Source organism: Vitis vinifera, chromosome 10 (assembly GCF_030704535.1).
Source record: "Vitis vinifera cultivar Pinot Noir 40024 chromosome 10, ASM3070453v1".
NCBI classification, from domain to species: domain Eukaryota; kingdom Viridiplantae; phylum Streptophyta; class Magnoliopsida; order Vitales; family Vitaceae; genus Vitis; species Vitis vinifera.
Genome location: NC_081814.1, coordinates 19,077,809 through 19,366,166, shown reverse-complemented (window position 1 = coordinate 19,366,166; position 288,358 = coordinate 19,077,809). Strand labels below are relative to the sequence as shown.

The 288,358-nt window shown below is 35.2% G+C and overlaps 6 protein-coding genes and 2 pseudogenes across 11 annotated transcripts; 7 read left to right on the top strand and 1 right to left on the bottom strand.

The window, feature by feature from the left end:
* Window positions 1-10,932: 10,932 nt before the first annotated feature.
* Window positions 10,933-11,376, top strand: LOC104877860 (ADP,ATP carrier protein 3, mitochondrial-like). The gene has a single exon (XM_010647069.1). It carries the CDS (start codon window positions 10,933-10,935, stop codon window positions 11,374-11,376), a length of 444 nt encoding a protein of 147 aa, XP_010645371.1.
* Window positions 11,377-18,876: 7,500 nt separating this feature from the next.
* LOC100266797 (mitochondrial dicarboxylate/tricarboxylate transporter DTC-like) lies at window positions 18,877-19,800 on the top strand (annotated as a pseudogene).
* Window positions 19,801-33,897: 14,097 nt separating this feature from the next.
* Window positions 33,898-41,257, top strand: LOC100256506 (cycloartenol synthase 2-like; annotated as a pseudogene).
* A 44,013-nt stretch (window positions 41,258-85,270) lies between these two features.
* On the top strand, window positions 85,271-109,189 carry LOC100253116 (CBBY-like protein). Of its 4 annotated transcripts, none has more exons than XM_002271537.4 (11): window positions 85,271-85,646; window positions 86,463-86,512; window positions 86,633-86,696; window positions 87,232-87,280; window positions 87,375-87,443; window positions 88,188-88,249; window positions 100,547-100,627; window positions 102,397-102,557; window positions 102,659-102,743; window positions 103,889-104,032; window positions 106,069-106,515. In XM_002271537.4, exons 1-11 carry the CDS (start codon window positions 85,381-85,383, stop codon window positions 106,166-106,168), a joined length of 1,131 nt encoding a protein of 376 aa, XP_002271573.1. In that variant the 5' UTR covers window positions 85,271-85,380; the 3' UTR covers window positions 106,169-106,515. The 4 variants fall into 4 exon arrangements, with proteins under 4 accessions (XP_002271573.1, XP_010645366.1, XP_059596368.1 ...); XM_010647063.3 differs by lacking the exon at window positions 106,069-106,515 and adding an exon at window positions 108,938-109,189 and having other exon boundaries at window positions 85,284-85,646; XM_010647064.3 differs by lacking the exons at window positions 102,397-102,557; window positions 102,659-102,743; window positions 106,069-106,515 and adding an exon at window positions 108,938-109,189 and having other exon boundaries at window positions 85,281-85,646.
* On the bottom strand, window positions 109,029-208,605 carry LOC100241105 (protein ROOT HAIR DEFECTIVE 3 homolog 2). Of its 3 annotated transcripts, none has more exons than XM_059740382.1 (23): window positions 208,526-208,605; window positions 207,789-208,115; window positions 190,914-190,980; window positions 190,675-190,777; window positions 172,809-172,879; window positions 172,109-172,172; window positions 171,962-172,027; window positions 171,797-171,844; window positions 171,636-171,698; window positions 171,436-171,492; window positions 171,026-171,184; window positions 170,877-170,945; window positions 170,624-170,715; window positions 169,535-169,613; window positions 158,738-158,903; window positions 129,719-129,846; window positions 129,336-129,598; window positions 129,093-129,189; window positions 128,827-128,997; window positions 128,641-128,745; window positions 120,664-120,758; window positions 120,432-120,528; window positions 109,029-109,453 (listed from the first exon to the last, which is right to left on the bottom strand). In XM_059740382.1, the coding sequence occupies exons 2-23, from the start codon at window positions 207,934-207,936 to the stop codon at window positions 109,178-109,180; spliced, it is 2,484 nt and encodes an 827-aa protein (XP_059596365.1). In that variant the 5' UTR covers window positions 207,937-208,115; window positions 208,526-208,605; the 3' UTR covers window positions 109,029-109,177. The 3 variants fall into 3 exon arrangements, with proteins under 3 accessions (XP_059596365.1, XP_059596366.1, XP_059596367.1); XM_059740383.1 differs by lacking the exon at window positions 208,526-208,605 and adding an exon at window positions 199,712-200,298 and having other exon boundaries at window positions 207,789-207,901; XM_059740384.1 differs by lacking the exons at window positions 120,432-120,528; window positions 120,664-120,758; window positions 208,526-208,605 and having other exon boundaries at window positions 207,789-208,455.
* Window positions 208,606-240,404: 31,799 nt separating this feature from the next.
* Window positions 240,405-268,073, top strand: LOC100242682 (uncharacterized). Its single transcript, XM_002270365.5, has 6 exons — window positions 240,405-240,736; window positions 241,736-241,848; window positions 257,243-257,353; window positions 257,437-257,587; window positions 258,029-258,300; window positions 267,461-268,073. The coding sequence occupies exons 1-6, from the start codon at window positions 240,473-240,475 to the stop codon at window positions 267,696-267,698; spliced, it is 1,149 nt and encodes a 382-aa protein (XP_002270401.3). The 5' UTR covers window positions 240,405-240,472; the 3' UTR covers window positions 267,699-268,073.
* Window positions 268,074-269,574: 1,501 nt separating this feature from the next.
* On the top strand, window positions 269,575-277,287 carry LOC100264967 (probable phospholipid-transporting ATPase 7). Its single transcript, XM_019217934.2, has 11 exons — window positions 269,575-270,396; window positions 270,769-272,222; window positions 272,307-272,417; window positions 272,515-272,791; window positions 273,314-273,402; window positions 273,547-273,631; window positions 273,810-274,019; window positions 274,416-274,481; window positions 275,941-276,039; window positions 276,120-276,311; window positions 276,406-277,287. Exons 1-11 carry the CDS (start codon window positions 269,986-269,988, stop codon window positions 277,042-277,044), a joined length of 3,633 nt encoding a protein of 1,210 aa, XP_019073479.1. The 5' UTR covers window positions 269,575-269,985; the 3' UTR covers window positions 277,045-277,287.
* A 5,770-nt stretch (window positions 277,288-283,057) lies between these two features.
* On the top strand, window positions 283,058-285,065 carry LOC104878009 (uncharacterized). Its single transcript, XM_059740454.1, has 3 exons — window positions 283,058-283,389; window positions 283,487-284,510; window positions 285,036-285,065. The coding sequence occupies exons 1-3, from the start codon at window positions 283,058-283,060 to the stop codon at window positions 285,063-285,065; spliced, it is 1,386 nt and encodes a 461-aa protein (XP_059596437.1).
* Window positions 285,066-288,358: the final 3,293 nt, after the last annotated feature.

Sequence of the window (288,358 nt, the reverse complement as noted above, 5' to 3'; positions counted from 1 at the left end):
CTCCCACCACCTTGCTAAGATTCACTATTACTTGTTCAAGACTTGAAGCTTGTTGAGATGGTTGAGCCGGTTGTTGGTACTAAGGTGCTCTTGGCTTCCATGAAAAATTTGGATGGTTTCTCCAACTTGAGTTGTAAGTGTTTCCATACGAAGAATTGTTGTTGGGCTTGAATTGTCCAATGACATTTGCTTGATCTCCAAACATTTCCCTAGCAGTTGGAATTGTTGGACACTCTTCCACCAAGTGTTCATAAGATTGACAAATAGGACATAGCTTTACTTGCACTGGTGTTTTAGCAACAGCTTGCACTTCATCCATCTTTTTCAATTCTAGCTCCTCCGATCTTCTTGTCATAGCTGCAAATTTTGCCTTCATATCAACATCTTCATTCAAGGTGTACATCCCAGCCTTAGCATTGAAAACATTCGGTTGAGATTTCATTTTCCCCACTTCTCCTTTGTTTGGTTCATCCCATCCTCTTGAAACTTCAGCCACATAACTCAAGAAATCCATAGCTTCCTTCGGATTCTTACTCATGAAATCTCCTCCACACATTGTCTCGAGGAGTTGCTTCATTGAGGAAGACATCCCATCATAGAAATAACTCACCAATAGCCATGTATCAAAACCATGGTGAGGACAAGCATTGATGGCTTCCATGTATCTTTCCCAACACTCATAGAATTTCTCATTCTCTTTAGCTGAGAAGTTAGAAATTTGCCTTTTCAAGCCATTTGTTCTGTGAGTAGGAAAAAACTTTTTGAGGAATTCAGCTTGTAAATCAGTCTAAGTACGGATACTCCTTGGCCTTAAAGAATTAAGCCAAATCTTGGCCTTATCCTTTAAAGTAAAAGGAAATAGCTTAAGCCTCATCAAGTCGATTGAAGCTCCTCCCTCTTGGAATGTATTACAAACATCTTCAAATTCCTTGATATGTGCATAGGGATTCTCACTTTCCATCCCATGGAAAGTTGGTAGAAGTGGAACAATATGTGGTCTGATCACTAGCTGCTCTATAGGGGGCACTATACATGATGGTGCACTCATACGAGGTGGATGCATGCGGTCTCTCATTGATCTGAATTCATTAGGATTGTCCTGGTGACCATGGTGACTATGCTGATCTTCAGGTGTAACTTCCATGATATTCAAGCTCAATTCTAATTCCTTGTTATGAGGTGTTTCACGTTTCACAAGCCTTCCTCCACTATCTCGTATCCAATTTGGCATACACAACTAGTATCAACTGTAACAAAAACAAAAATAGAAGAAAACAAAAGAAAACAAGACTACAAAAAGACTTAGATTAACTAAAACTAAATTAAAAGATATGTTAAAATATGAACAAGTAAAAGAAACAATTAAAAAAGTTAGTAAAATGAAAGAAAAATCACCAAACTTGTGATAAAAATCACAAGTACTATGGAATAATATCACTGTGAAGTTGGCACCTTCCCCAGCAACGACGCCATTTGATTCATTCCTAATAGGTGTATCATGAGTTTGGTCCTCAGACAGGAGTAATCAACAAAATTTATAACCTATATCACCATGCACTAGGATAGCCTTAGCTAATATAGCATAGTGGCTCTAGGATCGTTCACTGGGAAGGGTTTTCAACTTACAACTGATACCAATTCAAAGATGAATTGGTGCTTTTTCATTTCAAGGTTAGCTTAAGAAGAAAACATAAACTTTGGTTGAAAAAGGATTTGTTTTAAGCTAACTAAAAAGAAAGTAATGGGAATTACTTATGAAGAAAAGCGTTCCTTGGAGTTTTAGGTTCACTAGGGTCAAGCTCCTTATGCAAAAACAGAGCTCTGGTCACTTGAATCTTTTCCTCGCATTAGAGAATTAACTATATGTTAATTCTCTAACCGGTGTTGTACAGATGTTTCCTTTTAATGGATTTCAGCACTAATTCCCTCTCACTGATGCAACTTGCAATGGCTCGTGCCTCTCACCTAGCATTCGCCATTCAAGGTGATCATTATCCTTGGACTTCCCTTCTTAAGCTCGCAAGAGATAACTAATGGATGTCTCCGTAAAGTCCAAAAGCTTACCAAGTGTTGGCAATTCTAGAAAATCCTACCTTCAAGTCAATTCCCAAAGGCTCGTAAGAGGTAAACTAATGCATCTCAATGGACGGAGTTCACTTGCCTTACCAAGTGTTGGCCCAGGTGAATTGAAGGCATTTTAAGTTAACTAAAAACATATAAATCATTAACGGGTCACACTTTCTCTTCATTAACAGCTGAAACAACAAAACTACTAATTCTTGCATTCGGGGCCTTACCCGGCTACCTTAGCTCCAAGGAACTAAAAGTCTAGCCACTCATTCTCTGAGGAAACATCCTCAGAGCTTGTTTGTCTAGTAAGAAAATAAATACAATATAATCAAATTGAGTAGGTAAGACAGAGCAAAGCTCTGTATTTTACTTCCTTCCAAAATATACAAAAAGTTGTCTCTGAGAACAAGCTCTCGAGATATCTCTGTAATGGAAATTAAAAAACAATATATATGAGGTTCTTCACCCTTTGTTCTTACTTAATTACTAAGGAATCCTATAATTGGTGGATTACAATGAGAGAATGGGGATTTAAACATCAAATATTTGAAGCAAAAAATCTAAAAATGTCGGTCGCAAATATCTGGAAGCACTCAGGAGGATTTCGCAGGCGTGCAAGATGACTGCAAAATTTCACAACCTGAAGGACACCATTTCGCAGCCATCCTCTTGTGATTTCGCAGCCTACGAAATTGGCCCTCAACTTCGTGTTATCGGCTTCCAATGGCTCTAACTTCTTCATTTAAACTCCGAATCGCGCACCATTTAAAGCATTGGATTTCTGACTTCCTAAGCTTCGAAACGACATATAGTATGCATAATTGAGCTCCAGAAAGTGCTCCAAAAGTGTCCAATAGTTTCTGTCCTCTTGAATGCTTCATGTTAGATTTCTCTCTTTTTCCTCCTTGCAGTCTTGATTTGCTTATGGCAAAGGACTATGAAGCTTCAAAGCTTTGGTTCTTCATGTTAATGAGCTTCCAATTTCTTTGCCGTGGATTCCATAGAACTTTCCTCAATCTTGGATTGCTTTGGTGATCAAATTACTATCAAAAACACCAAAACTTACATAATTTGATTAAAAATGATTGCAAAGGTCCTTAATATGCTAATTGAGTTAAAAGGTATTAACTATTACTCAAAAGTGTTTGAAAGAGTTAATTACAAAGTACAAAATAGCACTTTTTGAGTAGCAATCAGTAAGCCTATTAATGTTCTATAGATAGTTTTCACGTTAATCACACATTGCATTCTTTTTTGGGTTCTCCATTTATTATTCATATTTTTCCTTATTCAACATATTCTTGTGAATGAACTAATATAAATATTTAAACAAAAGAAAATGTTGAATTTAACTTGTAATCTTTAAACTTCCTATTAATCTTTACTCTAATTAGTTTTAGTCATTAAGAACATATTCACACATGTATATGGTGGATTGCCTACGCATGTCAGTTTGGCCTAGGCAAGATTGAACCCATCTTGTATATATGTTGGATTAGCTAATTAAGGATACAAATTTGACATATTCATTGAAGCTAAGTTGAGGTTTGCCAAAAAAAATTTAGCCAAAGTCCACTCAACATGAATTTGAGCTTTTCTCAAAACAATTAATTATAATTCCCAACCCAAAGTTGGGTTGATTTAAAAGTCCAACTCAAAGAGTAAGCTAAATTAGGCTAAGGATTAAACTCAAGCTAAAAATTAAATTTCTAACTAGATATATAACTTGTTAGGCCTTGTTATGGCCAACCTGAGCCCAAGCCAGACAACCTTAGCTTGGTCTGGTGCAACCCATTTACCTACGTATTATCAGCTCATTCCACATCACACCACATCACAACCCATAATCAAGTACAAGGTTGGTTAAAAAAATTGGGGTTTGAGATGGGGTGTTGCATTCCCATTGTTTGTTGCAACATTTTGGACATAGGCAGATTCTCCACCAAGAAATCATTGCTCACCATACTTGGGTTATATAAGTTTATGGTTTTGGAAATTCTACCTTTATTCCTCCATTCTTTACAATATAAATTATCATAACCACCATATATGTATCTAAGCCTCTAAACAAATTAAATAACAATTATATTTGAGTTCGAATAAGAATTTACTAATGTTAGTAAATATGCATGTCAGTTTGATAGGTTGGTGGGTCATTGAATCAAGTTAGGTCAAATTGGATTGAGCTAGCCAATAAGTTATGATTAACTTTTACATCAATTTAATAAGGAATTTCCTATTATATTAAAATCACATTAAATGAACTTATTACCTTTTGCAGTTGATATACATGTAACAAGGAATTAATTGTCAAATTTATAAAAAAAATAAAATAAAAATAAAGCAATATATGACTGAAATTCATTGAAAAGTTATATCAAAATAAAATTTCAAATAAAAAACTCATTATTAAAAAAAATTAATTAAATTCATAATAAATCTAACATTCATTTCAATATCAATTTATATTTAATATATAACAAACTATCAATATGTAAATTCATAACGTCCACTAGCTCAATAAATCTAGTAGTTACAATATTATACAATAATCCATAAAATGAGTAAAGAAGTTTATGGAGGAGGAACTAGAGCTAGTAACTAACATAAAATATACATGGAAGCAAAATGAAGGATAATGACATAATTTGTTATGGAAATGCATTAAAAGATTAAATAATATAATATAAAAATAAAAATAATATTTAAAAATTAGTCATCATCTTGTTTTAGTAAATAGAGTTTTCCAAGCCCGATTTGGGGTAACTCTTTTACTTTTAGCATTAATTAGAAGTGGAAGATAAGTTATATTTTAGTGGCTTAGTATTTGGAATTATAATAATTTCCTTCGATACATGACAATATTAGAGAAAACAGGGAAGTTTCATTATTCTTACTTACCTCCGGATACTTTTTCTTTGTTAGAATTTTTATTAATAACACTACTCTCTTACTAAGATTAAAAAGGAATTTTTAGTTTCAAAAAAGAAATAAAATCCAAAATAACATTCAACTCTCCTTAGTCTTATAGAAAATTTTATTTGCTTGGAGAACAAGAACTTACTATATTTTATCTACATAAGTGGGACAAAATTAAAATTTGGAAGAAAAAAAAATGAGAAAAAGAAAGTTGAGGTATAATTTATAAGTTAGTAGAGTATTTTAAAATTTTAACTTTCCTAGTAGATTGGCTAAGTAGTTCTCAATACTTTTATTTTCAAATTATTTCTTATCACTCAAACATAAAGTCCACAAAATTTATTTCCTACAAATGAAACGAACATGAAAATTAGGGGAAAAAAAAGGCTACCATATTGGTTTTTTAAAATAATGTGCGGATACAATCTTAATGTATTTTTGATAAAATCATAACTTCATTTGATTTTATTGTCTTGATGTAGATCCAAGAAGTGAAGCATATGCCCTTGAAATGGAGGAATCAAAGGTTAAAGGTAATCATTATGATATCTCACATCTGATGAAAAGAAAGTTCTTAATGCTATATAAGTATGAACTCATTTTAACCATATAGATACATTTTAAAGTCATGAGAGTTCCTTTGAATCCAAAGTGCAGAATATCTACACGGTTAGGAGTGGATCATCAGAGGTGAAAAAGTAGCACTTATAATTATGTTTAACTTTGTGATGTTGCTCAATACAAGTTTAACTTATGTCATATCCTTCCAAAAACTCATTGAAGAACATTTTAAGTTATCCTAGATTTTGGAGTTTTTTAGGTCCCTTTTTTATTTTCCTAAAGAGAACAATATTTATAGGTGGAGTTTGGATATTTTATTTGGCATCCTTATATTTGATTTTATTGATTTGAAAATTTTAATTTTAATTTGGGTTTTTTTTTCAAATGAAATTTTACTAATGCCAACAAGAGAATTCATCTTTTTTTTTTCTTGTAATTTGATTTGATTTTCTTTTGCAAGGCATTTTTATGTATAGTCACTTATCATTTATAATTCTAAAATTTTATGGAATTGAATGTTATGTAACACCCCCTCTTTCTTGCACTTAATTATAACTATTAAGTTGAAGTATCTAAGTTGTTAAAAAAAAATATTAATTCAATGGTATGATTTAAGTCCACCAAGTTGATGCATAGCAACATCCCGAAGATATAGGTCCAACAAGTGGTGGAGCCAAAGAAGTAGATAAAAGGGGCAAGATATAAATGAAAGTTAGTTGGGGTGGGGGTACAATGATACAAAAGAGCTTTTGTAGCCTAGTGGTAGTTATTGATTTTATGGTTTAACCAAATTATGGATAAAATTATAAAATTGGTTAATTTAAGAACGACAATCTTGATATTATTCTCTAATTCTTCTTAAAAAAGATGAAATCACCTTCAAAATTTGTTATGTTTAACTTTGGATAAATAGGGGTCTAAACAAACACTTGATTTTATTTATTTATTTATTGAAGTTGTAAAAAAATCTTCAATTCTTCAAGAAATTTTCAAGTCTTGAAGAAATCTCTCCAAGAGTGTTTTTTTAGTCTTCACATGAGTGTGTAAAAACACGTTTTTCCCATGGGAAAATTTATTTTGATATTATTTTTTATTTTTTAGAGGCAAATATTTTTATTTTAATTATCATAAATAAATTAATTATGATAATTATATTATTTATTGTTTTAAATTATCAAAATTAATTAAGACATGTGTCATAATTTATTTGAAGTCATTAATATCACATAACTTCTTTTTATTTATCATAATTCTTATTTAAAAATTTAAGATGTGTTTTTATCAAATTTTGACATATGATATTTTATGTTTAAAGTTAATAATGTGGCATGACTTATTTTTATTTAGCTGATAAAAAGTGAGTCTCACCATTTCAAGTGAGGACACACATAAAAAATACAGGTCTACAATATAATAAGTCATCATTTGACTATTTTAAGATATGTGTTAATTAGTAATTGGATAAAAATTTTCACTACAATAACCTTAGTTCTAAAATTTTCTTTTCAAAATATATTTTCGTAGAAGGATACAAAATTGATTCTTAATAATTAATGTAATTGCATATTAATACAATTAGCGTAGTTTCATATTAATTATACTTATATCCAGGATTTTTTAGTTTTTATTTTCCAAATAATACATTGTTTTGGTTATTGAAAAATAAACTTTATACTATCAATCTCTTAATTATTGTATGAATAATTTTACTTTAGGATATTATTTCATAAATTTAAAGAGCTTTTGACTTAATATTGAAGAAAAATTGAACTTACATGGTACACAATCATATAACATCAATTAATAGGGCCTAGAAGTAACCGTTATTGAAGACAAGAGCTCAAGAAAAGGCAAAATACCTGTATATGTATTCTTTTATTTATTTTTGTGAACGTATATAATTTAGAAGAATAAAAAAAGAGGAAATTCTTATATATGGTTGTAATCGTAATCGATGCATGATAGACTAAATGATTGCAAACGTATGTAATTTAATCAGGAACGATAAAGAATTAATTGAGAAGATTGAGTGCAACATACCTGAAACTACAATAAATCTAGTTGGTGGCTTTTGAAAGCTAGGGTTTCTAATTGTCTCATCGCACTGAGAAATAGGGCCACAAGGTGGAAGACACGCTTGTTTTCCCAAGTGGTTGTTATGATTCAGCCAATAGCTATGGAAGTGGAGGGATGTGGCTATCTACGGCAACACCTTTGCCTTGTGAAACTAAGAGAGTTAGTTACTTCAATGGGTTTATTATACTTTGGGTAATATTTGAGTTGGATATAGTTTTGAATAATTGGGCTTTGACATTTTTTGGGTTTGGGTGTTAAATTAAGGATATTCATAAGATTATTTAAATCAATAAAGGGTATTTGTGGAAAAAAAAATTATAGACAAACAACTAGTACTTTTAATAGTAGTATGGATAAGTACACATCAAGTAACTTAAATTCAATTATTTTAGGGTGTAGCTATAGTATGCATAAAAAATTGCAGCTAATCACATCGCTCGATATGTATATTTAAGTCTCATTGCTTTGCACAAAGCTTGATCCAGTGTTTTGTATCTTAATTTCATTTTTTTGTATCTTGATCTCATTATTGGTATCTAGGCTAATTTTTTTTTTTTTTACCTTTGATCCTATTGTTTAATAATGTAGATTTTACCATGTACTTTCAATAACCAATATATAAAATTTGATAAATACCTCTTTGGAATCTTAAAATTTTTCCATTTCCTTATTTCAACTATCAACAGTATTCTTTCCTAAACCATATGTAGCATTGCTTAAATAAAAACACGGAGTTTCTAAAAACCAAAGCCAACAAAAAAAAAAAAAAACTATATATATATATATATATATATATAGAAAAATTCTACTTAAGATTGAATCTTCACCATTCAATTAAGAAAAAAAGATAACCGCAAAGGAACTATACATACATGATAAAAGAGTTTTATTGATATACATGTAAAAGGAAGAACCCATCAACTAAATAAAAATATTAAGATGAAGAGTTTAATAATAATAATAATGATGATGATGATGATGATGATAACAAAAAAAAAAACCTAAAAATACCTATGTAACTAGTTCATAATTTATAATTTATCAAAATATTCTCCATATTTTATGATTTTTTAGAATAATTTACCAAAAAAAAAAAAACCTAAAAATACCTTGAATTTGTTTTAAAAAATATAATGATTTTCGATCAAATTATTATCATTATTTTTAACTAAAAATTTGTCAAACATATTTTTTTTTAAGTTAGCAAACTACATTTTTTAGTTTCAAGAATAAAAAAATAATTTTTTTTTAAAAATAGCTCTAATGCATATAGATTTTTTTCTTCTTTATCTTTGCCAATTCTACTAACATGACACGTTTTACATGACTAGTTAATGAGAATACATGATCACAGTGGAAACACTTCCAAGTATGAGTACATTACTTAAACATGAATACTAGTTTAAATTTATTATATTTCAAATAGTGACCTCACTACAAGTGATGCGATGAAGGTAAGAAAAATATAGCTACTGTATTAAGGTGCCAATATGATCTAGTATGAATAATTTAACTAAGCTAAAAAAGGAAAAAAAAAAAACCCTAAAGTATAAAATATATGGTTATGGTAGTAAGGTATAGAAAATGTTATCAAGATATTCATGTATATATATATATATGAACCTATCTAGAAGAAATATATAAATATGGTATGGAGAATGTTACTTAGATATTAAGGTACTACAAAGTGATTAAAATAGTATGGAAAAAGGTGACCAACGAACGAGCAAAATGACCTAAATATTAAGGTATAAAAAAGTAGCTTAAGTACTAAAGTATAAAGAAAGTGACTAAGGTAAATAAATGTGACTACATAGTAATTAAGGTATAAAATAATTGATCAAGGTATAAAAAAAGTGACATAGTACGAAAAATGTGATCTAGTTATGGTTATCAAGGTATCAAAAATAGGAAAAAGTGACTTTTAATTCACTAATTTGAAATATATATATATATATATATAAAGAACTTCAACTTTTATAAATAAGTTTTATCTTCATTTATTTAAAAATATTTTAAGATATATGTATTTTTCGTAACTCAAATAATTATTTTATGAAATAACCTTTTACTTGATAATATTAAATAAAATTATCCAAAATGAATTTATCATATGAAAGTGTTTTACAAATAAATATATTAGGGAAAAATGAATTTTTATGCACTAATATGATAAAATATAGAAAAAAAAACTTCAACTTTTATAAATCAATTTTATATTCATTTATTTAAAAGTATTTTAAAATACAGGCAATTTCTAAATTTCCTGAAATATCATTTTACTTGATAATATTAAATAAAATTATAAAAGTTAATTTGTTATTTTAATTTAATAAAACATCTTACAAATAAATATATTATAATTTTTTATTATTTAATATTATATACAAATCATTTTGAAAAAATTATTCAGATCTTCAAGTGATAAATAAAATTTTTCTAATTTTCTAATTAATAATGATTTTAAATATTTGTAGTCCCCTATTAGACCAAGGTTTTTTTTTATTATTCTTTTTTTTTCCTTCTTCTTCTTCTTCTCAAACCTGGGAGGAGTTGGCAGCATTTTAGAGGAGTGGGGAACGACTTCCTAAGGTTAAGGGCTACATGGGACACATGGCCAAGGACACCACCATCTTGGTAAGGTGGTGGTTGAGATGGTGACATTTTTGCTGAATAAAAAGCAGGGGAACGGGTAGAAGCTTGGAGAAGAAGAAAAGAAGAGAGTTGAAAATAGAGAACTGGGAGACCGGGGAGAGGAAGACAGAGAGCTTGAGAAGAAGAAAGACAGAGCAAAAGGAAGAAGAGGAACATAAGGTAAGTATTAACCTTGATTTCATGTCTCTATTTTTTCTATTGATTTTTGCAATATTTTATGCATAGTTCGGATGTGCATATTGAGCCATACATTTGGTCTGTTGGTCGGTCCCAAAGATGACTTTGGATTTGTTATCATTGCTTTATTTGCCATTGTTATTCTCACGTTACCTGCTATCATTTTTCTTGCTGAAAAGTAACCTCACTTTGTTTTAACTTTGTTGTGAAAAGTTTGAGAATCATTTTTCGTTCATGTTTGATTTAATATCTCCCACCTGATCAGCAAGCTCATTGATAATCTATGCAGTGACGCTTCTACTGATGTCATGTGTCGTTTATTATGTTATGCTCTATTTCTGGAGACTCTCTTTGCTATAGTTTTCCTCTATTTTTGGTTCTTATCCAAATGCATTGAGCTATAAGGAAGAAGAAAGAACGACGGTCTCTCACAGCGACCTTCACGAGTTAAGGTCATCGTTCTTAGTTTCAAACATGGCGAACGGATCACAACATTTGTTAATATTTCAGAAAATAAATGGGCAGTCATATCTCTTTTCTACACTGTCGCCTAATTTGCAATCCAGAAATACTAGTGTACACAGTCTGAGCAATGCCTATGTGAATGGAGGTTTGCAAACTTCTTTGCTGCCAGCAAACAATGGCAATGGCCTGACCTGTCCCTTGTATCACCCTTGTCTCCCATCTTTGCTCAAGCTCCTGCGGAGAAAGGTACAAAAGGTTTTTATGATTGATTTCCTTATAGGAAGGGTTTCTATCGTAGTCTCCAAGTCAGTTGCTGCACCAATTGAGCGAGTTAAGCTCTTGATTCAGAATCGGGATGAGATTATTAAGGCTGCCATGTTGTCTGAACTATACAAGGGAATTACTGACTGCTTTGCTAGACCTATTAAGAATGAAGACGTTTTTTCCCTTTAGAAAGGCAACACTGCTAATGTTATTAGATATTTCCTTTTGTGAGGGATCCTTTTTCACTTTTGGAGAGGAACTATTGGTCACATTTTACAACATATTTTTTTTTATCTTTTTGTTAGAAGAGAAAGAGAGTGGAGTCTTAGGATGGAAGGAAAAGAAACCAAAAAAAGAATGAGGAGAAAAACTCGTTGGTTTTTTTTCCTAGTTTTTAGTAGAGGATGAAGATAGCTTGAAGCCAAACATATTTTCTATTTGAGAGGAGGATCATAAGGTAAAGATCTACACGAGTTTTAGGTCTTTGATATTTCCCCACTATCATTTTCCTCTTCTCCTTGTTGTTTCTGAGCATAATCAATGTCCCACGTGTTACCGTTTGTTATGGATCGACTGTGAGCTTGGAATTTCTATCTTCTTCCATCATGTTCTTTGGTTTCATCTAAAGATAAACTTGAATACTGTTCATTCTTGCAATGAGAATTTATCGATGATTTCGTTCCAATATTTGTTTCAAGTCTTTTAGTTGTACCACTGGTTTTGTAGCCCATTGATTTCAGCATGAAATGGGCTTCCATTTAATGGTTCTTTTGTTTGTTCTTTTTTGTCATACTCTGTTTTGGGTTGATTGTCTCTTTGTATCTGGTATTTCAATCCTCATCTCTGCTAATCGTCAATTATTGCACATGGGTTAGCATGCTTTGTAATTGTGCATGTTTCAAACTGCTCTATTTTACTTCGTGGGTGTTTTCTCGAATATTTTTGTATAAATAAGGTACAGAGTTGTGGGTTGTGAGCTGCAAAGATGATTACTGAAGGAAAATGTGGGTCTTCTAGAACACTTCTACTCCTAGAGAGGTGCTTGGAGTAGGAAATTTTACAGTTGGTGCAATTGTTTTGATTGCATTCAAGGATGCAGTGGCTGTGGTTGATGGAAATGTAGTTAGGGTGATTTCCAGACTAAAAACCATTTCTTCAAATCCAAAACAATCAGCAACAATCAAGAATATTTGGAGATTAATTGGGCAAATGGTTGATCCTTGTAGAGCTAGAGATTTCAACCAAGCTCTCATGGAACTTGGTGCAAACATACGCATTCCACTGAACCCAAGATGATGTGCATACCCAGTCTCCAACTAATGCTTTGTCCAATCAATCTTTGAAGACCAGTGTAGAAGCAAAAACTCTCAAGGCTACTGGAAAGAAGAAAGAGTCTGACAAGTATTCAGTTTTGTTGGATGTAAAAGCATGGGATGATGAGACTAACTTGAAAAGGGAGCATCCATTGACAAAAGTTCTGAAGATAGGACTGAGCCTGAAGAGAAGCCTAAAATATACACAAAACAAAATTCGGAGATAAGGGCACAAAATTCTGTAGATGGAGAATTGAAGTCAGAAACTAGAGAAACAAAAACAGAAGGTGGTGAAACAAATGAGGCAGAACATGCAAGATTTGAGTAAGAGCAGCATTTGATGAAAAAAAAAAAAAAAGACAGGCTCTCGTGTGAAAAAGTTGAACTCCAATTGAATGTTTTATAAGCCAAATTGCAGCAGTCAACAAAGCTTCAATTGGAAGACTTAACCCAGAGGGTTAGTCATTTGGAGCAGAGGCAGGAAAGCCAGTTTCATCCATTTGCCATGGACAACAGATTTTAGCTACTGCTAGAGTTCTTAAGGGAAGGAAATGCACTGCATATCCTGCTGTGAAGCTCAACGTAGTCTTGCTGGGGGTCTATTGGTACAAGCTCACAATTTTAAGACGAGGAGTCTATGAAAATTTTTCAATTATGTTTTGTACCCAGTGGATGCTTGAGGTTTATGCGGAGGACACAAGGAGGATGGAGTCTCTTATGAATGTTGATAAAGGAAACTTAGAAAAAGTTAGTATGCAATGTGTGCAAGGTGAAATATGGTGCTTGTGTTCGATGTAGTAATGGAACATGCTGAACTTCTTTCCACCCCATGTGGGCGAGGGAAGCAAGACATAGGATGGAGATTTGGGGAAAATTTGGTTGTGATAATCTTGAGCTACGAGCCTTTTGTTTAAAGCACTCAAAAGTCTAGGATGTCAGCAGCACCCAACAGTTAGGAGTTTTTTTTGCAGCTGTTGGTAGCAACATTTCATGTCACCCACCAATGACATCAATTAACAAACCACACAAGTTGAAGATTGCTCTCAGAAATGGAGATAAAATTGTTGGTCATGTGGAAACACCTGATAACAATTCCAATAGAGTGATGATGAATTTCAAGGAACAAGATTGCCAAATACCAAATCAAATGCTGAGTTTGTATCAGGTTGTACTAATGCACAGAAACTCATTAGTATGCGTATGCTAGAGCTAATTAATAGTGAAGGTGTTAACCCATTTGACTCCATAAATCTTGCACTGATCCCAAAGAAGTTAATTGACTAGGGAAAAGCTAGTGTGAAAGATGTAGCACTGCATATTAGAGTTTGACCTAATTCATTGCCCGCAACACTTGCTGATGATCACTAGGTCCCTAACTTGCAATGCAAAATAGTGAAATGAATTAAGGATCATGCTTACATGGGTACTTTCCAAAAAAAATTGAAAGTCAAAATAGAATCTGCAATTTCATCAAAGAATGAAATTTGAGAAATTGATGGCTCTGATGTTGTGCTTGTCTCTGAGATTGATATTCCAGAACCAATTTCTATGAAGTCAGTTCCCCCATGGAGAATAACCAAAAGCAACATTAGGATTTTGAAGGATAACAGAATAATATGCTCATCTGAAGTAACATTTAGTGATAATGGAACAGTAATGGATGAGGTAAACACATATCAACTTTTTGGTGAAGGACTTGAAAATTCAAGTAAATGATTTTTTCCTAATGCCATTGAAAAGCCTTTTTTACCAAGACTGTTGGGTTTCAAGATTCTTTGGAAAGGAATTCACTTAAATTTGAAAGTAGTGAACCTTCAAACTACAGTCCTTCTAAAAGTGGTTGAATTGAGGAGGATGGTGCTGAGGATAATAATTAGTGAAATTGAACAAGGAAAATCTTGTAAGTTCAGTTGTGGATCTAGTTGCTCCTAATATGATAAACAAAGAAACAACATTTGGTTCTTACATTCACCCAGTTATCTACCAGAAACTAAGGGAAACAGAGAGTGGATTGCTTTTAAATAACACAATTTGTAAGGTTGAAGGTTCAAGGGGGCCAAAAATTTCTCCTATGAAAACATCTTCTTATGTTAGAGTTCCTTGCAATCACCAAAGTCAACATTCAACATGCATTGAAATGATTTGTAAATCTAATGGAGAAAATTTAGAGTAGTTGGTTAAGGCTAGGAATACAGGATCTTTAGAACTTTCTCCAAAAGACGAAGTTGTAGGGAACTTATTTATTTTCAGAATAAGCTTCTTGGCAATGTCGTTGCAAGAAAGAACCTTAGTGATGATTTAATTCATAAAGTTGTGAAAAGTCTACCTCAGGAGATTGAAGTGGTGAAGAAGCATAAGCAGGACTTTGTGCTTGTTATGTAGTATCTTTGTGAGCTTAAAGAAGCAAAGGAGTAGGAAAAGAAAGAAATGAGGCACAAAGAAGCACCAACTGTATTTGCTACTGTTGTTTCTTCTAAGATTTCATCGTTTAGGAAAGATGTCATTGATGAACCTTCTCACCAGGAGAATCTGTTGAAGGTGAACACTTCTAGTGAAGGAGTTGGGCTTTCCTCTTAGCTAATGCCACGAGCAAAGGAGACACTTTCAAGGGTCGCTACCCTAAGGGTTTCATCAGAAAAATTTTTTAACTTTGTCCAATCTAACTTAGATTTTTCTACAAAGCATGGTAGATCATGTGACATTTGTAGACACTCTGAGATAGTTTTGAATACAATTTTAGTCTGTTCCGTTGCAAGGTTGGTGCTCACTTGGATTGCTATCATAATGTTACAAATTCTGCAGTGGGAGTAAGACTGTGCACATGGCTTGATCACTCATTGTTGTCACACCATCATGGGTTGTCTACAAAGTAGTGGAGGGAATGCTAGAAGTTAGAGTAGTGCACCATTAGGATGTGAACAAGAGAATCCTCATAGCACTTATTGTTGCTTCCACACTTTTTGGTGGAATTTTGCTATTTCTATCTTGTTTATGGACTTGGAGACAAAAAGATTTGAAGAATTTGGATCGGAAAAGCCAACAAAACTTGGATGCTACAAAAAGGCTTTCGTGAAGTCCAATCTTGGGTAAATTCAATTCCTTAAGGGCCCAATACAGATGCATTGGTTGATGCTTTGGCAATTACTCAACATCATGATGCAGTTAGTGGTACCCAAAGACGACATGTGGCTTGATTATGCTAAAAGACTGTCAACAGGCCATGTCGAGGCTGAGGAGTTGGTTTCATCTTCACTTGCTTTCTTGGCAGAATCGAGATTAAGTACTAGACTAGCAAACCCAATCATAAAGTTTCAGTAGTGTCCTCTTCTTAACATAAGTTACTTTCCTCCATCAAAATTTGTTTTCTCTAATAGGAAAAGCTTGATTATTGTCATTTACAATCCCCTTGCATGGAAGAGAAAGGAAGTAGTCTGAATACCTGTTTCCACTTAAAGGCTTATTGTTCATGATTCTAGTGGAAAAGAAATTGAATCTCAGGTTCCAACTCTAGTCAATGCCTCATTTAACACCAGAAGTTTATATGTCAAAGTTTATTTGGGTAAGTCCCCTAGTGGCACACCAGAAACTTCTATGTCAAAGCTTATTTGGGTAAATCCCTTAGTGGCACACTTAAGTATTGGCTTGCATTTTCAGCATCTATGTCACCTCTTGCTTTCAGCTTCTACATTATCTCAAAGACAAGTGCAAAACAGATAAGTGCTAGTTCAACCATCTAAAAGGTGTGGACATTAGAAGGAAATACAAATGGTACTATAGAATTTGGGCAAAGAAGTTTGAAGCTAATTTATTCCACGGATGAAGGAAACTTACTCATTATATTAATAGCAGAAGTTTGGTTATAGCACTTGCGGAACAATCATACAGTTATTGTTCTAGAAATGATGGAACTGATAAAGATTCTCAAGCATCTAGAGCATATGTTTTCTACCCAAATCGTACATTCCCAATAAAATGTGAAGGTCAGGTTCCCTTGACTGTGATGCAAGGCCCAATGCTTGATGAAGTGCATTAAGAGTTCAATCCATAGATATATTAGGTTATAAGGATATACAAGGACAAGGCAGTTGCCCACTTGAAGGTTGGTGCAGAGAAGGCGATCGTCTCTACCCCTAACAACTATCTTGTTCATCTGGCCAAGGTTATTAATGACAGATCCAGCATTGTTGAGGGTCTTCTGACCACTGTTCACTTAATCACTGCCACACATAAGACTGTTGATGGGCTAAAGGATGAGAATGCACGACATAATTAAAATTTTAGAGTTCTATATATTGTTATATTATTATTATTATTATTATTATTATTATTATGTAGATTCTCCGTTTCGTCCCTTAACATATATTGTTGCATTTCTATTTTCCTCTCACCCTATACTCATTTTTATTGCGCGTTTAAGATTTTTCTTGCTTGATCATTCATCGTCCCTTGTTGGTCCATGTTTGCTCGAATCATTACTGATTTTTAAGCCATATTTTCGAAACCATTTATGGAGTTATTTCGAATCCTAGCTTGATTATTGGAGGCTCATTAGGCTTAGTTTGTTTGTTTGTTTGTTTTTTTTTTTTTTTCTAGCTTTGGATCTTTAGGGTTTTTTTGACTCCTTGGCAGCTTGGAAGGTAGCCTTTCATTTCTCTTTAAGAGGCTATTTTGGCCTCTTGTAGTGGGGCTCATTTTTGGGGATGTTTTGGGTGAGGTTTTTTTTTTTTTTTTTTCCAGTTTTTTGGCCACATGGAGAGACCTTTTTATGAGGGAGATAAGAGGGCCGGAGAACATTTTTTTTTTTGGGTGGTAAAGAAAGAGAGTGGTTATCTAGAGCGAGAGAGTACTCTCCTGTTGAGGAGTTCTTTTTATAGGGGTAGAGACAAAAACAGTGGTAAAGAAAATCTTGAGGAGAAAGAAAACCAGAGGAAGGGAAGAAAACCAGAGGTGAGCTCATGGATTTTGAAGGTTTTCTAGAAAAAGAGAGGAGCTAGAAGCCCCAACAGATTTTTTTGGAGAGGAGCTTTCCCATGTATGGGTGTTATGAATTTCCTGTTCATCTTTACTATCACTGTTCTTCGTCTTCTCGTCTTGTTGCTTGGGCATTGTTTGTTTGGTTGGTTGTGGATAACAAAGGCCACATGTGAGTTTTGTTGATTTCTAGTTTGTTTATATGCTTATTGTTGTTGTTTTATTGACTATTCTTTTTAGCATTGTTTGAATTCGGTAACGCTCTGTTTGACATTCCACTATCTGGAGATATCGACTGTATTTTTGTTTTGAATCTACTTCTAGTTTATCCACTAGCCTCCAAGCCCATTGAAAAAATAATGAGATGTGGCTTTGTTTGGCTATTCAATTTGCATCTACCTCTTCTCTGTTTTTCTTGGTTTATTTTGTGCTCTTGCATTTGTTTCTTGTTCTCTTTTCTGGTGTATGTTTCCTACTATGCAACAACATGCGCATCTCTGCTTGGTGACCTCGGATGCGGCTGACATTGGCAACAGTGGAACAATAGACTATGGGGAATTTCTTGTTGTTATTGAGCACTTGAACAAGATAGTGAAGGGGATTATTCAGCGAGCTTGACTGTCGAGACTACTAGTGATGCTACCAAGAAATTCATTTATGAAGGAAATTCTAACATAATGCCCAACAATTGCCCAAATGGTGATTTTTTTTAGAAAATAATTTTGTTTCAAGAGAGGACTGGGAAACCAATTAACCGGAGAGGTTCTTTTGAACATTTTCATTTTGCAAGAAGATAGCATCTCTGGACTTGGGTGCAAATAGGCTTACGGGTTCAATTCCAAAATCTATGTCACAGTTGAAACTAATTGATAATCTGGTACTATCCAATAACTACTTCCCCTGGTCTAATTCTTGAAGAGATCTGCTCTGGGTTTCAAAAGGACAACAAGCTTACTGGTGGCATCATGAGATTTCAGATGCAGTGATCTTGTCCTTGGCAATAGAGCTCTGCTTCATTTGCTAGCACAATTGAACTAGCCTGCAAAGCTATATATGCTCATAATTGATACTTGTGCACTTTCAAAATTCTAAGAGGGCAAACTACAACTTCCTTTTGATAAGAAAAAACCTGCTTTTTTCGGAATAAATCAGTGAGTAATCATCAAACATGGTTTCATCTAACCATTCTTGCTTAGATGACAAGTCAAATATCAGTGGAAGTGGTGCATGATCCCTCCGGCAGATCAGTTCATACAACTTCTGGTGTGGAAAGATTTGTTGGTAGGAATCGCAGTCCTAGACGACTAGTTATTGCATCTCCAGGAACCCTACTGCTTGAAGATTCCCAAACTAAAAACTATTGATCTATCTTGAAACCAGCCTATGGGTGAGACACCAAGGCTAATCTACTAGAATGAAGCATTGCAATACCTTGGGCTGCCATGGAAATGCAATGGAAGTTGTCTTTCTTGACAAGCTTGATCCTGGGATGCAAATAATTGTATTACTAAAACAATGCTTCAAAATAAGGGCATTAAAGCCTTCCACAAGGGACTGTCTGCTGGGTTGCTTAGGAAAGCTACATATACAATTGTAAGACTTGGATCGTTCAAGGTCCTGACTAATAAAGTTGTTGCTGCTAATGATGGAAAACCATTACCTCTGTATGAGAAAGCTCTTTGTGGTGTGACTACTGGAGCTATTCGAGCAACTGTTGGTAGTCCTCCAGATTCATCACTCATTCGTATGCAAGCTGATGCCACTTTACCTGCTGCTAGATGCCAGAATTACAAAAATGCTTTCCATGCACTATATTGTTGCAGATGAATGGGTTCTAGCACTTTGGCAAGGCATAGGTCTTACTGCAGTGCGAGCAATGACATTGAACATGAAGATGCTTGCATCCTATGATTAAAGTGTTGAGTTTTTCAAGGATTTCCATGGTTTGGGTAAAGCTAGTACTACAATGGGACCCAATGCTATTTCGGGGTTCTTTGCTTCAACATTTAGTTTACCCTTTGATTATGCTAAAACTCAAATACAGAAGATGCAACCTGATGCCAGTGGGAAGTATCCGTACACCAATTTTTGGATTATGCCATGAAAACATTGAAATTTGGAGGACCTTTAAAATTCCACACTGGATTTCCTATCCATTGTGCTAGGATTGCTCCATATGTCATGTTAACTTAGATCATCTTGCTTGAACCAAATCCAGAAGTTGGAGGAATCCATGGGGTTGTAAACCTCATCAATGCCAGGAAATGCTAGCTTACTTAGATGGGCCATGAGTTCCTTAACTCTCAAGAGAAAACCTTCAGAACAAGCTCCAGTGGCTCCGAAAAGCTCTCTGCTTGCTAGTTTTTGTTACATTCATTTTCTGGAGCTCACCCAATTTTTGTTACTACCATCACCTTTGGTTCTTCAATCTTATTAGGTGTGGTCAACTCACAACAAGAGGTGTTCTTCCTACTCTGGCCACTTTCTGAATCCTTTTTCAAGACCGTGACTTGGTCTCGATGATGGCTCAGACAAAGGTTTCACTTGATTGAATTTATGGATTCTTGGAAGAGGAAAAGTTGCAAGAAGATGCAACCATTGTTCTGTCACGGGGCATCATTAACATGGCTATATCTCTTTGCATCAAACTTGGCTTCAATTTAAGCTTATTTGAAGCATGTGAATTGGATAGTTTAATAATTCCGAATGAGTTGTATATGTTACTTTTGAGCTATTATTAGTACTGTTGAATACTTAGGTTTTAGTATTAAAATTGTCCATTTTCTACTATTGTTGCCTATTGTAATTGCCCATATGCATATATTTTGAATCAAAATGACCATATAAGTATGTTTTTTCCTATCATAAACAACACTTTTCTTCTATAATAAAGAACATTTTTTTTTCCAGTAATTTGAGTCCATTTACCTATAAATTATTACTTGTGCTCTCCTATTTTGACTGCAGTCACCTTAATTTTTGTGCCAAACTTTTCATGTATTTATTTAATTTAACTTAAATTACTATAATTACTTAATCACTACTACTTATTGAATAATTGAAGTTAATCCTTTTCTTTCCCCTATTTTTTTTCCCCAAAACTTAACTCCACTTAATTAAAAAACCATTTTTAGTAAAATACAATTACCACATCTCATGTAGGGATAAAAAGGTCAAAATATGATCCCATTTTGCAAAAAATAACCTTCACCTTAAAAAAAAAAAAATGTTATATTTTTCTTTTTCGATAAAAATACATTTCATTAAAATTTCTAATAAGGAGTGGTTTAGTTCATTAGAGGTTATATTTAAATTCAAATTCATGAAAATTATTCTTTTTAAGTAGTGAATATTTCAAGCTTTTAGTAAAAATATTTCTTTCATACACTTAAAACTAATTTTCACCTCATATTAAATGATCCATTTCCACTTTATTACACATCATTCAAACTCAACTATAATATTATTGAATCTTTGATAAAAACCATCCCATTCCAAACCACACCATATCATGAAGAAAAAAACTTATATTGTCCCCAAATACCACTTATGCTACTTATGTTGTGTTCAAGGTTGCACCCCTCTTTCTTACAATCTTAAATTTGCTCCGATGAAGATCAAATGGGGAATGGGGAATGGTTAAGAGATGTTGTCAAAATTGTTTATTTGAAAGACTCATAATCATAATGTAGAGTAGACATGGACAAGCATAAAGGAGAGAGGAGGGGGTGGCTGGAGATGAGGATTTACTTCAATCTAATGACAGGAAGATGATGGAGAGGTGGAGTTGTCAAGCCTGATCGTGCAATACATTATTTAGCTTAGAAGCCAAAATAAGCTACACACACACACACACACACACACACACACACACACACACACACACACATATATATATATATAGCTAATTAAAATGATTCAAAATTTTGTTTTACTAAAACTATTAAAAAAAATCAATATATTTATATTCATTTATTTAAAAAATTAAAATATCTCAACAAAATTATTAATTTTATTGAATATTTTTTATTATATTTTGAAGACAAAAATTAAATCATTCAAAATTTTAAATAGGATGTTATATAATTTTATTTGAAAGTCCATTTTAAAAGTCTCCCGACAATTTTTTTTGTAACTTTATTTAAATTATTAAAATGATTGAAAATTGTATTTATAATTTATCTTATCAAATTATTTTTTATGTAAAACTTATATTTTATAAAAATATTAAAAACTGATCTTTTATAATTTTTTTTTTTTATATTTTAGTTATTTGTCAATAACTTTATCTTAAAAAATTAAAATAAAGGATAACGTTGGGGTTTTTTTTTTTTTTTCAAAAAATCACTAATAAATGACAAATATTTGGTGATATGTTATATTGGTAGTTAGATCTTTTGTGATCCCTAAATTTTCCTCTTTTTTTTAACATAAGACTTGATTTTTTTTTTCTTCCATATTTTCAGCCAAAAAACTAGGTGTACCGACTTCTCATCCATTTTTTTCATTTTCCCCATATGTGATATTTGAACCAATAATTCTACCAATATCATTGATTTTTTTGCTATACCATCTTAGGCTAGTTTCAAGTTCTAGCATTTTGATGCTTTAACATTGCATATTTTCTAATAAAACTCCCCCTATCTGATGCAAACAAACTAAAAATTGGTAAGAATATGAAACAATCTCTTCAATCCAAAGAATTAGTCATATAAGCCAAAATTGAGTTTAATTTTAAAATTCATCTACAAATTCCATTTTATATGGAGAACTCTTAATTGGGGTGATAATGGAGGTTAGCAAATGATAACTTAACATGTTAATGTATCACCTATATTCTTGATCGAGGAACTGCGAATAGGTATTTGTCATGTTTTCTATACCTAATTGGAATATCTTAAATTTAAAAATTTTGGTCTTATTATATTTGAGTCAATTATTATTTTGGTTGATTATTGAGATTTAGAGTTAGTTTAACCATGTTTTTAAAAAACACTTTCAACCTTAAAATAATAGTAATTAATTTTTTTTTACTTGAATTCTTCTTGCAATTTTTATAATGACCAACACCTATATGTATTTATCATATCCACGATGCAACACTTCCCTATACTCCTTAATAAATAACCTTAAAACCATATGGAGGTTTGATAACTCAGTTACTTCTTGATATTTGTTTTTTCTTTCTAAATAAACGTTCAAGATTTTTCAAACTTGATCATAATTTTTAAAGTTTTTGAACAAGAGGAAACAATGACATGTATAGATTTTCTTATAATTTTCTATTTAACACACCTAAATAAGATTTTCAAACCCTTTTTATACCTAAAACCCAAGTAATTTAGTCAATAATTTTGAAAAGATTTTCAAAACAAACATACCTAGGATGCTTATGTATTATCCTATCAAATTCCAAAAAGATAAAATAAAAAATAAAAAGCCAAATTATATATAGTTAGACAAGGCATGGTAGATCTAGTAATGTCCCCACTCAAATTTCCCACAAAAACATCTTATGTATTATATCATCAAATTTCAAAAAAATAAAAATAAAATCTTATATATAGTAATAGATTTTTTTTAAATTAAACTGAATTCCTATAAATGTAAATTTAATTTTTAAAACATAAAAAATAATTGCATTTCAAATACCACAAAAAAATTAGATAAAAATAATGTTATAAATTTTAAATAAAACTAAAAAGTAAATTTACTTTAGGTTTCTAAGCTCGGGAGCCAAAAATAGCAAAAGGTAACCTTGATCGGTCAAGATGGGGGTCGATCGGATTACTAGCCGTTGGAGCATTTAATGCTTTGACAGATTACCGTTGTCTCGACCGGACAAGGGCAACCGGTCGACCGGTTCCCTAACCGGTTGAGCCGATTGGCTATGGCCTCGATCGGTTGAGCCGATTGGCCATAGCCTCGACCGGTTGAGCCTTTTGATCCCGAAAACCTATCTTTTTCAATTTCTTTCTTTTCTAACACTTAGGCAAGGTCTTTAGGTGAATTATTATGCCAATTTTAAAACATTTTGCCTAAGGTATATTTGATAAAACTCGGTTTTTAATGAAATTGAAAGTTTAAAGGATAAACCAAGTTTTCAAATATGCATGAAATGGTATGAAAAACTTAAGTGCACCCATGCATTCATCTTACATTCGTTTCCTATGATCACAAGTCTTCCAAAAGTCTCGATCTTGTATCCATATGGTAATTTGATGAATTTTCAAGTTTATTCCTAATATTCTTAACCATTAAACCAATTAGTCACTTAACTATGGTTTGTTATCATCAAAACCCGATTAAGAGAACCCTTGGGCTAACACGTGTTTTACTCAAAACCATAATTTTTATTGAAAACTGAGAAAGATGCGAACCAATCAAGACATGGTTGCATGTTATTTAAGAAAAAATGAGATTTTGACTCTAAAGGCTCTAAATGAATTTTCAAAGGGATCTTTTGAGAAAAGTGTTTTGTTTTAAAATAAAGAAATTAATTTGAAAACAACAAAACATAAGAAACAAAATACCAGGCAAAACAAAAGAAAATGAAATCACAAAGTAAAATTTTTTACTACCGAGCAAACTGAAGTGGTGAGAATGGAGGTCAATCTTCATTATTTTCCAATGACCTCTGAAAAGTAAATTTGACAAGAGATTACCAAAACAATAAACTATTAAAACTTAGATCAAACAAGTTAATGAAAGTATTCATCAAGAATTAACAACTAGGATTCAAGAAATGCCTGAATTGAGAATAACAAATCGAGAACTAGCATATGATCAACTAAACACACAAACACAAACTCGAGATTCACTAAATTAATTAACTAAACATTCCTAAACAAAATTTTTATTTTTTATTCACTCAACAAAAAAATTAAATAAAAAAGTTCTAACTTTCAATCTAATAAAAAATTAAAACTAAAATCTAAACTCTAGAATATAAACTAAAATATCTCTAACTTCCATTCCAATTAAAAATCAAAACTAAAATATAAACTCACTAACTTTCGTTCCAATTAAAAAAAAATTAAAACTGAAACTAACAATTTGAAAACTTGAATAACATGGATCTATTAAATTAATAACTAAAAATTCTAAAAAAAAAAAAAAATCAATAAACTAAGATAAGATCAATCAAAACTAAAAAATTCTATAAAAAAAAAAAGAAGAAAGATTTTAACTTACCTAACCGGATATGCGTGCTATGAAATGACCCATAATGGTGTGTAGCTGTCTAGAGAAAACTGTCTTGGATAGTCTCCCGAAATCTGCAGCCGTGTGGATGAAAACTCGATGCATGGTGAAGAGAATTCCGTAGAAGACAGGTGATGCTCCTCATGGAATAACTCTAATACATAGAGCGTAGACAATGGCATATCTTGGGTTGTCATCTATCACAACCTTTGCTCCCAAGGACCTACAAATTTCTAACTTTGGTCTAGACTCTCCATATAAAGCAAAATGGTTGCCAACTGGAACAGTCCAGGATAATGTTTCTCAATCCACTCAATTGTGTGGTCTTTGATTGCAATTTGTCGAGACGTCACAATTGATAGGTTACAAAATCTTGATAATTTGCATAGAGCCTGTTGAGTACCTAGGATTGAATGGATCCTTGTCTTGAAATATGAGGTCTTAAAGAACTCATGAACACGAATATCAGCTTCATCTCTTGAACAGTTCCATATCTTGAAGAAATCGTATACATGGTATTCCGAAACTGAATGCTTCAAAGAGTAGCGATCAACAATAAATCTATTCAGAACTGATACAAAGTTGCCAAGAACTTCATCGACGTCAACAACAACCACAATCTGCTGTCCAAAGTCCTTGCTACTCTCCCTTACAGTAGAGCTGAGTAAATGTTGGCCAATTGGAGAACTTTTTCAACCCCTCGCGTACCTTATTCTCCAGCAGAATATTGAAGCTCCCAAATTTGACCTTTTCTTCCTTCAAAATTTCAACAACTTTTCGGCTAAATCCACACTTGGTCTCTTCTAGGCTTCATTTCATGATAAACATGACTGGTTGTGTCTCAATTAGCTTTTGGAGACGGGTTTTTAGTGTATCACTTAGACCTGATGGCAATTGACTTTCCACTCTTTGACTGTTTCAAGGACGGTGGGCCCAGCAGCCATCCCAAGGCTGGCGGGTGCTGCAGCTTCCCAAGGGTTAATTGACCAAACAATTTTAACAATTTTGTTGGCCAAACTAGATGGATCTGCACCCTACATTGTATCAACAGTCTTACCATCCTTAAAGAAGATAAAATATGGCACAACAGAAACTGAATAAACCTCAAAAATCACAGGTTGCTCTTCAGCTTCGACCCTGAAGAAAATGGCATGAGGGAAGTCGGTAGAGAGATGGGAGAAGACTTGATCCATATGCTTGGAAGCTTCACATCATGAGGCCCAAAAATGGAGGATAACAAGAGCACCTCGGCGAACCACATTATCGAGCTCTTCCTTTGACTCTACATATTTTACAAACCTACCCATGGTTTCTCTTTCTCTGTATGAATGCTTACTTTCAGAACCCGAAATACAGATGAGAAAGAAAACAGGGGTTCTGTGGGAATAAGAGAGAGAGAAATAGATAGAGAAGGATTTGTGAAGGAAAATGGGCAGTGGAGGCGGTCCCTTGAAGACAGTATCGATTTGTTCCAAAACGCGGCCTTCGAAATCGTCGACGGTAAGTGCTGGACCACGACCTTGGTTCAATCCAATGAACCCTTCATGTGCGAAATTCCCAACCCAAAACCCGTATCAGAATTGACCAAAACAAGGTGACGCTTCACAGATTCGATGCCGTAAACGGTAGAAAGATTCGAAAAACTCCTAGAAATCACATCTCTTTAGGCATCGATCAAGGTAGGTTCGGCGCCCCAGCTTCGAATTCGATCTACAATCGACATGCATGCAGAAACTAGAGAAAAAAAATCAAACTAACGTAGAGAGAACAAAAAAAAGGCCTTTGCGTTTCACTTATATGATATGTGGTGTTGAGACTTCGAGAGTTGAGAGAGCCTCTTTCTCTCTCCATTCTTATGCGGGTTGTCTTCTCTTAAGTCTTAAGCCAAACTCGCTTGGCTTCAAGTGCTCTGTTTATTCCTCAAAATCAGCCAAACCAATAGTTCATTTCTCATCTGCTTCCAACTAGGTTCTGTACCCTTTTTGCCTAGCCCTAAGAATCACTATCCTTCTAAAACCCCTAAAACCAGCCAGGAGAAGTCCCATTTCCCCTGTGGACATGAAGATGTTTTTCTTAAAAAAATGGTCTCTCCGTCTCAGGATTAGAACGCTCCCCCCTTCTAGTTCTGGTACTGCTAATTGCGCACCAATGTAGACTCCGTCGATCATTTCCCTTCTGCCTTGAATCATCCTCCCCCTAAGCCTCCTTTTCATGCACGCTCAAAATTTTTCCCCCCGTTCCCTGAACACCACCTCTCTTTTCCTACACATACCCGCTGCATTTTCTTCTTTTCACTTGCCAAAAACCAGCTTTGGTAATTTTCCTTTCAAAAAGACAAATGGCGTTCATGCTCACCCGACTGATTCCTCCCACTAAGTTTCCTTTTCATCCATATACATGTTGCATTTTTTCCTTTTTTTCTATGTCGAACCTCTTTGGTAAGTTTCACGCTACATTTTCTTCTTTTCACTTGCCAAAAACCAGCTTTGGTAATTTTCCTTTCAGAAAGAAAAATGACGTTCATGCTCATCGGACTGATTCCTTCTCTTAACAAAGCTCTCATTATATCCATATACATGTTGCCTTTCTTCTTTTTTTCTATGCCAAACCTCTTTGGTAAGTTTCCTATAAAAACATAAAATTATTATATTTAATAAATGAATAAAAGGTATTTTAGAAAATTATAAAATAAAAATCATTAAAAAATAAAAAATAAAAAATAAATATCATGTAAGAAAGAAATGCAATCCAATATCATGTAGGCCATGCAAGAATGCCATGCAACCATGCAAACCACACAAAAATGCAATCCATACTAGCCATGCAAACATGCAAAAATTACTTGAAAGGTGACTTAAGTAGGATAAAGTGTGTCTAGATGAGCCTAAATGGGCCTGAGGTGCCTAAGTGGGCTTAAGATGGTACTTAATGGACCAAGTATATCTAAATGGGCTTAGGGTGCCTAAGTGGGTCTAAAGTGGTGCCTAACGTGTCAAGTGTATCTAAATGGGCCTAGGGTGCCTAAGTGGGCATGAGGTGGTGCCTAATGGGCCAAGTGCATCTAAATGGGCCTAGGGTGCTTAGATGGGCCTAAGATGGTCCCTAATGGGTCAAGTGCATCTAAATGGGCCTAGGGTGCCTAGGTGGGCCCAAGGTGGTCCATAATAGGCCAAGTGCATCTAAATGGACCTAGGGTGCCTAGGTGGGTCTAAGATGGTGCCTGATGGGCCAAGTGTATCTAAATGGGCCTAGGATGGTGCCTAATGGACCAAATGCATCTAGAAGTTATCCTAACAAGGAAGGAAAAAACCTAAGTCTAAATTAAGGCTGCCCAGAATCACAATGGGATCAGATGAGTCCCTCAAGCAAAGTCTCCAAGGTAGTGTCTAATGGGCCACCAAGAAATTATTGTAAAGGACCGAATGAACACGTAATAGGACATGTGCTAGTAGGACAAAATGGAGGGTCTACAATTTCTTTTAACATGTCTTCTTCTGATAATATTTATGTTTAAAGGAAGTTTATCAGGATGAGAGAAAATAGTTGACTCATAATCTTATTTCAAAAAGAGGAATTTTTTAAACAAAGCTTGACATATTTGATAACTTTTTTATTTGCTTTTCAATTTGAATCATTTCTTCATCTAATTTTGAATTATTAAATTTTATGTTATTACTATATGATGATGCGGCTAATGAATTTGCAAATCTATTTAACTCATATGAAGAACTGGCTAGATTATATGTAGAATTATCTTATGAAGATGCAGAACTATCATGGGACCTAAGAGATCTAGAAGAACTAGATCCACTTAATCTCTTTATAATATTACTCATTATCATAGAAAATAATCGCAATCTTATCCTTAATCAATTCAAATAATTTCCTGAACATGGACCAGCACAAGCGAATCAGCATGGGACTTACGCTCATTTTACCTATAAACACCTCTATCTAAGCTCACCAAGTCATTCACAAAAAATTCAATTCAAACTAAGTCAGGACTAAATTAGTGATTAAAGACTGTTCCAACTTGTAATACCACTCAGTTCTTAAACATAACGTGGCTCTGATACTATTCACACCCAAGACATACAACTGTTCACGCAAACAAGAGATTAATTTTGTCTATGAACTCCAAGTATAAAAATAGAAATAATTAATGTCTAATTTTGTCTAATTTATTGCAAATTGAACATAAGAACAAATAAATTGATCTCAAAATAAAACTTTTATATTGAAAAATTATACCTTGATTATAGAGTTGAACTTGAGTATAAAGTTGCTGACAACAAAGAGATGAATACAAATGAATATATTTTTGAAAGGAGAGAGATTACAAAAGTTAAGAGAAAATTTTAGAGAGCACTCTTGAAGGCTCTGATCTTCGTTTTGCTCGTCTTGCTTTGTGATGATGGTTGCATCTCTATTTATAGATGAAGTGGGCAAAAATGAAATCGGTTGAAATCTGCGTGCTTGAAAGGTTTTGAAATCTGCAATCAAAACTTGGATAGTGGATATCTTCTTGAAGTCTGCCGAAATAGATAAATTTCTTTTCTTGTCAGAGTTCTTTGAAAGAAGCATAAAGAGAATAAATTCTCTTTCTCTACATTTCTCTTTGAAAAGCACATTGGTAGACAAAATTTATTGTTGAAATAGTTTTTCACTATTCAATGCTATTTAGATAGTTTTTTTTTTCTTTCACTTGAACAAGTTCTATAGTTGAGGGAACCTAAGATTATGTTTGGTTGAGGAAAAGAGAAAAAAAAACATTATAAAAAGTTTAAAATAATTAAAAATTATACATTTTAAAATTCTTTAATTTTTATATAAACAAATCAAAATAGATTTAAAGTAAGATATAAAGATAATTTATTAAATTAAAATTTATACAGTAAAAGATGAAGGGAGGTAAGACAAAGTTAAACCATCAATTTGGCTATTGACTTAAAAATCATCATTTTGTTAGTTTAGTTTTGTATAAAATAATAAAGGAACCATTTTATTTACTCAAAAATCAGAAATTCATTTAGAGCTTTTTTTAAAAAAAAAAAGTATGAAAATATGTTTAATTACTATTTTTTTAACTATCAATTTTAAAATATTTTCTCTTAATTATATATAGTAACAAAAGTATAAATTTGAATCATTTGGGTATTAATTTTCAAATATCTTTATCTTAACTATGAAAAAAAAATCATTTTTCTAAGCATCTACAATTAAAAACTGCTTTTAGCGTAAAAAAAAAAAAAAAAAAGATTCAACATTTAATAATAATAATTTAGATATCAATAAATACAAAATAGTATTTAAATATTATTAAAAAATCAATAGACCCCTTAACATTCAAACACACAAAAGAGATTGAACGTTACACAATCATTACATCTTGGAAAATCATATAAAAATAATGATAAGAAATTAAATTTTTGAGAACAATCGGGTGGTATAGTTTTCCATCAAGTAAAATAAGCACTCACAAACAAAAAAGGGGACAGTAATGGTACACGTCACCAATTTCTAACATGTGAGTTCTACAGTTCAACTTATGAAGTTCAATCTCAACTAATTAATTGAATAAGTCATGCAAATGGTAGAACTTTTTCCCCTTTCCTTTTTGTTCCCCTTATTTGCTTATTTTTACAGGTTTTTTTTTTTAATAATTATTTTATTTTATTTTATTTATTTACATAGTAAGGCTGTGTTTTGTTTTCAAAAATAAAAAGAAAAAGAAACGAGAGAAAATAAAAATATTTGAAGTTAATGAATTATTTTTATACATTTCCTTAAACTTATTTAATTTATTTTTCCTCATCTATATAAATATTAAATGATTTAAAATATTCAATTATATTTAATTTGTTATGTTACATAATAAATCATTTTTTTATAATTATGTTTGACTACAAGAAAATAATGAGAAAAGAAAAAAATACTAGAGGAAATAAATTTCTTATGTTTGATTTTACTATAAAAAAGAAAAAAAATTAAATATAATTAAAATTAGTTAAATTCCTAGAAAATACTAAGAAAGAAAGAAAAATATTTAAAAATAATTTTTTCATATTTGATTTTACTATGAAAAATATTAAAAAAAATCAAATATAAATAAAATTAATTAAAAATTTATATTATTTTTGTGGGCACCTTGGACAATGAGTCTATCTGATAGACACCCCGCTTTGAGTAGAGTTTGCATGTTTAAGCCTATTAGGCCAAGCTTATCCGAGCAAATCTATGGAGTTTGAAAACAGCTTAAAACTAATTACAAAATTCAACCCTATAAAACAGAAGAATGACAAATAATACAAATATGAAAAACTCTCTTAAAAAATTCTATCACATGCATAATCTAATTTGATTTTCGAAGAGGTCTACTTAGAATATATCCGAACACAACTTTTTGCAGAAATCTTGAGATCGGAAGGCATTGTAGTGGTTGCCCAAAGGGTTGAACTCAATTAAGGATCAAACAATTTCAAATTGTTTGATCTTTATATAGAAGAGTTAGGATAAATGAAATGAACTAACATATAAAAAATAATTTATTAACTTTAAATATTTTTAATTTTTTATTTATTTTTCCTCTCTAATTTTTACCCTTATATTTTTCTTCATAATTTTTGGAAACCAAACATAACTTGTGCATAAAAAGATTTTGATAGGAAATAAATATGAATTGGAATGAAGATATGCTCACATAACATTTATAATGGTTGACTCTCTCTCAAATAAAAAGGGTTCTATAATTAAAATGAACTCAATATATATGTATAAATAACTAATAAAATTTGAGCTCAAGGTGAACAACTAAATAACTTTGAATATTCTAAGAATATCACTTTTTTGTGGTTTTTATTTTGAGAAAAAAGAAATATTCATATATAAAAAAAAGTTGATTGTTGTACTTTTGTTAATTTTAAATTTCATTTTCTAAAACATTAAAAATATTTTTATTTTGAAAATAGAGAGTGGAAATACATGTCATTTGAATGAACTTTTATTTTCATAATTTTTAAAAACTGAAAATAAAAGGTTTTTTAATTATATTTTTTTATATTTAAAAGATTAAATAAATCTTGTTGATATTTTTAATATTGCTACTTATTTATAGAATATAAAAAAATAAACATATTTGAATACTCTGTAGACCAAACTTTAAGAAAATCAGAGTGAAAGCGATGAATGGTTTTGGAGTTGAATAAACAAGTTGGTAGACGCCACACACATGGATGTCCCAGCTACAGACAAAAACATAATAATCTTGTAAAGTTAATTGGGATTCCGTCAAATTGATTTTGACTTAACACTTAATTTTAGGACAAGCATGTATAATCACACCTCAGCATGGGACACTCTACAACAAGATTCTTCATCACTCTACAGCAACATTCATGATTGAGTACTTAATTCCATCACTCTCTCACATCCACCCATACACTGAACATCATTTACAATTTTTTTTTTTTTAATCTACAGGACTAGGAACTACCCTTTCTTTGTTTTGTTTTTAAAATTATTATTTTTTTAAAAATAATATAAATAGATTTTTTATTTATATTAAATTTATGAATATGTTTAGGATTGTTTTGGCCGACAAGACCAGGCAGCTAGTGCATATAAATGTCTTTAGCGGGAGGGCCTTGCAAGAATATTGCATTATTGGCTTTAAGTTGACGAAGATGCCATTTCACACAGATAGTAATGGGATAAGAGTCATGAGACAAGGAAATTACTAGTGGCCTTTATGATTGGATTGAGAGTAGCATGAAAATCTATATTGGCACAAAGCAAGCTTTATACCATTCAACATTGCCGGGTTTGGCTTGGTACAAAAGACCCATTTATGACATTCTGAGCTTTGGATAAAGGGATTAAGTCCTATTTTGGTTTATATTTTTAACTTGATTATTATGTGTATCGTGTTTTAATTAATTTAGTATTTGAGTTTTGACCCGATATGAACACAATCCATCAACATGAATTACCACCACTAATTGTATTATTGTGCATATTTGTATTAGTGACTTATGAATGAAAGTCAATTGTGTAGGCAAAAACAAAGGCTACAATTAAACTCTTCTTAAGTGGATTAACATCAAGGTGGGTGACAATTGGAGTTTGACTCCTTAGGAATTAGGATTCCTCCCTTATGGGTTAAGCATAAGACATGGTTAAGAGTGAAATATCAACAACTTAGTTTTAATAAAATAGCATAAATAAAACCTAAAAAAATGTAGTATTTGAGTTGTAATCCTAAAGATATATATACCACCTCTAATTGTATTATTGTGCTAGGTTATGATAGATTTTGGTGCTTATATACTACACTCTTGTTTGCTTCCAATCCTAATGTACTAATATGCCTAGTAATTCTTTTTATCAAATTAAAAATCAAAGAGATGATTTAATTAAAAGAGAATAATATTATCACTATTTGCCTCGTGTATATATAAATATTGTTAATCCCTTTAACACAAGTTTTTGAATTAAATGGATTAATTTTAGAGGGTATAAAACTTTTCATTACTAGATGACTCAAGTTTGATTCTTTATTCCTATTGTCCTACGTTTATCTAACCTTTAGATTTGATAAAGCAATTATTGATAGCTAGGTTTGGCTCTTAATCTTGAAAATTTATGTAGCCAACTTTGAAAATGCATAAGGGAATATAACTTGAAAAAATGTATGAAGTCATGTGGTCCCACAATCTCCTCAAAGTCCAATAGGGATATACTATTGCCAAAGACATCACACGATCATTTTCATAATTTAATTAATTTGTGATTGCCAATGACATCACATGATCATTCACATAATTTAATTAATTTGTGATTACAAATGACATCACATGATCACTTCCATAATTTAATTAATTTATGATTACAATGATCTATATATATATATAAACTCATAATACAATTGTGTGTGTATTTAAGAAGCAACGACCTCATTATTTTCCATAGACTTCTTTACTCTAAAAGGTTTCCACAATTCATAAATTTACTTTTTCTCTCTTTTTTTCTTAGAAGATATCATGCATATTCAATAAATTCTTTGTCAATGATCAAAATGAGATTGGATATACTAAGTTTGTTAAGCATTTATACTATTTTTGATGTCCTAATATTTGCGTTACTTACAGATAATTTATTGTTTGGTAAGAAAATGGTGGTCACTTTGGTTAAGTTAATCATAAGCTTTATTGCAGGTTAAAAGAGTATGTGGAAACCTAGGCTTTCCCAAGGTGATGATCCATGGCTCAAAAGCACCAATAATCACATTGGTAGGCAATATTGGGAGTTTGATCCAAATCATGGAACATTAGAAGAGCAAGCTAAAGTGGAAAAGGCACGTGATGAGTTCTATAAAAATCGGTTCCAAGCTAAGCATAGCTCTGCCTAATTAGACTTCAGGTGGGTTTAATTTATTTATCTTTTACTTTATTTTTATTTATGTTAAGAAGTATGATATACATATTGAACTCAAATCTTATAAGATTAAACTTTTATGAAAATTGGTAATTCAATATAATATCAAAACTAGATTTAACGAGAGGTCTCATAATTTATATTTAAAAATAAATTATGAATCAAGTTCATATTGAAATCTAAATCCTATAAATTTAAACTTTTAGGAAAATTGGTAGTTTAATAATTTTTATTTAAAATAAATTTATTCTCAATCTATCAAACCGTTTGTAAATACTATAATAACTATTCTATCATGCGATACAAAGAAAAATCAATCATTAAGAGGCCCTTGATGTTGTTAAATATCAAATGGTCAGCTAGTTATCCATTTCCATCAACTCGTCTCTCTTCAAATATTAATGAGTTTGAAAATTATCCAAGTTCATGTTATTGTGCAAAAGCTTTAATAGTTCACTACTGATTTCATTCTATAACGTACTTGCAGCTTGCAAAGGAAAAGCCATGTGGGAAGAAGCTAGTTGTAGCAATAAAAGTAGGAGATGAAGAAGAAATAAGTGAGGAAGCTGTTGCAACAACATTAAGAAAAGCCCTTAGTTTTTACTCAACCCTCCAGGTTGAGGATGGCCATTGGCCTAACGACTACGGTGGCCCTTTGTTTCTTCTACCTGGCTTGGTAAGATTGCACTGACATCGATCAATTTAAGAATTTAATTTTCTTTTAAGAAATGCTTCTCCACAAGTTCCATTCATTTAGTCTAAAATTGGTCTTATTATTGACAATGTTATAATAAAAATACTATAAATACTTGGTGTGACAACTTAAATTTTAAGTAATGCTCTAAGGGGTGACATGTTTGGTATCTGGGGATGAGAAGTGAGAATGAACATCTCATTCCTAGTAGGAGACATTTTAATTCCTTAGTGCAAGTTATTTAAAAAAAAAATTCAAAATTTAAAAAATCAAAAACTTTTTCGGATAAACTGTTTTTAAAAATAATTTTTTATTTTGATTTTGTAAAAAGAAATAAATTCAATTTAAATAATAAAAAATAAATTTAATTCAAGTTTTATTAAAAGTAAAAATATTTTTTAATTACAAATAAATTTAAAAAATAAATAATTTTAAATAAAATATGAATAATAATATTATAATAAAATCATAAATTATATTTGTTATAAAATATATGTATATTAACATCTTATAAAAGTCTAATTGACTTATTTTGTTAAAAATAAATAATAATAATAATAATAATAATTTAAAATTAATAATTGGTAATATTATTTTTAAAAATTATTAAATTTATTACTTTGTTCTTAAAAATTGTTTTTCAAGAACAAGAACCAAGCAATGGTATTCATTTTTAAAAACAATTTTGTTTTTAAATCATAAGCCCAAATAGTTTTTTTATTAGTTTTAAAAAAAACTCTCAAAGACATTTTTTTTAAATGAAAATAAAATATTATTTTAAACTATATTTATAGATATTATTATCACTTTTTTTTCTCATTCTTATTTTCGTAATTTCTTAACATTGAGATGGAAACAAGTAACTATTTCGATGTTACATTTCTATATACATATAAACACAAAAATTGGAATCACCAAATCTATTCCTATTGAAGGAGAACTAAGAATGGAAAGAAAATTTTCATTCCCCTTATTGTTCTCATGTACCAAATATGACCTTATATCATAAAACATCAATGGGTTACCACCTTATATATCAAACTTTTAATAATGTTTTATAAGCTTATTTTTGGAAGCTAAGAATATGATATACAAATAGCATGCTTCTTAATTAAATTAAAGCCTATATATTACCACATCCAATTATGTGATAGGTGATTGGATTATATGTAACGGGAGCTATAAATACAATTTTATCATCTGAGCATCAACAGGAGATGTGTCGTTACCTATATAATCACCAGGTATTTAATTGTCTTTTTTCATCACTTGATTGGTGATTTGCTTTAATAAATTCTTGTTGTAAGAAGTAATAATGAAAGATAATTTTTTTTATCAAAAGTTGTTTTGGGTTGGGTACTTACTCAGCCTAACCTTTAATGAATAGACTTATGGCAAGGGTACACATATACATGCAAAAGAATTGATTAAACTAGTTTTAATGGAATGTAGAATAGAGATGGAGGTTGGGGACTACATATAAAAGGCCACAACATCATGTTTTGTACAACTCTCTCTTACATCACACTGAGGTTTCTCGGAGAGGGAGCTGATGGTGGAGACGGAGCTATGGGCAAAGCAAGAAAATGGATTCTCGATCTTGATGGAATCACATGCATTCCTTCATGGGGAAAAATGTGGCTCTCGGTAAAACTAGTATTGCTCACTCTATTAGATTCAAGTATGCTTAGCATATATAAATAGAGGAAAAATCATTAATATCATCATTTTTCTTTTTTCTTTTTCTAGGTACTTGGTGTATTTGACTAGAAAGGAAACAACCCACTACCCCCTTGAGATATGGCTTCTTCCTTACTTCATTCCTATGCACCCAGGTTTTTCTTCTTCCTATTCTTTAGCATTAGACAATAAGAAATGATACTCTTTTAGTATTGATAATTAATAATTATCAATGTGAGTTCATTGGCAAGATAACATATACAAATCTTTTCTAACTTTTTTTTTTTAAAAAAAAATTACAAACATTTTATTAGAAACATCATGTGTAGAGAATTCAGTTGAAGAACTAGTTGAAGAGAAAGTTCATTCTTTGACAATAATACATACATAGATGTCATAAGTAAGGATCAAACTATTAAAAAATATGAAAATGTTATACAAAAATTCAGAAAAAAAAACATATTGGTCCGAAGAAAATTGATCAAAATTTGTAAAAATATTAGAAAAACTCAAAGAATGATAAAATAAATAATTTTACAAATATTGAAATTGTTTAACTGAAATAACAATATGTGTATAATAAAATTGGTAACATTCGGTAATAATAAACAAAACTTGAAAATATATTTAATACTAAAATAAGGATATAAAAAAAATATGTATGTATAATTATTTTTTTCCAATTTATGTTTATCTTGTATTTAATTGCAGTTTATATTTGATAATCAAATAAATAAAATTTGGAAATTACGTAGATATAATACAAATAATGACATAATTTGAAAATTATAATAAGGGCACACTTGCCTTGATGGTAAAAGGCCACTATTCCACACAATTAGGTTTAGGTTTGAGTCATTCCTTTTTAAAATATTTTGCATTACAATGCATTGTGCAACTCTTGATGCATGAAAAAAAAATCGTTGAGATGTCAATTTATCATCAATAGAGACAAATTTTTGAAAATTGACAGAAAACGGCGATGAATTGCTAAAAAATCAATAAAATTTTGTGGCTCAAAAACCATTTTTATTAATGTCAAAATTTGAAATTTCAACTATTAAAATTGAAATTATAATCCTTGGTCATAACTCCTAAGTAAATGAAAATTGAACTTTGAGGAATGATGTAGGACGTATGTGGTGTCATTCAAGGATGGTGTATCTAGCCATGTCATATTTGTATGGAAAGAGATTTGTTGGCCCCATTAATGCGATGGTTCTATCTCTAAGGAGAGAACTTTACTCACAACCCTACCATCAAATTGATCGGAGACAACCTAGAAGTCAATGTGCTCAAGTTTGAACTTCATTTCTCATCCTAACCATTAGTTTGATTGTCCATTTAATTACTAGCTTGCTAAAGGTCTATGGTTATAATGTTTGATTAAATATTGATATTGTAGGAAGATTTATACTACCCACACCCGTTAATACAAGACATCCTTTGGGGGTTTTTTCCACAAGCTGGATGAATCTTTTCTCATGCATTGGCCCTTCTCTAAGCCAAGACACAAAGCTCTAAGAACCGTAATGCAACACATTCATTATGAGGATGAAAATACTCAGTATATTTGCCTTGGACCTGCCAATAAGGTAACTTTATATAAACCTCTATTCATTATGTCTCTACAATTTCTTTAGTTTGATGATAGATATTAAGGTAGCTATTTATCTTTATATAATTTTTTAGCAACCAAGAATACTCAAAACATTTTATTTTTTATGTTCACATGAAGGTATTAAACATGCTTTGTTGTTGGGTGGAAGATCCAAATTCAATGGCATATAAGTGCCATCTCTCAAGAATTAAAGATTATCTTTGGATGGCTGAGGATGGAATGAAAATGCAGGTTCTTATTTAATAATCGTTTCTCTCAAAATTAATTTTAATTTTGAGGTAGCTAGACAAATTAATTTGATAGCATAATCTTAGTTAATATATTTAATCATGAGTGCAGGGCTATAACGGTTCTCAACTATGGGATGTTGCTCTCACTGTTTAGGCAGTTCTTGCTACGAACCTTGTTGATGAATATAGTTTGATGCTTAAGAAAGCACATGACTTCATTAAGAACACACAAGTATATATCTTAAACATAAACTTGATTCCTTATTTTCGTTATCACTAGATATTTTCCTAACAAGCACTTGTGAGGATGTTTTCCTAATTTATGGCACTAACATTTGGTTGCAGGTGAGGTCAAACAGCTTAGGAAATTTTAATTTATGGTATCACCACATTTCTAAGGGTGGATGGCCTTTCTCAACTCTAGATAATGGTTGGCCTGTATCAGATTGTACAGTAGAAGGTTTAAAGGTAAGAAGATTTAGGAGTAGATTAATTTAATTAATCCAAGGTAAGAAGCCATTTTTTGCTCCTAATTATCATCAAATATAATAATGAAGTGTAACTATTTGGTTCATTGGTAGGTAGCAGTTCTATTATCATAGATGTCTTCTAACATGGTGGGAGAAGCAATAGTAGTGGATCAGTTATTTGATGCTGTTAATTTTATACTATCCTTACAGGTATATACTACTTCTAATTATCTATCTAAACATTACTTAGCATGGTAATTCTTCAAAGACTGCTCAGACTATTACTAGGCATTGGTTTCCTATGACCTTCTTCATTCTCTTTTAATTTGGTTGCATTCAAGAATATTATCCATTAACACTTCACTTCTATTTTGTTACCAAAATTTAAAAAGTTTTATTCCTCATTTGATACCATTTGCAAGTTGTATATATCTAGAAATTTGCACTGGATATGGCTAATTGAGTAGAGTATCTCTTAGGCATGTAGTCTAATTCCTCTTTGACATTACAGAATAGCAATGGAGGATTTGCATCATATGAGCTAACAAGGTCTTATGCATGGTTAGAGGTGAAGTATCGCGTCTTACTTGCATGCATGGATGCACACAAAATTTGAAACATTGGATAAGTTCTTGAAGTATTCATGCACCTTGTTTTATTGACAGATGATTAATCCAACATAAATATTTGGAGATGTCATGATAGATTATCAGTAAGCTCAACATAGATTTCTATTGATTTAAAGTACGTTTGACAGTGATTCAAGAATGTATTTCTAGCCTTTCCAATATTTGAAAGAATAAAATTTTTAAGTGTTAAAAATGTTAGAAACACTTCCTAGAATCACTGCTAAAGGCACTCTTACTTGCAAACTATTAATGCCTTTCATGACAAGTATCAATAATGCAATGGTTTGAAAATAACTATCTTAAATTGTTAAGACATGATAATCTTGATAAGAACTATTACTTGTTCTCTTTGAATGTAATTGATTAAGAATAATGAAATGATACTTTAATATTCATCAACAATATAGGTATGTCGAATGCACCTCAACAGCAATTCAAGGCCTTCGATCATTCTTGAAACTGTATCCTAGACATAGAAGGGATTAGATAGAAGCATGTATTACTAAAGCAATAAACTTCATTGAGAACATACAACAAGTTGATGGTTCATGGTTTGTTTTTTAACTTCTAGTAAATAATAGATTCTACTTATAGCAAGGTTCCTTGGAAAAGTAGAATAAACTTATAACAAGATAAATTTTTTCAAAAGTATAATAAACTAGTATTTTTTTTAATTGTGCTAGTAAATTTGCATCTTTGCACTTATTAGTAACTAAAAATAATTATCTCTGCTTAGAAACCATATATCTTATAAGATTTGAAGTGTTGAATTAGGTACGGGTCATGGGGAGTTTGCTACACCTATGGAACATGGTTTGGAGTAAAGGGGTTGTTAGCTGGTGGTAGAACCTATCAAAATTGCTCTAGCATTAGAAGAGCTTGTGATTTCCTACTATCCAAACAACTTCATTCAGGTGGTTGGGGAGAGAGTTATCGTTCATGCAAAGACAAGGTATTCTTATTAGTGAAAATCGATTAAGCATCTTTGAAACAATTTGTTTCTTTGTTTTCTAATAGAAGATTGAGCCAAGGATATAAAATTAAATCATCATATTAAAGGAAAATCTAATCAATATTAAAGCTCTAATTCAATGGTCATACTTTAGGTTGGATTTCTATGATCATTTCGAAATTGCTAACATAAAAAAATTTGATCCATATATACTCATAAAAGTTTCTAATTCCTCAATGAAACTTGAGAATGCGTAAAAAATTTAAAATTCTATTATTAAAATTTGTTGGATTCATTTTGTCTTATGATAGTAAACATTTCTCTAATGTGTGAGGGCAGGTATACACAAACCTTGAAGGGAACAAATCACATTTAGTGCACACTAGATGGGCTATGTTGGCTCTCATAAGAGCTGGACAAGTAGGTCAAGTATGTGTCGAAAGTTTTATCTTTAAAATTATAAAGATAGATTAATTAATATTATAATTTAGATAATGAGGTTAAGACAATAACTAAATAGATATTTTTATCAAGTTATTTTTAACATCTAAACTAAATAGGAGGAAAGGGACCCAACCCCATTGCATCGTGCAACAAAGCTTCTAATTAATTCACAAATGGAAGATGGAGACTTCCCACAACAAGTAAATGTATATAAGATTTGAATTGGTAATATTTTATCTTGAAAATGTATATATTAGGGATGACATGCTTGGTGAAGTTGATGTCATTTTTTTTCTTTATAGGACATCATTGGAGTGTTAAAAAATAACTGTATGATCAGTTATTCTGCCTACAGAAATATCTTTCCCATATGGGCTCTTGCAGAATATCTTAATCATGTAATACTACTTTCTAGAAGCCACTCATTGTAAATTAGAAAACCATTGTGCATATGCTTGATGTACAAAAGACTAAAAGAATCAAGTTCAAGGTTTTTATATATTGAAGCTTCCTTGATAATTGAAAGTGGAAAAGGTGAATTCAATCTACCTACCTATAAATATATATGTAACCAAATTCCCAATATAAAAAATAATAAATATCATGGGAATAAGATTTGGCTTTTGATTGGAAATTCCCAAATCTTTTGAAGTTGTATCAAGTTTCTTTCTTTCTTCTTTTTTTTTTTAACACTTTATTGGATCATACAAAAGAAATCTCCTTTTTCACAAAGTAAATACCTTGTATAGTCTTCAACAACAAAGAAACAGTTAGAATAGAGCCTTTAAAAGCATGACATGACATAATGGAATATAGTTTCATTAATAAATTTGTTTATTTATGATTTTGATTCCCTCTTTCTATCCTTTTTATATTAAATGTTATATGAGTATTCACGCCCTTATATCTTGCTACGTGATTTGGGTGTATTAGGAGTTGCAAAGAACATTTGAGTCATAAGTTCCTTGCAAGGTGATAAATGGTTCACACTCAATTCATAAATGGTTCACACTACCTCCTAATTAAAAGAATGACTTATTTTGATTATCAAGATGGTTTCTCATGGCAAGTGCACTAATGTTTATGGTTACATATTAGATAGGATGCACATGAAAAACGCGGGTCCACACTACTATATTAGATGAATTCTCAACCTTGAGAAAATATTGAGTTAATGCAGATGTCACTAATGGCTTTGATCAAGATGATCTTCCCAGATTCATTTTGGTCAATACCTATGGAAGATTTTTGAACCTTTTGAGAGAGAACTGATCTTATAGAAAATTTTCCTTTTTTTTTTTGCCTTTTGAACTCTCACTCTTAGGAATTTTAGGACCAACCCCTAATGAATGTACCTTTCCAAAAGTAGCAGCATTTAAGTCAGGGTTCTCCGCAAGGTCTTCATTGTTCACTGGTAATTCATAGGTAGGATCCGTAAAAGCAAAGCCATGGAACCTCACAAATGAGAAATCAAGAACTTCACCAACTGGGAAGGTAAGAATTGAGTCATTTCCTGTGTATTACAGCAAAAAACTTCACTTTTACTCAACATTGACATGCAACATAAAGAATTGCTTGTTTCATCATGAAAAACAGTAGGTGACAAAATATCCCTCTCCCTTGCTTTGAGAAATACTAGCATTTCATTCCCTTTAGCAACTTCATAATACTGTGTTAGACAGAGGATGGTAGCCTTTCAAGTAATCAAGCTTCCATTGATATAGGATCTACAGGGCTCAAGTGAGCTCAGTTTAATTTAGTGTGGCACCCATTGACAGCAGACCCATCCCAATTTGCAACTTAGCTTTGATCACCAAGGGTTTCTCTTCTCCTACTTTCATTGTTGATCACAACTGATGCATGTTCACCAGAAAGAACACTTGGAGCAAATGACAAAGTATTGGATGTTGAGCTGTCCACAAAAACATCATAAAAGGTCACGGAAAATTGCTTGCTTGCCCCTAGAAATAATGTGGGTGTTGATCATTCAAGATCGGTTTTTTGGTTGTTGTAAAGAGGTTTCTGAATTGATCTCAGTATTCCCTGGTAGATGAAATGGGCTAGTTCCTTTTTTTCGTGAGGAGGGACACTAGGAGTTGAATGTTGAACTAAAGGAGACTGTTTTGTGTAATGAAACCATATACTGCTTGGGCATCACGTTTGTGTTTGTAGACAACCTGCCCTGCCTGTGTTTAAAATCCAAAAATCTAGCATCCCAATTCTATGTATAGCAGCAATGGTGAAGCTAGAAGCATCATGATTGCTGGCATCAAAATTATGAGGGATGAATTGCTGCAGCGATGCAATCTTGTTGACCTACTTCCCTTAATATCTTACCACCCTCTATAACAAACATCTTGGAAAAATTAAAATGCTGCTTTGGAAGCCGAGATCACAATTCTCAATTTCTCCTGATTGGTGCGTTGCATAGCAGAGAAAGGAGATATACTGGTTTGAATTTCAGCTGATCCAACCTCAGTCGAACGGATTATGAGGAACAGGAATCTAGTAGCTCTGGAACCTTATATGATCATCACCTTTTCACAATTAGATTTCTCTACAAAAGTTGTATCCAACCACAAATAAATAAACAGGGCGGGGATGGGAGCGTACAATAGCGAGCAATGATGCGCTATCATGGGAACAAGGTTAGCTCACAATAATAAGTATGAAATATCACATAAATCATGACAGTAAGGCAAGATCAATCATCATTCAATTAGTAGAGCAATCAGGATCAATTAATCAAAGGAGAATATCATTTATGTTGGCCCCACCAATGCCCAATTTATTTTCATGAATTAATTCTATAAAATTCCATTTTCCTAATGTTCATGGGGAAGGATCACAGGAATCTGGATGAATTTCATTATGTTTGGAATTATAGAATTTATTCATGCTTATTAAAATCAAGAAAATTGAAAAAAAAATCAACAAAAATAAAGAAAGATGCTTGCCAAAAGAAAAATGGCAGCATAAGATTTATTAAAATCTGAATTTTTTATATTCTAAAGATACCTAATGAAGTGATTTTGAAAGAGATTAAACTCCGAATGAAGAAAAGAAAATTAAGTTTTAAAACAAGCACCTAAAAGGAAGGGGAGCCTGAATTTCCATATAGTTGTAATAGCTTACCTGTCAATTTTTCTTTTGACCTGTAATAAGTGCCTGATGGATTGTCCTAGAGATGTGGTCTGCACCTGAATTTTTCCTGAAATGCTATAATGCCACTAATTTCCATGCAGTAGTCATGTGAACAGCTTACCATTCATGTAGACTCCAGAATAGCAAATGCAAATTCAGTGAAGGAGCTCAAATCATTGGGACCTTTAGATGGCAAGGATAAGCATGTTTTGTCAAGGTTTCCAGACAGGAATCACTGATTACTACTCAAAAAGTGATATTTGATTGCTTGTAATGAACTCTTTTAAACACTTTTGAGTAGTAGTTATCACTTTTTAACTCAATTGGCATGTTAAGGACCCTTGCAATCAATTCTAATCAAATTGTGTTAAGTTTTGGTGTTTTGATAGCTTTTTTATCACCAAAGCAATCCAAGATTGAGGAGAATTATTTGGAATCCATAAGCAATTCCAGAATGCAAGGAGTATATCCGGACAGGGCATCCGGATACACCATCGAAGTGCATCCGGAAAACATATCCGGATAAGATGCTATCGTTTCATCTGAACACATTCCACCCGGATGGTTCACATCCAGCTGCCGCCACTTTACATCCGACTGCCGACACTTCACACCCGGATGTGATATTCTGCTCTGCCGCCATTACATCCGGAATTCTGACGCCGGATGGGAGAGGAGGCGTTTCAAATTCCCCGGATGGACGTATCCAGATTCTCTGATAGCCCCCTACCCGGATGGGAGAGCAGCCAACTGCACAAGTGCTGCGGTGTTCTCCTGAAGCTTCCTGATATTTGCCACCGACATTTTGGGATATTTTGAGATATTTTGCTTTAGATATTTGTTGTCTAAATCCCCAAAATCTCCTTGTAACCCACCAATTATAGGATTCCTTAGTTATTAAGTTTGGAAAAAGGTTGAATAACCTTATATATTTTATTATTGTAATTTTCATATATATATATATATATATATCTCGGGAGCCTGTTCTCGTGAGGGACGATCGATCTTTTGTACAGTTTTACAAGGAAGTAAAATATAGAGCCTTTGCTCTGCTTTACCTTCTCTTTTTTGTTTTTCTTTTTGGAAGCCAAACAACCTTTGAAGATGTTTTCCCAGAGGATGAGAGGCTAAACCTTTGGTTTCTTGGAGTGAAGGAGGCTAGGTGAAAAGTCCAGATGCAAAAGTGGAAAACTCTCGTGCTTTAAATACAAGTAGTTGGAGTTCATAAATGACTTTTAAATCTAAAGTTTTGCTTTAAATCCCTTAGAATCACTTTGAATGGCCAATACATGATAAGCTTTTAGGTTTTTGTGGATACTTATTGCTAGGTCCACATAAGATCATTAGTTATCATGTACGAACTATTGGAAAGTGGCTCAAGGTGAAGACCCATAGTGTCTAAAGCCATTAATGGAACTTGACTACCATTTCTATTGACTTTTTATGGATTAAATCTTCATTGTTAAACCTATACTGGTTCGAGAAACAACCATCCTTTATGTTGTTGTCCTCAATGCGAGGAGAAGAATCCGGAATTTCCCACTTTGCATTCTGAACTTAATCCTAGCAACCTTTAGCTCCGGGAGACTTTCTTTCTTCCATTTTTACCTAGTTCTATGTTAGTTTAGTTTCAAACACCACTTTCAAAACAAATTTTATTTTCTTTTAAACTTTAAGTTTTTGACAAAGAAAATCATCAGATTCAATTTCTAATCTTGAGTCTATCATTGGTAGAGTGAAAACCTATCCCAGAGTTCGACCCTAGAGCTGCTATACTATAGTAGCTTTGCTACGCTAGTATGAGGTCATAGGATTTATAAATATTTTTTTATTAAAATACCCAACTGGGCACGAATCAATCACATACCTCATTTACTTCCTATCACCATCCTTTTTCTGCATTGAATTTGGTGAATCCCATGACAACATCTAGCAAATCCCACTTAGCTTGCTATGTCTGCCAATGTATTTAAGAACCTCATCGATAATAGCTTTTCTTTTTCTTGATCTTTGGCAGCCCATTTTAAGTATTCTTGTAGTTCAATCATCGGAGAGCTTCCCAAGAAACTTTTGGCCTTCATGGATCATACAAAGCTCCATAGGTAGATAGCATGGTTCACTCTTACCAATCAGCAAACATGGCAAGCTCCTAAGTAGTATATCATAGCCATAGTGGCCCTTAAAGTAATTCACCAGTCTCAGAATCTTCCCATCCCTGTCTTCAAACCAATGGTTTTCTGTAGTTTCCTCATCATGTAAGCAAAAGCCAGTACAATTCCATCAGGATCGATCTCTCAGAGTTTTTTGACCATCTTGGTGTAGGTAGTTTCATGGTGCTTCTCATCTAAGGCAATTGTGCCAGATATTTGAGCCAACCTTATATCCCCATGCTCCTTGGAAAACCGGGCAGTGTTGTATACCATTGCCCTACTAGTTGATCAGCTTGGATATTCTTAGCCAGAGATACTGTTGAATGGACTCCAGCATAGGGTAATTCCTTGGCAATGCATTCAGGTTCACTGCTGGTGCTTCTGGGAGACTCACTAATCCATTCTATTGGGCAGTGGTTTTGCTAATGCCTTACTCCATTTGCTCAATTTGAAGGATACCATGCTAGTCAATACCATTCCCAATCAATTTGTGTTTTGTAGAGGAGTATATCTTGCACATAGTGAGCATCTGGGAAACAATTTCCAGATTAGGATAGAGTTTTAGACCTTTATTGCAATCATTCGAGCTCCCATAAAATCCTTGTTTTTCATCTTCATTTCAGCGATCCTCATCATGTTTTTCAAATGTGAGTAGGGGGTGCTCTTGGAATACGATCTTGTACTTGGTTTTTTGCTATAAACCAAGGAAAGTGTATCTCCACTACTACTGCTTACACTGCTGCCATTGCTGAGAGAGACTTCTATATTCTATCCCCCATCAACTCCAAAAGATTCTTGCCCACGTAACTGAAGCTTCTGAAGGTTCATGCTTGCTCAAATGTATTTGTTGGAAGGGAACTGAGTATATGTCCAGATGGTTCATGAATAACCCCCCTGTATTCTTCTCATGTAATTTCTTAGTTGGGCTATCTATTCTGGAATCTTTACTGCCAACTGGGGTAACTAAACCATTATAGAATACAACATGATTAGCTTCTCCTGACTTGCTCTAGCATATGCTAATGCATGTTGTAGCAGAATATCGGATTCCCTCAGCTGTCTCTCAAGGGAATTCACCTTCTCAAGCCCTTCCTCTTCTTCAGTTTTCTAAGAATCTTCTTAGTACCTAAAGCTCTGTCTTCCTGGATACAATGGGGTGCAAGGAGCTCCTTTGATTCTAGACATGGAAAAAGAAGAGGTTTTATAAGTAGAACAAAAGGCATATCATCAATCAACCTTTCTTTGGAATGGGAAGTCCTGGAATATGGGGCCTGAGACTCAAGGCCTTTAGATGGATTGCATTTCAGAAACCCTTCAAATTGCATGGGCTTGAGTGTTTCCTTCAGCGTCCTCCGCTCCAAGTCCACCTTCTAGACAGCATACTAAGACTTCCTTACCTTTAATATATCAATACCGAATAGAGGTTTCTTCTGATTCATTGTTTTCCCACCTTCCAAATGCTTATGGGAAGTGGTCTGAAATGGTTTGGAGGGAAACTCTTCCAGACATATAAGCTTAGCAATCAAATTTGGTCTTTTTGTCTTCTTCAAGGAATTCATTGGTGAAAGCGAATCTTCAAACGCAGTATCATCAAGAGTGAACCAATGGAGATTGGCTCCCACAATAAATTCCATGTCTTAGAGTGGCCTTCTCAGCAGGAATTTGAAGCAGTCAAAATTTTCATGATCTTGCAGACCATCAGTAGGTTTTCTAATTCTTGCATCTGCTTCGCTAGTAGAAAAATCTGAGCACTCCATGCCATCAAGCTCAGACCTATGAGAATATCTCCACTTACAAAGTTTCCATCTTACTCAAAAGCCCAAAAGCCTTTTTCCAATGAGATCACTGTCTCATTCAAATTTCCTGCAGTGGATATGATAAGATCTAGTTTATTATGTGCTTCTTCTGGCAATGACATTATGTAAAGCAAAATTAACAGCTTAATTTGGGGTTCCCCATTAGATGAGATTTCGAAATATTCAGAATTCAAGCTGACACATCCATGGTAATCCAATCTCCTCCACAATGATAGCCTTCCTCTACCATGCCGACCAAAGAATAGAGCTGAACCCCAATGAAGTCCACACATAAGCTCTCCTTTAAATTGTAATATCATTCAATTTTTGTACAAAACCAGTAGCAGTAGATAGCTTGGGACCCCAAATATTTTAAGAGTGCATTTCTTAACTAATATCAGATGGCCAACCATTTCTAGCTAGGTCATAATCTAATGGTTCTGAAACATCAAAGAACTCATTGGCCGCACCATTCAAGTGTATAAGACTAGCACATTCTGAAGGCGTTTTAACCGCGTCTCTATCTACTTAATCCCCTCGGTCTTCCCCTTTGCTACTGTTTGAGCTTCAGTTTTGACTTCATGCTTACTTTGAGGCAACCTAACATTGTTTGTCATCTCTCCAGATGAGAATTCAGAAGAATGGTAATTTGGGGTTCCAATGATTTCATCAATGGTTTCCTCTGGAAGATTCTAGCACTCAGTCAATAGAGGGAAATCTTTTCTATCAGCCCCAACTACTAATGCAAGGTTAGTCTTGTTTATCACTAGGAAATCAAATTGTGTTATGAGGTCTGCCAATTAACTGGAGGACCAGATGAAATCCAATATCCATTTCAGAACTCTATTAACTTTCATTAGGTACGTCCCATCGTGTGCAGAAATTTTGCCCTTCACATCTGTACCTTTACCATTTTCTCTTCCAACAAATTTTTGATAAGCAGATTCTGCTTCAATTGGCAAGCCACTAAGTCTTTCTGATCTGGATCTAAGCAACAAACATCTTAGATCTCCATGCACCCCATTGATATTAGTCTGATCATTAATTAACTTTGGGAGGAATGGCAATAAGTCAGGCCAATCCTCTGGCCAGTCATAAGTAGTCAAGAATTCGGGCAAGATGATTCTTGAAAGCATCTGAATTTGAGTCTGGATTCTCTGCCCAAACGTCCATCATGTCTTCTCCACATGCCCAGGAGTCGAATATCTACCATCTTCCCAGTAAATGATTTCAATTGCTTTTTTTACAGCCATTTGATAATAATGTGGGCCACATGGTATATTTTTTTCATCAAGATGGACCCATGGAAGCAGTTGGCTAGTTTGCTGGTTGGAGGATCAATGCTTTGAAAAGTCGACCCACTCTACGATACATCATTGTTAGTAGTTTCCATTATAGCAAACTGCATAAGAGCACTCTAATTTCCATTCTACATGGAAGGAAATGCTCCTCCAATATCTGTACCATCCAGCAGGTTATGGCCTCCAACTGAGATTACAATTAACATCTCACTGAGCAGAGATGACACTGAAAAGGATCTGCAGCTTTTGGGTAGGTGTCTTGGCATCAAATACGGAAACAATCGTCTACTCAAGGAGGGCAAAATCGAAGTCCAATGAGACACTCACCTCTGAAGCACTAAAAGAGTTAGAACCAGTGATAGTTTCAATCCTAATAAGGTAACAGATGACTTACCCGTTGCTCTTAAGACGCAACCTCATTCATGTACTCTCCATCCTATCTCAAAATTTGTGTCTTATAATACTTTCTGCAAAGTGTCGTGCTTTTAAGACTAAGCTTGATAGAATCCAGATTCCTAAAAACATTCAAGAAGCCTTGGAGATTCTAGAATGGAAAGAGGCAGTGATGGAAGAAATAAGGGCATTGGAAAAAAATGGGACTTGAGAAGTGATGACTTTGCCACGAGGGAAGAAGCCAATGGGCTGTAAATGGGTATTCATAGTGAAATATAAGGCGGATGGCACAGTAGAACGATATAAACCTCGCTTGGTTGCAAGGGGGTTCACTCAGACCTACGACATCGACTACACTGAGACATTTGCACCACTGGCAAAGCTGAACACTATACGAGTTCTTTTATCCTCAGTAGCAAACCTAGATTGGCCACTCCATTAGTTTGATATCAAGAATGCCTTTCTGAATGGTGAGCTGGAAGAAGAAGTGTTTATGACGCTACCACCAGGGTTTTGTAAGGAAGAAGAAGAAACTAGGGTATGAAAATTGAATAAATCTCTGTATGGTCTCAAGCAATCACCGAGAGCATGGTTCGATAGATTTGCAAAGGTGATTAAGAACCAAGGATACCAGCAGGGACAGTCGGATCATATTATGTTCTTCAAACAGTCCAACAATGGAAGGATGATCATCCTAATCGTGTATGTCGATGACATCATTCTCACTGGAGATAACACAGGAAAAGTGGAGAGGTTGAAGAAGGTCTTAGCCACAGAGTTTGAGGTAAAAGATCTAGGTCAAATACAGTATTTCCTAGGAATGGAGTTCGCCAGATCAAGGAAGGGAATTAGTATTTCCCAGAGAAAGTATGTACTTGATTTTTTTACTAAGACTGGCATGTTTGGTTGCAAGCCAAACGATACCCCTATCAAGGCAAGAAAAATGACGGAAAACGATGGAAAACCCGTGGATAGAGAGAAATATCAGTGACTAATAGGAAGACTGATCTACCTTTCTCACACTAGACCAGACATTGCTTTCGCCGTAAGCTTGGTTAGCCAGTACATGCATTCACCAAAGGAAAGTCACCTGGAAGCAATGTATAAGATCCTCAAATATCTAAAGGGTTCTCCAAGGAGATGACTATTCTTTGAGAAGGGTGACAGTAAGAAGGTAGAAATCTATACAAATGCAGATTGGGTAGGATCAGCAGAAGATAGAAGGTCTACTACCAGCTACTCTACCTATGTCTGGGGGAATCTAGTAACATGGAGAAGTAAAAAGCAGAGTGTAATAGCCAGAAGCAGTGTTGAAGCTGAATTTCAGAGTAGTTGCACAAGGTATGTGTGAAGGACTATGGTTGCAAAAACTGTTGGAAGAACTACACATTACAGTAGAGCTCCCCGTCAAACTCTATTGCGACAACAAAGTCGTCATTAGTATTTCTCATGATCCTATTAAGCACGACAAGACCAAACATATAGAAGTGGATAGACACTTTATAAAGGAGAAAATTGAGAAGGGGACTATTTGCATGACTTATATCCTTATAAGGGAAAATTTTCCAGATATATTCACCAAGAGGTTACAAAAATCAAGCTTTAAAGATTTTATTTGCAAGTCGAACAAGATTAATATCTATGATCCAACTTGAGGGGGAGTGTGGAAATTCGGTATGATTTGAGGGGTGATGTAACACCTAGTACTAATGAATTTAATAGGCAATAATGATTATCTTAGTACTTAACTTTAAGCATGCTTAATTAGATGTTAAAACTAGTTTAGTGCTAATCTTGTTTAATTATAAATTAAACTTTGATTAAGGTTAAGTGGGATTAGTTAATGACTTAAGCATGCTTATTAGAGTCTTAGGGGCTGATTAGGGTTATGAAAACCTAAAGGACTAATGGGTAATTATGGGTTTTATTTTTGATAACTTGAAGGACTAAAGTGCAAAATATGGAAATTGGAGTTAGTGGAATGCCATCTCCTACTTGGGTGGATTGGTGGCAGCCATGTGGGCTGCCACCTCATGCTTGGCTGCATGGAGACTCCTTTATAAGGGGGCTGCAGCTCGTTTTCCACCATTTCACCTACAACAACTTGGGTTAGAGAGAGAATCTAGAGAGAGAAAGTGTAGATTAGAGGTAAGCAAGTTGTTAATTTTGTAATTTTTGTTTATTTTGGTTCCTAATGGTATGCTGAAAAGAATTAAGGGTAAAATTTGTGTAAAAGTTTAGTTTAATTAGCTATAAATATGTTTTAGTTAAAAATCACAATTAATTAAGGATTAAAGTATTATAACTTAAGGATTTTATTAAAGATAAGATAAGCATAAATCTTTGTTTAATTTGGTTTGATTGAAAAATAGATTAGTAAAGATGTGAGTAATTAGGTTATTTGGACACTTGGGATTTGTTAATGGGTTAGGCTATAAGAAAATCAAAACAATTAGTGTTTGGTAATTAATTAGGGAAATTAATACGCATTGTAAATATTGTTTAATTCAATTCAAATTTGAAACCTGAAGGTATATAAATTAGAGAATATGAGAATTAAAAATTAGCAACAGTAAATTGTATAAATTTTCATGGTTAGGAAACCTAAATTATGTTGTTTCATTTCAGTTCCTCGTAATAGGCAAAGATCGCCTACGTAGAAGAAACACAAAAAGGAAACTGGTGTAAGGTAGGGAATTTCATGCTATTCTATAGTGTATCTGATTTCTTTCCTTGAATCATTTGTTGGAATTTCACGTTATTTCTATGATTTCATAAAATGTTTTAATGTGTCATTGCATCTCGGTTTATTGCATTGAAATGTTACCATGATATTGGAACATATATTGGTATGAAGATTCATGGTTCTGTGTTGTTGAAATGGTTCGTGGTGTGGTTGCATTGCAAGAAGGATATGGAATTATCACAGATGATATTCAGAGAATTGATTGGTAGGAAGTTTTTATGTGATGCTACAGGCATTATCATTTGATATATTATTTATATGGGACTGTGGGTCCTTGGGTGAAAGTCCCTAAAGCCCTCGAGGAAGACACTCCGATGTGGGTGTATAGGGTTGGTCCTGCCTCTGGGTTTTAGTCCCTAAAGACACGGGGTTGGTCCTACCCTTGGGTATGACTCCCATAAGACACGGGGTATGACTTGCCCTTGGGTGATGTCCCAGAATAGTCATTATTATATTGATCAAGTATCTTGTGGAGCATTGATATCTGATGTATAGATTGTTGGGGGTCAGCAGTTTATCATTTGTGAAAGGATGGATGAGGATGAAACCAGCAAATACATGCATACATGTTTGACATGATTACACATTTGTTAATGGTTATAAAAGGTTTATCATGCATGCTATTAAACGTTTAATTCAAGGTTTTTAAGGGTATGCTTAGGATGGTTATAAACTTTCCTATTGAGTTGTGAACTCACCCTATTCCTTCCACCTTTAGATGCAGGTCAGAAGACCTATGCATGAAATAATGCTTGAGCAATGCTTTACTGTGATTGGATGTTGTTTGCTTGCATTAAAAGTCTTTTGAGGCCTTGCCTTTTGTATCAAAGACTAAATCTTTTTGTAGGAATGATGTAATATATATATATATATATATATATATATATATATTTGTCAGGTACACTTGTAGTATGGGCTACCCGTAGTGAACAATGGGGTTTTGGTATATGTAAATTAATGTAGTACAAGTTTCTTTTAAGAAACGAACCATATTTTGTTAACTATAAGTTACAAAGTTTAATACAAGATGTACTCCTTATAACAGGTTTTGCATATCCTCTTTTGCACAAAATCAAGCAGGAACTCAACATTTATTTTTTTTAGAGCACTTATACTGTATTTGAGTATCAATTGTTTAGTATGAAGAATAACAAAAAAAATAGGGGTGTGACAGGTGATTTGTAGGATATTGTGGTAAAAGATTGAGGCCCCAATTGTGGCAGATATTATAGTGATTTTTGTGATTTTATTTTATTTTTTCCATATTTTGTTCTCTGTGTATATGTTAAATAGGGACCCGATTATGTAAAAAACATACGATTGAATATACATTTGAATGATTCTCAATTTCTTCAATAGTATATGCAAGTAAATAGAAAAAAAAAACTAAGAAAAAAAATGTGAAGAAAAAAAACCATATCATTGATCTCAAGCCCAATGTAGAGATTCTCTTTAAACAAATCAAATCAAAATATTTATTTCAAGCTTAAAGTCATGTGATTAAGGGTTCTTCCCAATGCAGAAATGACAAGACCAAGTTGAAAACAGACGATCTAGCCATAGTTTTCATGCCTATTGATTCATGCCCAATTGGTGTCTCAGCTGATTCGTGTCCAGTTGGTGCTCCTTGATTGAGGGAGTAATCAACAAAATTTATAACCTATTACACCATATGCTAAGGTAGCAAAGAAAAAGCTACTATAGTATACGGCTCTAGGATCGTTCACTGGGAAGGGTTTCCAAATTATCAATGATATCAATTCAAAGTGAATTGGTAGAGTTTCATTTCAAGGTTAGCTCAAGAAATAAAATACAAACTTTGATTGGCAAAGATTTAGATTTAAACGAACTAACAAAACAAGTAATGGGAATAACTTAGGAAGAAAAACATTCCTTGGAGAGTTAGGTTCACTGGGGTGGTTCCGCATGCAAAAGACATAGCTCTGGTTAGATGGTTCATTTCCTCGCGTTAGAGATTCAACATATAGTCAATTCTCTAACCGGTTTTGTACAAATACATCCTTTAATTAGATTTCAACTTTAATTCTCTCACTGATGCAACTTGCAATGGTTTAAGCCTCTCACTAAGCCTTAACCATTCAAGGTGATCTTTAACCTTGGATTACCCGTCAAAAGCTCGCAAGAGATAACTAATGGGTGTCTCCTTGGAGTCTAAAAGCTTACCAAGTGTTGGCTATTCTAGAAAATCCTACCTTAAAGTCACCTCCCAGAGGCTCGCAAGGGGTAAACTAGTGCATTTCCATGGTTGGAAATCACTTGCCTTACCAAGTGTTGGCCCAGGTGGCTCTAAGGTGTTTTAAGTTAACTAAAAACATAGAAATCACTAAAGGATTTCACTTCCTCTTCATTACTTTCTAAAACCACAAAGCTTTGCATTCTTGCACTTGGAACCTTCCCCGGCTACCTTAGCTCCAAGGAATTAGAGGTTTAGTTACTCATTCTCTGGGGAAAATTCCTCAGAGAGTGCATAACTTAGTAAGAAAATAATAATGCAAAGTGAGAAGGTAAGGCAATACAAAGAACTCAACTTTACTTGCTTACCCAAAAATTTTACAAAAAGGATCTCTTCCGAGAACAGGCTCCCAAGAGGTATTTATATGAACATAATATAAAACTAATTATTACATAGATATTTTCTCTTTTTACTAACTTAAAAGCTAAGGAATCTTGTAATTGGTGGCTTACAAGGAGTATTTTGGGATTTAGACAACAAAAATCTGATGTAAAATATCTCCCAATGTCGGTAGAAAATATCGGGATGCTCTAGGAACCATTTCGCAAGAGAAAATGGTGTCTGCGAGATTTCGCAGACACTCAAGAAGGGCTGCGAAATCACTTCGCAACAAAAAGCTATTCTCGCAGGGCTGCGAAGTTGGCTTCCACCTTGAGGTTCTCAGCTCCCAGCTTGCGGCATATATCGGGCAATTTCAGAAGGAAATACACCCTACTGTACAAAAAGGCTGCGAAATCACTTCGCAACAAAAGGGTGATTTCGCAACACTTTGTAAAATGCTTCCTTCAGCTTGGAGTGATTGGCTTGCAATGGCTGCAACTTCTTCGTTTCAACTCCGAATTGCGCACCGTTTGAAGCATTGGATTTTTGACTTCCTGAGCTTTGAAACGGTATATAACATACATCAATTGGACTCCAGAAAGTGCTCCAAAAGTGGTTGCTACGACTGTCATCAAGAATATGCTTCATGGCAGATTCTCTTTCCTTTTTCTCCTTGCATTCCGGATTTACTCTTGGCAAATGACTTCCAAGCTTTGTCCTAGATTCCACATAACTCTCCTCAATCTTGAATTGCTTTGATGATCAAATTACTAACAAAAACACCAAAACTTACACAAAGTGATTAAAATTGCTTTCAAGGGTCCTTAACATGCCAATTGAGTTAAAAGGCCAAAACTACTACTCAAAAGTGTTTAAAAGGATTAATTATAAGCTATCAAATAACACTTTTTGAGTAGTAATCACCTATGACAAGATTGGTGGAACTTGAAGAGAAAAATCTAGTTAAAATGGTCAAATCACATATGCCTTGGCCTTCACATTTACAGTATAAAACAAGGAAGCTACTAGCAAAAATATGTCTTTAGTAAATTCAAGAAATTTAAAAGTTCAAGGCAATAAACCTATGATTTAAGATCCTTATTCATAAAAATAAATAAATAAATAAAAAAGATCCAAAAGAAATGTTATGCAAAAAAAACATATAACAACCCTAACAAATTCCAAGATAAAAGAATCAACAAACAAAATAACGATACATCATTAGATTATTTCAAGATAACAATTTATTTATTTATTATAATTATTTTTTTGTAATAACAACTTGATTCTCTCTTCAGAAATCAATTATTTGGCTAAGAAAAAAAACATTCACTCTTAGGCAGTTTTATCTTCTTGAATTCAAAGAAGGAAGATTAATTGTTTGATGTTTTTTAAAAGGAAAATTTCAAGAACTCTTCAAAAAGTTAATAAAAATATAGTACCTACTAACAAAATTCAAAGAAAATTCGAGTACAAAAAGAAATTTAATGATTTAATATAAGAAACATATAATACCTCCACATTCTTTCAATAAACAAAACACTTTTGTGCTAACAATTTAGTTACTCTAGAAATTGGATTGATCCATACCCAATCCTTCATAGACAAACCTCCAAAAAAGCTTTGGAGCCAAAAAATGTTCAACAACTAAAAATAAAGTTTAGTAGAAAAAATTATTTTGTACTGATTTAAAAAAAAATAGAATCCAAATTTATAGAAAAAGAACTTATAATACCTCAATTCAAGTAAAAAATAACCATAAGAAGAAGATTGGACAAACAAAACAAAGCTTATGTTAGGTTCTTTTTAGAAAATAATTTTTTTTGGATACTTGCAACCCAATCCTCGATAGTTTTGAGTGACCCATTTATTATACTCTATGGCTCATTGAAATTCACAATGAAAAATTATATAACAAAAGATATGTTAACAAAAATACAATACCTACGCTCTAAGAAAAAAAATATGGAGATCCAAAAGAAATTTAAAGCAAAAAAGCATATGATAATTTCAGTGAATTCAAAGATAAAAAAATCAACAAACAAAACAATAATATCTCATTTAGATTCCTTTAAGAAAATAAAAGCAAAAGCAATAAACAACTTGATTTTATCTCTAAAAACTACTTATTTGGTTGATAAAAAAAAAACCTTAGTATCAACTACTTCTATCTTCTTGAATCCAAATTAGAAGGATTAATTATTTGACGTTTTTAAAAATAAAAATTTCAAGAACTCATGACAAAGTCATAATAAAAATATAGTATTATGCACCCATTTTTTTTTCACATATGTTCTCATTCGATGGCGTGACTCGTTTTTTTATTTGCAAAAATTTGATGTTTGAAAATTTAGTTTTGGAGTTACCACTTATTTTTGTTTTTTTAAAGGAAAAACAAAATAAAAAAGAGAATCCTAAGTGTGACTCTTAGAAAGGAAAAACAAGTCTATGAAAATAGAGTATGGGTTCAAGAGTCAAGTTACATATTGGGAAGGTACGGTAATAAACCGTAACACTTCTCTAAGCCCTAAAATCAGGTTTCTACTAATCAAACTAAGGCAAGTATGACAATTGATCAGGGAACCAATGGATACAAAGAAATGAGTCATATAATGAAATCAGATTATGTATAACAAATAAATAAACAAGGCGGGGAGGAGAGCGTACCTCAGTAGCGAACAATGATGCACTATCATGGGAACAAGGTTAGCTCATGATAATAAGTATGAAATATCTCATAAATCATGACAGCGAGGCAAGATCAATCATCATTCAATTAGTAGAGCAATTAGGATCAACTAATCAAAGGAGAATATCATGTATGTTGGGCCCAACAATACCCAATTTATTTTCATGAATTAATTCTATAAAATTCTATTTTCCCAATGATCATAGGGAAGGATCATAGGAATCTAGATGAATTTCATTATTTTTGAAACTATAGAATTTATTCATGTTTATTAAAATCAAGAAAATTGAAAAAAAGATTAAAAATCAAGAAAAATAAAGAAAGATGTTTGCCGTAAGAAAAATGGCAACATAAGATTTATTAAAATCTGAATTTTTTTATTCTATAGATACCTAATGAAGTGATTTTGAAAGAGATTAAACTCCTGATGAAGAAAAGAAAATTAAGTTTTAAAACAAGCACGTAAAAGGAAGGGGAGTGATGGGGGAAAGCCTTTTAAAGTTTATTCAAGGAAGAAAGGGAAGACCTAAGTAAACTTTAAGTAGGATTAATATTAATTAGAATTGAATAGGGATTGGTATTTGTTAGAGTCTAATTAGGATTAGCTAGTTGAGTTATAATATAATTAGAATTTGAGTCATGATAGGTTATTAGAGTCCTAGTAGACTTTGGATGTTATAATTAGAATTAGAATCATAATAGGTTATTAGAGTCCTAGTAGACTTTGGATTTCTTAGAGAAGCCTATAAATAGGCTAATCAATATAAATCAAAGGAACGAATTTGATGAATAATATTATACTTTCTTTCATTACAAGGTTGCAACCCTCAATGGTGAGACTCCATTGATTTTCTTCTAGGTGAGACTCCTAGAAGGCCTTAGTGAGACTCTAAGGTTTTCCATATTTTCTTCATTGTTTCTTTTTTCTCTCTATTTCTTATCTTATAATTTTCTCTACCATAAAATTTATTCCTTGTTCCTCTCCTTACACCCTAAAAATAAAACCCTAACCCACCTACCCTTGAGTGCAGGCAACCATCCTAGGGTTGTCCTACATCAAGGAGCACATGCACCGAGGTGGGCATGCAGACAAGAGTCACATGCAGAAGAGGGGCTTGGGGTGCACAACTGGGACTGCAATGCTGGTGTGGGATGGGGTTTCTGGCAGTGCTGAAAGCTCCACACAACTGACCTTCATGAGATGCCAAACAGAGCTCACAACCTGACTAAAGCATATTCCCAAATTATTTCAGCTATCACAGGCCCCAGTGGTTACAGTCTTCATGGAGCTTACACCTTGTGATCAGAAATTATGCAACAGAGACTTTTAATCCATTGGGTTTTGCAAGCTCTTGCAGAATTTTCTCAGTACCCAGCTCAGAAATGGATGACTACAACTGGTTGGCTACATACTGTCAGTGTTCCATTTGATAGAAACTTGCTTTCTGCATCAATTTCTGCTAACATTCTTCAAATAGTTGTAACAGCTTATCCTGCCAATTTTTCTTTTGACTTGTAACAAGTGCATGGATTGTCCCAGAGATGCGGTCTGCAACTGAATTTTTCCTGAAATGCTATAATGCCACTAATTTCCATGCACTAGTCATGTGAACAGCTTACCATCCATGTAGACTCGAGAATAGCAAATGCAAATTCAGTGAAGGGGTTCAAATAATTGGGACCTTTAGATGGCAAGGATAACATGTTTTGCCAAGGTTTCCAGGCATGGATTACATACCTCATTTACTTCCCTGTCACCATCCTTTTTCTGCATTGAATCTGGTGACTCCCATGAAAACTTCTGGCAAATCCCACTTAGCTTGCTATGTTTGCCAATGTATTTAAGAACCTTATCAATAATAACTTTTCTTTTTCTTGATCTTTGGCAGCCCATTTTAAGCATTCTTGTAGTTTTATCGTCGGAGAGCTTCCCAAGAAAGTTTTGGCCTTTACAGATCATACAAAGGTCCATAGGTAGATAACATGGTTCACTCCTACCAATTAGCAAACATGGAAAGCTCCTGAGTTGTATATCATAGCCATAGTGGCCTGTAAAGTAATTCACCAATCTCATAATCTTCCCATTCCTGTCTTCAAACCAAAGGTTTTCTGTAGTTTCCTCATCATGTCAGAAAAAGCCAATAAAATTCCACCAGGATCGATCTCACAGAGTTTTTCAATCATCTTGGTGTAGGCAGTTTCGTGGCGCTTCTCATTTGAGGCAATTATGCCACATATTCGAGCAAACCTTATATTCCCATGATCCTAGGCAAGCCTGACAGCATTGTGTACCATTGCCCTACTAGTTCATTAGCTTGGATATTCTTGGCTAGAGATACTTTTGAATGGACTCGAGCACAGGGTAATTCCTTGGCAATGCATTCAGGTTCACTACTGGTGCTTCTGGGAGACTCACTAATCCATTTTGTTGGGTAGTGGTTTTGCTAATGCCTTCTGTCATTTGCTCAGTTTGAAGGATACCATGCCAATCAATATTATTCCCAATCAATTTGTGTTTTGTAGAGTAATGTATCTTGCACACAGTGAGCATCTTGGAAACAATTTCCAGATTAGGATAGAGTTGTTCGTCCTTAATTGCAATCTTCCAAGCTCCCACAAAATCCTTGTTTTGCATCTTCTTTTCAGCGATCCTCATCAGGTTTTTCAAATGTGAGTAGGGGTTGCTCTTGGAATATGATCTTTTACTTGTTTTCTGTCATAAACCAAGGAAAGTGTATCTCCATTGCTACTGCTTACACTGCTGCCATTGCTGAGAGAAAGACTTCTTCTATACTCCATCCCGCATCAATTCCACAAGATTCTCTAACTAAAGGTTCATGCCCACTCAAATGTATTTTTTGGAAGAGAACTTTGAGTATATGTCTAGATGGTTCATGAATAACCCCCCTGTATTCTTGTCATGTAATTTCCTAGTTGGGCTATCTATTCTAGAATCTTTACTGCCAACTGGGGTAACCAAACCATTGTAGAATACAACATGATTAGCTTCTCTTGACTTGCTCTAGCAGATGCTAATGCATGCTGTAGCTGAATATCAGATTCCCTCATCTGCCTCTCAAGGGAACTTACCTTCCTTCTTCCTGGATACAATAGGGTGCAAGCAGCTCCTTTGATTGACATGGAAAAGGAAGAGGTTTTATAAGTACAACAGGTGGCATATCATCAATCAACCTTTCTTTGGAATGGGAAGTCCTGGAATATGAGGCCTGAGACTCATGACCTTTAGCAGGATTGCATTTCAGAAACCCCTCAAATTGCATGGGCTTGAGTGTTGCCTTCAGCATCCTCCACTCCAAGTCCACCTTCTGGACAGCAGACTGAGACTTCCTTACCTTTAATATATCAATACCGAATAAAGGTTTCTTCTGATTCATTGTTTTCCCACCCTCCAAATGCTTTTTGGAAGTGGTCTGAAATGGTTTAGAGGGAAACTCTTCCACACCCATGAGCTTGGCAATCAAATTTGGTCCTTTTGTCTTCTTCAAGGAATTCATTGGTGAAAGCGAATCTGGAAATGCAACATCATGAAGAGTGAACCAATGGGGATTTGCTCCCACTATAAATTCCATGTCTTAGAGTGGCCTTCTCAGCAGGAATTTGAAGCAGTCAGAATTTTCATGATCTTGCAGACTATCAGAAGGTTTTCTAATTCCTGCATCTGCTTCACTAGTAGAAAAATCTGAGCACTATGCCATCAAGCTCGTCCCTATGAGAATATCTCCACTTACAGAGTTTCCATCTTACTCAAAAGCCCTAAAGCCTCTTTCCAATGAGATCACTCTCTCATTCAAATTTCCTGCAGTAAATATGCTAAGATCCAGTTTATTATATGCTTCTTCTGGCAATGACATTATGTAAAGCAAAATCAGCAGCTCAATTTGGGGTTCCCCATTAGATGAGATTTCAAAATATTCAGAATTCTAGCTGACACATCCATGGTAATCCAATCTCCTCCACAATGAAAGCCTTCCTCTACCACATCGACCAGAGAACAGAGCTGAACCCCAATGAAGTACCAGTTCAAGATCAAGTTTCACTAAATCATTTGGATTATCAGGTTCTGTAAGTCCACCTAAGCTCTCCTCTAAATTGTGAGATCATGCAATTTTTGTACAAAACCAAAAACGGTAGATAGCTTGGGACACCGAACTATTCTGAGAGTGCATTTCTTAACTAATAACAGAGGGCCAACCATTTTTAGCTAGGTCATAATCTGTTCTAAAACATCAAAGAACTCATCGGCGGCATCATTCAGGTTATAAGACCAGCATGTTATGAAGGTATTTTAACCGCTTCTCTATCTACACAATCCCCTCGGTCTTCCCCTTTGTTACTATTTGAGCTTCAGTTTTGACATCATGCTCACTTCGAGGCAACCTAACATTGTTTGTCATCTCTCCAGATGAGAATTCAGAAGAATGGTAGTTCCCTTAGGGTTCCAGTGATTTCATCAATGGTTTCCTCTGGGAGATTCTAGCACTTGGTCAATAGAGGGAAATTCTTTTCTGTCAGCTCCAACTGCTGGTGCAAGGTTAGTCTTATTTATCACTAGGAAATCAGCTTGGGTTATGAGGTCTGCCAATTAATTGGAGGACCAGATGAAATCCAGTATCCATTTCAGAACTCTATTAACTTCTATTAGATATGTCCCATCATGGTTCATGAATAACACCCTAGTGAATGATTTCAGTTGCTTTCTTTACAGCCAATTGATAACAATGTGCGCCCCATGGTATATTGTCTTCATCAAGATGGACCCATGGAAGCTGTTGGCTAGTTTCCTGGTTGGAGGATCAATGCTCTGAAAAATTGACCCACTCTATTGTTCCCGTAACCCTACATCATTATTAGTAGTTGCCACTATGGCAGACTACATAAGAGTACTCCAATTTCCACTTTGCATGGAAGGAAATGCTCCTCCAATATCTGTACCATCCAACAGCTTATGGCCTCCAACTGAGACTACGATTAACATCTAACTAAGCAGAGATGCCACTGAAAAGGATCTCTAGCTTTTGGGTAGGGGTCTTGGCATACGCATGAACTTATCACAATATGAAAGCCGAACCCATTGTAATAAAAGAATCCGCATGTGTCAACCAAATCAGCAGTGAGTGCAAAGCAGTGCAAATTTGAATCTAATGGGAGCAGCAGATGAAACTGGAGATGGGCTACTATTCTGTGCATTTGAAAGTATGGTACCCAGTGTTTCTAAACCAATTGCTAATTATGGTTCTCTTTTTCTGAAGCTAAAAAAAAATTTGGTGATGCAGATCTAACTGGAGGCTCGAGAACTAAGATTCTTTTTCTAATATTTCCCATGCTGCCTGCATTGCCAGTTGACATGCATAAAAAAAATTAAAAATTTGAAGATCATGCCTCCTTTAATTCAGGAAAGTTATTGTTGGAGAGAAGAACATAGACTCATCATCAAGATGGACAACAACCAACAAGACATTTCTCTATTGAAGAACTTCTTTACTGTCCAAGGTTGCCTAGGATGACCTCCTCTATAAAAGTAGAATTGCTGATCACTGTAACTGCAATTTTCCCTATCTTAACTTCTGTGTAGAATTTCCAATTGTAAGCAAGGAAGAAATATTCTCATCGTCTTGTGGTTGCTCAAAATAAGGATTTCTTCAATGGCTTTCTTCCCAGAATCAAGAGGGATGAGGTGAAAAGCAAAAGGCCAAGGAGATGCATCATCTTCACTAACTCCTAAGCATAGAGAACCTTTTTCCAACAATTTGGCAACACAAACATGGGTTGTTGATGAGCTAGTTTCCCTCAGGTTTTTGGCAAAACGACCCAATTGCTCAATTAATTTCAAGATTCTGACCAGCTATGACATCAAAGCCATGGATTTTACATGTCTGCTCTTAGATGGTACTTTCTTGCTCTTAACTACTATTCTCTCTTGCTCACCAATCATAGAAACAACTTTTGTCTCCAATAAATACCCACATTTATCATGTAGCTTCCCAATTATCTAACTTGCAGTAGATATACTTCCCCTTAGAAGCCAAAACTTCATAAATCACCTCCGCCTTTTCCAATCTAGTTTTTACAGTATCCCTACTCTATAATGACTTAGAGAAGTCCCCTTTATTGCTTGTCCTGCTCATATAACATGTTGGAATCCAATTCTTTCACGTCATCCAAGGACTCTACAGGAAGAGCTTTAAAACATTTGAGTTGAGACATTTTGATTTTGTGAAGTTTCATGAAGGGATTTGTCAAAGCCTACCAGCCTGTCCCATGAATAGGATCCTTTGCATCCAAGATTACTGGACTGCAGTGTTCTAGTGCAAGAAAAATAAGCATGCAAGCATAGGTCTCTCCATCTTTCAAACCTCATGTCCAAGTTCCAACGTAGCAACCATCAATTTGTAACTGCTTCTGAAAGGAGCAATAGGCATGGTCAACATTCTTAGCAACATCTCCACCAAGCATCAACGCATAACCTAACCCAGATTTCTAGCTAGCTCTCTAGCAGCCATTACAAGAGGGCTGTAAAAGAGCATGTTTTGAAATGGAGCCTGATGGGATCCCTTTTCTCTGTCTCAGAGCTTTATGTATGGGGAACGTCCAGTTAAATAGTTTCTACTAACACTATGTTCCATTCCGATTTTGATTAAAGTATCTGCCATATCAACATATCCTCTGCAGCCTGCTGACACAAGTGCATGTTGAGTCACAGAAGATGCTATAATCTCTGAGGGAGTTAATAGTTCTACAACTCTAGCCTTCGAGCAGCAGCAGCAATGGCAAAACCTCAAAACCCATTATGAAACCTACTCGGGCTAGCCATCACCAATGTTGAATGCTCCACAAGCATTTCTGCTACTCATTATTAATAGAAGATTTCTTGTCATGAATCATAGAAGTTGGTCCATGAGAAACCCATGAAGACAATAGTATGAACATAACCCTGCTACTAGTCTTACTGAACTGTTTCATAACAACCTGTTGCTGCTTTGCAACCTACTTCTTAGATTCACTAGCCGGTTTTCTCAAAGCATCCACAGCTACTCTGGTATTCTTTAGCTCGTGGAGAAGAGCACTCAGATGGTGTCTAAATCACAAACAAGAGCACAAAAAAATTAAAAATTTTAAAAAAAAATTAACAAAAGGTCCTTAAAGCTTTCTTAATAAGCTTAAAGGAAACTCGTGGAGAACCCAAAGAATGGGGTTATAACAGAGGCAAGGAAGAAACAGATGAACCCAGATGTATGCTTATTCACACACAAAACCATATAAACAATAGTCAAAACCATATATCCATACATAAATCAGAAGGCAACATCCAATAAAATGGCAATAAAACAAAAATGAAGAACAGTATCATAAATGAAGATGAACAAGGCCTCAAAATGTCCATACCTGGAAAGCTCCCCTCTGCTTCTCTTCTCTTGTTGCTATCCTTCTCCCATGATCTCCTTCTTCTCTGCCCAGAACCAAAAAGCACTAGAAGAAGGATATCCTTCGCCATCTTTGATGTCTCTTCTTTGCATCCTCTGTTTCCCTCTTTCTCTTTTTTTGCTGGTTTTTTTTTATCTCCTTCTTTTTCAACTAACCTCACCAGCCAAAAAAAAAAAAATGCTCCCTCTCTATTGGTTTTCCCTTTCCTAACAAAGAAACCCGCTAAACTTCCTCTGTGACTCCAAACAATCAACTAAAAAAAATAAGAATCTCCTCTGCTCACAACTCTCTCAAAACCTCCTGCAGGGAAACAACCCCATAGTTTTCCAAAAAAGTGTACTCTCATTTCTCTTCTCTCTCTAAAACCTATCAACTTTTCTACTACTCTCTCTCTAAAAAAACCCAGCAGCTCTCCTACCACTTTCTCTCCATAAAATCCACCAACTCTACTGCCCCTTTACAACTCACCTCTCACTCTAAAAAAACACCAGCTTTGTAGGAAACCTATGCCAAAAAAAAAACCACTCCCCTCTGCTAGTTAACAAATCTAGATAACAAGTTTTTTTTTTTTTTTTTTTTTTTTAAAGTGTGACCTAAAAATTTTCCAAATGAAAGGGTCTACAAATATGTCTTTCTTTGGTAGAGCTCATAAGTGTAAGGAATTTGAAATTTTGAATGAAATAAAAGCGCAAATAATGAGTGGAACGAAGTGAACTCTACCAAAGAATAGGAGAGACCCCTAAAAGTGTCCTAGTGGAATAGATCTCAGTCAAACCAAAACAACAACAAAGGGGGCTCTAGATCGGGCAAGAAAAAAAAGCTCCTGAGGTGCCTTTAAAGCTACACTATGGATCTAAACTACCTTTAAAATGTCTTAAAAAATGACTTGAAAATCAATGTCAAAGTTGAGTAGCAGTCGGATCATCAAAGAGCATAGGAACTAATACATACAAAGGCAAAAACCATACATGTACTATATGAGAACACAAGGTGTAGGGAACCCAACAATATGACCGAAACACATGCTATGAGCTCAAAGGACTATATCATGCGCAATGGAGGAGGAGAAACCCCACAATAATATGATGAAGTGAGAAGCACATGTAACTAAATGAGAAGTAAGGTGGAGTGTGACGCTTCCAGGACAAGGTATGCAATGCTAATGATCATGAATGTCGAGAGTTGTGGCTCTGAATGATAAGACTGGCTCTAAAAGCTAAACTAAGAAAAGAATGGCTTTGGAAGCTAAACCAAAAAGATAACTCTAAATGTTAAACTGGAAAGCCCATAGATGAAAATTTACGATAGTGAAACTCATCAAAGGCCCATAGATACACAATCTATGGTGGTGATACTCAGAGGACCATAGATAAAAAATCCATGATGGTGATATATTCAAAATCCCATAGATAAAAAATCTGTGGTGGTGATAATATATTCAATGGCCCAAAGATAAAAATCCATGGTGATGATATCTCAATCTTAAAAGCCCATAGATATCCAATTTATGGTAATGAAAATCTTAATCTCAAAAGCCCATAGACGAATATCTATGGTGGTGAAAATCTCAATCTCAAAAGTCAATAGACAAAAATCTATGGTGGTGAATAAACTCAAAGGCTCACAAATAAAAATCTGTGGTGGTGAAAATCTCAATCTCAAAAGCCTATAGACAGAAATCCATGGTGGTGAAAAACTCGATCTCAAAAGCCCATAGATGTTCAATCTATGGTGGTAAATAAATTTCATCTCAAAAGCCCATAGATGGAAATCTATGGTGGTGAAAATCTCAAAGCCCACAGATAAAAATTTGTGATGGTGAAAATCTCAATCTCAAAAGCCCATAGATGTTCAATTTATGGTGGTGAAAAACTCAATTTCAAAAGCCCATAGATGTCCAATCTATGATGGCGAATAAACTCAATCTCAAAAGCTCATAAATGTCTAATCTATGGTCGTGAAATAATTGAAGTGTCTATGGATGTCCAATCCATAGTGGTGAGAACAACTGAAAGAAGGGGAACACCCTAAACAAACTGACATAAGGGGAATGCCCAAAGCAAACTGAAGAAAGATGGGTGCCCTAAACAAACTAAAAAAAGAAGGATGCCCTAAACAAATTGATGGAAGGAGGATAATCTAAACAAATTGATGGAAGGAGGATACCCTAAACAATATTGACGGAAGGGGGATGGCCTAAACAAACTAACGGAAAGGGGATGCCATAAACAAACTGACAAAAGGAGGATGTCCTAAACAAACTAACAAAAGGTGGATGCCCTAAACAAACTGAAGGAAGAGGGATGCCCTAAACAAACTGAAGGAAAGGGGATGCCCTAAACAAACTAACGGAAAGGGTTTAAACAAACTAATAGAAAAGGGATGCCTTAAACAGACTGGGGGAAGGGGGATGGCTTAAGCAAACTGACGGAAAAGGAATGCCCTAAAAAACAAACGAAAGGAAGGAGGATGCCCTTAATAAAATGACAGAAAGGGAATGCCTTATCAAACTCAAAGAAATGGGAATGAAATGTGATCTGTAATTAAGAACACTTAAATCAAAACAAGAACCAAGAAATGTGGTTTGCAACCAGAGACACCCAGAAGAACCCTGAAAGAAGGAGTGACTAGGATAATGAACTCAATGAGAAAGGAGGTATGCCCCAGTATAATGACTCGCTAGTATTAGTAAACAGATTGAGCGATCATGAAATCAATAAGAGATATGATGAACTCAAAAATGGGGTATGCCTTAGTGTAAGATAGTGACCAACATCAGACACAAAATGTCACCACACAAGACACTTTAGGATATGCTCAACAATCACGCAATGAAAATAACTAGCCTCAATCATCAAATGGCCACATAGGACCATACATCACGAAAATTGTGCTAACAAAGCCAAACCAAAATGCTGGACAAAACAAATGTTGACCAAAACTCTAAGTCTAAAATGCAAGCAGGACAAAACACGACATATCAATTGTCAATATGAAAACATCATCACAAATACATCAGCAATATAACAAGCCCTGCCATCATAGAAGATATTGAACCTAACGTCCAAAGGCATGCAAAAACTTAACCAGAAAAGTCAAGACTGGTCTACACCCTCTTCTTATCAAAAGAATGAAAATAAGATTGGACTCACATTTTTCACGTGTGCCTCCACTCATCGATGAGACTCATTTTTTAATGGTGAAAAATTAGTTTTAGTAAAATCGGAGTCGCCACTTATTTTATTTTATTTTTAAAGGAAAATAAAACAATAAATAAAAACCCTAAAAAATGTGACTCCATAGTTTTGGAAAAGTATGTCTTCGAAAAGCCTGAGTCTAAGTTCAGAGATCAGGTTACCTATCAAGAAGGTACCTCAAAGAGGTAACACCCCTCTTAGCCCTAAAGAAGTCTCTATTGGTTAAGTCAAGGGAAATATGACAAGTAATCAATTAATTATGGATACCTAGATAAGCTAAGGCGATTTTAAAATTAACGTGCCGAACAAGAAAGCCAATCACAATCATAAAGAAAACTTAGGGTGTGTACTTGGATTGCTTCTTAGGTGCTATCACAAGACATCAAAGTTAGTTTGACAATATAATACAACATACCTCATGCATTCAATCCATTCAAATAATCAAGCAATAATTCAAAGCAATCAAGACAATATCAAACACGAGAGTATTCACAAACAAAATTTTCTTATTTACAAAATTAAAAAGATAAAGGATGTATGGGACGTACCTAGATAGCATGCATAACTTACAATGCACTTACATGTGGATAGAGAGGGTTAGCTCACAAGTAATAACCAATAACTATAACAATAAACCCTAATATACAACTCAAATGAAATGGCATGAGTTTAAAGAAACAACAACTATCACATAGGACATGCATACGGGCTCATGGTTAAATTTAAACTAATGCTCTAGATACCTATAAGTATCAAAGTTAGTAACTAAGACAAAAACATGTAGTAAAGGGATAGAATAGTTGCATTCACTTAAAAAATCCTAACAAATATCTAAAAACATTATTTTGTTATGAAAAAAATCAAACAACATCCTCATTATGTCTACATTAAAGAATAAAAGCCAAAATCAAGTCAAGATATGCCAAACAATACTAGGTTAAAATATAAGTTAAACACAGTACAAAATTTCCAGCATGTTGTCAAAATATAAGTTTTCACAAAAAAAAAAAATTGAAAAAAAATGTGAATTAAATTGAAAAAAAATTCCAGAGAACATTTGTTGCATGTCTAGTCTATCATCCACATGGCCAAGCAATAATTCAAATAACAAATTTAAACAAAAGCCCACAAAAGTTCCAAAAGGTCTAGAACTGGGCAGAAAACAATGACATACATGTACCGAATTTAAAAAAGCATGCATATGTCTCCTAAAATCATACATGTCATTTAAGTGTCTAAATTACACAAAAAAATAAAGCCAAGGTCAAGGAGCACTCAACACTATTTTTAAAACACTCAAAACTCATTAGCTATCCAGAATCAATCATGTACAGTGGATGCAACTTTAAAAAAACACATCTCCCTCTAGAAAACATATATTTCAATATTGTAGGTGTCAAAATTCATTTTCAGGAAGTCAAAAATTTAGGAAAAATATCAAAACAAATTTACAAAGTCATCTAATAATTTATTTTTGCAAAAACATTTAGAGTGTCCAAAACTAGGTGAAAATAGAACCATCTGAAAGACTCATTCATATCTTCCATTTCAATATTGCTTTTTAACCTCAAACAAAGTTCTAAATTCATGTTCAAGATGTCTACACTATCATACAATCATTAGGAAAATTTTAGAAACATCATAAATAGATCAAATCAAAATATCTTTTTAGAGACATAGTAAATTGAACAAGCTAACGATAAAAGGCTTTTGAAAAATGATTTTATGTAAGGGTTCCACCAAATCCCTAATTGATATACATAAATCTACCATATGGATTCCCATCTATTTGGGACTTCAAGCTTGGATTCACATTTGACTCAAAAGCAAATTTTTATCGAAAATAAAAGGGCATAAACTGAATGAGATATAGTTGCATATTTTTGAAAAAAAAAAATAAGATTTTGATCCTAAGGATTCTAGATGAATTTTTAAAATAGATTTTCAAAGGAATCTTTGGAGAAAAGTATTTTCTTTTCAAATGAAAGAAACTGATTTAAAAATAACAAAATATAAGAAACAAAATACCAAGTAAAACAAAAGAAAACAAAATCACAAAGTAAAATTTTCGACATCCAAGAAAACTCATATGGTGAGAGTAGTGGCCAATCTTCATTATTTTCCTATGACCTCTAAAAATTAAACTTAACAAAAGACTACCCAAACAACGAATTAATGATTTTTATATCAAACAAACTAACATGATATCAATCAAGAACTCATAATTAGAATTCTAAAGAACACATGAACTATGATAAAATCAAAAAGTTATTATCAAAGGTTTTTTAAAGCATATTAATTTGGGATCAATAACATTAAGAACTAAAGAATCAAAGAAATAAATATCAACTATCAAGATCAATCAGAATTATCATCTAAGGTTTTAAAGAATACTAACCAATCCAAATTATCATCTAAGGGTTTTTTTTTAAAAAAAAAATCCTAATTAGGGATCAATAGCATTAAGAACAAAAGTATCAAAGAAATAAATAACAATCATCAAGGTCAATCAAAACTATCACCTAAGATTTTTAAAGAATACTAACTTGGGATCTATAACATTAAGAACTAAAGAATCAAAGAGATACATAACAATTTTCAAGATCAATCAAAACTATCACTCAAGATTTTTAAAGAGTATCAACTTGGGATCTATAGCATTAAGAACTAAAGAATCAAAGAGATAAATGATAGCTTTCAAGATCAATCAATACTTTCATCTAAGATTTTTAAAGAGTACCAACTTGGGATCAATAGCATTAAGAACTAAACAATCAAAGAACTAAATATCAATTATCAAGATCAATTGAAATCATCATCTAAAATTTAAATGAATACTAACCCATCAAAAATATCATCTAAGGTGTTTTAAAGATTATTAACTTGGGATCAATAACATTAAGAACCTAAAAATCAAAGAAGTAAATATCATCAAAGATTTTTAAAGAAGTAAATATCATCAAAGAAGTAAATACATACAACTTTCAAGATCAATCAAAACTATCACTTAAGATTTTTAAAGAATATCAACTTGGGATCAATAACATTAAGAACCTAAGAATCAAAGAAGTAAATATCATCAAAGATCAATCATAACTAATATTTCACAATTTCAAAACAAACTAAATAACATAGTCTATCAAATTAAAAATTAATATTTCTAAGACGCATAAATTAAAAAAAAAAATCATTAAGACTAATATTTCATAATTTCAAAATGTAACTAAATAACATAAGATCTATCAAACTAAAAAAAATTAAAATTTCATCTAAAACTTAGCTATCCGTGAGTGCATGACTCCCTTGTCAAAATGGCCTCTTTCTCCACTTCAAATTTTGGTGTCTAATGTATCAAAGTGGCAACCTCTTCTAGATATTCTGGTGCATGCTGGCTACTTCTTAAAGCCATGAATCTCTCAAATAAATATTTTGGTGCATGTATCTTCTCCGAAAAAAATTCTAGTGCATCTCCTCTAATGCTAGAGGTAGAGAGAGGCAGGTAGTAGGAAGAGTTTTTGCCTTGACCCCAACAGAGCTAGAGGAGGACGCCCTATTGGTGGAAGGTATGATTTTGGTATATAGTACTTGGGTGCGTGTTTTGTTTGATATTGGTGCAACTCAGTCTTTCATTTCTGCATCTTGTGCTAATGCATTGGGGTTGAAAACAGAAAGGGTAGAAAATCTGTTACTTATCGAGTCCCCTATGGATACGAATTCTAGAGTTGACAGAATATGCAAGGGGTGCGTAATATTACCTTGGCAGGTAGAGCACTTAAGGTGGATTTGAGGATTTTGGAGATGACTAGGTATGATGTTATTTTGGGAATGGATTGGTTGACGGTGTATAGAATGCTTATTGATTGTCATCATCGCAGGATAATATTTTGTCTGCTGAGTGGATTTGAGGTTTGCTTTGTTGGAGGGAAATGTGTTAGTATGCCTTTTTCGTAGTCCTATCCGTGATATCATTAATTGTTGAGGAATGGATCAATAAATTTCCTAGTTTGCCTTCATAGTAAGGAGAAAGCCCAGAAGGACATTACAAAAATTCCAGTGGTGAGAAAGTTTCAGGATGTATTCCCAGATGAGTTACCAGGCTTACCACCACATAGAGAGTTCGATTTCTCTATTGAAGTATACCCAGGAACGTATCCTATTTCAATATCCCCATATAGGATGGCGCCTCTTGAGTTGAAGGAGTTGAAAATTCAGTTGGAGGAATTGCTAAGTAAGGGTTTTATTTGTCCAAGTACATCACCATGGGAAGCCCCAGTTTTGTTTATAAAGAAGAAGGATGAGACCTTGAGGTTGTGTATTGACTATAGGAAGTTGAATAGAGTTATGGTGAAGAATAAGTATCCTCTTCCAAGGATAGATGACTTGTTTGATCAGTTGAAGGGTGCGAAGTATTTTAGTAAGATTAACTTGAGAACTGTGTATCACCAATTGAGGGTCAGGGAAGAAGATGTTCCTAAAACCGCTTTTAGAACGAGATATGGGCATTATGAATTCTTAGTCATGCCTTTTAGGTTAACTAATGCCCCCGCTGCTTTCATGGATTTAATGAACAGAATATTTCGTGCTTACTTGGATAAATTTGTGATTGTCTTTGTGGATGACATCTTGAACTCCAGGAGTTTGGAGGAGCATAAGCAGCATTTGGTGACCACCCTTAGAACTTTAAGAAGGCATCAATTGTATGGGAAGTTGGACAAAAGTGAGTTTTGGCTTACTGAAGTGAATTTCTTAAGTCATGTGGTTTTTGAGGCAGGAATAGCAGTGGACCATTCCAAGGTGGAAGTTGTGCAGGAGTGGCAAAGGCCTACTAATGTATTTGAGGTTAGAAGTTTCTTGGGGTTGGTTGGATATTATAGGAGGTTTGTGGAAGACTTCTTTAGGATTGCAGCACCAATGACTCGGTTGACTTGAAAATGGGTGAAGTTTGAATGGAAGGAAGAGTGTGAGAATGCTTTCCAGGAGTTGAAGAGGAAATTGACCACTGCCCCAATGTTAACTGCTCCTATTAGTGGAGAGTTGTTTACGGTTTATTGTGATGCTTATACAGTAGGGCTAGGGTGTGTGCTAATGCAACAAGATAAGGTGGTAGCTTATGCCTCAAGACAATTAAAGCAACATGAGTGGAATTATCCAGCACATGATTTGGAGCTTGTAGCAGTGGTGTTTGCCCTTAAGACTTGGAGACACTATTTGTATGGAGAGAAGTTTGAGGTGTACTCAGATCACAAGAGTTTCAAATACATTTTCACTCAAAATGATATGAACTCTAGGCAAAGGAGATGGATAGAGACATTGGAAGATTATGATTTAGCTCTTCATTACCATCTTGGAAAGGTGAATGTGGTAGCAGATGCCTTAAGTAGGAAGAGCTATGGCCAGTTGTCTAGCTTGGGGTTGAGAGAGTTTGAGATGTATGCAATTATTAAGGATTTTGAGCTATGTCTTGGTTGGGAAAGACAGGGTCCATGCTTGTATAGTATATCATCTAAACCAATGGTTATCCAAAGAATAGTGGAGGCCTATCGTGATGAGTTTTTAGAAAATGTTAAAGCCCAATTGGTAGAAGGTGAAGTAGATGAAAATTGGTCTATGCATGTAGATGGGAGTGTGAGGTTTAAAGGGATATTGTGTGTGCCAAGACATGTGGAGTTGAGGAATGAACTTCTAGTATATGCTTATAGGGCAAAGTATACCATCCACCCTAAGAGTACTAAAATGTATCAAGATTTAAAGAAACAGTTCTAGTGGAGTGGGATGAAGAGAGACATTACTCAATATGTAGCCAACTGTCAAATTTGTCAACGAGTGAAAGCTGAACACTAAAGGCCTGAAGGGTTGTTGCAACCTTTACCTATACTTGAGTGGAAGTGGGATCATATCACTATGGACTTCGTGATAGGGTTGCCAAGAACTAGAAGTAAGAAAAATGGAGTTTGGGTGATTATGGATCGTCTTACTAAGTCAGCTCATTTTCTAGCCATGAAGACTATTGATTCCATGAACTCTTTAGCTAAGTTGTATATATAGGAGATTGTGAGATTGCATGGGATACCTTTATCTATAGTGTCTGACAGGGACCTTAGGTTTACTTCTCAGTTTTGGCAGAGTTTACAAAGGGCTTTGGGCACCCAATTGAATTTTAGTACCGTTTTTCACCCTCAGACAGTTAGTCAATCAGAAAGAGTGATCTAGATTTTAGAAGACATGTTAAGGGTTTGTGTTTTGGACATTGGAGGAAATTGGGCAGATTACTTACCTTTGTCAAAGTTTGCTTATAACAACAGTTTCCAATCTAGTATTGGCATGACACCTTATAAAGCACTCTATGGGAGACCTTGTAAATTGCCCTTGTGTTGGATAGAGTTGGGTGAGAGTCATTTGTTGGGACTTGAGATTGTCTAAGAGACTACAAAAAAGATACAACTCATCAAGGAAAAGCTTAAGACTGCCCAAGATAGACAAAAAAGCTATGCATACCAAAGGAGAAGACCCTTAGAGTTTAAGGAAGGAGATTGGGTGTTTGTAAAAGTGTCCCCTCGAAGAGGCATATTTCGATTTGGGAAAAATGGGAAGTTAGCCCCTAGATTTGTGGGACCTTTTTAGATTGATAAGAGAGTTGGCCCAGTGGCATACAAGTTAATTTTGCCTCAACAGTTGTCCCTTGTGCATGATGTCTTCCATGTGTCAATGCCAAGGAAGTGTACTCCAAATCCAACTTGGGTAGTGGACTTGCAATGTTCAAATTAGTGAAGATACTTCTTATGTGGAGGAACCTTTACAAATTCTGGAAGTTGGAGAGCATAGGTTCAGGAACAAGGTGATTCCCGCAGTCAAAGTGTGATGGCAACACCATGGGATAGAAGAAGCCACTTGGGAACCTGATGAAGAAATGAGATGACACTATCCACAACTCTTCTATAATTTTTAGGGTAAGCTTGTTTAAATTTCGGGACAAAATTTCTTTTGGGGGGGTAGGATGTAATAACTAGGTTTTTTTTGCCACGTTGGAAATTCTAGTTTGAAAAGTCTTCTTTTGAGTGGTGGTTGAAAAGTAAAAAAGAAAAGTGTTTGGGGAACACGTGTTAATTTTGGATTGGCGAAATTCGAATTATTTTGTTAGTCAACTAAGCAAGTTGAAAATTTTGTGCCATGTCAACCTTATGGTAGAAAATTTCTTAGGATTTTAGAAATTGAAAATTTTCAAAAACGAAAACAAAAATGAAAAGTGACTTAATTAAATTTAATTAGAATTAATTAAGTAAAAATTAAATTAAATTACTTAATAATAAAATCGAGAAAATTAAATTTTTGGGTTGGTGTCTAATAAATTAATTTGTGTGTTGTTAAAAAAAATGAAAAATGAAATGAATTGAAAATGAAACAAAGCAAGTGGAATAAAAAGAAAAAAAAAAGAATTAATTCATTGGGCTTTGGATATTAGGTCGTGGGCTTATGGTGGCTGGTGGATTAAAAAACAAAATGAAATGGGTTTTAAAAAGAAAAGAGAAAATGGTAAAAAAAAAAAAAACAAAAACAAAAAAAACAAAAAGTGGCAAAAACGAGGAGGAGTCGCGGCGATTGTGAGAAGAGTGTTTTCACCGAAAATTTGGTCGGCCGTTTGGACGGTCGAACGATGTCCATTTCGCCTCAAATTTTGAGGTGTTCTACTCGACGAAGGGAACAATTCTACGGTGGCCAACCTTGAATTTAACGGTTGGATTCATAGATCTATGATAGGGGAACCTAACACTAAAACTTTAATAAATGCATTTTTTTCTTGGAAAAAAAATTGTAAATCTTGTCATTATGAGTTAAGTAGGTAATATTGGTGTTGTAGGAATTTTTTTTGGATGATTTGGAATTTTTTTGGAATTTTTGTAATTTCAGGAATTTCTTTTTGGTTGATAAATGATTGTTTTGGGTCGTTAAAATTATGGGAATTGTTGAAAATTTCCGAAATTGTTGTATAATTTCAAATTTATTGATATGTGAATTTTTGAGAATTTGTTAGAATATTTTCAGTAATTTTATTATGGAAAATTAATTATATTTGAGTATTGGAAATTATTAGAATTGTTGGAAAATTACGAAATTGTGGTATATGTGATAACTTATTAATATGTGAATTTTTGAGAATTTTTTGGAATACTTTCGGTAATTTTATTGTGGAAAATTTATTTTATTGGATTATTGGGAATGTTGGAATTGTTGAAATTGTTGGAATTGTTGGGAGATTTTGGGATTTGTGGCATGATTGTAATTCCAATGATATTGGTGATACATATGAATGAGAGTAATTGACCTCGTGGCATTCAATTGCATCATGGTTGTGTGAAGAAAGGATAAAAATTGTGAAAAGTGTATAAAATGGAAAAAAAAATGAAATAGTGATGAAAAGTAAAGGCCCGTGTGAGACGAATTAAGAAAGGAGAGAGATCTCTAAGGTGAAAGACCCTAAAGTTTACCCCGGGAAGACTCGGAATAGGGAGTGTATTTAGGTGCGGACACGTATCTTTCAGTGAAAACCCGAGAACGACAGTGCATTATATGATTGTGTGTCACACGTTCATATGCATTTCATTTAATTATTGAATATTGTGGAATTGTGTATAATTATAGAGATTGAATTATGTGACTTGATCAATGTTGTTGAAATGCTTCCTTTATGTTCTTTTGAAACTTAGTAATCCCCATTAACCCCTTGGGTGTTAGGCACCCTACCGAGCAATGTGGAATGCTCACCCCTTCCTTTTTACATCTTTTTAGATTCAGATATCACTCCTAAGGATTCATAGGTGGGGCAGGGAGGACTTCAGGATGCCCCTAGAGCGGCCTAGTGGAGCGTGTTGTATTTATTGTGTTTATGGTTTTGGGACTTGTTTTAGTAAACAGTGAACTATGGACTTGTAATGAGACCCTATTTTGATTAAGTTGTTAACTAAGAACTTTTATTTTTGGACTGTAATGATAAATATTAAATATTGTTGCTTTTGAGTATTGTTTGGTATATTGTTAGTTGGGGAAAACTCTAGTGTGGCATATGTGTAGAAAAAAAAAATTCAGAGTGTTTTGGTTGACTATCAACGTGGTGTAGGAGGAACCCTTACGGTCAAACCTTTGACCTGGGGTCATGGGCCAAATTTTGGGTCGTGATAGCGTGGTATCAAGCCAAGGTTTCAATAATACCTTGGGGTCAGTGTTTGTGGGTGTTTGTGTGTATTGTAATGTTATGATTTTCTGTATGTGTTAGCTAACGAGCTGATTATTAATTGAATTATCTAATTCGACCGGGTATGATTGGTGACGAAAACCAAACAAGACAATGACATGACCAATCTATAGGTCTAGTCTACGCCGAAATCAAAACTGAATTGTCAATACCTATCTAGCTGGGTGTGGTTTGCGAGGAAAACCAAACAAGAAAATGATATGACCGAACAGACATGTGCTATTTACACGGAAAACGATATTGAATTGTCGTGATTGATCAGATCAAGTATCATGTGCGACAAAAACTAGACAAGACAACAACATAATTGATCGTATAACTATAGCTTACACTGAAAATGATAGTTAACTTTCGTGATCGTTCGAATTGGGTGCCAATTGTGATGAAAACCATATAAGACAACTATGTGACTAATTGTACACATGCATTTTACATCGAAAACAAAACTGAGTTGCCTTGACCAATCATACCGGGAACTGACTGAGACGAAAACTAGACAAAACAATGACGTGACTGACCATATAGGTCTGGTCTACGTCGAAACTGAAACCGAACTATTGAGACCTATTTGACTAGGTGTGGTGTGTGATGAAAAACAAACAGGACAATGACGTGACCGATCAAACAGGTGCAATCAACGCCAAAAACGAAACTAAATTGTCATGACCGACCAATTGGGTGTGATTTGTGATAAAAACCAGACTAGACAACGACATAATTGATCGTAGAGGTGTGGTCTATGCTGAAAACGAAACTATGTTTTCGTGATGGATTGGTGTCGACTGTAATGAAAACTAACTAGGACAACTACATGACTAATCATACAGATACAATCTACATTGTAAACAAAATTGAGTTGTCGTGACCGATAGAACCGGGTCCAGTCTGTGACGAAAATAAGATAGGACAACGACAAGATCGATCGTATAGGTTTGGTCTATGCCGAAATCGAAACTGAACTATAAGGACCTATTTGATCGGGTGCAGTCTGTGATGAAAACCAGACATGATAACAACATGATCGATCGTACAGATGCGGTCTACGCCAAAAATGAAACTGACATGTCTTGACTGGTCAGACTGGGTGCGGTTTATAATGAAAACCAGATAGGACAATGTCATGAGTGATCGTACAAGTGCGGTCCACATTGAAACGAAATTAAGATGTCATGAACAATCACACTGGGTATAGTTTATGATGAAAACCAAACAAGACAACAATGTGACCAATCGTACAGGTGCAGTCTACGCCAAAAATAATGTTAAACTCTTGTGACTGATCGGATCTGTTGGGAGTCACTGACCTTAATGCTTGTTACAAGGGTGAATAGGTGGAGTTTAACATATTGTAGGTGCTTGGGTATTAAATTTCATTCTCAAAAGTCTAGGGTGAAATCTGAAGAGTTAGTGGTCGAAAGATCCTTAAAACTTGATGCCCTAAACCTTGATTGGTTGGGAGTCATCGATGGATCCCCATTACATGAACACTTTAGAAAACAATACCTTTAGCATTGCACACCTACAATGAAAAAAATTGTGAAATAAAAGGTGCGTTCTTAGCCTATTGGAGGTTGGTCAGTTTGTTAAAGGTTAATAAAGAAATAGGTTTGGGGGAGAGATTAGTTCAGCATACTATATTCAGAAACTAATAAGCTTAACACATAGATTTTTGTGGAAGAGTAATGATTGAGCCTATGAGAGTGGAAATCCTTTTAATACTTAAATTTGCATAATGCTTACTCTTTATGAATTGTGATCAAGCAAGATATTTGATATACTCTTGTTGAAGGTTGGGTTTTACTTCTTTAATGTACCATGAGAGAGTATGTTCTACATCATGCCACTTGAAAATTTTTTGGAGTGATAAGCATGATTTTGTAAATTATTTTACTATCTATTTTCTTTTTTCTCTCCTTCATTGCTAAGGAACTAGCAATATGTCGGTTGGGGGGAGTGACTACTACTCAAAAAGTGCTCTTTCATAGCTTGTTATAAACTCTTTTAAACACTTTTGAGTAGTATTTATTACCTTTTGACTCAATTGGCACATTAAAGACCCTTACAAATATTTCTAATCGGTTTTTGGCAAGTTTTGGTGTTTTTGATAGCTTTTTTATCATTAAAACAAGCCAAGAATGAGGGAGAACTTTGTGTAGTCCATGAAAAAGCAAGTTGAAGCTCAATTACATGAAGAATCCAAGTTTTGGAGAGCTTCCTAACCTTTGCAAAATCAATCAAGTAAGCAAGGAAGAGAATCAAAGAAGAAATCTAACAGCCAAGAATTTTGCATGGCTATACGAAATTTTCGCAAGCCTTGCGAAATGCCAAAAGGAGTATAAGCTGCAGGACAGAGAGCAAGACTGTGAAAGATGAATTTCGCACCTTGTGCAAAATTTCGCAAGCCTTGCGAAACTGATGAAAATGAATTTCGCAACCCCTTGCGAAACCAAAGCTGAGGAAAATCAATTTCGCACCCTGTGCGAAATTTCGCAAGCATTGCGAAATCTTCCTGTGTAATCTTCAGATATTTTTGCACCGACTCCCTTAGATTTTTATCTTGATATATTTTGTGTAATTACCTATTCTCTCCTTGTAATTAGCTAAAGATATTTTTAGATATTTAGGATATCTAAATGAGGGGTTAAAAATATCTCTCTATATATGTCTTAAAATATCTCTTTTTGTAATATCTCGGAAGGACTTCTTGAGGACACTTGTAAAAATTTCTCAAGAGGAATTCTAGGATCACTTTTAAATTCTTTTAGTAAGAAATATACAGAGCGTTGCTCTGCCTTACCTACTCATTTTGTTTTTATTTTCTTAATATCCAAACAACCTCTGAGAATGTTTTCCCGAAGAATGAGTGGCTAGGCTTTTTGTTTCTTGGACTGAAGGAAGCTAGGTAAGGGGTCCGGATGCAAAAGTGGGAGTTTTCCTTGTTTTAAATGAGGAGAGTTGTGACTCGTTAATGGCTTTTATTTTTATGTTTAACTTAAAATCCCTTAAAATCACATGGGCCAACACTTGGTAAGCTTTTCGGACTCCCTGGAGATCCATTAGTTATCTCTTGTGAGCCTTTGAAGGGTAATCCGAGGTTAGGATCACCTTGAATGGCCAATACTAGGTGAAAGGTATGAGCCATTGAAAGATGATTCACAGTGAGAGGACTTTAGTGTTTGAAACCATTAATGGGAAGCAACTGCAACACACCTATTCGGGAGATAACCATTCTTTATGTTATTATCCCCAACGCGAGGAAAAGATCTGAAATCTCCCCCTTTTGTATAAGGAACCTGAACTTAGTGACCTAAAACTCCAAGAAACCTTTTCTTTGTAATTAATCTCAGTTACTATTTTTGGTTAGCTTAAAACCAATCATGCTCAACCAAAATTATGTTTTCTTTTAAAGCTAACTCATAAAAGAAAAAACACAAATCCAGTTCTTTAACTAATATCGCGTGTGATATGACCCATCCCTGTGGACGATCCTAGAACCACTATACTATGCTAGCTATGCTACCCTAGTGTATGGTGAATTAGGTTTATAAATTTTGTTGATAACTCCCGTCTGAGGACTAAATCCAGTAGAACACTAATTGGGGACGAATCATTGGTTTACACCAAAACTAAGACTAAACTGTCAGAACCTATTTGACTGAGTGTGGTTTGTGATAAAAACTAGACAAGACAACGACATGATCGATCATATTGTTGTGTTCTATGTCGAATACAATTTTCAACTATTATGATTGATCAGACTGAGTATCGTTTGTGATGAAAACCAGATAAGACAACTACGTGACCAATCGTACAAGTACGTTCTACGCCGAAAATGAAATTGAGTTATTCTGACCAATCGAACCAAGTATGGCCTATGATGAAAACCAGATAGGAAAACAACGCAACTGATTATACAGGTGTGATCTAAGCCAAACGAAATTGAGTTATAATTACCAATCAAATCTGGTACGATCTATGACGAATACTAGATAGGACAACGACATGATCGATCGTACACATGTGGTTTACGTCGAAAACAAAACTAAACTATCATGACCTATCGAGCAAGGTGCGGTCTATGACGAAAGAGCCATAGGGCAATGACGTGATAGATCGTACAAGTGTGGTTTACGTCGAAAACGATAATGAATTGTTAGGACCTAACGGATGGAGTGTAGTATATGATGAAAAAGAGATAGGACAACGACAAGACCAATCATACAAGTGCGATCTATGCCTAAAATGAAACCGAACTGTTGTGACCAATCGGGCAGGGTTCAGTCTATGACGAAAATGATACAGGATAATAACGTGATTAATCATATAAGTGCAATCTACACCGAAAACGAAATAGAACTGTCATGACCGATCAGACAATGTTAGGTCTATGATGAAAACCAGACAAGACAATGATGTTATGGATCTTACAATTGAGGTTTACGTCGAAAACTAAACTGAACTATCATGACAAATCGGACCGGGTGCGGTCTGTTATGAAAATCAGACATAACAACAATGTGACTGATCGTATAGGTACAGTCTATGCTGAAAATGAAAATGAACTGTCGTGACCAATCAGACAGGGTGTAGTTTATGACAAAAATGACACACAACAATGACGTGACCAATCGTATAGGTGCGCTCTACACCGAAAACGATATTGAACTATTGTGACCTATCGAACCAAGTGCGATATGTGATGAAAACTAAACAGGACAATGACATGACCGATTGTACTAGGGAGGTATATGCGAAAAAATAAACTAAACTATCGTGACCAATCGAGTAGGGTTCGATCTATGACGAAAATGACACAGGACAATGACATGACCAATCGTACAAGTTCGGTATAGGCCAAAAACAAAACTGAACTGTCATAACCGATCGGACAAGGTTAGGTTTGTGATAAAAACCAGACATGACAACAATGTGACTGATCGTAGTGGTGCAGTCTAGGTCAAGAATGAAACTAAACTATAAGGACCTATCAGATAAGGTGTCGTATATGATGAAAACCATACAAGAAAATGACATAACCGATTGTATAGGTGCAGTCTATGCTGAAAATAAGACTAAATTGTTGTCACCAATTAGACAGGGTGCAGTTTGTGATGAAAACAAGATAGGAGAACGATGTGACTAATTGTACAAGTAAAGTCTATGTTGAAAATGAAACTGGACTTTCGCAACCGATCGAACTAGGTGCAATCTATGACGAAAACAAAACAAGAAAACGACATGACTGATCGTATAGGTGCGCCCTACATGGAAAACAAAATTGAGCTATTGTGACTGATCGAACTGAGTGTGGTCTATAGCGAAAACTAGACAGGACAACAATGTAACCCATCATATAGGTATGGTCTATGCCAAAAAAAAATATTAAACTGTCGTCATTGATTAAACATGGAGCAATTTGTGTAAGAAAAAGATCGGAGAACAAAGTGACTAATCATAACACTGCGGTCTATGCCGAAAACCATACTGAATTGTAGGGACCTATCAAACAAGGTGCAATCCGTGACGAAAACAAGACAAGACAACGACTTGACTGATAGTATAGGTATGGTCTAAGCAGAAAACGAAACTGAACTACCGTGTCTGATCGAGCAAGGTGTGGTCTATGACAAAAATGTCATAAGACATTAAGGTGACTGATCATACTGGTGTTATCTACGCCGAAAAACGAAACTAAATTGTCGAGACATATCAGACCGAGTGTGGACTGTGACGAAAACAATACAAGATAAGAATGTGACTGATGGTATAGGTACGCCGAAAATGAAATTGAATTGTTGTGATCGATCGTATAGGTGCGGTCTACGTCGAAAATGATATTGAGCTATCAGGACCTATCAAACCGGGTGCGGTCCATGATGAAAAGTAGACAAGACAATGATGTGACTAATAGTACAGATGTTGTCTACATCAAAAATGAAATCGACATGTCTTGATCAATCTAATCAGGTGTGGTCTGTGACGAAAACCAAAAAAGACAATGACATGATTGATCATATAAGGGTAGTCTAGGCTGAAAAGGAAACTGAATTGTCGTCACCAATTGAATAAGATGCGATCCATGACGAAAACAAGACTAGAAAACAATATGACCAATCATGTAGCTTGCCCTAAGAAACTCATAAGAGATAGCCCTAGTTTTGAGTAAATAAGAATGTTGTTGTGCAACCATGGATCTAAAAAAAATAGAAACTTTTTTTTTTTTTTTTTATTCAATCAAAGGAATGATCATGCTTTCTTCCTCAGCTGTTAAAATTCTTGAATCTTCGTAGAGGATGCTCTAATAAAGATCCAATCTTTATTGACATCAATGAGGGATTCTTATCTTGTAGCTCTCTATAGATGATAAGAAAAACAAAACTTTACATTATGAAATTAAATCCTATGCTCCTATAATAGAGCTTAAACCCCAATTTGTGGAAAAGATTAAAACTTTACAAAAAAAAAAAAGGAAAACCTATGATCCTTTAATGAAGCTTACAACCAAATATAAGAAGAAGAAAACAAAGAAAGAAAACAAGTATCCCATTCAATGAACACATGCAATAATAAAAATGAACATTTATGCGTCCTTTGGCTATATGATAATATCAAGACTGCAAAAAAGGGGTTAGTATACTCTAAATAAAGGTCTAAGCATGCTTATAACCTCGCTTTAATACCAACTGTTGGCATCTTAGATCTAAGCAACAAAAGCAATACCGATTTTTTTTTTTTAAAAAAAATGATATTTTAGGGTTAAAGTACTAATCCTTAGGTTTGGATGTTTCGAAACCTTAAATTATAAGTTTTGAAGGCAACTTTGAAGTTGTTGGAATTCTCATAAACTCATGATCTTCTACTCGATGACTCAACCTTATTTTTGACATACTTTCAATGGGGAGGAAAGGAGGGTAAATACTATAACTCTTTTTCTCTCTGGATGGTGGAAAACAAAAGTAGTGAAAACCCTAATCCCTACAGGGTATTTATAAGGTTTCTAATTAGACTTAAGTGACTTAAGCCCACATGAGCTTAGATCACTTAATTTAGCTCAAATTAGGCCATAATTGATCAATTAACCCAATAAGGCCTAGTAATTAATCATTTAGCCCAATTCAAAGACTTTGTTCACTTATTTTTGTGTAACCTTGCGTAATTACCAAAACGACTTTATGTATAAAAGTGAACCTAAAGTCAATCTAACCATCATAACCCATGCTAACAAGATAAGTGAGAACCGCTAAGATTTATAGGAGTATTGACTCTCTCAAAATTTAATTCTAAAGTTTATTCAACATCCTAGTACAGAGAATCAATTAAACTCTAATGTCTTATGGAAATTACAACGAGACATTATGTGTTCAAGTCTATAACCTACTATCCATTTATTATTTATGTACATATTTATGTCTTCTTATAATTATTGTTAGTGTCAATAATATATAAATTATATATTTATGATATCATATTTGCATGATATTTTGATTCAGGTTAAACCATACGTTCCACTACTCCATTGTCTAATTTTTGTGTTCTTGAATTATAAAATATTGATAAGGATGAGGGTTATGGATATTAGTATGAGTTTTTACATGATATGTTTGAAGTGATTTAAAATTAAATTATGGGCTCTGATTACTCTAATCTTGGCTTTAAATGGATGGAAGGGCTAATAGTTTTTGGAATTTGATTTTTTATTTTATTCACCGTTTAAAATCTCGACTCTTTTATCTTTTCAGCATTAAAATCTTTGAAAACATAAATATCATATTTATTATCACACAATATCCAGGGAGTTAAAAGAGAGAAGGATTTGGAGTGGGCAATCGAGGAATAAAGGAAGCATTTGGAACCGCTGTGAACCCAGCAACTGATGCTTTGCAGAACTCTACAGAAACCCATGGAAACCGTTTCATGTTCAGTTCTTCATCCTCTTCCATTTTTCGATACTTGCTCTTACAACAAACACTTCCAATTCCTCAAAACCCAACTCTCTTTTCTCCCCACTTTCTCCACTAACTTGCATTTTCCCCGGAAAAATTTCCCGCACTTCAATGGCTTAACTGCTTTCAGATCACTCCCACCCCATAACAACCCAAACCCATCTCAAGAACTCGCTATTCTCCTCGAGGTTGAGGGGTGAGGCCCCTTTTCTTGGTTCAGAATTCTTGTATTTTATTTTTTCTTTGTGTCTGTCTTGGTTCAGAATTCTTGTATTTTCTTTTCTTTTCTCTTTTTTAATGGGTCTTTGTTGCTACCCTACTTTTAATTTTGTTTACACACCGGATTAAATGGGTTTCTTGAATGAACATCTGAATTCCTATAGTTCCATTTTATCTGAAAAAATTGATGTGATTTTTGTTGTTGGTTTTATTTGATGCGTTAAATTCAATTTCTTGTCTATTTTAGTCGTAACTCTGCAGGATCCCTTGCTTTTATATTACTATATTTCTTTCAATTGATTTCAATGTCCTTTCTTAGGCAAGTGTACTTCAATATCTATTTCATGCTGTTCCACTTTGTGTAGAATGATTTTCAGTGGTATTTTAGGTTGCTTGACAGCGGATCTCTCTTCTTGTTTGTAGTCTTATTCATACCCTGTATTAAATGGATAATTCTGCGATTTAACTAATGGCGGTTTATAAAAAAGTCCCATATTTGTAGACCTTAAATTTAATTTCATGCCATGGTGTTTCTCAGTTTTAAGTTTTGTCACAAGTGTTTTCTCTTTTCCTTTGTTGCTCTGTCAAGAATCTATAGTGACATAGAGAACGTTTGAGGCCTGGATTTTTCTTTCTGTCCCTGGTTTCTTACTGTAAAAGAACCAAGAGGCTAAATTCCAGGCAGTCTTTATGTTATACTATATTTCTTTATGTTATACTATATTTGATGCCTGTTATTATAAATATTGGTTTTGCTTGAAGTCTGTTCCTTTACATGTATTCTTTCCTTTAGGGTCATTGTGGATGTATATTGGATGGGCAACCGCAATGCCTTCAACACAGGTGTGTTGGATACGGTAGTTTCAAACTCTGCATCTAAATCTACTACTTATGATTTCAGTGGTGGTAATTGGCAGATGTATATAAAGGAGTCTAACTCTGATTTTCCTTTTGTGCTGCCAGCATTCCGGAAGCTTGGCCTGGACTGTGCAAATTGGCCAGAACCTGTCTATCTAGATCTTTTAAGGTGTGAAATTCAAATAGTTTTTGTAATAATAATTTGGGTTATTTTGATAAGTTGCTTCTGTATGCTGGAATTATTTGATGCATAAAAAGTTTTATTAGCTGAGTTTAGCACAAGGTTGTTGTCTTGCTTTATTACTTTGTATTTACAAAAGTAGTAAAGTCATGTTTTAAACTTTATTATTAGGAAATAAATGTTTTAAGAAAAATTATTTTCTCATGTTTGGTTTACCATGGAAAATATGAAAGGAAATAAAATTAGGAACTTGTAAATTTTCAAATGATTTAATTTTTATATAAAATGAGTTTGAATAAGCATGTAAAAATAATTAATTAACTTTAAATCTATTTTCTATTTTCCTTTACTTTTTCTTTCCTTCTATTTTTTCTATCAATTTTCTTTCCCTCACATTTTCCAAGGCCAATCATAGGGTTATTTTCCTTGAAAAGAAAAAACTGAACTTATAGAATGTCTTGATCGGTCCTTACTGATTCTGATACCAAAAATTGCTATAAAGTACTTTGCAATTGCTTTTCAGGAAGAGTGCTGGTGACGAGGAGAGGATGTTGATACTGTTCTTCAATAAGGTGTGTTGTCTTATTTTCAGGAAGAGTGTCTTTGCACATGCTTTTGTTGAATGATTTGATTAGCTTTTCTTTCCTATCTGAAATTTTTTTGCAGATTGGTTGGCCAACTTCAGTACCCACTAGTGAGCAGAAAACATTCATGCAAAATGTTTTGCGGGAAAAGGTATTTCATACTATTAGCAAGTGGACCTATGCTGGGTATAAGCCATATTGTTTTAGCTGTGAATTATTTGTCCCTTTGTATTTTTCAAAACAGTTATGGTGATGGTTGAATGCTTGCTAGTTCTGAGTAATTATTTGACCCTTCACATCAGCTCATAAAATGCAGATTTCAAATTTTATGATTTATGATTAAAATAAGATTTGGAAATCAAATATTTCCTCTCAACATCAAAACATTGGAGGATTTTCTATAAGTACATATCCAATTCGTCAGAATATTTTATAATGAAAATTTGAAAAAAACTCCAAAATCAAATCAAAACTTGAAATTGCATTCAACAAAAATTGTATTTCCAAAAGAAGTTACCAACTTTATTTTCACTCAATAGTTGACAATTTCAAATTTAAATTATCAAGTTCAAAAAAGAGAAGCCGTAGTCTTCCAAATGGCTTTGGTTGTGTAAATTCCATTGGACTGTTTGAATGTGCTAATAAATCATGTTCAAGTTTTACATTACTCTTGCTTTGTTTTATTATTTATTATTATAATGGTTGTATTCTTTATTTTATAGTCGTTTTGCTGTTGTATAAGCTTGTTGGTAAATTATCTCCAGTTTCTTTATCAGTTGGAGAATAACAGTGATTCAATGTCTTTCCATTTTGTAAATCATGTGCCCTTATTTTATATTCCCATTTGGCCAATTGTACTATAAACTTTGCTTAATTATTGATTAATTGTTGGCAGAAAAATGCATTGGATGATCTATTGGTGTCAAAAGGCTTACCTTTACGACCTGGAGTAGAAGAGTGAGTAGTTCAATTCTGATTATTATTCTATACTTTGAGGCTTTGATTGATATATGTTATGTGCCAGCTATATGTTCTAGACTTGAAGGCATCTATTGATTACTGTATTGGAAGCACATACACCTTGATTTTAAACAATAGGTAAATCTTGTAGTCTCATGGTTGTTTAATTAGCTTTATGAGACAAGGGAATAAATCTCAATCATTATCACCTGGATGTTTTGGTTCCCTGATACAACTTGCTTTTTCTGCTTTATACTTAATATCTTATGCGATACGTGATTTCAGTCTTTCTTAGTTATTGTTGAAGATTTAGGACGAGTTAGCTATTTTTTATTTTGTTTCTGTGTTTGAATAAAATTTGAATTTATTATTCAATTTTTTTTGATAGATTAGACAATTAGGATTTCTTATTTTTATGCTTCCTATTTTTATGTGTTTGGTTAGATTGATTGAGATTATTGTGGAACCAATATCTCTATATATCTTTGTAAATTATCAAGTATTGAATAAGCATAAATAATCTTTCTTCTCTCAAAAACTACATGGTATCAGAGCCCAAAACTCTATACTGAAAATCATGATGGAAAAAACTGCCATGACTAGAGCAAGGAACACGGCGTCCTCTAGTGTTGTCGATAGAGGTGCTCCACAAGTTTCTACTTGGAATTTTAAGGGATTAAATAATCTATATCCATCTGCTTGATTGACCATTCACAAATTGAATGGTAAGAATCATCTCAAGTGGGCACGGTCTATTAAATTAGCAATTGATGGCAAGGAAAAATTGGGCCATCTCATTAGAGAAATAACAAAACTAGCAGCCCATGATCCAACAATTAGAACGTGGAGATTTTAAAATTCTATGGTGATTGTTTGGCTTGTGAATTCCATGGAATTGACGATTGGGAAGATGTATCTCTTCTTACCAATGTTGAAAGAAGTGGGGGAAGCAGCTTGTAAGACTTAAATCAAAATTGTGATTGGTAATTGAGTTTTATAATGAGATGAAGGCGCTTTGGCACAAGTTAGACTTGTAGTACTAAGAAGAATGGGATTGTCCAAGTGACAGTGTGAGACATTTGAAGAGATTGGAGAATGATTGAGTCTTTGTGTTCTTGGTTGGATTGAACAAGGAATTAGATGAAGTAAGAGGATGGATTCTGGGAAGATGACCTCTGCCCTCTCTTTGCAAAGTTTTCTCTGAAGTTTGGAGGGAGGAAAATCGAAGGAAAGTCATGATGAGGGATAATACTCCATTGATACCTGAAGGTTCTGCCCTAGTATAAAAAAATAATCAGCCTGGACAGAAAAAGTGAGAAACCTTGATGTGATCACTGTCATAATAAACCTTGGTGCACTGAGGAAAAATGCTGGAAACTTCATGGTAAACAACAGAATTGGAAAAAAAAAAAAAAAAACCTGAAAGCGACCACCGAGCCTTCCAAGCAGCAAAGGAAGAGTCTCATGGGCAACCAGTCAACTCAGAGATGTCTCGAGTCACAAAGGAACAGTTAGAGCATCTGTATAAACACTTTCAATCTCCACAACTCTCAGTAAACCACACTTGTTCTTTAGCTCAAAAAGTTAACTATTTGATTACTGCTCTCGTTAGTGTTAACTATTCGACTACTGCTCGCGTTAGTGTTAGTCCAAATTCAGATAGTCCATGGATCATAGATTTCAGAGCAACCGACACAAGATTGGTTCAAAATTATTCTCATCTTATAGTCCATGTGCAAGAAACGGAAAGATCAAAATTGCATATGGTTCTCTTTCGACCATAGCCGGGACAGGATCAATCATCATCTCTCCTTCCTTTACACTCCATAATGTCCTTCATGTTCCTAACTTGGCTTGCAATTTATTGTCTGTCAGCAAACTAACTCATGATCACAATTGTCAAGCTATATCCATCTCATTATGAGTTTTAGGAAATGACCTTGGGGAGGACAATTGGCAATGCTAGAGAAAACAAAGGACTCTATTTCTATGAGGATGGAATTGAGTCGAGAAGATAGGCTTAGGGTATCTATTTTAAATCCATTTTTGTTGCTAGTGGTAGTGAAATAATTTTATGACATTTTTGGCTAGGCCACCCAAATTTTCATTATTTAAAATACTTGTTTCCAAGTTTCTTTGAAAATAAAAATCTATCTTCATTTCAGTATGAATTTTGAGAATTAGCTAAACATCATCAAACATCCTTTACATTCTAACCTTATAAAGCTTCTACACCCTTCTCCTTAATTCATAATGATGGATGGGGACCATTTAAGATTACTACACTTTTTGGAAAAAAACTGGTTTGTAACATTTATTGATGATAACATGAGTAAGTTAGGTATATTTACTAAAAGAAAAATGAGAAGTGAAAGGAAGTTTTCAAAAATTTTTACACCATGGTGCAAACACACTTCCACACAAATATTAGGTTTTTTAGAGTGATAATGGGAAAGAATATTACAAAAAGGTTTTGGGACATTCCTTTGTACAAAAAGGGATTGTAAATCAACATTCTTGCACCAATATTCCTCAACAAAATGAAGTGGATGAAAGGAAAAACAAACACCTTTTAGAAGTAGCCAAGGCCTTAATTTTCACAAATAAAGTTCCTAAGTATCTTTGGGGTGAAGCTATCCTTACGACCACTTATCTAATAAATTGAATGCCAAGCAAGGTTTGCACTTCCAAACACCTTTACATATTTTTCAAAATGTCATCCCACATTTTGGTTGTCATCCAATTTGCCTTTAAAATATGAACAAAACCGTGGGAAACTTTATCCTGGAGCAAAAAGGTCTATGTTTGTGGGATATTTTCTAACTCAGCAAGGATACAAATGCTATGATCCCATAAAAAAAAATGTTTATCACCATAGATGTCACATTTTTTTGAGTCTAAGCCATTTTTTGAATTTCGTCTTTAGGGAAAGGGGAAGAGAAGCCTCAAAGTATCTACATGTTTTCCAACTAGAAGAATCATCACATGTTCCACGCACAATCACTTTAGTCCAACTTATAGTGGAATCGGGTATGTTAACTACTGAAAAGATAGGTTTAGGCCCCTCCTTACTACCATCTCATGATCACACAAGCACAAATCATGGTAGAAAAGCAGGAACTAAGTGTACAAAAGTCCATGTCTACGTGATGAAGAATCAACTCCAATGCTCCACTATAGCGCCATGAGTCCTAACCAGGACATGATCAAAACTCAACTGATCTTCTAGGTAATAACCAATCCAAGCCTGTTCAATCTGTCTTGCCAAGTCCTAGTTCACAATCTGAGTTCATTAATAATTTTAGTACTCTTATTGCTATCTGAAGGGATGTCAGGTCTTGTACCAAACATCCCAGTCTAACCGTGTCTTATAAGAACCTCTCACCATTTTTTTTTTGCGTTCACTATACAACTTTCATGTGTGGGAATTCCAAAGAATGTATAGGATGCTCTACGAATTCTTGAGTGGAAGGAGGTCATTTTTAAGAAGGTAAGGGCTCTTGAGAAGAATAAGATGTGGGAGATGGTGGACCTACCAAGAGGAAAAAGGACAGTTGGGTGCAAATGGGTGTTCATAGTCAAATATAGGTTGAATGAATCACTCAAAAGCTTTAAAGCTCGATTGGTGGCCAAAGGATTTACTTAGACCTATGGTATTAACCATCTTGAACTCCTGTGGCAAAGCTAAACACCATAAGAGTACTCCTATCAATTGCAGAAAACCTTGATTAGGCTTTGCAATAGCTAGATGTAAAGAATGTTTTCCCTAATGGAGACTTAGAGGAAGAGGTTTACATGGACTCACCTTTAGGTTTTGACATGAAGTTTGGATCAAAAGTTTGTAAGCTAATAAAGTCTTTGTATGAGGTGATGCCCTAAGAGAATGGTGAGGACGTTGAAGGTCTCTGTGGAGAGGAAGACCTTCTTGGTTAGGTTTGAAGGCGAGTCCGGTGGAATATGGTGTTCGCTTACAGAGCACAGTAGAGGCTCTGTTGTCGCCTTAGGCTTTGAGAAGGAAGAGGTTGGCTGGTTGATCAAACATTTGATGAAGGTCATCGAGCTGAAGAGTTACATGGGTTTCAACAGAAAATACAGAGGAAAATCCAGAGTTCATTTAATGGAGGTTTGCTTCAACAACCATGGTAGGTTTATAAGGCTTTTGGAGTTCGCCTCTAACAGAAAGTCAACTTTCCTGATAATACCTGAGGGAGAGAAGGGTAGGGGATGGGAGCAACTAAAAAATGCATTGTCTTCAATGCTGGTAGTCCCCTCCTCCAATATAGATGAAAAGGGAAGGCAGTGCAGGGATGAAAGAATAAATCACAAACATGTGGGTCCTTTGTGCCAATCCTTTGCGAATGTAGTTAGAGAAGAAGGATTGAGGAGAGGAGGCCTTGTTCCAGTTGGGAGATGGGCGAGAGCTGTGGTGTGCGAATGCCCCACTGATTTTGATAACTGGGCTGAGGTTGGCCGTGCTCTGGTGAAAAGATTAGGGCAAAAAGGTGTGGTGACTATCGTCTCCTTCTCTGGCGGAAAAGGTTTATTTTTTGTAGAAACTATAGAGGAAGCTTTCTCTCTCCAAGAATTAAGGTTTCTCAAGATTAAGGGAGGATATACAACCCATTTGAGAAGGTGGTCGCTAAGGGAAAATTCAGAAGTTGTGGGGAAGTTTAGAGGAGGATGGATAGAATTACGGGGATTGCCCTTTCATTTATGGTCTGAGGAACATCTGAAGAAAATTGTGGAGTAGTAGGGGACGGTGATAGAGATCGATTGGCGAATGCTGAAATTGTATGATCTTTGCAAGGCAAGGATGAGAATTTTAATGAAGGAACGGTTAGTTCTTCCTACATTGATCGAGGTGTTAGATGGGGGATAGGAGTTTACAATTTCAGTTGCAGTGGTTGGAGTTGAAGACGATAGGTGAGGTAGAGAAATGGGTGAGTCAACTTGGGAGGATAATGAGCCTCACTTGTGGATAGATGGCGGAAGGATGGTTGGGAAAGCTAGATCAACGACTAAAGGAAGGTCTTATGATAGGGCAGCTGACAGAATGAAAGAAGGTGGAGATAGTAAAAAAACTGAAGCAGTACCCGTGGGGACACATGGCAAGAGAAGATCGGAAGTGGGGAATAGTTGATTCCAACCCTCCTCTTTGTTTAATTTGAATTCAAATAAATAGAGAACATGGCTTGCTGGGCCAAGGCAAGATGGTGAAGTTTGGGCCGGAGAGGACAAGGCCACTCAAATGATGAGGAAGGGTATCGGGCCTCTAATGCAAAACAAGAGAGAAAAGCCTAATCTCCTCTTAAACCCAGACCACTGGTAGAGGCAAACTTGGGCTGGGAGAGGGCTGATAATTTAAAAGGCCCGTTTTCGAAGTTAGGCCAAGAAATGGGAGGAAAGCAACCCATTTATGAGAAGGGCTCTTTATGCAGAGAAGACTCCTCTGCAATGGGAAAGGGGAAGTCAGTCTCAAAGGTCTCCGTTTCTTAGTTGAGGGGCTCTTCGATGAAGTTTGGTTCAAAGAAGCTGTGGACTACTCTTATCCCTTCAATTTCTGGATGCCGACAATGGGTTTGAAGTTGAAGTGAGCCTCTAATGCATGAGAAGCCATCTTTAGATTGTGATGCTCCTCCAAAGGAAGATGCTTTCGAAGTGGGAACACTGATGGATCAAAGGTTCAGTGCGAGTCCACTCACTTTTAGTTGATCGTCAGAGTTTCGAAAAAGGTGTTTGGGGGAAGGGGCTTTGTCGACAAGAGGAGACATGGATAATCAACAAAGGTCTTCTCTTAAGGCTTCTATACTTTCAAAGGGGAAAGAGAAATTGCGCAAATCCTCTAACGTTGAAGACAGAGTAGGCTCTAAGGGTTTCGAGGGTTTTGTTCATCGTGGCTCTTCAGTCACTGTTTTTCCTTCTAATCCAATAATTAAAGAAAAAGGGCTCAACTCTGTGGGGACTTGTGGAATGATGGTAGTGGAAAATATTGAGGTATCTTCTTCCCCACATTCTTAGTCATCTTTGTCAATTCCCCCCCCCCCCCCCCCCCCCCTCTTTGGTTTGGCACCTTCCACCTCCGAGTCCTTCTGTTCTCGTTCTTCCCAGTTCAGTAATTCAGTCTTAGTATCCTATGAAATCTTAAGTTATTTCTGAAATATTTTTCAAAAAAAATGACGATGGTGCTTTATGTCAAGAGACTGTTGGCAATCCTAACCTAGATGTTGTGGAGTCCCAGTTAGCTTTTCTGAACCAAATGTCCAAGGGTAATAACCCCCTTAAGACCATGCCCAACACACCTATTGAGGCCCCCAACTTGGTTATAGTTAGCCATGGGTGAAGCTGAGTTTTTCCCTTTGGGCGGGTTCCAAATAGAAAGTCTTTCCCCTAGCAAAATGGCTAAAGTTCGTGAGGTCTTAAGTTCTTTGGATATTAAGGTGTATTCTAGGCGGAAGAACAAATTCTCCACAGGTATTTGAGACCTGTTGGAACTGGTATGGAGATTTAGGGTTAGAGAGGTTTTTCCATGAAAATCATTAGTTGGAAATCTAGGGGTTTGGGATCTAGGAAAAAACGAAGCGTGGTTAAAGATTTTTTGCGGCTTGAGAACCTGGATGTTGTGATGTTTCAGGAAACAAAAAGGGAGGAGTGTGACAGAAGGTTTGTTGGTAGTGTTTGGTCGGTTAGGGATAAGGGGTGGGCTACTCTTCTGGTGTGCGGGGCTTTAGGTGGGATTTTGATTATTTGGGACTCAAAGAAGCTGTGTAGTGAGGAGGTGTTAATATGCTCCTTTTTAGTCTTAGTCAAGTTTTTGTTGGATGGATGTGAACCCTTGGGACTGTTCGCAGTTTATGGCCCAAACAGTCCTTTACTAAGGAAGGATTTTTAGGTGTAACTCTTAGACATTTTTGGTCTTTCTTTTCCTTTATGGTGTGTGGGCGGTGATTTTAATGTTATAAGAAGAAGTTTAGAAAAATTGGGTGGCTCTAGTTTAACTTCTAGTATGAGGGACTTTGATGGTTTTATAAGAGATTGTGAATTAGTTGACCCCCCTTTATGGAATGCCCCATTCACTTGGTCAAACATGCAAGAGTCACTTATGTGTAAGAGATTGGACCGGTTTCTTTACTCGAATGAGTGGGAGCATTTCTTCCCTTAAAGCCTTCAAGAAGTTCTTCCTTGATGGATATCGGATCATTGGGCGATAGTTTTGGATACCAATCCTTTCAAGTGGGGCCTAACACCTTTTAGGTTTGAGAATATGTGGTTGCAATATCCTAATTTCAAAGATTGCTTCAATAGTTGGTGGAGAGGTTTTCAAGGAAATGGTTGGGAAGGTCATAAGTTTATGAGGAAGTTACAATATGTTAAGGCCAAATTGAAAGATTGGAATAAGGATACTTTTGGAGTGCTAAAGGAGAGGAAACAAAGCATCCTGGAAGAAATAGTTAACATTGATGTCGTTGAGCAAGAAGGGTTCTTTCTTTTGAACTTTCAGCTCAAAGAGCTTTAAGAAAAGGGGAGTTGGAGGAATTAATTTTGAGGGAAGAAATTCATTGGAGACAAAAAGTTAGGGTGAAATGGGTTAAAGAAGGGGATTGCAATTCAAAGTTTTTTCACAAAGTGGCTAATGGTAGACGAATTAGGAAATTCATCAAGTTTTTTGAGAATAAAAAAGGTTTAGTGTTGAATAATTCTGAGAGCATCACAGAGGAGATCTTACTTTATTTTGAAAAGCTCTACTCGAGCCCTCCTGGAGAGTCTTGGAGAGTAGAAGGATTAGACTGGTCCCCTATCTCATAAGAAAGTGCTTCTAGGTTGGATTCCCCTTTTACTGAAGAAGAGATTTTTAAAGCCATTTTTCAGTTAGATAGGGATAAGGCGCCGGGGTCTGATGGATTTACCATTACTGTGTTTCAAGATTGTTAGGATGTGATCAAAGAGGACTTAGTGAGAGTGTTCGCAGAGTTTCACAAAAGCGAGATTATTAATCAAAGCACCAATGCCTCCTTCATTGTTCTTTTGCCCAAAAAAAAGCTAGACAAAGAAAGTCTCATACTTTAGACCTATTAGCTTGATCACTGGTCTCTATAACATAATAAGCAAAGTTCTATCAGGGCGATTAAGAGGTGTACTACATGAAACTATCCATTCTACTCAAGGTGCTTTTGTTCAAGGGAGGCAAATTTTGGACACAATTCTTTTAGCCATTGAGATAGTAGATGAGAAAAGACGATTAGGGAAGGAAGGAGTTGTCTTCAAAATTGGCTTTGAAAAGGCTTATGACCATGTGAATTGGGATTTTTTGGATCATGTGTTGGAGAAGAAGGGGTTTAGTTCTAGATGGAGGACCTGGATGAGAAGATGTTTGTCTACGGTCTCTTATGCAATTTTAGTGAATGGAAACGCTAAAGGGTGGGTCAAGGCAACTAGAGGGTTAAGACAAGGTGACCCTCTATCCCCTTTTCTGTTTACTATCGTCGCAGATGTGTTGAGTAGGATGTTGTTGAGAGTAGAGGAAAAAAGTTTGTTGGAGGGCTTTAGGGTAGGTAGGAATAGAACAAGGGCGTTCCATCTGCAATTCGCAAATGATACCATCTTCTTTTCTAACACTTGTGCAGAAGAACTGCAAACTCTCAAGAGTTTATTGTTAGTATTTGGGCAAATTTCTGGGCTTAAGGTCAATCTTGACAAGAGTAACCTTTTTGGCATCAACCTTGATCAGGATCATCTCTCTGGGCTAGCCTTGATGCTTGATGGCAAGGCTTCTGATTGGCCTATACTCTACCTGGGTCTTCATGTGGGAGGCAATCCAAAGGCTTGTGGCTTTTAGGATCCAGTGATTGAAAGAATTTCGCGGAGATTAGATGGGTGGCAAAAGGCTTACTTATCTTTTGGAGGTAAGATAACTCTTATCCATTCATGCCTTTCCCACATTCCTAGTTACTTTGTTTCCTTGTTTAAGATTCCCGCTTCAATGGCAGCAAAAATTGAGAGATTGTAAAGGGATTTCCTATGGTCAGGGGTTGGGGAAGGTAAAAGAGTTCATCTTATTAGTTGGGATGTAGTGTGTAAACCGAAGGTAAAAGGGGGATTGGGGTTTGAGAAGATTTCTCTAAGGAATCTCGCTCTTTTAAGGAAATGGTTCTGGAGGTATCTTAGGGAGAGTTCAGCTTTGTGGCATCAGGTCATTCTAAGCATTTATGGGACACATTCTAATGGTTGGGATGTCAACTTTTTAGTCAGATGGTCACATCGTTGTCCTTGGAAGGTTATTGCACAAGTCTTTCAAGATTTTTCCAAGTATACTCGGTTTGTGGTAGGAGATGGAGAAAGAATTCGCTTTTGGGAAGACTTGTGGTGGGGGGACCAACCTTTGGGATTCCAATATCCAAGACTATTTAGAGTAGTCACGGATAAAAATATTCCTATATCTTCAATTCTTGGTTCTACTCGCCCCTTCTCTTGGAACTTTAATTTTCATTGTAACCTTTCTGATTCTGAGATAGAAGATTTAAAAAGTCTCATGCGTTCATTTGATTGTTTGCATTTATCCTCATCGGTTTCATATGCGAGAGATCCTGGTCTTTATCTTCTTTAGGGTTATTTACAGTCAAGTCTTTTTTTCTAGCCTTATCCCACCTTTCCGATTTATCTCCAGTTTTCCCTACTAAGTTTGTATGGAATTCTTAAGTCTCTTTTAAAGTCAAGTCCTTTGTCTAGTTAGTGGCACACAAGAAGGTAAATATTAATGACTTGCTACAATTGAGAAGACTCTACAAAGCTCTTAGTCTTGACATTTGTAAGTTGTGTATGAAGCATGGAGAATCAGCAGCTCATCTTTTCCTACATTGTTCTTTGACGATGGGGTTGTGACAGATTATTTCAGTTAGCCAAGATGGATTGGGTTCCCCTGAGAAGCATTTCCGACATGATGTTCATCAATTATAAAGGTTTTGGGATATCCAAGAGAGGGATAGTTTTGTGGCAAACTGCGTGCATTGCTTTAATTTGGGTTATGTGGCGGGAAAGAAATGCTAAGATATTTGAGGATAAAGTTAGGAATTCAGAGAATCTATGAGATTCCATTCACTTTCTTGCTTCTCTTTGGGTTTTTTGTTCCATGGTTTTTAAGGGCATTCCCCTTAATGTGTTACAACTATATTGGCTAGCAGTGTGTAGCTCCAATGGGATGGTCTAGCCAAGAGAGATTGTTTCGTTGTTTTTACATTTTATCTTCTTGTTTTTGTTTTCTTGTTGTTTAGTTTTTCTTTGGTGGGAAAATTCCTCATCCTTCTTTTGTACTTCTTATTTCTATTAATATATTTCTTTGTTGTTTCCTATAAAAAAAAAAAAGTCTTTGTATGAGCTAAAACAATCACCGAAAGCTTGGTTTGAAAAGTTCACTCAATCCATGAAGAATTTGGAGTACACCCAACGGCAAACCGACCACACCATGTTCATGAAGTTCTCTAATGATGGGAAGATTGTTGTGTCGATAGTATATGTGGATAACATTATTATTTTTGGAGATGATGTACACGAAATGAACAAATTGAAGAAATGTCTTGCCTCAGAATTTGAGATTAAGGACTTGGATCCTTTAAGTTATTTTCTCGGAATGGAGGTTGCTTGATAAAAAAAAAGGGAATTGTTGTTTCACAAGGAAAATATATCCCCGATCTTCTCAAGGAGATGGGAATGAGTGGCTGTAGACCCATGGACACCCCAATGGACCCGAATCAAAAGCTAGGAAACAACAAGAAGCGAGATGCCTTGGATGCATCTTGGTACCAGAAACTTTTGGGAAAAGCTAATTTACTTATCACACACACGTCCTGATATTGATTTAGCTGTTAGTTTGATAAGTCAATTTATGCACTCTCCTAAGGTACTCGAAGAGTAGACTAGGGAAAGGTCTTTTCTTCCATAAGAATGTTCAGCAGAATATTAAGGCTTATACTGACACAGATTGGGTAGGTTCAATTATTGATTGGAGGTTCACATCAGGATATTGGACATATGTGTGGGCTAACTTAGTTTCTTAGAGGAGCAAGAAATAAAGTGTGATATCACAATGCAGTGCAGAGGCTGAATATAGGGCAATGGCTCAAGGGGTATGTGAGATGTTGTGGTTGAAATGAGTTTTGGAGGAGCTCAAGAGACCAATAAACATGCCTATGAAGCTGTACTAAGATAATCCAACAGCACAAAAGATAGCTGATATTCTTATAAAGGGGCTGTTTAGACCTAACTTCAAGTTTCTCATCAACAAGTTGGGCATGATAGACATCAATGCACCAACTTGAGTGGGAGTGTTGAAGATTTAGCATAATTATTTATTTTATTTCTCTATGTCTAAATAAAATTTGAATTTATAATTTGAATTTTTCGAGGAGATATGACAGTTAGGATTTCCTATTTTTATGCCTTTGGATAGATTGGTTGAGATTATTGTGGAACTAATCTCTCCTATATATCTCTGTAAATTCTCAAATATTGAATAAGTAGAAGTAATATTTCTTCTCTCAGAAACTACAGTTATATTTAATTAGCAATCAACAATAGTTTACACAGTGAAGTTGAATTTTGAATGGTCTTGGATGTTAATAACTGTTTTTTCCTTCTCTCGTTCTCTTTCTCTCTCTCTCTTTTTTATTTTTTTATTTTATAATATTGTACTTTCATCTGTACATGAATTTTATAAAATTCTTCAATTTTTGTTGGACAGTTCTTGTGCAGAGTTCATCATTTTTTTCCTTTGTTTTTTTCCACCCTTTCAAAGCTAAAGTCTGAATAAGTTCCAATTTGTTTGAAAACTGAATGGAAATCAATGTAAAAGTGTGCTTCAAACTTAGGATTTCAGATAAAAATATTGAAATTTTTATTTTTTATATTCAGACAAAATATCTTTAAGATAAGACTTTAAAAAAGAGTTTATTGAGACCCCAAACAAAAAGACAAATATGGCCTTACCGACTAAAATGGTTATTAGAAATTGCATGAGACTAAAATTGTATCATATTAGAGGTGTTATTTTTAATGATTAACTGAAATATATCTTGAAATCCTGGAAAATAGTGATAAATATCACTTGTGCGGGGGAAGTTACAATTAGCAGCCAGGCTCTTGTCATGCTTAACTTATGTGGACAAATCTCACCATTGGGTTATCAACCTTAAGAAACATGTTGGACACTATTCTCTACGACTATTATATGATTATTAGTTATTAGTATTTGTTTTGATCTTTTACTCATAGCATCATCATTTTTTACCTCTATCTCCATTGCAGTTTTATTGATGATGCATATAATGAAGGAATACCTTTGCTCGTTCTTACACCCTGCTGTGAAAGTGAGGATAAAGTAAGAAGGTACGTTCTAGGCTTTCCAATCTGCATGATAGTGTTCATAAGCGGTAAAATTTTAATTAGACTGAAATATGTGGCATGTTTTCTGTTGTAGACGTGTGCTTTTGTCAAACCTCATACAGCATGCAACTATTTACATTTATAAAAACTTGCTAGTTTGTACTCAGTCTTTCTGTATAGCACAGATATCAATGTTTTCATTGTTGGCTACATTTATCTTAATTGCCAAGACCTTACACCATAATAAGGAACATCCATAGCATTTCGTATCACCATCCAAAAACAGAATCATTCTTACCCCAAATTGCTTGCCAGTGTTGCCACATACGCCATAACATTCTCTACAAAGTAGTGGAACTTTTGTCTTGATTAGTCTTTTCTACCTTCTCTGAAGAGTTGCAGATTCTGGGAATGAGTCCTTTGTTGTCTAAAATGTGAAGATGGTCTACTGGTGAACATCATAGCGTCTTTTTATACATATGATTGCCAGTATTTTGTTAAGTCTGTGAAAATATCTTTACATTGACATTTAGAATTTGTCAAAGATAGAAGCTTCTGTTAAGTTGATTAAGGCAAAGCATTGGGAAACTTAATTCCACTATTCTTGAACAAAATTGGGGAATATAAGATTAGGCTGAATCCACTTGGAGCTGGGCCTTCTTTTTGTACTATTATGCGTGTGAAAATAATGAGAAAAATTGGATTCACTTGGTAACTGCTTCTCTTTGAAATAGGATTGACTATAGATTTGAATCCTAGCAAATGGTTTGGTAAAACCACGGGATTTTCCTGATCTAAGTTATGCATGTTTCATACACATGCACAAATATATTAGTCTTCAAGGATACAACCATTTCTATTCAATGATTATTATCATGATTCAACATGTGATAAGGCTAAACTACATCTATGCCTATATGGAAAATGGTAACATAACAGGGAAAACTTACAAAATCTAGAACTTGAAATGTATAGTTCTTATATCTGCATGTCTTATTAAATGTCTTACAGTCTCTGCATTTGATTGTGAAAGTTATACAGGAGTATTGTTTACTAAATAAAATAGTAACACAAATAATTTTAGAAGAAAGAAGAAGCAAAATTCTATTCCATTGTTATTACTGTTATTGTTGTTGTTCAAGTCCAGTACAAATTGTTCTTCACTTGATGTCAAAATTTGCTAACTTTTATAGATGTGTGAGAAAAATATAATGTTGCTAACTTACTTGGAGGTATTATCATAATATAATGTTATTGTAAAGAATCATGTATTATCTAAAAGCTGGAGGCTAATAATGCTGTTCCATTGCTTAGTATAAAAAAAAAAAAGCATGTCTTTGCAAATGATGTATTATGTAAAAATGGTTCAATGTTTCTTGGTTAGTTCAACAATGTTCCTACACTGCATGTGCTTATGTGCATTATTACTTTACCTGAGCCCAGCCCTTGTTAGCTTGCTCAGGTTCATTTGGCTGGATGAGGTTGAATCTAGGCTCAAGATCAGCTAAAGAGGCAACTCATGATGAAGCTTGGTAGCCTCATTGACAGCCTTAATGGAAATAACATTATCCTTTAGTGGATGTTGTGAATGTTTCAGCACCTTTATAAGAAATTGGCTGAGTTGTCCTTTTGATGAATGATGTCTGTGTTTGCTATCAATGCACATTTCAGGCTTGTTCCCTACTAGAGTAGCACAACATTGTCTGTGAGCATGATGGAAATATGCTAAGATTGCCTTTATTTATTTTTTTCATTTTGTTGCAATCTTTTAGATTTATTGCTGACAAGCTTGGCCCAGAAAGGATTTCAAAGGTAAAGATAGTTGGGAATGAGGAGGTAGAACAAAGTTCTTATGGTCAAATCATCCTAGGTATCGGTAAAGGACTGTTGTCAGGTGTGGATGAGCAACTAGCAAAGGAAGCAATTAAAGCAGGTCCTAATCTGGAGTTGGTTTATAGGCATTTGATCATGACTTACATTAGCTTTGGTGTGGAAGTTTCATGCTAAACGGCTCTATACTTGCTTCTTGGGCAGTTTCCGCTGAGAAACAGAGGATAGCAGAGGAGGTTGCATCCATTTTAAAGTTGAAGGTTGAGATTGGTAGTGGCTTACATGAAAAGTTAGTCCATTTTCTTTTCTCCAAACATATTCTCAATTTATTGGTGTCTACATATTGTCATTTATTGTTAAATTGTATGGCTATTGGCAAGGAAAAAATAACAAAAAATAAATATGTGGCTGTCCATAAACTTGGTGATGAGGATGGGTATTAGTATAAGTTGGAATTAAATTGAGATTAGTATTAGCTGGAATTAAATTATGATTAGTATTTATTGGAGTAAAATTAGGAGTAACTAATTAGGTTAGAGGAAAATTAAAATTATAATCGAAATAGGTTATTTGAATCCTAGTAAACTTTGGATTTCTTAGAGAAGCTTATAAATAAGACAAATTGATGCAAACCAAATTATTGATTGATGATTAATAATGTTACATGATCTTGCATACTTTGCAATTTTCAATGGTGAAACTCCATTGATTTTCTTCTAGGTGAAACTCTTAGAAGACCTTAGTGCGACTATAAGGTTCTATCCTTCATTCTTCTCATCTTCTTTCTCTATATTTTATTTTATTTTGTTTTATTGTTATAAACTTTATCTCTTGTTCTGCTCTTTAAACCCTAAGGCAATGTTTGGTTTTCTGAAAATACTAGGAAAGGAAAAAAATGGTAGAGAAAATGATTTTCTCATGTTTGGTTTTATTATAGAAAATGCAAAAGAAAGTCAAATATAATTAAAATTATTAAGAAATTTATATATTTTTAAATTATTTAATATCTATATAAAAGAGTTAAATAAGTCAAAAAAGTTTGTAGTATATACAAATAATTTATTGACTTCCAATTTATTTATTTTTTCTTTCACCTTTTCTTTTCTTTTACTTTTCCTCTTTATTTTCTTTTCCTCGCATTTTCCTTCAAACTTTCTGGGAACCAAACGTAGCCTAAGAGATAAAAACCCTAGCCCACCTATTTGATTGTAGACAACCATCCTAGGGTTGTCCTACATCACTTGGTGTGTTGTATTTTCTTACTTAAGATTAGGAGTTGTAATATCTATAATTGAAGTTCTTTGTAGAAACCTTGTTAAATTTTAAGTTCTATTAAGGAAGTTGTTTGGTTAGCATATTCTTTTTTTCAATGGCTTACTTAAGTTTCTATTATTATTTTTTGGGCACATATCCTTACTTTGATCTATTATCCAGTTTACCGAAGACTATTGCTGCATTGCATGCGGGATCGGAGTATGCAGGGGTACCTGTCAACAATTGTGTACTTATAACTGGAAGCCAATCTGGGGTGGCTGGAGCTGAGAGAGTAGGCATGCCATATGTTGTTCTTCATAGCAGGTAAAGGGCCTAAAGACTCTTCTTTTTTACTTTAGTTTTTTATTTTTTTATTTTCTATTGTAGGCAAACAAAAAATATATTAACATGTGTCAAAGGCACCAAAATGCAAAAAGAGAAATGAAAGGAGGGCAACAAAAAACAAAAGTCAGTCCTTATCTAGTCCTCAACCAATCAACAAAATCTACCATGGACATAAAATTCCCATCTGTATGCGTCCTAACACACAACAAAATATTAAAAAGGAAATAGGGATTTTAGTGTTTAATTCAAATGCTCTTCGCTTTCAAATGATTGCCAACTTCTCTTCTTCCATGATGTCCAAAACACGCACAACTGGATAGCCTTCAGACATTTTTCTATTTTCTCCCAACAATGGACCCATGCCATGCCAACCTAATAGAGTTTCTTTTACTAATGAAGACATCACCCATGTCATACCAAACAAAAAGAACACTAATTGCCATAAAACCCTTGCTCTAGCACAATGCAAGAGAATATGATCAACTATAACTCATTTTCTTTTGCAAATAAGTTTCTATTCATCAAAGATCATCTTCTTCTTTGCCTCTAATCCAAAGAACAAATCTTCCTTGTCTTTGCAAGGAAGGCATCTATTCACCAAATGCTAGTCTCTTCTTTGCACTTGATCCAAAGTCCAGATCTTTCCTTAAATTGCTTCCCAAGTAAAAAAACTCCACTTTTGTCAAGGTCCAAGAGTTTCAAATTACTTCCTTTGGAAACAACTTTGATCTTTCCAATTTCCTTGCAGCCTTAAGAAAAATGTCTCTACCCTTTCTATCTCCCAATTGTTCAGTTGTCTTAAAATGTATGGGGTTCCATTGGTCTCCTTTACCTAGCTGCTCCCAAACATCAACCACCCATGCATTCAATGAGGGAATACACTTGCTTAAAGAACAATCATTGCACTATAAATCCTTTTATAACTTCACTCTCCTATCATTTCCCAAAACAAAGGAAGTTCTAGTAATGATACCACCTCAATCCCTCTTAATGGTCTTCCACGACCCTACCCCAAAACCACCGCTTAATACCCAAGAAGACAACCCCCTCTCTTTTTCAAACTTCCTAATGATAACTTGCTCCAAAGGGACTTGTTCTTTGAAGTATATCTCCAACCCTACTTGCCAAGAAGCTTTATTGAGGATAGAAAGATCTCTATTATGAAGTTCCCCTTTTTGTTTTTTGTTGTATGCAATTAATCATTTCACCAAGTCTGTGTTTTTGTTTGTTTTTTTCTCTTTAAAGCTCTCGTCCCCATTAAAAAAATCTTTTGAATTTTCTAAATCCTCACTCACCTTTTCTTGAATGACAAAAAGAGACATAAAATGAATGGGCAAGCTTGAAATGCTAGGTTCTAGTGCTAATGGAAATTAAGAATGCATAAATTCCTAGAACTCGATCAGATTTTTGTCTTTTTAAGATATTGAAAGAGTATGCATTTTATGTTAATGGTTATTTATTTATTTGTTTATTATTATTGCAAAATGGAATTGTAGCATTTATAAGCACAAATTTTCTGTGGTCAATGTCTTCCTATTCTACCAGAAATCTTATACATCTCTCACCTCTTTGTACGAATGATTGATGTATTAAATTAGATGTATAATCTTATTTTTGGTGAAACTAGAATTGCATACATGTTTTTTTGTATCTCAGTTTTGCAATGTGAGGAGTTCTAGCATTTCTCTCTCTAGCACGCTGCAAAAAGAGTTTTTGAGCAGGTCCTGATTGCAGTTTTATTAGCAATTTGAGATTGTCTTTACAGCCTTGTGCCCTACCTAGGTTATGTCAATTTGGCGTAAATATTTGGTAATTGAATTATGCAATCAAATTGCACTTTTGGTATAGCTAGGAAGGAATGAAGTGGAATTGGAATAATAGTGTTGACCCATGTAAGGACTTAAAAGCGTAGGCATTTTGGTAACTGCTTGTCTGTGTTAGTTGCTTGTTCCATTGTCTAATAACCTATGTCAAGTATTAGTGGGTTGCTCATTACTTCACCATTTATCTTACAGAGCTTCTCAAGCTGAGTTCCCTTCAGCTAGTGCTGTACTGGATGGTTTTGGAGGTGCTGACTTGACGATATCTAAACTAAGAAAGAAGCTAAGATCTTGAGTTCTTTTCAAGTTGCTGGTTTCCAAGAGCATATTTTTGCACTTCTCACTTTTCTGGATTTGATATATTGGAACATCCATTCACAGAAAGATATCTTGGGCTCTAATCTAAGTCCACCATGCTTTTGAGCTAAAATGTTTTTTTTTTTTCCCTTTTTTTCTTTTTTTTCCCCCTTAAGTGTACATCTTTTTACACATTCTTGGGCATACATCATGCTCTCTAAGTAGGCCACAGTGTGCACTGGAATAGTTTTAACCTTTCATTTGCAGAGTACTGCTTTTTATCACAACTGCATGTACCAGAGATTGTTAGAATTTTGAATTGTTGTAGTGATTCTTCCTGGACAACTTGCAATTCTTGTCTCCATCATTTGTTTTGATTACAGGTATTTGAGCAAACAGGTCTTAAAATTAATTTGGAGAAAAGTGAATTGATTCCTATTGGGGAGGTTCCAAATTTGGAGGAGCTTGTTGAGGTTTTAGGGTGTAAGGTGGGTTCTCTTCCTTCCACTTAGGCCTCCCCTTGAGTGCTCCTTACAAGTCTAGTAGGGTATGGGAAGGTGTGGAGGAACGGTTCCAAAAAAGGCTTGCTTTGTGGAAGAGACAATATTTGTCAAAAGGTGGAAGACAAACGTTAAGTAAGAGCACTTTATCTAGTTTGCTTATATACTTTGTCCCTTTTTGTTATCCTTAAAAGAGCGGCAGCTAGATTGGAAAAGATTCAAAGAGATTTCTTATGGGGAGGAGGGGAGTTGGAGAAAAAGTTTCATTCGGTTAATTGGTCGATTGTGTGTTTGGAGAAGCATAATGGGGGATTAGGTTTTAAAAGTCTTCATCTCTTCAACAAGGCTCTCTTGGGTAAATGGTCTTGGAGATTTGTGAAGGAAAGGAACCCTCTTTGGAAATGGGTAATTGTTGGTAAGTATGGGATGCAGGAGGGGGGATGCACTAAGGAGGTTAGAGGGAGGTATGGTGTAGGAGTTTGGAAGTTAATTAGAAATGGGTGGGAGGCCTTCAAAGATAAAACAAGGTTTCAGGTTGGCTTAGGAAATCGGGTAAAATTTTGGAAAGATAGATGGTGTGGGGATATGTCTTTGAGGGATGAGTTCCCAGGTCTTTATGCTATAACTTCCTTTAAGGATGCTTGGGTGCTAGATATTTGGGATGCGGGTAGTTGGGGACCGAGGTTTATTAGACAATTCAATGATTGGGAGTTAGAGGAGGTTGATGCCTTTTTTGGGAGGTTGCATAGCTACTCCATCGGTTCGGGTACTTTTGATACCATGGTTTGGTTGGAGACTAAGGATGGTGATTTTTCAGTTTGGTCCTTTTACTCCTCTCTGGAAAGTAGAAGAGTGGAGCCTTTCCCGTACGACACAGTGTGGAATTCTTGGGTCCCTATTAGAGCTAGTTTTTTTTTTTTTGCTCGGGAGGCAACTTGGGCTAAGATTTTGACTTAGGATCAACTTAGATGAAGGGGTTGGAAGATGCCAAATAGGTGCTACATGTGCAAGGCTGAAGAGGAAACGGGAGATCATTTACTTTTGCATTGTTCGAAAGTAAGTACATTGTGGCAGTTGGCTTTTGCTCTTTTTCACATACAGTGGGTGATGCATTCTTCGATGAGGGGGGTATTTCTAAGTTGGAATGGTGTACCGGTTAGCAAAAAAAGGAAAAAGGTTTGGAAAGTTGCTCCTCTTTGCATTTTTTTGGTCCATTTGGAGGGAACGTAATAGGAGAGCTTTTGACAAGGAATACTTAGATCAATTTTTTAAAAGCTTTTTTTGGTACCTATTTTGAGATTGGGTTAAAGTGTATATGGGAGATAACATTACTTATTTGATAGAATGTGGATTGGTTAGGTTCCCAATAGGGTGCTGTTGTATTATCGCCCCTATTGATTTTTGAATATGTATACATTTTCTTTAATATAACATACGTTTCACTTATCAAAAACAAAAAAAGGGTATTTGAGCAAAAAGGGAAAAATAAATAAAATTCTACTTTTAAAATGGAGATTGAAGAATTGTTTTCTTGTTAAACGAAAGTCATGATTAGAATTAACGCAAGGTTTACCCTTATCTCCTTGCAATCACAACAGGGTATTCTTTGATTTAAAGCTTTAGACCAAGGCATGGTCTGTGGTCGTGATAATAGATTATAGGAACAATCTCTTAATGATAAAAGGTTCTGTATTTGTTTTTTCTCATCTCAGAAATGAAGATGAAAAGCTTGTTTTTATTTATTGCTAGATCAAAATTTTGTAAATATTATTTAAAAATCATGAGATTGATCTGTAAATTTAGATTAATTATTTAATAATTCCTAAAATTTCCCATTACCATAATAGAAACAAGATTTGAGAGATTTTAAAATTTTCAGCTTTAACCAAATGTTAAAAGATTTCACATCCATTACATTAGATGCCAGCAAAACAAATACATAGTGAATCAGAGGTGTCTAATTCTAAAAATGCCAAAGAAAGGTATCATCTAGTTTCAAATATGTGATAAAATTCTACATTTCTTTTCACTCTCAATACATATTTTGATTCATAAAATTTGCATCTCTTGAATATACATATTGTAATGTGTTGAAGAGTATTGGATTCATATTCATATTGCTAATCATTAAAAAGATCACTCACTGATTAATAGGCTTCATCACACACTTGTAGATGAGTTTTTAGTTTTCATATATAGCCATCACTATATATATATTTCTAACAATGTTTATTATTATAACGAAAATAGCATGTGGTGTCTTCCAGGGAACCCAAAATTGAATTCTCAGAAGAGTCAGAACCTACACATCATCCAGATATTCCTAATTTTACAGCATATACAACAGAGCAATTCAGAGAAGGAAATATTTGTAATGATTTATTTATTTGTATGAGATATAACATAAATTTAAACCATGGTAAGCATACAGATTTGATGTGAACATGAACTTTGAGAAAATAACTAAGCCAGAGAATGAAGTTTCTCATCCAGAAACTTCCACCTCTTCAACTTTTGTACTTCGCCTTTGTATCAGGTTGGGGCTCTGAGTGTTCAATACCACCATCAGAGGAGGAAATATTTGATGATACGGATGAATCAGGAAACAAGCTGAATGCTGGATTTGACTGCTGTGTGTGATGCCTAGAACTCTGATAAGCCAGATGTGGAGGTGGTCTTGGTGGTTGTGGAGTTGGATTCCCTTGAGCCTCTTCAGCTAGTCGCCTTAGAAGGTTCATGACAGTAGGAAGAAACCTTGATGAGATGGCTAGAAGTCCAGCCAGCTGCAGATACCACAAAATAAGAAATCATCTTTGATATCCGTTTGGAATAATGGTACTGAGGTTTCACTTGGGTATATGTGGAAAGATGATGCATGATGAATATAAAGAATTGAAACAATTATTTCATAATGTAACTAAAAAACAGAAAAAGGAAAGGAGAGACGTGTGCTCTCTGAAAACCCAACCCCCATCTAGTCCAAATTTCCTAAGTAGCCATCACCCACTGTGAATCATGTAACATTAAGATGTCCATGAGGCTTTCCTAGGACAACCAGGTGAGTAGCAAAGTACAAGTTAATATTCCATACATTATGACGCAAAGAAACTTGTATGCAAGGTTCAAAGTGGGGAGAATTGTGTTTTGGGCCTGGGCCTAAAAATTAACATTTGATCCATATATCATACATATTTAAACTCAAGACCCAAACAAAGTATGAAAATTAAGATGAAAGATATTATCCTTCATTAATCTCTATAATACCTTTAACCCTTATATAGGTACAAGTGAGTGTGAATTTTAATTTTTTTTAATGATTTTTTCCCCCTTTTCTATTCCTTATTAAGTATTACTCATTTCTAATTTTTTTTCTTTTTCTTCCAATTTATATTTCTATTTTATGTCAAATAAAAAACAATAATGTTTTTTGTTTTTCATTTTTAAAGATATTGAATCTTTTTGTTCTTATTATAAGCAATGATAAAAATTTTGGATTTTTCATCCAAATATTTTTTATTTTTTTGTATTTATCTTTTAGTTTAATTTTTCATTTTTTATTTTAAATTTATATCACCCTTTCATTTATATTTTTCTCTTATTTTTAATTATTTTTTATATTTTCTACATTAACCATATTTTAAAATTTTAAAAAATTGACTATCACTTCACTTTATTATATATATATCATTTTAGCTTTTAAATTTTTAATGTTTAATTTTAAAATTTTTAAAAGGATAAATTTATTGAAAAAAATAATTAAGATATGAAGTTCTAATATTATATTAATAATTTTTCTTATCTAGATAGACTAATACAAAGTATTTTAATTCACAACAAGAAAATTGTCAATACATTTTTTTTAGTGAAACTTTAGAAATTAAATTTCAAATAAAATATATTATATAAAATTTTATCTAAAAATTATTGAAAGTGGTATTTAATTTTTTTTTTATTGACTTTCAAACTTGTCTAATTTTTTACTTGAAAGGTAATAGAACATGTTTACAAAAAAATTAGTTTTTCATTTTTTAAATAAATGAGTATAAATATATTAAAAGAATTAAAGATAATCTTAGTAAAAAATTTGATAAATATTATTATAATTTTAAATATAGATTCATTTGGATAAAATTTCACAAAAAAAAAAAAAAAAATAGTGGAAAGAAAGAACATTGCTAAAACTACAAAAACAAAATATACAATTACCAAAATTTGATGATGAAATTTAAAAATAAAATTTGAAACAATTCTTGAGTTAGAGAATTTGAGTGGGGAAAAAAATCTTTGAGTGAAAAAAAATGGGTAAGTTTTTCAAAATCACTTGAAATCCTTAACAAAAGTAGTCTTATACACCCTTGTACAATTAGTAAATTTGTCTTGTACCGTTAGTGTAATACCCTTGAACAATAACTCAAATTTCATACATTTTCTCATGAATATGTGACAATAGGTCGGTTAACCATATTTGCATTGGTTTGGTTTTAAAAAAGAAGAAAAAATTGTTGTATAATTTTGTTTTACAATCATCATAAGTGAGGTACCTATTCAAATGACCATATACAAGTTAAATAAAGTGAATAAAATGAATGTATGCTTAACTAATGTGTGTAAGGAATGTCATTTATCCTCAATTAGGGAAAATAAACAAACAAGTTTTTCAGAATCACTTAAAATCCTTTACAAATAATAGTTTTGTACACCCTTGAACAGTTAGTATATTTGTCATGTACACTTAGTGTAAAATACCTTGTATAGTGACTCAAACAAAACATTATTTTATTTTATTTTCAATGCAAAATGTAATTAAAAATAAGACAAAGAAATTACTTAAAAACTATTATTTAAGCCAAGTTTATTTATTTATTTTCTTTTATTTTTGGAAATAAAGAAAAAAGAATAAAAAATTTATTTAACCATAAGAAATATGAATATAAGATCAGTTGGAAAATACCAAATTTATTTATTTATTTCATTTTATTTTTGGAATTAAAGAAATAAAAAATAAAAAATTTATTTAACCATAAAAAATAGTGATATAAGATATGTTAAAAAATAGAAATAACCCCAAATTTATTTACTTATTTCATTTTATTTATTTAAATTAGAAAGTAATTTATTTTAATAGATTAAAATGTGCACAATTGATTTATTACTTTGTTAATTATGGATATATTAAAATTTTCTATTAGACAAAAAATAAATAAAGAAAATAAAATTAAAAAGAGTAATAAATATATATAATTTAGTTATTTAATTATTTTTCATGTAAAAGATAGCCCCACAAAAAACACATAATTGATCAATTTCTTTGTTTAATTGTAAACATACTATATATATTTTTTATATTATTAAAATAACTAATGGAAAAAAATAAAAATGGATAATCAATGAATGAAATTTAATTCTTTTTATTATTTTCATATAAAAAAATAGTACTAAACAAGGTTTTCAATTTTTATTTTTAAAAATAGTTTTCATTTTTTAATTAAATGTTTTTTCAAAAAGAAAATATAAAAAATATAAATCATATTACCATTTTTTTAGAAAGTATTTTTTAAAATAGTTTTTGAACATAATTTTTCTTTATTTATAATTTAAAATAGAAAATAATGCTGATTTTCAATTATTTATAAAAAAAAATTAAAAACAATGAAAAATCTAAATTATTAAAATAGAATTATTATGGTTGCATGAATAGTGGTGCAATAAAGACAAAAAAAGATTATGTGAAAGAGCATTGGGTATTTTAATCCATCACTATTTTATATCCTTAAAAGGTAATATATAGAAATTTGAAGGATATGTTGGTCTTTTAACATTTTATATCATTTCCATCAATAATGGAAGTTATATGGACCAAATGTTAATTTTTGGGTCTAGCTGGGCCCAAAACACAATTCTCCCTTCAAAGTATCAATCGAACTTGGTACGACTTGGCCCTTTATGTGTTGAGTACAATATCTGATACCATCTTAAATAAAGACCTGATCTTGAATCGGTTAAATTCGATGGACTTGATCAAGATTTTGAGTTGTCTCGGGTGAATCGTCTGAGTTGTTGAAAAATTGTTGAGTTCAACTCAAATTCAGTTCTTTTCTTCCAAATCATAGCAAAAGAGTATGATATAATAATCAAAACTAAGAAATCTTTAAAAAAAATCAATGATTCTCATCAAAAGGAAAATTTTTTCACAACCCATGATTGAAGACCTATGATGAAGAAGATGACCTCGGTGAAGTCTTTGAAAAGTTTTTTAGTTCAACCTGTGATGGTCTTTGAGGTGTTATAAGAAGAGGAGATTGAGGGCATTGCATTGCTAACCTTGCGAGGAATGGATTGCAATGCAAGGTATAGAGGATTCTCCTCTCCTCTTCCTATTTCTTTCCTCTAATGCTTCTCCAATTGCTTAATAACTTAAGCATTAGAGAATTCACACTGTGCTTAAGTGTGGGCCTTTTTTATAGGTCTTGAGGTTATGGTGCTGCCTAGATTGGAAACCATCCTACTCCCTAAGTTAGAGAACCCCAAGCTACCTAGAATAGGGAACTAAATGAATTTTTGGTTAATTTGATGTAAGAGAGAGACCTAAAACGAGTTACTCCTTTATATGGTTAATATATTATTTTGACCTATATAAGCTTCAATAACTTTTCCAGAATATGGGAGAATGAAGTAAGTTCATAAAAGAGGGCAAGGAGAAATAGGAAAAAAAAAAAGAATAAGATATTAGCAAATTAACAATATGGATCTTACTGTTTTGTTCTTAAAAAAATTAACATCTCTATTGAGAATATAGGAAATGGGGGATAGTTCACAAACGTAATCACCAAGGAGAGAGAAAATGAGATATTAATTAGCTAAGGATAAAAATATTGGTTTTTACAGAAATAACGACAATTGGATTTTACAAAAATATTGAGAAATATCAATGAAAATTTTGACAAAAAATATTTGTAGAAAGAAAATTGATGAAAACTCAGAAATATTGGAAAAACTCCATAAAATAATAAAAGGAAACAATGTATTTACATATACTAAAATTATTTTGTTGAAGAAAACAATGTATTTATAATATAATTTATGACCTTTAGTAATAAGTAGAACTTGGAAATACATTAAATGCTAAAATTGGGTAGGAAACAATAAATAAAAGAAAAAACACTACAGAAAAAAGGGCAGGTCACAAACTGGAGATTGCTTTTGTTATTTATTTTATTTCTTCAATACAAGGAGATTTATAGGCTAGCTTTTGTGACCACAACTCTTTATTTTAGGAGATTCACACCAACTGTATTTTAGCATATTCAAACCAGATGTAATATTACAACTAGCAATAAGTATCACAATCTCTCATATTTAGAAAACAAACCAAATATTGGATTTTATCCTTATTCAAAGAATAAGAATTATCCGGGATTCTCTATACTCCTTCTCAAGCTAGACTAAACACATTGAATGGACCTAACTTGTCAACTAACTTCTCAAATATTGGCTTGAATGATCCCTTAGTGAACAAATCTACAACTTGTTGTGATGAAGGCATATTGACAACACAAATGCACCCATCTTTCGATCTTTTCCTTGATAAAGTGGCGGTACACCTCTACATGTTTTGTTCTATTGTGACGAACAGGGTTATAAGAAATGGCGATGATAGCCTTATTGTCATAATAAACCTTCATAAGTTCATTCTCATAAATTTCAATTATCATAAATTTCAATTCATCCAACAATATCTTCAACTAGAGTAACTTGCAAATCCCATGTGCTAAAGCTCTAAGTTCTACCTTAGCACTGCTTCTAGCCATCATTGTTTGTTTTTTGCTCCTCCACATCACTAAATTGCCCCACACAAAGGTAATATCTAGTTGTTGACCTCTTGTCTTTCAGTGATCCTACCCAATCTACATTTGTAAAAGCCTGGACACTCCTCTCTTCACTTTTCATGAAGAATAAGCCTCATCTTGGAGTCCCTTTAAGATATCTCAAAATCTGACAAACGATTTCCATGTGTTCTTCATTAGGAGAACACGTATACTAGCTCATGACACTAATTGGAAAGGCAATATTAGGTCTAGTATGGGAAAGATAGATAAGCTTTCCTACTAGACATTGGTATCAACTTTTATTAACTAGTGTACTTTCAGATTGTTCTCTTAGTTTCAAATTAGGATTTATGGGTGTATCTATAGGCTTACATTCTAGCATCCATGTCTCCTCCAAGAGGTCTAGGACGTATTTCCTTTGTGAAATTGAAATACCACTTTTATTTCTTGCTACTTCCATACTAAGAAAATATCTCAATGGGCCTAGATCTTTAATCTCAAATTCTGCTACAAAAATATTTCTAAGCCTTTCCGTCTCTACAATATCATCACTAGTCAAAATTATATCATTGACATAGACTATGATAATTGTAGTCTTATCCCCTTTATGCGAATAAAGTGAGATTGGATTGAGTTGGTACCCTTGTTGACGAATAAGCTTCATGAATCTACTAAACCAAGCCCATGGGGATTGTTTAAGACTATAAAGAGATTTTTTGAGCTTGTAGACCTTTTCATGAATTCTAGCCTCATCAAATCCTGGTGGTAGTTCCATATAGACTTCCTCCTCCAACTCACCATTCAGGAATGTGTTTTTGACATCAAGTTGTTGGAGTTTCCAAGCCAAATTTTCTACCAAGGATAGGAGTACTTGAACAGTGTTTAGCTTTGCTACTAGTGCAAACGTCTCCTAATAGTCAACTTCATAGGTCTGAAAAAATTCTTTTGCCACTAACCTCGCTTTAAATGCTTTCATCCTCCCATAGGCAAATACTATGTCTGCATGAATGTTCAATTATGCGAAAGGGAGTCTTATTCTTACACGAATGTGTCTCTGGTTCCTCTTTAAGGGGACCTTAGTAGTAGGAAAGAAAGAGGAAAAGTTATGGTTAGAAGAGAAGAGGGTATGGATTTCAGGTCAAGGGGAGGATTCAACTGACTTGGATAAGGGGGAGGCACCTGAGTTTGAATATGAGGAAAAAAGGGATGAAAGACTAGTTAGATTATTCCAACAAGTTCATACAAGGAAGAACAAATAAGCTATTGTCATACCCCCTCCAAGCTCCAATACTCCTCTTAATGATACTACCATGCAATTGGATGAGTCTTCCGAGACTAATCCTAAGGTACATGTTTCTTCACCTTTAACTTTAGACACTACTACCTTGAATCCACAAGTTGATGGTGATCAAGGTAAGAGATATCCTCTTCGTGATCGTAAAGAACTTGATAGGTTGGTTTTCTCAAAACCATCCTCTAATGTTGTTTATCCCATTTTGGATTTTGTCTCTCATCATCGTCTATCTAAGACTTACCTTGCTTTTGCTCTTTAGTTGTCCTATGTGTCTATTCTTGGTCATTTTTAGGAAGCCCTTAAAGATTCTAAGTGGAAATTTGCTATGGTAGAAGAAATAAAGGCCCTTTGGAAAAACTCTACTAAGGAGATAGTCAAGCTCCCTTGAGGAAAGAAGATAGTGGGATGTAAGTGGGTGTTTTCAATAAAGTACAAGTCAAATGAGACAATTGACAAGTACAAAGTAGACTGGTTGCCAAGGGATACACCCAGACTTATGAAATTGATTACCAAGAGACTTTTGCTCTTGTGGCCAAGATGAACACTGTTAGAGTCATTCTTTCTCTTGTGGTTAATCTAGACTGACAATTAAGATAGTTTGATGTAAAGAATGTCTTTCTCCATGGTGATTTGTTAGAGGAGGTGTACATGGACCCTCCTCTGGGGTTTACACCAAAAGGAGACAAAGTATGCAAACTAAAAAAGGCTTTGTATGGATTGAAACAATCGCTAAGGGAATCGTTTGGTAGGTTGAGTTACTCGATGAAGGAGTATGGTTTCAAAAAAGTGATGGCAGATCACACTATGTTCTATAAAAGAGATGGTGATGATATTACTTTGCTTTTGTTTATGTTGATGACATGATTGTTACAGGTAGTAACTTTACAAAAATAAAGAAGCTTCAAAGCTATCTGGCCAAGGAACTTGAAATGAAGGACCTGGGTCCTCTAAAATACTTATTGGGTACTAAGGTGTCTTGATCTAAGTAAGGACTTTTCCTCTCATAACGAAAGTATACATTAGATATTTTGATTAAAATTGGTAACTTTGCTTGTGAACCTATAGATACTCCCATTGAGATAAATCATGGCTTGTCCATCTACCCTAGTCAGATTCCAATAAACAAAGAAAGATATCAGAGATTAGTGAGGAAATTAATCTATTTGACCCACACTACACCTGACTTGTCATATGTAGTTGGTGTTGCACGTCAATTCATGCATAATATGAGTGACCGACATATGAATGCAATAAATCATATCTTGGCCTATTTGAAGTCCTTTCCAAGCAAATGTATTATGTTCTCCAAACATGGACATCTAGATATTGAGGGTTACATAGAATCTGACTTTATCAGATCTAGATTGGATAGAAAGTCTACTTTAGGGTATGTGTTATTTGTAGGAGGAAATTTGATGACTTGGAGTAAGAATCAAAATGTGGTTTCATTGTCTAGTATAGAAGCTAAATAACATGCGCTCCATCATGCAACTATGAAACTTACTTGGCTAAAAATTCTCTTAAGGGTTTAGTTCAAGATGGAGGCCCTGGATGAGGGGATGCATATCTTCATCGATGTTTGCAATCTTAGTAAATGAAAACGCTAAGGGGTGGGTTAAGGCATACAAAGGACTAAGGCAAGAAGATCCCCTTTTCCCTTTTCTCTTGACCTTGGTGGCTGATGTTTTAAGCAAATAGATCATGAGAGCAGAGGAAAGAGGTTTATTTAAGGGGTTTCTAGTGGGCAAAAATAGGACCAGAGTGTCTCATTTACAATTTGTGGACGACACCATCTTTTTTTCTAGAGCATCCTTTGAAGAGTCGTACTCTCTCAAGCTAATTTTGTTGGTGTTTGGGCGGTTATCAGGGCTAAGGATTAATCTAAATAAGAGCATTATCTTAGGAATAAACATTAGTCAAGGCCACACCGCAAGGTTGGCTTCTCTGCTTGAGTGTATAGTATTTGATTGACCTTTAATGTATTTGGGTCTCCCTTTAGGGAGGGCGGGGGGGACCCAAATTCGCTCTCATTTTAGGATCCAGTACTAGATAGAGTCTTTAGGAGGTTGGATGGATGGAAAAAAACCTTTTTGTCCTTAGAAGGTAGAATCACCCTAATATAGTCTTGTTTATCGCACATCCTAAGCTATTTTCTTTCTCTTTTCAAGGTTCTAGCTTCAATAGCTTTGAGGATTGAGAAATTCAAAAGAGATTTTTTATGGTCAGGTTCTGGGGAGGGTAAGAGAGATCATTTGGTCAGTTAGGACATGTTTTGTAAGCCTTAGGAGTCTAGGGGGTTAAAGTTTGGGAAAATCTCTTTGAGGAATCGGGCTTTACTAGGGAAGTGGCTTTGGAGGTACCCTAAGGAAGGTTCTGCCCTTTGGCATCAGGTTATCTTGAGTATCTATGGGACACATCCTAATGGATGTGATGCTAACAATATAGTCAGATGATCACATCGTTGCCCCTAGAAGGCCATTGCTCATATTCTTCAAGTCTTTTCCACACACACTCATTTTGTGGTAGGTGATGGGACTAAAACTCATTTTTGGGAAGATCTTTGGTGGAGGGACCAACCTTTTTGTTTACAATTTCCAAGACTTTACAGAATCACCACTACTTAAACTCATCCTATTTCAACTATTTTGGGTAGCAACACTTCTTTGTCTTGGGATCTAGTCTTCAGACATAATCTAACTGATGAGAAGATTGTGGATCTTGAAATACTAAAGTCCTTACTTTCCCTTGTTCACTTGATTCCTTCAGTTCTAGATGCGAAAGCTTAGATATCGTCCTCCTAAGGGATTTTCTCAATTAAATCGATTTTTTCAACCTTATCCATCGTCTCAAGTTCTGTTCCTTTCTACCCTGCTAATTTTTTGTGGAAATCAAAAGTCCCCTCTAAGGTCAAGGCTTTTGCTTGGTTAGTAGCATATAAGAAGGTAAATACTAATGACATGCTACAGTTGAGAAGACCTTTTAAAGCTCTTAGCCCTGATTGGTGCATCCTTTATAGGAGGAGCAGAAAGACGATTGATCATCTCTTATTGCATTGTCCAATTACTTTGGGATTGTGGCATAGGATTTTTTCATAGGCTAGGATGAAGTGGGTTTAGCCAAGCAGTATTTGTGATATGATGATGATTTTTTTTCAAGTGTTTTGGGAATTCTATTATAGGCAAGACTCTTTGGAGCATTGTGTTTCTCTCTATTGTGGATTGTGTGGAGAGAGAGGAATGCTAGGATTTTCAAAGACATTTGGATGATGCTGGAGATGATGTGGGATCAACTTCATTTTTTTGTTTCTTTTTTGGCTTGTTGTACAGACATTTTTAAGCCCTATCCTCTGAGTGTAATCTAGCTTAATTGGCTTCCGTTATATACACCCTAGGGTTGGGTCTATAGGGTCAGGATTGTTTCATTTTTATAGGCTTTTTGTTTCTTTTGTATAGCCTTTCTTGGTCAGTGGAAGTTTACTTAGTTCTTTTTTATCAAACAAACTTCTATACCTTTTGTATAGCCTTCCTTGGTTAGTGGAGGTTCACTTAGTTCTTTTGATCAGGCTTGTACTTCATGGTGAGGATTTCTCATCATTCTCATGTTTTTTTTTCTCATTTAATACATATATTTTGTTTTTGATAAAAAAAAAAAAAAAAACTCTTAAGCGAGCTTAGGTTTGATCCCAAGAAACCTATGATGCTCTTTTGTGATAACATGACAACTATTGAAATTACAAATGATCCGGTACAACACGATCGATCTAAACATATTGAACTTGACAAAAATTACATCAAAGATAACCTAGATATTGGCATGATAAAGGTTCCTTACATCAAGAGTGCAGATCAGTTGGTGAATATGATGACTCATGTTGTTACTAGTGGTCCATTTATGCATCATTATCCAAGTTGGGCATTTGCAAGATATCTATGCACCAACTTGAGGGGGAGAGTCAGTTTTCGGTACAACTGTGTACAAATGAAGGTATAGTTGTGTACAATCGTTTGTATAGTTGTCGATTAGTTGTGATTTATTCTGTATAGTTGTTGATTATTTTGTATAGTTGGCTATCCTAAAACACCCTTTTATACCCTGTATATATACCCTTGGGATATATGAGAAAATTCATTCAACAATTTACCAAGTAGAAATAATAGAATCTCCTATATAAAATATAAGATCTTTTTGAAACTTACATTAAAACGATAATAAATTTTAAAAATTGTTTAAAAAGATTGAAGTATTAAAAAAATTTTATCATCTCAAATTTTAAAAGTAATTTTTAAGAAAATAAAGTGAGCTTGAGTTTTTATATAACAATTAATATATTTTGTAAAGAAAGGTACTATTATTTTTTATTTTAAAAAACAAAAAACAAGAAGTCAAACTAAAGGAGCACTTATCCTATTGAAGTCAAATGTTAAAGGACTACCTCAAAGTATACATCTAGTTTGAGATAGAATGCCAATTGTACGATAGTATAAGATTAATCATGTGATATAATCATGTGATCAGCACCAGAGAACAAAGGTTTTCATTCTAGTTTCGAAAATGCATACTCAACATCATAACACACAAAGAGTTCTCAATTTTTTAAATAAGATAATTGTTAAAGGAATTCACTTGCTATTTTCTACTCACATTGCCATTATGAAATTCTCCTGTGAGGTCCATTTGTACCCATAAGGCTTTCGAGAGTAAAAATATAATAAAAAAGACCATGAGATAGAGGGGATTCCTGTTCAGAAGAGCAAAATAGTTAAATTGGAGGTAAGGAAAAAAATAAGAACAGTGAAATAAGAACTTCCAAGTTACTAATAACATGAGACTCATGAAAATAATGATATTTATACTCTTGATGTGCTTAACTTACTTTAGAAGGAGCATAAACTCATTGAAGCCAAGGACAACCATTGCAACAATTGCCCATGGAGGAGGTAACCAGTTGCTACTTTGCTTGTGAGCCTCCTGAAGAAACAAAATCATATATTGAAGTGCCAATCAAATGATCAGACACCAAGTGAAAAGGTTAATAAGTGAATATTTCCCAGGTTGGGAGATGAAAATGGGGAAGAGAGAACAAAAACAGAAGTTGAATAGTAACAAGGGTGCAATCTTAAGAACAGGAACAATACGTTGTAAAATTTTGGTTATAAATTTGGTTCCATATTGATAATCAAATCACTGGAGCCTAGTAGCAACAAGAATAGCAATTTGCTTTAGAAAATATGGAAGCTGGAGCTGACGGTACTGAAAGCTGATAAATTCTCTGAATGTAAACATGGTAAAAGAACAACTTATCAATAGCATGGTATGTCTTTAACATTACTGGTATTTCCCTTATTTAGTTGGGCACTTGGTTTTTTTAAGACTGCAGTCTGTTCTTTGAGGATATATTTTTCTCCGGAGAATAGAATAATAAGTAAATACAGATCCTCAACTAGAGAAATTTAAGATGGTTTTTGATAAAAATTAGAATTGATAAATTCGGATGTTTTAATGAATCTAAATGTTTTAATGGACTTAGATACTTCACATTTTGAAGTAAGGTAGTCTACTTCAATGCCCATAAGTGGAGTTGACACTAGAACAAAAAATGATTTAGGAACTAGAAAAAAATGAGGATATGAAGTTGTCTACTCAAGGAAAAACTAGACTCGAGGGAAAGATGATATTATAATTTTACAAGGCCAAGAGTCCAATTTGAATGCTATAGAAACTTCAAGTCCATGTACTTCTCTTGATTCATGGCACACTTCTTCCTAACCAAAAGTTGATTTTTCTATCAATATCCCCATTACTTTTAGAAAAAGCCATTAGAACATGCACCAAGCATCCAATTTCCAATCATGTGTCCTCAAAAAATTTGTCACCTTGTTTATCTAGTTTTACCTCAGAACCATCTAGTGTGGATGTACCTAAGAATATATAGGAAACTCTAAATGTTCCTAAATGAAGGGGGCTGTCTTCAAGGAGATGAAGACTCTAGAGAAAAATATCACATGGAAAAGGTAAATTTGCCCGAGGAAAAGGTAAATTTGCCTGGAGAAAAGGCATCGATGGGTTGTAAATGGGAGTTCACTGTGAAGTTCAAAATAGATGGGTCCTTTAGAATGTTATAAAGCTAAGTCGGTGGTAAAAGGCTTTACACAAACTTATGAGATTGATTATCAGAAGACCTTTGTTCTAGTTGCAAAATTAAATACAGTCCATGTCTTACTTTCTATGGTTGTAAACTTGGAATGACCTCTATATCAATTAGATGTTAAGAATGCATTTCTTAATGGTGAATTAGAAGAAAAGGTCTCTATGGATGCTCCACAAGGATTTGAGGACAACTTTGGAGCCAAAGTGTGTAGATTAAAGAGGTCTTTATATTAGTTGAAGTAGTCTCCTAGGGCATGGTCTGTTCAGAATCAAGGCTACAGTCAAGGAGAAGCAAATCATACCTTGTTCATAAAACATTTTAGAGTTGGTAAGATAGCTATTTTGATCATCGACATGGATGACATCATTCTTATCGAAAGTGATGAAGTTGGGATAGCTAGACTAAAGAGGAGCCTTGTAGTTGAGTTTGAGATTAAAGATTTTGAATTTTTACAGTATTTCTTAGGAATGGAAGTTGCTAGATCTAAAAATGGGATCTTTATTTCACAAAGAAAGTATGTTTTAGATGTACTTGAAGAAATAAGAATGAGTGGGTGTGAATTGAGTGATACTCCAATGGAGCAAAATCACAAACTTAGAGATCGAATCGAGGGAGTGCCAGTTGAAGTAGGAAGGTATCAATTTATGCATTTACCATATGAAGAACACCTTGAAGCTGTGTACCAAATTCTAAAATAGTTGAATAGTACATCAGGAAGAGGACTTCTGTTAAAAAAATGTAACTAGAGAAATATGAAGGTTTTCACAGATGCCGACCAAGTGGGTTTAGTTACAGACAAAAGATCCACATCATGTGATTGTACTTTCCTTTGGGCCAATCTTGTTACATGGAGGAGCAAGAAACAAAAGGTTGTAGCTCGAAGTACCACAGGAGGTGTGGTTTAGGGTTATGGCTAAAGGAGTAGGTGAGATTTCATGGTTGAAGAAAATTCTTAAAGGACTGAAGTTGAGTTTAAAACCTTTTATGAAGCTTTTTTGTAATAACAAGGCAGTAATCAACATTGTAAGCAATCCTATTCAGCATGGTTGTACAAACAAAGCATGTTGAAATTGATAGGCATTTTATCACAGAAAAGCTTCAAAATAAAGTTATTTGTATGTTTCCCATTACCACATAACAATTGATAGATGATGTCTTAACCAAAAGTCTATTTAAGCCTAGGTTCAAAACTCTTATTAGCAAGTTAGGCATGATATATATACATCAACTTGAGGGTGAGTGTTGAATTATTAGGAGTTTGTTTTAATATTTTTCTGTTATTTGTTTCCAATAAATTCGAGCTGATTACGGATTAGTTTTCGATATCTAGGTGTTCTGATAGTTAGGTCCTAGAGTTGTGCTTGTTAGTTCCTAGATTCTTGGAAGTTTAGTTACATGATTAAGCTGTAGACTTAGCCTATTTATTTATTTCCTTGTATTTTTTTCATAATTAATTAATTAAAAACTATTGTAGTACAATCATGTTATGGTACTACAACTTAGGTCATCTTAATTTCTTGTACCTAACAAAATCGTTTTCCTCATTATTTCATAATAAAAATCCTTCAATTTTCCAATGTGAGATTTATCAATTTTTAAAGCATGTTTGAAACACTTATTCATCTCAACTATACAAATCATCACATCCTTTCTTGGTAATTCACAATGATATTTAGGGGCCCACCATAGTAAATAATGTTTTAGAAGCTCGATGGTTTGTATCATTTGTTGATGATCACACTAGAATCACTTGGACATTCCCCATGAAAGAAAAATTAGAAATTAATACAATATTCAAAAAGCTCCATTCCATAACCCAAATCCAATTCCAAACTAAAATCCAAGTCCTTAGAACCATTAATGCTAAAGAATATTTCCAATCAATTTTGGAAGATTATCTATCAAATAATGGCATAATCCATCAAAGTTCCTATGTGAACACACCTAAACAAAACTAGATTGTAGAATGAAAAAATTGACATCTTCTTGAAGTGGCCAAATCTCTTATGTTCACTACATATGTTTCTAAACATTTTTGGGGAGAAGTAGTTTTCACTATTTCCTATCTCATCAATAGAATGCCATATAGAGTTCTTAACTTTCAAACTCCTTCACAAATCTTCATACAAACCTATCCTCAACCTCGAATCATCTCTTCCTTACCCTTAAATTTTTTTGGATATTTTGCCTTTGTTCATATTCACCAATAGTATTGTAACAAACTTGACCTAAAGACCATCATGTGCACCTTTCTTAGCTATTCTTCAAACCAAAAAGGTTATAAATGCTACTCTCCCACTACCTAAAAATTCTACAACTCCATGGATGTCATATTCTTCGAAAACACACCATTCTACCCCCAAAACTCATATTTAGGGGGAAAATTTAGCCACCACTCAAGAGTATTAGTATTGGTCACTCGAAGATGTCCCACCAAACAAACCACCTTTTCTTCAACAAAAAAATCTAACCCGTGCTCACTCAAAATGTAGAGTCTGATTCTCGTCCTATCATACCTACTTAAATACAAATTCTAATCCTCATCCTCCCACATAGCTTGCGAATCACAAAGAGTTACATGTGTATTCAAGGAGACAGGAAACTCAAAAGGAGAAAGAGCCTTTAACACTTTCGAAGCAGAGCTATGAGTCTCATCCAAGCTAAGACAACATGGTTCAAAGTTGCAATCATGGTCATTGACTCAGAGCATCTAGAGATTGGTCTTTACGTCTCGACTCAGTATTAGACGATACACAAAATAAGATAAATAACATATATATATATATATATATATATGTTAATTAAATAAGTTAAAAAATTAATAAAATAAAATATTATAAAAATTAAAATTATTCATAGAATTTTTAGTATTAAAATTGAAAATAATTACTAAACTTGAATAAAAAAAAATGAAAAGTTACGATTTATACCACACATTTACATTAGCAATTAAAACATAGTAGTACCATTCAATGTATATCACCTTATTAGCATTTTAAAATAACCCTTCTCTTCAAATCCCCAATTCTCAAACCACACCATGCACAGAGAGAGAGAGAACACCTTGGTTTGGCAAAAGAGAGGGCTTCCTCTACAACACACAACGAAATAGAGGGGAGATGAGAGAGTAGCACCTAAAATTGTTGTCTATGGAGGATGAGGGATTTGATATTTCTCACCAGTCAACACAGTGACACCATTGACACAAAGGCCTTGCAGTCCATATGCCGTGAGGTTAGTGATGAAATACCCTCAACCTCCTCTTCTTATACACCTCGAAGACAACCACGGGTTGGATTAAAAAACTTCTCAAAGCTTTTATCGAGGTCATCTTTTTCATTACAAGTCTTTAATCATAGGTTCTGAAAAAATTTTCCTTTTGAAGAGAATCATTGAATTTTCAAAGATTTCTCATTTTTTTGTTGTTGTTGTATTGTGTTCATTTGCCGTGATTTGGAAGCAAAAAAATTTAATTTTTGAGTTGAACTCAAGATTATTTTGGTAACTCAGACTACTTAGCCGATTTAACTCAGAATCTTTATCAGGTCCACCGAGTTTAACTGATTCTTGGTTGTGTTTTTTCATAATGAGTATCGAACTTGGAGCAAAAAGAATCGAGTTGAATACGACTCGGTCGAGTCATATCGGACTTGGCCGATACTTTGAGCCATGTAAGACAATCTTAATTTTGTTCCAAGTAACTTAATACATGATTAGAATCCTAGTGATAATCTTGATATTCCCATTGCATTGAGAAAAGGTGTTAGGACATGTACTTGACATCCAATTTCCAATTTCATATCTCATGAAAAATTATCTCTAATGTATCGTGCTTTTACCACTAATCTTTCTAGTACATAAATTCTAAAAAATATCCAATAAGCTTCTAGAAACACTTGAATGGAGAGTAACCATTGGAGATGAAATTCGTGCCCTTAAAAAGAATGAAACATGTGAACTCTCAAAGATACTTGAAGCAAAACAACCTGTGGGATGCAAGTGGATTTTCAATTTCAAATACAAGGTTGATGGAAGTGTAGATCACTACAAAGTAAGACTAGTTACTAAAGGATTTACTCGAACATATGAAATTGACTACTAGGAGACTTTTGCTCCAGTGGCAAAACTAAATATAATACGTGCTACTATTTTTGGTAGCTAATTGAGATTAGTCTTTTCACCAGTTAGATGTCAAAAATGCTTTGTTCAATGGGGATTTGGAGGATGAGGGTTATGTGGAGATTCCCTTAGGATTTGAAACAAGAAGCAATGTCAACACAAAAGTCTGTAGGTTGAGAAAGTCTCTATATGGTCTCAAACAGGCACCACGAGTCTAGTTTGAAAGATTCACAAGAGTAGTTAAAAAGCATGGATACTCTCAAGGATAGTTAGATCACACTATGTTCACGAAGGACTCACATGATGGGAAAGTTACTATTCTCGCTGTGTATGTAAATGACATTATCCTGACCAGGAATTATAAGGAGATGATTAAGTTAAAATAGAATCACGCCAAGGAATTTGAGATTAAGGACCTAGGATTACCTAGATATTTTCTTGGAATGGAAGTGGCCAGATCACAAAAAGGTATCTTTGTTTCTCAATGTAAGTACACTATGGACTTACTTAAAGAGATTGGAATGTTAGGAAGTAAACTAGCTAACACTCCCATGGACTCTTTGTGTAAAGTAGGTGTGAGATAAGGAAGCTCTCCAGTTGATAAGGGAAGATATTAAAGACTTGTTGAAAAACTTGTATATTTATTTCATACGAGACCAAATATTGGTTTCTTGGTAAGTATTGTGAGTCAGTTCATGAACAATCCAACTAAAGAACATCTTGAAGCAGTATATCAAATTCTCAGGTATCTAAAAATGACCCAAGGCAAAGGATTTAACTTTCGAAAAGGAACAAATAAAGTTATTGAATTTTATTAAGATGCTAATTAGGTAGGTTTCATAATTGATCAAATATCCACATCCGGTTATTGCACTTACATTTGGGGAAATTTAGTTACTTGGTGCAACAAGAAATAGTTAGTCATTGTTAGAAGCAGTGCTGAGGAAGCATTCAGGGCTATGGTTCATAGTATATGCAAAGGAATGTGGCTAAAAAGATTTCTTGATGAGATAAAATTTTAAATTGAAACTCAAATGAAAATGTTTTGTGATAATCAAGCAGTGATTAGTATTGCAAAGACTCCATTTCATCATGATAGAACCAAACATGTGGAAATTAATTGTCATTTCATCAAAGAAAAAATCGAAACAGGAGCCATTAAGACGATTTATACACCAACTTGTCTTTAGACGAGAAATACCTTAACAAATGCTCTTCTAAGAGTTAGTTTTGAAGCTTTGATCAACAAGATGAAAATGATTGACACTCATGCACCAGCTTGAGGGAGAGTGGAAATTCGGATAAGATTCAGATTGTAAGTCCTAATTTTAGGGAGGATCACATGATTCTAGAAGTCCTAAGCTAGGTTTTCGTGTTTGTTAGCTAGTTTAAATTAAGAGATAAGGATAATTTGTTATCTAATATCTCTAGTTGAGTTTTTGAATTTCCTATATTAGTTAGGATTTATTTTTCATATTTATCACTAAAATAAAGGGTTAGGTGGAAGATTTGTTACTATCATCTACTATAAATCTGATATAAGTTTTCAAGAATCAGAGTGCAAGAAATTTAGGGGGAATTTTCCTCATTTTTTGGCACCTTGTTCTCTCTAACTTCTGTTCCCTAAGTTAGGATTGTGGATTCCCCTTACTTGGATCATTTGAATTAAAAATCAATATTTGCTTCGTTAATTAGTTTTTTCAAGTTAATCTCATTTCAAAAAATAAATTCATACATTATTTTCATTTTAGCATTTAGTTGGAACAATCATTTGACCTAGTTTTGGTAATTTCCATAGACCAATCCATGAGGATGATACTTGAAATATTGCAAAAGTCATAATAACTCTTTCTTTGTTTTTTCTTGGTCCAAATTGCCATGTAATTAGGCTTAGGTATTTTGGTACAACAAAGAACTGCAATTAGTTAACCAAGAGAAGAGTCTCTTTTCTTGTCGTCCTTTTTAAGGATCTCATTCCTCTTTAATTTTGGTCATTTGTTTCCTTAAAAGTGGGAAGCCAAGGCTATCTAATATAGGGACCTCTTTATTTCTCTCTCCCTCTAGAGGATTAAAAAAAGAACACACAAATGTTCACTTTTCTCTAAAATTCACATATCTTGTTTCCTTTTATAAATTTTCCGTTATCTAATGTAACAAAAATATAGCTTCTTATTAGGGGGAAAAAAAAGAAGGAAAATTTACAACTATGTGATAGTGACACAATTAAGAGATCAACCTATACAACCACATGACTTGTGCTTTGGAGTTCGCATCTTAAGATTATGTCCATCAAAGACAAAATTTACATAAGAAAAATAAACAGGTCTTAAATAAACTTCAAGCTATGAAATGGTTAAAAACATGTGAAGAACTTATGGTTTGAACTCACGGTCACATATTCTTACAATCTATATGAAAAAAATTCAGTTATTAAAAAATCAAAAGTTTTCCATCAAGAAAAAGGAAAAAAATCAATTAATGTCAAAACCAGTGAGGATGTCGGTTATAAATGCAAACACATTAGGTTTATTAAAGAAAAATATAACATAATAGTTGGGAGAGACAAAATGTATAATAATGTACCTGTGCAGAAATAGCTTGAGTGACAATATACTCAGTCTCTGCTTTGAACTGTCTCCACAAAGACTTGCACTGCACTGGTGTAATCAGTGTTTTGTTTGGAGGAACCTAGTAGATAATGTTCCTTGAGTGATCATTCTGAAGAAAGTATAGAATACAAAGCAAACATCAGTCAACAAAATCCACTACCTCTTCCCATGTGCTTGAAGCAAGAGGATCTGGGGAAGCGCCCATTTTCTTATCTTGGGACAAAGGGACACTAACTGTCCCATCCATCAGAGAGGAAAAAAGTACATTTTCGATCTTATCTGGTTTCTCATTCAAGCGTATTGCAGCCATAACAGATAAAAGTTTCAGAGACTGCAAAAGAAGAATATAAAAAGCATTCAGATATTACTGGTATAAAAACAGGCAGGCAAGTTCAAATTCATTCACAAAAGATCTTTGAAAATTACTGCAGAGTAAGCATCCTTTGTGATTATTCTAATATTTTCCTTCCCTGTCCAAACCCTTGGCATTGAATCATGATCATGATTGAAGACTGTTGAGAACCTGAAAATTTTCCAAAAAAAAAAAAAAAAAAAAAATGAGGGCATGGAAAGATTCCAGATTCAATTCCATGTGACAGTCCAATAGAAAAAGGAATGATAAAAATTACAACAAGAAGAAATAATAAATTTCACAGAAAAAATTGCTACCTATCCTTCATAAGGATCAGAACTTTCCCAGCTTCTTCTCTTGCTTTCTTCTCCACCACAATTCTTGCATACTCTTTTAAATTTTGCATCATTTTGTTAAACGTTTCTTCATCCAACTCAAAACCAGCAACAGCAGTTGAAAACCCTGATATGGCAGTTTCAGTTTCACGTCTCAGAAGTTCTCTTATTGAAGGCCAGGTGTCTTTCCCACCAAATTCAAGTAGGGATTCCACAGGTTCAGTCAGAGCCTGTGTAAGTTTTTTCTGCAAGACACAAAGATCTCAATATGGTGTGACAGGCTAACTGGGTGTAGATGCTTCTTTTGAAAAATGCCTTGAGCAAAAAGAACACTGATGAATTATCCCATTAGTCAAGCAATGCACCTCATAATTGACTGCAATTTCTGACAACTTTTTTCCCCGAACAGATGATGAATGTGCCTCAATATCACGATGCAGTTTTTCCCGGACCTTTGAATCATCATCCCATTCAGCCTGCTTTACAGAAGCATCTGAAAGGGGGAAAAGGGTTTCAAACAAACATGAGATATGAAAAAACATGGAAGAAGCATACAATTTGAATACAAAAATTCAAAATGAGTTTTCTAAAGTTACAATAGAAAAAGTTCAAGAATCAAGGATGTTAATGTATTAGTTTACATTGGCAATTTTGCTGCAAGGATCACTGATTGGAAACTGCTTCCCTACCATTGAAATGTGACATATTCAAGTTGAATACTCAACAATTGAAGCTCTGGTAAGTAATTTTAAGTTTGAATTTAGGACAAGATAATGACCTATAAAATTCATATTTTAGTCGTAATTGAGTGTCAAAGGAAAATAATGGACGCTTGAAAGAAACCGGAAGCAATAGAGCATGTAGACCCACGCATAAAGATGAAAACTAGGTTGGACACTCCAACATTTGATAGCTCACACTTAAGCACCCCATACTTCTAAATCCAAAAAGTCTTTTAAAATTAAGAAAAATTTATCAATTTTTATAAATTTTAGTTGCAATTAATCGTAAAAGGCAAATAATGGACACTTGAAAGAAACCGAAAGCGATCAAGCAAAAAAAAAAAAATTGTTGTGTGATCCATAGTTTTTACATTTGTAAGGGTTAAAGGGATAATCTTTGTACATGATTTTCCACATATATTAAGTGTTGTTGTGTGATTAATTGATTATTATTAATTTATTTGGATTATCAATGAATATGTATAAGGCTTATCAAAGGGATAAACTAACTAAATCAAATTGAGTAAAATTGTGATATAAGAAAGGATTTTAAACTTGGGATGAACTTGTGGATTACCTATGCACTCCCCCTCTAGGTAGTTCTATGAATCAAGAATACCTTTTCAAAGGACAAGTTTGAAAATATCCTTAAGAAACAGAAATTTATGTTTATTCATAACATAAATCAATTGTGGGTTTAAGAAAACCAACATTGCTCTATATTAGGGGACATGATAAAGAACCATGTTGCAGACAAAGTGATTGCTTACGTTTTATATGGATTCAACATTATATAATAACAACATCAATAACCAAATGCATTAAAAGAAAAAAAAACTGCTAGTGTGAAATGAATACAAGAAGTGTTTGCAACACATCAAGAACTTCAAATGTGATCATGGCTGTAAGTTTTGTTTTTCACTTAAGTTTCAATAAGCAAAAGTGCGGAAAATTTTCAAGGAAACAAATAAAGAAATTACTAACTTAGAGAGGATATGAATTTTGAATTTAGGGAAGCTTAGGACATAATACAAGATCATTTCAAAGCCAGAATGAGCTTAAAAAGTGACAAATTAAGAATATCAAATGTAAATATGTTTTGCCCAAATGGTAAAACAAAAATATGAAACCAAATAGAACACTTGCACATGATGAAACTAAAGGGAAACATAACTCATTTATGTTGTACATTTAGGTTTCCAATTCCAATCTAAACTAGTGTTAGATGTTTCATAAAGTTCCAAGGACTTCCCCATCTAAGAGTTCAAGCAATGTTTTGATTTTTAAGACAGAGCCTTTAAAAGCAATGATATAATGTAACTGTGGTTTTCTAAGGAAAAGATTTCTAGATTTTTCATTGATTATAAAATTGGTATATAGGGCTGAATATATACATGATGTTGCTAAGAATAAAAAAGGAAATGAATACTACCACCAGCTAGGCTATGAAGATTAACGTATCTCTACAACTATTACAACTAATTTCTTATAATATCTTGACTAATAAATTATAGAAATTAGATTAGCCAGCTAATATACAATTATAGCCAAAACTCTAATTTAGGAAAAATGATTCTTGACTAATTCTCTACACTCCCCCTCAAGCAGGATGGTAGATATCTTCCAGTCCCAACTTGCTTGTAAACTCCTTGAATTGATGTCCAGTAAGCCCTTTTGTTAATATATCTGCCACCTAATTACTTGAAGAAACATGAGACAAGTTTATAAGCCCAACTTCTATCTTCTCTTTGATGAAGTGTCGATCAATCTCCATGTACTTGGTTCCATCATGTTGAACTTGGTTATATGCAATACTAATGGCAGCCTTATTGTCACAGTAGAGCTTCATTGGTATCATTAGGGGTATTCTCAATTCACTCATCAATAACTTTATCTAGATAAGCTCACAAATTCCAAGAGCCAATGCTCTAAATTTAGCTTCTATGCTAGACCTTGCAACAACTGTTTGCTTCTTACTTCTCTACGTTATTAGATTCCCTCCTAGGAATGTACAATAACCTAAGGTAGACCTTTTATCATCTACACAACTTACCCAATCAGCATCAGTAAAAGCTTCCACATCTAACCTCTTGTCTTGTTTAGAGAATAACAGTCCTCTTCTAGGAGAGCCTTTGAGATACCTTAGGATTCTAAATACTACTTGTAGATAATCTTATTTGGGATTGTGCATAAATTGGCTTACTAAACTGATAGCAAAGGCAATGTCTGGACAAGTGTCCAAGAGGTAAATTAACTTCCCCACGAGTCTTTAATAACCTTATTTATCAACCTTCTTACGACATGTATGAGTACTCATCTTGATGTTTACATCTATTAGGGTGTCAATAGGTTTACATCCTAACATGCTTGTCTCTTCAAGAAGATCTAGAACATACTTCCTTTGAGACAAGACAATTCCCTTTCTTGATCAAGCTACCTCAATATCCAAGAAATATCGCAAGTTTCCCAGGTCTTTGATTTCAAATGATTGTGCCAAAGCTTTCTTCAATCTCAACATCTCTCCCTCATCACTTCCTGTGAGGATAATGTCATCAACATAAACTATCAAAATAGTTATTTTACCATTACAAGAATGTTTGTAAAACATCATGTGGTCGGTCTGCCCCTGGTATATCCCACGCTCTTCACCAATTGAATGAATTTTTTGAACCAAGCCCTTGGTGACTGCTTTAAGCCATACAAAGATTTCTTCAACCTACACATTTTTCATCTACCCAATTGATCTTCAAAACCTGGTGGCAACTCCATGAACACCTCTTCTTCCAAATCACCATGTAAGAAGGCATTTTTTACATCAAGTTGTTGTAGAGTCGAGTTCAACTTCGCTACAATATATTGTAAGACTCTCACTATATTCATCTTTGCTACTGGGGCAAAGGTCTCCTGGTAATCAATACCAAATGTCCGGGTATAACCTTTAGCCATTAGTCTTTCTTTATGTCTTTCTATGCTTTCATCTGCTTTGAACTTGACTGTGAACACCCACTTGCACCCCACTGGTTTCTTTCCTGTTAAATGGTCAATAACTTCCCAAGTATGATTTTTAAAGACAACTTTCATCTCTTCATTAACTGTTTCTTGCCATTCTAGAACCTACAATGCTTCATGAACATCACGAGGAATACTAACACGAGATAAATTAGTGATAAATGATCTAAATGAGTCATTTAGAGCACCATAGGAAGCAAATTGAGCAAAGGATGTTGTGTATAGGATCGACTAGATTTTCTAAGAGCAATAGGTAAATCAAGATCATTAAACAAGGGTTTAGGAGTTGGATTTACCTGAGTGTTTGGCTCTTTTACAGAGTTGAAGATTGACTCTCTACAGGAGGTGATGGATTTATTCCCCTTCTCTTGGAATATGTAATCCATTTCTTCTCAATTTTTTGTTTTGGCTCTCTTCCTTGTTTTTTTTCAATTTTTGGCTCTCGTCCTTCCGTTTTTTCTTCAATTGAAATGTTTTCAAGAATTCCTCCAATTTCTCCTATCTCTCTCCCTGACTCCTTTCCTTAGGGTACTTCCCAAAAATTCTCTTCTCTTCTAATCTCCCCTTAAAGAGAATTTTGGGTGTTGTAAGGCTAGTTCTCAAAGAAAGATACATCCATAGACGTAAAATACTTTCATGATTGTGGGTGATATAGTCGTTTTGAGTTGGGTAATATCCAAGGAAAATGCATTTTTGTGTCCTAGGATCAAACTTGCTATTATTGTGGCCATGGATATAGACAAAAGTTGTTGAACCAAAAACCTTAAGAGTTAGGGATGAAAACAAATTATGAGAGGTAGGGAAACATTGTTTTAGGCTATTTATGAGAGTTTTATATTTTAGGACAGGGGTTAGCATTCTATTGAGCAAATAAGATGCTGTCAAAACACCTTTGGAAATTCATTTAGAACATCATGGCATGAGCAACTTCAAGAAGGTGATGATTTTTTTTTTCTCTGACACTCCATTTTATTGTGGAGTGTCAATACATGATGAATGATGAATGATTCTTTCTTTTTGTAGATACTCTCCTAGAATATTTGAGTATACTCTCTCCCATTATCTGTGCGAAGGATTTTAATGTTGGTTTCAAATTGATTTAAGATCATCTTGTGAAATTGTTTAAACACACTAGCAACTTTAGAATTTTCTTTCAACAAATACACCCATTACACCATAGTGTGATCATCAATGAATGTTATAAACCAACGAACTTCAATATTAGTTTTAACATGAGAGGATCCCTAAATATCACTCTGAATTAACATGAAAAGGCAAGATTTTTCATAAATTTTAATGGGAAAAGAAGCCCTATGGTGTTTGGCATACTGACAATTCTCACATGTAAATTGAGAAATATCTTTATTCTTGAATAGATTAGGAAACAACAGTTTTAGATAAAGGGAACTAGGGCGCCCTAGTCTACAATGCCACAACTAGATTTCTTTATTCTCTCCTATACTACTTTCAACTTGATACACCCTTTTTATTTCATCACCTTGCATTTTTTCATCTAAGAGAATGGTAAGGACGTTGAAGGTCTCTGTGGAGAGGAAGATCTTCTTGGTTAGGCTTGAAAGCGAGTCCGATGGAAAATGGTGCTCGCTTACAGAGCACAATAGAGGCTATGTTTTCACCTTAGGTTTTGAGAAGAAAGAGGTTGGGTGGTTGATCGAACATTTGACGAAGGCCATCGAACTGAAGAGTTGCATGGGTTTCTACAGGAAATACAGGGGAAAATCCAGTGTCCATTTAATGGAGGTCTGCTTCAACAACCATGGAAGGTTTATAAGGCTTTCAAAGTTCGCCTCCAACAGAAAGTCAACTTTCTTGGTAATTCCTGAGGGCGAGAAGGGCAGAGGTTGGGAGCAACTAAAAAGCGCGTTGTCTTCCATGCTAGTGGTCCCCTCCTCGAATATAGATGAAAAGGGAAGGCAGTGCAAGGAGGAAAGTTTTATCCACAAACATATGGGTCCTTTGTACCGGTCCTTCGCGAATGTAGTCAGAGAAGAAGGACTGAGGAGAGGAGGCCTTGTTCCAGTTAGGAGGTGGCGCGAGAGCTGTGGTGTGCGAATGTCCAATAGATTTTGTCAACTGGGTTGAGGTTGGCCATGCTCTGGCAAAAAGATTAAGGCAAAAAGGTGTGGTGACTATCGGCCCCTTCTCAGGTAGAAAATGTTTATTTTTTGTAGAAATGATAGAGGAAGCTCTCTCTCTCCAGGATTTAAGGTTTCTCAAGATTAAGGGGGGGAGTATACAGTCCAGTTGAGAAAGTGGTTGCCAAGGAAAAATTCAGAAGTCGTGGGGAAGTTCAGAGGAGGATGGATTGAATTACGGGGATTGCCCTTTCATTTATAGTCTAAGGAACATTTGAAGAAAATTGTGGAGTAGTGGGGGACGGTGACAAAAATCGATTGGTGAACGTTGAAATTGTTTGATCTTTGCAAGGCGAGGGTGAGAATTTTAATGAAGGAACGAACAGTTCTCCCAACTTTGATCGAGGTGTTAGATGGGGATGGGTGTTCACAATTTCAATTGCAGTGGTCGGAGTTGAAGATGTTAGGCGAGGTAGAGAAATGAGTGAGTTGACTCGGGAGGATTTTAAGCCTCACTCGTGGACAGGTGGTGGAAGACGGGTTAAGGGAGCTAGATCAACGGCTAAAGGAATTTCTTTTGTTAGGGCAACTAGCAGAATGATGAAGGGAGGAGAAAGGAAAAAGACTGAAGCAATTCCTATGGGGACACATGGCAAGAGAAGATCGGAAGTGGGGAACAGCTGGTTCCAACCCTCCTCGTCGTTCATTTTGAATTCAAACAATCAAAGTTTAGGGCCTACTGGGTCAAAGCAGGATGACGAAGTTAGGGCTGAAGGGAACAAGGCCTACTCAATTGATGAGGAAGGACATTGGGCCTCTAATTCAAAGCAAGAGAGAAGGGCCCAACCTCCTCTTAATCCCAGTCCACTGGTAGAAGAAAACTTGGGCTGGGAGAGGGGCGTTAAATTAAATGGCCCGCTTTCGAAGTTGGGCCAAGAAACGAGAGGAAAAAAGCCCATTTTTTAGAAGGGCTCTTTACGAAGAGAAGACTCCTCTGCAAAGGGAAATGGGATGTTAGTCTCAGAGGTCCCTGATGCTCAGCTGAGGGGCTCTGCGGTGAATTTTGGTTCAAAGGAGTTGTAGACTACTCTTTTTCCTCCAAGTTCTGGCTGCCAACAAGGGTTTCGAAGCCGAAGCGAGCCTCTAACGCATTAGAAGCCTTCGTTGGATTGTGAAAATCCTCCAAAGGTAGTTGCTTTTGGAGCGGGAACACATATGGAACGAGGGTTCAGTGTGTGTCCACTCACTTGTTGTCGATCATCAGGGTTCCGAAAGAGGTGTTTGGGGAAAAGGGCTTCGTCGTTAAGAGGAGACGCAGTTTTGAGCAAATCCCCCAACGTTGAAGACAGAGCAAGCTATAAGGGCCACGTGGGTTTTGATCATCGTGGCTCATCAGTCACAATTTTTCCTTCTATTCCAGTAATCAGAGAAAAAGGGCTCAACTTTGTGGGGACTTATGGAATGTTGGTAGCAGAAAACTTGGAGGTATCTTCGTCTTCACATTCTCAGTCATCTTTGTCTACTTTTCCCCCTCCCTTTGGCTTGCCTCTTCCATCTCTGAGTCCTTCTGTTCCCGTTCTTCCCAGTTCAGTCATTTATTCTCACTATCCTATGAAAACTCGAGTTATTTCCAAATTTTTTTTCCAAAAAACAACGATGGTGCTTTTTGTCAAGTGTCTATTCGCAATCCTAACCTAGATGTTGTGGAGTCCCAAATAGCTTATTTGAACCAAATGGCCGAGGGTATTAACCCCCTTAAGACTTTGCCCAGCACACCTAATGAGGCCTCCAACCTGGTTATAGTTAGCCAGGGTGAAGCTGAGTTCTCCCGATTGGGCGAGTTCCAAATAGAAGGCCTTTCCCCTAGGAAAATGGCTAAAGTCCGTTAGGTCTTAAGTTCTCTAGATATTAAGGTGTATTCTAGGCGAAAGAACAGATTCTCCACAAGTATTTGAGACTTGTTGGAATTGGTATGGAGGTTTAGGGTTAGCGAGGTTTATCCATGAAAATCATTAGCTGGAATACCAGGGGTTTAGGATCTAGGAAAAAACGAAGGGTGGTTTTAAGAATTTTTTAGGCTAGAGAATCCGGATGTTGTGATGATTCAAGAAACAAAAAGGGAGGTGTGTGACAGAAGGTTTGTTGGTAGTGTCTGGACGGTTAGAAATAAGGAGTGGGTTGCTCTTCCGGCGAGTGGGGCTTCAAGTGGGATTTTGATTATTTGGGACTCTAAAAAACCGTGCAATGAGGAGGTGGTAATAGGCTCATTTTCTGTCTTAGTCAAGTTTGTGTTGGATGGTTGCAGACTGCTATGGCTGTCCACAATTTATGGCCCAAACAGTCATTTACTTAGGAAGGATTTTTGGGTGGAGCTTTTAGACATTTTTGGCCCTTCCGTTCCTTTATGGTGTGTGGGCGGTGATTTTAATGATATAAGGAGAAGTTCAGAAAAATTGGGAGGCTCTAGTTTAACTTCTAGCATGAGGGACTTTGATGGTTTTATAAGAGACAGTGAATTACTTGACCCCCTTTTACGGAACTTCCCATTCACTTGGTCAAATATGCAAGAGTCACCTTTATGTAAGAGATTGGATCGGTTTCTTTACTCAAATGAGTGGGAGAATTTCTTCCCTCGAAGCCTTCAAGAAGTTCTTCCTAGATAGACATTGGATCATTGGTTGATAGTTTTGCATACCAATCCTTTCAAGTGGGGCCTAACACCTTTTAGGTTTGAGAATATGTGGCTGCAACATCTTAGTTTCAAAGAGTGCTTCAGTAGTTGGTGGAGAACGTCACAAGTTCATGAGGAAGTTACAATTTGTTAAGGCCAAATTGAAAGGTTGGAATAAGGATTCTTTTGGAGAGCTAAATGAAAGGAAAAAAAGCATCCTGAATGAAATAACTAACATTGATGCCGTTGAGCAAGAAGGAGTTCTCACTTTTGAACTTTCAGCTTAAAGAGCTTTAAGAAGAAGGGAGCTAGAGGAATTAATTTTGAGGGAAGAAATTTATTGGAGACAAAAAGCTAGGGTGAAATGGGTTAAAGAAGGGGATTGCAATTCAAAGTTTTTCACAAAGTGGCTAATGGCAGACGAAATAGGAATTTCGTCAAGTTTTTAGAGAATGAAAGAGGTTTAGTGTTGAATAATTCTGAAAGCATCACAGAGGAGATTTTACTTTATTTTGAAAAGCTCTACTTGAGTCCTCCTGGAGAGTCTTGGAGAGTACAAGGCTTAGATTGGTCTCCTATCTCAGAAAAGAATGCTTCAAGGTTGGATTACCCTTTTACTGAAGAAGAGATTTCTAAAGCCATTTTTCAGTTAGATAGGGATAAGGCACCGGGGCCTGATGGATTTACCAATGCAGTATTTCAAGATTGATGGGATGTGATCAAGGAAGATTTAGTGAGGGTGCTCGCAGAGTTTCACAGAAATGGGATTATCAATCAAAGCACTAATGCCTCATTTATTGTTCTTTTGCCTAAAAAAAGCCTAACAAAGAAAATCTCAGACTTTAGACCTATTAGCTTGATCACTTGTCTCTATAAGATAATAGTCAAAGTTCTATCTAGGCGTTTAAGAGGGGTACTACATGAAACTATCCATTCTACACAAGGTGCTTTTGTTCAAGGGAGACAAATTTTGGACGCAGTTCTTATAACCAATGAGATAGTGGATGAGAAAAGATGATCAGGGGGGAAGGAGTTGTCTTCAAAATAGACTTTGAAAAGGCTTACGACCATATGAGTTGGGATTTTTTTTATCACATGTTGGAGAAGAAGTGGTTTAAAACTAGATAGAGGACCTGGATGAGAGGTTGTTTGTCTATGGTCTCTTATGCAATTCTAGTGAATGGAAACGCTAAAGGGTGGGTCAAGGCAACTAGAGGATTAAGACAAGGTGATCCTCTATCCCATTTTTTGTTTACTATCATCGCAGATGTATTGAGTAAGATGTTGTTGAGAGTAGAGGAAAGAGGTTTGTTGGAGGGTTTCAAGGTAGGTAGGAATAGAACAAGGGTGTCCCATCTGCAATTCGCAGATGATACCATTTTCTTTTCTAACACTTATGAGGAAGATATGTAAACTCTCAAGAGTTTATTGTTAGTGTTTGGGCATATTTTTGGGCTTAAGGTCAATCTTGACAAGAGTAATCTTTTTGGCATCAACCTTGATCAGAATCACTTTTCTAGGTTGGCCGAGTTGCTTGATTGTAAAGCTTCTGATTGGCCTATACTCTACCTGGGTCTTCCTTTGGGAGGGAATCCAAGGGCTTGTGGATTTTCGGATCCAGTGATTGAGAGAATCTCGCGGAGATTAGATGGGTGACAAAAGGCTTACTTATCTTTTGGAGGTAGGATAACTCTTATCCATTCATGACTTTCCCACATTCCTAGTTACATTCTATCCTTGTTTAAGATTCCCACTTCAGTGGTTGCAAAAGTTGAGAAATTGCAAAGGGATTTCCTATGGTCAAGGATTGGGGAAGGTAAAAGAGATCATCTTGTTAGTTGGGATGTAGTGTGTAATCCGAAGGTAAAAGGGGGATTGGGATTTGGGAAGATTTCTCCAAGGAATCTCGTGCTCTTAGGGAAATGGTTGTGGAGGTATCCTAGGAAGAGTTCAGCGCTGTGGCATCAGGTCATTTTAAGCATTTATGGGACACATTGCAATGATTGGGATGCCAACACTATAGTCAAGGTGGTCACATCGTTGTCCTTGGAAGGCTATTGCACAAGTCTTTTAGGATTTTTCCAAGTATACTCAGTTTGTGGTAGGAGATGGGAAAAGAATTTAGTTTTGGGAAGACTTGTGGTGGGGGGACCAACCTTTGGGTTTCCAATATCCAAGACTATTTAGAGTAGTCACGGATAAAAATATTCTTTTATCTTCAATCCTCGGTTCTGCTCACCCCTTCTCTTGGAACTTTAATATTCATCGCAACCTTTTCGATTCTTAGATAGAAGGTTTAGAAAGCTTCATGCGGTCACTTGATCGTTTGCATTTATCCCCATCGGTTTCAGATGCGAGATTCTAGTCTTTATATTCTTCAGGGCTTTTTACAGTCAAGTCTTTTCTTCTAGCCTTGTCCCACCTTTCCGATTCTTCTCTAGTTTTCCCTACTAAGTTTGTATTGAATTCTCAAGTCCCTTTTAAAGTCAAGTCATTTGTCTGCTTAGTGGCACACAAGAAGGTAAATACTAATGACTTGCTACAATTGAGAAGACCCTACCAAGCTCTTAGTCCTGACATTTGTAAGTTGTGTATAAAGCATGGAGAATTAGCAGATCATCTTTTCCTACATTATTCTTTGACGATGGGGTTGTGGCACAAATTATTTCAGTTAGCCAAGATGGATCGGGTTCCCCCGAGAAGCATCTCCAACATTATGTCCATCAATTATAAAGGTTTTGGATTATCCAAGAGAGAGATAGTTTTGTGGGAAGCTGCATGCATTGCTTTAAATTGGGTTGTGTGGCGGGAAAGAAACGCGAGGATATTTGAGGATAAAGTAAGGAATTCAGAGAATCTTTGGGATTCCATTCACTTCCTTGCTTCTCTTTGGGCTTTTTGTTCCATGGTTTTTAAGGGCATTCCCCTTAACGTGTTACAACTAGATTGGCTAGCAGTGTGTAGTTCCAACAGGTTGGTCTAACCTAGAGAGTTTGTTTGTTTTTACTTTGTAACTTCTTGTTTTCATATTAATGTTGTTTAGTTTTTCTTTGGTGGGAGGATTCCTCATCCTTCTCTTGTACTTCTTATTTTTATCAATATATCTCTTTGTCGTTTCCAATAAAAAAAAAAAAAAAAATAGTCCATCAACCTCCCTAGCACTTCCAATCTTCTTCCCCATACACAAATCTTGAAAAATACAATGGTTTGGGAGAAAATTAGCAATGCAATTCAAGTCTTTGGTAAGTTTTCTAATGGAAACAAGTTATAAGAAAAGTTAGGCACATGTAATATAGATGTAAGACTCAGGTTCTTAGAAATTTGAATAGTGCCTATTCCTTTTACTTTAGTTAAGGAACATCAACAATTTTTACTGTTCGAGTCCCATTAAAAGGAGTGTAAGAACAAAACATACTTGGATTCCTTGTCATATGATTGATTGCTCCTAAATTTATGATGCGGGAGTGAGATTTCAAGTATGTAGTAGAAAGGGTTGTATTAAAATTACTTGACCGAGGAGGGAATATTTTAGGAATTTTGGAATATAAACCTATAGAATTGCTCATGTTGCTCCTTGGTAAGGTATTGAAATTTGGCATTCAAAGTTAGGGTTTTAATTTAGGAAAGTATTTTAGGAATAAAAAAGGAGAGATCATTTAGGATATTTCCTTAGGATTCAGTTTCCTAATTTTAGGAGAGAATCAAGCTAGATTGATTTTTTTTTTTATTCAGTCATTTGTGTATATATATGTGTATGGTGTGTACCGAAAAGATCAAGAAAGGAATTCAGAAATTCTTCATGGTATCAGAGCCAGTTTTCTGAAACCCTAATCCCTTCTGGCCGCCTCTTATTCAGGCCATCATTCATTCCGGCCAAGTCTATCAGACCATCTCTCAATCTGACCATCTCTCTCTCTGGCCATCTCTCATTCCGGCCATCAGTCCCTGTTCTCATAGCCAAGGGAGAAAACGCTTTCCAGTCAGTCGAATCGTCGTCAGAAAACATTCCGCCTGCGACTTTTCCGGCGAACTTTTCCGGCGACGTCTTTTTCTCACACCGCAAGGAGCGCCTGGAGGAGATCTCCAATTTTTCCCAAAGCACCGGAGCCAGAAAACCACCCACGCGCCAGCCACGCGCGTTTTTCCGGCCGGCGACTGCATCTCACGCGCCGGTGCGTGAGGGCGCGTGAGCCACTTTCCGGCAACACGCTTCCTCTTCCAGCCTCGCCTGACGTCGACTAGCCATCCTTCATACCTGTTTCTGCCATCCGAGCCCTGCACGTGCCTCTTTTGGAGTTCTTTTGCTTCCGCGGGCCCTCCGAACAGTTTTTCCGACGTCCTCCGGCTATTTTTTTCTCAACCCCAATCCCTGCACGTGCCTTGGGAAGTGTTCTTCTATCTTTCCGGTGGTGCCTCGGTTGTTTTTCTTTTCCATTAGGCCGGTATCTCTGATTTTCTCCTCTTCCCAATTTCCATCAACCATATTCAGCTATTGAAGAAAGTAGAAAGAAAGTGATGATGGGATCCAAAGAGCAACCTGCCCCAACATTGGATGCCTCTACCCTTGTTGCTCGGTCATTTAACAGTAGTGGTGGAGATCGTCAGAAACGGGATAGGCCTTGGTGTGATTATTGTAAGAAACTAGACCATTATAAGGAGGCTTGCTGGAAGCTTCATGGCAAACCGGATGATTGGAAACCAAATCCACGGTTTGACAGAGATGGCAGAGCACACGTGGCTGCCAACTCTGAGAGCACATCTGTTCCCGAGCCGAGTCCATTCAACAAAGAGCAGATGGAGATGCTACAGAAACTATTAAGCCAAGTTGGCAGTGGCAGTACTACCTGGTGATTACTACCAAAAAGTGCTATTTTGTAGATCTAATTATAATGGTTTTAAGCACCTTTAAGTAGTAATCATATTCATTTAACCCAATTAATTCATTAAGGTCCTTAGTAATTGGTTTTAACCATTTTGTGGCAAGTTTACATGTTTTTATTAGCTTATGAACCAATTCAAGCATGCCAATTGATGGAGGAGCTATTTGGGCCAGTTAAGCAAGGATTTTGGACAATTATAGGCTTGAATTTCAAGTGGAAACACGAGCACAAGCAATGGAGAAGAGGAAAACAGAGTGAAGAAAACAGCTGCAGTCTTCTTTCGCACTTTTGAAGCACTTCCCGAAGTCTATTTTTTGCATGCTATATACCATTTGAAATCTTATGAAGTCAAGAATCCAACTCTTCAAACCGTGTATGATTTGGAGCTGAAATGAGGAAGATATGGCCTTCGGAAGACAACTGCATCATGTCAAATTCACCTTGCGAAAATTTCGCAAGGGGATTTTCTTCATGGTGCGAAATTTTGCCATTTCGCACCATGAAGACCCACCTTGCGAAAATTTCGCAAGTGGATTTAGGCACATTGCGAAATTCCTTTGAATCCCCTGTTTTGAGACGTTGTTGATGTTATTCCACTGCCGGTTCTCCAAGATATTTTGCTTGATTTTTAGCTTTGTAAATACCTATTTTACCCTTGTAATCAACCAATGAAAAGGTTGCTTTTGTAATAGCTCTTGTAATTTAGCTTTTTATTGTCTTTAAATAGAGGTAAAGAGCCTCAGACATCATCGAATCTTGTAACCTGTAACTTTATAAGTTATAAGAGCACTTTTGTTCATACGCTTCTTTTCTCTTTTCTTTCTCATTTTCTTAGTAGCCAAACATCCTTGGGGGATGAAATCCCCAAGGATGAGAGGCTAAAACCTTTTAGTTTCTTGAAGTAATGGATTCCATGTGAAGCTCCCGTGTCAGGATGGAGATTTCCAAGCCATAAATGTAAGTAGCTGAGCGTCATAAATGTTTTCATTCAAAGTAAAGCTTTTAATCCCTCTGACTTGCTTTGAATGGCCAATACTTGATAATCTTTTGGTCTCAGTGGATTCTTATTGTTAGATCCACTGACGTTCATTAGTTATCTCCTACGAGCCATTGTATTGCAAGTCGAGGAGATGACCTATATCAATAAAAGAGCATTTATGAGGTTCAGCTACCCTTTTTGTAAGTTTTCAAGGACTAAAACTCAGTTGTTAAACTCATACCGGTTCGGGAAGTAAGCATCACCTTAGTTGCTTCCCCAACTCGAGGTGAAAAGTCCCAAAATCTCCATTTTTACACAGTGAGTTAAGCATGGCTATCCAAAGCTTTGAGAAACTTCTTTTTCCATCTTTTAACCTATTTTCATGTTAGTTTAGTTTACGACACCTTCATCTTTTTATGTTTTCATCTTAACCTAATTTTTATTAAGAAAAGTTCACTCCATCCTCCGAACTTCACCAGTTAAAGTAAAAACCCTTCCCAGTGTTCGATCCTAGAGCCACTATGCTACAGTAGCTTTGCTACTTTAGTGTAAGGACCTTAGGTATAAATTTTGTTGATACCCTTACATGCCAAGCTACCAAGAGTCGGGTTATCACCTGGATAGCCTTCACTGCTAATCGAGGAATGAAGCCGTGGATAGTGGGCACAGGTGCTTCTGATCACATGACAGGAGATGCTGCTATTCTTCAAAATTACAAGCCAAGTAATGGTCATTCATCCGTCCATATTGCTGATGGTTCAAAGTCAAAAATTGCCGGGACAGGTTCCATAAAACTTACTAAAGACTTGTATCTTGACTCTGTCCTCCATGTTCCAAACTTGGATTGTAATCTTTTGTCCATTAGAAAATTGGCCCGTGATCTCCAATGTGTTACTAAATTTTATCCAAACTTGTGTGCTTTTCAGGACTTGAAATCGGGGAAGATGATTGGCAGTGCTGAACTATGTTCCGGGCTCTACCTCCTCCCTTGTGGCCAATTCTCAAACCAAGTCTCTCAAGCAAGTTGCGTTTAGTCTCAGAGTATGTTAGAGTCTTTCAATTCTGTGTCAAATTCTAAGGTCAATAAAGATAGTGAGATTATAATGTTACACTATCGCCTTGGTCATCATACCTTTGTTTACCTTGCAAAATTGTTTCCCAAATTATTTATTAAAAAAAAAATCCAGCATCTTATCATTGTAAAATTTGTCAGTTTGCAAAGCATACTCGAACAGTATATCATCAAATCCCATACAAACCTTCGATTGTTTTCTCTTTAGTACATAGTGATGTGTGGGGTCCCTCACAGATAAAAAATATTTCTGGCACTCGATGGTTTGTGACATTCGTTAATGATCATACACGGGTAACATGGGTTTTTCTTATGAAAGAAAAGTCAGAGGTCGGGCACATTTTTCAAACCTTCAATCTTATGGTTCAAAATCAATTCAATTCCAAAATTCAAGTCCTCAAGTCAGATAATGCAAAGGAATACTTTACTAGTAGTCTCAGTAGTTATCTTCAAAATCACGGCATTATCCACATAAGTTCTTGCGTTGACACCCCACAACAAAATGGGGTGGTTGAACGCAAGAATAGACATCTCTTGGAGGTTGCCCGGTGCCTTATGTTTTCCTCTAATGTTCCAAACTATTTCTGGGGGGAAGCCATTCTCACAGCTACCTATTTGATTAACCGTATGCCATCCAGAGTGCTTACCTTTCAATCCCCACGTCAACTTCTCTTAAAAAATTCCCTCACACCCGTGCAGCCTCTTCTGATTTACCACTCAAAGTATTTGGTTGCACGACATTCGTTCATGTGTATCCTCAAAATCGTAGCAAATTTGCTCCTCGAGCCAATAAGTGCATTTTCCTAGGGTATTCTCCAACCAAAAAAGGGTACAAATGCTATTCTCCAACCAACAAAAGATTTTACACCACCATGGACGTCTCTTTCTTTGAACATGTCTTCTTCTATCCCAAATCTCATGTTCAGGAGGAGAGCATGAATGAACATCAAGTTTGGGAGTCTCTTCTTGAGGCTGTACCTTTTTTCTTACTCAGAGTCACCAAATCCTTCCCAATCCGCGCTCATTGAGTTGTCCACACCCATGCTGTCATCAGTCCAGCCAGCCCAGCCCACAAATGTTCCTTCTCTCGTGACCATCCAGTCTCCCATGCCTATTCAACCTATAGCCCCACAACTTGCTAATGAGAACTTACAAGTTTACATCAGGAGGAGGAAAAGACAGGAATTAGAGCACGGATCACAGCCAACATGTGGCCAATATATTGACTCCATTTCAAGTCTACCTGAAGAGAACATAGGTGAGGATAGGGCTGGAGAGGTGTTAATTCCCAGCATTGATGATTGTACTCTGCCGATTACATTAAGGAAGGGTGTTAGGAGATGTACAGATCATCCAATTGGGAATTATGTTACGTATGAAGGGCTATCACCATCTTACAGAGCATTTGCTACTTCTCTTGATGATACTCAGGTTCCCAACACAATACAAGAGGCATTCAAAATTTCAGAATGGAAGAAGGCAGTACAAGATGAGATTGATGCACTTGAGAAGAATGGGACATGGACTATCACAGATTTGCCGGTTGGGAAGAGGCCCATGGGGTGCAAGTGGATTTTCTCCATAAAATACAAAGCAGATGGATCAGTCGAGAGATTCAAGGCTCATTTGGTAGCTAGAGGGTTTACACAATCCTATGGGATAGACTATCAGGAGACTTTTGCTCCTGTTGCAAAACTGAACACTATCAGGATTCTTCTCTCATTGGCTGTCAATCACGATTGGTGCTTGCAACAACTGGACATAAAAAATGCGTTTCTAAATGGTGACCTAGAAGAGGAAGTCTACATGGAAATACCACATGGTTTCGAAGGAAGTATGGCAAAGAATCAGGTTTGCAAACTCCAAAAATCCTTGTATGACCTTAAACAATCACCCCGAGCCTGGTTTGATAGATTCACAAAGGCAGTCTTGAAGCTGGGCTACAAACAAGGTCAGGCTGATCATACTCTATTTGTCAAGAAGTCTCATGCCGGGAAAATGGCCATATTGATAGTCTATGTCGATGATATTATTCTATCTGGGAATGATATGGAGGAATTACAGAATTTGAAGAAGTATTTGTCAGAAGAGTTTGAAGTTAAAGACCTTGGAAATTTGAAATATTTCCTTGGTATGGAAGTGGCTAGATCAAGGAAGGGAATTGTAGTCTCTCAAAGAAAATACATACTCGATCTTCTTAAGGAGACCGGTATGCTTGGAAGCAAACCAATTGATACTACTATGGATAGTCAGAAGAAACTTGGTATCGAGAAAGAGAGTACGCCGGTAGACAGGGGGAGATATCAACGACTCGTCGGGCGCTTGATTTATCTCTCACACACTCGGCCAGATATTGGCTTTGCAGTGAGTGTTGTAAGTCAATTCATGCACAACCCCACTGAGGAACACATGGAAGCAGTCTACAGGATTCTTAGATATTTAAAAATGACACCAGCGAAAGGTCTATTCTTCAGAAAGACAGAGAATCGTGACACTGAAGTATACTCAGATGCGGATTGGGCAGGAAACATCATTGACAGGCGGTCCACTTCTGGATACTGTTCTTTTGTCTGGGGAAATCTTGTTACCTGGAGGAGTAAGAAGCAATCAGTTGTAGCCAGAAGTAGTGCAGAAGTTAAGTACAGAGCTCTAGCACAGGGAATCTGTGAAGGGATTTGGATAAAAAGGGTTCTTAGTGAACTGGGACAAACGAGTTTATCTCCGATTTTGATGATGTGTGATAATCAGGCAGCTATAAGCATAGCAAAGAACCCCGTGCATCATGACAGGACCAAGCACGTTAAGATTGACAGACACTTCATCACAGAGAAGGTGACTAGTGAGACGGTTACATTGAACTACGTTCCTACCAAGCACCAAACCGCTGACATCCTCACCAAAGCTTTACCTAGGCCTAACTTCGAAGACTTAACTTGCAAGCTGGGATTATATGATATATATTCTCCAGCTTGAGGGGGAGTGTTGAAATTTGGCATTCAAAGTTAGGGTTTTAATTTAAGAAAGTATTTTAGGAATAAAAAAGGAGAGATCATTTAGGATATTTCCTTAGGATTCAGTTTCCTAATTTTAAGAGAGAATCAAGCTAGATTGATTTTTTTTTTATTCAGTCATTTGTGTATATATATGTGTATGGTGTGTACCGAAAAGATCAAGGAAGGAATTCAGAAATTCTTCAGTAAGGTTTGGAACTTCAGTATCACCTTGCTTAGGCTGTTTTGAAAAATCTGCTACTGCTTGGAAGCCTCGGCCCCCACCTGATCTTGGGGTCTAGCCTCGTCCTCCACCACCATTATTCCAGCCACGCCCCTCTTCTAAAGTTCTAGGGTAAATTCCCTAGTCTCCCATGAATAGAAACTATCTCTAGTGTGTCGTGGTTTTTAGCAATGGTCGCATCATAAACTATCTTTGTCATCCTTCTTCCCTGCATTTTTCCCCACAACATAGACCAAATTTGCTCCAATATTTTTGTTTCCTGCAGTCAGCTGATTTGTTGTTGATAATGCAGATGTTTCAGCTGTGGTTGAATTTGGTCCACTCATCATAAAGCCCATGCAACTCTCTTCTCTCCTTATCAAGTTGAAGACCTCCCGAAGAGATGGAATGGGTGAGCTACTCAAAATCCTACCCCTTTCTTGATCAAATTTAGACCGCAAACCAGAAAGGAATTTAAAGACTTTCCTTTTCGATCAAGTTTCAGTAAGTGGCGTGATCCTCCGGGTCTTTCCACATAATATCTTGGTACAAATCAATTTCTTGATACAAAATATTTAAAGACCATTACCAACAAGTCTCCTTGTTGAATTGCCCTTGCCTTTGCACTCAACTCATAGAGTTTAAAGTTGTTTCCTAGATTTGAGTACATTAGATTAGTTGTATCCCAAATCTTCTTTGTTGTGGTGTAAAGTATATACCCTTGGCTGATTTCTGGCTCCATAGAATTGATCAACCAAGCCATCACCATTGAGTTTTCAACAAATCAGGTTTCATACCCAGCTTCTCCATGCAAAACAGGCTTGTGTGTCATCCAAATACCCTCATCTTGCCTCTGCCACTTATGAAGAATTGTACTGATTGTGCCCATCGGAGAAAATTTTCTCCGTTCAGCTTGTGGGTTGTTATTTGAATTGCTGGGTTTTCAGTTAGAGAGGGATTCGAACTAGTCGCTGGCTTCTCACCTGTCTTAGCTCCTTTCTCCGCCATCTCTTTCTCAAGAAGATGGCGATATCACTCACTCTTTGGCTGAATATTTGGCTCTAATACCATGTGGTTTTCTTAGGAAAAGATTTTTAGATTTTTCATTGATTATAAAATTGGTATACGGTGTTGAATATATACATGGTGTTGCTAAAAATAAAAAAGGAAATAAAGACTACCAGCTAGGCTCTGAAGACTAACGTATCTCTACAGTTAATACAACTAATTTCCTTTAATATCTTGACTAATAAATTACAGAAATCAGATTAGCCAACTAATATACAATTACAACCCAAACTATAGTTTAAGAAAAATGATTCTTGACCAATTCTCTATAGTAACATTTGAATTCATTATATATTTATATTATATCAATTTCACTTTTCTATCCTATTTGCATTGTAGCATATTTGAGCATTTAGGTCTTGTACATGACTTGAGTGCATTAGAAGTTGCACAATAGACTCAAGTCGTAGGTTCCTTACATTGTTCACGATTGGTTCATAGACTTAAGCAATCCATTAGAAGTCATAGTGCACTACCTTCTAATCAATGGTATAACTTGTTTTGATCATTAGGATGAGTTTCTTATGATTAGTGTGCTAGTGTATATGGTTACTATGGAAATCTAAAATGTATAGTTGTATGCACAATTGTGTTACAGCTATGTTAGAACAGTGCCACAGTTGTATGCACAGTTGTGATATAGTGTTTTTTATTCTAATTTTATTTCTTGATTTTATGAGAGATTTTCTCCTACAATCAATTAGATTTTTTTTTTCTTGAGCAAATGATCTCAAACATTCATGTATAAATATCGATGCAAGAATAATTTTGGAAGGTGTGAGAAAAATAAAAAGAAGTATTTTTTCTCTCTCTCTCAAATTCCTTCATGGTATTAGAGTTAATTCTGAACCATTCAATCCATCCATGACCAAATACAGAATGGCCACCAAGGACTCTTCAACCTTAGAAGTCACCTCCACTCAAGAAACAATGAAGGATCGGATGGTGTCACTCTTGTCATTACTAGACATAAAACAAATGGGCAAAACCATCTTCAATGGTCCCATGCAGTCATGATGTTCATATGTTGTAGAGAGAAGGATGACTACCTCATCGGTGTAATGCCTCGACTTACAAAAGAAAATCGGAAATTCAAAGCATGGAAGGTTGAGAATAATATGGTTATGTCTTGGTTAATTAACTCAATGAATAATGACATAAAGGAAAATTTTATACTCTATGAAACGACACAATAAATCTGGGAAGTAGCAAGAGAGACTTGTTCCGATACAAAAGACACAATAGAAGCATTTGAAGTAGAAGGGACCCTCCATGATTTACACTAAGGTGAGTTGTCTGTCACTCAATATTTCAATCTTTTACCTAGCTGTTAGCAATAGTTGAACATGTTTGAAACCATCAAATGGGACTGCCCAACCAATGCAATCAAATACAAGAAGATCATTAAGAAGAAATGGACCTACAAATTTTTTGTTAGGATTAAACAAAAATATGGATGAAGTTCGAGGCAGAATATTGGGAACTAAACCTTTACCCAACATCCGAGAAGTTGCCTTAGAAGTGCGCTAAGAAGAAAGTAGAAAGAAAGTCATGGTAGGGTCACAAACCAATCAACCTCTCACCGAGGGTTCAACCCTAGTGACTCGGGGTCCTCTCAATCTCTCTAACGATAATCGACCAAGAAAAGGGAGACTTTGGTGCGATCACTGCTGAAAACCAGGTCATACCAAGGACACGTGCTAAAAAATCAATAGGAAACCACCAGATTGGAAGCCTTCATGTCCTTAAAATGATAAAGAAAGTTTAGGACACCATGTCACTATTGAGTACAACCCAACACCACCTAATTCCAATTCGTTCAACAAAGAACAATTGAAACTGTTGCAAAAAATGTTCAATTAGTCCCAATAGGAATCAAATTCCTTCAATTCTATCGTTGGGTCAAGATCCTTGCTCAAAAAGGTAATTTTCTTGCTACCCTAAAAATAAAGAAGGAAAATTTGACTCCTTGGATTGTTGACTCAAAAGCTTCTGATCACATGGTTGAAGATGCCATAATTTTTCAAAATTATAAACCTTGCTCTGAGGATTATACGGTTCGTATAGCTAATGGTTCTCTTTCAAAAGTGGCCGGTACAGGTTCTATTGTCATCTCTAAGGACCTAACTTTGTTATTTTGGTTCCAAATTTAGATTGTAATCTATTTTCCATTAGTAAACTCATTCAAGAAAAGAATTGTGTTACTAAATTTCTTTCAAACCACTATACTTTTCAGGATTTGAATTCGAGGAAAACGATTGACAATACTAAGGTGTGTTTGGGATTCTATATCTTCATAGTGATTGATTATATTGAAAGACAACTTCAACCAACAATTGGTGAAAAACAATCTTTTTTTGTCTTTAGTTCTAATAAAGATACTGATGTTATGTAATGACACTATCGTCTAGGACATCCTACTTTCTTGTATCTCAAAAAACTCTTTCCATCATTATTCACTAAAAGTTCAAATGGGTTTCAGTGTGAAATTTGTCAATTATCTAAGCATGATCGCAAGTCCTATCCAATTCAACCATACAAACTATCTCATCATTTTTTCATAATACATAGTGATGTTTGGAGACCATATAAGATAAGGAACATAACAGAGACTAGATAGTTTGTATCCTTTATAGATGATCATATTAGAATTTCCTGGATATTCCTGATGAATGAAAAATTAGAAGTGGCTCAAATTTTCAAAAAATTTTATAACATGATCCAAACTCAGTTCCATGACAAAATACAAGTGTTGAAAAGTGACAATGAAAGAGATTATTTCAATTCTATCATAGGGGAATTCTTGTTAAAAGAAGGTATAGTTCATCAAAGTTCTTGTATTGATACTTCTCAACAAAATAATATAGCCGAAAGAAAGAATAGACACTTTTTAGAAGTTGCAAAGGCTCTTACACTCTCCTCCCATGTCCTAAAGAATTTTTTAAGAGAAGTTGTACTTACTGAAACCTATCTCATCAATAGAATGTCTTCTCATGTCTTGAGTTTCCAAACACTATACAAAGTCTTTCTGAAATCATACCCTAAGACTCAACTCATTTCCTCCATTCCACTAGAGGTATTTGGTTGCTCAGCCTTTGTTCACATTCCCCAATAGCATCAAAGTAAGCTTGATCCCAAGGCCACTAAGTGTATTTTTCTAGGATACTCGCCAAACTAGAAGGACTATAAGTATTGCTCTTCCATCACAAAAAAGTTCTACACCTCCATAGATGTGACATTCTTTGAAAATTAGTCATATTACTTTAAACCTGATATTTAGGCGGAGAATAGAATTCAAGAATACTAGTTTTGGGAAATAGAAACCATGACTAAACCGCAACACTTGAGTCTGTTATTGTTTACAACTCTAACCCTATCTCTCCTACTTCAAGTCTCTCGCTCCAAACTACCGAATTCATAGACACCAAGCCAAGTACTCCTCTTCACCTAAACCAATCTCAGACTGTCAATAGCAGTGAGTTCATTGTCTACTTAAGGAAAAAGAAGTCTCAAGAAAATATAGAACAATAAAAATATCCCAAGCTAGTACATGAAATTGAACCGAATTCAGTCCTAAAAGAGACACTCTTAGGTAACATTGATTCTAATCCTAATCAGTCAAAAGATGATGAGCTCAATTTGCCATCATCAAAAGGAAAGGAGTAAGATTTTGCACAAATCATTTGATTAATAACTTTATCTCCCACAAGAGTTTGTCACAAAGTTATCGTGCTTTTGTTGCCAATCTTACTGATATATGGATTCCCAACAATATCTAGGAAGCTTTACAAATACCTGAATGGAAGACAATCATTAAGGAAGAGATTCGAGCTCTTGAAAAGAATGGGGCATTGAAGCTTGCTGAACTTCCAAAAGGGAAGAATCCGGTGAGAGTAAGTGGATCTTCATAGTCAAGTACAAAGCAAATGGGAGTGTTAACAGGTATAAAGCTTGGATAATTGCTAAGAGATTTATGTAATCCTACGGAATTGGCTACCAAGAAACCTTTGCTGTAATTGCCAAATTGAACACAATTTGCGTTCTATTGTCGCTAGTTGTTAATTGAGATTGGACTCTTCATCAATTGGACATCAAGAATATCTTCCTCAATGGTAACTTAAACGAAGAAGTGTATATGGAAATTCTTTCAGGTCTTGAGACCAAGTCAACCATTAACAAGGTTTGCAAATTAAAAAAAATCTCTATATGATCTCAAACAATCTCCTCGAGCTTGGTTTGATCATTTCACCAATGCCATAAAGAGGTTTGGTTACTCCTAGTGTTAGTCTAACCACACTCTATTTGTAAAACACACTGCTGAGGAAAGAATTGACATTATCATTGTTTATGAGGAAAGAATTGGAGATCATGAAGAAGAAATAGGCAAGCTCAAGAGTTTTCTTGTCCATGAGTTCGAAATTAAAGACCTCGAGAATCTTAAATATTTTCTTGGGATGGAAATTGCTAGATAAAAAATAGGTATTGTAGTCTCCTAGCATAAGTATGTCCTAGACTTGCTAAAGGAGACTAGGATGCTTGGGTGTAAACCTACAAACACACCTATGGACTAAACTACTAAGCTAGGAACATTCAAAGGACATGTTCTAGTGGATAAAGGGAGATATCCAAGACTTGTGGGAAAACTCATTTATCTCTCTTACACAAGACCAAATATTGTTTTTTCAGTCAGCATGGTTAGCCAATTCATGAACAATCCAACTGAGAAACATATGAAAGTTGTGCATCGTATTCTAAGATATCTCAAAATGACTCAAGAAAATGGACTCTATTTCAAAAGAACACAAAAAAGAAGGATTGATTTTTTTTTTTCAGATACAGATTAGACTGGTTCCATAATTGACCTAAGAACAACCTCAGGATATTGCACCTATGTATGGGGGAATTTGATTACTTGGCGAAGCAAGAAACAATTTGTTATAGTTCTTAGCAGCGCAGAAACAAAATTTAGAGCTATGGCACATAGAATTTATGAAGAAATGTGGTTAAACAGACTCTTAAACGAGTTGAAAATTCCAATAGAAGATTTATAAAGATGTTATGTGACAATTAAGTTGTCATAAGTATCACTAAGAATCTAGTTCATCATGATTGAACAAAGCATGTAGAAATAAATCGTCATTTTATTAAGGACAGGATAAAAGAAAGGACGATTTCATTAATTTACTTCAACAACTCTCTAGACAATAGACATTCTTACCAAAGCGCTTTCTAGAATCAACTTTGAAGACTTAAGATCCAAGTTAGAAATGATCAACATTTACAACCAAGCTTGAGAGAGAGTGTGGAAATCCAGAAGTTACAACTATATGCAGAGCTATGTTATAGCTACAGTTATGCCACAACAATGTTACATATGTGATATAGTTGTTTTCTATTCTAATTTTATTTTATGATTTTATGAGAGATTTTCCCCTAAAGTCAAGGATTAGATTTCTTTTTCTTAGCCATTCATATACAAATATCAATGCAAGAATTAGTTTGAAAGGTGTGAGAAAATTTAAAAGAAGTATTTTTTTCTCTCTCTTAAATTTCTTCAGTTACACATTAAATAATACCTATGAAGAGTCATGACAAAATGGCTATCGAGTTGTCATGACTACTTCAAGCAACTTTGTTGTATAGGTTCTCAACCTTAAGAAAATATTATGCTAGTGTTGAGGTTATTAGTTACTTTTGACTTATGGTTAGGATTCTCAGGTGATAATACATTCCCTATGAATGGCATGACTAGTGGTTTAGATAGGTGGCAACAAATATTCTTAATATAGGTAATACAATATCTCATAGGTTTAAGATAGTTTGTCCCCTTAGGTGATATTAAAGATTTATGATCATGAAATATATGGTCATAGTAATTTCTTTAGTGGGGTTTGGCATATGTCCTTTGTGAACTAAAGTATATCAGTTGATCATAAGATAAGTGGATCTGAGACTTAAGTATTAAGAGGTAATCGTGAGAGATTGACGAAAGGGGAATCCTAGATTATTTATTCCATGGCCTTGGATCTTGTTAGGTGCATGCAAAAACTCCCTAGGGCTCTAGATCTATGCACATTGGAAACAATTGCATTCGAAAACAATTTTAAATCTAGAAAAAAATAGGTTTAGTGTGCTTATTGAAGATCTAGAAGTTTCTAGATCAAATCCTTGTGGTGAAGAACGTTGTCGAATGCGTAATAGTCATCGAAAGTCTCACAAACCCATTGATCTTCCACTCAATGAATCATTCGTGATCCTTAGCACTGAGATAATGGAAATTTCTGAATGTTGGAGGCTAGGGTTCTTTAGAGAAAGTCTCACAAACCCACTGATCTTCCACTTGATGACTCATCCTTGATCCTTAGCATTGAGATAATGGAAATTTCTTAATGTTGGAGGCTAGGGTTCTCTCTCTAGATGTGTAGGAGAATGGTGAATGGAAGAAGAGATGAAGCCTTATCCCTAAGGGGGTATTTATAGGCTTTCTCATTGGCTTGAGTGATTTGAACCCACCTAAAGCTTGAGTCACTTAATCTAGCCGAAAAATGATCTTAACTGATTAATTAACCCAATAAGACTTCAATTAATCAATTAGCCCAATCTAGATATACCATTCACTAACTCCTGTGCAATCTTGTGTAATTATCAAAAGGCCCTTATGCACATAAGTGAACCAAGAACCACTCCAACTCTCATAAACCATGTCATGAGGGAATATGAACTCAAGCAGAGACTATTGGGACCCATATGACAATATTAGCTTCCTCATAATCTAATTTTAAAGTTGATTCAATATCCCATTACAAAGTGTCAACTACAATCTAGTACCTTACGTATATTACAACGAGAAACTAAGTGCTCGAGTCCATAGTTTGCTATCTACTATATAATATGTCTATGAACTAGTGTTCATAATCTAATAAGGTGAAGCTATTAGCCCCTTAAAATTACCTCTACAATCCTTGAGTTACAGATCCTCCTTAGCTCATAACCCAATCCATCATGATTGAACCAAGTGTGTGGATGTTGATAAACATTTTATAAAGGAAAAGTTAGATAATGGTCAAAGCATGCATGCCATACACATGTATTACTAATCAGGTGATGGATGTTCTCACTAAAGGACTCCTGAGGTTAGCATTTTAACAAATGACTAACAAGTTGAGAATGAAAAATATCTTTTCACCAACTTAAGGGGGAGTATTGGAAGAAGTGGGATCAAGTCATTAACCATGTAATATATTTCCATAGTTAAGGGGGAGTGTTGTATAGTTGTACAATATTATATAGATCTTAAAATCTTGCGAGGATTAATTTGTTTACTTGTTAGATTCTTCGTTTCCTTGTTTAGGTTTTAAAGTCAGAACTTTTATTCAATATATAGCCTTGTATTAATACCTTAGAAAGAATTAAAAAAAAAATTATTTTCTCCACTGTCCCTCTAACCTCAACATATAAATGTTGATTAAGGTTATTATAGTTTTATTTCTAGTATGATCCATCTAGATTGATTTGTTTTTATGTTGTGTAGGATTGATTCCAATCGAGTCGATAACTCGGTGTTCTGGTTCTTTTCCATGTGTTTGGATGGCTCTATGAGTCAAGTGTTAAAACTATTGCTTTTTTCCCTCTGCTTCAAAGTTTTTCAGTATACAATGTTCTTCATTATCTAGTTGGTGATTATCGCAATAATGAACCAGTATGAAATTCAATAGACAATGATGGTATAAAATAATTATGTGATGTTGAACTACCAATTTTCCTAAAAGCTTAGGCTTGTAGGGTTTGAGTTCACAATTTATATCATGCTCTTTAATACATAAAAATTGAGTGGCCTTAGTTATCTTTTGTGGGCTAGTGTTCTACAACTATGTGTTCGAGCTTCCATAAAATGGAATGGACCTAATTATCTTTTGTTAACTAGTGTGATATGGGTGTATATTGGAGCAAAAGGAAAGTTCAATCACTTCATAGAAGATCCTCCACCAAAAGAATCTAAGGGATTTAATGAGTGGAAACAAGATGATTTTGCAATGATGACATAGTTATCGAATGGTGTGGAATCCTTGGTTAATGTGGACACTCAAGTTTATGAGAAGATGTGACAAGCAAGAAAGTGATCACTTCATATGTCAAAACTTAAGATCCTAATGAGTACATGTTTACTAAAGAAGTCTTTTTACTACTTTGTGTATCAAGTTGTGTCTTATAGATATGTATGACTCAACTTGAGAGTAGTGTAAAAATAGTTTAGTAGCTTAGAGCATGTTTGGGAATTGTTTTCCAAACTTAAAAACACATTTGGTATTTTTTTTTTTAATGGAAAATAGCTTTTTGAGAACTTGTTATGAAAATAGGGTGTTTTCTAAGAACATAATTTAAATGTTTTAGAAGTTTTCACTTATTGTTTGAGGATGTTTTAAAATATAATTGCACAAATATGAAGAATGATTGAAAATAAAGCATTATAGAGAAAAATTATTTTTAAAGAATATTTAGAAACACAAAAAACAAGTTGAGAATATTCCAAGTTCTCAAACAGACTTATATTCTAGAAGATAATATAGAACTAATTTTTAAAACCATTTTTTGAGAATTATTTTAAAAAAATGTTCCCAAACAGGTCTTTAAGTATTTTTTTACTTAGGGTTCATTGTAATTTTCCTAATATCTCCTAGTATCTCTCAAATATCAAAGATTTCTAGGATTTTATATTTTCTCTATACATGCTAATGCAATATATGTACTTCTAGGTTAATAAAGTGAAATTTCCTTTATTTCACGAAAAATCACCACTATGATTATAGAAATAACTAAATGGAGCGAAAACCCTTTAATGGATTTAATCATAGGTATTGTAATATGAAAAGCTACTTGGATCCTCAACAATACAATTTTGCTAGTTCTTTCTCAATACCCAAACCAACTATTTGGAATTCCTTTCCAATGAGATGAATTCAACAACAAATTCCTATGTTAATATGCAAAGAGAGGCGAATTCAAAATTAAGCAATAAATATGGAAATTACAACAAAAATGAAATTAAATTCCTCAATAGTTATAACCTAGATTCTAAATAAAAACCTCTATTAAATGCCCTAAAGTGAGATGATTATAAATTTATATGATAAATATGCAAATCACTAATCATAAATCAAAAGGAAATAAAATTCCTCAATAACTATATCCAAAGATCTAAAAAGAAATCACAAGCTTTGACCATGATATTTTGCAAAATGGTTCCAACCTCTGTTTCTCACTTGGTTATTTACAAGATTAATTTAAAAATTGTTGTGCAAATAGTATGAAACATTTAACCATAGATATATGAGCAAAATATGCACCAAAATAATGTTTCTTATGGAGCTAATTTGCTTAAGGGCCTTAGTGTTTTGTGTGCTTGTAAATGGGAAGGTTCACAATAGGAATGTTGCCAGTTCATTTCAAGCAACTAGTGAAATGGAACTCTTTAAAGTTGAAAAATTGGGTATACAATCCTAGTATATAAGAACATCAAATAAAGAAGCAGCTAGATGATGCACCCGAAAAACCAAAGCAGAAATACTACTTCAAAACAGGACAAAAGGAGAACCCTACTTTCCAAGTATAACAAACAGACATGAAACATGTGTTTATATATCAAAATAAAAATTAATACAAGGATATGACATTACCAGCACATTCTTGGTCAAACTCAAGCATACAAGATTGAGTACAACTACGAACAGATGTAGTAAACCCTTCTCCTCTGTTCAATGATTGCTCCAGACAAGTCCTAAAATTTTCAAGTGCTATAGTACGTAGATGTCGCAACATGGTCAAGTATTGAGGATGAACACACTAAATAACATATGAAAAGTAAGCATTAGATAAATGTAAAAACACAAAGCAACAAGTAAATAAAAGCACACATATATACTTGTGTATATGCGTGCATGCATAAATTTATTATAGGAGAGGAGAGAGTTATAAATAGAGAGTAAAAGATAACAAAGGATGTGAGATCCTCATAAACCCATACCCCTACAGGCAACACCGAACATATAACTTTAAACAAGTTTCACCTAACACCATGCTCAAATCGCCACAGAAGAAAAATGCCCCTCTTATATAAAAGAATGCCAACAACCCACCAAGTCACTAAAACCTAAAAAATGGGCAAGAAACACATTTTTCCCCTTTTTTTTTATGGGTCTCTGCCTATCATGAAACTTCTTAGCATTCCTATGAATCCAAACTATCTACAGGTTGGCAAAAAATGTGTGGTGGCAAAGGACTCTGCTCTTGTCCAAAGCTCTCAAAGGGTATAACCAAACATGAAACAAAGACTTCTTGAGGACCATCAACAGATCCTAACAAATTTTTCTTTCCTTGGCTTTGAAAGCTAACTTAAACAACCATTATAAACCTTTTTTACCTTTCAACAGAATAAAGAGATAAAATAAACTTATCAAAATTGTCATTGTAAGGGTCCAAAACAACAAAGGTAAAGCCCCACATCCAAAACAAGGGTGAACCACTATCTTAAATGCCCTCTTGCCTCTCACAATTTTCAACATTTCATATATTACCATAAATAGTGAAAGTACATTTTGTGTTCTTCACTATCCAATACCAGTCCCCATGTAAATTACCAAATAATGGCCATACTCCACCTTTTACAAGTTCAGATTGACTTTAAGAGACGTAAAATTGTAAAAATTGTAGGTCACTTATATAGTGCATGAATTTTCTTTTTTGAGTGATTTAAATTGGACAGCTACTTTCAGTGACCTATATGTACTATTCTTTCGAATGCATTTTAAGGATGCAGCAACATGTTTTTTCCCTCATAGGGAAAGAGAGGAAGGAAGCAATTAGACCCAATCCATCTTGGTTATTTGAAATAATGTGTGCCACAACCCTATCATCAAAGGACAATATAAGAAGAGATGATCTGCTAATTCTTCATACTCATACATAACTTACAAATGTTAGGACTGAGAGCTTTGTAGGGCCTTCTCAACTGTAGGAAGTCATTATTTACCTTCTTGTGTGCCACTAACCAAACAAAAGATTTGATCTCAAAAGGGACTTGAGATTTCCAAACAAAGTTAGTCGAGAAAGTTGGAGATAAATCAGAAAGGTGGGACAAGACTAGAAAGAAAGACTTGACTGTAAATAACCCTCAAGAAGATAAAGACCAGGTTCTCGCATTTAGAACAGATGAGGTTAAGTACAAACAAGCAAGAGATGACATGAAACTTTCTAATTCTTCTATCTTAGAATCAGAAAGGTTACGACGGAAATTAAAGTTCTAAGAAAAAGGATGATTAGACCCAAGAATTGAAGAGATGGGAAGATTTTTAACTATGGCTATTATGAATAATCCTGGAAATTAGGAGACCAAAGGTTAGTCCCCTCTACCATAAGTTATCCCAACTATGTCAAGGAGTTTGGCTCGTTGATCCTCGACATCAAAGACATGTCGGAAGTTGATAAGTTGTTCAACTTCATGTTCGGGCTACAAGGATAGACCCAAACAAAGCTGAGGTGTCAAGGAGTGTAGGACCTGCCTATAGCCATGGTGGAAACCGATTGCCTTGTCGATTATCAATTGGATGCTTCATCTTCTATGAGTCAGAAAGGCTGAGCAGCAACAACAAAGATGAGGCAAAGAAGGGGAATCCTAAAACTCCAAGAAGAATGGAGGCAAGAAGGGGATGGCGATAGAAAAGGGAAGTGACAACAAGAAGTTAAAAGTCGCACCAAGGATAAATCCTTTTCAATTGTTGAATGCAATTCAAATAGAGAAAACCCAGAAAGATGAATGTAAAGATCAAGATGGGTGGTCAAAAGTGGTGACCTTAGTGGATAGTGGGGTTTATCCAGAGAAGCAGCAAGGTTGGGCCTAAAGTTGTGCAAGGATGGTAGCAAGTTGAAGGCAGTGAATAGTGAGGCACAGGAACCACAAGACTTGGCTAAGGATGTGGCTATTCAAGTAGGCAGATGGAAAGGTATGGTTAGTCTACTTAGTCTCCCTTTAGATAACTCCGACTTAATCTTAAGGAATAAGTTCTTCATGAGGGAAAAAGTGATGGTCTTTCCACACTTGAACGGGTTACTTTTCATGGATGAAACTCAACCTTGCTTTGTGTGGGGATTGAGAAAGTTGCCAAAGAGGGGTAAAGTCATCTAGAGAGAGTAGGCTCTTTGCCATTCAAGTGGAAAAAAGATTGGAAACAAGTCAAAAAACCAATGCTGCTGCATTAATGGGAAGCAAGTCAGATTGTGTTGAGGGAATTCCTAATGCAATTTCGCAAGAGGTGCAAGAATCCACTAATGAAAGGGCCAATGAACAACAAGATGAAATAGTGCAAGTTGCATAAGAGTCCCAAAGGGGAACCTCCAAATAGATGGAAGGCTTTGCTTGGAATGGAAGTTTCAGATCAAAGAATCAAGAACTTGAGAAGGCAGTTCAGGACTACCTACAGTCTAAGTCAACAAGGGCGTCGACTACATTAGGTACGTGTGGTTTGTTAACCCCTTAACATGGACCATGTGGTACTAAGGGCTTCATGGGTGAGCACCTTGTACCAATAGGGGAAGCCTTGAGGAAAGAGGCAAGGTGGTGGAGGGTTTATGGCATTAGGTTGTAGCACTTAAGTGGGTGAGAGGAGTCATGCACAGGATGAGCACACGAAGTGTATGCACGAGCCATGCACAAGCAGCACGCATGGGGTGCATGCACAAGCTACACGTACTGGTCGAGTGCACAGGGCTCATGCACGGGTCGCCCACATAGCAACCTCGTGCACACACATGAGGCATGAACACAAGCAATAAGAGGGTTTTTGGGAATTTATGAATTTCCTAATTATTTAATAAATCCATTATTCTTCCTCAAACATAGGTGATTTCTCTTCTAGAAACTTCTAAAAAGGGTCGAAATGCTCTTTAAGAAGGGGTAGGTGACTCAAGGTGAGACATGGTAGCATAGGCGTGGCCACACCAAAGGACCTTGGTGCAAGGCATATAACACAAGCAAGGCACATGGGGCCAGCCTTGTTGGCAGTCACACATGGACTCCACGACATGTAGTGGTGTGCAACTCGTGGTTGCAATCGCACAAGACATAATGCGGACTTCCCTCTCAATAGTGGCATAAGGGCACAATGACTTGTGCGAGGTAGCTTGAAGAGCCATGGGTGCAACACCACAATTTGTTGCTTGGATGCAGCATGGAGATGCAACAACAATGAAGCCAACTCAAGACATGACGCAGGATGCTAAGCACAAGGGTGTAATGCCTTGTGCCGGGATGAAAAGTCACGAGCACAATGCCATGACTTATTACTGCACCAAGAGATGATGGGAGCAACACGGTGTCATAGAAGCAACCACCAAGAGATGATGGGACACAACATGGTGTCATAGTAGCAATAGGAAGAGGCGTGGACTTCAAACAAGGGGTGGTCATGGTCCTCGCCAAAGTATGCAACGATGGGCAAGGAGCCAAGGTGTGATGCAACTCATGTGTGCAACGACACAAGGTGTGGGCATAGAGACAGTCGGTCGCCTTGACATGGATGAGACTCAAAAGTGTAGACCAAGAAGAGGCCTTGGCATGCACAGGAGTTGCTTATATAGGTGCATGCAGTAGCAGTAATAGCAGCACATAGAGTTCAACTTGAAGTGGGATTACAAGTAGAGTAAGAGTAGGAGTCTTATTCCTATTGTAAATTGTAATTGTATTCTAAGTAGGACTCAAAGTCCAAGTAAGAGCGGTTATTGCCATAGCCTATTAAGAAGAGTCCTAGTAGAACTAGGAAGTGCACTCTCGGTCTAACAAGGAGTGGGTGGCACCACTCTATAAAAAGAGGACGGGAGAGCCTCCTATAGAAATCTAGAGAGCATGAAATCACCAATGTTATTGTGGGAGTCTTGCTGAAAAATGTGTCTTACATTCTTATTCAGAGAAGTAATAAAATACAAGTTGGGGTCGGTGCCTTGTAATATGGTGTGTGCCTTGTGTGGGTTTCTTTGATCCAATCTTGTGTGGCTTTAGGAAGGGTGGCTTAGAGGGTTGTCTAAGTGTCGCACAGACATGAAAAATTATACAAGAATTTTCATGCCTATGACACCTTGTATAGTGAGACTTGTTGCAACATTTGTAATGTAATTCATGCTTCTAATTCCTTCATTAGTATCATATGCATTGAGAATTCCTTTCTATGTAATGTATGATTCCTATTCATTCATTGGTATCATGCACATTAATAGTCTCTCTCTCTTTATTATTTTATTGATATTAGCCCAATTAGTTCACACTGAGTCTAAGGTAGGTGGATACACCGAGGACACAATTGTGGATTCCTTGTAGATTGATACTATTGTTCGTAGCAATCTTAGGCAATTCATTAGTGTTTTGGTGTGTTACCTCCCATGTAGGTGGGATGACTTGTCTTAGTCATCAAAATGGGGTCTCTGAGGTGGTATACCAATATGTTTGGTTACATATTAACAAGACTTATGGAGGACATATCTATTGCTATCTGAGTGACATATTCTCTCCTAGCTACTATGTTGTAGGAGTTCTTAACCTTAAGGGGTATATAGACTAAAGTCTGGGTTAGTGGTCGCTATGAGTCATGTATGATCGAAACCCATATAGAGGTTATATATTCTCGTGATCTTGGGTGGTTGTTTATTCAACAAGTAGTCTATGTATACCAAAGGTGGGCATTGTGATATCCTGTTAGGGACAATATATCCCCTTTGAGTAATTCTAATGCCCATGATCAAGGTAAATCCTTAGCCATGGTAATTCCATTTTGCTAGTGGAATTGATGTTTTATCCTTCTACGATATGGTAACATTAGTTGATTATGGAAAAGGTGAACTTTTAACTCCAAGGGTAAAGATGTAAATTATTGGGGGATACCACATACCAAATAAATTACGTATATTAATTCTATTAGGATAAAGCCCTTAAAATCATGATATGATGTAATAAATTCAAAGTTTATTATTTGTTTAATAGAGTTCCATGTGCACTTTTATCTATCTTTATTCCTTGCATTATACCTTATAAGCATTCTGATTTACATCTCTTGCATTGTACATGACTTGGGTGCATTAGGAGTTGTATGGAAGATCCAAATTATTGGTTCCTTATAAGTAGATGATTTGTTCACAACCAGTTCATAAACTTGAGCAATTCATTTGAGGCTATAGTGCACTACCTCCTTATTTGAGGGATGCCTGGTCTTGGCCATCAGTATGAGTTTCATATGATGAGTGCATTAGTGCATATAATTACACATTGAACAAGACTTATTGTGAGTCATGATATAAGATAATCAAGTAGTCATGACTTCACCAAAATATGATGTTGTAGTGTCTCTCAACCTTAAAAGAATACCAAGTTTGTGCCAAAGTTAACAGTGGCTTTAACCTACGGGTGAGATCTTATAATGATCATATATTCCTTATGGATTGAGTCATTACTGATGAAAGCTGGTAACAATGGGTATTCTCAATAGAGACACTATGGCATCTCATAGGATTGAGATAGAGTGTCTCCTTGGGTGATCCTAAGGAGCTGTTCAAGGAAACTATGGTCATAACAATTCCTTGAGTGGAACTTAACATAAGTTCTTTGTGAGTTAGGATATGTCCGTTGATCACTATAGAAGGATTTGGAATTGAAGGATGATAGAAGTAATCTTAAGAGTTTGATAGCTTTCACCTTGTTAGATTACAGACACTAATTCATAGGGAGATTGTGTACAACGAATATCATATCATGAACCCGAGCACTTAATATCTCATTTTTTATTTACATAAGGTACTAGAGTGTAATTGATTCTCTATAGTGGGATATTGAATCAACTTCAGAATTAGATTCTGAAAGAGCCAGTACTGTCCTATAGTTCCCAGTGGTCCCTATTCGAGCTCATATACTTGATAACACGATTTTTTAGGGATATGCATAAGGGCATTTTGATAATTTTGTACCATTGCATAGAAGTTAGTGAATAGTATCTCTAGATTGGGCTATTGATTAATTAGATAGCCTTGTTGGATTAATTAATTAATTATGACCAATTTTAGGCTAAATTAAGTAACTCAAGCCCAAGGTGGGCTTAAGTTACTTAAGCCCAATAGGAGCCCTATAAATACCCCTTTAAGGGTTAAGGTTTCAAGTCTTCTTCCACCACAATTCTCCACATTTCATAGAGAGAGAGCTCTAGCCTCCATCCTCCAAACTCATACCATTTTAGTGCCTAACATCAAGGGGGAATCATTGGGTGGAAAATCGCGAGTCTACGAGATCTCCACGACTTCAGATTTGTTCTTTGTTGCAAGGATTAGATCTAGGAACATCCAGATCTAGGTAAGTTCTCTATTCTCATGTTCTAGATCCTAAAATTGAATTTATATGCATGTTTTCTTAGGTTTGTATGATCTAGATAAGCTTAGGGATTATTGTATGCACCTAGCTTGATTCTAGAATAGGAAACAAAGTAATCCAAGATTCCCTAAAAGTTAATGGGAAACAAATACCAGGATTAGTAGGTTATGGTACAACTACCAACAGCATGTGGTTGGATTTAATTAGTAGTGCACAAAAAATTGACTTTAGTGGACTGATAAATTTACAATGAAATTATGTTTATTAAATTTCATGGGAACCACAATCAAATGTTCCATTGGTCCTTGATCGAGCTACCTTCATAGGTCCATTTTTTGTGCGCAAAATTTAGGACTCTATGGTACAAAAGGAAATAGTTCAAAATACCAAAAATCAAATGGAAAAGTTCAAAAGACATCAAACATGCCAATAATCAAAAGGAAAAGTTCAAAATACAAGTTTGTATACTCCAGTATCAATTCATGAAACTCCTTAGGAAGATGTAAGTATGGACTTTGTTGTGGGGCTAACTAAAACACAACGGAGAATAGATTCCATCCTTATGGTGGTTAAGAGATTTTAAAAAATGGCTCACTTCATTTGTTGCAAAAAGACTATGGATGCATCAAATATAGCAAATCTCTACTTTCAAGAGATTATGCGATTACATGGAATTCCAAAATCAATCACATCACATCGAGACTCCAAGTTTCTCTCTCATATCTCGAGAACTTTATGGAAGAAGATTGGAACTAGGCTACAATATAGTACTTCCTATCCTCCTCAAACAAATGGATAAACTAAGGTTGTCAATAGAAGTTTAGGAGGTTTATTGAGGTGCTTGGTTGCAGAAAATCTTAAGTAATTGTTGAGAATCTCAATCATATCAAAAATTTTCTGATATGGTTGTTACCTATTTTTTAAGGATAATCTGGTTGTTACCTATTTTTTAGGGATAATTTGTTGTTTTTTTTTAAGGATGGGTTGTATATTTTAAATTTATTTTTTCCCTAAAAATTTGTGTGTACAGTTGTAGATTTAGTTTGATTTGTTGTAGCTTTTCTATAAAAGGAAGCATCTTTCTCTTATTCAATTAATATACGACATTTGTTTACCCTTTCCTACAGTAATGGGAAGTTCTGGTTACACAAACAGAATTTGCCTAAAACTATTCCAAGAATCGAACTACAGGAATAAGTCCTTTTAAGGTCGTTCATGGGAGGTAGCCGATGCATCTTTATGATTTAGCTCCTTCACTAGAAATGAGAAGAAATAACTTATAGGGTGAAAACATGGTTGACTTAAAACTACATAAAGAAATCATATTGAAGATCGAGGAGTTGAATGCATAGTATAAAAAATATGTAGATCAAAAGAGACACAACCAAAGCTTCCAAGAACGCAACATGGTGATGATGTACCTACACAAGGGAAGATTTCCAGCTAGCTCTTATTCCAAGCTAAGTAAAAGAAAGATAAGACCCTACAGAATTATCAAGAAGATTGGGGAGAATGCTTATGCGGTTGATCTGCCAAAACATACGAGAATAGATTCAACATTCAACATTTTATATTTATATTTATACACTAGTGAGAAAGTAAAAGAGGTCTTTGGCAACACCAAACTCGAAGACAAGCTTCTTCTAAGGAGGAGAGAATGATGCAGTCATTAATAAAGAATTGATAGCAAGTTTGAATAGTCAAAGGTTTGCTTGAGAAAAGTTTTCTATTAAATTAGAAGTCAAAGGGTCTTTAATTTATTTATTAGAATTATAATAAATGAATATATAAAGGCTATAAATTGTATCTTGAACACCATTAGAAAGTCATTGAGGGCTAGCAATATAAAAGTGAAGAACCTACTTATTGTAAAGACTCTTATTTTATTTTCTAGAAGAAAAATACTAAGGGTCTGTTTGGTTGCTGTTTTCAAGAACTGTTTTATGTTCTTGAAAACAAAAAACACTGAAAACGTGTTTGGGAAAGGGGGTGATTTTTGTTTTTGGTGTTTTCCGTGTTCTCGAGAGGCCTCATTTCAGAGAACAAAAAAAAGTTGTTTTGATTGTTTTCTTCACTATTAAAGGAAGAGTTGTTCTTCGTGTTTTCTTCTCCTTTTTTTGTGTTTCCCTACATGTGTTTCTCCTTTAGTAGTAAGAAATGAAGGTCATGGAGGATGAAGATGGCAGCCATGTTGGTTGACTATGGTGGTCCGGTACGACTCGATTGAGTCCTACCCGCCTTGACACTGATCGCACCAAGTCTAATGCCAGGTACGACCAATCCGATTATGAGATTCTCAAATCCCAATTTCAAACCATCAATCTTGTCTGCCATGAAGATTAAAGAAAAAGAATCATAACTATTCCCATTTAACCCAACTGTTACCTCTCTATTAAGATGAGAGATCAGGGGATGAGGGCTTCCTTACCTCACTACAATTGACGAACCGCGAGAGCTTCAATGCCAGTGGATGGTGACTCATCGTCGCCGACACCAGGACTGAACTTAATATTCTTCTCCAGCTCCGACGACCCTTGATTGTGATTGGGATTTGGGGGAGAGCTTTGGGTTTGGGGATTTTCCGGTGGTTGTTGGGATAGGGAGAACCATATTTGGTAAAGTTGTAATTTTATAATTTATAATGCAACATCAAATTTAATATTTGGTAAAGTTATATTTGGTAACTTATATGTAGCATCAAATTTAATATTTGGTAAAGTAATATTTAGTAAATGATAATTTATATGTTATAAAAAAACTTTAAATTTTATAATTTATATGCAACATCAAATTTAATACTTGGTAATTTATATGCAATATCATATTTAATAAATAATAACATGGTTTGTATAAAATACATTTACATGTTGATCAACCTCTGATATGTATTTATATGATAAATAGATTATATTTACATATGAATCATTTTTAATTTATTATATCATGTAATTATTTTTATCTTATAATTTTTTAAATTGCATTAGGAAATCAACAATTATTTTTAAATGGTAAAAAAATTATATTTATATTTGAATTATTTTTTATTTTATTAATTTTTTTACCTTATTTATCTATATCATATTCCATGTTCATATATATCTACTTAAATTTAACAAAAATTATAATTGGTGTAAATAAATTTAAGAATAATTTTTTAAATTTTAATAAAATGTGAATTTAAAAATTATTTATATGCTTATGATATCAAGTTAATTGAAGAAAAAAAAACCTTTAAATATGTTTTTTATTTTAATTGTTCTAAATTTTTTTTTTTATTAACTCAACCAAACATGTTTTTTTTGTTTTCGAGAACAAAAACTGTTTTCCAGAATCCAATTTCCAAACACAATTTTTTTTTTGAAAATACCAAAAACTGTTCTCGAAAACTGTTTTCCAGAACAGTTTTCAAAAACAGCAACCAAATAGACCCTAAGTGATTATTCAGAACTTTGTGGTTTTAGTTTATGCAGAGTGTTTTTCCTAGATTTCTCCTTAAGAAATCTAAGCTCCAATGGTGCTTGGAGTAACTTGGGTGTGGTTTACTTGGATAATAACTATATTAGTTTTTTAGTTTTCATCAATTGACTTTAGATATATCTTCCAAATTGCATAGAATACAGAAGACATATTGTTTGCATGCCAATGCTAAAATGTTGAACATTGTACCAATACTAACTCAATTACTTTAAAAGCTAAAAACACCATGGAGAAATTTTATGGAGAAAAATCATATCAAATGGTTTAAAGAAGAGGATTAGAACATATCTTTGTGTTTTCAAATTAAATTAGTTATCAAAATTAAGAAACACTATGTTAGAAGAAAAAAGGTCAACAAAAACTAATAAAATTCATCATATTGTCCAAGAACAAAACTGTATAACTTTACATTAAGGTATTTAAATGTCACTCAAACAACAAGAAATCCATAATAAATTAAACACCTTCCTATTAATTTTTTCCTAAAATAGGGGTGCTACCAAGATAAAGAATTTGAGTTCAATGACAAAATATAGACTTCTGTGTTTGTATTATGAATATGATTATAATTATAATTATAAAGAGTAGAGCGCCTTACATTTAATGCTTTTATCTCCAAATGTAGTCGTTTTGCATCTCTTACTTTTTCATCAAAGTAGATAGTCTCCTTGTCATATCTACAGGAAAAAAAAAAAAAAAAAAAACCAAAGAAAGAAAGAAAAATGTTTGGAGTAAGGAGATCAAACACTCAAAACCAAACATTCAAGGAATAGAATCCAATGCTTCAAGTATAACATAATAATTACTCAAGGACATTATAGTGATAGAGTTCCTTCTCAAATTTGACTGAAAATATGGTAAAAATTATTATTCTAATAGAGGAACCAATCCATGTATACTTACGAAGTTTTAGTAAGTTTAATATGAGAAATCATACATAGGCTTGCTGGATTCAATCTTTGACACTCACTTAAAGTTCAGTCACCCCAGAAGTAAGTTAGAATTAAAACATGAAAGGTTAAAGAAGTAAAAGAACAATGTGAAAGATAAGAGTAGTGCAGGTCCTAATGGAACCCAATTGTTATGGTCTTGACCTAAGATAATTGCACAAGAAAATTGGCCAAGAGGAGATTTGAGGTTATATTTTGCATGCCTTTCTTGTGCATTAAAGCTTATCCTCACTGTGCATGTTCTTGCTGTTTTCAATTTCACAACTACCTGCTACTCAGGCTCCTGAAGGAGTTTGCACATGGTTGACATTTTACTTGCTAATAGTCATTTAAGTTTGGTAATAGAGCTGCTGAGTGCTGAGTAAATTGGTTTCACTTTTATGAAATGGAGGAAGTAGGGGAATTAAGGATGCAGTCAACAGCTTCAAAGAAATATTGATGCAAAACCTATATGTAACTACAGCTGCTCACTGAATTTAGGATGAATATCTTGAGGCAGATATAACATTAACTGCATCTTAAGATTCTTTTCATTTTTCTGGAGATGAAGATCATACAATGAGTTTAGTAGCACAGATGTACCATATATATAATGCAAAGATATGAGAACTTCCACTTCACTACAATTTAAAACAATTAACTCCCATAAATCACAAAGTGTAGGTCAGTAGATTGTTTGGAGAAATAAACATTGTTGGAATTAGACAATAATAAATCAGAATCAGATGTAAACTTACTCAGAAAGATAGGTTTCCAGGATTGAGCTGATCCGTTTTCCAAAACCTGATACTGGACCAGCTTGAACAGCATTCTCCAACGCCACCAAATCCTATATGATCAACAAACATTTATCTAGTGAACGATTTCTTTTTAGAAGAAAGGTAACTCCAGGAAGGAAGAGAGGAGGAGAGAGTGTATAAGAGAAAGATACATACATACATATATATATATATATATAGAAAGAGAGAGAGGGAGAGAGAGAGAGAGTACCTTATCACAGACCAGACCAGAGAGCTTCTCATTGGCAATCTCTTCACACCGAACAGTAGCAACCATTACCTAGTAATCAGAAGATAAATAAAGGAGATAAGACATGTGATTGAACAGTTCTGTTTACAAAGAGGAGCAAGATAGAAAACCTTGTGTGCGGGAAGGTCAAGGTCCTTGTTTTCTCTTATAACTTGCCATATTTTCTGTGCACTGAAGCAAAATCCTGAGCCAGGGACAACGCCCCGTCTATCACCAGCAAGACCTCCAGGAGCAATAGAATGGAAAAATCGCTTCCTCAGTTGAGCAACCTGTATAAGAAAGCATATATAGCCATAAGCATACAAGTACCTTCTTACAACTCTAGATTAACATAAAAGGAAATGTACCTATAAATTTATGACCACTGATTGAATTAAATGCCAAGGATCCTAAACCTTAGTTATTTGATAGATTCAATAGTTTAGATTGCAAACCCATGACTTGGATTGAAAAAGATGTTGCAATACACTCCAAAGTTTATAACCGCTTGATTCTCTGCTATTTATATTAGAGGGGATACCTGCTCTTTAAACTGCTTCTCCTTCTCTTCATAGCTGGATAAAGCAACGACCTCCACCTTCAAGTCAAAAACTGGTCAAATCAGAAGAAAAGCTAAGCCAAATATCAAATGAGTGTACATATCGAATTAGTTAGTCACACAGGCTACGAGGTGATGGGCTGTGGGACAGTGTGTGGGGTTGAGGGAGGTGGCGTTCTTACATAGAAAAATTCACTAAGAGGTGTGTCCTTGAGTGCTTGGGGCTTAGAAACTGTATCCCATATCTGCAGCAACAGTGACCACCCATCATAATGCTGAAGAGAAAGAGTAACAAAGAAAAACTGATGCAAACTGGAAGACCATAAAACTATGCATAAAATACCTTTTGAATGTCTTCCCTTAGAACAGGTTCCAAATATTCAAGTGGAGTCTACATGTACAGTCATGAACAGGCAACAATTTCAAATGGAATAAAAAGGGGAAAAAGCTAAAGCCCAATATATTTCAACAAACACCTTTCAAGAAAATTTGCAGTTTGACTCCAGACCTTTGTTTTATCACGTATAACAAACAGTAGTGTCGTTTTGCGTGGGCTAAATAAGCGCATCATGACCTATAGAAGAGAAACGGGACTCATCTTATTGAATTTGTTATGCAATATTGTACTAGATACAAAAATATGGATAGGGAGTACCTGGAAAACTGTTTTCAGAAGAGGTTTGTTCGCAGCATGCTCTCGACCAATATCATGGCACCACCTGTAATAGATATTCAAATTCAATGCTCATATAGTTCTATAACAATATACCCTGAGCATCACCCGCCATTTATGTCTGCGAAACTCTTGATCTCATGATTTCAATAAACTGAAAAACAAAATTCATTCCTGCTTTTTCTTGCTTACAGTATTGGTCTTCCAAGGTTATTGTAAGTCGATGTGGACACTAAATCCTGACAACCCACGCACAAGCTTATGACTAAAAATTTCAGCAAGATAATTATGATGTACAGGCTGACATTTGGAAACGCAGGCATAGCTCAGTCCAGCATTCAGTAGTTAAAATTTTACAGCTCCTACATATACTCAAAGTACATGCAAACCATGTCAAGTATATATATGAAATACAGTACAAGCAAAAAAAAAACTCAACATGGGCACATAGTAATTTCTTTACATGCAGAACTACCAGTTCTTTAAAAGTCTGGACTGGGCTATGCTCAACCTGTGGTTGGGCTAGGCTTAGGCATATATATAACTAATAATACCTGTGGTTTGCCAGCCTGAGCTCAGCTCAGATCAACCACAGCTAGCACGAGATGCAGATAACCATCAACTTATCATGTAAGGAAAGAAAAAGGCATTAAAAGCACTAGAATGCTAAACTAAAACTCACATGTTTATCAGCACAATGTCTGATATTGCCAAAGCAAACAAGGCACTTTGTTTCTCAAATGCAGTATCATCCTGGAATAGACAAGATTTTGCCACAGGAAGCATGAGACAAAACAGAAATTAAGAACTCAAATGAAAACTCACCATTTCAACCGGTAAATAAGTTACACATGCACACCATCATTGCACAAACACTAAATTGAAAATAGTCATTAAGTGCTTAACAATGTTCAAAGATGGAACATAATCCCATCAATTTTGATAAAACTTAAAAGGAAAAAGACAAAAATAGTAAGTGGTCTCAGCAAGGAAAAACTATGATTTAAGTTTCACAATTATCCCAGTGATTTCTGATCATATGGGAAAAAAACAGCATAAAAACAAAAGCAAAAATCTTTTTTCCAATAAGAAATTAAACTTGTATTATATTTACATATATGTAAGAATTCGTACTAAAGAGAGAAGAATGAGAAATCCTTTAAAGGAAAAAGAAAAACTACAAGAGTATGTGGAGGTATGGAGCAAAAATCCTCAGAGTAGAAAGCCATTAGCCTTCTACCCTTAGAAGATAAAATATGAAAGTACAAAACCAAAAAATTGGCTCCTCTATTAGTCAGCCAAATGGTTTCCTGGTTAGATAATTTTAGCTTCCATAAAAACAACCTAACTCTAACCCAATTCCACAACCCTTTGTATCAAATGGTCTTATCTCCAAGATCCTCTACAATTGTTAGTCATCCAAGACCAAATTGTAATAGAATCCCTCTCCACCAGTAAATTTCTGACGTTAAATTCTCATACGACTTTATGATCCTCAAGCAAAGCAAGTATTTTCCTCTTCACTAACCAAACCCAAACTTGTTTCTCGACAAAAAGTTTGAATAATCTCACTCTATGATCCCGAATGAGTTCTCCAATGCTCATCCATCCTTGACTACCCAAGGAATATAATGTAGGACAACCCTAAGGTGACTGTTAACAATAAAAAATGGGTGAGCTAGGGCGTCACTGTAGACCCTCAATTTTGTCCCTTTAGCACATGTCTTTAAAATTCGTTTTCAATGCTCCACAATAGTTCCTTGGTGGCCCATTACTACTCGTACAACTTACCTTTTTCTGAGTCACCTTGGAGATTTTGATTGAGGGATTATTTGATCCTTTATTGTGACCCTTGGCAGCCCTAACCTAGACTTAGGCTTTTCTTGTTTTTTTAAGATAGCTTTTAGATACACTTGACCCATTAGGCACCACCCTAGGCCCACTTAGTCTCATCATAGGCCGTTTAGGCACACTTGGCCCATTTGGACATTTTTAGTGTGACTTATATGACTTGCGTGTTTGCATGGCTCGTAGGGCCCATTTTTGTTAATTTGTTTATTTTATTTTATTTTCCTCTTTATATTATTTTTCCTTAACTTATTTATTTATTTATTTATTATTTTTACCATTTTCTAATTTATTTACTTATTTATCTATTCATGCAATTATTTAACTTCTAAAATTTCATGTTTTTGCAAGGAAACTTACCATTGGAGTTTAAGGAAGGTGGGACTCTTCTTAGAAGGTTTTGGAGGGGAATTTGAAGTTGGGAAGATTGCCTTTTGATTGGAAGATTTAAAAAAAAAGAGAAGAGAAGAAGAAAGGAAATAGGAGAATTCTCCTTTTTGGAAACAAATTTAGGTCTTGAGGGGTGATATATATAGGTGAGAAAAGGAAAAGAAAAGGGGGACTGGCAGACGCATTGGAGGATTGGGAGAAATTCTGAGGATTTTTGAGGAGAAAGCACAAAGGAGCAGGAAAGGAACAAGTGCAACCGAGATCATCCAGGTATTTTTCTCGTTACTTTTGGAATTCTTACCCATATCTGATTTTTCTTCTGTATGTTCGTTTTAATGTTTGATATACTGTTCTTTGGTGTGGACGAAGAGGGCCACAAAATTGTTTGTTGATATTGGCTATTTGCTAGTTTGCCTCGAATCTGTTCCTGATCATCCTCCCACCGATCCGAGCCTGTTGAATGAAATTTGAAATAAGGCTTTCATGAGTTCCTCAATTTTATATCTTTGTTTTGTTTTCGTTCTTTATACTCTGTTTTCTCGGTTGCATCCCTCTGTTCTTCATGAGGGATTTTGGCTGCATAATCGCATGTGCTCCACCGAATGATAATGCCTGCTGAAACTTTGATATCAAAGCCCGGAATGCCTTACATTGATTGAGACGCGGATTACTAGAAAAGTGGCGAATATGTGGTCTGAATTTCTTCAGCTTTGGGTCCCGCTGACATTCCATAACTGGAGCTTATTTTATGAATCTGGGCCAATCATGCGAGGAGTGTGTGGAAACGGAACAAGTAACCAGATGGCATGCTGAAGTTCTATGGAGAGAATATCCCATTGCTTGTGAACCCCGCTTGAAGTGGTCCTGTCAGAGTGATTTGAGATATGCAGCCTCATCAATCCTAAAAAAATTGGTAGAAGACCTTCAGTTATGAAGAAGACCACTAAGACATCTAGGTAGGAGTCAATATTGTCGAGAGGTTTATGGAGTTTTGTCCATCATTGCGTTTCCTGACACCTCAGTTGCTGAGAACTCTGTTGATTCGGCGGAAACGTGGATTTAGGGACAGGAATGCAATGATATTGACACTTGAATATTGCTTACTTGACTTGAAAATGCCAGTTCGACCTGATAGTTTGTATGGTTTACCTTTGGTACCCCTTGCCAATGGTTTATTTACAGCATTTGACAAGATGGGAGTGGGTGAAAGGATTTATATTGCACGTGGAGATGAGTATGGTCTTCTTAAGGATTCAATTCCACATCAACTTGTAGACTCTGGAATTCCGGAAGGAATTCATATGAAGCTATGTGATATTGCCCAAACAGAAGACTTAAATATTTCTTTTCTGACATGCTATTTGCTTGAAAAACTTTTCCTAAGATTACTCCCAGCAGAGTGGCAGCATGCCAAACAGGTAATTTGGAACCCTGGTCACCAAGGCCAACCAAGTTTAGAATGGTTAAGACTGCTATGGACTTATTTGAAGTCATGTTGTGATGATCTCTCAGAATTTTCGAAGTGGCCTATTTTACCGGTTGGGAATAATTATCTCTTGAAGCTGGTTGAAAATTCAAATGTGATAAAAGATGATGGGTGGAATGAGAACATATGTTCTTTGTTATTGAAAGTAGGATGCCTATTTTTGAGGAATGACCTACCTATAGAGCATCCACAGTTGAAAAATTATGTGCAGCTGCCAACAGCAACTGGCATTTTGAATGCCTTACTGGCACTTGCTCATAATCCGGAGAATGTTCAGAAACTTTTCTGTGATGCATCAGAAGGGGAGCTTCATGAACTCAGGAGTTTTATTCTTCAGTCAAAGTGGTTCTCCGAAGGTCAGATGGATGACACACATATTGATGTCATCAAACACCTTCCCACGTTTGAGTAAACCCACTAAATTGCTTAAACCAAATGGTGTGTCTGAAGATCTTTTGAATGATGACTTTGTACGCACGGATTCAGAAAAAGAAAGAATCATTCCGAGAAGGTATTTAGAGGTTAAGGAACCTTCAAGGGCAGAATTCTACAAAGATTATGTAGTCACTTGCACGCCAGAATTTCTTTCACAGCAGGGAGCACTTTCAGCCATTTTACATGATGTGAAACTTTTGATTGAAGAAGATACCTCAATTAAACTTACACTTTCCATCACACCCTTTGTTTTGGCTGCCAATGGGTCATGGCAACAACCATCCAGGCTATATGATCCTCGAGTTCCCGAATTGCAAGACATGCTTCACAGAGAAGTTTTCTTCCCCTCTGACAAGTTCTCAGATCCTGAAACTTTGGAGACTTTAGTTAGCCTTGGCCTTAGACAAAGCTTGGGTTTTATTGGTTTACTTGATTTTGCTAGGTCAGTTTCTATTTTTCATGATTCGAGGGACTCAAAAACACTGGCTCAGGGGAGGAGGTTGCTCACCTGTTTAGATGCTGTAGCATTGAAGCTCTCAACTGAGAACGGAGAAGGTGATTGCAATAGGTGTGAGAATGCCACATTAGGTCAGAACAGCAACGTCTTCTTTAAGGAATCTGGAGATCTTAACCTTGGGGAAAGGAACATTAGGAGATGCAACTTTGTTTTTTTTTTTGTTAAGCCTTGGCTGATTGTTATATACTAAAGAGACTTGAAGCAGTTGAATTCTCGAATACCCTGTACAAGAGCTCTTTGGACAAAGACCTGATTTGACCAGAGAAGCTTTACTCCAGGACATGTTTTCAAATGCAAAAAGACCACGGCAAGACGATTGCATCTGGCCAAAGAGTTACTGACTTTTCTTGTTGAAGCTCTAAAGTCTTTTGCTGGGACCAAAGAAGGGACTTCTGAAAAGGTGCTCCAGTTCTATGGAAAAAGTGCAGATCCTAATGTCCAAACCTCTCAGTTTGTTTCCATGAGATGAAGGAAGAGGTGCAAGTCAAGATTTAGTCTTGCTGCAATTTCTGATGTCGAAATTGCCAATAATTCTGCCAGCCTACAGAAAATTCCAATGTCTGTTTCGAATGTTGATGAAAAATACATTGCATCAAGGTTTTGCTGTAATCTGGAGAAGTCATTATCACCATTATTTAAGGATGCAGCATACAGAGATTTTGACCTCAATTTATCACTCCATTGGCAAGAGATTGTAAGTGCCTTTGATAACTGATCAGTGGCTGTTTCAGGCGCCAAGTATGTAACTAATGGTTATGTATCAGTGACAGAACTGACTTCATAGGCTGCCTACAGAATTTAACAAAGAAAAGAAAGCCTTGTCTTTTATAGAGCATGGAATTTACAACTTGTCAAAGCTCGCTTAATCTATCGTACTGGATGCCAAAAGGATATTTAAATTCTAGATCATTCTTCCTTTATACAAGTTGTATTCTCAACTTTGAAAGGTTTGTGGTTTGAAGGTTAATAAAGTGTCGTTGCGCATTATGTTGCCATGATCATTATGAGCTTTGCAGATTGTTTTTGTCTTGTCAGAGGACCTTGAAACATCTAACAATGGCATGTTCATTCAACCTTTATCACTTCTGTCTATGAAGGAGCTTTGGTTCCAGTTATTCTTTTGTGTCAAGTTCTCTTCCATAGGCTGCAGATGGGCATTAATTACTGAATTGCTTGGGTAACTAAAAAAAAGAAAACAGGCAGTGATGATGTTTTAGCACTTGATGTATCTGCTGTACAGAAAACCTATTGGGGAAATTTAGAGCTTCTACAAAGGCAATATCATCTATGTTTGTTTTGACAGCGGCTCAATCAAAGGTCTCCAATTCTTCTGATCACAAGAAGATACGAAAGTTTTCAGGTCATCCTGAAGTTGTTCGTCGTATGATCTCTACTGATGATGGGGAGTACATCGTATCATCCGTTATTGGTGAGAAATGTATTGTAGTTTGGAGAATTGATGGTATCGAAATAAAACAGTCAGCCAGCTGTGTTCTTAGCTATTTCTGAATGGAGCACCCTGTTGTCTTCTTAGATAGCAGGTGCATTGACAATGGGGATGCGGATAAGTCGGGCTTACATGTCTTGGCTACTTCTGAAATTGGCGTTTGTTATTTTTGGTATGCAAAGAATATGGAGGACTTATATGATATAAAAACTTAATAAAAGCCACTCTTCTCGTCTTTGGAAGCGAGAACACTGCAGGTATTCTATGCCCAAGGTTGTCAACTGATTGGGGAAAATTCCAGAAGAAGCCTCGAAGTTAACCTGTTTGACTTGCTTAAACACAACGCCTAGTAGTTTAGAGGATGGAATTAAAATTTTTATACTCCGGGTTGCAGTAGTAGTTTTGATAATACTCAAACTCGAAGCATCAGAGGAGGTGACAAAATCGCTAATAATGGAGATCTTGGAAGGCATTGGAGACATACTAAAAAGATCAATTTCTGCCACCTTGATTAAATGTCCAGAATAGTGAATGACTAAATATGTTTCAAGAGAAGATTAAGAAGAAATTCGAACCAGTAATAGGTTTATTCTCTCATTCAGACCAAGGGCTCACTCATTGGATACTTAACCAGACCGTACCTGGAAGCTCTTGCAAAGATGAAATTCAGATATAATTGCGAACGAGTAGTTGGCCTTGACAAACATGAAGGAATGCGAAGATGAACTCTCTGTTATTGATCAAGCTTTGGGAGCAAAGAAGGATGTTAACGGTGGAAGGATCTAGGACCATACAGCCTAGACAACAGACCTTATCTCCACTACCAGCACGACAAAGACATCAAGGGTTTCTTGGTGACAGGCATAAAAAATCTGCATCCTTGATTAATTATGGGAGACCAATTCTACCTCCCATTGGTCATGCTTCAAACGTTTCAACAAGTGATGCACTTGGCAGTCAATAGTTAGTTGTCTCGATCCTTACGAATGGCATCGTCACAGACTGCTACTGGTGTTTCTGCAGCTGTGCCTTCCCCAACTGGTTTACTTCGTCCTTCCCAAAGCATCGCCATCAACTAGCATGCTTAGACAACCTTCACATAATACAGGGTTTGTTTCTGTTTTCAATATTGAAACGCTTGTTGCGGCAGAGAAGAGAGAAGAAACCTTCAGGAGGAACAAGAGGATAGAGGAGCTTGGTGTATTCTTGGCAGCCACTTTCAAAAGTCCAGAAATGCAAGACCCATCAGAAAATCTCTAGCTTACTGCCCATTTGCCTTCACATACGCGAAGAAGTTGCTGAATCCTATTGACTGAGAGATAGTTTCTGATTCTGGGCAATTTGATATGCCTAAAGAATGGGGAGTTATTCGGGAAACTGAACATCTGAAGATCAATAAAGACGTAAGCATTCAGTTAATGTTTAGCAGGTTGACGACAGAAACAGAACCCTGATGTTAATATAAGGGAAATTGCTCATACACATTTCCAGATCAGATGATAAGTAGAAATTGCTTTTCTACCAGCGTTTCCTCTTTTCTGCCATCTTTAGGATGATGATAATGGTTCTACTTTCTCCAATGTGGTGAATCCAAATGACTTCTTGTCATTCTCTGAACCTGAATTAGAAGAAATATTGGAAGACATCAGCTGGAGTGCACCAATCTGGTTTGGGTTGTGATGCCAGTGGACAGGAACTTTAGGAAGAGATGGCAGTGAAATTTCTTTCTCCACAGTTGTTTTGAGTGAATTGAGTTTGCAGACAGCGACCACTGATGTAAGAGCGCAGAATTCCATTTCAGCAATCTACAGAAACATCCTCAGGCAACCCAAGTAATTCAGTCTCAAAAGTAGCTTAGACACTAATCCAGCTTGGCCACCTCACCACACATCATACTCCTTCTATTGTTTCTTTTTCTTCTTTTTGTGATTTTATACATCTTAAATCCAGATTTCAAAACCATTCTATGTCAAAATAACTCCAGTTTTCTTTAAACTTCTTTAGAAGCTTCTAGGTACAAAATCCGGATTTTAACACGCAATTTGCTACCATTTTACTTCGGGTATGCACTTTCACTATTTTCTTTGATTTTTAACTATTTCCATGATTTTCTTGATTTTCAATAAGCATGAATAAACTTCATGATTCCAAGTCATGGAATTTATGGAATCAACTCATGCAAAATCAATCAGGGCTTTGGTGGGGGCCCGACATCCATGATGTTTTCTTCAACACTTTTTGTTTGATATTGTGCTTCCTCTTTGTGGTATATATGAGATTATTTTGAATCTATTATTTAGCTAACCCTGTTTTCCATAAAGGCGTTTAGCTTGCTATCCAGGTACGCTCTCTTCTCATCTATTTTTTTAGAATTCTATGGACTTGTATGTCATTGATGACCATATCCATATTTGACGTGATTCTTGAATGTCTTGATATATGCCTGATTTGCTTGAACAAAACAAATGTTGTGTGATGTATCTCCAAACTAATCTCTTATGTTTTATGATAGCACTTGGGAAGCCGTTCAGGTACGCACTCTCACTCTCCTTTATTGCAATTTGATTGTGTTTGGCATGCCACTCTCTAAAATCACCTTAGTCTATCTAGGTACTCTCAATTAATCAATTAATTGCCCCACTTCCCTCAACTTAGTCGGTAGAGACCTCTTTAGGGCTTAGAGGGGTGCTACCTCCTAGAGGTACCTTCCCAATAAGTAACCTGATCCCCGGACTTAGACTCGGGTTTTTCAAAGACACGCTTTTCCAAAAATTATGGAGTCATTTTTTAGGGTTTTATTTCTTGTTTTATTTTCCCTTTAAAAATAAAAATAAAATAAGTGGCGACTCCAACTTTTTTTCAAAAAAATCAATTTTTCACAAATAAATAATAAAAAGCGAGTCTCGCCGATTGAGTGGAGGCGCACGTGAAAAATGCGGGTCCACAGTCACTACTTTAGGATTGAAGAAGGGGAATGAGGGATTAAGATTATTGAAACAAGAAAATCATAGACAAAAGCAAGGAAGAAAGAGAAAAAAAACATTGAGCAAGCAAGCGAGCAAGAGAGAGAGAGAGAGAGAGAGAGGAAAATCTTAGTCCCACTATAGCATTTTAAAAGTCTCGTCAAGAAAAGAAACAATAGAGTGTCATCATAGAACCTCGCAAAGTATGTCAAGAAAATTAATATCATTCATCATTATTTATTATCCTCTTGGTTAGATCAAATAACCTTACTTATAATCTTTAGAAAACCCAAAATACTTAACAAACTACAAAAAAAAGGAACCTAACTTATATGATAACTTATTATGACTCTTAATTCTTTTAAAGAACTGTAATACCCTCCAAATAATTGAATCAAATAGAAAATAGACACTTTAAGAAAATGGGTTTTTTTATAAAATAAAAACTTGTTAGAAAATATATACGTGGGAAGAGATGAAAATCGTGATGAGTCTGTTTGTTCCAAGTCATTACTACCGAGAGTTGTGTCAAAAATTGCAAAGTCTTACACAAGGTAATCAAAGTGTGGAGGATTATTATAAGGAGATGGAAATTGCTATGATTCGAGCGAATGCAGAGGAGGAACGAGAGGCTACTATGGCTAGATTCTTAGTTGGTTTGAACAGGGAAATTGCTAATTTGGTGGAATTGCAACATTATATGGAGTTAGAAGATATGGTGCACCTGGCTATCAAAATTGAGAACCAACTCAAGAGGAGGGGCAGTAGTACACGGAAAAACCCAAACTCGGGATCATCATGGAGACCGAATTTTGTGAAGAAAGAGGAGAAGCAAGCTACTGCCAAGCCCAAAATCAAGCAAAAACAAGAAGTGACCAGCCATGGAAATCAAGGTAAATCTAATTCTTCAACCATTCGGAATCGTGATATTAAGTGTTCCAAATGCCAAGGCAGGGGTTACATAGCAAGCTAATATCCAAATAAAAGAGTTATGATATTACGAGATAATGGTGAGATTGAATCCGATGACGAAGATGACACCGAATCTATGCCACCATTGGAGTACGTGGATGATGAGGAATACACTGTCCAAGGTGAATTGTTTGTTGCAAGGAGAGCTCTAAGTATGCAGGACAAAAAAGATGACAATACAATGAAAAACATCCTTTATACTAAATGCCACGTGCAAAACAAGGTATGTAGTGTAATTATTGATGGAGGTAGTTGTACTAGCATTGCTAGCACTACAATGGTGGAGAAATTAGAGCTATCAACAATTAAACATCCCCAACCTTACAAGTTGCAATGGCTTAATAATAGTGGTGAGGTGAGGGTTACTAAACAAGTGTTAGTATCCTTCCGCATTGGGAAACATGAAGACAAAGTTTTGTGTGATGTAGTTCCGATGCAAGCTAGACACTTGTTACTAGGCTGACCATGGCAATTTGATCGGCATGTTAGGCAGAATGGTTTCACCAACAAATACTCATTTGTGCTTAATCAAATGACAATCACTCTAGTCCCTTTGTCACCAAAGGAGGTCTATGAAGATCAAGTGAGGTTACAAAAAGAGAGTGATCTAAAAAAAGTGAGTGAGAAAAAGAAAACAAGTGAAAATCAGAAAGAAAATAAAAACGAGGCCGAGAAAAATGAGAAAGAAAACAAGAGGACAAATTCGGCCATTGAGAGAAAAGCAGAGAGAAAAACAAATTTCTATGCAAAAGCAAGTGAAATAAAAAGAGTGATGTTTTTAAATCAGTCAATGATTGTACTTTTGTACAAAGAGGCGTATTTAAACACTAACAAACTTAACGCGTCTTTGCCTAGTTTAGTTGTTTCTCTTTTGTAGGAGTTTGATGATGTCTTTCTCGAGGAGGTTCCACATGGTTTACCTCCTATTTGAGGAATTGAACATCAAATCAATTTTGTGCCCGATGCTTCCATTCGAAACCGACCAGCCTATCGAAGCAATCCCGAGGAGACAAAGGAGCTACAAAGGCAGGTTAGTGAATTGATGGAAAAGGGGTACGTAAGGGAAAGTATGAGTCTGTGCGTTGTGCTCGTGATTTTGGTTCCTAGGAAGGATGGGACATGGAGAATGTGTGTTAATTGTCGAGCAGTCAACAACATAACGGTAAAGTACCGTCATCCTATTCCTTGCTTAGATGATATGTTAGATGAATTACATGGTGCTTGTGTATTTTCTAAGATTGATCTAAAGAGTGGGTATCACCAAATAAGAATGAAAGAAGGTGATGAATGGAAAATTGCTTTTAAAACGAAATATGGTTTATATGAGTGGTTAGTTATGTCATTTGGATTAACTAATGCACCGAATACTTTAATGCGATTAATGAACCATGTCTTGTGTGCTTTCATAAGCAGATTTGTTGTTGTTTATTTTGATGATATTCTCATTTATAGCAAAAACTTGGATGATCATGTTGTGCACTTAAATTCAATTATGGATGTACTTAGAAAAAAGAAGTTCTTTGTTAACTTGAAGAAGTGCACCTTTTGCACCGATAAGCTTGTGTTTCTTGGTTTTTTTGTGAGTGCACAAGGAATACAAGTTGATGAAGAGAAGATCCGCGCAATTCAAGACTGGCCAAGTCCCACGAGTGTAGGTCATGTTTGTAGTTTTCATGGACTCGCTAGTTTTTATAGGAGATACGTGAAAGACTTTAGCAGCATCACCTCACCGCTTACCGAAGTCATCAAGAAGAATGTTGGATTCAAATGGGGAGATGAACAAGAGAAGGCGTTCCAATTGATCAAGGAAAAATTAACTCATGCTCATTTACTTGTTTTGCCTGATTTTACTAAAACGTTTGAAATTGAATGTGATGCTTCGGGTACAGGTATAGGTGTAGTTCTTATGCAAGAAGGAAGACCAATTGCATATTTCAGCGAGAAGTTAAGCAGGGCAGTCTTAAACCACCCTGTGTATGATAAAAAATTGTATGCGTTGGTTCAAGCATTGGAAACATGGCAACATTATCTTTGGCTTAAGGAGTTCGTGATTTACACTGATCATGAGTCCTTGAAGCATTTAAAAGGCCAATACAAATTGAATAGGAGACATGCACTATGGGTGGAATTCATTGGGATATTTCCATATGTCATCCGATACAAGCAAGGCAAGGAAAACATTGTTGCCGAGGTACTTTCTCGAATGTACATTTTAGTTTCTACTCTTGATGAAAAATTACTTGGTTTTGAGCATATTAAAGAATTGTATCCTTTAGACCACGATTTGTGTGAGGAGTTTCGAGCCTATGAGGAAAACGTAGTGAGTAAGTTCTTTAGGCACGAGGGTTTCTTGTTTCAGGAAAATAAATTGTGTGTGGAATTGCTCTTTGTGTGAATTGTTAGTAAGGGAATCCCATGGTGGAGAGTTAATGAGACACTTTGGAGTTGCTAAGACCTTAACCGTTCTGCAAAAATACTTCTATTGGCCACACATGAAAAGAGATGTTGAGAGAATTTGTGGTAGATGTGTCACATGTAGGCAAGCAAAATCCCGAGTGTAGCCCCATGGTTTATACACGTCACTGCCTATTCCTAGTGATCCTTGGATTGATATTTTGATGGACTTTGTGTTAGGTTTGCCTAGGTCTAAACGTGGTAGGGATTCAATTTTTGTGGTTGTGGATAGATTTTCTAAGATGGCACATTTCATTCCATGTCACAAAACCGATGATGCTTCACTTGTTGTTGATTTGTTCTTTAGAGAAATTGTAAGATTACATGGTATGTCTAGGACAATAGTTTCGGATAAAGATGTTAAATTCTTGAGTTACTTTGGAAGACTTTGTGGTGTAAGTTAAGATTTAAGTTGTTATTTTCTACTACTTGTCACCCACAAATTAATGGTCAAACCGAAGTAGTGAATAGGACTTTGTCTACTTTGTTGAGGGCTATTATTAAAAGGAACATAAAAACTTGGGAAGAGTGTTTACCAAACATTGAGTTTGCTTATAATCGTACTATTCATTATGCCACTAAGTTTTCACCATTTGAAATTGTTTATGGTTTTAATCCTTTAACTCCATTGGATTTAATGCCATTACCTTTGTCTGAACATGCTAACTTAGATGGAAAGAAAAATGCTGAATTTGTTAAGCAGATACATGAGGAAACAAGACTCAACATTGAGAGGAGAAGGGAGCACTACACAAAACAAGCTAATAAAGGGCGCCGATAGCTGATTTTTTAACCCAGAGATTGGGTTTGGTTGAACATGCGAAAAGAAAGATTTTTGGCACAAAGGCTGGTGCTAACATAACACTTCTCTTACTTTCTTGACTACGCACATAAGAAGAAACTTCACTAAAGCATGGAAAAGGTTCTTTTCCAAGTACTCCATTTCTTACCCTATCTGATTCAGGCTTAAGACTAGCAAGAAAGTCATACACAATCTCATTTCAACATCCTAACCAGCATTGTTGCATCTACTATAGTCAAGTGTTAATGAAGATCCAACTCTTGCCACAACTTTCAAGGTATTATAGTAAGTTGTTAATAGTGAGATCTGTTTGTTTTGTCTTTGTGAATCACAGTCTTTGACTCATAAATCTTAGCAAAATTTCACTTTTTTGAATAGGCTGGCAAGACGACATCCCAATTATGCGTCAAATGATCTCACATTGCCTTTCAAATCGGAGTATATATTCTTCTCTAGTTCTATCTCTTAGACCAATGTAGCACAACCCTAGGACGGTTGCTTACAATCAAACAAGTGAGCTAAGGCTTTTATCTTTTAAGGTTTAAAAAGAGGAACAAGGGATAAGTTTCTGACAACAAAACAAAACAAAATAAAATAAAATATAGAGAAAGAAAATAAGGAGAAGGGATAGAACCTTAGAATCATATTAGGGCCTTCTAAGAGTTTCACTTAAAAGAAAATCAATGGAGTCTCACCATCACAAATTGCAAAGTATGCAAGAAAACATAATATTATTAATCATCAATCAATACATTGGTTTACATTAATTAGCCTTATTTACAAGTTTCACTAAGAAATCTAAATTTCTACTAAGATTCTAATAACCTATTATGATTCTAATTTTAATTCTCCTATAACCTAATTAGCTACTATAAATTTTACTCCAATAAATATTAATCATAATTTAAATTCCAACTAATACTAATGTTCATCCTCATCAATTTCTCCTAACTTGAAAAAAAAACTTGACCTTGAGTTTTAGTGGTTTTCCACAATCAATTGAAATTCCAAGCAATGCCTTCCACTCTATCTTTCTTCATCCACTCTTGACCACGACAAGACAGGATCTCAATTTCTCTTAAACTTGTTCAATTTCATACAAAACAAGTTCTAAACTTCGAAAGATTTTTCATTATGCATCATCAACAAGCTTATGGCAAGTTGCTTCCCACACTCTTCTTGTAAATTGTTATGTAGAAGAATAAGGTCTTTTTTGGTAACTATTTTTTAAAATAGTTTTTTATTCTCCAGAACAAAAAAATAAAAAGACACGTTTGACAGCCGGAAAACAAAAAAAATAGTTTTTTGTTCTTAAAAACAAAAAATGAGATGCTTTAAGATAACATCATTTAGTTATTTTCATTTGTTATTCCGAGAGTTGTTTTAAAAAATAATTATACAAATATGGAGAACAATTATAAAAAAACACTACATATAAAAGTTATTTTTAAAAAATATTTAAACACATAAAAAATGTGTTAAAAAAATTTCAAGTTCCCAAAAACACTTTTGTTCTACAAAATATCATAGAATAATTTTCAAAAATTGTCTCACAAACTATTTTTTCAAAATTGTTTTTGAAAACACTTTGTAAACAAAGCCTAAGATTCTTGAATTGCCTACATTCAAAAGAAATCTCAGTAATTTTTATTATTCCTTCCTAGGATTCTTCATGTTTTCCATGAATCATGATATTGTTTTGCCTTGGAAAGTCAACAATTCGATACCATTGTGTTATTTCAAAACCTAGCAACAAAGCAAAAGTGAATTTTGATATGGATTTTAATATAGCAAGCTTGTTTTGAATTAATGAACTGGCGAGATTTTGATACCTCAATGGTATTTTTAGAATCTGAAGAAGAATTCGAAGCTAAGAGAATAAATTTCTTACTTGATTGCACTTTGTATATACCCACATATTTATACAAATATTCCTAGCACAAAAAATAGGAACTTTCCTAACCTAATTCTATCAACTCCCCTTGATTACAAGATTGTCCTAATCCTCTCATTAATTACAAAAATATACAGCTATAATTTTTCTCAATTACATTCTTCCATACTCCCCTTAAGTTGATGAGTAGATGTTTTCCATTCGCAACATGGATACACTTGCTTGAAACGTTGTATTACTTAAACCTTTGGTAAGTATATTTGCAATTTGGAGGTCAATAGATACACAAGAAATACAAATCAACCCATTATCTAGTTTCTCCTTAAGAAAATATTTGTTAATCTTTATGTGCTTCATTCAATCATATTGCATTAAATTATGCGTCATACTGATTGCAGATTTATTGTCACAATAAAGTCTCATTGAGTCATCCCATTTAATCTTCAAATCTTCCAAAAATAATCTTCAACCATAGTAGTTCACAAACTCCTTGGGCCACTGCACAAAATTCTACTTTTGCACTGGACCTCGCCACCAAACTCTATTCCTTACTTCTCCATGTTACCAAATTCCCACCAAGAAAGGTGCAATACCTAGTGGTTGATCTTCTGTCAACCATAAATCTAGCATAAACTGCATTTGTGTATGCTTCAAGTGCTAGTCTTGAGTTTCATTTAAATAGGATGTTCTTTCCTAAAGACACCTTAAGATATCGCAACACTTGGTTAGCAGCTTGCAGATGAACCTCTTTTGAATTGTGCATGAATTGGCTAATCACACTCACAACATATGCTATATCCGATCTTGTGTGAGAGAGATATATGAGTCTTCCTACCAGACATTGATACATCTCTTTATCTACCATAACATCTTCATTTGCCTCTTCAAGCTTATGATTAGGATCTATTGGTGTGTTTGTTGGTTTACACGCCAACTTTCCTGTTTCTTTGAAAAGGTTTGTTACATATTTCTACTGAGAAATAAAAATTCCCTACTTAGAAGGTGCAACTTCGACTCCTAGGAATTCTAACTCTTTAAATCTCAAACTCCTTGGTCAAGCATTGTCTCAAAGTCTGTCTCTCATTTTCATCATTTCCCATCGCAATGATGTTGTCTACTTAAAAGAGTCTCTCTAACTATAGAATGAATCACCCAATACACCCCAAATAAGGAGAACAAAAGCCCCCACAACACCCTCCCCTTTTCACAATGCAAAAGGATATGATCAATTGACTCCTCATGAAAATAACAAAGGAAACATCTATTAGGTAATGACCAACCCCTCCTTTATAGTTGGTTTAAAGTCAAAACTTTCCCCCAAGTTGCCCACAAAGCAAAAAAGCTTACCTTAGGAGGAACACACACATTCCACACAACACTCGTTGTGAACAACTCTACACTTCCTGCCTCAAGGATAGAGTAAAGGTATTAACAGAGAAGGATCCATTCTTTGCCTCTAACCAACACACCTTGTCCTCCCCTCCCACAACAATCACCTTATCTTGAAGCCTTGGCAAAAAGCACTCCACAATCCCAATCTCCCTGCCATTTAGAGGCCTAGAGATGTTAGGAATCCAAACACCCCTCTCATTAGAGTGCATCGACAAGTTCACTACCCATGCCTCTTTGGAGCTAGATAGGACAAATAAGAAGGGGAAAGAAACACATAAAGGCTCATCACCACATAATTTGTCTTTCTAAAACTTAACCCTTCTCCCATTGCCCACCGTGAAAGAAACATTGCATGAAGTGTTGCATCGATTAGCATCGACTAGTATCGAATTCAACTGTGAGGCTACTGGAAGATTTGATGATCACTTTTGATATGCGAAGTGAATTTGAACAAGGCAACATTAGAAATCTCATATTGAGTTGTATCAAGATGCATTGAAATGACTATTTCAATACTAGGAAGCTCAGCAAAGTTAATTTGTCATATCAAATTTGGTATCGAATTTATGTTCTGGTATCAAATTATACAAGAATTGAAATAATAAGTAACCAAACAAAAGTTTATATTCTTAAATTCTCTTAGCGTTTAGTTGTACACGTGGTAGGTAATCATTGGGCTTGGTACATGAATCTTTGTCTATAAATAGCCTACTATATAGTCATTTTGGAAAGAGGCATGAGATTAGATATTAGAGAGATGAGAGATTAGTCATTAGTTTGGAGACTAGACAGAGTTTTAGAGTTTCAATTGTAATTTTCTCTATTGAGTGACTCTCTTTCATTCTCTTAGTTGTCAAACAAGATCCAGACCATGGAGAATCTTGTCATGGATAGCCAATCAACTGTTAATATTCAAAGGAGCTTTCACCTTCGACAATGAAGAGTTGAATGATGCATTCTCTATAATATTCTTCACTCCATTCTTTTAGATCTCTATTTTCATTATCTTAAACTTGAATCCTTTTGATTTTCCATTGTTAACTCACATATCTAATGTTTGAGAATTGAGAATACAGTAGATGCTCTACACTGCATTAATCTATTGTCTTTCATTATATTTGGTATGTCCAATTTTAGGAATTGGAATAAGAATGTCTTCAAGTATAAATGCTTGAAAATCTTAGTTTCTAAAAGATAATTTTAGCTAACAAACAAGAAATCCTATCCTAAGTGGATTGGAAATGTCAAATTGCATGTGAATTAATCTTTTCAAATATCAATTTATTAGATCTATTAGATTTTTGAAAATTATGTTTGATTCAATGCTCAGTTGAAGAAACTGATTAATCTGTTTTCATGTATCAAATTCTTGCATATTATTATTTTGCAGAGTAATCTCAATCTAAAATAGTTTGATTGTCATTAGGAATTTGTTTTTCTATTGTAATTCCCTGTGGAGATGACCTAACCACTATGCTAGCTTTTAGTTATTTTGAATTTCAAAAGAAATTATTTTGGTTTGGGAACAAATGGTATCAATGATAAATCTGGTGTAAGTTTGTAAAACATTTTCAATTACTCATTCTAAAGGCATAAATAATCAACCAGAAAAACGCAAACAACATAAAAACACAAACAAATACACATTTTCATAGTGAATAAGAAATTAATTCATTAAAATTCAGGAAGAAAGTTGTGACATTTAACATGAGTTGATCTTCATAAACCCTAATCAAATGAATCCAATGATGGGAAACAATTCTTACATAGTATCATTTGCATAAAATCTCCAAGTACTACTTCAAAAGAAAATAAAGCTTATGTAGCATCAGTTAAAACAACTGCAAAGAGCAACACAATCTATAATATACCAAATTAACCACCTTTTTCTTGGTAAAATTAAGCTACAATTTCATTATTCCTTGAAATATCATGTAAAGCTCATTACCTCGCCTCTTTCCCTCCCATCAGTGCCCTCTAAATCCATGGCAATTGTTAAAGGCTCAATACCAACACAATTTGCCATCCAAATTCCCTTAGTTGTTTGACTCCTATAGTAAAAAGAAATTACATCTCATGTCTCTCATATTGTCGGGAATGTTAAAACAAAATAAAAAAGAAACAAGAAATAAACAAACAAACCCACACCCTTTAAAAATACAAAGCTTAAGAAACTAAAAAACTAACCTTCCCTTGTATGCATCCATTTCCCTGAAATTGGTATGGAAAAGATGATTCAACAAGGTACTCTTCCCTATTCACAAAAACACAAAAAAGAAAACGTCACTCTCTTAATTTGCAAGGCAAAATGATTCATGTACATACACATGCAAACAATAGATACATATATGTGTTTGTGTGTTTGTGTGTGAAGTTGAACTAGGAAAAAAAAAACCACTTGTTCTCACTTAGAAAATAAATGCAATGATATATATAGAGAAGACAGAGAATGGTAGAAGTATTAGGAATCCTGAATATTAGGAAAAGATATTAAGAATCCTCCTAGAATAAGAATAACAAAGTTACTAAACTATCTTTAACACTCCCCTTAAGCTGGGGCATATCATTTATGAGCCCCAGCAAGGCAAATGTTGAGAAGAAGAGAATTCATCTCATATTTTTCCTATATACTCTAAATGGGGTTATAAGGATATTTATAAGCTTATAACAATATACCTACCTCTTATCACTTGAAGTTCCTTGCAACTATTGACCATTTGTGGTAATTAGTTTTGCAAAAAAGTTTCAATTGATATAGTAATGGTGGTGGTTGTGTGAAAATAAACAATCAGATTGCTTGTACTCGATAATTTTGAGAGGCTTTGAAGTTAAGTTTTATCTAGAGGAGAGTTGGACCGAAAAAAAACTATGAAGCTTTTTTAGGTGGAAAAGAAGATTTTTGAAGTGAGGTTTGAAGGTATTCATAGGGAGAGGAGATTTTCTATCACTAAAAAAGTAGAGGCTTTATCGTTTTTGTGGATTTTGAAATAGAAGAGGTAGACTGGTTTTTGAAACAGTTAAAGGAATCGGAGTTAGAGAGACAGTTAGGTTTCAACTAAAAGTTTAGAGGAAAAACTAGGACTCATCTCTTAGAGATTTGTTTTAATAACAAAGGTGGGTTCATCAGGGTGTTAGAATTTGCTACAATTCAAAGAACTAAAACTTTGGTAATTCCTAAGGGAGATAGAGGTAGAGGGTGGGATTTATTAAGGAAGGCATTATGTTCAGTTTTGGAAACCTCCTTTAAGGAGCCTTTGACGAGAGGAACTAAGAGGAGGAAAGTTGATAAGGAAATTTTGGATGTTTCTGGTAGGTAAAGGGGTCTTTCACGAGTGTTGTTGTTGTTGGGGGGGAGGGGGAGGGGGGCTAGAAAAGGTGTTACAATTCCTATGGGGAAGTGGGTTAGAGTAATAATTTGCAAAAGCAAGTTTAGGTTGTAGGATTGGGTTTGAAAGTGGGTAGAGTGATTGCTAAAAAACTGGGTTTGAGGGGTATAGTGTTTGTGGAGAAAAATTGCATTTTTCATTCATATTTTAAAAGTATGCAACCTTAGAAATATATATATTACAGCAAAAAAATTGAAGAATAAGGAAAGAATGAGAAACTACCCTATTAAAGATCCTTACAAGTTAGGGATTATATACACAAATCTACACATATGGATATTCACACAACTACACACAACTGCACACACACAATTTTATATTACAAAATTATATACATAGTTGTATATCTTCCATAGCTATATATTACAGATGTAATAATCTTCCACAGTTGTAATAATCTTCAACACTCCCCCTCAAGCTAGCAAATAGATATTATCCATTCCCGACTAGATAATGATTTCTTAAAACCAGATACTTGTTAATCCTTTCATTAAGACATCGGCTAATTGACCTCCAATGGGCAAATATGACATGTAGATTAAGCCACTATCCAACTTCTCCTTAATAAAATGTATGTCTACTTCAATATGCTTGATTTCATCATGATGTACCAGGCTATGTGCAATGTTGATGGTTAACTTACAGTCACAATAAAGTCTCATCGGTGTCTCCCCTTAATGTTCCAAGTCCTCCAAGACAATCTTGAGCCAAAGTAAATCACAAATTCCTTAGGTCATTGCACGAAACTCTACTTCTACACTCTATCTTGCAACAACATTCTATTTCTTACTCTTTCAAGTTACCAAGTCCCCTCCAAGAAAAGTGCAATATCCTATGGTAGACCTTCGATCAACAACCGATCCTACATAATCTGCATCAATATAGGCCTCCAATGATAGCTCAGTGCTTTTCTTTAACAAAATTCCTTTCCTTAGAGTTGTTTTCAAGTAGTATAGGATTCTATATACAGCTTGTGGATGAACTGCCTTCGAGTTATGCATAAATTGACTCACTAAGTTGATTATGCAAGCAATGTTTGGTTGCATATGTGAGAGGTAGATTAGCCCGCCAACCAATCTAGGTACATACCCTTGTCTATGGCGACATTCTCACTTACTTCTCCAAGCTTGTGATTTGGATCAATAAGTGTGTCAATCGATTTACATCTTGTTTTTCCCATCTCCTGCAATAAATCAAGAACATACTTTTGTTGGGAGAAAGATTCCCTTTTTTTTAGTGAGCCACTTCAATTCCCAAGAATTACTTTAGTCTTCCAAGCTCATTTATTTCAAACTCTTTTGCTAAGCACTGCTTCAATGTTTTTCTTTCTTCAAGATCATTTTTGGTCACTATTATACCATCCACACAAACCAATAAGGTAGTTACTCCCCCTGAGACAAGTGTTTAACAAAGAAGATGTCACTGTGGCTTTGTTTGTAGCTAACAATTATCATGACTTCGGCAAATTTTCCAAACCAAGTTCGTGGAGACTGTTTTAGCTCATACAAAGTTTTTTTCAATTTATATACCTTTTTTCTTTTCAAGTGCATATTAAAACAAAGTGGAAGATCCATAGAAATTTCTTTTTCAAGCTCTTCATGTAGAAATACATTTTACACATCACACCATTGTAAGTCCAGTCAAAATGGGTAGCCAAAGAGAGAAATTCTCACAATGTTCGTCTTGGCTATTAGTGTGAAAGTCTCTTGGTAATCTACTCCATATGTCTGAGTATAGCCTTTGGCAACAAGCTTGGCTTTGTATCTCTCAAAAGAACCATCTACCTTCTACTTTACTATGAACACCCACTTGCACCCTATTGAACTCTTCCATCTTGGTAACTCAACCACATCCCAAGCCCCATTCTTTTCAAGTGTGTCCATCTCAACCCTCATGGATTGTTTCTACTCCTTACTATTTAGTGCCTCAGATAAGGTTTTAAGTATGGTTATGTTGTTTAGGCTAGTGAGAAAATTTCTATCAAATGATGGTAATCTGTCATAGGACACAAAATGGGAAAGCGGATATATTTTGTAAAGTTAATGGATGGAAAGATCATAAGTTCATGAGAAGCTACAATTTGTCAAATCAAAGCTAAAAAAGGGGAATAAGGTGTCCTTCGAAGATTTAAAGGAGGGAAAGAAGAATATTCTTACAAACATTGTCAACATTGAGGCTAGTGAGCAAGAAAGGAATCTAACAATGAGTAATTAGCTTTGAGGGCCTTAAGGAAGGTGCTTATGGAGCTATTATTAAAGGAAGAGGTGTATTAGAGATTGTGAAAATGGGTAATTAAATTTTCTCATATTTCATATTATCGAATTTCAACAAATTATAGAAACCTTGTAGAAAAATAAGAAGGAACAAAAATGGGTAAACAAATATCCCTACAAATTAGGAACCAGGAATATATCCCTACAAATTAGGAACCTAATTCTTGGGCTAATATCCTATCCAATTACACCTAGTATTCGAATATACTTCCCATAATTAGGAAATTTGTTTTCACATTCCCTCTCAAGCAAGTAGATATCATCCATTCCCAACTTGTTGATCATTCTTTGAAATGACATGCCATTTAGTCCATTAATTAGCATGTCTACCAGTTGATTTCCTATTGGCATGTATAGTGTACAAATCAACCCACTATCTGGCTTCTCTTTTATAAAGTGCCTCATCTACTTCAATGTGCTTAGTACGATAATGTTGAACCGCATAGTGAGCAATACTATTTACTAACTTCTTGTCATAATAGAGTCTCATAGGTTTCTCCCATTTAATCTTCAAGTCATCCAAAATTATTTTAATCCATGGAAGTTCACAAACCCCCAATGCCATTACTTTAAATTTAGCCTCTACACTTGATATGGCAACAACATTTAGTTTCTTGCTTCTCCAAGTTACGAGATTCTCTCCAAGAAATGTGCAATAACTCAAGGTAGACCTTCTATCTACTACTAAATCTACGTAGTCTGTGTCTACATAAGCCTATAAAGACATTTTTTCACTTTTTCCGAACAAGATTCCTTTACTTGGTGTCCCTTTGAGGTATTGTAGGATTCGAACCACTGCTTGAAGATGAACTTCCTTAGGATTGTGCATGAATTGGTTGACAACTCCAACTGCATAAGCTATATTTAGTCGAGTATGTGAAAGATAAATTAATTTTCCAACAAGGTTTTAATACATTCCTTTATCCACCATAATGTCTTCAAGTGCTTCTCCAAGCTTGTGATTTAACTCAATAGGTGATTCGACAGCTTTACAATCAAGTTTCCCAGTTTCCTTCAATAGGTCTAAGACATATTTCTACTGGGAGATAAAAATTCCTTGTAGGAATGAGCAACTTCAATAACAAGGAAATACTTCAGCATGCCCAACTCTTTTATTTCAAACCCTCATATTAAACATTTCCTTAGTTCTTCCCTTTCTTTTGATTCATCATCAATGACTACGATATCATCCACATACACTAGCAGTATGGTTACTTCCCTTGAATTTGAGTGCTTGATAAATAAAGAAATATCGATCACCTTGACTCTGTCTATATCCCATAAAAATCATTACTTTTTCAAACCTTCCAAACCATGCTCTCTGAGATTGCTTTAGCTTGTTGATTACTACCCAAAAAGTGCTATTTTGCACTTTTAATTCATTATGTTTTAAGCACTTTTGTGCAGTAGTTCTCCATCTTTATCCCAATTGGCATGTTAAGGACCTAGCAATGACTTCTAATCATATTTGTGGCTAGTTTTAGTGTTTTGACAGCTTTTTGGATCATTAAGACAAGCCAAGTAAAGGAGAGAAGCAAAGAGGAAAAACAAACAAAGTGAAGAAAATAGAGGACAACAGCTGCAGTCTTCCTTCACACTTTTGGAGCACTTCCCGAAGTCTATTTTCTTCATACTATATACTATTTCAAAGATGAGGAAGTCAAGAATCCAATGCTTCAAACCGTGTACGATTTGGAGCTGAAATGAGGAAGATATGGCCTTCGGAAGACAACTGCTCCAGGCTTGTGCGAAATTCGCACCAGCCCATGCGTGGTGCGAAATCTCCTCTGTTCTGCCGACTCCACATGAGATCTTTTCTTTTAGATATTTTTGTATAAATTTCCATTCTTCTCCTTGTAATCCACCAACCATAAGATTTCTTAGCTAGGAAGGTTGGAAAAACTTCTCTATATATATTCCCTTGCATCCATTGTAAAATATATAGATATATAAGTATGTAGAATCAATCAATATACAGAATATACAGAGCCTTGCTTTGTTTTTCCTTCTCTTTTATTTTTCTTTTTCTTGAAAGCCAAACAACCTCTGAGGATGTTTTCCCAGAGGATGAGAGGCTAAACCTTTGGTTTCTTGGAGTGAAGGAAGCTAGATGAAAAGTCCAGATGCAAAGGTGGAAAACTCTCGTGCATTAAATACAGGTAGTTGGAGTTCATAAATGGATTCTAAATCTAAATTTTTGCTTTAAATCCCTTAGAATCACTTTGAATGGCCAATACATGGTAAGCTTCAGGTCTCTGTGGATGCTTATTGCTAGAACCATATCAGTCCATTAGTTATCATGTACGAGCCATTGGAAAGTGACTCAAGGTGAAGACCCATAGTGTCTAAAGCCATTAATGGAACTTGACTACCATTTCTATTGACTTTTTATGGATTAAATCTTCATTGTCAAACCTATACCGGTTCGGGAAACAACCATCCTTTATGTTGTTGTCCCCAATGCGAGGAGAAAAATCCGGAATTTCCCACTTTGCATTTTGAACTTGATCCTAGCAACCTCTAGCTCCGGGAAACTTTCTTTCTTCCATTTTTACTTAGTTTTATGTTAGTTTAGTTTTAAACACCACTTTCAAAACAGATTTTATTTTCTTTTAAACTTTAAGTTTTTGACAAAGGAACTCATCAGACTCAATTTCTAATCTTGAGTATATCACTGGTAGAATGAAAACCCATCCCAAAGTTCGACCCTAGAGCCACTATGCTATAGTAGCTTTGCTACGCTAGTATGAGGTCATAGGTTTTATAAATGTTTTTGATTAAAAGACTCGACTGGATTTTCACGGAATCACTTGTATAATGCCTTTTTTAATTGGCACACTTTCTTCTCAAAGCACGTGCCAAAACCTAGGGAAATTTTCATATAAATCTCCTCTTCAAAATCGTTGTGTAGGAAGGTGTTTATAACATCAAATTGTTGCAAGTCTCATCCAAAATTAGTTGCCAAGGACAAAAGTATCTATTGGTAAATCAAATCAGATTTGATTTGATTGGGAAATTTGGATTAGTCAAACTTATTTATTCTAGATTTGGTTGTTTTTTCCAGCTATTATGATTTGGTTTTAAAATTGCTTTTAATTTCATTTGCAGTGATCCTAGGAGTGTTTTTAGAGATTTGACGTTAGTCCTTGGCTGTCCTTACTCTATTTAAATGTATTACCTTCAATTGAATAAATAATGCAACATTATTCAAATTGTGTTCATTACTGTATTCATCTTAGCCACTGGAGCAAATGTCTCAAGGTAATCAAAAGTTCCCTTTGCCACCAATCGTGCTTTATACCTCTCCAAAGTTTCATAGACTCTATACTTCACTTTAAACACCCATTTGCAACCAATTGGATCCTTACCTTTTGGTAATTCTATTAACTACCAAGTCTTGTCTTTTCTAGAGCCTCCATTTTAAATTTCATAGCATTCTTGTATTCCTAATGTTTTAATGCTTTGGACACTATAATAGTTTTCAATAAAGAGAGAAAAAATCTATACATTTGAGACAGTTTCTCATGGGACAAGAAATGAGATATTGGACATAAAGGACGACATTGGGTGCATTTTCTTATGGCTTTCCTAAGAGCAAAAAAGAGATCCTCATTATCAACAACATTGGTATTTTAATTAACTAACAAACTCCCTCAATGGGTTATATAAGGGATGTCTACTTATGTTTAAAGGACTAGTTCTGAGTCATAAACTTGCATAGGTTGAAGAATAGGTTTTTCCTTGTGTAGACTTTCTAAGAGTGAATACTACTCTAAGTTTGTGTAGCATGTATCATTGTATCCTATTCCAAGGAAATATGAGGAGAGACTGACTCATTCAACTTTGTTAATAGAGGAATAAAGATAGACTTTTTGGTACTGTTGGGGAAGGAAATGAAATGTTGGGAAAAAGAGGCAAAAATTGATCTTGATCCTTGTCTTCTTTATCTGAACTCTCCCTCGGAAGATAAGGTTTAGTAAAATAGCTTTCATTTCAACAAAGGTTACATCAACAAAGACAAAAGGACGTTTGGTTAGAGGATGATAACACTTATAACCTTTTTAAGTTTATGAGTAACACAGAAACACACACTTGAGAACCCTTGAATCTAATTTTCCTCTATTGTGTAAATGAATATGAATAAAAGTCACAACCAAAAATCCTATGAGTCAAGTTGTTTGATTTATTAGCATCAAGGAAAAAACTAGAGAGAATTTGAATAGAACTTTTGGAACCAAGAACTTGAGAAGGTAGCCTATTGATTATATGGGCAGCGATCAAAACCACTTCCCCCCAAGATTGTTTAGGAACATATTTTTGAAAAAGAAAGGCTTGAGTAGTTGCAAGCAAATGGCCAATTTTCCATTCTACAACACCATTTTGTTAGGGTGTGTTAACACAAGATGATTCATGAATGATGTCTTCTTTTTGAATAACAGTTGACAGATTTTTGTTAAAATAATCCTTGCATTATCAAACCTGAACCTTTTAATACTGACACCAAATTGGTTCTTCACCATTTTGAGGAAATTAGGAAAAATGTTGCCAACATCAAATTTGATTTTTAGGATAAATAACCATGTCACACGAGTACAAGCATCAAACATCAAGCTAGGAATTTGGGAGGATCCACAAACATCACTATGAATGAGTGAAAAAGAACAGACATTCTTTTATTGCTTATTGGAAAAACAACATGTTTATGCTTAGTATGTTCACACAACTCACATTGGAAACTTTCAACACAAATTCCTTGGAATAACATTAGGAACATGACCTTAAGGGTATTGAATGAAGAATGATTAAGACGAAAATGTTGATGCCATATTTTTTTTCTTTATTATAGGAGCTAGACTCAGAGCATAATGATACAAATAACTTATTCTTAGTAGTACTTTGTATTTGGATTCTTAAAGGTAGTAAAGTCCATCCTTCAACCTAGCGCGCCCAGTCATCTTTCCTGAGTCCTGTACTTGAACAACACGATGGGAGGAAGAAAAAATCACACTACAATTCAGATCTTATGCAAGTTTATTAATAGAGATAAGATTGGTAGACAATCTTGGAACAAGGAGAACATTTCTGAGTGTGAGTGATTTGTTGATAAGGATATCACCTAGGCCAGTTACAATAATCAAGGTCCCATTAGCAATGGCAATTTTCCCATTACTCGGACAAGGGTTATAACAAATAAACTGATGTGAAGAATGTGTCATGTGATCTGTGGCTCCTGAGTCAATAATCAATGAACTTGTGTGGGAAATGTTCAAAACATTAAACGCACGAGGAGTTTGATTTTTACCAAAAAATGCCAAAGAACATGTACCTTCTCTTGATGGTTTTTCAAGTGTCTCCGACAAGCTCCTTAGTTTCTCTATTGAACTCTCCTTGTAGTTAAGAATTTGCCTCATCATTGGATGGTATACTGGTCACGTTGGCTTGCCCTTGTCCTCTCTGTTGCATTCCTTCAGCATTCGAGTTCCAGTTTTGCATTGATGGGTTCACATGAAGTTTCCAACACCTATCCTTGGTATGACAAGGCTTCTTGCAGTAAGTGCACCATAAATTTCTATTCCCTGGCTCTGACGAATCTAAATTCTCATTTCCTCCAAATTATTGCTCTATTCCAAAGTTTCTTCCATTCTTTGAAAGCAAATTTTTCGCAGCAAGAGTCAAGCCTTCAACTGGTTGAGATATGATTATCACTCCTCATCTTCCTTCCACTTGGATGATAGCAATAGTTTCGTTCAAGGTAGGCAATTCTTCCTTGCCTAAGACTTGCACTCTAACCAGTTCAAACTCCACATTTAGACCAACCAAAAATTCATATGTCTTCTCCCATCCAAAGAACTTCTTTAGTACTGTTGCATCTCTACTGCACTTCATTTTGATGCATTGATGATGATCCATTTCCTACCATAAGTTCTACAGTATATTAGAATATCCAGTAACAAATTGACTTCCTTGCTTGGTGGCTAAGATTTTCATCTTTATTTCATAAATTTGAGCAACATCACAAGCTTTTGAATAGGTTTGATGTACCATGTCCCAAATATTCTTCGTTGTGGTTAAAAACATACAGGTATCACTTACTTTTGGAGTCATAGAATTCTACAACCAAAACATGACCATGGAGTCCTCTTCATCCCAAACTTCAAATTTTGGATCATCAGGTTGAGGATCAGTGCCAAGGAGATGGCTCAGTTTCCTTTTTTCCTTTAAGGAAACTGTGAACAACTTGTGACCACCTCAAATCTCAGGGCTACTAATTTCCCGCATTTAAACAAAGAGGTTGAGACGAAATTAAAAGGAAAGCATGGGAAAAGCTGGAAATAGAAGTCACAACAGTATTTGACAATGGAAAATATGTCTTAAAAAAAAAGAGGAACAAAAAACAGAGCCCAAAGACACAAGACAGAAAAAGGGGCCTTCAAAAAAATTACTTTGTTTTGGGCAACCAAAAAAAAAAAAAGCATAGCAAAGACAAAAGTCTAAGAAGGCAAATAGTAGCAAACAACAGGCTGCAAAACAATAATTCCCACGAACCCTAAGTCAACTTTGATCCATGTGAAAATGGGTAATTAATTTCTCTTATATTTCATAGTACAAGATTACAACAAAATATATATACTTCATAGAAAAATAAGGAATAAAAAAGGGAAAGCAAATATCCTTAACAAATCAGGAACCTATATCCCTACAAATCAGGAAATAGGAATATATTCTTACAAATCAGGAACTTAATTCCTAGGCTAAAATCCTATCCAATTACACCTATCATTCGAATATACTTCCCATAATTAGGAAATTTGTTTTCACAGAGACAAATATCTAAGATTTGATGGACAAAAAAAGGGGATTGCAATTATAAATTCTTCCATAGGGTGGCTAATGGTAGGAGAAACAGAAAATTTATCAAATCTTTGTTGTTTGAAAAGGGAAAAATTCTAGACAACATTGAAAACATTTTTGAGGAGATAGTATATTTTTTTGGAAATTTATACTCCAAGCCCCCTGATGTTTCTTGGATGATAGAAAGAATGGATTGGTCTCCCATTGCAACAAAGAGTGCTATTTGGTTGGATAGACATTTTTTAAAAGAGGAGGTTCACAATGTTGTTTTCCAATGAGACAAGGAAAAGGCCCCTAGGCCTGATGGTTTTTCCATTTCAATGTTCCAAAAGTGTTGGGATCTAATTAAGGAGGATCTACTAAGGGTGCTCTTTGAGTTCCATAATAATGGGTCATCAACCAAAGCAACATTGCAACTTTCATTGCCTTTGTGCCGAAAAGAGATAAACCAACAAAATTTCAAATGTCAAACCTATAAGCCCGGTTATGAGTTTGTACAAGATCATTTCTAAGGTCTTATCAAGGCAAATTAGAAGAGTCCTCCACAAAACTATACACATCTTCCTAGGAGCATTTGTTGAGGGCAAACCAATTTTGGATGCAATTTTGATTGTTAATGAAGTGGTAGAAGAGAAAAGATGTTTAAGAAGGGACGAGGTAGTCTTCAAAATAGATTTTGAGAAGGCTTCTGATCATGTCGATTGGGATTTCCTAGATCACGTACTAGAGTGAAAAGGGTTTAATACAAGATGAAGGTATTGAATGAGGGGTTGTTAATCCTCAACAAGTTTAGCAATCTTGATGAATGGAAATGCTAAAAGATGGGTCAAGGCAACTAGAGGTTTAAGACAAGGAGAGCCTCTTTCCCCTTTTCTTTTTACTTTAGCAATCAATGTATTAAGTAGAATGATGCTAAGAGTTGATGAGAGCAATTTTGTAAAGGGATTCCTAGTGAGTAAGGATAAAACTAGAGTATCTCATTTACAAGTTGCAAATGATACCATTTTTTCTTGAGAGCTTCTATAAAAGATCTACAAAACCTTAAACTAATCCTATTGGTTTTTGGGAAATTATCAAGGTTAAAGATCAATTTAGACAAGAGCACTCTATATAGAATTAACATAAGTTAGTATTTGATTATCAGGTTGGCATTAATGCTTAAATGAAAAGTCTCACATTAGCCTTTACCTTACTTAGGTCTTTCATTAGGGAAAATCCAAAGGTAGTTGCGTTTTGAGACCCAGTGTTTGATAGGATCTCGAGAAGACTGAATTGATGGAAAATGGTCCTTTTGTCTCTAAGAGGTAGAATTACTCTAATTCAAACATGTTTGTCCCACATCCCTAACTATTTTTTTTTTTTATCTTTTTTCAAGATTCTAGTGTCTAAGATTGAGAAATCCCGAGCTACTTTCTTTTTCTTTTCAAGATCCCAACTTCAATAGCTTTGAGGATTGAGAAATTACAAAGAGATTTTCTATGGTCGAGGTTTGGGGAGGGCACCTGCTCAGTTGGGACATAGTATGTAGACCTATGGAGTTTGGTGGGTTAGGGTTCGAGAAAATTACTCTAAGGAACCAAGCTTTATTAAGAAAGTGGCTTTGAAGGTATCCTCGGGAAAGTTTTTCCATTTGGTATCAAGTTATCTTGAGTATCTATGGGACACATCCCAATGGATGGGATGCCAACAATATAGTCAGATGGTCACATCGTTGCCCCTAGAAGGCCATTGCACATATTCTCCAGGTTTTCTCTACACACACCCGCTTTGGAGTGGGTGATGGGACCAAAATTCGTTTTTGGGAAGATTTGTTGTGGGAGGACCAACCATTATGCTTACAATTTCCAAAACTTTTCAAAATCACCACAACTAAAAACCTTTCCATTTCAGTCATATTGCGTAATGATACTTCTACACCTTAGGATCTTATCTTTTGTCGCAATCTAACGAATGTGGAGATTGAGGATCTTGAAGGACTAATGTCTTTACTTTCCCATGTTCATTTGACTCCTTCTATTCCAGATGCGAAAGTTTGGGTTCCGTCATCTTCAAGAGGTTTCTCAGTAAAATCTTTCCTTTTTAGTCTTATCCAATTTCTTAGATTCTACTCCTTTCTACCCAGCTCATTTTTTGTTGAAATCAAGAGTCCCCTCTAAGGCCATGGCTTTCGCCTGGTTAGTGGTTCATAAGAAGATAAATACCAATGACATGGTACAATTGAGAAGACCTTTCAAAACACTTAGTCCCGATTGGTGCATTCTTTGTAGGAGGAGTAGTGAGACGGTTGATCATCTTTTCTTACATTGTTCGATTGCTTTGGGATTGTGACATAGGATCTATAGGCGGGGATGGCGTGGGTTTAGCCAAACAGTATTCGTGATATGATGGTAATTTCTTTCAAGTGTTTTAAAAACTCTATTAGAGGCAAGACTCTTTGGAGGATCGTGTGTCTCTCTTTGTTGTGGATTGTGTGGAGAGAGAGGAATGCTAGGATCTATGAGAACACTTGGAAGACGCCAAAGATGATGTGGGATGCGCTTCATTTCTTTGTTTCTTTTTAAGCTTATTGTACAGACTTTTTTAAACCTTATCCTTTGAGTGTAATTTAGCTTAGTTGGTTGTTGATTTACACCTCTTAGGGTAGGGTCTATAGGACTAGGAGTTGTCACACCTGTATAGGCTTTTGTACGTTTTGTATAGCCCCTTGTATAGAGGAGGTTTTCTTAGCTCTTTTTTATTAGGTCTATATTTCATGAGGAGGATTTCTCATCCTTCTCATGTTTTATTTATTCTTATTTAATACATATGTTTGTTTCTAATAAAATAAAATAAAAAAACTAAAAAAAAAAAAATTGAGAAATTGAAAAGAGATTTTCTCTAGTCAGGAGTTGGGGAAGGTAGAAATGATTATCTCATTAGTTAGGACCTAGTGTGTAAGCCTAAGGAGTATGAAAGTCTAGGACTTGGATTGATCACTTTGAGGAATCTTGCTCTCTTATGGAAATGGCTTTTAAGGTTCCTTAAGGAAAGTTATTGTCTTTGGCATCAGGTTATTTTGAGCATTTATGGGACCCATCTTAATGGATGGGAAACATTATAGCCAAATGGTCATGTAGGTGTCCCTGGAAGGCCTTTATATGGGTGTTCCAAATTGTTTCAGGTACCACTCGTTTTTTGGTGGTTGACAAGGTGAGAATTCTCTTCTGGGAGGATTTGTGGTGGGGGAATCAACCTTTATGTTCACAATTTTCATGTCTTTATAGAATTGTCACAGTAAAAAATTTTACCATTTCAACTATCCTTACTCTTTTTTATTTTCTTGAAGTCTTAATTTTCATCGCAACCTTATGGATTCAGAGGTTAAGGATCATGAAAGACTTATGGCATCCCTCACTTGTGTGCAATTGTCTTCATCTACCCCAAATGCAAGAGCATGGTCATTAACCTCTTCAAGATTACTCATCGTCAAATCTTTTTTCATGGTTTTGTCTAATACATCGGATTTTGTTCTTTCTTCCCCAACCAAATTTATAAAGAAATCTAAAGTCTCATCTAAGGTTAAAGTTATTGTTTGGTAAGTAACACACAAGAAAGTAAATACCAACAACATGTTACAATTGAGAAGACCTTTTAAATCCCTTAAGCCTAATTGGTGTGTTTTATGTAAGCAAAGTGGAAAATCAATTAATCATCTCTTTTTGCATTGTTTAACAACTTTGAGGCTTTAGCACTGTTTATTCAGACAAATCAAGGTTAATTGGATTCCACCTAGGAGTATATGCGATATAATGATCAATTAATATAAGGGTTTGGGGAACTCAAGTAGAGGTAAGATCCTTTGACAAATAGCTTGTCACATATTACTTGAGATTGTGTCACAAGAAAGAAATGATGGACTTTTTTTAGGATAAGTGGAGGACAATAGAGGGGTTGTGGGATTTACTTCATTTTGATTCCTCTTTCTAAGCCTCGTGCACTAAGAGAAATGACATTTGTCATCTAAACCTTTTGTGTAGACTCCTTGTATAATAGATGAAGTTAATCATATTATGATCAAGTTCTTTTGTAATCATGATGAGGACTCCTCATCCTTCTCATATTTTCATTAATATAAATATGTACATATCTTATTTCTTATTTTAAAAAATAATATTAAGTATCTATGGGACTCATCTCAATGGTTGGGATGTCAACATGTTAGTTAGGTGGTCACATTTGCGCCATTGGAAGGCTAATGCACAGGTCTTCTAGCATTTTTCTAAACATACTTGTCTTATGGTGGTGATGGGCAAGAATTCGTTTGTAGGAAGACCTATTTTTTTGGGTTGGGGGGGGTCAAGCTTTATGCTCTCAATTTCCAAATCTTTTCATATTTGTGATAGCTAGAAATTCTTCTATTTTAACTAACCTTAATATCTCTTTTCCATTTTGTTGGAACCTTAACTTTTGTCGTAACCTCACTAATTTGGAAATAGAGGACCTTGAAAGACTCATGTCCTCTCTCTCTCTCGTATGCACCCATCATCATTTGTTCCTAACGTGAGAGCTTGGTCATTATCTTCTTCAAACCTCGTTAAAGTAAAATTTTTCTTTTTAGCTATGTTCAACCTACCACTCTTGTTCATTTCCCTCTAGCAAAATTATTATCGAAATCTAAGGCCACATCTAAGGTTAAGGCCATTGCATGGCTAGTGGCTAACAAGAAGGTCATACCAATCACTTTTTGCACTTCAGAAAACCATAGAAAGCCTCTGGTCCTAACTATCACACTATATGTATGAAGAGTGGGAAATCAATTGATCATTGTTTTTACACTATCCCATGACTTAGGGGCTATGGCATAGCCTATTTAGACTAACCAAGCTTGATTCGATTTCTCCTAGGACCATAAGTGGCATGATGACTATTTCCTTTAGGGGTTTGGGGAGTATAGCTAAAGGCAAAATCTTGTGGGAAATTGCTTGCCTAGCTTTAATCTAGATAGTATGGCAGCTGAGAGATGCAAGGACTTTTTTAGGAAAAATAGAGAACTAAAAAATCGATATGGGACTTAATTCATTTCTATTTCTCTTTTTGACCCTCAACAAACTACAACTTTCAAGGGCATTCCTCTCAATGTAATTCAGCTCAATTGGAATTCTATGTGTGAATCAAAAGAGTCAAAATAGCAAAGCATGGAGCAAAGAATCACAATAGCAAAGAGTGGAGCAAAGATTCTGTCTTTTTTATAGAGTTATTGATCCCTGTAGAGAGTAGAGTTGCTTTTCCTTTGCATAGTTTCATGTGACACTATATTGAGGTATAGGTGTCTTTTATATTCAGGAGAAAAATTATCCATTGATCAAGAGGTTTTATATTTGAGAAGGATTCCTCATCCTTCACATGAACTTTTAAATCCTTATCAATGAATACTTTGTTTCTAATAAAAAAAAAGGCTCTTTTAGGAAAACGGTTAGGACGGTTTTAGCAGAGACACCTTGTGAAGGGGGTTATTTTTGTTATATTTGAAGAAGAGCCTGTGTGCTATCAAAAGCTATCCAAAAAAGCTAGCAAGATTTTTAATCTAGGAGTAGTTCAAGTATGGATGATGCCCTTAGAACAAAAATTTGGTGGGATGTTTGTGGGGACTCAGTGTTTTCTTATTTGTTCAGCATTATCAAGAACAAAGATGTTTGATTTATGTGTGTGTGTGTGTGGGGGGGGGGGGGGGGGGGGGGGGGAGTGGTGCAATTTTAAAATTATCCTTCATATCACAGTGTACAGTCTAATAACAAGTCATATCAAATCTCCAAACCAATGCATAAAAGTATAGTGAGCTCATTATATGAGGATCATAAGATAGGTGGTTCTGAACTAACAAGGTAGTACCAGCAGTTAAGGCAGGAGAGAAGGAAAAATATGGACTTATCAGTTGTGTTATTCTCAAAATTCCATTTTCTTTTTATTGGCACAGAGGATATGCTGCAAATCATTCTCAAAACTCCATGACAGTTTTAGAATTGGAAATGTTGCCACAAACCTTTTAGGCTTGGGAAGTCGCTACTAATTAGTCCAAATTATTAATGCAATGAACACAGAACTTATGTGAACTAAAACAACTTATACATGCATAAAGAAGAGGATGCACTGAATCATACTGTCCAGATAAAGATAAAGACTATTGCCAGAATATTGTGTTTGCTCATGCATTGAAAACATTTCATCGAACACACAGAGGAAGCAATGAACCAGACAGAGAGGAAGGAATGGACAAGTATCTGGTAATAGCACCTCCCTTGATAAACTTTGCAAAACAATGATTTAGGCACTTTTAACAACATTTCTCCAACTGCATGAAAAACCAATTTTGAATGGCAACTCTTCAGCAATAATTTAGAAAATTCACCACCTTCTTTGCACTCTGATCCAAGATACTAAACCTAACACTGCCTCATAGCCAACGAGCCAAATTCCACTTTCTGATCTCAAATATGATCAGAAAAGCAATCGATTCATACAATTTCAAAATCCAAGGCCCAAAAAGCTCAATTGAAGCGAAAACTATCACATACCACTGCTCTGCGGACCCATGATCCCGACCACAGTATAGGAGAGACCGCACTGGGTGAGCTTCACCGCTTTCACGAACTCCTCCAGACCGGCGACGTTGAATTTACCATTGCCGTCAATCAGTTGCAATGAGTGACAAAGCTCTTCCATCTTCTTCGAAGAAGTAGACCGCCTTGGTTGCTAAGAAATGAAGTTCAGTATAGTTATATGTCGCTCAGTTGTTTTGAACTCGAGTTGTGATTTTTGCTTCTGTAGGAATCCAATAAAGCAAAACAGAACTTGCGTCTCAAGTTTTGCACATTTCTTTACTTCTTTTCAATGTTCGGTGGCTGAGAAAAACGACGGAAAAAGAAAAGAATCAACCACGTGTCGCTCAGTCTGCTTCAACTCTTGCCACGAGTCCCACTTCTTTAAGAAACCAATAAAACGAAACAAAGACACTTGAGATTCAATTTTTACATTTTGCTAGTTTTTCTTTTCCTCGAACCAAGCAGGAGAGAAAACCAGGTGGTTCGTTTTTGGTTTAATAATTTGAATTAAAAATGCAGGAAAAGGAAAGAATGAAGTTTCTAGTCGAAGTGAATCCGAGTCGAGAATTCACTTCAATAAGGAACCAATGAAAATGTATCGACTGAAAAGTTTTGCATGTCTTGAGTCTTTTCCCTTTATCGTTGTTTTCTCGGGAACCCAAAAAAAGTTGGCGTTTTCTTTAGGGATGGGTCTATAGATTTCTACTTACAGAGAAACAGAGGAGAGAGAAGGTTCGGAGGAAAGCTCGAGTGCCGTCTCTACGGGATCACAAAGAAGAGAGAGAATATTTTTCTCCTATTATTCAAATCATAATCAAATTATATATATATAACAATTATTTAAATCATTCTTCATATTTTAATTTAAGAATATGATAAAAATAAATTTTGAGTTTAATTAATAAGTTTGGTAAATCAAAATCTGTAAATAATTTAATATTATAATATATATTTTGAGGAGTATTAAAAATGAATTTTACACATCAAACACTCAAAATATTATCTAGCACCCATATCCAAAACCCCAACTCTATTTTTCTTTTTTTTTTTCTTTCTTTCTTTCTTTCCCTTCCCTTCATAATCTTCTTTGAAATCGATCATCTTAGAAGCAACAACTTGTCTCACATCTCAAATTTTTTAATGTAAAAAATTTTAAAAAAAAATTAAAAGAGAGAGAGAGAGAGAGAAATTGAGAAATAAAATGAAGATGATTGAAAGGAAAGAAAAGAAAAGAAAGGAAATGGAAAAAAATGAAGAAATAATAGAGTTAGCTACTATTTCATGTTTGATTGGTGATGGTGTCGAGTATGTGGAAGTCTTTATACTAGTTGTTGAGAAAAATCACAATATTCAAACACAACAAGAAAAATAAAGTAAAATAGAGAAGATGAAATATTTGTGTGATTTCACCTATATCCATAGGAAAAGGAGATTAAATTAATTATAAACAACACAATTACACACTTCAAACTCTCTCAACCTTTCTCTATTCAAAACTCAATATATCCTTTGTCAATCTTTTTTCTATCTTTTCTTACTTTTTCTTTTCTCTATCTCTCTCTTTCTCTATATATATAAATCTATCATAAAACCTCATATTAATCTCTTTCTATGGATTAACCTTAAACCAACAGTTTCCTAATCCTAGTAAAACTTTAAAAGTAACTTATTAAAACACAAATGCTATAAATATTGACTTTTCTAAAAATAAAAAAGAAATAATTTGCATAAAATCTCAACAATATTCGACTTGACTCAAATTCTCTCAATACTACACAATCAATAAGAATAAATAAGTGTTTTCGTTAAAGTTGACTCAAGAAATCATCTTGTCTTCTTCATAACTTCATTCCTTTTGTAATTGCTCTCATCCTTGTGTCAATGAGTACTCTTAATAGAAAAATGAGTCTTGATCATCTTGTTCTACTCTTCTACTTGGACAACTATTTTAACATTAACAAAAGACTCTTTATAGCTTAGCTCCACTATGCACCAACATTTTTCATGCACGTTCCCACTCAATGGTGACTTGTTTTTTATTGTGAAAAACTGATTTTGGAAAAGTTAGATGCGTAACTTATTTTTATTTATTTTTAAAGGAAAAAAAGAAAGAAATAAAACCCTAAGAATGACTCATTTTTTAAGAAAAAACATGTCTCTGAAAACTAAGTCTAGATCTGAGAGTCAAGTTACAATTAGAAACCCTACAGAAGCAAAAATCACAACTCGAGAGTGCATGTATCTATCTGTAGGGATCTCTAGATCTAACATAGTGAAAAAAAATGGCTTCAAAAACCATGTAATAATACAGATCTAGAGATTAAAACTCATACATGTCATTTGGATGTTCCTAGATTAAAATTCATCCAATGAAGAACATGTCTAAATGCTCTGGAGGTCTCATACACCCAAAGTCTTCCACCCAGTGACTCAAACCATGTCCATGACACTCTAAAGAATAGACTTTGGAAAGGTGGATACTTAAACTCTTTCTCTCTGGATTTGGAAGACAATAGTCAAAAGGCATTAGGAAATCTTAACCCCATAAAAGGGTATTTATAGGGTTCCCCTACTGGGTTTAAGTGATTTAAGCCCACATGGGCTTGGGCCATTTAATATAATCTAAATTGAGTCCTATTTGATAAATTAACCATATAGTCTCATTTAATTAATAAATTAATCCAATCTAGAGACCTTGTTCATCACTCCTTGTGCAACATTATGTAATTACCAAAACATCCTTATGCACAATAGTAAACTTAGAGCTAGTCCAACCTTCATAAATCATGTTATCATGGTATATGAGCTTAGAGTAGGGACCATTGGGATGTAAGAGTATTAGCTCCCTCAAAATCTAATTTTGAACTTGATTTAATATTCCATTAATGAAAATAATAACAAGATGAAGCTCGGGTTCATAGCCTACTATTCCTTGGATGCGAACTCCCCATGAACTAGTGTCCATAATATAGCAAGGTAGTACTACACCTATTAAGATTACCTCTTCAATCTGTAAGTTATATATCTCATTTATTATGTGATCAATTGACATACTCTAATTCCAATGAGCATATGTCAAATTTCCACTAAGGGAAATGTTATGACCATAGTTTTCTAGATCATATATCTTTTGGATCACCTAATGGGACACACTGTCTTAATTCCCAGAAGATATTATGGTGGCTCTATTGAGAATATTTGTTGCCACCAACCTCCATTAATAGTGAACTAATCTATAAAGAATATATGATCGGCTTACGATCTCACTCGTAGGTCAAAGCCTCTTGTTGACTTTGTTAAAAGATCAATATTCTCTCAAGGTTGAGAGTCCATACAATATAGTAACTTGGTGAATCATGACAATTAATAGCCTTACATCATGATTCATGTAGGTCTTGTCTAATGTGCATCACATACACTAATGCACTCACCATGGGAAACATATCCTAACAACCAAGACAAGTTATCTCTCTAATTAAGATGTAGTACATTACAACCTCTACTAGATTGCTCAAATCTATGAATTGACTGTGGACAATTTATCTACTAACAAAGAACCCATAACTTGTATCCTCTATGCAACTCTTAATGCACCCAAGTCATATGCAATGTAAGATATATGAGTTGAATGCTCTAATCAATGTCAATGCATGAAAATGGATAACCTAGGGATAGTGAAGTTTAACTTTGTTACATGATGTCTTGCTTTTAAGAGCTTAATCCCAACATATATAGGCTTCCTTATGAGCTTAAGTGACTTGAGCCCAAATTGAGTTTAGGTCACCTAATCCAACCCACTCGGGTCCTAATTAATTAATTATATTTTATGAGCTTTATTAATTAATTACCTAATTGAAAAAGACCATTCATAAGATCTAGCGCAATCTTATGTTTTTACCAAAACGCCATTATGCACATTTATGAATTATATATCCAAAATACTCTTAAAGTGTGTGCCTCCATGAACTAGAAGCTTGAGTGGGGACCATTAGGGCCCATAGGAAAATTCTAGCTCCCTTAGAATCCAATTTTGAAGTTGACTCAACACTCCACTAAAGAGAGTCAACTATAATCCAATATCATTTGAAATTACAATGAGACAAAGCTTAGTTTTGTGACTTGTATCCATTACATGCAGGCTCCTTATGAACTAGTGTTTGTAATCTATCAAGATAGTGCTATCAACCCATAACATTAGCTCTCTAATCCTTGAGTTACATATCCTTTTATTTTGTATTCAATTGACATGTTCTAACTTCGAGGAACATATGTCAAATTCTATTAAAGGAATTATTATGGCCACAAATTTCATGATCACATGTCCTCTGGATCACATAAGTGAACATACTATCCCAATCCTATGAGATATCATGGTGCCTCTATTGAAAATACCTAATGTCACCAACCTTCATCAATAGTGATCCAATCATTAGGAAATATATGATCACTTTAGGGTCTCACCAATAGGTTAAAGCCACTTATTAATTTCAGCACAGTCAATATTCTCTTAAGGTTGGGAGTCCATGCAACATAGTAGCTTAGCCAATTATGACAACCCAATAACCTTACATCATGATTCACCGTAAATCCTGTCCAATATGTAACCATACATGCCAAGAAAAGTCATCATTTCAATTACGAGGTAGTACACTATAGTCTCTATTGGATTGCCTAAATTCATGAACCAATTATGAACAACTTATCATCTTGCAAAGAGCCCATGACTTGTATCTTTTGTGCGATTTCTAATGCACCCAAGTTATGTGCAATGCAAATAATATGGGTTTGAATGCTCAAATAAATGTTAATGCATAAAAAAGTTAGCAAAGGAATGTGAAGTCTAACTTTGTTACTTCATGTCTTGCTTTTAGGGGCTTAATCCCCACAACTTATCTTATCCCATGTTTGGTTGGTGATATGATAAAATAAATTATGTTATTACTTATTATATCATATATTCAACCAAACATGGAATAGGATAAGTGGGTATACTATCCACATTTCTTTTATATGCATTCTACATAAAATGTATTAATTCTAAACTAACATGTAGGACATACATATCTTGTATATCACAAATTTATTTATTTATTTTTTTCAATTTTTATTTTTTTATATTACTTATTTTGTAAAATAAAAATTTATATTATATTACTTATTTTTATTTTTATTCATTTTACAAACTAAATATAAGTAAAACATAATATATTCCATTAGAAATGGTACCTTTAGATACCATGTCCATTGAATTTAATATCCAAAGATATCATATTCCATTGAAAATAATATCCTAGGATATGCATTTCCTATCTAATGAGATATAGTATCGTTACATATCCTATTCTATCTGACCAATCTAACGTAACCTTAGGTTTTTGGATGATGAGTTTGGAGAGGTTGAAGGATATTTTGATCATTTCACATGTAAAATTTATTTTAGGAAAGAGAATAAAAGAAAAGATAAGTGGATGTGTGAGAAGATTGGATGGAGGCATTTAACAATCCTCTTTTGTAAAGTTATAAGACTCAAAACTTTGCATTTCTATAGGGATAATTTAACATATTGTAATGAAGTTGGAGCCTCAAATCCACTTCTAACCAAAGTTTATTGATAGGACCCTTATTTTTGCACTAATGTATATTTTGAAGCATATTATAGGGTTTTTCTAAGTCTTTTGAGCTATCGAAAAGAAGGCAAAAAATGATAAGCATAAAGTACCCTCAAATGCACAATTTATAATAGTGCACCCTTTCAAGTATGCAATTGTGGACAACACACCTTTGGACAAACACAACCTTAGCTAGTGCACCCTTAGAGATGTGCAATCCTTATTAGCCCAATTTTATAAGGAGAGCACCAAAAATGAGTAATCTCACATGGAACACATCAAAAGTGCACAATTTTCTCCTAAGTTCATAAGGCCAAAAGACAATACACCCTAGGTGCACAATATTTGAGGAAGTGCACCTCAAGTGCGTAATCACAACAAAGCGTACTCTTCACTCTCAATCCTAACTACACACTAAGGCAGGAGTAGTTCACTTCTACTAGTCTTCACTAATTCTAAAGCTTTGTCCATATTAGTTAAAGTTGCCATCCCTCTACAGTGATTGGTAGTTCACCAACCATTTCATTCACACCCATCATTTTGATCACAAACCTATAAACTCTCCATTTTGTCCTATTAGCACATGTCCTATTACGTGTTCACTTGATACTTTACAACAATTCCCTAGTGGCCCATTACTGCTCATGTAGCTTATCTTTTCTAAGTCACCTTAGAGACTTTGGTTGAGGGACTCATCGGACCCCATTGTGATTCTGGGTGGCCTTAATTCAAACTTAGGTTTTTTTTTTCTTACTTGTTAGGCCCACATGCACCTCTTCCTCACACGCACCCAAATTTCCACCACCTTCATCATCTCACCCACACCCACATGCACCACCACCATACCACACATGCACCATTGAAATTTTGATCCATCACGCACCACTAAGAGTTTGAAGGAGGACGAGAGAGCAACACACACAGACGACTAGATGTGGAATTCTTAGCAATGTGTCAGTACCATTGATGGTGTTAAGATCTGTGAGGATGTTGTTGCTTCTTAGAGTGGTAAAGGTGTCCTCATGAAATCTATTGGTGTTATTGATGCAAGTGCAAATATTGTTTTTGAAGTGCTCCTAAACCTTGATCGGCATCAAAAGATATGGGTGGGACATGTTGACGGTTGATTTCGAGCTTATAGATTCTTTGGATGGGCACCATGATATTGTCAACGGAACATATAATCCAAAATATTTTACTGGTTGGTACTCAAAGAGGGACTTTGTCTTTTCAAGGCAATGGTTTCGTGGACAAGATGGAACATATACAATCTTGTAATTTCCTTCCACGCATAAGAAGCGACCTCCAAGATTTGGATATCGACGAACAAAAATTAATCCTTCTACATGGGAAATCAAAAGGTTATATACCCCTATGGCTTCAAACACTGCAAGATATCTTGTGACACACACATTAGAGATGCCTTCTACTAGCTGGTTTACATGGAAGAAAAATCACCATTCAAAATTTGAAAATTTTGTTCCTTTTGTGTTGCCAAGTAGCAGGTCTGAAGGAATATATTGGAGCCAATCCTGCTCTAAAATTTTAAGCTTTCATGTACCGGAGAGTTGCCTCTTAACGCAAGGTCTGGTCACAGTTTCATCCATGATCCTTTAGCAGCCTCACCATGGGATTTTAAGAAACAAGAGCCACACACTGAAAGGGGTCCCATAAGCTACACCTTACATAAAGAAAGCTCATGTGCCCACGATCACTCTCTTCTTCACTCTGTTTCTCACAAGATGGCCAAAAGTGGTCTCATCCTCCACGGCGATTACATGGAAGACTATGAGGTGATGGTTCCCTTTCAAGGGAGAAATTGACTGGTCTTCGACTCGTATGCTCCAATGTACCTAATTCACTAGTAAAGACCGGATTCCGAGCCTAAAGGGGTGATACCTCATAGAGGTACCTTCCTGATAGGTAACTTGATCCTCGGACCCAAAAATCTAGTTTCGCGGACCATTTTTTCCTAACTGGAGTCATTGAGGGGTTTTTGTTCTTACTTAATTTTCCCCATTTCAAAAATAAAATAAAAAGTAAGTGGTGACTCCAAATGAAAACCATCCCTCGTCGGGATGGATTTTCTAAAACTCAAAAAACACTTTTTCTCCAAATCCATGATATTTGTTTTAATTTGCGAGTTACGCAGTCGATGGATTAGGGGAGGGTCCACAAATTGGTGACTCCGCTGGGGATCGAACCCAGAATCTCTAGTTTCATAAGAGGATCAAACTTGAACTTGAGTTGGGTATATTGGAGCACATGGTTCATTGACTAACGGACTTTTAGGCCACTTGGATGACTGATGATCACTGACTTGGTTGGTATTTGTTTCACACTTGTGATTTGTTGTTGCCTGAGTGTTCAGCTGATTGGTAATAACATAGTCATCCATTGTTGGTAGCGTTTAATCTTATGATTCATGATAAGCATAGATGATTAGTTTGTGTGTATGGTAGGACAGCTCTCTACGCATGACTATTTGCTGCATGACTCATTATCTCTTGCATGACTGCTTGTTGCTTGTCTTTATGGGGCGCACATGTATCCTTTTACATCTGGGTTCCTAGTCTTGGTCGACTGTTCCTCATTGGTTTCTTGAGTTGTGCAGGAAACATTCCCAATTGTTTGCCTTCGACCAAGATAGGGGCTTGGAGTGGGGTCCAGCGTAGGGGCTATATCGATGTTTGGGAGCACTATGGAGATGATGGATATCCGAGCAATGAAGACCTGTATAGCCTTGAGATGGATTTCTTGGATATATGCGTGGCCAGTATGTCACTTTGTTTATTGGCTATGATTCTAGGTTGCGTACCTCCTATGGGTGCAATCGTCTAGTCTTTAGGTCATGTTTTCGTCTGTTATTGGTTATAAAGCTACTTTATACCCTTAGGATATTGCCATGTCACAATTTCATCTCCGCACATGAGGTCATGTATTGATTAGTTGTTGCCATCACATGATAGTTCATTCCCTTAGAGGATTTATTTGTGGGATTATATTAGTGGTTTGATTTCAAGTTCGATAGTCACAGGGGGCTAATACCTTCCCTTTCATTACAAGATTGTTGATTGAGAGTACGACCTGGGTTCTGGAGCTTGGATCAGGGTTGGACGGAGACTTGTGAGAAGCTCAGATTAGTACAGTCAAATAGGACAACCATCAGTTCGTAGAGATATGGACCCCTAGTATGCTATTGTTGACCAGCTACCTGATATCACAAATACCATGGCATCTCTCAAGGACGCCATCTTAGGATTGGGACAGAGGATTGATGGGCACTAAGCCCAGCCAATACCGCTTCAGGGAAGCACCCCACATGACTCTGTTATACCACCACTGCCACCATTTAGCCATACCATATAACAAGACCACATGGTTCCTCCGCCTCCACCACCACCAGTTTAGTCAGCTCCACAGGCTGGGGCATTTGTTTTGCATGGGCAGACTGAGACTACGTCACATTCTGTTGTGGCACCTGCACAGGTTACAGATGATACTCAAGCCCGCATTGATAAGATTGAGTAGAGGATGAGATTGTTGCACATTTTAGATGGAGTTATGAGCTGGGATGGGTATGATGATTTTCCAGTTGCAGTCTTGCCTGTTGAGTTCCGCATGTCAGATATTAAGAGATACACAGGGATTGGGTGCCCCTGTATCCACTTACAGTTGTACAACGCCTTTAGGCATGAGCACAGACTAGATGAGGCACAAATGATTATGTTGTTTCCCCTGTCATTGAGTAGGGTAGTGCAGCGTTGGTTTGCTTCACTAGACCCCTCACAGTGTAAGACCTGGAGTGATTTAGCATAGGAGTTCCTCAGACAGTATTCTTTTAACATAGTATTGGAGGTATCACGGAGAGAGTTGGAGGCCCTTAGACAGAGACCAGATGAGTCGGTTACTTCCTTCATATCCCATTGGAGGGAGAAAATATCTCAGATTATTGACAAACCTTTAGAGCGAGATCAAATCAAAGTGATTATGTGCAGCCTTCAGCCCCGATTTGCCAGACATCTCATGGGTTTTCCTCAGACTGTTTTTGGCTCATTGGTACAAGCTCTCTATGGGATCGTGGACGGTATAGCCAGGGAATTATGGGCAAACTCTTCCCCTTTTGACTCAAAGAGGAAGAAACCCGAGTTAGGTTCCAGACCATCAGACGTTGGTACTATTGGCATGATGAGCCACAGATCTCCACGACGCCCTCAGACTCCGAGACAGTTTTTAGATACTCCTTATCCGACAGTACAACATGATTAGTACAAACCAGTTGTTCCTACCAGGCCAATAGGGCTTGCTTATCTGCACCCACTACTACAATCAGTATAGGCCACTCAGACGGCTCAGAGGCCACCTATGCAGTTCCATCATCAGTACAGGGCACCGCCTCCACCAAGGCCCATTAAACAGTTCTCATAGCTCGGGATGCCCTTGAGCCGAGCCTTTCAGAGGTTGGTTGAGGGGGGACTGATTGCTCCATTATTGCCTAGACCACCGCCACAGCAAACCCCACTAGGATATCAGGTAGATCTTCATTGTGCTTACCACCGGAGAGTAGGTCATGACACAGACAGTTGTGCAGCGTTGAGACATGCTATTCAGACTCTGATTGACCAGGGCCTAGTTGACTTGGGGTGGCCTGGTGTGACCACAGACCCGTTCCCCACTCACGATACTAGAGTCGTACCTCCACCCCTAGGAGGGGTACATTTGATTGAGCTTGCAGAGGATGAGATATTTATGATGGGATGGGATGGAGAGGCACCTCAGCCGATCAATTTGTATGAGGATTCAGACTTCATTGGATATATTTCTTACCAACAAGTCCTTAGGCCATTCAGATTGAATCCAAATAAGACTCCCAGACGACCTTCAGTACCACCAGCGTATTTGCAGCATGCGCCACCCATGACGCCTTTCCTTCTGTTCCCTGAGGGTTACGGGCCCGCTCGTAGAGATGTTCACATAGTCACACGAAGTGGGAGAGTAGCCTAGCCTCCACCCATTGACAGGTCATTTGTTGGTTCAACCACAAAAAATGAGCTTCAAAGAGAAGACAACAAGATTTTACGCCAATTGCGCACTATGCAAGCTCGCATATCCATCTAGAGCCTTTTAGCCTCATCTAGCACACACAGAGATGCATTAGTCAGAGCACTCAGCCAAATCAGCATTGATCCCTCTACTACCCTAAAGGGGCTCATACACATTTTGACAGCTGACAGAGCCACATGTATTGTGTTCTCTAATGACGAATTGCCTCCGGAGGGATTATCTCACATTTGCCCCTTGTATATCAATGTTGCATGTTTAGGCCATCGAGTGTCGACGGTCCTATTGGACAACGACTCTGCCCTAAATGTTTGTCCTTTGGCTACAGCCATTGCTCTTGGCTTTTCTCTATCTAATTTTGAACCTTCTACATAGACTGTTAGAGCTTATGATGGGACTCAAAGGACTGTTATGGGTACAATTATTGCACACGTTATGATTGGGCTAGTCAGATACTCTATGTTATTCCAAGTTTTGAAGATCTAGTCATCCTTCAACCTGCTTCTCGGTCACCCTTGGATTCATGAGGCTGGTGCCATACCATCTTCCCTTCACTAGAAGGTAAAGTTCATACATGAGGGACGAGTCATCTCGATACAGTCTGATAGAGACGTCATCGCTTCTTCTGAGCCTGTGTTACAGATTAGCCACAATGATGATGACTTCCATTTGACCGAGTTCACATTTAATGAGGTACAGGTAGTTAGCTTAGAGAATGACAATAGAGACGCGGTGCCTATGTCATTTGATCAGGACAACAACACTTTAGTACTTAGCATGATGAGAGACATGTCCTATTTACCTAGCTTGGGATTGGGTCGTCTCCAGCAAGGGCCACATGAGTTTTCATTCACAGTTAGTCATGACGCACCCTACGGTTTGGGTTACACTCCTACAAAGGAGGATGCACATCACATGGCGCGACTGCGCATGGACAGGGTGAGGGCTCGTTTGTCTGGCATCCCATTTGATTATCCTCTTCGCCCATATACCTTCCACTTAGTTGACTACTTTATCAGAGGTTCAAAGCATGTACCCTGCGAGGAGGGGATTGACCATATTTCGGAGACAGTGGAGATTCAGGATATTCAGTAGGCATTGGGACAGATACATTTCAGTTCTAGGATCACCGAAGGGTCCGATGCTGTGATAGTTACACCCTCGTCACTGGGACGGGCCAGCATGTTCTCTATGTGTTTCCTGGATGAGGACTTTGATTATGGATCATTCATGGATTCTGGAGGTGGACCTGACGGAGTGACCCTTAATGATGTCTACACTGACGAGATGGACATGATAGACATAGGTCGTATTCTTGACACTACTCCACACATGCCTCATTCTACTTTTGATCTGTTTGGTGTTTCTATGCTTGAGATAGATGGGGATGACTCTATTATTGATGTTGCTACCTATGGTTTCATTTCTGTTGAGGGAGTGTCTGATCATGTGGACCCACCTCTTTCTTTTGACTTTATGTCCTGGTTTGTCACCCGCTATGATGTTATGTCTGATAGAAATAATAATGACATGAGCCTTTTCGAGTACTTACCTATGTCACAACATTTCCCTTTGATCGCACCTCAGGCACCCACAACATCGATGCATGATATTGATGATGTGGGAGACCCAGATGACCCACTAAGTGGTCAGTCAGATTGTGATTTAGACTCAAAAGAAAGGAAAGTTACACCTGTCTCTAGTAGCACTGGGTCAGTGGATTTTGGGACTTCTGATCAGCCTAGGGAACTTAAGATTGGCTCTTTCCTATCTCTTGACGAAAGGAGCAAATTGATTGACCTACTTAGGTCATACCTAGATGTATTTGCATGGTCATATGAGGATATGCCAGGCCTCGACCCCTCTATAGTCCAGCACCACCTGCCCATTGTACCACATGCTAGACCAATTAAGCAGAAATTGAGAAGACTGCATCCTTGATGGAGTTTACAGGTTAAGGAGGAAATTCAGAAACAACTCAGTGTTGGTTTCTTATCTGTGGTCGAGTATCCTGAGTGGTTGGCTAATGTTGTTCTAGTTCCTAAAAAAGACAGCAAGGTTAGGGTTTGTGTTGATTACAGAGATCTTAACAAGGCTAGTCCTAAGAATGATTTTCCCCTTCCACACATCGATATGTTGGTTGATAGCACTGTAGGGCATTCTATGTTATCATTTATGGATGGGTTTTTTTGGGTGTAATCAGATTTTGATGGCTCCAGAGGATATGGAGAAGACATCTTTCATCACTGAGTGGGGCACTTATTGCTATAGGGTCATGCCGTTTAGGTTGAAGAACGTAGGAGCCACTTATCAGAGAGTCGTTACTACTCTATTCCATGACATGATGCACAAAAATGTTGAGGTATATGTGGATGATATGATAGTGAAATCCCGAGACAGGGTAGATCACCTAGCAGTCTTACAAAGATTCTTTGAGAGGATCAGACAATTCAAATTGCGATTAAATCCCAAGAAGTGTACCTTTGGGGTAATTTCTGGGAAGCTACTGGGACATATCGTCAGTGAGCGTGGTATAGAGGTTGATCCAGAAAATATCAGAGCCATACTTGACATGTATGCTCCAAGAACTGAGCGAGAGATAAGAGGTTTTCTAGGCAGATTACAGTATATCAGTCGTTTCATTGCTAGATTGACAGACATATGCAAACCTATCTTCCGTCTTTTGAGGAAGAACCAGCCTACAATTTGGAATGAGGATTGTTAGCGTGCTTTTGAGAAGATTAAAGAGTGTCTCATTTCTTCTCCAGTTTTAATGCCTCCCACACTAGGGCGCCCTCTGCTTCTATATTTGTCAGTTTCGGACATGGCTTTAGGGTGCATGTTGGCTCACCTCGATGATTCAAGGAAAGAGCAAGCCATTTACTACCTGAGTAAAAGAATGCTTAAGTATGAGTGCAAATACATTATGATTGAGCATCTTTGCTTGGCATTGGTTTGGGCCACTAGGAGGCTGAGGCACTACATGACAGAGTACTCCATATGTTTGGTCTTGTGATTGGATCCGTTGAGATATCTGTTCAATAGACTTGTTCTAACTGGTAGGCTCATGAGATGGTTGGTACTGTTGACAGAGTTTGATATTCAATACGTCACACAGAAATCAGTAAAGGGTAGCATTATTGTAGATCACTTAGCTTCATTACCAGTATCTAATGATAAACCGATCAATGATGATTTTCCTAACGAGCAATTTGTTTCAGTTGCCAGTATTGCAGGATGGCGCTTGTACTTTGATGGTGCCGCTAATCAATCGGGATTTGGTATAGGCATCTTATTGATATCACCACAGGGTGATCATATCCCTAGGTCTATTCGATTAGCATTTTTCGATCATCACCGGTTGACGAATAATGTTGTGGAGTATGAGGCATGCATCACAGGCCTAGAAACTACACTTGATCTTAGGGTTAGATAATTGGAGATCCATGGAGATTCCAACTTAGTGATACAGCAGACTCAGGGTATTTGGAGGACTCGGGATGAGAAGTTGAAACCTTACCATGCTTACTTGGACTTGTTGGTTGATAAATTTGATGAGTTGAGGTATAAACATCTGCCTAGGGTAGAGAATCAGTTTGCTGATGCGTTAGCCACCTTGGATTCTATGATCGAAATTCCTGCAAGGATGACTATGCGACCGGTATTGATTGAGACCAGATTCGCACCAGCTTACTGTTGTTTGATTGGAAATATTGAGGATCGGGCTGAGCTACCATGGTATCATGACATTCATCAGTTTCTGGCATATGGTGCTTACCCCGAGTCAGCCACGACTAAGGATAGAAGAGCTTTGAGGCAGTTGGCCACCAGATTTGTTATTAGTGGGCATGCCATTTACAGGAGGTCATTGGATGGCATGTTGTTGTTATGTATAGACCGAGTCATAACAGATAGGGTGATGAGAGAGGTCCATGCTGGAGTCTGCGGGCCGCACATGGGAGGTCACATGCTGGCACGTAAGATCATGAGGATTAGCTACTTTTGGTTGACTATGGAGACGGATTGCTACCAATTTGTATAGAGATGTCCAGAATGTCAAATGCACGAAGATTTGATACATGTACCTCCATTTGAGCTACATGCACTTACATCCCCTTGGTCGTTTTCAGCATGGGGTGTTGATGTGATCGGGAAGGTTTCTCTAAAATCCTCTAGTAGTCACCTCCAGAGAGCCGTCGGAATTGCACACCGTTTTTTTTGTTGGATTTCTTATTTCTTGAGGGATATTCTTTCAAAATTTGAGAATTTTTATCAATTGGATCGAACCGTTTTTTTTTTTTCTTAGCACCATAGGCCTATTAAGATACACCTGACTCGGTAGGTACACTCCTAAGTCACTTAGCACCTTTTTTTTTTCACTTTGACACCTCCTTGGTTTAGTTTCCACTTAATTCACCTTGACACTTTCCACTTAGGTCACCCAGGTCACTTAGATATTTTTTGTGAGCTTAATTCTCTAAGATTAGTTTCTTGATTGATGAATTTTTTAGACTAGGTGAGTATTTAGCTTGATATTTCTTTATTATTTTATTTGGATTGCCTTAGATGTGTTTTCGATGTTTAATTGTATCAGCTTGATGTTCTATTTTTATTTTCATTTTTTTTATTTTTTTATTTGTGTTTTAGTTTAATATTTAGATTATTGTTATGTGCGTGTGGTATTTATTTATTTTTCCTCTTTATTTGTTTATTGATCCACTTATTTATTTTCAGAAAATTGCAAGTGATTGGGGATCTTATATTATTATTATTATTAGTACCAGTATTATTAGTTGTTTTTATTATTATCAATATTATTATTATTATTATCCTTATTATTATTATAATCATTATTACTGTTTTTATCGTTATCTTTGTTATTCTTATTACCATTATTATTTATTTATATTATGTTTTTACTATGTCATTTTATTTTCATTTTTTTATTGTATTATGTTTTTTTTTTGTTTTTTTTACTTTTTTTTTATAAAAAAAAAAGGTAGAAAATGAGAGTCGGTGGACTACATAAGAAGAAAAAAAAATATGTTTTATGGAAAAATTAAAAGTCAAAATTGATACTTGGGAAGTCGACAAGATGCATAGGGATGAAAGTTGTTTTTTTTTTTTTTTTTTTTTGGAAAAAGAAAGGAAGAGTAAAAAAAGGAATTTCTTGGAGAGAAAGGAAAAGTGGGGGGAAAGAGGGGGTTTCTCGAGGAGGCTGTGGGAAAATGGAGCTTCATGGGAAGTTATAAGGGAAGTCTTAAGGGGGGAGTTCGGAAAGAGAAAATGAGGATTTTTTTTTTTAAAGAAAAAAGAGATAGGGCAGAGAAAAGGGGAAAAAAAAACAGAGAACTGGAAGGATATAAATGTCTTAAGAGGTTTTCAAAAGAGAAGAGGGGAAGAAAGAAAGCAGAGGTTTGGAGACGATCTTAGGTCCAACTTCTCTCATCGGAGACACCATAGTCGCACCATTGAAAGGAGGAAGGACCTACAGCCGGCTGCACCATTCTCCCGTTAAGTTTAGTATACTTTGACTTTGTTTTGGTAGATTTAAAATGCAAATGAATGTGAATATATGGTCAATCCTGATGTGATGCCATTGGCATGCTTTATTTTTTATTTATTTGTTAAACGAAATGAAATAGGATCATGGTCGGCTATAATGGGATTGAATGTAAAGTTTCCTGTCAGTGTTCATGGAGACTTAAAGATTAGTGGAGGTGCGTTTGGATGGGATAAAAAAAAACAATGAGTGAGGTGCAACCGGCTATGGAACATGTTGTTGGTAGTTGGGATGTTTATTGAATAAAGAAAAAAAAATGAAATGGAAAGGAATTATGGTCGGCTGTAATGGGATGTAATGAAATGAAATGAATGTGTGAAATATGGCAGATTGTGGGATTATTTTTTTGGGATGTTGATTTGTGAAAAAGAAAAAAAGAAAAAAAATTCAAAAAATTCCTATTCCAAGTTTCTGAAAATTCGAAAAAAATCCCAGATTCATTTTTAAAAAAATTCTGATTCCAAGTTACCAAATATTCAAAAAAATCCAGGGTTCATTTTTTTAAAAAAAAACTCCCGTTCCAAGTTTCCGAAAATTCGAAAAAAAAAAATTCCGGATTCATTTTTAAAAAAATTCTCATTCCAAGTTTCCGAAAATTTGAAAAAATCCGGGATTCATTTTTTAAAAAATTCTCGTTCCAAGTTTCTGAAAATTTGAAAAACAAATCCTAGATTCATTTTTTAAAAAATTATTCTTCTAAATTTCCGAAAATTCGAAAAAATCCCGGATTCAGTTTTTAAAAAAATTCCCGTTCCAAGTTTCCAAAAATTCGAAAAAAATCTCGGATTCATTTTTTACCCGAATTCATTTTTTTTAAAATTTCCATTCCAAGTTTCCAAAAACTCGAAAAAATCCCATATTCATTTTTTTTAAAATTCCCGTTCCAAGTTTCTGAAAATTCCAAAAATCCTGGATTCATTTTTAAAAATTCTCATACACCCAAGTTTCTGTAAATTCCAAAAATTCCAAATAGCGTTTAAAAAATCCTTGTTTTTTTGTCTATTTAATCTTTTAGTCTTAGTCCTCAAATAGTTTTTTTTTTTAAACCTTCCTGGAACTCATTTCTTAAAATACAAACTTTAGATAGTATTATATAATTTAGTTTTTTTTTTTTTTTTTTTTTTACGATTTTCAAACTTTGAATAGTCCTCAAAACATTTTTTTTTTTTTTTAAAAAAAAAAAAAAACCATCATTCTTAAATTCCCAAAACTTGCATAATTCTACATCCAGTTTTTTTTTTTTTTTTTTAAATACTAACTTCAAATTAATTTTCCCAAAATTCCATTTCTCTCAAAATTCCGGATTCATTTTTTTAAATTCCCATACGCCAAAGTCTCCAAAAATTTGCAAAAGTTTGAATTTTTTTTTATTTTTAATTTTTTTTTACTGTCATTTTCCAAGAATTTCAAAAGTTTCAAAAATTCCAGATTTAATTTTTTAGTATCAATTTCCAATAATTTCCAAAAGTTTCGAAAATTCCAGATTTAATTTTTTTAGTGTCAATTTCCAATAATTTCCAAAAGTTTTGAAAAGTCCAGAATTATTTTTTTTAGTATCAATTTCCTATAATTTCCAAAAGTTTCAAAAATTCTAGATTTATTTTTTAGTATCAATTTCCAATAATTTCCAAAAGTTTCGAAAATTCTAGATTTAATTTTTTAATATCAATTTTCAATAATTTCCAAAAGTTTTAAAAATTCTAGATTTAATTTTTTTAGTGTTAATTTCCAATAATTTCCAAAAGTTTTGAAAAGTCCGAATTTATTTTTTTAGTATCAATTTCCAATAATTTCCAAAAGTTTCGAAAAGTCCGGATTTATTTTTCTAGTGTCAATTTCCAAAAGTTTCGAAAATTCCAAATTTAATTTTTTTTAGTATCAATTTTCAATAAATTTCCAAAAGTTTCGAAAGTTTCAAAAATTCTAGTTGTTAGGGAATGAAGTTCAAACAGGAAAGATTTCAAGCCTCAGTGGAATCAGTGGAATGGGAATGACTAAGTTTTAACCACGTAGTCCAGAGTCATGGTTGTGCTTGATGGCCATTGGGTAAAGCCTAGAGATTACATGCATATGGTTAGGTCATGGCTGGGAATTTTAGTAAATTTAGAATTTGCATATATTGTGTGCTTGTGTTTATTGACTAACCCTTTCTCGCAGCGCACGACTAGGGACCTCAGGTGCGCAACTTTGTTCAGGTTATTAATTTCTTGAGCGTGCCGAATACCAATTAGAGTTGCGAGTCTTGTCATTCAAGTAGCCCGAAGGAGAAGTTGACTGATCTTCGACCCATATGCTCCAATGTTCCTAATTCACTAGTAGAGACCGGAATCCGGGCCTAAAGGGGTGCTACCTCGTTTGAGGTACCTTCCTGATAGGTAACCTGATCCCCGAACCCAAAAATCTAGTTTCGCAGACCATTTTTTCCTAACCAAATCTCTAAGCCCAAAACTCTAACCCTCAAAGGGTTACAAGAGAGGTATTTATAGGCAAAATCCATAAGGATTTTGGTATCTTAAGTTTCCAGATTTGGGTTTAATTGAAATTTATTCAAAATATGTTTCTAAACTCGGTAGGACTATCATGACCATTTGAATGAACTTAACCACTTAAGCAAGATTAACCACTTAAGCATTCCCTGCTTTTTGAAAAAACATTTTAAAAACCTTTTAAGCTCAAAAAATGATACCAAACCTTTTATACCTCAAATAAGCCTTATATGCCACAAGTCAAACCTTTTTAGACATATCTATGACTTCTCGGTTGGAAGAATAACAACCTTTAGTCTTCAATGGAGAGCAAGTCACTATCGAAAAAGGCTTATATGGACAAACATAATTTGAAACAAAATTGCCAACACATAAACAAGACTCAATGTCCTAACAATCTACCCCTTTGGCAATTTTGTAACAAAACATCGTTACATAAACCCACTCGTACTCTCTTAATGGAGTTTACATAACACACATTAATGCTCACTTAAAAATAAACTAAGGGAATGTTTTATAGTACTTATCTTCCAAACCTGTAACCTACACACATACAAAAAACTATACCAAAGGTAAAACAGTGTGAGGGATAAAATAATACCGTGAAAGCAAAATAGAATAGTTTGAAACTTTGCTTGATGCATTGTGTAAGCATGAAAAAGGAACACATTCCTATAACGACACCAAGGTACAAAGCAAATCTTAAGAGGAATTTAAATGTATGCAAATCAACCAAACATAATCGAAGCTTGAGAAGACACAATGGATCAGCTATGATGCCTAAGGGTCTATCTCCAACCATAAAATAGGTAATGATAACTGATTCGACTCATGGTAGCTTAGCTTTAAAGGCGTATCAACAAAATTTATACCTTAAATACTATTACTAAAGTAGCCAAGCTACTATAGCATAGTGGTTCTAGGATCGTTCACTGGGATGGGTTTTCGCAAACACTAGTGATATTCAAATTAGGAAAATAGGTGATTTTCTTATGGATGTTAGCTTTAAAAGAAGATGTAAATGTTTTAGAAAGATTTAAACTAATCTAAGCTAACATTAAAGACTAAAATGAAAGGGTGTAAAAACAAGTTTCTCAAAGATAGGATAGCTATGCTCTGGCTCTTGTGCAAATTGGAAATCTCAGGATAGGCTCCTCGCGTTGGGGTTGCAACTATGGTGATGCTTGCTTCCCGAACTGGTATGGATTTAGCAAATCAAGTTTTAATCCTTTAAAATGGAAAAACAGATGGTAGTGAATTTCATCAATGGTTATTCACCTTAGACTTCCTTTGAATGGCTTGTAAGAGATAACTAATGGTCTAAAGCCAAAAGCTTATCAAATATTGGCAACTCAAAGTCATTCCAGGTGATAAACTCACCTTTCAATGGCCATTGAAATTGGTTCTAACGGATTAATGCAAAACTTGGAATTGAAAACCTCACCTTCCAATAGCTTGTAGGAGATAACTAATGGATAGAAATCCAAAAGCTTATCAAGTATTGGCCGTTGGAAGTTGTCCAAAGGAAATAAAAACCAAACTTTGCATTAATGAATCCTTTAATGAAAAACGACTACCTTACCTTCTAGGTGCGAGAAATTTCCATGGGATTGCATCCAAGTCATCACATAACATCCATACTTTGAGAAACTAAAAGTTTTAGTCAATCATCCTCTGAGGAAAAGCCCTCAGAGGTTGTTTGGCTACTAAGAAAATAGAAATGGGGAAGAACAGGAGAGGAGAGAAAAACAGAGCAAGGCTCTGTATAGTCTATATATTTAAATATCTATATATTGATCGATATGTTTTACAATGGATGCAAGGGAATATATATAGAGAAGTTTTTCCAACCTTCCTAGCTAAGAAATCTTATGGTTGGTGGATTACATGGAGAAGAATGGAAATTCATACAAAAATATCTGAAGAAAATATCTAAAAGAGTCGATGCACAAATATCCCAGTTCACATGTAGATTTCGCACGTTGCATGGTGACTTGCGAAAATCTCGCAAGTTGATTTCACAACTTGGAATCCATTTTCGCATGTTGAGCTCCAAGTTCGCAAGTTGCAAAATCACTTTCGCAAGTTGGGCTTTAATTTCGCACGTTGGAGTTCCAAATTCGCAAGATGCGAATTTGTCCTTCAGCTAGATGCAGTTGTCTTGCGAAGGCCATATCTTCCTCATTTCAGCTCCAAATCGTACACGGTTTCAAGCGTTGGATTCTTGACTTCCTGAGCTTTGAAATGGTATATAGCATGTAGAAAATGGACTTCGAGAAGTTCTCCAAAAGTGCGAAAGAAGACTGCAGCTGCTGTCCTCTGTTTTCTTCATTTTCTCTTTGCTTCTCTCCTTTGCTTCTCTCCTTTGCTTGGCTTGTCTTAATGATCCAAAAAGCTGTCAAAACACTAAAACTAGCCACAAATATTATTAGAAGCCATTGCTAGGTCCTTAACATGCCAATTGGGATAAAGATGGAGAACTACTACACAAAAGTGCTTAAAACATAATGAATTAAAGGCGCAAAATGACACTTTTTGGGTAGTAATCAATAACCATGGGAAGAAGCTTCTGCAACTAGGATTAGTTCTAGAGAGGTGGACAATTCTAATAGTAATATTCTTCACGAAACATCCTTGTCAAGTATCTCTCTTGAACTTTAAAGCCATGCTTCCTAAGGTTGATTTGGTTTACTCCAATGTCTCTTGTTTAGTTTTCTCCAATATTTCAATTAAATTCCCTTAATTAAAGAATCAAATAATTCAAATAATAATAATAATAATAATGAACCCCTCCTAAATTAAGGATTTTTTGTTTTCACCTTTTTAACTCCCTATTTTTAGGTGAATTAAATATTCAATGTTCTTCCCTTTTACCTTTCTTTAAGAAAGTTAAATACACAATTATCTCCCTCTTTTTGTCACAAAATGACAAAGTAACAAAAATATAAACACAAGAAAACAGATAAAAGATAAGGAGAAAGATGAACAACATATATAAATATCAAAAATATGATTTTGGATACACAGGATAAGCAATGAATACAATCCAAATCAATAAAAAATATATATAAAAAGATAAACAACATAACTAAGCGTCTAGTGGCAATGAACTGAAACTCAGAGCACATATCCAATATATAAACAAAAGAAATCTTCTGCATGTGAAGACAAGAAATATTTTGGATAAAGAGGTGTTGAAGTATATGCACGGGAAGAGCTAGCATCACCTTCCTCCAGTGATGCACAAAACTTTCTTATAAAATCCATCTCATGCATCAAAACTTGACTAAGTTGACCTTCACTAACATCATCTCTGTAGAATATGATTTTATGAGGTTCTAGGGTCAGAGAAGGAAAGGAACCCACAAACTTAATGTGACAACAATGGACAAATGAATAATGTTGAACTAAGGGCTTCTAACAAAGTAAACAATCCATTGGTAGAGCCATAGGATTGAAAGGAACTTGAAGCGAGAAAACCCTGAAAGGGTTTGGTTATCCTATATGGGAGTCACCTTAGCCATATCTAAGAGAATACCAAAAGAAACAAAAACCAAGAAAATTTTAGAGAAAAACTAAACCACTAGAAATGTTCTAAACGAAGTATAGAACAATAGTATGAAGTCGAAAACTTGAAAAATTAAGAAAACTAACCTCAAATGACAAAAATATGGAATCCAGAACGCCTAAGAGAATAGGAAAATGTTTTAAATGTTAAAGACGCGTTGGAAGGGTTTTTATACTCAAACTTATTGCTGGATGCAAATTAGAGCTCAAGCAAAACACTCGATGGATGCACCATTAAAGGCAAATTAAAGTACTTGAGTGGTAGAGATGTTATATGTGGCTTGAGCGCTTGAGCGTTAAGGATGTTGAATGCAACACCCGAGCTACCAAAGCTTAAATTGAATTCTAATAGGGAATAAAAGATCAACTAAGTAACATATAAACAAATATTAACACTAATTGAAATAGATTTTAACGATAAACTAAAATAAGTAGATAATTAAGTCCATAGACTTTCAATATTAGCTTAATAATTAATAAATTAAGTTACTTCAAATAGTACACATTAATCTATCCAGAATGAAGTTTCAAGATCAAAGGTCAAAGTTAATCATAATCTCAATTTTGAAAAGCTAATACATAACCATCAATGTATAAAAAAGTCAACATAGAAACATAAGTATTGATTTTCAAAGGAATACAACTTACTGTTTAGTTCTATTTTTGAAATCAATCACTTAGAAGAGATCCAGTAATGCATTTGGTCAAATTCAAGAACACATCCAATCAATTTGAACTAAGATCGTCAAATTTCTATTTAACACAGTCTCGTCGATCTACATACAACACACCTTGACTCCTCATTAATATGATATCTTTTTCTTTTCTTTTCTTTTCTTTTTTTTTTCTTTTTTTTTTTAAAAATTGGAGGTAATGTACACCATGATCAATTAATTTTTCTTTTTCTTTTCATTCATGGTTACCTTTGTTTCCACTTTGGGGGTATTTCCAAATGTTGCAAGTGAGCAACATAATTTTAAGAGCATGGATCTTAGAAAAAAAAGTATAAGAGTTATGCTTAACCAAAGATTCAATATTTTATACAGATTCACTTCGGAAAACAACTAATGATCATAATCAAACAAGGTATGTTGATAATAATATTTGAGCATGACAACAGATCTTTCCAAAGCAATCAAAGTCTACTTTATGAGTTCAACTTAAGAAGTCTCCCTCTTAATCAAGTACAATATGTAGCAAATATTGAATTTCTCACAAACAAAGACATTTAATTATCAAGAATAAAATAATCAATAGTGATTAACAAATATCTAAGATTCCATCCACATCAAATCTTGTAGATATAGTATATTTCTTCAAATCAAAAACTCAAAACATTACAAATCATGCTAATATATCAAATAAATAAACAATAACCATATGCCCAAAACAAAATAAGGCCAAAGGAATAAAAAAAATATAAACATTAAGCTCAACACCTTTGAAGCCTATACCTATGATGATCAATCGATTAAACATATGCCCAAGGATTTCCTAAGATACTCAAACCTAAGAGAATCCAGGGGTTTGTTAAGAAGATCTACCAATTGATGTTCAATGGGGACAAACTCTAAAGAAACAACCTTTTCTTCAACAAAATCCCTAATGAAATGATGATGGATTTCAAATTTCTTAGTATGAGAATGAAGAACATGATTCTTTGAGATATTTATATCACTAAAGTTGTCATAGTGTATGCACATGGTTCATTGCTCAATTCCATAGTCTTTAAGCATTTGCTTCATCCACAAGAGTTGTGTACAACAACTCCTAATAGCAATATACTTAGCTTCGGCAATAGATAAGGATATAGAGTTTTGTTTCTTACTAAACCAAGTCACAAGACAATCACCAATAAATAAAAAACAAGCACCAGATGTGCTTTTTCTATCCTCAATATTTCTGGCCTAGTCAACATCAGAATATCCAACAATCACAAAAGAAGAGTTATAGGGATATCACAAACCATAATCAAGAGTCCAATTTATATAAGGAATAATTCTTTTAACAGACATTAAGTGTGACTCTTTGGGGTTTTCTTGATATCTAATGCAAGTTCCAACACTAAAAGATATGTCAGGACGACTCATAGTGAGGTACAATATGCTTCCTATCATACTTCTATAAAGCTTTTACTTAACATATTTTCCAAATGTGTCCTTGTTAAGCTTAGTGGTAGTGTTCATAGGTGTCCTAGAGTGTTTAGAGGATTCTAGACCAAATTTCTTCACACTTCCCTAGCATATTTGGATTAAGAAAGAAATATTTCATCTTTTAGTTGCCTAATTTGCAATCCTAGAAAAAAGGTTAATTCACCTACCATGCTCATTTCAAATTCAATCTTCATCTTTTCAGTAAAACTGAGAGCAAGGTCACAAGAGATAGCTCTATAAAGAATATCAACATAAATCTGAGCCACTAACAACTCATCATTGAACCTATTTATAAACAAAGTTCTATCAACACCCATTCTTTCAAACTTTTTCTCCAAAAGATAAGTTGTGAGCCTCTCATACCATGCTTTAGGAGCTTGCTTTAATTCATAAAGAGCTTTCTTCAACCTATAGACATGATTAGGGAATTTTGGATCCTCAAATCCCTTAGGTTGCTCAACATAAACCTCTTCACTCAAAATACCATTAAGAAAGGCACTCTTCCATTTGGTCAAGCTTAATCCTCAAGGAACATGCAATTGCTAAAAGTATTCTGATTGATTATAATCTAGTTACGAGTACAAATGTCTCTTCATAATCAATCCCCTCTATTTGTGAGTATCCTTAGGCAACTAGTATAGCTTTGTTTCTCCCAATGACCCAATTTTCATCTTGCTTGTTCTTGAATATCCATTTTGTACCTATGACATGTTTATTGCTAAGCATAGAGACTAAGTACCACACATTATTCCTAGTGAATTGATTAACACTTTTTGAAGTGAGGTAGTCCAATATTCTTCTCATAAAACTTCCTTCACATTCTTTGGCTCCAATTAGGAGGTATAACATACAAGACCCATCTTATTTAATCTTGATTTTCTCCTAATAACGACATGTTCATTCACATTACCTATTACATTTGAGATTGGGTTGTTCTTAGGCATTCTGGAGCTATGCTTATCCATTATTTCTTCAAGAGTGTCATCTAGAGGTACAACTTCATCATTGTTAGGGTCAATGTCTCTTTCAGGGATATCATTAAGGTTATCATTTGTAGTCTCCAAGTCTTTAGGGTCATCCCCAATTGATGCTTGGGTTAAAAATTGATTATCAATTATATCCTTATCATACCCAGTATCATTAATAACTACATTAGAAGATTCCTAGATGACTAGTGAATTTTGATTATAAACCCTACAGGCTTTACTAAAAGTAGAATAGCCTAGGGAGGTACCTAAATCATATTTACAATCAAACTTTCCAAGGTTCTCCTCATCCCTAAGAATGTAGCATTCATTGCCAAAGGTCCCTGAAAATACTTAAGGTTAGGTTTTCTCCCAATCTATAATTCATAAGATGTCTTCTTTGTTCCTGGTCTGAGAAAAATCCTATTGGCAATATAACAAGTAGTATTAATGGCTTCTACCCTAAATTACATAAGGCTATTATGCATGTGATTCATCACCCTAGCCATTTCTTATAACACTATATTCTTTCTTTTAGCTACTCCATTCTGTTGAGGAGATATAGAGGTTGAAAACTCATGTTTAATTCCTTATGACTCGCAAAAGAGGTCAACATCCACATTGTCAAACTCTCTCCCCCTATCACTCATAATCATTGCAATTGGATGGCCAATTTCTAGTTTTATTCTATTGAATAATGACTTCAAATGTTCTATGGTCTCTGATTTCTTCCTTAGAAAACTCACAAAGGAGTATCTTGAAAAATCATATATAACCACAAGGACATATCTCTTGTTACCTCTACTTTTAGTTTACATTAGACCCATATGATCCATGTGAAGAAGATTTAAAAGTCTAATGATCCTTATCTCCTTAACCTTTTTGTGTGAACTCTTAGTTTGTTTTCCTTTCATGCACTCACCACAAATGGGTTTAAGTTCACCACTAAGTTTAGGGATACCTCTAACTTTTTCAATATTTACTAAGTGCGCAAGATCCCTATAGTTTATGTGACCTAGTCTTCTATGCTAGAGCTCAATAGGATCAAGCTTAGCCCTACTGCACATAAAAGGTGTTCTAGAGTTAGGTTTTATGGCATAACAATTATCAATTATCCTATGTCATGTGATAACTACCTTTCTCTCTTTGTTAATTACCTCACATAAGTCTTGGTGAAAATTCATTTTATGGTATTTGTCGCACATTTGACTAATGCTTAAGAGGTTTGCCTTGAGTCCTTCAACATAAAGTACTTCATCTAGTTTGGGACAACCAAGGATAACTATACTACCATTGTCTTTCACTTTAGCTAGGTTTCCATCTCTAAAAGTAACAACCTCACCATCATAGTTTTCTAGAGAAGTGAAAGAGGACTTGTCTCCTTTCATGTACTAGAGCACCCACTATCAAGGTACCACTTACCAAAAGATTTAGCTTTAAGAGCATTTAACACAACTTGATATTTGGACCTATCATTTCTCAACCAAATTTGTTTAGTCCTAGGAGGTGACTTGGAGGAACTAGATTAACTTCTAAGTTTTTTACTGGTTTTATTTTCCTTTTCCATTATTCAAGGTATTATTTTTAAGGAAATTAAAATCATTTATAAGTCTATTCATTTGAGTTTCAAAACTTTATAGAAAACTAGTGTAGCATCTAAATTGAGAATGTCCAATTTTCTTACAATGTGTGCATAATGATGTCTTTTTAGGAGATTCCACTTGGTCAAGGGTATCATCCTTATCTTTGACAAACATAGTTTCTCCACTACAGGGAGTTTCATCTTTGTTGATATACCCAAAACCTCTTTTTATCACCATAGGTTTTGTATTTATCAAGTATCACTTTAGTTCCAATGAGAAAATTTTCATTCACAGATGAAGAAGGCTTATTATTCTTGATTTCTTGAGTAAGGGCATTATTCTTCTCAAGGAGAGAATGATGCTCTGATTCAAGAAATCTAATTTTCTCAAGAAGATTAGTCTTTTCAGCATTAAGCACATCAATCTTATTTTTATGATATCAAGAACTTCATGATTTTTCTTGTAACTCTTAATTAATCTTTCATGCTCAACAACAAGATTATCAAAGAATTTAGTCATTTGTTCATCAATGAACTCATCATCATCACTATCACCATCACAATCCGAATCATTCTCATGTTTCATAGATACAACAAAAGTTAACATGTCATTAGAATCGTACCTTGAATCTTTAGAAGTTGTGAAAGCACTATCTTCAGAATCTGAATCACTCCCTGTTGTTTGCATAGACTTTTTTTTTTATATATATATTTTGGCCTAGGAAACTCTTGAGAATAGTGTCCCATACCTCCATAGTTAAAGCATTTAACTTTCTTACCTTTGGAGAAACCTTTTCCTTTCTTATTAGATAATTGTTCATTGGGTCTTTTTCATTTTCCAGATTCTTGGTTCTTGTAGAATCTTTTGTTGAATCTCATGACCCTTAATCCTTTTAGCCATATGTGCCAATTCATCATGAGTTATATCATATGGCATTTCAATATATTTTTCTTCATTCTCAGAAGCCTTAAAGACATAGTCTTTAGGCATGTGGGAATTAGGTAGGGTCATTTCATATGTTTGAATGGAACCTACAAGTTCATCAACTCTCATGGAATCAATGTCTTTGCTCTCCTCTATGGCAGTTACTTTAGGTCTAAATCTCTTTGGAAAATATCTCAATATTTTTCTAACTACCTTAGAATTAGGAATAAGTTCTCTAAGGTTAAATGGAGAATTTACAATATCACTCATTTCAGAATAAAAAGAATAAAAAGTTTGATTTTCATGAATCCTAATATTATCAAACTTAGTAGCAAGCATTTGCAATTTAGAAATCTTTATAGTAGATGTACCTTCATGAGTGACTTGAAGAATATCCCATACTTTCTTTGCATGTTTGCAATTTGCTATCCTGTGAAATTCATCCGGACAAACTCCATTAAAAATACTAAATAAGACCCTAGCATTGGTTCACTACCTTCATTATTGGCTTTGTCTCATTCATGTTTAGGTTTAAGTTCTTCTATTGATCTTCCTTGAGCATCAAGGATTAATGGTGGTCCTTAACCATATTTAACTAAATTCCATACCCTTTTTGCCTTGCATTTTTAAGAAAAAACATCATTCGTGCTTTCCAATAGGAATAGTTATTCCCATCAAAATAGGGTGGACTATTCAAAGCACCACTTTTTTATTGTTCCATATCAGACTTATAGGATTAATAAAATTTTTATTTTTATCCTATATGATTAATAAAAATTTGATTTTTTAAACAATATAAACAATAAAAATTGAATTTTTAATCAATAGGATAAAGAATCGATTTTTTATCATAATCTGATACCAGATGAAAAATGGGTATTGATTAAATACCACTCAAATAATAACCGAAAGTCCAATATGGAATACATAAGAGGGGAGGGAAGGGGGGGGGGGGGGGGGGGGGGCGTTGTGAATGAGTGATTTTAAAATTTTAAAACAATATTTGTTAATTATAATCATTTTTCTTATCCCAATATATTATAGGGATAACTTGGATATTCAAATAGGATTTTACCCCAATTAAAAATATAATTTTTATGGTTAATTGATATCCAAATATTAACAATATATGTTAAAATATGTTAAGGATAACAATAATCACTACCAAACTAAACTCAATAATAATCCCAATAAATCAATAATTGGTTATAGGTATAACCACCACAAATAACCAATCAATCCAATATATTCAATATCTTCAACTAGAATATACATCGGAATAAATATTAACCTTTTAGAATAGCCTTGCAAAATATTAGGTTAAAACAAATTAACATATTCTAGGCAATTCAAACGTAATATCAAATAGATATGCAATGAGGCACATGATTTTTACGTGGAAAATCACCACAAACTGTGGAGATAAAAAACCATGAGGTTTAAGACCTATAAATTGAAATCCACTATTCAAAATTAAGTTACACAGATTTACTTGGCCGCTTTACCCTAAAGACTTATTCTCTAATACTTACAACTTGATCTACGTCCACGACGCAACAACTACTTGTTACTCCTTAGTAGATCATTCGATCCCTCCAAAGGTATAACAGTCTTCAACCAACAATTCAAATAATCAAATCCTTGAATGAGAAAACAGGAATTGTGTGGCAATAAGGCTTTTTTCACACAAAGTTCCTTTAAAGAATACAAAGTCTGTCAACAATCTCCAAGATCTCAATGATCTTTAAGCTCGAAACTTTAACCCTCAAAGGGTTACAAGGGAGGTATTTATAGGCAAAAGCCATAAGGATTTCGATATCTTAAATTTCCAAATTTGAGTTTAATTGAAATTTATTCAAAATACATTTCTAAACTTGGTAGGACTATCATGTTCGCTTGAGTGGACTTAGACCGCTTGAGTGCTCTAATCGCTTGAGCGGTCCTTACTTTTTGAAAAAATATTTTAAAAACCTTTTAAAATCAAAATATGATACCATACATTTTATACCTCAAAAAATGATACCTTACCTTTTATACCTCAAATAAGTCTTATATGCCACAAGCCAAACCTTTTTAGACATACTTATAACTTCCTAGTTCAACGAACAACAATATTTGATCTTCAATGAAGAGCAAATCATTATCTAAAAATACTTCTATGACTAAACATAAATTGGAACAAAATTTCCAACAATAGACAAGACTCAATGTCTTAATAATTTCCAAATAGAATTTGCATGAAAATCTTGAAAATATCTTCCAAATCTTAGCAGAGAAGGCATGAGTGTTTGAGAGCACTTAGCACCACTCAAGCAGTGGTTAACAAAATTCCAGAAAAAAAGTATAATTCCTCTTTATACCTTATAGGAGCCTAACTTACAACAAACTAAACCTCCTTAAATGTGCTTGTGACTTCCCAGTTGGATGAACATCAACCGTTGATTTTCAATGGAGAGTAAGTCACTATCTAAAAATATTTCTAAGGCTAAAAATAAACTATAACAAAATTGCCAATATTCAAATAAAACTAAATGTCCTAACAGTTTAAGAGAATTTTGGGTTTGTAATTCATAAGTGTGCATATAAGTGTTTTATTAAAAATTTAAGGTTGTATTAGATCTTATGAATGGTCTTTCTAGACTGAGATAATTAATTAATTGGAACCCATTATGGTTAATTAATTAATTAGGACCTAAGTGAGCTTTATTAAGTCACCCAATCCCAAGTTAGACTTAAGTCACTTAAGCCTAGAAGAAAGCCTATATAAACCCTCTTAAGGGTTTTGGGTTTCACTTTTGCATCCATGTCTTTCAATCTTTAGAGAAAAACCTTCCTTTCTAGAGAAGAATGCCCTTCTCTTGTGTTAGAGATCTGTGAAAGGAGTGATTCAATAGAAGATCATTAAGTCTACAAGATCTAGAATGCTGTTGTTATTACTTTATCATATTGGAATTAATCTAAGAATATCTAGGTTGCAAGATGCCATTATCCTTTCTAAATCTATATTATTATGGTTTTTAATTATCATATGTTTCATTATGATTAGATGTAGAGAAATCTAGGACTAGTTAGCATGCACCCTATATGATCTAAGGCTAAGAAATAGAATAATCCAAGTTTCCCTACAAAGAATACGACAATAATAGCAATGTTGGCTACAAAGGGAGACTTTGAGACTCGATGAGAATAATCTTTTAAAGTATTTTTTTTTATTATGACTATGCATGATAGAAGACTTTCAAGCTACTTTGTTAAAGCGGAGACCATCATAAAAAAAATGGAGGAATAAAAAAAAAGCATGTATGCAAAGACAGAACATCCAAAGTTACATATGACTTTAATTTCTAAGCCTATTATCCAAAAGTCTATTACAAAGTTGTAACCCACTACTTGACAAAAAAGACTATATTAGTAATGATGCAAAGATCTAAAGTAGCAACTCTATTTGTCCTAACCTTTGTGAGGACTTCCATTTTTGCTTGAAAGTCCTTCTATCTCCTTTTACCCATTATCTTCTTCTCTATCAAGGAAATATGTCATTATCCAGTAGAGTAATTATTTATAGGTTGTTGAAGAACTTGCATATTGTTATTATCATAACCAATCCTAGGACCAATAGACTTTAATACCATTTTTGTTATTCTTTTTGAAGTTTCAAAACCCACCTAGGTTGTTTGCCAGATTTCCCCCTAATATCAAAGTCTATTCAATAGTTTAGTGAGTTAAGCATTCAATAATTCACAAATTATTACGAAAAACTTCTATAGCCCCAATTCTAAAATTGTGAGTTACCATTCATCGTGCTCTAATAAAATTCAATAGACTTGATTCTAGTCAATTTTAACATACCCAATTCACCATTTCAAAGTATATTGAAGCTTTGATCTCTTGATAACCAAATCTAATATATTATATTTTCCTCTCGTTTCTCAATGACAAAGTGAATCTAATCTAACTTACAAAATATCAAAATTTCAATATAAAAGTCCATCAATCCATTGCATTCCTCAATATAAAATGAGCTCAAACAACACAAAAAAATAAAAATAAAAATTGAAAGAGATTATAATTCATTGAAATGCAAGATTGTTACCACAATCACGGACCTTCACTTTCTCTATTGAATTGATGAAATCTCTACTACATAAGATATATAAAATGAGCATAATCCAAAATCCAAAACCAAAAAAAAAAAGAAAAGAGAAAACTCATATGACCAAGCAAAGAGAGGCCTCAAAAAATAAAGAAATCCCCTTGAAAGAGGAGAAAAAGGAAGAAATCATGACAAAGAAAACATAAGAGAGGTCTCTTCTTATTGTTTATCTCTCTATTGTTTCTATCTCAATGTAAATAGTGTCGAAAAATATCACATCTCTTTAAAAGAAGTCCTCTTTGATTTTTTTTTTCTCTTAATTTTAAAAACAACAAAAAGCAATGTGAGGTTGTTTCCCTAAAATTGTTTCTATAATCTTACTTTTAAAAATTATGTTCAAAGAATAATGGTAAAAAAAGAGTTATTGTTTTCTATTTTTAAAACTAGACAACTATTTTTAAATTATATCACCAAATAGACTATATTCTAAAAAAAATACTGTTTTAGCCCATATTTAAAAATATATTTTAAAATTTTTATTTATTTATTATTATTTTAAAAAGACCCCTTATGTTTTAACACTTTTAACTCCGAAATTCTTAGACCCCCAAATTCTTGGCCACTTGCAAATTAGAGACAGAGAAGGGGAGTCAATGTCATCTTCGCCAATATTCTCAAGGTCTTCAGCCACTTACAGAAGGCCCCACCAAGCTTCCACCTCGGTCAGCCCTCCCGGACCTCCCACACCGCCAGTCGATGCGTCTCCCAACCCCAGACCCATTGCCCAGCTCCTGGCTTTTGTGGTCGTCGTTTTCTTGGGCTTGCTGCAGTTCCTGCCTGCAACCCATTTTCGCCATCCCTCCGATCCTCTCCGAAAATGGGTCCCTTTTGACTCCGGTTCTCCCGTTTCTTCTTCTGTGAGTCCCTTTTGAACCTTGCACTTTCTTTTTATATTTTCTATAAGTTTAGTTTTATTCTTATTTTTTGTAATCGGGTATTCTGTTTGGTTATCTAGAAAATAAAATAAAAGAATGGAAAAGGGCAGACAGGGGAACTCTGAAGCTTACGTTTATTTATTGAGTTTTTGATAGATCATTTTTTTTTTTTTTTTACCCACTGGGACTTGAACCTGGAACTTTCCATAACCCTCCCTAACCCTTTACCGCTTTAAGGGCTCTTAGGCTATTATTGTCCCGTTCTCTGTTCGGGATTCTGAAATAACTTAAAACATAATATTTAAAATCTTGAACAGGAATCCAAAATTGTTGGCATTGGCCTGTGTTTGGTTCCTCAGAAAATGTAAGAAAGAAAGAAAGAAAGAAAAGAATAGGAAAGATAACTTTGATGGTTGTATTTAACTTTTTCTTTAGCTTTCTTGGATGCCTAAACAACACAAAAGAAAATATTGAAGCTTAGATTTGTCTCTCTTATTATTTCTAGTTGTTTGAAAAAATCAAACTCAAATAAACCTAAATTGTTGTACTGTACTCTTTTGAACAAAGGATTATGTTTTTATTAATGCTAGAAAAGGAAATAAACTTTCATCTTTTATGTCGCCGTACATATTTCTAAGCAACCAAACAGAGTAAGAGAGAAAGGGAGAGCAGCTTCTGATATTAATTTGTTTTCTTGAGTGGTTATTCTGTTGCTAAGAAGACTTAAGAAAGAAAGAAAAGACAGAATTTTCAAGCTCCTACTTGTCTTTTCATTGTTTCTTTCAATAGACAACATGAAAAATAATTTCCAAAAGCTCAGACTAAGGGATTCAAAAATTTCATTTGAATTATTTTTTTTCCTAAATTTTTCTCAGCGACCAAACAGATCAAAAGAATGAGAAAAAGGAGAAAGCATCATCTGATATATATTTATTTTTCTCTAGTGAACCTTATGGGCTAACAATGCTGTTGTGTTTATAGTTTAGCAGGTCTGTCGCTTCTGAGGATGGTAAAATACACATTGTCTCTTGGATGGATTGTTTAGACCTTAGAGTGCTGGTGGTTCTTGCCAATTCAACTCTATCGAACTCCAGGTTCAAGTTTTACAATTTGTTCTCATACATTTGTCATGTCATACACATATCCAGCAGCTGCTTGATTTTCTTTCCTGTAAATTTGGGTTCTTTAGATTTTGTTTGGATCTCAGGAAACAGTGGAAGAAAAAAAATACTTTAAGGAATATTAGTTTATGTTGTTGGTTGATGGAAAACATCACTGATGGATTTTAGGAGGTACTTTTATATATTTGAAACCTCCAAGCTTATTTCTAAAAATCATGAGGAAGGCTGAGGCAAGAGTGTGAGAAAAATTCATAGGGCTCAAACTTATGGTTGTTTCCTTGCCCTTTTCCATTCTTTCCCTTTTTGTTTCCTCTTCCTTAACTGTACAGCTTCTGGGAGCCCAACAGAGCCATAGGCTCCACTTGAACATACTAAATAACAAGAAGAGAAAGTAAAATAGCAATGCCACTCAAAGTAATTGTCGTTATTTTCCTTTACTTGTCTTTGCTCCTTATGAGATTCAAATGAAGCCTTTTACTTCATTTTTTCTCTTCTTAAAATTTTTCCTGCAAGTTTCTCATACATTATTATTATTTTCTTTTTATTGGAGTGGATATTCAGCTTGGGAAACATCATGCTATCAGCTTAGTGCCTTTTAAGCCCGTCTAATTTAGTCCTTTAGAGATTCCTGCTAAGCATTTCCTTAAGGCTATGGCTTGCATGATTTACCAGTTAAATATCATGCTTAGGCAATGTTGAGTTGAATGTTTTTTTGGTATTTATGCAAATATAAACTTTTCAAATAAATGATTAAATTGGACAATCAGCAAAGGAGGTAAGCAATTTATGCATCTATGACTGTCCTGTTTGTTTGTCATAATATACCAGATTGTGTCGTAAATAGAACTTGGATGACTGGTGAAGCATGTATCACATGCATGCATCAAACTTTGTTCACCAAATTTTATGGTGCTCATCTGAGTGATGATTTTTTAAAATTTTTGAGGAATACTGATTGTTTAATGAAAATTTATCTGTATGCAAATGTTACATAGTGATACAGGACATGAAAGTAAGATGCAAGGAGTAGTAGTGTAATTGAGCGAACCATAGGAATCACTCCTAGAAACTTTTAGGCTTCAAACCCAAGTGCTCTTTGCATCACACGAAGAAAATAGTGGCTGCCGGAAATTTAATTGTTCATTCATTGATTTCTTTTCAGAAGATAGATCAACTACCATATAGAACTTCTCTAGGGGCTTATAATTCCTTGGAACTAGTCACATAGTAGTAATGCAACTTGGAAATAACAAAACCTTGGACTTTCTGCTAGACTACATTAAAGACTCTCGGAATACGACAATATTAATGATTGAAAATAGTAACTTGTGGCCATTGATTAGGGCCATTAGGCCTATAATGTGATTTTTGGAAAATACTTCAAGATTGAATCCATATTAAATTATATAAGATCCCAGCTAAGCCTATTATAATCTAGGGAATGGCAAATTAAAGCTTGGGCCTTGGAGTCCATTCCCTTGCGTCTTTGGTAAACTTTTAAACGTGGTTGTTATTCGTCTCCATCAACTCCCCTCGACTTAGGAAAACTTGACCCTGACTTGTGGAAGACATAAAATCTCTCATAAAGGTCATGATTCAATTGTTGGAATTCTCTATCTATGATCCATGTGCAATTTGAAAGTGGCCTCCCTATCCATTTGATAAGATACTTTTGATAGCCCCTTCTTCTAGTTGAAACAATTTGGTGATAAAAAACATCTTCAATTTGCTCCTTTAATCGAGGAGCTAGGGTAAGCCAACATTTGGGCCATCGTTATTTATAGCATCTTCAGGATCAGATCATAGGGTGAGGTCCTCAATGTTGAAAATGTTGCTAATGCCCATATTTTTTTTGGCAAATCAAGAAAATAAGCATTGGAGGTAATTTTTATGAGCACTTTGTATGGACCAACATTCTTTGAGTAAATTTTCTTATAGACACCTTTAGGATGTCATTTTGGCCTTTTTTTTTTTTTTTGATAAATAAGCAAAGAATATAATAACAAAAGACAAACAACCACAAAGCATACAAGGGGTATACAGGGTAGCTAAAACCTCAAAAACAAGATAAGAAAAAAACCAAAAGCCTCATCAACCCTTAAGTGGATGCTAACCACTCCAAGAAGCCTATAAGAGAAAGCGACTCCTCTCCAATATACAATTTAGCCCAACTCCATAAATTACAGACAAAAGAATTTTTGAGTTTCTGAATTGCTAAAGAACCCCCCCTAAAGGCTAGCTTATTGCTCTCCTTCCAAACCGTCCAAAAAATGCACAACGGGATGGATTTCCAAATCTTTTTCCTTTTTTTTTTCCCACAAAAGGGTCCCTCCAACTAAATAAGACCTCTTTTACAGTTTCTGGAAAGACCCACTGAACACCAAACAAAACTAAGACGATTTCCCAAAGAACTCTAACCATTATACAGTATATAAGAATATGATTTACAGTTTCTTCTTCACAACCACATAAAAAACAACGATTAGGGAGCTACCACCCTCTTTATTGGAGCTTATCTAACGTAAGCACCTTCTTCCACGTAGCCTCCCAAGCAAAGAAAGCGACTTTGGTTGGAACTCTATCCACCCATATGCAATTCTTCGGGAAGGCGGTGTCATTGGGGTTAACCAATAAATTGTACGCTTCCTTAACTCCAAACTGCCCGTTTCTTCCACCCTTCTAAGAGACTAAGTCATCCTCCAAAGTTAGCCTATAGCTCCTCAAGACATGGAGCAAATTTCCTACCAAATCCAATTCCCAATCATTAAAAGCTCTAGAGAATCTTAGATTCCAACCTCCCTGACCGAAATTCTGGTCCCAAACTTCCTCCACCATGGCGTTCCTATGTGTAGCCATGACAAATAATTGTGGGAAAGTTTGGGACAGCGCTGTACGGCCGCACCAATGGTCAGTCCAGAATCGGATTTTATTGCCATTTCCAATTGTGAACACTATATTTTCCCAGCACCAATTTGTTTCCTTCAAAATCTCCTTCCAAACCCCTACTCCAAACGCCCCATTAGCCTTATTTGTCCTCCAACCAAAGCCCTCTTGCCCATATTTTACCGAAATCACCTGCTTCCAAAGATTTTCCTTGTTTCAAGCAAATCTCCATATCCATTTGCCAAGCAAGGCCTTACTCAAGAGAGCTAGCTTCCTTAAGCCTAGCCCACCCTTCTCCTTATCCGCACAAACCACCTCCCAATTAACTAAGTGGGCTTTCCTCTCTGAAGAATTTCTGAACTCCTTTATTGATAATGAATCGGTACACACCATACACGTATATATACACAAATGACTGAATAAGAAACAATCAATCTAGCTTAATTCTCTCCTAAAATTAGGAAACTAAATCATAAGGAAATATCCTAAATGATCTCTCCTTTTTTATTCCTAAATTAAAGTCCTAACTTTGGCATTATTTCAACACTCCCCCTCAAGCTGGAGAATATATATCATATAATCCCAGCTTGCAAGTTAAGTCTTCGAAGTTAGGCCTAGGTAAAGCTTTGGTGAGGATGTCTGCGGTTTGGTGCTTGGTAGGAACATAGTTTAATTTGACCGTCTCACTAGTCACCTTCTCTGTGATAAAGTGTCTGTCAATCTCAACATGCTTGGTCCTGTCATGATGCACGGGGTTCTTTGCTATGCTTATAGCTGCCTGATTATCACACATCATCAGAATTGGAGATGAACTCGTTTGTCCCAGTTCACTAAGAACCCTTTTTATCCAAATCCCTTCACAGATTCCCTGTGCAAGAGCTCTGTACTCAGCTTCTGCACTACTTCTGGCTACAACTGATTGCTTCTTACTCCTCCAGGTAACAAGATTTCCCCAGACAAAAGAACAATATCCGGAAGTGGACCGCCTGTCAATGATGTTTCCTGCCCAATCCGCATCTGAGTATACTTCAGTGTCACGGTTCTCTGTCTTTCTGAAGAATAGGCCTTTCCCTGGTGTCATTTTTAAATATCTAAGAATCCTGTAGACTGCTTCCATGTGTTCCTCAGTGGGGCTGTGCATGAATTGACTTACAGCACTCACTGCAAAGCCAATATCTGGCCGAGTGTGTGAGAGATAAATCAAGCGCCCGACAAGCCGCTGATATCTCCCCCTGTCTACCGGTGTACTTTCTTTCTCGATACCAAGTTTCTTCTGACTATCCATAGGAGTATCAATTGGTTTGCATCCAAGCATACCGGTCTCCTTAAGAAGATCGAGTATGTATTTTCTTTGAGAGACTACGATTCCTTTCCTTGATCTAGCCACTTCCATACCAAGGAAATATTTCAAATTTCCAAGGTCTTTAACTTCAAACTCTTCTGACAAATACTTCTTCAAATTCTGTAACTCCCCCATATCATTTCCAGATAGAATAATATCATCGACATAGACTATCAATATGGCCAATTTCCCGGCATGAGATTTCTTGACAAATAGAGTATGATCAGCCTGACCTTGTTTGTAGCCCAGCTTCAGGACTGCTTTTGTGAATCTATCAAACCAGGCTCGAGGAGATTGTTTAAGGCCGTACAATGATTTTTGGAGTTTGCAAACCTGATTCTTTGCCATACTTTCTTCGAAACCAGGTGGTATTTCCATGTAGACTTCCTCTTCTAGGTCCCCATTTAGAAACGCATTTTTTATGTCCAGTTGTTGCAAGCACCAATCTTGATTGACAGCCAATGAGAGAAGGATCCTGATAGTGTTCAGTTTTGCAACAGGAGCAAAAGTCTCCTGATAGTCTATCCCATAGGATTGTGTAAACCTTCTAGCTACCAAACGAGCCTTGAATCTTTCGACTGATCCATCTGCTTTGTATTTTATGGTGAAAATCCACTTGCACCCCACAGGCCTCTTCCCAACCGGCAAATCTGTGATAGTCCACGTCCCATTCTTCTCAAGTGCATCAATCTCATCTTGTACTGCCTTCTTCCATTCTGAAATTTTTAATGCCTCTTGTATTGTGTTGGGAACCTGAGTATCATCAAGAGAAGTAGCAAATGCTCTGTAAGATGGTGATAACCCTTCATACGTAACATAATTCCCAATTGGATGATCTGTACATCTCCTAACACCCTTCCTCAATGCAATTGGCAAAGTAGAATCATCAATGCTGGGAATTAACACCTCTCCAGCCCTATCCTCACCTATGTTCTCTTCAGGAAGACTTGAATTGGAGTCAATATATTGGCCACATGTTGACTGTGATCCGTGCTCTAATTCCTGTCTTTTCCTCCTCCTGATGTAAACTTGTAAGTTCTCATTAGCAAGTTGTGGGGCTATAGGTTGAATAGGCATGGGAGACTGGATGGTCACGGGAGAAGGAACATTTGTGTGCTGGGCTGGCTGAACTGATGGCGGCATGGGTGTGGACAACTCAGTGGGCGCGAATTGGGAAGGATTTGGTGACTCTGAGTGAAAAGAAGGTACACCATCAAGAAAAGACTCCCAAACTTGATGTTCATTCATGCTCTCCCCCTGAACATGAGATTTGGGATAGAAGAAGACATGTTCAAAGAAAGAGACGTCCATGGTGGTGTAAAATCTTTTGTTGGTTGGAGAATAGCATTTGTACCCTTTTTGGGTTGGAGAATACCCTAGAAAAATGCACTTATTTGCTCGAGGAGCAAATTTGCTACGATTTTGAGGATACACATGAACGAATGCCGTACAACCAAATACTTTGAGTGGTAAATCAGAAGAGGCGGCATGGGTGTGAGGAAACTGTTTTAAGAAAAGTTGACGTGGGGATTGAAAGGTAAGCACTCTGGATGGCATACGGTTAATCAAATAGGTAGCTGTGAGAATAGCTTCCCCCCAGAAATAGTTTGGAACATTAGAGGAAAACATAAGGCACCGGGCAACCTCCAAGAGATGTCTATTCTTGCGTTCGGCCACCCCATTTTGTTGTGGGGTGTCAACGCAAGAACTTATGTGGATAATGCCATGATTTTGAAGATAAGCACTGAGACTACTAGTAAAGTATTCCTTTGCATTATTTGACTTGAGGACTTGTATTTTGGAATTGAATTGATTTTGAACCATACGATTGAAGGTTTGAAAAATGTGCCCGACCTCTGACTTTTCTTTCATAAGGAAAACCCATGTTACCCGAGTATGATCATCAACGAATGTCACAAACCATCGAGTGCCAGAAATATTTTTTATCCGGGAGGGACCCCACACATCACTATGTACTAGAGAGAAAACAGTCGAAGGTTTGTATGGGATTTGAGGATATACTGTTCGAGTATGCTTTGCAAACTGACAAATTTCACAGTGATAAGATGCTGGATTTTTATTGATAAATAATCTGGGAAACAATTTTGCAAGGTAAACAAAGCTAGGATGACCAAGGCGATAGTGTAACATTATAATCTCACTATCTTTATTGACCTTAGAATTTGACACAGAATTGAAAGACTCTGACATACTCTGAGACTGTACGCAACTTGCTTGAGAGACTTGGTTGGAGAATTGGCCACATGAAAGGAGGTAGAGCCCGGAACACAGTTCAGCACTGCCAATCATCTTCCCCGATTTCAAGTCCTGAAAAACACACAAGTTTGGATAGAATTTAGTAACACATTGGAGATCATGAGCCAATTTGCTAATGGACAAAAGATTGCAATCCAAGTTTGGAACATGGAGGACAGAGTCAAGATATAAGTCTTTAGTAAGTTTTATAGAACCTGTCCCGGCAATTTTTGACTTTGAACCATCAGCAATATGGACGGATGAATGACCATTACTTGGCTTGTAATTTTGAAGAATGGCAGCATCTCCTGTCATGTGATCAGAAGCACCTGTGTCTACTATCCACGGCCTCATTCCTCCTCGATTAGCAGTGAAGGCTACACCGGTAGTACTGCCACTGCCAACTTGGCTTAATAATTTCTGTAGCATCTCCATCTGCTCTTTGTTGAATGGACTCGGCTCGGGAACAGAGGTGCTCTCAGAGTTGGCAGCCACGTGTGCTCTGCCATCTCTGTCAAACCGTGGCTTTGGTTTCCAATCAGCAGGTTTGCCATGAAGCTTCCAGCAAGTCTCCTTATAATGGCCTGGTTTCTTACAATAATCACACCAAGGCCTATCCCGTTTCTGACGATCTCCACCACTACTATTAAATGACCGAGCCGCAAGGGCAGAGGCATCCAATGTTGGGGCAGGTTGCTCTTTTGATCCCATCATCACTTTCTTTCTACTTTCTTCACGTCTAACCTCTGAAAAAGCCTCCCTGAGACTTGGCAGGGGTTTAATGCCCATGATTCGGCCTCTAACATCATCCAATTCCCTGTTTAGTCCTAGGAAGAACTTGAACAGTCTCTTTTGTTCCACAATTTGCCTGTATGTTGCTGCATCATCCGAACATTTCCATGAGTGAGTCTCAAATAAGTCAAGTTGCTGCCAATACCTTGTGAGTGTGTTGTAATACTGAGTAACTGACTGCTCTCCTTGGCGGAAGTCATGTAGAGCTGATTCAACCTGAAACAGTTCTGAAGTATTTTCAGAACTTGAGTAAGTTTCTTTGGCTGCATCCCATATGTCCTTTGCAGTCCCAAACAACAAGAAATTTTCGCCTATGTCATTGTTCATGGAATTGATAAGCCATGACATGATCATGCTGTTTTCAATCTTCCACTTCCTGAAACCCGGTTCTGTAGTTTCTGGCATGACTGCTTCTCCAGTGAGGTACTCATCCTTTCCTTTACCGCAAATGAACAGCAACACAGATTGTGACCACTGTAAATAGTTATGGCCATTTAATTTGTGTCCTGTGATGAGAATAGGAGAGGAATCATTGCCACCAAGGTTTGGAATTTCAGATCTGCCCCCTGATTCTGGTGACATGACGCTGGATACTTGTGATGATGCCATTCCGTATTTTGTCATGGACCGGAAAGGTAGAAGAACACTTTTCAAGGCACGTGCAGGGACTGGAGTTGAGAAAAAATAGCCGAAGGACGCCGGAAAATCTGATCAGAGGGCCCGCGGAAGCAAAAGAACCCCAAAAGAGGCACGTGCAGGGCTCGGATTGCACAAACAGGTAGGAAGGGTGGCTGGTCGGCGTCAGGCGAGCCTGGAGGAGGAAGCGCGTCGCCGGAAAGTGGCTCACGCGCCCTCACGCGCCGGTGCGTGAGATGCAGTCGCCAGTCGGAAAAACGCGCGTGGGCGGCGCGTGGATGGGTTTCTGGTTCCGGTGCTTTGGGACAAATTGGAGATCTCCTCCAGGCGCTCCTTGCGGTGTAGAAAAAAACCGTCGCCGGAAGTTCGCCGGAAAAGTTCGCCGGAAAAGTTCGCCGGAAAAGTTCACCGGAAAAGTTCACCGGAAAAGTTGCCGGCGGTGAGTGTTTTCTGACGACTATTCGACTGACTGGAAAGTGTTTTCTCCCTTGGCTCTGAGAACAGGGACTGATGGCCGGAATGAGAGAGAGAGAGAGAGAGATGATCGGATTGAGATATGGCCAGAAAGATTTGGCCGGAATGAGTGATGGCCTGAATAAGAGGTGGCCAGAAGGGATTAGGGTTTCAGAAAACTGGCTCTGATACCATGAAGAATTTCTGAACTCCTTTATTGATAATGAATCGGTACACACCATACACGTATATATACACAAATGACTGAATAAGAAACAATCAATCTAGCTTAATTCTCTCCTAAAATTAGGAAACTAAATCATAAGGAAATATCCTAAATGATCTCTCCTTTTTTATTCCTAAATTAAAGTCCTAACTTTGGCATTATTTCAACACTCTCCAAGTTTCCCCCTCCCCAAAGAAAGCCTCTTTGTAATTTTTCTAACCTTCTTGCTACTACCTTGGGCATTCGAAAGAGAGACATTTGATAAATGGGCATACTAGCCATCGTACTCTTTATGAGAGTGATTCTCCTGCCTTTGGAAATATATTGACGTTTCCAAAGCGCAAGTCTCCTCCTCACTCTCTCTTCCACCCCATCCTACACAGAGAGAGTCTTGTTAGGAACCCCTAAAGGAAGTCCCAAATAAGAAGAAGGCAAAGAACCCACCTTGCACCCTAACTCCACTACCATCACATCAACCTCTTCCACCTCACCAACTGGGAAGATTTCACTTTTGGCCAAATTGATCCTTAAACCTGACGCGGCTTCAAACCAAAATAAGGTCCAGCTCAAGTGAGTTAGGTGCTCTTTCTTTGCTTCATAGAAAACAATTGTATCATCAGCAAAAAAAAGGTGGGAAATATTCAAATCCGACCTTCTTCCCCGGATTCTGCACCCTGAAAGGAAGCCCCCCTCAACAGCCCTCCTAATGAGAGCACTCAACACTTCCATTCCCATAACAAAGAGGTAAGGAGATAGGGGGTCTCCTTGACGAAGCCCCTTGGTACTCGGAAAGAAGCTTGCTGGCACCCCATTAACCAAAACTAAAAATTTAGCTATAGAGATGCATCTCCACATCCATTCCAACCACTTTGACCCAAACCCCATCTTTTGCATAACCTTTATAAAAAACTGCCAATTAATGTTGTCATATGCTTTTTCGATATTCAATTTACATATAAGCCCTTTCTCTTTTCTTTTCTGCCAAGAATCAATCACCTTGTTTGCTATTAGGGAGACATCCAAAATCTGTCTACCCATCACAAAAACATTCTGATCAGGGGAGACCACTTTTCCAATCACTTTCCTGAGCCTATTAGCTAGCACCTTAACCATCAATTTCTACAGCCCCCCTAGGCTTATAGGTCTAAAATCCCCAAGGTCCTCAACCCCTCCTTTCTTTGGTATTAGAACCAGAAACGTGGTATTGAGGCTCTTTAAAAAAGAGCTTTGTTCATGGAACTCCTTAAATATTTCCATGACTTTCTCTTTTACAAATTCCCAACAGTTTTGCCAAAAAGCCATTGTGAAGCCATTCGGGCCTGGGGCGTTGTCTCCATTCATATCCATCAAAGCAGAGTGGACCTCTTCCTCAAAGAAGGGAATCTCTAGGTTCTCAGCTTCTTGGCGGCTTATTTGATCTAATTGCAGCCTCCCAATATCAGCCTTTCAGTTTGAATCTTTTGATAGCAATTACTTCTTCCTCAAAGAAGGGAATCTCCAGGTTCTCAACTTCTTGGCTGCTTATTTGATCTAATTGCAGCTTATTTGGCCTTATACTTACCATAACCATATCTCCTTCTTTAAAATCAGCAAACTTTCTTTTCAAATCAACATGTGCTTTGTAATTCTCATTGCTGATAGCAATTTTCCTTCGATCATCATCATGTATGTCATTTATATGTTTGCTAAAAGCATTAGCTTCAACACTTGGTCGTGCCTACATTGGTAATGGAATTAAATCAATAGTTTTCTAAGAAAGTAGGCCACTCATGATCTCAAGGGGGTTGTGATCTACAAATCTGTTTGTTGAACTGTTGTATGCAACCTCAACCATTGGAAGAATCTGATCTCAATTAGTAACATGTTCCCTAACTAGGAAACAAAGTAGATCACCCAAATTTCGGTTCACTTCTGTTTAACTGTTGGTTTGAGGGTGAAAAGCAAAGGAAAACTTCACCTTTGTGTTCAGCATCTTGCATAAGCTTCTTAAAAAATAACTCATAAACTTTGCATCCCACTTGAAAACAATAGTCTTAGGCAAACCATGAAGTCAAACAATTTCTTTAAAGAAGAGTTACGAAACATGGAAAACATCCAAAAGTCATTGAACATGGGATAAAGTGCACCATTTTAGAGAAACGATCTACCATGACAAATATGGAATCATGTCCCTTGAAAGTTTGTGGCAAACGGAGGACAAAGTTCATGCTTAGGTCTTGCCATGGCTCATTTGGCATAGGGAGTGGCATGTACAACCCTGTATTTTTCTTCCAACCCTTTGATAGTTGGCATGCGCAACATTTAGAAACATTCTTTTTTTTTTTATAAGTAAAAGCAATTGTATTAAGAAAGCCTGAAGTACACCTGAAAGTATACACGAAGTATACAAGGCAACAAGGCCAAAGGAAGAAGAAAAAAGCAAAAAAATCCCTTACTTACAACCTAACCAATCAACGAAATCGAAAATGGACCATGCAGTACAATCTACATGCACCCTAACCCAATCCGAAAACATGTACAAAAAAGACCGTAAAATAGCTTGATCCGCTAATTCAGTATCTTCAAAGATTCTTTTATTTCTTTCCTTCCATAAAGTCCAAAATAAACATAAAGGGGTTGCATTCCACGCATTTTTTCTTTTCTTTCCAACAAAGGTGCTGTTCCAACCAAGAATGGGTTCCTTGATAGAATTGGGCAAAACCCAATGAACACCAAAAAGAGCAAAAATAAGGTGCCAAATCATAACTGCCTTGGGACAATGAATAAGCACATGATTTGCTGATTCTTCATCCGCTTTACACAAATAGCACCTACTTGGTAAGACCCAACCCCTCCTTTTTAGTTGATCCATAGTTAGAATTCTTCCCCAAATAGCCTCCCAAGCAAAAAAGCTGACTCTCTTTGGAACCCAAGGATTCCAAACTAAGCTTGAAGGGAACTCTCTACCAATGCATGGAACTAGGGATGAGAAGAAAGACTTAACTGTAAAGAAACCTTTCTTTGAAACCCTTTAAAACATGACATCCTCATCACCCCTTCTAAGCGCATGACCATGTAACCTACTGAAAAAAGTTTCCACCTCTTCCATCTCCCAATCATTGTTAAGTCTTGTGAATACAGGGTTCCAATGACCTAAATTCCCAAACTGATCCCATAACTGAGCTACCCAAGCATCCCTGGAGGAGGCAAGAGAGTACAAACTTGGAAAAGGCTCTTCCAAAGAATCCTCTCCACACCACCTATCCTTCCAAAATCGCACTCTACTACCATCCCCCACCTTAAAAGCCACCCTTTTGCTAAACTCTATCCACCCGTTCCTAATCGCCTTCCAAAGCCCCACTCCATGACTCTCCCTTGAAGCACCAGAACACCAACGTCCTTCTTCCTCTCCAAATTTCCTTACAATCACTTGTTTCCATAAAGAATCTTGCTCGGAAGCAAATCTCCAACACCATTTTCCAAGAAGAGCCTTATTCAGCCTAGAAAGGTTTCTAATACCTAAGCCCCCATTCTTTTTCTCCATGCAAACAATAGACCAATTCACCAAATGCAACTTACTTTGAGAAGCTCCTTTCTCCCAAAGGAAGTCTCTTTGAATCTTTTCCAACCTTAGGCTCACCTTGCGAGGAATGATAAATAACGACATAAAGTAAATTGGGAGGCTAGAAAGAGTGCTCTTTACCAAAGTCAACCTTCCTCCTTTGGACAAATACCGTCTCTTCCACAAAGCGAGCCGTTTTTGAAATCTCTCCTCCATTACATCCCAAACCTGAGATGATTTGAAAGCAGCTCCCAAAGGCAGACCCAAATAACAAGAGAGAAGAGAACCTACTTTGCAGCCCAACACCCTAACCAAGTCCTCAAAATTAGGAACCACCCCCACTAGAATCAGCTTGTTTTTGTGAAGATTGATTTTTAGCCTTTAGAAACATTCTTAGCTACATCATTTTTTAAACTTAGCCAATAAAAAGCAACCTCTGTCATTGTAGTTGTTTTATCTCTCCTAAAATGACCAATTGCCCATCGAGAATGTAGTTCCCATATCACTTGCTCCCGATGTGATGTGTTAGGTGAGCAAAGTGTCACTACATGCTCCAAATGACCCTCCCCATGGGCTTATATAGGATGCAGGAAGCTTGTGGAGACCCTTAGAGCCATCTACACTTAGCTACAAGGGAAGAGTGTGGAAGCTTTTAGAGATGCCTAACTTGGCTAGTAACCCTTGGACCAGTGTGGGGTGTTCTAGAGTCTTCCAAAGTCATCTTCTATATAGCCTTGTACATAGACTAGTGTAGGAGCATCTAGAATATTCTTGATTTGTAAGGAACCCTCCAAGGTTCTAGAGACTTCCTAAGTTGGCTATAAATAGGTGAGACCCTCGTTTGGTACCAAGCAAGTGAGCTTCTAAGCACCCGTAAGCATCCTTTGAGAGCAATAAAGTTCCCATTTCTTCAAGTGTTGCCTACTACGCCTTCTAAAACTTCTAAGTCGTGTGTATCTTAACCTAATGAGCTAAGCATCGAGGGTAAGACTGACTTAGCAAGATCAATTGTCTTAACTTGTCTAAGTGCCGCATCGAGGGTAAGCTTTTGAATGGAAACAAGGTTGGCTGACAATTTTGGTACATGGAGGACATTTTTAAGAATAAGGGTAGGTGTGATGTATATGTTTTTGAAACCTGCAACGGTAGCTAAAGAGTCATTGGCCACTGTAATTTTCTTGTTACTTGAGCTTGGGGTATAGGTATGGAAAAGTTGAGATTTGGAGGTCATATGGTCTGTGGCACTGGAGTCTATTATCCAAGAGTCATCATAAACCCTGTGTGAGACATTGATGCAAAAAGAGAGTGAAGGTGTACTTGAAAGAGCCAAAAAACAAGTTCTAGTAGGTTTGTCCCAACAAGCTTCTCAGCTTCTCCATTTCTTCACTATTGAACCCGCCTGTTGCTGAATTTTCCTCAGTTTTGGGTTGCTCTGCCATGTGTGCTTAAGGGCTTTGCTACCCTCCACGGTTTCCCCATTCATGACTTGGTGGTTTACCATTCAGCTTCCAACACTTCTCTTCTGTGTGCCTTGGTTTCTTGCAAAAGGTGTATCAGAGATTGTCCTTGTTCTCCTTCCACTGATTGTCTCTACCTAAGTGTTTAGGCAGATCATTCTTTCTTTGCTTTGAATATTCTGTTTTTGCAACTAGGACTGATCCATCCAAGGTTTGTGGTTCAAGCATAACACTACTTCGGCTTTCCTCTCCTCGAATCAGTGCCACCACCTCATTAAAGCATGGAACCTCCTGCTTGCCAAGAATCTGGATTCTCACTTGATCAAATTCTGGGTTAAGCCCAACAAGAAAATCATAGACTCTATCTTGTTCAAACGAAATCCTTTAGAACAACGGCATCCTCAAGACATTTGGTTTTTATCACCCTATAATGATCAAGTTCTTGCCACAACTTTCAATTGATTGACATATTCAGTAATTATTTTACTTCCCTGTTTTGCAGCAATCGTTTTCACCTTAACCTCATATACTTGAGCCACATCTCTAGCTTTTGAATACGTCTGTTGGATTGCTTCCCAAATATCCTTAGCTGTAGCCAAGAACATACATGTGTCGCATCTCAGGAGTTATAGAATTCTGCAGCCACGCCATAATCATAGAATCTTCTTCATCCCATGCTTCAAAATGGGGATCTCCTGGTTTCAGCCCTGTACCCATAAGATGGCTGATCTTCCCTTTCCCTTTCAGCACAGTGCAAACAAGTTGAGACCATTTAAGGTAATTTTTTCCATCTAGACTATACGCAGCCTGAATGTTTTGCAATTCCCCAGGTTGTTGAGATCAAACAATCTTCTCCGATTGTGCTGTAGTAGTTGTCTCTGCAACCTCCGACATCTTCCACGAAAAAACCTGATCTCTTGGGAATTAAGGCAGATCGTGAAACAAAAAAACCAGTAACAACGAAGGTTGGTAAAAGAACACGTGAATAAAAAAATCTAGCTATGAAGGCCAAAAAAATGGCGATGAAGGCCAGAATGATGCTCAAGTCTTAAAAATCTACAGCTCTGATACTATAACACGAAATATGGGATGAAAAATAATAAGTTTTATATATTAGATTGACTATACACACAGTTTATATAAGATATTACAAGAGAAGAAATAGGAAACAAGAGACATAATAGGAAACTAACTTATTCCTAAACTAACTTATTCCTAAATCATAAAACTATCTATTTACAGAAATAGGAAACTAACATAATAGGAAAATAATTCTCCTATTCTATTTACAGCTCAACAGCCACTTGTCTCTATCATGTCTCCTTTTGTAAAATGTATATGTTGAGTAGCCGTTAGTGCAGGGTAATTCTAGGGCAAATATATAGGGTTGTCCAACACAAACACAATTCTCAACTAAACAAAGGCCAAGTACGTGGGGTCACTGAAGGCATTCTTTTTTCTGCATTTTAGTTCAATGAAGGGTTTTTTTGTTATATACATTCTGATGTATTATATTTCCAAAGGAATGTCTAATGAATGCTAAATATTTTTGAGAAAGAAGGGTTTAGTGAATGCAAAATAGGGCATAACATCAATATGTTTCAAGAAACAATAATATTTTATAATAAGTAGAGTTTTGCTTCTCTTCCTACCAGTAAATAATAAAGAAGGCCTTCTCTAAAAATCTTTTTAGAAATTTAGAATTGCTAGAACTTTTCTGGGTGTTGCCATGGGAGTTCTATACTTTTTAACTGAGTTGATCTCTTTTATATTGTTTTTAGATATCCAGATAAAGTTCATTTCCATTTCTTTATACCTGAAGGGCATGATGACAAAGTATCCTATTTTAAACTGAAGGTGTTATTTCCGCATTCAGACCTTGAAATTTTTGGGTAAGCCATTTCATGTTTAATTGGATCACTCAAAAACTCCAGCTTAGTGTTTGTAAATTAATGTAATTACAAAAAAAGTGCAGGCAAGAGGAAGTTAAAGAGAAAGTTAGGACTGCTAATTCTGGTATAGTGTATGCTGGCCGCTCTTTTGAGGAAATAGTACCTTTTGTTATACCGACCATCCACAGGTCATGGGGCAAGTTCATATATATCTCACCAAATGTTATTGTAAAGGTTGGTTACCCAATATATTGCTATTGTTTGTGATTCTTTCTGTGTTTCCTGAACCTCTTAGCTGGTGGACTGAATGTCACATTGAACCACTGACAAATGAAGTTTAATTTCTTGAAAATGAAAAAAAAAAAGAGCAAAAAGTTCTTATAAATATATTTTTGAACATAAACTTGTGCTTGAAATAGGAGGTATGATTAGATAATGCAGTTCCACACAAAATTTTGTGCCTTCTCCAGCATTCAAATTCTTGGTAAAAAATACAGGGAAACTAGATACCCGTGATTTTTCTCTTTAAATTACTTTGACCAGAAGAATTATATTAGTTTGTTGGCTAAAAATTGAATGTCACGGTACTTGATAATTTGGGCAAGGAGGTCTTAGCTGATAAGAATCCATTCCAAAGTTTACATGATTGACAACTTTCTACTTGATTTATTGCAGGGAAGGGTTGAAGAACTTCTTGAGGCTAACTTGACCAGTTATGCTGTTGCAGTTATTGAGGACTGTTCTAAAAGATTGGATAATTATGTTAATTCAGAGGTCTTAGCTGCTATTCAGAGGACAGCTTCAAAATCTTGGATATCTGGGACACCTTATGCAATGAAGGCTTGTATGCCCGACTCTAGTATACTTTTAATCGATCCTAGGAAATTGGATAAAGATCTTGTGGAAGCCATCCTATGGTGGAGCAAAGTTCTGAACTGGAGTGAAAGGTTTGGTATTCACCGCTTATTTATTTTGCAGTTTTGTGGTCTTTTTTTGCCTTTTTGTTTGTCATATAAAATTTGGATCCACTCTTATTGTTTTACTTTGTGGCTGCCAAGGAACCATGGAAGCTTTGTTTTCAATAAGATTTTTCACTTGAAAGTCTGTTGTGCATGCTGGTAATCACTTTTACCATCAAGAGCTTGGAAGGATTTCCTACAATGGCATATGAAATCCTAGTCATGAAATGATAAAAATTACCCTTGTCTCACCTGCAACATGTGGAATTTTTATGGGCTTGCAATTATTTTATAGGTTTGTGCTGGCAATGGGGTATGAGTGAGGAACAGATGTGAAGGCAATAAGTGGCTTGTGAAAACATGTTCTGGTTGGATTGACATGGGCGCATGGTGTTAGATCAAGTAATTTTTAGTAATTAGGATTCAAGAACAAGGTGGTAAGCTTATTTCTTTGACAATAAGCTTATTTCTTTAACTGGGTTCCATATTCTGATAGCAAAGAGTGAATTATTTTCTTGGTCCCTTTTTTCTTTTGGCAAAAAACAAGTTTCTACAGTTGAGGTTGAAGAGCATTGCTATGCTTCTTACATGTGGTTATTGAGGGTTTTGGGTTTTTATTGTTGTTGAAAAGAGAATAATGTGAAGAGGAAAAAGGGTGAAAGAAAGTGAGGCCACTCCCTATTGCTAGATGGCTCTCTATTTATTGATAAAAAATAATCTAGAGATACAAAGTAATCTCTTTAGCTGATAGCAGACATAAATATATAAGCACTCCTGGATATTAACATTGACACTCCCCCTCGAGCTGGGACAAGGATGTTCCAAGGGCCTTGATTAGAACACTTGTTTGAGAAGACACATTTCCAAGGCATTATCTAATATATTTCTATCTTGATCTGTTGACTTCTATAAGGGACTGCTACCTTCTAGCTCATAACAGCTTCCTTAATAAAATGATAATCCACTTCAATATGCTTGGTTCTCTCATGAAAGATTGGATTACTAGCTATAAGTGGGATTTATTATTGTAATATATTGTCATGGACTTATCAAGTGAGAAACCAATCTCCTGTAGAAGATTCTTGATCCACACGAGTTCATAGGTTGTTTGGGCCATTATTTTGTACTTTGCTTTAGCATTGGGTCTTGGCACTACATTTTGTTTCTTACTCCTCCATGAAACCAAGTTTATGGATTGAAACAAGATTGGTAGACAATTTAGAAACATGTAAAACATTTTTCAAGACTAGGGAAGTCTGTATTTTAATTTCACCTTGACCAACAACAATAGTCAATGACCCATCAGCTGTTGCAATCTTTTTATTACTAGGGCATGGACTGTAGGTACTAAATTTGAGGGAAGAATTTGTCATGTGGTCTGTTGCTCCTGAGTCAAGGACCTAAGAGTTTGGAAAATTAATATTTGAAGCACTTAACACATGAGAGATAAGAGACTTACCTGCGAGTGCCAATGAGCAATCACTCGAGGGTTTTTCCAGAGTTCCCAGCAAGCTTCTTAGTTTTTGATTCTCTTCTTTGTAGAACTCTCTAGTGTCTTGGGAACTTTCATCACTTGGTTGAGTAGCAAAAAGATGAGCCTGCCCCTATTGACCTTGTTATCTGCCTTTACTATTTCGGTTCTTCCCAAAATTAGGTGGTTTTCCATGTAATTTCTAGTGACAATCCTTTTCATGGCCTGGTTTTACAGTAATTGCACCAATGATTTTCTTTGTTGTCTACTTCGGAAAAATCCGCCTTGCCATTCTCATAGCTGAAAACCTGATTTGGTCCACCATTGGGAAGCATTGTCAGATTCCCGTTTGAGACCATAGCCGAGCCATCTGCTGCTTGGGATTCAATCATCACCCCTCGCATTCCTTCTTCTGCTCGAATCGTAGAGATGGTCTTATTCAAAGATAGCAACTCATCCCTGCCTAGGACTTGGCTTCGAACACCTCAGACATGGCAAATAGTTCTTTGAGAAAGGATAGAAGATGAGAAGGGAAAAATAGGACGGAAAAATAGGAGGGAATATGATAGAAGAAGAAAAAGATTTCTAGGAAAAAAATTCAAGAGACCCAATCAGCAAGAAGGGAAAGGAAACAAAATCAATCGACAGAAAAACAGGAAAACCATAAAAGCCGGGAATAACAAATCACAGAAGAATGCGACATAACCAGCAATAAAGAAGCAAAAGAATTGCTTGAACAAAAAGAAATTCCATACCAGAAGGCAACGAAAAAACTCTAGTAAGCCTAGGGCTCTGATACCATGTGGAAAGAATGATTGATTTTTTCTAAATTTAATTCAAGTTACAGGTCTAGTCTTATATATATATAGCTGCTGCTAAAAAATGAAAAGAGAAACTACCATATAAATCCTTACAATCAAGGATTGATATTAATACAATTGACTATACATGGGATTCTATATTTACATAGTTTCCTTAACTAAAAAATCCTATGATCGTGTGACTTTCTAACAAAGTACATCGCTTAACTTATCAAAGCAGGCTCTTGATGATTGTTAAGACATAAATGGCCCTTTCCAACTCCCCTTGAGCAACAACTCTAGGTTTTTTTATTTTTTATGAGAAACAACAGTATAGTATATTATGGTAAGTAAAAATAAGTACAAAGAAGGATGAGAGATCCTCCAATAAGTACACAAAAAGAAAGCAAAAACCTCAAAGTTTAAGAATCTATACAACTATGAGATTCCGCAAACCATGTCCCATGTGGGAATACATAAAAAATAATCTATCATTGCTAGCCCACACCCTTGGAACTACACACCAACATTCATTCAAGTTGGATCAAATTAAGGGGAACACCTTTAAAAGTTGTGGTGCAAGATGCCCAAAAGGAGGCTAAGAAATGAATTATTTTCCAAAGACCCTTTGAAGTTTTTGCCTTGTCCTAAAAAACCTAGCATTTCTTTCCTGCTACATAACCCACACTAGAGCAAGACAAGCAAACTACCACAACACCTTGCCTCTACTAGTATTTCCCAATCCTTTATATGAAATAATCTTCATTTCACATACACTCCTAAGAGGAATCCAATCTGTATGAACCAAGCTGAATAGTCTATGCCAAGGCCCCATTCAATGGGCATGTAATAAGATATGATCTACCATTTCACCACTCTCCATGCTCAAACCTAGGTTGTTGTTCCATTTACACTTCCTCATTCACATTTCCTTACAAAAAGACATTTTTCAGATCCAGTTGATATGATATTCAGGCAAAATTCACAACAAAAAATATTAGAATACCAACAGAATTAATGCAAACTATAGGAGAAAAAGTTTCAAAGCAATCTATCCATTAGTCTTTGTGTATCCTTTTACTACTAATTTAGCCTTGAGTTGTTTAATGGTTCCATTAGGCTGGTACTTTTTAACATAGACCCACCTGCGACCAACGGTGTCTTTACCTTGTGACAAATAAGCAAGCTTCCAAGTGCCATGATTGGTAAGGACACTTGTCTCTTGTTCATGGCTTGTTTCTACTTGATGTAGCTAAGAGCTTCCTAGTAAGTTATGGGAGAAAGCTAGAGTAGAGCATTTGAATGAAGAAGATAATTTATCAAAGGATAATGAGTGTAGGTACATTTGCCTTTTTTGAAAGCAATTGGAAGTATAGAATCATGAAATAAAAGGAACTAGAGAAATAGATGGTAGGATTTGCCACTGGAGACTCTAATTGAGTAGGAAGCTGAGATTGATTTTGACCCACTACTTGCAAAACACTTTCCTTCTCTGATATACATGCAAGGGGATGGGGTTATGAAGTATTTGAAACACTATGTATGAGAAGAAGAATTGGAGAACATGAATTACACAACTTATCATCTAAAGAACCTAAATAAGAGAATAAGGAGTGTTTTCAAAGAACGTAGCATTGACACTCACAAAGAATTTGTTGGTAATGGGATCAAAATGCTTGCTACCTTTCTGTTTTTCAGTAATATCAAATAAAAATGCACGTAATGGAATGAGGAGAGAATTTGTCTTGATGTGGAGGAAGATTATGGAAAAAGCAAACACAATTAATTGTTGTAGGTGGAAGTGAAAATGATGGGAAATTAGACAATAAAATAGGGTAAGAGGTCTGGTTATTTAACATTGCTGATGGTGATTGGTTCATCAGGTAATAAGCAATGAAAATAACATACCTCTAATAAGATTTTGGTATTTTAATGTGAAATGTAATTGTATGAGCAATTTCTAGTAAGTAATTATTGTTCTTCTTTGCAAGTTCATTTTGTTAGGGTCTATACGCACGAGATTTTATGAACAATACTATGGGTAGAATAAAAATTTGAGATTCAAAAGCATTATTAGAATGAAGAATGCAAATAGAGATCTCAAACTGATTATCTCTTTTTTTTTTTTTCTTTTTTCTTTTTAATTTCATTATAAAAGGCTTGGAATGTATGTGGTACCTTGGATCTCCTTTTTAATTTAAAAACCCATGTAATCTTAGAATAGTCATCCATAAAACACGTAAAATATAAGAACCTTTGAGCATTAGGAATTTGATAGGGACCCTAGATATTAGGATGAAAGCTTGCCACCTTTTTGTTTTTTAGGAATATCAAAGAAAAATGCATTTAATGGAATGAGGAGAGAATTTGTCTTGATGTGGATGAAGATTATAGAAAAAGAAAACACAATTAATCAATGTTAGTGGAAATGAAAATAATGGGAAATTAGACAATAAAATAGAGTAAGGGGTTTGGTTATTTAACTTTGCTGATGGTGATTGGTTCATCAGGTAATGAGCAGTGAAAAAAAACATACCTTTAATAATATTTTGGTGTTTTAATGTGAAATGTAATTGTATGTGCAATTCCTAGTAAGTAATTATTGTTCCTTTCTACAAGTTCATTTTGTTAGGGTCTATACACATGAGATTTTGTGAACAATACTATGGGGTAGAATAAAAAATTTAAAAACATTATTGGAACGAGTAGTGCAAATAGAGATCTCAAACCGATTATCTTTTTTCTTTTTTCTCTTTTTTAATTTCATTATAAAAGGTTTGGAATGTATGTGGTACCTTGGTTCTCCTTTTTTAATATAAAAACCCATGTAATCTTAGAATAGTCATCCACAAAACGTGCAAAATATAAGAACCTTTGAGCATTTGGGATTTGATAGGGACCCTAGATATTAGGATGAATCACAAGAAAAAAGACTTACACTTATCTCATTGAACTAAGAAGGAAAACAAATGTATGATGCTTCCAAAGTTCACATGATTCACACTCTAGTTTTCTCTCAGACTTAGTATAGACCCAACAAACATGGATAGGAGTAATCAAAGAAGAAAGGTTAACAATTGATGGGGGAAATTGGGAAAACCATTTAAAGTGTGTTCAAGAAAGGTAAGGAAAGACATAAATAAACTTTAATTGAGATTATAATTAGTTAGAATTAAATTAAGATTAGTATTTATTGGAGTCAAATTAGGAATGGCTAATTAGGTCATAGGAGAATTAGAATTAGAGTCAGAATAGGTTATTAGAATCTTAATAGACTTTGGGTTTCTTAAAGAAGCCTATAAATAAGGCTAATTGACGTAAACCAAAGTAATTGATTGATGATTAAATAATATTAGTTTTTTTGCAAGTGTTGCAATTCTAATGGTGAGACTCCATTGATTTTTTTTTTAGGTGAGATTCCTAAAAGACATTAATAAGATTCTAAGATTTCTATCTCTTCTTCCTTGTATCTTCTTTCTCTATATTTTTTATTTTATTTTTCTCTACCACAAACTTTACCTCTTGTTCCTCTCCTTAAACCCTAAAAAAATAAAACCCCTACCCCACCTATTTGATTGTAGGCAAACCATCCTAGGGTTGTTCTATATCAGCAATGCTAGAAATCTTCTTATTGGGCTTGTCTTGTAGAGAAGGAACATTGAGGTCTCAGGTCGTTTAGTGAATCATGCTCAAGTCCTCTGTCAGTTATCAGTGGATATTCTACAAAATAAGACAAAAAGGGGAAAAATGTAATAGAACAATTAAGGTTTTAGTTAATTAGCTAATGGGAAGAAGATAAAGTGTGGAATGTAGAAGATGAACTTAATTGAAAAGCGAAAGAAGGTATTGGGTGGAACACTCTCCCTTAAAATGATAGAAGAAAATTTATCCGCTGGAGTAAAAAATGACTTTTTTATTGATTTTTCATATTGTAATAAGGAACTTACTAGCTACATGTCAAGCTCCTGAATCAGTAATCCACGGTAAGGAAGAGTTAATGGTGGTGAGAAAAGCATGAGTACCTGTATGAGATAGCATGATAGTTGGATTAATCAGTAAATCTTTACCACTGACATCAAGTTCAGTTTCTGCAATTTGATTTTCAGGACCATTATTAATGGAAGACTCAACTTGATTTGCCTAAGCTGGTCTAAACTTGTCCTAGTAGTTGGCCAGGGTATGATTTGTTTTTTGTCAAGGAGATTGGATGAGTGGAAAAACGGTTTTTTGTCCCTAGGGATAGAATAACTCTAATTCATTCATGCTTGTCTCACATCCGTAGCTATTTCTTAATTTTTTTTCAAGATTTCAACATCAGCCACTTGAAAGATTGAGAAATTGCAAAGAGATTTTTTTTAGTTAGAGGTTAGGGAGGGAAAAAAATATCATCTTATTAGTTAAGACCTAGTGTGTAGGCCTAAGGATTCTGAAGGTTTAGGATTTGGGAAGATTTCTTCGACAAATCATGCTCTCTCGGGGAAGAGGCTTTGGAGATTCCTTAGGGATGGTTCTACTCTTTGACATTAGGTTATTATGAGCATTTATAGGACGCATTCTACTGGTGCTCGCATCCTAATGGTGCTCTTGGGAGGCCATTCTACAAGTGTTTCGGGTTTTTTCTACACACACCTACTTTGTGGTAGGTGATGAGGTGAGAATTTGTTTTTAGGAAGATTTGTGGTAGGGAATCAACCTTTGTGTTCATAAATTTCAAGTCTTTACAAAGTTCTCATAGTTAAAACTCTCACCACATCATCTATTCTTAGCAACTCATCTTTTTCTTAGAACCTTAATTTTGGTCATAACATCACTGATAAAGACTTTAAAAGACTCATGTCCTCTTCGACTCATGTGCATTTGTCTCTTCTGCCTAAGATGCAAGAGTTTGGCCATTATCCCCTCTAAACTTATTCTCTGTAAAATAATTCTTAATAGTTTTGTCCATATCAAATTTAGTCCATTTCTCTCTAGCTAAATTTTTATGGAAATTCAAAGTGTCATATAAGGTTGAGACCTTTGCTTGGCTAGTGGCACATAATAAGATAAATACCAACAATTTGCTAAAGTTAAGAAGATCTTTCAAATATCTTAAGTCCTTATTGATGCATTTTGTGTATGAGGAGTGGAGAGATGGTTGACCTTCCCTTTCTACATTGTCTAATAATCCTAGGTCTTTCACACAGTCTATTTAGACAAGCTAAGATGGATTGAGTTTTGCGTATGAGTATTTGCAAACGATGATCATTTCATATAAAGGTTTCAGGAGCTCCATTATAGGGAAAACCCTTTGGCAAATCTATCTCAAATTGCTTTGGATTGCTTGGCGAGAGAGAAATGCTAGAATCTTTGAGAAAAGTGAAGGACACTAGAGACATTTGGGATCTACTTCCCTTTTATTCTTCTTTCTAGGCCTCCTATACCGACACTTTTAAAAACATTCCTTTCAATATTATTTAGCTCAATTGATATTTGATGTGTAGATCAAAAGGGTTTGGACAGTAATGAAAGGAGCTTAGTTTGGGTTTGGGAAGATTATATCTATTTATATTCTCATGTAGACTAAATCTTTTTGCGTTAGTCTCCTTGTATGGTGGGGGAGTTTAGTCATATTTTGATTAAGTTTTTGTAATTGTGAGGACTCCTTTGCCTTTTCATGTACTTTTTATCCATAATTAATGCATCTTTTGTTTCTAATAAAAAAAAAAAACAAAAAAACTAATCAATGGACAGCAAAATAATTGGCTTGTAAGGCAGTGGCTTGGGTCAGAAGATTTAGGGTTGGAAGCTACTAGGGTTAGGTTGGTAGAGCTGGTGGCTAGGGTTTATGATTGATAGCAGTTAGGCTTTAAACTTGCCCTGATATCATGTTGTAAAAAGGAAAAATATGAGAAAAAAGATTGAGGGAAAGCAAGTGTTAAGGCACTCATTTTTGCTAGATATGGCTTTCTTTATATATTGGTAGAAAAACAATGTGGCATAACGAGGTATCCTCCAACTAGCATAAGACATAAATTCCTCTAATTTTACATATTAACAGTTATTTTGTTCTCCTTTGGTTTCTTTTAGTTTCCCTCCCTTTGTGAGCTAGTCCTTGTCCATCCTTGTCCCTTTCACTCTTTCTTCAGTTAAATTTTTGTATAAGAAAAGGACATGATGGCCATTTAAGGAAATTGGCTATCAAAAGAACTCCCTACTTGGGCCTTTGTAAGCTCTCGTGAAGTCTTAAGTTACATGTAGATTTTATTCTCATTATTTTAAAAAATCAAGACACATCTGAGTCTTGTATTCTTTCAATTTACGACATGATAACTGGAACTTTTTTGGGTTCCCATAAATGGTTTGTACCCCAAATTTGTATAAAATTCGCTCATTCTATATTTGTTTCTCCAACATAGTAAGGAAAAAAATGCTAAGGAGAATGATTTTCTCATGTGTAGTTTTACTATGGAAAATACAAAGAAAATCAAATATAATTAAAAGTAGTGGGTAGTTTATGTATTTTCAAATTATTTAATGTTTATATAGAAAAATTACAATAAGTTAAATGAGTTTGAAGTAGCATATAAAAATAATTTATTGGCTCTAAATTTATTTTTTATTTTTCTTTACTTTTTCTTTTTCTACTTTTCTTTTTATTTTCTTTACCTCGAATTTCCTTCAAATTTTTTAGGAAACAAGCATGGCCTCTGTGAACTTGTTTGGGTAAAACATAGGTCATTCTCTCATTGAATAAATGATCTATCCTATTTTATCATCCTTTAATTATTTTTGTGAATTCAATTATGCACTTCTCTTAATATTCATTCCAGTTCCAACAGATTGCAGAATTGTAGCCCTACCATATTGTCACTGACTTATATGGGTTTACCTTTCACAGGAGCAGTCCTAAAAACCCAGCGATTGCATTAGCTCTCCATGGCAGATATTCCAAGCTTTCTAGTTCTTGGTTACTTGGGCATTCAAGGAGAGGAACTGGCAAGGAGATAATGATCATACCGTATGATGGACCAACAAACATGTGCTCTGGATTTGGCAATGGACCCTCACAATCAGTTCCAGGCAATATCTGGAAACAGTACCTTCCCCCCATGGCAGATAGAATTTTGGGCAGCTAGAATCTTCATTGGCATCCACACACCAGAATTTGCTTGGACATGATGCATCATGGGCATACTGTGCGGATAATCCAACTGAAAGATGTTAAAGTCAAGGTCCATTAGTAAAAAATGGTTCTTGTTATTCTTTATTTGTGGGCTTTCTAGCCCGCAATAACCTGTATAAGAGGCTTGAGGCAGGACTGGAGAAGCATGAGCTCTTAAGCACACTTTAGCTGAATGTGAGAAATATGTTAATAGAAATGATATACTTGCTAGCACTCTCAAACTAGGCACATGTATTTTGTCATTGGTTAAAGGGCTGTCAAGCACAGCCCAACTAGACTCGTGTAAGATGTTTGGTCTTTTTTTGCATGGATCTTTGGTGCTGTCACATATCTACTTCCAGTCCTAACTACATCATTATACTAACCGACCATAATGAAGATGATGCTGTGTTTGATCTGTCCGAGTGAGTTTCAATTAGTTGTCATCTATGGTCGATTGCAGTAGAAATAACTTTTTCTTTTTACAAGTAGCAATAGAAATCACCTTCACAGGTCATTCATTTGTTATTTTCATCTGTAATAATAACATGAGCTGCTGCAACTTGCTTCAAGAGACACTTCAGTTGCACAGCCGATCTTTGTCCTTATAACTCAAACATGCAACTTTTGTTGAAGATGCATCTTGAAACAGTGTTTTTCTATCTGTATTCTGGATGCCATGAAAGTGTTCCACATTTTCGATCTGTTCTATTTCGGCATTGTCTAAACATGCACCAGCTCCACTGCTCAAGTGGTTGATTCCATGTCTACCAATACAGAACTTAGAAAGACTTCACTTGAAAGTTGTATTGAATTCGCCCTTGCAGTTTTTAATGTAACATGCTACATGAAGGATTCTTTAGTTCATACATTATGCCACGTTTTGTATGCATTTGCACCAACCAGCCTCTTCCTGCGGATCCCTCAAAACTTCTATCTCTCTTCCCATGTTTATCAAAACGCAAAGTAAAAAAAATGCAAGGCTGTTTCGGAATGTTTACAATCCGTTCAGGAAAATGTTGTCGTTGCTTTCGAGGCCCTCAAACGTCATTTTTTAAGTTGTTGGCCTGCTGGTGAAGTGACTTGCTTGGCAATGAAAGAGTTAAAGAAACATTACTAAAATAATTGAGCCCTTCGACTGCCTCTCTCCAATGGATTCTCTTAATTGGCTTTGTTCTCTCTCTCTCTCTCTCTCTCTCTCTCTCTATATATATATATATATATATATATAAGAATGCAGAACTTCAAATTTTGGGCCTGCCAGTATAGTTATCTTGAGTTTCCATATCGTTTTAGGATATGAAGACGGACTCGTGTCTTTTCTTCCTCTGGACATAGTCGTAGCAACCAAAAGATTATCATTTTTCCGGTTCTTGTTATCCCGATGCAATCCTCTTTTTACTCCATTTAAGTGGCCGGCAATACAGGCTTTGGCTTGTTTTCTTGTAATTTTATATACCATGGGAGACTCATTGGCTTTGCTTTAGATAATACCCACATGGTCTGTTGGCAAAACTTAGGTAAAAGAAATATTATAAAACTCCATGGATGGTTCTATGCAATGAGAAGCTTGGGGGTTTTGTTGACTTCAATTTTTTACTCCTTTCTTTTTATCTGAAAATGCAGCATTTAGCTCAAAAATCTTGAGACAAGTCAGCGCATTGATTCAGTCAATCCAACATGATGACTTATTTTAATCATGCAGATACCATGGACTTCAGCTGTTTTTTCCTTTGTATGGTTCAGTAAGTTGAATGCAAATTGCTGAATGAGTAAACAGAACTTGCTGGTTCATTTTAATATTTGTTTTATGCATTACAAGATGGTTTCGGATATTACAAAGATGAATACAAGTATGGTGTTCATTGGGTTGGGAAGGAAACTATTGTTTATGTGTGAAGCACGACTAATGGAAGTTCTGATAGATCCAAGAAAGTCCGGACTCAGCATTGGGAGTCTCTTTCAAGGTGAATACTGATGGCTCAAGGACAGAGAAACAGATAAGAGACTATTAAAGAAGACAGAAATGAGGAGTTCTGGTTATGTGGACATCGCTCAAACTTGGTATCCTTTGGTATGAACTGTTGAGATCGACCATTTTATGTCAGAAGCCAGGCTCACAAGCAGGATGAAAGAAAATTTGAATTCCTAAGGGGTGTGAGATTATGATACTATTCGATAGTATTCAATTTTTCTGGTGCAGAAGAGCTCCATCTGCTGCCACTGTCCAAGGGTGAAAACAGAGTCAACTACTAACAGGAATGGGAGAGTTATCAGGGAGAAAGAAGGGTAAGTTGAGATGGAGCAAATTGTATTCCTTTTCATGCCTGCGACCCTCCATTTCTGATCCCTCGCCTGTTCAGAAGCTCTTTGGTCAGCCAGGATTTTCTCGTGTGGTTTTCTGCAATGAATCTCAACTACACAAGATCAAACCTTACAAATACCCCAACAACTATATATCAACGACCAAGTACAATTTTGTTACTTTTCTTCCCAAAGCTCTTTTTGAACAGTTCCGCAGAGTTGCAAATCTTTATTTTCTCTTGGCTGCCGCATTGTCGATCACTTCATTGGCCCCTTTCAATCCAGTAAGTTTGATTGCTCCCTTGGTGTTTGTGGTGGGGATTAGCATGCTCAAAGAGGCAGTGGAGGACTGGCATAGATTTTTGCAGGTAACTTTGGGCATATGCATTTCTTTTTGTTGGTTTTAGTTCTCTATTTGTTAAGAGATTTTGTCTATGATTTTCACTATATGATAATAAACATATGATCAAATGGAATTATGAAATTTACGGTAGTTTCTGCAATTTGTGTGAATCTAAAGACAAGTCTTATCCGGGGTTGTTTACGTTTCTTTTAGAGTTGAAGTTTTCACTATCACAATTGATTGTTTCTTGGTTTTCTAGCTCCTTTCATGTTTGCAAAATGTCATAATCCTTTAAATTTAATCATTACAACACACTAAAACTTCTTTGAGAGTTAGGGAAACTTCTTTGAGTAAGCACAATTCTAAACCATGTAATTGAATGACTGACTGCTTGCAGGATTTGAATGTAAACTCTCGAAATGTAAAGGCTCATACTGGAAATGGTACATTTATAAATAAACAATGGCAGTCACTCTGTGTAGGAGATGTCATCAAAGTTCATAAGAATGAATATTTTCCAAGTGATCTCCTTCTGTTATCTTCTAGCTATGAAGATGGTCTTTGTTACGTAGAGACCATGAACCTTGATGGAGAGACCAATTTGAAAGCTAAAAGATGCCTAGAAGCCACACTTGGCTTGGATGAGGAACCAGAATTAAAAAATTTTACAGCTACAATTCGTTGTGAGGACCCAAATCCAAGCCTTTACACCTTTGTGGGGAATTTGGAGTTTGACAATAAGTCATATCCCTTGTCCCCAGCTCAGGTGCTGTTAAGAGACTCAAAACTTCGAAACACTGATTACATTTATGGAGTTGTTATCTTTAGCGGGCCGGATACAAAAGTAGTAAGAAACTCCACTATATCACCATCTAAACGTAGCCAGATTGAGAGAAAGATGGATCATGTCATTTACCTTCTTTTCTCAATGCTTGTTTTGATTTCATTGGTCACTGCAATGGGATGTGCATTGGTTGTGAAATCTGATATGGTTAATTGGTGGTACCTTCGTTTGCAAGAAGGAGATCCATTCTTCAGTCCATCAAAGCCCTTCGTATCGGGTTTCCTACAATTCATAAGGGCCCTCATTTTGTACGGCTACTTAATCCCCATTTCTCTCTATGTCTCCATTGAACTTGTCAAAGTTCTACAAGCTACGCTTATTAATAAGGATATAGAAATGTATGATGAAGTAACATGCAAGTCAGTTGAAGCCCGGACTTCAAATCTGAATGAGGAGCTGGGTCAGGTAGAAATGATTCTGTCTGATAAAACTGGGACTTTGACTTGCAACCAGATGGAATTTAGGAAGTGCTCTATTGCAGGGATTTCATATGGGGGTGATGTTAATGAAGTTGATCTTGCTGCATCTAAAAGAATAAATGCTGACATGGAGAGATATCAATTTAGTTTTGCTAGGTCTGATTCTATAACTGAAAGCTTTGAAATGTTGGAGTTCTCTGTTGCTGATATTAGCATACAAAAGGCAGCTCTAGGCGGCAAAGAGGACATTGACAATCTACTGACAGGAAATTCGAGAATTTCTCATGCAGGGAAAGAATCTGTTATCAAAGGTTTCAACTTCAAGGATGACCGGCTCACAGGAAAAAGTTGGATTTGGACATCCAACTCATATGACATGACTATGTTCTTCAGAGTCATGGCATTGTGTCACACGGGCATACCTATTGAAGAGGATCAAACTGGTAAGCTGAAGTATGAGGCGGAATCACCTGAAGAAGTGGCGTTTTTGATTGCTTCACAAGAGTTTGGATTCAAATTTTTGCGGAGAACCCAGTCTGTAATGGTCCTTAAGGAGCTTGACCCTTCCTCTGGTTTTGAGGTAGAGAGGTGAATTTTCTCCCCTACTTCCTCAGTTTCTCTTCATCTACTCTTGGTTAGCTTCATTGCATTTACATATATCATAAATTTCAGGGAGTACAAACTTTTAAATCTGCTAGAGTTCAGCAGTTCACGAAAGAGGATGTCTGTAATAGTTAGCAATGATGATGGTCAGATCTTTCTGCTTTGCAAAGGCGCTGACAGGTACTCTACCCTATTTCATTAGTTAAACCGTGTTTGTGTGCCTGATTGGAAGGTTCATTTTGTGATATGGTTTCTTACAGTGCATTTGTGTTTTCAGCATTATCTTGGATAGGCTTGACGATCATGGTAGGTCATATCAGCAGGCAACGAGTTCACACCTTTCCGATTATGCAGAAGATGGCTTGCGCACTCTGGTATTTGCTTATCGGAAACTTGAAGTGGCTGAGTATGAGAATTGGAACTCAATATTTACAAGAGCTAAGACCACTGTAGGTCCCAAAAGAGATGAGTTGCTAGAGAGTGCTTCTGAAATGATAGAAAAAGATTTGATTCTACTAGGGGCTGCGGCTGTTGAAGACAAGCTACAGAAAGGGGTTAGTTCTCTCTCTCTCTCTCTCTCTCTCTCTGAATGTGCATGCATTATAGAAGAGAAATTTGAGATACAGATAGCAAACTATTTATCTATAGTCCAACATATAATGTCACACCAAATGAAATTTAATACTGCACCTTTTGACAATCATGAGGATAATATAATTGGTAACATACAAAGCTTCTAAGGCAGTATTTATGAACATGGTTTTGAGTTTTGATGAGAAATTGAAATGCACTGGATATAGATATCTGTTCACCACATTTTTCTGAGAGGGCCTAATCTCCGATTATACTTCATTTAATTTCTGTTAACCCAAGAGGGTATTGAGGGACACAGGACATGTTCTTCATCTCATTTAAAGAGTGAATCAATTGAGTAACCTTGGTATCCTTGCTGTTTGTGAACCTTTTGTCTCGTGTTGTTGAATTGAACTGAGCAGTCTGACCTGTAACATCAGTTATCCCACTTGATTCCTGGTTTGGAATTTACATAAATGACACTGCTTCACTCACTGAACCAGGTTCCTGAGTGCATAGATAAACTTGCTCAAGCAGGCCTGAAGTTCTGGTTGCTCACAGGTGACAAGAAGGAGACTGCAGTAAATATCGGGTGAGACTTTCTTGTAGTTTGCTTTTTGTGATGCTTCTAAATGTTGTGGGGTCTTAGAATATCACAACAGAAAGAAGCAGAGTCTATATTCATGTTCTTAATGGATAAAACATTCCACTGTCTTTTTCTTTCTTGATCTAGCAGATTTGCTTGTAGTTTACTTGGACACAATATGAGACAATTTCATTTGAGTTTGAGCAAAGAAGTTGAAAACAGCAACCAAGTGCAGGTGACAATTTGCTTCAAACACCCACAATAAATCATTCTGCTCCAAAGAGCACAATGGCTGAGTTCAATCTATAGTATTGTTCACCATTGTCTCTTGTTCTTGAGAGTTTTAGCTTAAATATATGTTTATCTACTGAAGTTAGGAAGTTCAATAATATCTTTCATTGCTAGCTTTTCAGGCTATGAAAGATGACATTTTGCATCAAATTGAAAGCTTTTCCCTGGCGATGAGTGAAGAAAGAAGCAAGAATGCACCCTTTGCTCTGATTGTAGATGGGAAAGCTCTTGAAATAGCTTTGAGAAGTGATGTGAAGAACCATTTCTTCTGCTTGGCTGTTAATTGCATCTCTGTTATATGCTGCCGAGTGTCTCCAAAACAGAAAGCTTTGGTAGGAGAAGTTCCACTTCCATTTTCTTTTATTACTATTTGACTGAACTTGATGGGGTATTTAGATCTTCAACTCCAATTGAATCATCCATAGTGTTTAATTTACATTGCATAGGACTTAAAATGAGGTTATTTCTTCTTCGGTTGCTTTTTGAATTAGCCAATTTGGTTTTCTTGACTATGAAATATTGGACTTGGAGAAATGACCCCTATTTTTCTCTGGTAAATATGCTGATTTCTCTGTGTTAAACTTATGTTCACTGCTATGCAAAATAATGTCTGTTTCTCTCATGTTGATTTCATTTTTAAGAACATGTATGAATTCAAATTAAAACCATTTGTTTTCTGTCCATGCCCATTCCAATACAAGTTTGTGACCTAAGTATGGCACTTTCAGATTACAAGGTCAGTGAAGGCATACACTGGCAGGATAACCTTAGCAATCGGAGATGGAGCGAATGATGTTGGCATGATTCAGGAAGCTGATATTGGAGTTGGAATCAGCGGCATGGAAGGAATGCAGGTAAAGCCAATAGTTCATCCACTTGATGATTTCTTCACAACCTTCATAGTTGCCTTATTTTGCCCCCTGGGTTTTAAGTTGCATATCCTAAGTAGCTGAAAAGGTTACCAAATTTGGATGTCAAATTGCTGTCCCTTGAATGAATCAGTACAAATTAATTCAGGTTTGGAGTTGGACAGCTGAAACCATTTGCAGTGGCTTCTAAGAGCACCATATTTTAGCGTCCTAGCTAGTTCATGGTTAATGGAATCTCCAAAATGCCAACCTAGCCTTGGAAAACTTCTTTTCCAATGCCTATAGGTATCTGGTTCTTGGAAATTTTGAGGTACAATGTGAAGGAAAGAAAATAAAAATAAATAAATAAATAAAAAAAGTAGAAAGAAATAAAAGTACAAAAAAATAAAATATTTATTTAGAAGTTAATAAATTCTTTTTATGTGTTATTTCATACTCAACTTATTTTATCTTTTTTACATAGAGATTAAATAATTTAGAAATGCTTAAGTTTCTATGTAATTTTAATTATATTTGATTTTCTTTCATATTTATTATAATAAGATCAAATATGAGAAAATCTTTTTTTTTTTGGGTCTTTTCTTAGTACTTTTTGAAAACCAAACAGTGCCGTTTGATGTGACCAAGCATGAAAATTACCAACATTTGTTTTCCTCCAGATTAATTTCTTGATCTATATCACCTCCAGTAGGTAAATAACTTTTGCAAATAGCTAAAATCTCTAGTTTCTTTAAGTACTCTTTGGAAGTATTTTTTCTGCTTTTAATAGCTAGAGTTGAAGCAATTTTGTTCTCCCAAACTCAAGCAAGTACATTGAAAATTCCATCAAGAAGAAGCTTGGTAAGTTTTAGTCAGTAAAGAAATGCTATACATTAACTAGTCCACTATTTTCTTTTATATGGAAGAGAGAATTTGTCAGTAACAACTTGAAACAGAGAGATCCCCTCTTAAAAGAAGTAGAACAAAAACAAATGATTAAATAAATCAGAGGTGGGTATGAAATGAGCTGCCTTACTACACTATATATAAGACCAAAGCAAGTGGCCTTAGTGTAGCTTTTCCACTTACATTATAACTCTTGCTAGCATGTCTAAAGTATAATAGCCCTCTAATGGCCTTTATTTCGGGCTACAGTTTGTAAATAAGATTTTCCCATCAAGAGTTCATCTTTACTCAATAGCAGACACCAGAGACATGGGACATTCCCACCAAATTTCTGAGATGGTCACTGTTCCAAGTTCCAAGAAGCATTGTCGGTTTTTAGTGTTTTGGGTAGGCTTGTTGAGAAATGAATTTTAATGCCCAAGTTATAGCAATTTAAAAATAGCTACATAAATGTACTCCAAATATTTCTGAAACATTCTCATGTGGATGTAACTTGCAGGCAGTCATGGCCAGTGATTTTTCATTGCCTCAATTTCATTTCTTGGAGCGCTTACTTCTAGTTCATGGGCATTGGTGTTACAAGAGGATCTCCAAGATGGTGAAGCTTTATTTCCATTGAAAGAGTGGCTCCTATTTAATGGAGCATTGCCACTGATTTATTTTTCGCTCTCCTTGCAGATTCTCTACTTTGTATACAAGAACATATTGTTGGGACTTACCCTATTCTACTACGAATTATACACAGCATTCTCTGGGGAGGTCCTATACGATGACTGGTATATGGTACTGTTCAATGTTATGTTGACATCCTTGCCGGTTATATCATTGGGAGTCCTTGAGCAGGATGTTTCATCAGAAGTATGCCTGCAGGTAAAGAGACGACACACCCTACACTATATCCTGGGTAGCTAGACCTTTTCTGAAGCTCTTTCTATGATCATTATTTTTTTCTGCATTTAAACAGTTTCCAGCTCTCTATCAACAAGGACAAAGGAATATTCACTTCAGTTGGGTACGCATAATTGGCTGGATTTTGAACGGTGTAGTGACTTCACTGGTCATCTTAACCATGAACATAAGAATACTGTCTCCCACTGCATTCCGCGAGGAGGGAGACGTGGCAGACATGGCACACCTTGGTGCCATCACATACACATGCGTTATTTGGACTGTCAACTGCCAGATCGCCCTTATCATCAGCCATTTCACTTGGATCCAACATGTTTTCATCTGGGGTAGCATCCTGTCCTGGTACATCTTGTTGCTGATCTATGGTGCTCTCCCTCCCTCGTATTCAAACCGAGCATTTCACCTATTGGTGGAAGCTATTGGGCCTGCGCCGAAGTACTGGATGGTCACATTGCTTGTAGTAGTTGTTTCTCTTCTTCCATACATCATACACCTTGTCATTCAGCGAACATTCTACCCCATGGACGATCATGTAATCCAAGAAATGAAGCATTTCCGGAAAGATATCATGGACAATGCTATGTGGTTGAGGGAACAAAACAACTCCAAGACAACCACCCATGTTGGATTTTCTGCAAGAGTTGAAGCTAAGATCTCTCGTCTGAAACAACAGTTGCACCACAAGAAGGCATAGATATATAAATCAGTGACAAGCAGCCCACTGTTCTAATAGGTCATAGATATGGTGTCCTCCTAATTAAGTTGAATGTTTGTTATCAGCATTTCTATTCTTTTATTTATGGGTAATTCATTATTTGTCTATAGAGTTGTAGAATCGTGTACCACCTCCATCTTGTTGGGATTTTATTGGACCAAAAATTGTATTCTTGACAATTATGTTTGCAATTGTTGAGTTTTTGAACATCTTTCACTATCCAATCCGGGCTCATATTGTTGCCAAGAACCCTGCTCTGGCTGGAGTTGGAAGCACGATGGTCCTTTCACACATTGACCTCAGAACCCAAACATGGAATGATATTTATAACTAGTTAACAATTTAAAAGGTATTTGATAAATAACTTAATGACTTAATATGATTTAATAACTTAATGTAAGTTAATAATAAAGTAAATATGTTGGGGAATTAACTCAAAAGAGTTATTTTTAATCTCTAACACTAGTGAAACTACATATTATCATTATAATTCCATGACTCGTGTTTAGTAATAAATATTTTATGATTATTTTATAAATGTACAATACTTCAAATATAAATGTTTTATAAATAAATTTATTGTCTCAAATTAATGAAAATAAATATGAATTAACATCAATGAAAATAAATATTAGTTAAAAGGGTTATGCTAGGGTACGAAATATGTTTTTGGGTACCATACCCCCAATTTTGCACCAATTGCAACTTGCCACGTGTGAGGGTTGTTGAATAAAAAAGAAAAAAAAACTTGCTATATAGGTTACAAACCGGTCACCTCCAATGCCAAGAAAAAAAATAATCAAATGCAACACAAAAAGTTTTAACTCTTTACAACATCCAATTATATAATTTGAGGATTTATTTTATAAAAATTGAAAAATGTTGAATAATTTGTGAAAATATAAATTTTCTAAAAGAAGAGAAATTAGAATTTATTTTATTTTTTAATATAAAGTGATAAACCAAAGAGGTGAAGGAAAAAAAATTAAATTTAAAATAAACTAAATATTGTAAAAAAAATAATTCAATGACATAATTTATAAATTGAGAGTCAATTAATTTATTTTATTTTAAGTTGAAATTATTTGTGAAAAAAATTGGGTGAATATTGAAAATGCGAAAAAGCAATATAATTGGTTTATGAAGTAAAAAAACTGAATAATTTCAATGAATTGTAAGTCTAATTAGATATTTATAAAAAATAAAAAAATTGAAATAAATTTAAATAAGTATACATTGTTAAAACACTAACTTAGTTATGTACTTGACAATTGTATTAATAAAATAATTTTTATAATTTAAATTTAATCATATAAAATATTGGTTAAAATATTGAAAATAAAAAAAATATAATAATTAGTAAAAATATGGAGTTTCAAATCTCTCACTGATTTTTTTAATCGTTTAGATTTTTTCAAAACTTTTTAAATTTAAAAGAGGAAGAGAATTAGGAATCTTCAAATTCTTCGTACCCTTTCTAATTTTTAAGTATTTTTGGAGTTTTATTTTTTTTATTTTTTTATTTTGGCATCATTTAAACACCCTTTAAGTGTAATGAACTTATTTAAACAATATCCAAGTCATATGAAGTCCTAAATTTTTTTGAAAATTTCAAAGAAATGGAGAATGCTTCGTACAAAGAGTGTGAGGATTCCTTACATTCTTTGTACCCTTGATAATTTTTTAAGATTTTTGGATTTTGATTTTTACGCAAATCATTTGAAGACCTCCTAAGTGTAATGAACATATTTAAACAATATCCAAGTCATATGAAGTCCCCAAAATTTTTAAAAAGTTCAAAGAAGTGGAGAATGGGGAGGGTACGAAGAATGTAAGGATTCATCACATTCTTTGTACCCTTGTTAATTTTTTAGTATTTTTGGATTTTGATTTTTTTGGAAATTATTTGACCACCTCCTAAGTTTAATGAACCTATTTAAATAATATCCAAGCCATATGAAGTCCCAAAAAATTTTAAAAAAATTCAAAAAAGTGGGGAATGGGGAGGGTACGAAGAATGTGAGGATTCCTCACATTCTTCGTACCATTATTAATTTTTTAGTATTTTTGGATTTTGATTTATTCGAAAATTATTTGACCACCTCCTAAGTGTAATGAACTTATTTAAACAATATCCAAGTCATATGAAGTCCCAATTTTTTTTGAAAAGTTCAAAGAAGTGGAGAATGGGGAGGGTACGAAGAATGTGAGGTTTCCTCACATTTTTTGTACCCTTGTTAATTTTTTAGTATTTTTGGAATTTGATTTTTCAGGAAATCATTTGACCACCTCCTAAGTGTAATGAACCTATTTAAACAATATCCAAGCCATATGAAGTCTTGAGAATTTTAAAAAGTTTAAAGAAGTGGAGAAATTTAAAAGGGTACGAAGAATGTGAGGATTCATCACATTCTTCCTACCCTTGTTAATTTTTTTAGGATTTTTGGATTTTCATTTTTCGAAATTCATTTGACCACTTCCTAAGTGCAATGAGCCTATTTAAACAATATCCAAGCCATATGAAGTCCCCAAAAGTTTTAAAAAGTTCAATGAATTGGAGAATGGGAAGGGTACGAAGAATGTGAGGGATTCCTCACATTCTTTATACCCTTATTAATTTTTTAGTATTTTTGGATTTTGATTTTTTCGGAAATTATTTGACGACCTCCTAAGTGTAATGAATCTATTTAAACAATATCCAAGCCATATGAAGTCCTAAAAACTTTTAAAATTTTCAAAGAAGTTGAGAATGGGGAGGGTCGAAGAATGTGAGGATTCCTCACATTGTTCGTACCCTTGTTAATTTTTTAGTATTTTTGGATTTTATTTTTCCAAAAATTATTTGACCACCTCCTAAGTGTAACGAACCTATTTAAACAATATCCAAGCCATATAAAGTCCCGATGTTAAAAAGTTCAAAGAAGTTGAGAAATTTAAAAGGGTACGAAGAATGTGAGGAATCCTCACATTCTTCGTACCCTTGTTAATTTTTTTGGATTTTTGGATTTTGATTTTTTCGAAAATTATTTGATGACCTCCTAAGTCTAATGAACCTATTTGAACAATATCCAAGTCATATGAAGTCCAAAAAAATTTTAGGCTATGTTGAGAGTTACAACTCTAGTAAATATAGAAAATCCAATTTATTCTTCCAACATATAGCTTATTGTTAAACATTTTGATTTACCTGTTTAATTCTTTAGTTTTAATTTGTAAGGTGTTTCCTAGAGAAAACCCAATTAATTTGTTAAATCTTTTGTTCTAAATTGAGCTTTTTATTCAGTTTGGATTATTGTTGTCATAAATATATATATATATATATATATATATATATATATATATATCTTATATATTCATAAATTCACCATGTTCATTCGGTTTGCTCAAAACATTGTGCCATTACTCCTTTTTTTGCTTTTTCATTATGTATTGGATCTAAGCTTTTAAAATCCTGCCATGTCCCTTCTTCTCTTCCCATTCTCTCCTTCTCCTTGTTGGACTACAGATATATACGGACTTTGCAGAAGCCAAGATTCCAGCATTCATAGATTACTTGGGAATTGTTGTTGAGGTATTCTCTTTTTCCTATGTTACTTCTTTTTTATTCTCTATGTCTGTGTCTGTGTGTCTCTCTTCTTTTTATGCTAGAACATCATATGAATCTAGAGAAAAACTACTAACAAATCTATGTGAAAACATCCTTGATAAATGATGTATTTTGGATCTCATTCTGGTTTAACAAACTAAGGTATCATTGGTTTCCATGATTCTGCAAGATACATGTTTGCACAGTGTGTGTTGAAAGGAAAGGTGATTATTATTTACTAGTATGTATGTTTGATGCATATACACATCAATGTGTTGATGTGGAAGGATGCTGGTGCAAGCTTTTTCACTTGTATTGTACGAATTATTGGCCTATTAGCCTCACTCTTAGTATTTAAGTGGTTCTACCAATACTTTTAAAGAGTTTTGAAGTGACCTTTGCTCCAAGGGGTTTGCTAGTAGCATTCTTCCCATTTGGGATAAGAAATTTTTCGAATGCTTGGGGATAAAGACGGGGGCATTATTTATCTCATACTATTCTAAGAATAGTGAGGATGGTTATGTGTTAGTTTCTCAGGGGTCTATGGCCTGGTTTTTTTGTTAGGTCTACAGGTTGTGGGAGGGTGTCTGTGCATGGGGGTTGGGGTGCATCATAAGGTTATGAGATGAGCTATGGGGCATTAATAGGGGAAACACAGAATCTTATAAACTTGAAGTAAGTTTCATTCAATTAAAAATCATTTTTTTTCTTTTCTTATTATGATGCTTTTGCTAATTAATTGTTAACTGCTTTTCATGAAAATTTCTATGCATGCACTGCAATTTTGTCCTCAAATTCGCCAATTAGAAATTACCTCTAGTAATAAATTATTGTCATCATTTACATGGTTGCAAACCCATATATAATTTGTCTAAGTTTCTTAGCTAAGCTTGTGAGTTCTAAATTAATGCAAAAATCATTCAGAAATTGAATACTAACTAATGCATAAATGAATTATTTTGAAGATAAATAATATTCATTTGTTTCTTATTTTAGCTTATGATGTTCTGTCTAGTTTTGAATTTGATGGGAATTGTGATTCCCTTTTTTTTGGCACTGTTTTCTAGTTACCAATATGACTGTTAACAAGGAACATCTTTTATTTTCTTGATTCATTAGCTATGTAGAAATGCAATTAAAAAAATTTCAAAGGTGCATAATTTTCGAATTTGATTGTGCTTAGGATTATCATTGTGTTTTTTTATTTATTTTATAAACACTCAGATTTACGTAAAAGGGTTCTACACATTAATATTTTACTAGGTGTGAGTTGAGCTACTGGTTTGGAAGAATTGATGAATTTTTAAATTCTACTATTTATGTGGCATAAAAGTTAGGAATTAGATTCTTCAATGCTTCTTCCACAGTCTTTATAGCCATCTTATTTATTTATTACAAATATCATCCAATTTATCATTGATGAACAATCCATTATTTCATTTCTAATTTTGTTTAATGACTCTTTTCTTTCTTGTTAATACTTTTCAGTAGTTTATTTGGTGTTTGCTCCATATGTTTAAATGAGAGGCGATTTAACTGGTTGAAGTTTTTTGAATCTTCCAAAATTGGGAAATATAGTTTTAGTATCACTCGGTTTATATTCATCCCCATAAATCACTCGTTGCTTTACTAAATCTTTTTGGTTTGTCTTGGTACAACAATATTGCTTTCAATTTCTTAACTTCAAAGGATGGTGTCATTAATTATTAACTCTATAAACGAATTTGTGGAATTATACAAATTGATTTGGAAAAAACTATAATGTGAGATTTATTTAAATATTATTCAGGATACGATAGACCTTTCACTTTTGAATGAAGGTCTAGGTATAAATAAATTAGGCCAAGGTATACACCCATAAAGTTAAGATAGGAAGGTACGTACATGGGAGTGAGAGTGAGAGTGATAGAGTAAGTGCAAAATAAGGATGCCCTTTTTGATATGTGGGATGATTTAATTATTAATGTCTTCTCGATGGTAAAAGTATTGTTTGATAACTATTATAGGATGTAATTTTGTTTTTAGGATGATGAAGAATGAAAGTGGAAAGAAACATAGAAAATGGGTTGGAGATGAGGACATGGGAAGGGTAGGTAGGGAGGAAGCCACCATTCTTATTCCTTAAGCAACTTCATGGCATTAGATTATGGATACAAGGATAGATTAGGGATTTGAATATAGAAAGGGGGCCTTCATTCCCTTCTTTCACCTTTCCTCTTTGTCTTTTGTTTCGCTAAAAAAAATTCTTACACGTTGGAGAAGCAACACATGGCCCGAGGATGACCCATTTATGACCTCTCTCTCCACTCCATCTTTTCCTCTTTCCAACATCATTATATTCATACATAATCCCTATCTACTTTTGTTGTCATTTTGTTTGTAACAAGTTTTTACTTAATTAAAGAGATGGAAGAGGACATGTTCTCCTACATTCATGAAGGCGGTCAGCTAGTTAAGTGTGTTGGTGGGTCCGTAGAATATCAGGGTGGTCGTACTGAATCCATTGTTGTTAGCCGATATATGTCACATAGTGATTTTGTTTCAAAATTGTGTGATGAACTAAACTTTGACCGAAATTCTATCAAATTGGAATTCACGGTCAAGTTTGACCCATTATGTCTATTATCGTTGCATGATGACGCAACCATACTTAAGATGTTCAGATTCAACGAAATGTTATGTCATGTCTATGTCTCATCATCAAGTGAAGTTGTTGCAGCCCGTATAGCACTGACTAGGTACTTATAGCCTTACCAACATCACATTCACTTTTTCTATTAACTTTTGAAATATATGTAAATGGATGAAGAATTTGTTTTTATGTTTTATTTGTAGTGCCCCTACTCTTATTGTTGGTTCGAATTTGGCACACATACTTTCCTCCAGTGATGATCCGCCAATGGATATCTATAATGACTCTCTTGCAATTGAGTCATATGGGTTTTCCCAAAGATGTGTTGAATCAAATATACTTGAACGTGACTCAAGGTGGTTTGAAAATTCCATTATGGGTAGTGGACATACATTCCCCAATGCTGCCGAGTTTCGTGATGTCATGTATTTGATGTCAATTGCTGGTAGATTCCGTTATTGCTTCAAGAGGAATAGTATGAAACACATGATAGTAGTTTGCACAGTTAATGAATGTCCTTGGAAAGTCACTTCTCGTGAAGTTGGGGAATCGAACATCATTCAGGTTCACACTTTTCAAAACCTCCATAATCATAGTTTGGGAGATGTTGTCGCATGCCAACCTTTAGTGAGATCCAATCATGCCTCATTGCTTATTGATGATGTCATACGATCTACTCCTAATTACCAACCCCGCCAAATTTGTAAGGACTTCCAAAGGCAACATGGGATGCAATTGACGTACTTTCAAGCATGGAATATCAAGGAGAAGGCAAACGAGTGCATTTATGGAGAACCCAAATATTATTACAAATTGTTGTCTTGGATGTGTGAAAAAATGGTTGCAACAAATCTAGGAAGCATTGTTGAGTTGAGGCATTCAAGTGATGGGCATTTTGAGCAACTCTTTGTTGCTCATTCGGTATCTATCCAAGGGTTTGCAATGGGGTGTCGACCAATCATTGCTATTGACTTTGCCCATATGAGTGGGCCATATAGGGGTGCGTTATTTTTGGCCACCACATATGATGCTAATGAGTCCATGTTCCCCTTAACCTTTGGCGTGATGACCTTAGAAAATTATGACGATTGGTCTTGGTTTTTGCAACACTTGAAGAAGGTTGTTAGAGATAAGGAAGTCATTATTATCTCAGATAGACATCCTACCCTCTTTCGTAGTGTTCCTGAAGTGTTTGGGGTTGAAAACCATGCCTATTATTACCGTCACGTGAAGGATAATTTCAGCTCTTTTTTTAGTAAACATAACACAAGAGTGAACAAAGGTAAAGAAAATGTACTCCAATCCTTGATAGTATTACCTATGCAAGGTTAAAGCACGATTACAATGTTTCCATATTTGAACTATGGAAATACAATGACACTTTGGCCACATGGGTTGAAGAAAATGCACCCAAACATTGGGCTATGTCAAAATTCCCAAAACAAAGATGGGATAAAATGACCACAAACCTTACCAAGTCGTTTAATGTTTGGTTAAGGAATGAAAGACATCACTCCATTTGTAACTTTCCAATAGAGAATAGGGCTAAGTTAGGTTCTATGCTTGTCAAGCATAAAGAGGAATCAAACAATTGGAAGGGATGTATAAGGCCAAAAATTGAAGAGAAAGTGTAGCAGAAAATTACTAAGGGCGAGGTGTATCCGGTCATTCCTTTCATGAACGGAATATTTGGGTTTCTATCGGGATGACCTTCTTGAATGTGGACATTATGAAGCGTGCTTGCACATGTAGGGGTTGGGAAATGTTGGGAATCCCTTGTGAGCATGTAGTGGCCGTTATTATTTCCATTGGTCAAAATGTTGTTGATTTTGTTCAAGATTAGTACAAATTCCCAATGCAAGAGTTGATTTACTCGGGCTCCTTCTCCGGTATAGATACCCATGACATGTCAACCGTGGATAATGATGGTTTGGTTCAATCTATCTCCGGTGAAGTTTTCTTCTCTCTTAACCCGCCCCATACCAAACGCCCTCTCGGAAGACCAAGGAAGAAGCGCATTGAGTCCCAATTTCAAGATAAATGGACTGTCTATTGCTTAAGATGTCATACGTCCAACCACAACAAGAAAACGTGCAAGAATCCTTTGTCTTAAGTGCATTGTTGTCACCTTCTTCCATTATTGAAACTTTGTTCCACTGTTTTTCCATTACATGTTTTGAAGATTCTTTCTAAAGGTTGTTACCAACTAAGAACACATTTGTAACACTTATCATTGGTGTCTTGTAATGGTTAATATTACATCCAAATTGTTATCATAATTCCTTATGTTAATTTCTTAGCTTGATAATTTTCTTGAAAACCATAAAGCATATTTGAAAATTCCAATATAAGGTATATGGTAAATATCAAGCTCCCATTTATTAAGAATTGTGTCATACAATACTTGAGCAGATGTTATAGTTGTACGAAACAAGCTTATACAGATTGTAAAACAAAATCCATCGCTTAGAGACATAGGGACAACAAACCTACAGATTGGAAAACTAACATTCAAATGACATTTCTTGCTAAGATTGAATATTAAGGTGTTTGTATTGAAATCGCTTGACCTTGCTCTCAATGATTACAAATCATAGTGAAGTTGAAACAATCTGATTCTGTGTTAGCTGTTGAAATACAAGAATCAAAATAAGCAGAATTTGTTCAATGGTTTTCAAAATTGATGCCTGAATATTAACATGTATTGTACCGTCTCCTCTTTTTTCTCTTTATCATCTGGTTATCCTTTGATCATACTGTTTTGTAAAGATTTGTATTCTTTGCTTCTTCAGTTAAGGACATTGGATTCTTGAATGTAACTGTGTAATGTCACCTCTGTCTAATACCAAATACATTTTTAATTTCACAGTCTGTAGTTCGGGATTTGAAAGCACAACCAAAGCCACCATCAATATAGGTATTATAAAATTTTATTTGTGTTCCTTATGGGGGCATTAAGTTTTTTTAGAGGTGAAAGTTCAGAGACTATGGATAATATTATTTTCCTGTTTCCTGTTCTTGCACAGTCTCTAGGATCTTGGTCTTGGATTTTTCGATAGATTAGGCTTTTAATTTAAATTCCCTTTTCTTAGCCTTATATATGCCCTTTACACTTGCTTTCTGCCTGACACATTACATGTCTTTTTTTTTTTTATAGATAAATAGGAAAATATATTAGAAAGGGTTGCCAAAAAAGCAGCCCTTTCATGAACAAAAATTATACAGCTACCACCACCCTCCACCATAATAAAACCAAGTTACAAAATAAAAGGAATACAACCAACCGACCCTCACCAATCACCCAACCAATCTAGCAAGCTGAAAAGAGTTAGAGGAGGATCATCTAAGCACCCATTTGCTTCCAATAGTGTAGCTAGTTTGTTTCTCACAAAAAAGACTGATTGAAAGGGAAAACCATTTCTACATAGCTAGTGAAGAGGATTTAATTGTCATTTTCTGGATCAACTTGATCCTCTTCAGCACAGACTAATATGAGAGAATTTCTTGGTAGACTCTTTCTTGGTCAATGATATACATTGTGAGACTTTGAGCATCATTTCCCAATATAAGTGGAAAAGTATATCTTCCATTAAATACAAATGCATGATAGATAACAACAATATAAATCAATGATTCAAGCAAAGGGAACTGAACTTCACATAAGTACATGAGAAACTGAAAACACAAATCATGTTGAGAAAAAGAGTTGAGAGAATCAATAGTGGATAAAAATTCATGAAGAACACATGCATACTAGAAGGATGATGCATCATGGAAATAATTCTACCCCCAATCCAAGGGACCACTTTGAGAGGCCAATCACCACTTTTCAGTTCAATAGGAGTACTTAAAAGTTCTATTTCCTTATGTCTAAAAACCTCTTGTACATCTGGAATATGCTTAATTAGCACTTTTTGCATTTAACAACTTATATAGTAAGAAACAGCATGGTCAACAACAAACATTCAGAATTCATGCATTAGAAAATAAATGCATTTCAGATAAACAATACTGAGGATCCATTGAACCATATGAGAAAAAAGGTTCTAGGAGTTAATTTCTAGTTATTAGAAATACAATGCAAGAAAAGAAAAGATTCCATCTTCATGAGTTAGTATTTCTACAGCTACTACCACCCCTAACATAAAAAACAAGTTGTCTATCTCAAGTTCTCTAATGAGTTTTGTCAGAATTTATTTTACATGCATGAAATCATGAGGTACACAGCATGAATAGAAAAATGTGATTCTAAAAGAGAATATAATAAGCAAATAGATGTCGCAGAAAGGTGATCATTGAAACAATATAATTTAAAATAAAAAATTAAGGACTCTGCCCTCCTATTCAGTTCATTGGTCATGTCATACGTTATCATCAAAATAAACTGCAGACAGTGACAAATTAACATGGTCTCTATTAAGAAAATTCTGCATAAATAGCATTCAAATAAATTGTAGATAACTAATTTCCAAGAAAATTGAACCAATACATAGTCATGGAATAACATTACTACCTAGACGATTCCAGTATTGTTCATTCCTTGTAGATACCAGGTCAGACACTTCATGTTCTGAAGGCATCGTAATTTGTAAAACCTCTCCATCAGTGGCTTGTGCATCAATCTATTTTAAGGATAGACAATTAAGGATAATAATTAGTAAATAGAGAGTCTCCCATGGTGAAGCAATTTGTCATTATAATGCCTTTTTTTGTCTTGCTCGCCATCAGCCTTTAAAAATTGAACATACCTTCGCACCTCCACCAAGCAATAATTGGACATGAAGACCATGCTTTGGTCTCTTCCATGATCCTTCTGTTTTGGAAACTCTAATAAAAACAACCGAAGATTGAAGTTGAGCAACGTAGTATGTCAATAGATATCCACATTTTCTGAATTCATACCCATCACCATCATCTTCAAAGAGAACACCTTCAGTTTTCCCTGTAATACAAAAATTTAATTTATATGCACATTACACAAAATATTAATCCACTTAACAGTACCCTATGGCAGAGAGTTAACTAGTTGCCAATTGTAAGCCATTTTTTCTATTATATTCTCTGCATATATGTAG

Coding starts and splice junctions, on each gene's coding strand:
- LOC104878009 (XM_059740454.1), top strand. CDS start 283,058: ATGGAAGAGGACATGTTCTCCTACATTCATGAAGGCGGTCAGCTAGTT. Junction 283,390..283,486: donor GCCCGTATAGCACTGACTAG/GTACTTATAGCC, acceptor TTTTATTTGTAG/TGCCCCTACTCTTATTGTTG. Junction 284,511..285,035: donor ATGCCTATTATTACCGTCAC/GTGAAGGATAAT, acceptor TTGCACATGTAG/GGGTTGGGAAATGTTGGGAA.
- LOC100253116 (XM_010647063.3), top strand. CDS start 85,381: ATGCTTTGCAGAACTCTACAGAAACCCATGGAAACCGTTTCATGTTCA. Junction 86,513..86,632: donor CCGCAATGCCTTCAACACAG/GTGTGTTGGATA, acceptor TTGTGCTGCCAG/CATTCCGGAAGCTTGGCCTG. Junction 87,281..87,374: donor TGATACTGTTCTTCAATAAG/GTGTGTTGTCTT, acceptor ATTTTTTTGCAG/ATTGGTTGGCCAACTTCAGT.
- LOC104877860 (XM_010647069.1), top strand. CDS start 10,933: ATGGCGAACGGATCACAACATTTGTTAATATTTCAGAAAATAAATGGG.
- LOC100264967 (XM_019217934.2), top strand. CDS start 269,986: ATGGGAGAGTTATCAGGGAGAAAGAAGGGTAAGTTGAGATGGAGCAAA. Junction 270,397..270,768: donor ACTGGCATAGATTTTTGCAG/GTAACTTTGGGC, acceptor GACTGCTTGCAG/GATTTGAATGTAAACTCTCG. Junction 272,223..272,306: donor TCTGGTTTTGAGGTAGAGAG/GTGAATTTTCTC, acceptor CATAAATTTCAG/GGAGTACAAACTTTTAAATC.
- LOC100242682 (XM_002270365.5), top strand. CDS start 240,473: ATGTCATCTTCGCCAATATTCTCAAGGTCTTCAGCCACTTACAGAAGG. Junction 240,737..241,735: donor GTTCTCCCGTTTCTTCTTCT/GTGAGTCCCTTT, acceptor TTGTGTTTATAG/TTTAGCAGGTCTGTCGCTTC. Junction 258,301..267,460: donor GTTCTGAACTGGAGTGAAAG/GTTTGGTATTCA, acceptor TACCTTTCACAG/GAGCAGTCCTAAAAACCCAG.
- LOC100241105 (XM_059740382.1), bottom strand. CDS start 207,936: ATGGAAGAGCTTTGTCACTCATTGCAACTGATTGACGGCAATGGTAAA. Junction 170,946..171,025: donor TTGACCTTCCCGCACACAAG/GTTTTCTATCTT, acceptor TCTGATTACTAG/GTAATGGTTGCTACTGTTCG. Junction 128,998..129,092: donor CAAAGGATGCTTACTCTGCA/GTAATTTTCAAA, acceptor CTTCTTTTGCAG/TCTCTGAAACTTTTATCTGT.